At 45.0% G+C, this 288,358-nt stretch overlaps 1 long non-coding RNA gene across 3 annotated transcripts; it reads right to left on the bottom strand.

Moving 5' to 3' along the window:
- Nucleotides 1–46,133: 46,133 nt before the first annotated feature.
- Nucleotides 46,134–232,606, bottom strand: LOC144771575 (uncharacterized). 3 transcript variants are annotated; one of them, XR_013599362.1, is made up of 3 exons: nucleotides 232,421–232,606; nucleotides 198,104–198,240; nucleotides 46,134–46,246 (listed from the first exon to the last, which is right to left on the bottom strand). It is a non-coding gene; the product is annotated as an uncharacterized LOC144771575 (long non-coding RNA). The 3 variants fall into 3 exon arrangements; XR_013599363.1 differs by lacking the exon at nucleotides 46,134–46,246 and adding an exon at nucleotides 58,529–58,736; XR_013599361.1 differs by lacking the exon at nucleotides 46,134–46,246 and adding an exon at nucleotides 180,622–180,843.
- Between the last annotated feature and the right edge of the window lie 55,752 nt (nucleotides 232,607–288,358).

Below are 288,358 nucleotides of genomic sequence, written 5' to 3'. Positions count from 1 at the left end.
GGGCCCGGAAGCTGGAGGCCATTTGTGCCGAATATCGGTGGCTGTGGGCTCGGGAACAGGAGGAGGAGGCGGCAACAACTGCATCCTCCTCCAGTGCCCCCGGGGCTACCAGCCAGCAACCTCCAGTGGTATGGCGCCATGGTCCGACAGCCTCCCGCCGCGGAGCTGCAAAAAAAACAGCAGCTGCCCCCTCCAGAGCCTGGATGGCACGCCAGCGCCGTCTCTGCCGGAGAGTAGACTACCTGGAGCGCACGGCGGAGAAGCTGAAGCGCCAGCTCCAGGACCTCCGCAAAAAGATGCGGGACCACCTGTCCACAGGACGCCGCCGGAAGTGACTGTCCTTTGCCCCTTTTTTAAAGACTGTTGGGGGGAGGGGTGGGAATTGGGCATTGGGGATTCAGAGGGACTTTTTGAGGGACATTCATACGGACATGTGTTGGGGTTAGGGAGGGGGTGGGTTGGGTCTTTTGAATAATTTATTTTTGTTAGGGGAAATATAATTAATTATTTTAAATACTTCAACATAGTGTACGCGGTTATATTATTTTGTGGGGTGGTGGGCGGTGGTTACTGCACGTTTGGTTTCCTCAAACTTACCAGCATGAATTATGTAAAACGTCCAAAAATGTACAAAAGTGCCACTAACAGATTTAGTGAATTCAATTGCCCTACTAGTACTTTACTAGTACTACTGTCAGTCTCTCCTCTCCTCAGAGTCATAGCCCATTATTCTACCTCCCCAAAATGCTTATCTTATTTTATTTTTATGTATTTATTTTCAAAGTTTTATATAGCGCGAACAAGATCTTCACAGATATCAGAGCGCTTTACATAGAGGGGTACATGAGGGAACATAGTCAAACAATAAATCAATAGATCACATGGTACAAATAGGTGGCTGGAAGCCATCACGTGAGTAATAAAACAACTCATACAAATAAGTAAATGAGTCAAGCAAGCAAAACAGATCGGTGCAAGGTGTTGACAGAGTTCGAGATGATAGATCAAGTGTATTTAGCCATGAGGATCGCTTTTACTTCCTTTTTGAAGAGTGTAGTGGAAGAGATAAGCCTGGTTTCGGGAGGGAGTGAATTCCAAATCCTAGGCGCCAATCCTGAGAAGGAGCGCTTGTAAGTTTTTTCCTTCCGGAATCTTCGAGGTTTCAGCAGAAGATTGTTTGTGCCTCTCTTGTTTCTAGTTCCCCCAGAGATTGTCAGTTTCTGAGCGAGGTAGCCGGGTGAGTTTAGGTGTACCGCCTTGTGTGTCATGCAGGCTATTTTCAGCTGTATTCTGGCTTCAAAAGGCAGCCAGTTCAGGGATTTCAAGTCAGGGGTAATGTGGGAGTGCTTTTTTGACCCAGTGATGAGTCTCGCTGCAGCATTCAGCGAAGCTCTTAGTGGTGCGGTAGTAGTTAGGGGGAGTCCGCAGAGGGCGGTGCTGCCGTATTCAATACGTGGGATGACTAGCGATTGTACTGCTGTTTGGAAGTCTTTGGCTGGGAGGTAGGGTTTAAGTTTCCTCAGACTATTGATCTGGAAGTTCGCTCCCTTTGTTGCCTTGCTGATATGTTGCTGCATGTTGAGGTTGGTGTCAAGTGTTATGCCTAAAGATTTTGCTGAATCCACTATGGTCGGTTGGACATTGAGTGCTGTTAGGTGCTTAAGCCATGTTTGTGTGGTAGATATTTTTGTGGGAGGTGCGATCAGAAGGAACTCAGTCTTCATAGCGTTTAGTTTGAGGTGGTTATCAGCCAGCCAAGATTGGGTGCTCCTGATCGTTGAGTTCAGACGTAAGATGTCTTTGGGGGATTGTAACTTGAGATATAGCTGAGTGTCATCGGCGTACATGTGAAAGTTTACGTTGGATGCTTGTAGCAAGGAGGTGAGAGGTTCCATGACTAGGTTGAACAAAGTTGGGGATAGGGAGGATCCTTGGGGGACGCCTAGCGTTACAGGTATTGGCGAGGACAACAGGTTGTTGCTCTTGAATTTCTGCGTCCTGTTGTGAAGAAAGGAAGTGAACCACTTGAGAACAGTTCCAGATAAGCCCATTCTTGTATTTAGTAGTTCTAGTAGATTCTCATGTTTAACGGTGTCGAATGCTGAAGAGAGATCTAGAAGGATGAGGAGGCAGGTGTCGTTTTGGTCTAGCATTTGAAGTGCGTCGTCGATTATGTGAGTCATAGCAGTCTCTGTGCTGTGTCCTGCTCGGAAGCCTGACTGGTGGGCGTTGAGGAGATGGAATTGCTCAATGTGTTTAGTCAATTGTAGTTGTGTGCATTTTTCCAATAGTTTGGCGAGAGTAGGAATATTGGTGATGGGACGATAGTTGTTAAGATCAGAGGGGTCGGCTGTAGGTTTCTTTAGTAGAGGTGTGACCTGTCCAATTTTGAGAGAGTCAGGTATGCTTCCTTGTTGGAGAGAGCTGTTGATAATTTTAGTCCAGAGAGGGAGAAGCAAATGGGGTAAAGTCTTTTACTGCGGAGGCAGGGAGGGGGTCCGTGAGGTGATTGGATGGTTTCAGGGTGCTGAGCAGTTTGCCAATTTCTTCTTCCGAGTATGTGCCAAAGGTTGACCATGTGGCATTGTTTTTTGGTTCAGTGGGTGCTAGGCGTTGGGGTTTGGAGTAGAGGCTTGCGTCAATGAGGAGATCGCTTTTTATTTTGTCCGTTTTTTGGATGAAGAAAGCAGCGAAGTCTTCACAGGAGGGTGCCTCACACCTTGTGTTGAGCGGTTGGGGTTGTTCCTTGGATTGTGTTTTGATCAGCTCAAACAGTTTTCTCGGGCGGTTTTTTGCTTGGTCGAGTTGGAGGCTGAAGAAGTCTGATTTTGAGCGTTTTATTTTCCTGAAGTAGGCGTTTCTCTTTTTCTTCAGCTCTTTTAGGTGCATTGCAGAGGGGGCTGATCTCCAGGTACGCTCTGCCATACGCATGTCTCGTCTATCCTCATTGAGACTCCCGTCATACCATGGTTTGGAGATTTTAGTAGAGACTCTTTTCAGCTCCATAGGTGCAGCCTCATTAATTATAGATGTCATAGCGCTGAGATAGTGGTCAGTCAGAGTTTGGACGTCTGTAGCGCTTGTCGGTGGCAGTAGGAGGTTGCAACTGTTAGGGGGCAAGGAGCCTGGGTTGAGCTTTTTCAAGTCTCTTTTCCAGACTTTGGGCTTGGAGAGTTGGGCCGGGTTAACTTTGACTTTTTCATTGATAAAAAATTTGACAATATGATGATCTGACCAGTCACAGGGTTGGATGGACTCGAGTTGGATAGAGTCCTCTTTGGAGATGATCAGGTCGAGGGTAGAACCTTTCTCGTGGGTTGGGCCGTTGCATATTTGGGTGAGGTTAAGGGCATCAAGGACATTTTTAAGACTATTTACCACTGCGTCGTTGTGATCGTTCCAGTGGATGTTGAAGTCACCAAGGTATATTTGGGTGAGTTGCCGTCCGGAATTGGTTGAGATCAACTCCATTATTTCTTGGGTAAAAGTGAGGTTGTCCCTGGGTGGGTGGTAAATGCTGTGAAGCGCGCATATCGGTTTGCCCTCACTCATAATGTCAAGGCAGATGTATTCCCAGGATGTTGGGGATGGTAGGGAGGTGGAGTTGACTTTCTGAACAGAGAGGTTGTTCCTGTAGATGCATGCGATTCCACCACCTATTTTGCCTGTTCTGTCGAGCCTGATAATGTGGTAGTCGGGAGGAACCAATATGTCCATTATAGGTGTCGAGGATTCAGTTAGCCAGGTTTCTGTCAAGATGATTAGGTCCAGGTCCCGCGATGTGAGGAGGTCAGCAATGGCGGCGGAATGTTTCTTGGCTGATCTGCAGTTGAGAAGAGTGCATTTGAGACGGGGTGTGTTGAGGGCGGTAGATGGTTCTAGAGAGAGAGGGACTTTTCTCAGGTTATTGGGGATGGAGGATCTGCTGTTTAGTGTGGGCGGCCTAAGGGGATTTGAGTGTATCGTGGGAATGTTGAGGTGTGGGGTGGTTGTGTTATTTTGGGGGGCTGGGTCATAGGAGCGGAGAAGGGTGAGTGTGTCGAGGTCAGAAGAAGAGTTGTGCGCGCGACGCGGGCGGTTGTAGCGATTACGACCTGGGAGTGAGGTCAGATTGGGGGATAGCTGAGTGAGAGAGTTAGACGGAAGGGTGGGGGACAAGTTGGATGGGGCGGTGTAGTTGCGTGGGGCGTTGCAAGGGTGATGCGGGGGCCGCGGGCAGCTGCTGCGCCTTTGAGCAGGGATTGACGCCCGGTATGGGGCGTGTTGAGTGAGGGGGTCAGCCGGCGGAGTAGGGGACAAGTTGGGAGGGAATGTTGGGGTGGGTGAGGGGTGTATAGGGTGTGTAGAGAGTAATTCTTTGATGGTGTGTATGTCTTCTTTTATCTGTGTGAGGGTGGCCATGATGTAGTCCATCGTGGGGGGGGTGGTAGGGGTGGTGGTGCCAGTCAGCGGTGATTGGCTGACAAGGGAGTTGGTGTGCAGCTGAGGGGGAGGGCTGGTGTTCGAGCAGGTCTGCGTTGAGTTGGTGTGCGGGATGGAGTTAGGGAGGGGAAAGCTTTTGGGTAGGAGGGGTGTGGATGAGGTAGGGAGGACGTTGGTGGTGAGAGTGAGGGCGTTGGTGGTAGGCGGGGGGGTCAAGTTGTGGTCTGGGAGACTGATAGCCGTGGTGGGTGTGCAGGGAGGATAGTGGGGGCTGAGAGTGGGAGGGGAAGCGTCATTGGAGATGATCGTGTTGAGGGGGGTGGGGGTTAAATTTGGAGAGGAGGTATGTTCTGCGTAGTTGGTTAGAGGGTAATGGGGACTGAGAATGGGGGGGATAAAAGGGGGGATTTGTCGGAGTGCGTGTTATTCTGGTACTGGACTAGGTTAGGTATGTTAAGGGTGGGAGCTGTGCTGTTAGCCGTGAGCGGGGTGTTATTGCTCGCTGTAGGTGAGATAGGAGTGCTGAGGGTATGTGTGGAGGTCCGCGAGTTGGTAGAAGGGGCGGGGGTGTGAGTGGTGTATGGGGGGGGCGATCTGTGTTTATGCTTGAGAGCTGAGTTGGGATAGTGGGAATGTGGGTGGGGGATGGGAGGTCAGGGGTGGTAGGTGTGCCCCTGCTTGAGGAGTATGTAGCTGTGGGGTCATGGTTGGTGGGACTGGAGGAGATATGAGTGTTGGTCCGTGAGTTGGAGAGGTGTTCTTTGAAGGTGTCGAACAGGTTGTCTAGCAGTTCCAGGTTCCTGTCTGTAGCTTGTGCTAGGACAGTCCCGTTGTTGTAAATAGTGATGGTGGCACTGCCTGGAAAGACTAGGGATGGTGTGATGGAGAGAGTTAGGCTATGAGCTGATTTTCTGGTGGAGGAGACGGAGAGAAGGATGAGGAACGCCTTTCTCCATTGAGCTCTGCGTGTGGTGTAGAAGATGATATCAGTGTTCAGGGATCCATTGACCGGTGAGAAGTAGTTGTCAACAAAGGGAGTTTCGGGGTGTGACCTAATGAAGTTGTGTTTAAAGCGTTTGGCGGCTTTTTTGGTGAGTGATGGTGGGTAGTTGATTTTGTATGTGTGTTTGCCGATAGGATCCATGTTGCGGTGATGGATTAGATGGGTGTGGGGGGAATGCGCTAATGCACTATAGTGGTACACATGTGCAGAAAAACAGATGCCTACAGTAGGTTACACAGTAGTAAGTTATAGATTACAAAGTGGCACTAGTGATCAAACAGCATCCCAGGATATAAGAGTGTGCAATAGAGCAAATACATACGGTAAATTACAAAGTACACGGTGTAAATATAATACTGAAAGTATATAAGGGCAGGATAGGAGTGTAGGTATAATACTGATAGTGTATAAGGGCAGGGTATACCTGCAAACCGCAATACTGCAAGTATATAAGGGCAGGATAGGAGTGTAGGTATAATACTGATAGTGTATAAGGGCAGGGTATACCTGCAAACCGCAATTTACATGAATCAAAAATCATAAATCAATGTGTCATCAATTAGCAACCAAAGTACAAGGTGTAAGTGTAGGTATAGTACTAATAGTATATAAGGGCAGGGTACAAATGCAGGCAGCAATTTACATGAGTCAAAAATCATACATCAAAGTGACATTAATTAGCAGCCAAGAAATATGAGGTAGCAGTCTGCGCAGTACCAACGTTCAAAATACAGGTAGGAGTGACACTAGAGAGAAATCAAAATGTATGAGGTAATCTTTGCGTTACAAATGTTCAAAAAATAAGTAGGTATACGTGACCCTAGAGAGCAGCCAAACGTATATGAGGTAGCAATCGGTGCGTTACAGGAGAGGAGAGTGAGAATGGATGCAGGTTGCAGAGCTGTAAAGAGTAGTGCGGAATACAGAGGAGGTATGCGATATATGAGATAGCAATCGGTGCATAACAGGAGAGGAAAGCGAGGATAGGTGCAGTTGCGGAGATGTACAGAATAGGAAACGACTGTAAGAGCAGAACACAGATGAAGACAGTAGAGTACACGAGTCAAGAGTCAAAAATCAAAAATGGCATTAGTTAGAGACCAAGGTATCTGAGGTAGTAGTCTGTGCATTGCCAGTGTTCAACATACAGGTAGAAATATAATACTGTACTGAAAAGGTATATGAGGTAGCAATCTGTGCGTTACAGTTGTTCAAAATACAGGTATAGGTGTAATAATCCAATAATAGGCAGACAGACATTCATAAGTGAGGTAGTAATCTGCGCACTACAGATGTTCAAAGTATGGGTAGAAATATAATATTGCAATAATCAGCAGGCATTCTTTCCCAGGAGGGTGTAGATACATCACTGCGCAAGGTACTCTGTATTTGGGATTAGTCTCAAATGACAAAGTACTTAGTCTGTGTTCCGATAGTGATGAAAATGACTAGTCCAGCATGGCCGCCCACAAGGGAGACTGGTCTAAAATGGCCGCCAGATAGGTGAGATGTAGACAGTAGTCCTCTGTTTGTTGTTGTTACATAGATAGCAGGGAGGAGCAGTTTCCCCTCACAGTCATGCTGGCAGGGGGCCTAGAGCTTTTAGTCCTCTGTCTGCTGCTATTACTTTGAGCTTAGGGGAGGAATTTCTCTTTCTATTTGAGCAAGCCATGCACAGTCTAGCTGGGAGGAATTCTTATCTCTGTGAGGGGGAGTTAGGCTGAGGAGCCTCGTGGATATCAGAGGTAAGGGGGGGAGAGATTTATTCCTACAGTTTTATGGCCCCAGCCATTTTGAACAAAGGAGGTAATTTTTTTAAGTGAGCAGGCGGGTGGGAGGGTGCGAAGGGAGAAGTAAATACCTTAAGACTCTGTGTGCCTGTTGAGTTGAGTTTGCCAGCAGAATCTTACCTGTGATTCGTGTTTGAGAATAGAGCTAGGCACAGCGCTGGCTGCATGGCAAATGGCGATTACGGTTGCCCATGAAATTCCATTGTTGTGGTGGTAGTAGGAGTGGTACCACACTAGCAGTAGCAGCATATGAAAAAAAAGGAAATGAGACATTGAGCGGCCTGAGAGGAGTATTAGAAGGAACAGTGTGTAGCCTAAGCAATGCTGAAGATAAGTATGGGAAACAAATATTTGTATGGATGATTATGGCTACAACAATAACAGTGAGACAGCAGCGTAACATTTCTTGACGTATATGAGGATGCTGTTGACGATGGATCCAATCGATGGGGGGCATTAAATTCAGAATTGATTTGTAAATCTTCATTGGTGATTTTTTTAAGCAGAATTACAATATCCTAGGATTCATCTAGTTGCCTTAAAATTGATTTGAGGAGGTTGCTTGAACCTTATCCTCCCCAGCAAGTGTGTGGAATTATTGTTGTCATTTAGTCACACCTCAATGAAAACCACAAAGCCCGGGGGAAGAGGGTTAGGGTTTGAAAATTGAATGGGAATGGGGGTTTTTGGAAAGTTTTGTGGAGAGAGGAAAAAAAACAGCATGGACAAACAACAAATGAAAAACAACAAATCTTTGGATACGAAGATATCCATAAATCTTTTAAGGGACATAAAAGAAGTGCATGCACTACTGCATGCATGAAGTTGTTTGCTAAATGGATGGTTAGGTTACTGAAAAGTAGTACTTACTACAATTTACTAACTATGAAGAAACAATGTGACAGTACAGGGCTGCAGTAATTACGCAATTTTACTTGCCTATCTGCCCTCAGAGAGAATAAACACTTATTAGTACATTAAAATAGTTTGAAAAATAGCAAAGAAACTTATCAAATCACTGGAGGGATGAATTTCAAGCAGAGAGCAAACAAACGCACAGAGTCACACTCTTGGAAGTTCGTCACAACAATAACATTATTTAAAAGATAAGGAGAAGTGAAGAGGATACTGTAACTGTATGTTGTAGTTGTCCTGTTCAATTTGGGAAGTTGCATGCATCCAGCCATTCCTCTTCTTCGCGGTACTCCTCCATTCCATCTGACGCTCCGTCGATCAATCTTAGTGACCAGACACACTGTCCACTGCCTGCCTGGCGGAAGCGGAATTTCGGATCGTTAATGGTAGGCCTGAGTTAATCGTTTTTCCCATCGGACAGGGTAAAAGCCGGCCTGTAATTGTTGATGGAAAAACAGGAAGTGATATTAAAACACCACGGAGAAAAAAATATAAGGTACGGTGTGTAGAGCAAAAATAAAACTTTCAGTTTCAGAGGCGACAGTATTACATACAAGCATCATTTCTAAAGTGCGTACTCTGAGTCTCCTTTTCAAGGATAGTAATTAGCACACAGCAGGCCAGGGCCATGCAGACAGTCAAGGCAGGCAGCACTGAGTGAAGCAACCGGATGTTGCATACCTTTTTGACACAGACAGACAAAGCATATCTAATTGTATGCAGCAAGCCACATAGCCGCAATTTTACATGAACTGCTGTCTGGACTCTGGCATAACAACACTACACTGGCTCGACCACTCCATACCACGACTAGACTAGGCAGACATGTAGTTCTGCTGTAGTTGTTGCTGACTGGTTTACCTGTTTGCCACTCACGAAATGGCCATAGTTCTTCCGTAAACCGATGATGATGATCCATCCATCCCAGTGAGTGACAGCAAAGAAAAAAGACATTACGTAACTTTGATCATCAAGACTCATCATCATCATGGTATATTGGCAAACTCAATGTTGTTCATGCAGTCACAGTCTACACACAGTGAGTCCAAGGACATTTTGCATATTAAAAAATGCAACGTAGTGGCCCCTGCAGTAGAAGTAGAATTTGAATTAAACAAGGTAAAAAAACCAGAGTAGACTTGAGTTACATTTAGTGTGTAAAAGATTAAATAATAACAGAAGACATGTGATGATTAATTTCATGCACAACAAACAAACAGCAATTGCTTTTATCAGAGCCAGACAGCCAGTGCTGTCCATTGCATGCCATCTCATTATTCTTTACCTGTTCCACTTTTTGACCGCATCTTGTTCTTAAAGTGGAGGCCCACAGGGCGGCCTCTCGTGTCAATTTCATAAGTAACTGTCAGCAATCAGCATATAGTCAGTAATTCCAGTCCCACATCTTTTGAGGGGACTCGTCTACGAAGCAACAGTTTCTTCTTTCTGCGTAATCCAGCCATCTGCCTTGAGGGAAATGGATAGGGGGAGTTTGGAGGAGGAGGATAGAGGAGCATGACTGAGTTGTGAACTTGTGAAATTCAGGATTGCAGACAGCTGCACCTTCAATAAGGAAATAAGACGAAGACAGTGCTGCTGATGGATTTGTTGTGATTAGAGTTTTGTTGTGGCAAAAGTTGCAAAACAAAGAAAGACACACAGGAGTAAAAGGGAATAAGGAGTCAGGACGAAAAAAAAAGGGAGTCAGTTTCAGGCCTAGGTGTCAGGGAAGTAGAGCTCGTCCTCAAACTCTGTGAATTGAGACGGGAGTAGGTCAGCTAACAGAGAAGAACTTCCGTCACCTAAGTCGGTGTCCTCTTCTTCCTGCATGAATTCACGTATTTTGTAATCTGGTGGTATGAAGTGCTGATTCATCTTGATCATTGTTAACCTCTCCACATTTTTGGGCGAGAGGCGGGTCCTTTTTGAAGTTACAATGGCACCAACAGCACTGAAAACACGTTCAGAAGACACGCTTGCGAGTGGGCAAGACAAATAATTTAGAGCCAGGTTGGTGATCAGTGGCCATTGATCCCTTTTCCCATACCAATACAGCAATGGGTTCTGATTAAAGAAGACCTCTGTTGGGTCATCCAGATAGGCCTGCACCATCCACTCAAGGTTCTCCAGGGGTGCTCCACTTTGCGTGCCATCTGTGGCCCCTCGTTGCCCACTGGACGAAAATGAAACACACTGAAGATGACATAAGATGGTCCATCTTAGAAAAGATCCGAGATGTCCCAGGCAAAAATTCTACCTGCATTCGGAAACAGAGGGAGGTCTTCTGGATCTTTTTATTGGACGCGGCGAACACAGGCCTGAATGAGGCATGCCCGTGGGAAAACGCAATCTATTGAAACCCCGCCGGCCATGCCACCTCATCACTATGTAATATCCTGCCTGCTACTCATGGCATGAAGTAAAATCTAAACAGAAATCTGAATTGTGGCGAACTCTGACTTAAATGGTGCTTGCACGTGTTAGAAGTACGAGTCCATTAAACCCTGCTTGCTACCTCATCATGTTGTGAAATCAAAAACAAAAGATCGGGATTGGCATACTCCATCTCGGGTTTTGTGGAATATCAGAAATCCGACTCAGGTTTTTCAACTTGCGTGTATCGCTCATTGTCTGAGCACACCTGAAAAACGTTCGGTACTGATTCCACCCTTTAAAAAGGCGGAAGCGGGGGGCTGAGCCTACGTCCACCGGTTGCCGGATGTGAAACGGAGAGGAATCTCTACCGCACTGCTCGTGTAAGTACCTCGCGCTCAAGCTCGCGCTGAAGCTCGTTCTGGTCAAACTTTAGAAATCTAGATTAGCCGAAGCTTTGGCATGTACTTATTCTATCGAGCAAGGCCAATTCCAGAGTGTAGTGAGTTGCCGTGTGTTTTTTCAAATTATCTTCTTGCACGTATTTGCGAGGTAACGTGCAGCTTAATTGTTAATCTCCTTTTGCGTACCTTTTCCGGCAGATTCTGACAGCATCTCCTGGTGAAATCGCCGTTTGGGCTGTCCTTGTAATAGAACGCGGATGCGGAGTATGAGCTACCAATTGCCAGAGCACCTTGGATCATAGAGGATGAAAAGCTATGTTATCATATAAACTACAAAACGCTATCTAGAAGGTAACCCTTAACCTCCAGCTATCTATGCTTTCTATTTTAGCATGTGAAAGGAGAGGCTTTTAACTGATCTCTCTGTCTTTAGGCAGAACACGACCCTCGATCCGAACCTGTCTCTACACCCCGCTTCTCGCCCCATAACAAAAAAACGTCTATTTAGGTAAGAAGGGAGTTGTTTAAATCTAAGAGAATAGCGGTTTAATATGCGGTAAACCTGACTCTGAGATATGATAATCACCTTTTACATAGGACCCCAGGAAGGCGCCCAAAACGTGCCATCTATTGAAAAAGACTGGTCATCATTCTCTTACAGCAGACTATACAATGAGGTATATTTGAATGCCAGGTAACGCTTTAACGTTATATAACTAAACGCTATGGAGCTCAGGAACATGCCTGAACAGTATGCTACACGCGGATGTATTCTTGAATGCCCGGTAGTGCCCTCTATTAATAAATGCGATGTGCAATGGGGTTTAGAAACATGCTAAAAAACTCAGTGTCCGAAAAATCAGGCCTCCTGTGATGGATTACGTAAGTGCGCATAATTCTACACACGTAAGATAGATGAATGAATGAATGCTCATATGAGCTAAGCTCATTGTACAAAAACAATGCAACAGATGAATCAGCGTGTGTGTGAGGGTCCACTGCATGGGTATTTAAGATTTCTTGAATACTTACCATTAATTGTTTGCTTGTTAGCCCTATCATGTTTTGTCACCCATTCTTCGAGCTCACCAATGCCCCCTATGTATGACACTACCACTGTATTAAAGCCCTATGGGACTAGCTCCCCTATGTATTGACATACTGAAAAATGTATAAAAAGGAAAAGGATGAGGATAACCAATGAGTGTCTCTCGTACTTGTGAATCCTTCACTGTGATTAGCTATTATGCGATTAGCACTGAATATACTAACATAAAATGTTGTTTGGAATGGGGTTTAAACACTATACTAAAATATGTGTTTTTTCTACAGAGTGCCTGGATAACAGAAACATTAATCTTACTTTTGAGTACAACCCCTCCTTCCCCTTCCCTGCCCTGATGAAGGTGCGGTCTATTTTGGGGCCTGGCACCGAAACGCGCGTCGGCGTTGAAACCATCTACCCTGAACATACTACCATCTATCCCCGGCCTATGGCTGAGAGGAATATTCAGGATGTTCTCAGAGCAATTTATCTCAAATCTTATCTAAGCAGAATGTATGAATGAGCCTTGTATGAGTATGATTGGTTGCGATGTATGAATTTGTTGAAGCTTGAATGTTGGAAGGTTGATGGGTTGTATACATATATATGTTTTTACCTTATAATCGTGAAATTTTTCAAAAAAATGATTTTGTACAATTGTGGTATATATAAAAATATATGAAGCAAATAAAAATAAAAATGATACATTTTCTATAAAAGTGCCTCTGTCTAAATTGCATATGGCCTTGATCAATTGGTGAGCGCTAAAATGGGTGACTTTTGAAAAAAAATGTTGGACTCTAACTGAGCCTATACTTGATCAAATACGGGGCAGATCTACTTTTTCCTTTATGTAATTTATTGTTCTTTCCCCCGCAGATCTGCCTCACATCCTACCCCGGGGGGCCCCTCACTCTGTGACCTATTTGATACTTTTCCCAGCCCTGTGCTGTGGGGTTCTGTTTGATTGTGCATGCAGGGACCCTCCCTTAACTGTTTGAAACATCTGATGTTTGGTATAAGTATAGTTAGGTATTTATGTACAACAGTTGTGTGAATGTATATGTAACCTTAAACAGAGACTGATCCAATTCTGTTTCCGCTGACCCTCAAAAATAGTGAGTCTCTTTAGAGATTTCCCCCTTTTTACCATCCTACAATGGACAGCATAAAGTCCTTTGGCTTTTCTGATCAAGAGTTCTCTAAAATGATTGGGGCAGAGGGCACATCCAATACTTTTGCTCCGCCTAAAAAGATTGACGGTGAATGGGACAAACTGTTTAACTTAAAAAAGAAGTCTATAAGAACAGAAGCCCATGCTAAATACATGCTAGACTATTTGAAGGCAGGTACAATACCTATAGGCCTAAGGGTTAAAAACATCCCCGGGCTATTTGTGGAACTACGCCACTTCATTGAAAAATGGACTTTAATTTCCAACAGATGCAGCAGGGACTATATGATGCTTATTATTGAGACCGCACGTGAGGTCCTTTCTATGCTAGCCAAAGAGATCCAAGAACTAGAAGAAAAACTAAAGAAGGATAATCCTTCTGATCTTGGGAAACAGATTCTCGGTGAAATAAACATCGAACTGGACTCCTTTTCTGACTACCTGTTAAAGAGAAAAGTTGAAAAGTTCAGAAAAGATGTTAGACTTTTCTCACAAGAAAAAGCATATCCGTACCTGAACCCCCAATTCTATACCACTAATGAAGGGACCAATCAATTTGGCAACCAGAGAGACATGAAGAGACGAGTACAAACTTTTTCTAATTCCACAGACTCCGAAGGTGAAAATGAATTGAACAATGACCCTAATTACAACTATGGGTTCCAACAATACCCTGAACAGTTCGATAGATCAAATGGGCAGGATCATTTTTTAGGCAATCGCCGAGGCAACCACCGTCCAAGAAATCGGAGACCTCAATTTGTTCGAGGCCAGGGACCTCCACAGAGATACATCCAAACCCGGCAAACACAGTACTGGAGGAGGTAAAAGAGATCCCGGTCTTTAATCTATCTGATCTTGATATCTCAGAAGAATCTGTATCCCTACTTACCCACGGTCTATCATACGTTCCATCCACTCAAGTTGATAGATTTGGGATATTCAGAGATCTACATGCCTTCTTTAGAAAGATACTTTAAAAAAAATTCTTTCTAAACAGACCTGATTGTGAGAATACCGATAATAGGTCTGGACTTAAACCTCCATCTAATTTTACCCCCGGTCTTGACATTGTGGGACCTGAAGTAGGGGTCTTTGAAAAGGCGGTTGTCCTCAAACTGACAAAAGCACTTAAATTTACTCCCTCCCCCAAATATAATCTTACTGTCAAGGAAAAAATGGGCCTGAAAGCCCTAAAAAACAACTCCAATTTAACGATTAAACCATGTGACAAAGGCGGAGGAATCGCGGTTATGGCAACCAGTGACTATATTGAAAAGATGGACAGTCTCCTGGCCTCAGATGCCCACTATAAGCGGATCCTTAGATGCCCTGAGGAGAACCTGAAGAGATTAATTCTAGCTATTGTGACTGAAGCAGCTGATGAGGGGATAATCTGCACTAAAGAAGCAGAGTTTCTTACTCCCACTCATACAAGAATGCCCATTATATATGGGCTCCCCAAAGTGCACAAAAGCCTAACCAATCCGCCCATGCGTCCAATTGTTTCTACTATTGGAGCTGCTACGGAACCGCTGTCTAAATACATCGACAAGTTCCTAAAACCCCTAGTATGTAAACTTGAATCGTACATCAAGGACACAGGTGATTTTATTGGAAAAATGGAAAACTGTGTATTCGATCCGGATAAAGAGTTGATGGTTACCATGGACGTGGAATCATTATATTCTAATATTCCACAGGAAGGAGCCATTATGGTCTTGGAAGAACTGCTCCTAAAGGAAGATGCCCTACCCAATGCCCAGCTTCTTATTGAATTTTCGAAAATTGTGCTGAACGAAAATTACTTTGAATTTAACCAAAAGTTCTACCACCAGGTCAAGGGGGTGAGCATGGGGGCATCATGCGCACCGAGTATAGCTTGTCTGTACATGGGTCAATTCGAAAACAAAAACATCTACAACGAAATGGCCCCGTTTTCGGAAAGTGTGAGAGCCTGGTCGCGCTTCATAGATGACATCTTCTTCATCTGGAGTGGCGACCAGGACTCTTTAGATGAATTCATCAAATGGATTAATCTAGCAGATGAAGATATCAAATTCACTGCCAAGGCAAGCAACACACAAGTAGAGTTTTTGGACGTATGGGTGAGACACAATGGCGAATGCCTATATGTGTCACTGTACATTAAACCCACCGCCAAAAACACACTCTTAGAGTACGGAAGTTACCACCCCCGCTGCCAACGGGATTCCATCCCTTTCAGTCAGTTTTTACGACTAAGACGAAATTGCTCCCAGATGAGTGACTTCTTAGAACAATGCGATCTTCTGAAAGTCAAACTCATGAAACGAGGGTACCCCCATCATTTAATCAAGGAGTCCTTCAAGAGGGCCAGATACTTTAACCGTGAAAGCATGTTCCAGACCCAAACAAAAGGTGAACTAGACAGATTGGTCTGCATCACCAACCACTCCACGGTGAATGACAAAATCCGCCAAGCCATAAATTCTCAGTGGCACATTTTGAATGGCAATGAGGGAGAGGGAATTCTTACCAAACCGATCTTTGCTTTCCGGCGTAACAAGAACTTGAGAAATCATCTTGTACAAGGTACAGTCCGGAGCCAAGTTGGCCCTAAACAACCAGGCATCTTTGGCCTACCGCCGGTAAAAGGAAACCACCGATGTGGCAGTTGCCATATATGCCCTAATGCCATTGTGGGCGAATCTCTCAACATCGGGCATTGCCAGATAAAACTGAACTCCATGAGCAATTGCCAATCGTCCAACATAATCTATGTGATCGTCTGCCCCTGCGGATTGCCATATGTGGGCGAAACCAGTCGGGAATGTAGAACTAGAGTGGGTGAGCACAAAGGAAACGTTTGAAATGAAAGGCAGGGTGCCCCCCTCGTTGCCCACTGGACGAAAATGAAGCACACTGAAGATTACATACTACATGTACTTATTTAATTTATATAACGTTTATATGTCCCCCCTGGCCAAAATAATCAGAGATCATGGCTTCCAAACAGTCTCATACGCCGACGATACACAGATCCTGGTCACCATGGGTCCTGACCCAGGCGACACCAAAATTAGATTTCAATCCTGCATGGTGGCCATCAAAAAATGGATGACTGAGAACTTTCTGATGCTTAATGCAGAAAAGTCCGAAATAATGCTGTTCGGAAAGGCACATCAAATATGGGAACAGGACTGGTGGCCCATTGAACTTGGTCAATGCCCCCCACCCAAAAATACAGTCCGAAATTTAGGAATTTTAATGGATGACCAACTCACAATGCAACCACACGTTAACAAAGTGGTACATACCTGTATAGGCCTTATGAAAAGCCTTAGAAAAATATTTAAATGGCTTCCTTTAACCAGCAGAAGACCACTAATCCAAAGCTTAATAACCAGCCGGCTGGATTATGGCAATGCATTGTTTGCAGACATAAATGCCTCTAACATAGCCAAATTACAGACCATCCAGAACAGTGCAGCCAGGCTAGCATTGGATCTCCCACCAAGAACCCCGTCTGCCCCCTGTCTGAATCAATTACACTGGCTACCAGTCAACAGACGCATAAAATTCAAGGTCTGCTGCCTAGTCCACAAATCCTTAAACGGACATGGTCCAGCATATATCAGAGACAAACTGCACCGATACAGCCCAATGAGAAATCTTCGCTCCTCCAACCAACTACTGCTAAAGATGCCTAGAGTCCGCACAGTGAGGAACGGGGACAGATGCTTCTCAAAAATCGGTCCCTCTTTCTGGAACTCACTTCCCTTAGATCTGAGAGCAGAACCTAACCTGATCATTTTTCGTAAGAACCTAAAAACTCTGCTCTTCAAACCTTAGTCATCCACTTCCCATACATACTGGTTCTGTTTTGTCTTTATCCATCTGTCAGCGCTACGAGACCTAACGGGTGAACTATGCGCGATACAAAAACAAATACAAATACAAGATGGTCCATCTTAGAAAAGATCCGAGATGTCCCAGGCAAAAACTCTACCTGCATTCGGAAAAAGAGGGAGGTCTTCTGGATCTTTTTATTGGACGCGGCGAACACAGGCCTGAATGAGGCATGCCCGTGGGAAAACGCAATCTATTGAAACCCCGCCGGCCATGCCACCTCAGCACTATGTAATATCCTGCCTGCTACTCATGGCATGAAGTAAAATCTAAACAGAAATCTGAATTGTGGCGAACTCTGACTTAAATGGTGCTTGCACGTGTTAGAAGTACGAGTCCATTAAACCCTGCTTGCTACCCCATCATGTTGTGAAATCAAAAACAAAAGATCGAGATTGGCATACTCCATCTCGGGTTTTGTGGAATATCAGAAATCCGACCCAGGTTTTTCAACTTGCGTGTATCGCTCATTGTCTGAGCACACCTGAAAAACGTTCGGTACTGATTCCACCCTTTAAAAAGGCGGAAGCGGGGGGCTGAGCCTACGTCCACCGGTTGCCGGATGTGAAACGGAGAGGAATCTCTACCGCACTGCTCGTGTAAGTACCTCGCGCTCAAGCTCGCGCTGAAGCTCTTTCTGGTCAAACTTTAGAAATCTAGATTAGCCGAAGCTTTGGCATGTACTTATTCTATCGAGCAAGGCCAATTACAGAGTGTAGTGAGTCGCCGTGTGTTTTTTCAAATTACCTTCTTGCACGTATTTGCGAGGTAACGTGCAGCTTAATTGTTAATCTCCTTTTGCGTACCTTTTCCGGCAGATTCTGACAGCATCTCCTGGTGAAATCGCCGTTTGGGCTGTCCTTGTAATAGAACGCGGATGCGGAGTATGAGCTACCAATTGCCAGAGCACCTTGGATCATAGAGGATGAAAAGCTATGTTATCATATAAACTACAAAACGCTATCTAGAAGGGAACCCTTAACCTCCAGCTATCTATGCTTTCTATTTTAGCATGTGAAAGGAGAGGCTTTTAACTGATCTCTCTGTCTTTAGGCAGAACACGACCCTCGATCCGAACCTGTCTCTACACCCCGCTTCTCGCCCCATAACAAAAAAACGTCTATTTAGGTAAGAAGGGAGTTGTTTAAATCTAAGAGAATAGCGGTTTAATATGCGGTAAACCTGACTCCGAGATATGATAATCACCTTTTACATAGGACCCCAGGAAGGCTCCCAAAACGTGCCATCTATTTAAAAAGACGGGTCATCTTTCTCTTACAGCAGACTATACACTGAGGTATATTTGAATGCCAGGTAACGCTTTAACGTTATATAACTAAACGCTAAGGAGCTCAGGAACATGCCTGAACAGTATGCTACACGCGGATGTATTCTTGAATGCCCGGTAGTGCCCTCTATTAATAAATGCGATGTGCAATGGGGTTTAGAAACATGCTAAAAAACTCAGTGTCCGAAAAATCAGGCCTCCTGTGATGGATTACGTAAGTGCGCATATTTCTACACACGTAAGATAGATGAATGAATGAATGCTCATATGAGCTAAGCTCACTGTACAAAAACAATGCAACAGATGAATCAGCGTGTGTGTGAGGGTCCACTGCATTGGTATTTAAGATTTCTTGAATACTTACCATTAATTGTTTGCTTGTTAGCCCTATCATGTTTTGTCACCCATTCTTCGAGCTCACCAATGCCCCCTATGTATGACACTACCACTGTATTAAAGCCCTATGGGACTAGCTCCCCTATGTATTGACATACTGAAAAATGTATAAAAAGGAAAAGGATGAGGATAACCAATGAGTGTCTCTCGTACTTGTGAATCCTTCACTGTGATTAGCTATTATGCGATTAGCACTGAATATACTAACATAAAATGTTGTTTGGAATGGGGTTTAAACACTATACTAAAAGATGTGTTTTTTCTACAGAGTGCCTGGATAACAGAAACATTAATCTTACTTTTGAGTACAACCCCTCCTTCCCCTTCCCTGCCCTGACGAAGGTGCGGTGTATTTTGGGGCCTGGCACCGAAACGCGCGTCGGCGTTGAAACCATCTACCCTGAACATACTACCATCTATCCCCGGCCTATGGCTGAGAGGAATATTCAGGATGTTCTCAGAGCAATTTATCTCAAATCTTATCTGAGCAGAATGTATGAATGAGCCTTGTATGAGTATGATTGGTTGCGATGTATGAATTTGTTGAATCTTGAATGTTGGAAGGTTGATGGGTTGTATACATATATATGTTTTTACCTTATAATCGTGAAATTTTTCAAAAAAATGATTTTGTACAATTGTGGTATATATAAAAATATATGAAGCAAATAAAAATAAAAATGATACATTTTCTATAAAAGTGCCTCTGTCTAAATTGCATATGGCCTTGATCAATTAGTGAGCGCTAAAATGGGTGACTTTTGAAAAAAAAATTGGACTCTAACTGAGCCTATACTTGATCAATTACGGGGCAGATCTACTTTTTCCTTTATGTAATCTGTGGCCTTCGCATCAACGCTGGAACGAGCAAACCCTTGATGAGTTAGCCAATCCGCTTCCGACAATATTATGGCTGGGCCTTGTGCAGGTGCGGATGATGATACGGTTGCTGGTGTCGGTAACAGCTGTGAGGGAAAGTGATTGCCTTAGGGCACAGAAGTAGACCTTGACGTCGGATGGCCTGCTGATTCAGTAGTACTTCTGCCGGTTCCTTCAATTTCCTGCCGCTCTTTTTCGAACCAAGTGGCTGACAGTGCTAGCCAATGTTTGTACTTTGAAACATCTGCTTCATTAAAAGGAATGAATGCTTTGCTGGCCACTGCCTTTTTGTACCGTGGGTCCAGAATAGTGGCACAAATGTAATGTTGTTCTGTATGTATTTTTTTAAGCCTTTCATTGTCAACTAGGCGGGTTAATAAGCTTACAGCCAACTGATATGCGTCTTGCTTGTCAGTATCACCTTTGAACGTTGAAGACACCGCCTTCAGTTGGTGCTCTAGCATGCGCAACAATGGGATAGCTTTGCCCAAAGTACAGTCCTCCCTGCTGACTTCACGCGTGAAGACCTCAAAAGGACGAAGCATGTCTGTCAGGCTTTTAACTAGGTCCCATTACTCCAACTCTAGCCTCATATCTTTCATAGTAGAACCCAGTGCAAAGACATACTCATTGATTACCAAGCACTGCTCAGACAGACGCTCAAGCATGTAGAAGGTTGAGTTCCAACGTGTTACCACCTCCTGGATGAGTCCTCTGACTGGCAGTCTACGTTCACGTTGCATGTTCCTCAGATGCTTCCGGGCCTTAAAAGAATGGCTGAAATGTGTGCAAATTCTTCGGCAGGTGGTCAGTAACTTGCTGACTTTGTTTTCTTTTTTCAAGAAATCTTGAATAACTAGGTTTATACAGTGCGCCAAGCACGGCACTCTGAAATAGCCACCATCACCCATGGCCCTAACTATATTACTGCCATTATCAGTGGAAACATAAACAATCATGCAGTTTCTTGGATGCAGCCATTGAAAGACCTTACTGTTAAAATCCTCCAAAATGTTTAATGCCGTATGAGATTTCTCCATGGCAAACATGGCTACTGTTGCATGTTTCCGAGTAGCTTCAAAAATTGTGTCTGTGTGAACACCTGCAGATAGATTCTCTCTAACCCCTGCAAAAGAGACCCAGTGTGCAGTGATGCACATGTAATCAAGGGCTTGGCAACTGGTCCACATGTCTGTTGTCAGGTGGATAGTGTGAACAGCACTCTTCTGCAAAGCTGCCCCAATGACTAGGTTTTCCGCCTTTTTGCTAACACTAAAGAAGTCCCAAACTGGGGAGTTGAGATTTCTGGTGGTGGTGGTGGAGGTGCTACTTTCAGTTTCAATGCCAGATGAAGTGGAGGATGGGCGTGGCCGAATTTGACCCTGTTGCGCACTTACAGTTACTGCACCACTACTTGAGGTAACGGAGGTCGAGCTGGATGGAGGTCCCTGCTGGCCCTTCTGATGATGAAAATATGGCAGCTGTAGATCGTGTTGGTGTAGTGGTTTCCTATGTTGGTGGTGGTACCAGTGCCACGCCGCCCAAATTCCGCTCAGCATAAATTCGGGATAGGGTAAAAATGTCTGTCTGCTGCATACCCGCTGGGGCTGGAGTGACCACTGTGATGATTGGGTCATCGTCATCGTCAGACTGTTCATCAGCAGCAGAATACACCACTTCTACTTCTTGTTCGCTGTCATCACCCATAAGTGGAAGTCTTGCGGGAACCCTCCTTTTAGGCTTAGCTACCTTTGTGGGCTCATGGCATGCTTCCCTCTCAGATGGTGGGTTCCAATCTTGATCTAGATCATCAGAAGGAAGGGGGCTTGAAGAACTTGTACTACCCTCCTTGACCTTTTTCTTGCTCGGGATCTGGAAGATAATGGTTCATCAGGAGGAGTGGCTTGCTCGGATGATACCTCCGCTTCAATCTCGATTTCCTGATGTGCCCCTACTTCTGGAGGAACAAGCATTGTGGGCAGTTGTGCCTCTCCATGCGCCTCTACTTGCGTCTCTCCTTGCACCACTCCTTGTGCCTCTCCTTGCGCCTCTCCTTGTGCCTCTCCTTTCGCCTCTCCTTTCGCCTCTCCTTGCGCCTCTCCTTGTGCCTCTCCTTGCGCCTCTCCTTGCACCTCTCCTTGCATCTCTCCTTGTTGCACCTGTGGTTGTCGTTACGGCTGCGGTTGAACACTCGTCAGATGAGTTACACCCTGCGTTGATTGGATGCTACTTTCTTGCGATGAGTCAACGCCAACATCACTGGTCGATGGTGATTGAGAAAATAAAGTGGCTACCTCTGCGGCACTCATGGCCTTGGGCCTAACTTGGCGTGGTGGCACTGAGACCAATGAAGCGGAGGTGCTGCTCCCAGCGTGGTCCCCGGCGGACACCGCTGCTGCAGGCATAGTTTTTTTTCCCCCAAAAAAGTGTCTGTGGGCACACCAGTCTCCTTGGTAAGTGGCGCCACTTGCTTCTTCTGCTCCTTCTTACTGGCAGTGGCACTGGCAACTTTCTTGGTAGAGGAGCTACGGCCACCTTTCTTTGGACCCATCTTCTTCAGATGTCAGAACAGCAGGCCGCAGTTGCACGAGTTGCAGAGTTGTCTGTGGCAACACGTGACGTGACGTCACGGGATGTTGTGCTGCACACACTGCTGCAGGAGTTCTTCCTGGCACTGATGATGAACAATGACTGATTTGTGGTTCTCTTGTGCACCTAAAAGCAAAGGAAGCCAGAGAAACATCAGTTAAATAAATGTTACATATGTCGTGCTTCAATTATTATTTGCAACTAGGCATTTATTTTTACAACACACCCAAACACGGAAAGACACAAAATAAAAATTGCAATTCTAATCAAAAATTGATGTTTATTGTTTACATTAATAGAAGAGAGACCACACAGAGAGAGTTGTTTCATGCACCACTGAGTACCCCTGGGCACAATGAATAAAAGCAAGGCAAACTGGGTGCAGTTCTGAGCACACTGCCTGGCTCCAAAATGGCCCATTGACCCCCACCTACATGGCCAGGCCCTGCCTGGACCAGGCCTCAAAATGGCCCCCACCCACATGGCCAGGCCCTGCCTGTACCAGGCCTCAAAATGGTCCCCACCCACATGGACAGGCCCCAACAACACCCCAAAAAATCGAAAAACACACACAAATCACCACAATCCAATGCCATCCATGCCCTAAATGATGTTTAAATTCAAGACAGCACCACAGAAAGGCTTGGTCCATGCACCACTGACTACCCCATGGCATATAATGGGTGAAAGCAAGGCAGACTGGGTGCAGGCTGTAGCAGGGAGACCCGGATGGAGGTAATTAAGGCTCCCTCAATGGACTGGTGGGTCGCTGACACCTCAACTCTCCCATCTTTCCAATCCACCCAGAATGACTGCAATCCGGACACGGAGCCGCTCTGGGGACGCCTAACAGAAGATTACTCCTTTAAGGGGGCGTGTACCGAGCTGAAGGAACATCCGTGGTATGACGTAGGAAGCTGCCAGTTGGAGAAAAAGGAGGAAGCCCCGGACTCGGTGTGTGATGACCCGAGGAGGAAGCGAGAGGAGAGTGCAGAGGATGTGAGCCAGAAGAATGAGGACGCGAAGCCGAGCGAAAAAGGAAAGAAGCTGAAGAGGAGGACACGCCTGGAGGCCAACATTCCCGCGAGCCGCCAAGCCACACTCACGGAGGAGTGTGGCTCTCCCAGGTACGACAGAGGGTGTCGAGCTGGGTTGGGAGGCGGGGCGGGTCTGAGAAGAGGTAGTGCCGCTGTAAATATTCGAAAGCACAATCCCTGTGACTCCACGCACCATTTTCTTCCCTCCCCCCTCCTATTTGCACCCCCTTCACAACAGTGCACTTGAGAGGGTTTACCTATTGTATAGTCTCACCAAAGCACCGGTGTTTCCCTCAATCCCTGGGCTCCTTGGCATACGAGTAATCAGAGGGATATCTGATTGTTCCACTCTGTTTTGGTTTCTCCCACCACATGGTCCGGAGGGAAGGTCCTACAACTCAAGGACTTCTGCCTTGGTATGAATAGCCACAGAGGAAGTAGCCCTCAGAAGCGGGCCCAAAACCCCAAGGCCATCACGGATCCTGCTGCGCCCACTCGGGAAAGACTAACAACAAAGAAAAAGTAGTCCTTTACAAAAATAAAACCTTACCTTCCCAGATCCAGTCTCCGGTCGCTTTCTCCTACCCCGCCACACAGGCCTATGGCACAAAGCACACTGCCTGGCTTCAAAATGGCCCCTAGACCCCCACCCACATGGCCAGGCCCTGTACCAGGCCTCAAAATGGCCCCCACCCACATGGCCAGGCCCTGGACCAGGCCCCAACAACACCCAAAAAATCAGAGTATACAAAAAAACACCCCAATCCAATGGCATCCATACCCTAAATGATGTTTAAAATCAAGAGAACACAGAGAAAGACATGGCCCATGCACCACTGACTACCCCTGGGCATATAATGGGTGAAAGCAAGGCAGACTGGGTGAAGGCCTATGGCACAAAGCACACTGCCTGGCTTCAAAATGGCCCACTGACCACCACCCACATGGCCAGGCCCTGCCTGTACCAGGCCTCAATATGGCCCCCACCCACATGGCCATGCCCCAACAACACCCAAAAAAATCGAAAAACACACAAAAATCGCCAGAATCCAATGTCATCCATGCCCTAAATGATGTTTAAATTCAAGACACCCCACAGAAAGACTTGGTCCATGCACCACTGAGTGACTACCCCTGGGCCTACTGGCTAGTGTGGCTTTACACGCACCCCAAAATTTAAACAAAATGTCCACATATAACAGTGAGCTATTCAATTCCATGACATAAATGATATTTAAGTTCAACAAAACTCACAGAAACAGTTTTATCATGCACCCATGACTAACCCTGGGCCTACTGGATACTGTGCCTATCCACAATATATTTTTTTTAAAGTTGTGAAAAATTTAAAAATTGTAGTTGCAGCAACTGCAATGCCCCAAACAAACAACACCAACTTACTTGTAAAATCTCAAATCCAAAAGTAATCCAAAAGTGATCCAAACAAAAAGTCCTCAAATACAAATATCCAGCAGCACCCACAAAGAGTAATCCTTCCAGCTCCAGATCCAAATGAAAAGTGACCAGGACATGGACAAAGCACTGGGAGGAGCATGCTGGACAGGAACAGGAAGTTGGAGATTCTGGGGCACTTCTTGACTCCCACCCCCCCAAAAATGGACTCCTTGCATACAAAAGTGCAGCCAAATGTCAATCTGAGGAGTTATTCTGATCCAAATCATCATTTTTAGAAAGGTTTATGCTGCCTGCGGTAATATCTTGTGCAGAATTGCTGTTCAAATGTCCCGCCGGAAGTCAGCTGCGCGTCGCATCTACGTGTAAGGGGGCATGTACCGAGCTGAAGGAACATCCCTGGTATGACGTAGGAAGCTGCCGGTTGGAGAAAAAGGAGGAAGCCCCGGACTCGGTGTGTGATGACACCGAGGAGGAAGCGAGAGGAGAGTGCCGAGGATGTGAGCCAGAAGAATAAGGACGCGAAGCCGAGCGAAAAAGGAAAGAAGCTGAAGAGGAGGACACGCCTGGAGGCCAAAGTTCCCACGAGCCGCCAAGCCACACTCACGGAGGAGTGTGGCTCTCCCAGGTATGACAGAGGGTGTCGAGCTGGGTTGGGAGGCGGGGCGGGTCTGAGAAGAGGTAGTGCCGCTGTAAATATTCGAAAGCTCAATCCCTGTTACTCCACGCACCATTTTCTTCCCTCCCCCCTCCTATTTGCACCCCCTTCACAGCAGTGCACTTGAGACGGTTTACCTATTGTATAGTCTCACCAAAGCACCGGTGTTTCCCTCAATCCCTGGGCTCCTTGGCATACGAGTAATCAGAGGGATATCTGATTGTTCCACTCTGTTTTGGTTTCTCCCACCACATGGTCCGGAGGGAAGGTCCTACAACTCAAGGACTTCTGCCTTGGTATGAATAGCCACATAGGAAGTAGCCCTCAGAAGCGGGCCCAAAACCCCAAGGCCATCACGGATCCTGCTGCGCCCACTCGGGAAAGACTAACAACAAAGAAAAAGAAGTGCTTTACAAAAATAAAACCTTACCTTCCCAGATCCAGTCTCCGGTCCCTTTCTCCTACCCCGCCACACAGGCCTATGGCACAAAGCACACTGCCTGGCTTCAAAATGGCCCCTAGACCCTCACCCACATGGCCAGGCCCTGTACCAGGCCTCAAAATGGCCCCCACCCACATGGCCAGGCCCTGGACCAGGCCCCAACAACACCCAAAAAATCAGAGTACACAAAAAAACACACCCCAATCCAATGGCATCCATACCCTAAATGATGTTTAAAATCAAGAGAACACAGAGAAAGACATGGCCCATGCACCACTGACTACCCCTGGGCATATAATGGGTGAAAGCAAGGCAGACTGGGTGAAGGCCTATGGCACAAAGCACACTGCCTGGCTTCAAAATGGCCCACTGACCACCACCCACATGGCCAGGCCCTGCCTGTACCAGGCCTCAATATGGCCCCCACCCACATGGCCAGGCCCCAACAACACCCAAAAAATCAGAGTATACAAAAAAAAAAACCAATCCAATGGCATCCATACCCTAAATGATGTTTAAAATCAAGAGAACACAGAGAAAGACATGGCCCATGCACCACTGACTACCCCTGGGCATATAATGGGTGAAAGCAAGGCAGACTGGGTGAAGGCCTATGGCACAAAGCACACTGCCTGGCTTCAAAATGGCCCACTGACCACCACCCACATGGCCAGGCCCTGCCTGTACCAGGCCTCAATATGGCCCCCACCCACATGGCCAGGCCCCAACAACACCCAAAAATATCGAAAAACACACAAAAATCACCAGAATCCAATGTCATCCATGCCCTAAATGATGTTTAAATTCAAGACACCCCACAGAAAGACTTGGTCCATGCACCACTGAGTGACTACCCCTGGGCCTACTGGCTAGTGTGGCTTTACACGCACCCCAAAATTAAAAAAAAATGTCCACATATAACAGTGAGCTATTCAATTCCATGACATAAATGATATTTAAGTTCAACAAAACTCACAGATACAGTTGTATCATGCACCCATGACAAACCCTGGGCATACTGGATACTGTGCCTATCCACAATATATTTTTTTTAAAGTTGTGAAAAAGTTAAAAAATTGTAGTTGCAGCAACTGCAATGCCCCAAACACCAACTTACTTGTAAAATCTCAAATCCAAAAGTAATCCAAAAGTGATCCAAACAAAAAGTCCTCAAATACAAATATCCAGCAGCAGCCACAAAGAGTAATCCTTCCAGCTCCAGATCCAAATGAAAAGTGACCAGGACATGGACAAAGCACTGGAAGGAGCATGCTGGACAGGAACAGGAAGTCTGAGACTCTGGGGCACTTCTTGACTCCCAGCCCCCCAAAAATGGACTCCTTGCACAAAAAAGTGCAGCCAAATGTCAATCTGAGGAGTTATTCTGATCCAAATCATCATTTTTAGAAAGGTTTATGCTGCCTGCGGTAGATTTCTTGTGCAGAATTGCTGTTCAAATGTCCCGCCGGAAGTCAGCTGCGCGTCGCATCTACGTGTTCGCAATTGTTTACTCCCGCGATGCGTGATCGCAGGCCCTTATGACGTAGTTGCGTTTGCAAACTCTCGCAGTGCAAGATGGCGGGCTGCTATGATGTACCCGCGGTCGAAAAGTCTTGCGCGATCACACAGCTAGATCCAAAATGGCGCAGCGCACGCAAACCGGGAGGAAAAACAACTCGGCAAACTCAGAATCATGGTAAGTCAACGCCGCGCGCGATATTGTATTTTTGAAGCGCGACCAAGCTAAAAAATCCACCAGCTAGCGAATTGTTAATTTTTTGACAAATTTGCGCGATTTGCGGAACGCGAAATTGCCAACATTTCGCTAATTCTGCGAGCGTAACGGATTTTCAGTCCATACTTAGTTCAGGCTAAAGATGCAGACCCACCCAGAGATGGAGTGGAACGAGCAGGATGTCTCCGGTTTCATCCACAACAGAATGGTAGAGAGGGAGGCGAAGACATGATTGGGCAGGAGCGAGCAGTCCGTTCACGGGTATTCCCACAGAGGAAAGGGGAGGCCGTTTTAGAAACCCGAACAGTTTAGTGAAGGAAAAACAACGCACACTAGCGGGCCAACGGCAATATGCTGGAAATTCGAGGCGAACAAATGCACATACGGGGCAGCATGTAAATTTCAGCACATATGCTCCTCATGTGGGGAGGGCACCCAGCAGCAGGATGCCAGCGCAAGAGGGAACACAAGGGAGACAAAAAAGAGAGGAAGATGTAGGGAAGAAGATAAAGGGGGCACCAGGGGTACAACAACACAGCAAGGTTTCAGGCTAGCGTGGGCCCCCATCAATACACATACATTGCGCAGGCTAGCCAACAGATACCATAACAAGACAGATGCAGAGACTTTGGTACTCGGATTTGAGGAAGGTTTCCCCATCCCTTTCACGGGAACCCTCCCCCAGGCAGCAAGACAAACTTAAAGCCCGCACTGTAGCACCCCGGGGTAGTAACAAAGAAAATAGAGAAGGAGAGGAGACATGGTAGAATTGAGGGCCCTCCTCCCCGCCCAGCTGAGCAAGGGGTTGATGATCTCGCCTTTCGGGGTGGTCCCCAAGAAGGAGCAAGGGCAATACTGTCTAATCCACCACTTATCATTCCCAGAGGGGACGCCAGTGAACAATGGGATTAGCTCAGAAGTCTGTTCAGTGGGTTACACCACAATAGACGATGCCATAGATCAGGTTAGGGCAACTGGCCGAGGGACCCTCATGGTGAAGGTAGACATTGAGTCCGCCTTTCGCCTGCTACCAGTACACCCCTCTAGCTTTCACCGGTTGGGTTTCCAGTAGGAGGGGAAACTCTACATAGATAAGGCAATGCCAATGGGGTGCTCAGTATCATGTGCATACTTTGAAATGTTCAGCATCTTTGTTGAATGGGCACTGCACGATAGGCATCCGGCGGGCGGGAAGCTCCATTATTTGGACGACTTCCTGTTCACAGGCCCGACAGCATCAGCCGAGTGTGGAAGCACTCTAACGGTGTTCAAGAAGTTGTCAGGGGAGCTGGAAATCCCCCTTTCAAGGGAGAAGACAGAGGGTCTGGCAACAAAAATCACATTACTAGGTATAGAGCTGGATTCCGTTCCAGGCACACCCAGGCTCCCCCCAGAGAAAGTAGAGGATTTCAGATGGGACATCAGGAGCCTATGTGGGCGAGAAAAGGCAACGTTGAGGGACCTCCAGAGGCTAATAGGAAAATTGACCTTTGCAACCAGGGTGATACCAGCAGGCAGGGTATTCGCCAGGCGACTGACACAACTAACACTCGAGCTCACACAGAAGCACCACCACGTCAGGCTCGGGCAGAAGTCAAGAAATACTTGGCAATGTGGGACACCTTTCTGGCTTACTTCAATGGCGTACTGCTTTGGAGGGAAGGTTGGATGTCTAACAAGCAAATCGATCTGTACACAGACGCATCGGGCAGCATAGGGTTTGGAGCGATCCTGGGAGACAAATGGTACGCAGGACAGTGGCCTGCCAAGTGGCACAGACAGGGCATAACCAGCAATATCACCTTCCTAGAGCTGTCCCCATCATCGTGGCACTGACAATCTGGGGGAATCACTTGCAGAATATGAAACTTACACTATGGTCAGGCAACAAGGGTGTAGTACAGGCCATTATTAAGGGATCAGCTAGATGACCAGACACTCTGCAACTAATGCGTCTTCTGGTTACATTACAGCTGGAAGGCAACATAGACCTGCGAGCACACCACATCCCGGGGGTGGAGAACGAGGTGGCAGACGCCCTGTCCAGAGCCCAGACAGACAAGATCGGGGAGTTGGCACCCAGGGCAGAACAGACGATGACTCCTTTCCTGGGCCAGCTGTGGGACCTAGCAGGATAGACTTATCGGACCTGATCAGCCATGCGCTCACCCCCGAAGCAGCCAGGAGATATAAGAAATACATGGAGACAGTAATGAGGGTAGGGGGGATACAGTCGCTGGGCGACATGGGGGCTTCGCGCAGGGCTACCAAACGATTCATACAGTGGGCATTTAAGTCCAAAAAGTCCAGATCATGGGCGCAGGCCCACCTATAAGCAGTGGCACATTTCACAAAACTGGAGACGGGGCAAGATCCAGTGGCGTCACACTAAATCAAGGCAGCCATGAAGGGATGGAGACGAAAAGAGGGCCTGAAGGAGGATACCAGACGCCCAGTAGACTTCACAAGGCTTTGTTTACTGCTTAAGACACTAAGGGGTGTAATAACAGACAATTTTGAGCACCTGCTTTTAGGGCTGCATTTGCCACTGCTTTCTTTGGGGCAATCTGCATTAGCGAGCTAGTAGCACCCTCAAAAGTGGGACCGGCAGTCGAGAAGTCCCGTAAGAAACTGAACCTCACAGTGAGCAAATTCTGCAGAATGAATGGTCTGGTGACTGTCAGGCACGGTCTCATCCACATTGGTCGGCCAGAATTATATGCCAAAGTTGGAGTGCTCCTGTCAAATGAAGGCATGGGTGTGTTTTGGAGAAACCTTTGGGGCGCCATGGTGTTAGCAGGTTGCAAGTGACAGAGCATGGGGCGTAGTTGGGGCGGAGCCGCGGGGTGACGGAACCCTCCTGGATGGCGTGGCAGAGAACTACGCAGAAAATGGTTTGTACGGAGACACACTGGAGGGCGGTGTGCCAGAATAGGACCACTAACCTTGGGATGCCTCACGGCTGAGTGGTTTGGCCTAAGGGCAATGTGTAGGACTACTCACTTTTGGATGCCTCACGGCTGGGAGAGGTGGCCTACCAAAGAGGAGGGTAGCAAACGGAGATGGCGCTCGCAGCTCAGCCCCCGCTGTACGGCAGGGCACTACAAGAATCGGAAAAGGTAGCGAGTCGTGGCCTAACTCCGGGGACAGAAGCTAATCTCTTCCAGGCAAAGAGTACCCACACCAACCTACCAAAGAATAAGACCCGGAAGGGCCAAGAGAGACTATGTGCCAGTATGATATTTCTCCAAGGAAAGAATAATAACAGAAGATGCAAATTATATACATGTTTTCATTGTATTCCTAATAAACTGCGACCAACAAGTGACCACCACAAGACAAACGTGTACGTTGGTTTTTGCATGATGAGGAATACAGTATGGGGAATGTTACATAGGAGGCGAGTGGGGCAGAGTGCGGGGGTTATTGCAGTGGCTGCCCCCAAAGAGGGCTCAAGAGCTGGCGCCATAACGATCGCTGTGCCCCCGGACCAAACCAGTTTTTCGGTTGGTTTTGGTACGCAGAGCTCCCAGGCACGAAAACAACCTTCCCTCCCCCCTCCGTGGTGGCCGCCAAAGAGGTGCCAGTCCCCCGGGCAATGGGGGCCCAGGCGGCTTACGAACCCCCCAATAGGGGAAGTCCCCAGCAAGGCGGGAAAGCCAAGGGGGGGATATAAGGGCTGCTCCCCAAGTAAGCACTTATCTTCACGGAGAGGGGAGCAGCACCGACACAAGGAACTTTTTGTCCCACCCACCACACCTAAGGGGCAGCATTGTCGCAGTGCTGAGGAGCAGAAAGGACTTGGCACAAGGGCAGGGTGTAGGACCACTCACTTTTGGATGCCCCACGGCTGGGTGAGGTGGCCTACCATAGAGGGGCGTAGCAAATGGAGACGGCGCTCAGAGCTCAGCCCCCGCCGGACTGCAGGGCACAACAAGAATCGGACAAGGTAGCGAGTTGTGGCCTAACTCCGGGGACAGAAGCTACACACTTCCCACGCAAAGAGAGCGTAAACCCAACCTACCAAAGAATAGGACCCTAAAGGGCCAAGAGAGACTATGCGCCAGTATGATATTTCGCCAAGGGAAGAATAATAACAGAAGATGCAATGTATATACATGTTTACATTGTATTCCTATTAAACTACGGCCAACAAATGACCACAAGACAAACATGTACGTTGGTTTTTGCATGATGAGGAATACAGTATGGGGAATGTTGCATAGGAGGGGAGTGGGGCAGACTGCGGGGGTTATCAGCCTTCCAAATAAGGGGTAGCATTAGAGACAGGTGTGAGGCAAGTGGAATGCATGCAAATCATAACCCAGTCGGAGTTTGTATAGATAGCTTGCAGGTTTCCGTTGAAAAGTTAATCAATGAGCGAAACCCGGACATTTGAGCTTTTGTTGGTCCTGAGTATCATATGGGGCTCTTATGGGCCCTTCACTGGTGCAAGCGGATCTCGGTCAAAAAGAAAATTTCCTCGTGCCTATTTTGAGGCAGTGCCAGATTCTCATGCTATCCAGAGGACGCTGGCATTACCTGTCTCTTAATGAATGTGTCACCAAAGTAGGGCAGGCTGGCTTTTGTGGTATAACATACATTTAGAACTTACAATGTGTTACTCTGAGGTAAACAGCCACCCGGTAGGAAATATATATGATTGGAATACTTGTAGTTTCCTGCTAAAGGATCATACACTTCCACAAGGTCTGCCTCCTCACTCTACCTAGAGACATTTCTATAAAATTCCCTGCCTCTTTGGTTGGCGAATTTGAGCAATTTATTAGGACCCAATCAATCAAAATGTAGAAATAAGGATGCATAAATAACCCAACATATAAGCTACTAGAATTATTCTGTGCATACTGTAACTCCTTATTGAGGAAATAGGAAAAATGTTTCCAGATTAAAATACATCTTCCTAGTTTTCCGTTCAGTTCATAGAGGCAGAATCTCTGAAGCATCATTCGGCTTAATTAAAATACACAAAGCTAGACAAATGTTTCCAAATTTACATTTAGAAATAGCAGAACACGACAGGAAATATATGAGAGGTTTTATGAAACACATGTAAATCTTAATGATCTTGGTTAAGCTATTCTTATATCAATAGGTGGCCATATTACGAGTAGCCAATTATTTGGTACGGGGATACAAAGGGGCAAAGGGGCAAGCATCAGTCATTCCACTCTATCCTTGAACAAAATAATAGGTATCACAAGTTATTGAACACAGAATGAGGATTAAGTAGAGAACCAGAAATACTGAGTCCTGTTCTTTACTGTTGCATTTACCACCTACTTTCTAGCATGTGGTAAATGGTAGTGGAGTGTGTACTACAGCTAGGGGCTGGGTGTTTTGGGCTTGTTGAGGCATGGGTAGGGCAGGGCTGAGCACTTTTGGAGGGAGCATTATCTGATCCATTGAATTGCAGAAGAGGGTTAGAGGGTGACTGGGCTGCACTTCTCCCTGCAGTCTTTAACAAGATTCCACCACAGTTTCACCAGGTTTAGATTACCAGTTTCAGAATCACTGGGCCGCTTGAAGTTGCCTAGAACTGTGTACCTCCTGAGGATACCTTAGTAGGCAACTCATAATGAGGTAATTGGAGTTCAGATTAATAATTTAGGTGCACATGCATCAAAAATTGCTAAAGCGAGTCCTTATTAGCGATAAATAAGGAATCGCAAACAAGGAATCGTTTTTCGGGATGCATGTACAGATTCGGTAAATTTTAGCGATTTGATAAAAATCGCAAAAATAATCCGAATACACAATAGCAATTCCTTAAAATAAAAGTTAGCTATTACCGAATTCGGTACTAGCGATTTTCGGTAATAGCGAATTCAGAAATAGAGAATTGGCAAAAAACGGGTCGCTCCAGAAGCAGGCTGGTGACATCACAACCAGGAAGTCATCCAGACCATGCTTCATTCAGTGCCCTGAGGAGAGGACAGAAGCTGACTTCACCCTTACAAACCAGCCACACTACACCTAGCCAGGATGGACAACAATGTTGCAAAGACAATTGACACGAAGAGGAGGGAAAGTGTTCTCTGATAGGGAACTGGAACACCTGATAGGGGGGTGAGCAGCAACCATGACAAACTTTTTGGAAAGTTGTCCATGAAGGTGCCAGAAGCTGAGAAGCGCAAAATATGGCTGCGCATCAAGGAGAAGGTAAATGCTGTGGGAGTCAAGCACCACACCATTGACGACCTGAAGAAAAGGTGGTACGACCTCAGGAAACGTGCCAAGGAGCGCATTGCAGAAAGGGTGAAGGAAGCAGCTGGCACAGGAAGGAGGCCATCCAAAGTACCCACCAACACAGCCCTGGAGGACCTCGTTGAGGGGACTATTGAGCCTGAGGCAGTCGTGGAAGTCACCCGAATGGACACTTCCGGTGCAGCAACCACACTACAAGGTAAGATGCATGCCTGTGCTAATACCCTGGTATTGTATACCCATGCACATCCCCCCAGGCTAATCACAGTGTGCAGGAAGAAGTTCATTACACATCTACCCTCACATAAGAATTGCATCATGGGAGTTGTAGTATGTTAGCCAAGTGTCCATGGATAATCACCAATGCGCAAGAAATGAGACCAGCAGTACAGGTCCAACAGTGTGTCTAAATATGTTATTTATTATGTGAAAAATAGGCAAAATGATAAACAGATAGAGTAACAAATAAAATAACAATGCGCTGTTTCACACACAGATGCATCTCCGGTGGACTCAGATGACAGAGAGCGCCTCATCATATTGGAGACACAGGCAGAGACAGATGGAGAGACTCCGTCAATCCACACCCCCACCACCACCACCAACAACACCACCACCAAAACGCAGGGCACATGTCCCCGCACTGTAGGTAATGGAAACAGAGCCGAGCCCAGCACCCACAAGAGTTCCCAGTCAGACACGTGTTACTCAGCCAGCTGCAACACCAGCACGTGGCCGAGTCAGACAGTGGCGCAAGTCCATGGGCAGTATTGCGGCGGAATCCAAACAGGCTCCAAATGTCTATGGTGGGGTAGAGTCCCAGATGCTATGTGTTCTGCACCTGCAGGGGAGACATATGGGCACAATAAACCTGCATATCTCCAAACTGGACAAACACATGAGCACAATGACAGACTGTGTGCGTCACCTAACCACAGTTGTAGCAGAGGGGAATCAAGAAATTAACAAGACCCTACAGGAACTCACCCGTGCCATCCTAGCAGGAAAATGCAGTAGGCACAGGAGGCATCGTCAGAGCTTGCTTCGTTCTTCTGCGTATACTAGGGCCATCACCAAGCTCTGCAACAGCACTGCTGTCTTGTCACGCCACTCCGTGTCACTGCAGATAGACCTAGGACATTACTGTGGGGATGTTGCGAAGGCCTTAGGCCAAGTGACCATGCTGTGGAACATCTACAGTCTGGGATATTGAGTGCCAGCAACTTGGAAGGTGAGGAGGGTAGTGAGGTGGCATTGAGCATGAGTAGCATGTCCGTGCCGGAGACCAGAAGCAGGAGGCGCAGCTCAAAATCCACAGGCACACATTGTGGTGATGTAGAGGAGCCATGCAACAGGAGGCAGGGGGTACGTGGCAAGAGGCACTAGACATCCAATTCCTCCTATTTGTCCATGGTGGTTTAAGCATGGTCAACTTAAATATTGTGATTGCTGTTAACAGGTATATTTCCTTTCACAAAAGTATTCAATCACCGTCATGTTTCCTAAATATGAATATTTACTTTGACATGTGCTCATGTGAATAAAACATTTGCACTCAACAAGATTTTGTGATGGCTCATTCTTACCTGGCTCTGAAGTGATGTTGTGTGATGTATGTCCGCCTCCTGTGACCTTCAGCTGTGTTTGGCACGTGTGACTGTTGGTGTTGTGCGGGTGGTTGGTCATCCCGCTTGTTGTCATTTCCGTCCATCACAATTGGTATCCCGCTTCTGGTTGCAATGTTGTGCAGCATGGCACATACTGCTACAATCCTGCAGCAGGTCTCAGGGTTATATTGCAACGCACCACCAGTCTTATGTAAGATCCTTTAGTGACTTTTCAGGATACCAAATGTTCTCTCAACCACATTTCTGGTGCTAATATATGTTCCGCGTTGTAGCGTTGCTCCTGTGGTGTTGCTGGGTTGAGGTAGGGGTTGAGGATATATTCCTGCAAGGCATATGCGCTGTCACCTACAGGGAGGAAAGCAAAGGCTTAGCGGCAGTAATGCCATTATATATGTGATCATGATGTAATGAATAGGTATATGTATGTACCAAGTAGGTGTCCCTCTCCGAATTCACCGTTGAGCAGACGCCTGTGGATGCCACTGTGTCGGAATATATATGAGTCATATGTGCTCCCTGGAAATTGTGCCACAATATCCGTAATTATGTGCTTGGCATTGCACACAACCTGCACATTGATCGAGTGATAGGATTTCCTGTTACAGAAGATGTACTCGTTGGCTGAAGGGGGACAGATGGGGACATGCGTGCAGTCAATGCATGTGTGCTCTAGTACTATCAAATCAAGGACTTCACATTTGATATAAATTGACATTTTACAGTACTGAAGCAAGCCATGGAGGAAGAGCAATTTACTTGCTAGGTGCAAAAATTGGAAAAAGTGGCAAAAAGTGTTTGTGGAATAAAAATATTCTGCTCATGCTAAATAGCGATTTTGAAGATTTTCGGTATTAGTGAATTTTGATGCATTCACTTGAGATTCTATGTTTGCTAATCGCTATTGGCAAGCGCAATTGTTGTTTTCGCTATTTCCGAATATTTCATTTGCGATTCGGTAATTTACCAGGGGTTTTTTTGCGCTCACTAACGGCCTATTTTACCAATTCGCAACTTTAGCGAGGACAATTTTGCTTGATGCATGGGCCAGTTACTGGTAGTTTTAAAAGGGCTCATGATCTCGAATTCTCTTAGGGATCTGGGCCTGTACTCAAGCAAAGACTATCCTCCTAGGATTTTTTTTAACACTTATTGGAACAATGAATGCCTCATTTTCAGGATACAGTGATAGTCAAATGTGTGCTCTTGTCTTAGTGTGACTGGAATTCAGAAAGTTTTAGCTCTCTAACTTTGTCATATTGTTTCCAAAAAATTGCAACCTTAATGAATTTCACAGTTTAGAACGTGTAAACAAACACACTGCCAATTTCTTTTGCTCCAAGAAGGTTCTGTATGACCCCACTCCCAAACATTGTTTGTCATATTTTTATCCCACAAACACTTTTTGCCACTTTTTCCAATCTTTTACACCTAGCAAGTAAATTGCTCTTCCTCCATGGCCTGCTTCAGTACTGTAAAATGTAAATTCATATCAAGTGTGAAGTCCTGCCACTGCAATACTTGGATGTGTAGTTGACTGCCACTTCGACTAGGCATTTTCAACTACTTGCCAAGCCTTAAACTCCCATTTTATTACATATGTTACCCCTAAGCTAGGCCCTAAGTAACCCTAATGGCAGGGTATTACGTAAGTAAAAGGTAGGAAATGTACTGTTATGTTTTGTATGTTCTGGTAGTGACAAATAGTCTATTTCATTTTTCACTCCTGTGAGGCCTACTCCTCTCATAGGCTAACTTAATATATTTTAGGCTGTAATTCTTTATCAGAGAGGAGTAGCTTTTTTATGTATCATACATCTGGAATGGTAATGATAAATTCTCCTTAGTGGTGAAGCTGGATTTAACATTACTGTTTTAGGATTACCACTATTAGAAAGTGGACATTTCTCTGCACTTACTGCTCTGTGGGCCTGTCAGCCTGTCAACCTGTCTCCAATACATGTTTGGTTTGGGTGACAGCTAAACTTTGTGCATTTCTTCTAGACAGTCACAAACACAAGACGTTGAGGCTCATCTGCATTCTGAGCACTCATCTGCATTCTGATGTGTCTTCCTAGGCTGGGAGGAATGGGGGAGCTGACACACTTCAATAAGTAGTGACCTGTCCCACACAAAACACTGATGTAACCTCCAAAGATAGCCTGGCAGACAGGACTGGGTTGAAAGGGATCGGTGTGCAATATAGAGAGTTGTTTTGAAGTCACCCCCAATGTCAAAGGTACATTTGCGTATAAGTACTGGGTCTCTGAACCCCTAAAATCAGACACTACTGGTCTGTAACTGTAACTGTAACTGAAGCTCTGCTAGAAGAACTGCTGTGCTGCTTAAAGGACTCAACTGGACTGCTTTTCAGGATGGAATGCTTTTCTGCTTGTTGCCCTGCTGCCTGTTACTCCCGGACTCTATTGAAGAAGAGCTGTACTCTCCCTTCCCTCCAATTGATCTCCAAGGGCTTGCTGGCTTGCCTCCTGTTTTTTGAAGTCTCAGGGACACAAACAACTGCCTGCGATCTTATTGGTGCTGCTTTACTCTGCCTTCTTAGAGTCCTAACCTTGCCTGAGGGGCTCTCTCCAAGTTCTGGGCCTCAGAGGTGGGTTCTGCAGCTCTTTTGCTACAAAATTGAATCATAGGAACCAATGCAGTGCCCTTTGACGCAGATGAGGAGCCGTCCGGTAGACTGCCCTGCGCAGCTCAGTGGTGACGCGGGATCTGACTTCTAGGTTCAAAGACAACACAGTGCGGCTCTGAGGTCCCGAGGTTTGACTTCGAAGCATCAACTCAACTGCAAGGTCCCTCAATGAAGAAGCGTCAAACGAGGTCCCAACCACGAGGCTCGACTGAGATTCATCGTCCCACCGTGAATTGGAGACATTGCATTACCTTTGCGGTATGGAGAAGATCAATGCATTTCATTGCTTCTGACCAGGATAGGTTATTTGTTCACTGGGGCCTGTGTGGGTCCTGTAGCCAGCCCGTTCTTCCATAAGGTTGGCTTGAACTTTGACTTTGTCTTAAAATAGCCTTTTTAGTGCTACTGACTTCTAAGTGCTTTACTATGTTTATTCATTTTAAATTCAATATCTCAACTTATATATGTTAGATTCTTGTCATTTTGGTCTTATTTTGTTTATACTACAATATTTTATCTTTCTAAATGTGTGTGGAGTCTTTTTGTAGTGTATTCATTATGTCAGTGTGTGTGTGTGTTGCACAAATACTTTGCACATTGCCTCTTTTGATAAGCCTGACTGCTCTGTGCCAAGCTACCATAGGGTGAGCACAGGTTATCCTTTAGTGTGTATCAAGCTTACCCTGTCTTGTGTGGTAGTTATGGCATGGCCTGGGTGCATACATCAGCCAACCAGGAATACTCTTTCTGACACTATCAATTCAACCCAAATGCACAACATCTGAATTAGAAGCACTAAAAAATGTCTCTATATCCCCTCCTAACGAACAATTATGAAATAGCCAAAGTTGCTCCTTTACTTGACAGTATGTATATTAATTCTCCTACAAAATCTAATCCTTAAAACAAAAGAAAGAAATATACCACAGAGATCTTCTTAAGAAGTATACAGTCATTCTGATGCCTGAGCAAATATGTTTGCTACTATATAACAGAAGCTGCTTCTCTTAATGAATTATTTGAAAATAACAAATAGAAATGTAAACTAAAAGAGTTTATAACCAAAGTAAGATTCTTCTGGAACAAACCTAATAAAGCTAACAAGGCCCTCATGTCACTAATGTATTCATCCATGGCAGGAAACTTAAAAAGGAAGGGAAGTCAGGCATAAGGTGGCCAACTGGAGGCAGCTACAAAGATTGACAATCAAGCCTGAAAATGGTAAGTGATGGTGGGACTCCAAGTACTTTACTACATGCAATACCTCCTGCTGCAACAGCGCATGCAAACTGTTAGGTGAGACCTGCAAAATGAGGCACCTATATTTGGCAGAGACAATAATTACCTGTCAATAATCTTAAATGGGCACAGTCAACTTTTTAAAAACTTATGAAACAGAGAAAGAGAGGACACCAGACATGTTTAGAGGAAAGGTACTTTTCCAATCAACAGTTTTTATAACAGGAATGGAGAGTTTTTGGGGTTACCGGCCATGTAAATCGACCTGGCTCCTTGGAGTATAATCTTCATTCGAAAATGTAATGGGTCAAGCCTTATAAGAAAGTTTTAAAAGTTTTTAGATTTTTGATAACAACAGTTTAAATAATCTAAATGTGATGTAGAATGGATGTTCTGCTAAAGATGTCTGTAGAAATAACTAAAAAGCAGATTTAGCACCCCTGACCTCATTCTATCTTTAGATTTTCAGAGAAAGATCATGAAACTCCATGAGGAAAAGTCATCCATACAAACATGCAGAGATGTTTTAAGACACATGCAATGTGGGCACTTGCCCATGGCCCCCACTTTCCAAAGCCCCTCACTGGGAAAGTAAACTTTATCTCTGAGTCACTTCTGTGTATTTTATATCTTAACATTTATCAAATAATTCAATTTTAGTTAGGCAACATAAGGCGTGAATTGGCAAAAAATGGGTAACAAAATTCAAATCTGTTCCAAAAGTAGGCACTCAGAGTATTTCTTACCCAAGGCCCCCAGAAATCCTTAAGATGACACTGCATCCGCGCCTTTGAGATACATTTTAAACTTATCCAGACATTCACTAGATTTGATTGTATCATATGAAAGGGTGTTATCCATATAGAGACCAACAAGGATTCCACATGAAAACTGAAAAATATGGAAGACCATCACATCTGTGGCAGTATGAATAGAAACTGAGGAGCGGCAACTCATTTCAAGTCCCACTGTAATACTGATTTTGGCTCAAACAGGAGCTTAGATTTCAATTTGGACTATCACTTCTATGGGGGGGTGATAGAAAAGGGATTTCTGGTTTGCTAGGTTATGCACCTAAGTCAGGCTGAACCCACTACTCTAAACAGGGTAAGGGATTTACACACCCAAGATAACCGCTGCTCACCTCCTTGGTAGAGGGTACGGCACTTGAGTGGCTCTGATCTTACCTGTCAGATAGATGGCAGGCAATGGCATTGCACCCGTATCAGTTTGAGTTTGCTATGGTCACCCATGGGGTTCCTCAGGGGTCTGCGATCAGCCCGATCCTTTTTAACGTCTATATGCAGCCCCTGATGGCCATCATCAAGGCTCACGGCATTAGCGTGATCAACTATGCGGATGACACGCAGCTGATGATTTCCCTTGATGGTGCCCATGCAGAATCTCTTGAGACCTTCTACACCTGCATAATGAAAATGGCAACCTGGCTCAAAAGAAATTCACTACAGTTTAATAGCAGCAAAACTGAGATAATGCAATGCAAAGTGGGAAGAATAGCCAGAAACCTGCCTGTTGGCTTTTGGCCTCTAGACTCATGTGAGCCATTGGCACCAGTAAAAACGGTGCGGAATTTGGGGGTCATTCTCAATGACAACTTGAGTCTGGAGCCCAACGTCAACAGACAGGTGAGCAGCTGCTTTGCCCTAATTTGTTTGCGGACGCGGTAATTCTTGCCTCATAGTGTTCCGTCTTCCTGTCAATTATAGACTTTTTGTAAAGGGTTAGTTTGATTTCGAAGAGTGCCAGCTGTTCTGGTTCGTAGGTTTTCCGCCATTGCCGTTCGGCCTGGCGGAGGCTTTGTTTTTGAGCTCTTAGAGAATCATTAAACCAGGGTGCTCCCTTCCCTTTGTTTCTAACTCTAATTGTACTCTCTGGCGCTGTCTTATCTATGGCTTGGCGCAAGGTGTTTGTCAGGATTTTGCTTTCTAGGTCCAAGTTTCCTGATTTGAGTGCGGGGGCCCGGGGTGAGCTAAGTAGGGCTTCTGCCAGGTCGGTGGCATTGATTCAGTTCCAGTTGCGCACCCTAATCCAGTCTGGGGGTGGTTGAGGTATTAAGCAGTCCATAGGGGCCTAGCATTTTAGGAGTGCATGGTCCGACCAGGTACAGGGGCTAATCTCAGTTAGGCTAGCCCAGGGTTGTGAGGTCCAGATTAGGTTGAGGGTGTGCCCTTTCTGGTGGGTGGGGGCATCTACGATCTGATGTAGCCCCATTGCTTCCATTCCTATTTCGAATTGCCTAGTGTGAGATTCCTTCGGGCGGTGTCCTAGTGATAGTTGAAGTCTCCCGTGATAATGAGCCTTTTGTAGCGAGGGCACAGATCGGCGACAATTTACAGGAACAATTCGTTAAAACTGGGGGTTGACCTTGGGGGGCGATAGGCTACTGCCAATAAGACGCAGGATGATTTAAGTGAAATTTTGACCCCTACAATATCAGCTTGGTTAATGCTTTCAGCCACTACTTTGGTAACCTGTAGCCGTTTGTTGAAAAAAATGGCTACTCCCCCTCCCTGGGTAGTTCTTCGTCTATTGTACTAAAGGACATCATAGTTCTCTGGGAGTGAGGCAATAATGTCTGGGGCGGAAGAGTCCTCAAGCCAGGTTTCAGTGAGGGCTAGGATGTCTACCTCATCATCTTGGAGGAGTGAGAATATTTCAAGATGGTGTTTCTGTAGGGATCGAGTATTTAAGACTGCTATTTTTAGGCCGAGGGGGGTTTTGGGCATGGGATTGACAGTAGGTAAGTAAATGTGTGTGTGCTGGACTTGTAAAGCGCACAGCTGCCCGTAAGCGTACCGGCGCTTGCTTAGGGAACCCGTCCTGGTATTCCCATGTGAGAAACCCCGGCAGGGTGTCCACAAGGTGAAATCCAGGCATCCCACCGCGAGGGGCCGTAGTGGAGATTAAGCAAGCTATTGCCCAGAGTCGCAGAGTGTGACCCCGTGAGTTGAGTAGGCACCATGGCGAGAATTGTCGAGTCCGTGGAATTTTGAGCCCGAGACCCGCCGAGGCGGGGAATCGAACCCTGGTCCACGGTCGATCTCAGCTTCCGGGTCTGCCGCCTCTAACCACTGAGCCACGCTTCTCCACTACACAACATTTATCACCATCAGTAAACACACCGTGAATTGTAGGAAACACCAGGGTCACCTCATTGTTATCTGTCCCTGTATTCCAATGACCCCCGCCTGAGCATAATGTTCCTGTGCTGGGCTGAGCTTCACCAGTTATCAGGCCACCTGCCCGCTGCCCACAGTGAGTGTGGCAAATGCTGGAAAAAAATGCCCCAGGCAGGATTCCTCAGAGGGAGAGGGAGTGAAACAACAACTGCCATACTGGGATCTCTCTCCGAGTCTCCGGGGGGAGGTGCTTCACCCAGTGGGTCGTGGCACAATGGTCCTGCGCGGCTAGTGTGGTGTAAGCCTCCTGTTCCTAGCACTCAGGGAGCACCTGTGCTGCCTCACACTGGGGACTCTTCTCGGTGATGTGGACTAACCACGCTGGGCAGGCTGCCAATGACCCCGCATCTGCTTCAGCTACCTGGTAATTTTTGCAGGCCAATGCCAGGAGATGGCACAGTGAGCTTAACACTCACAGAACCTTTGTTTGGCCAGCAAAACACATGGGAAAGTCCAGAGAGCACAACACATGGAGCTTCCAGAAATAAGCACCAGGAACTTCCAAAAGTAAAGTACACAGAAAACCTTTATGATCCTTAGAACAGGAGGCCAGCACACCCAAGCCCTTGGAGATTTTTCTCAAGCAGGATACCACAGCAGGGCAAAAAGAGTCAGTCCTTTTCCTCCGCCACAGACAGAAGCAGAAACTGCAGGCCATCTCACCTCTCAGACAGAATAGGCAGCACTCCTCACGCAGCTCTTCTTCTTGGCAGGGTCCTTTTGTTACCAGAAGTGATCTAAAGTCTTGTGTTTAAAGTTTCATACTTATATACCATTTTATCATTATCCTCTTTGCTTCAGAGTCTCTGAGATCAGTCCAACCAGTTCTGGCATCCTTCGTCCAGCATGACCACTGGGGGTGGAGACAGCATTGTGCAAAGTAGACACAGCCTATTCAGGTGCTAGCGAAATTCCTCCCACCACTTTAAATGCAGACTAGGTATATTCCTCCTAGCGATGATTCACCCAGGCAAGGAAGGGCACACCTCAACCCGCCTTGTGACTGTCTAGAGTGAATACGCATTCCCAGCTCCTGTCACTCCAAAACCAGACAGTGAATGCACAACAAACAGAGGCACACAGAATGGTAAAGCAAGAAAAAAGTAAAAATGGCATATTCAAACAAACTCACATTTTAAAAGACTTCTTTTCTAAAAGGTGTGTTTTTGAATTCTGAGCTCAGAGCAAATAAAATCCATGTGCCCGATTCAAAAAGGTAAGCTCAGACAAAAATTCAACTTTACGACTTTTGGTATTCACAAACGACATTTACGAGTAGTAAAGTTAGACCTTTGTCTCAGTGTTGGTCTAAGGTAAACTTAAGACCAAAACTTAGTGTAGGTAGACACTGCAGTGGTAGGCCTGCAACACATTTCCAGGACTACTTGTGGGTGGCACAACCAGTGCTGCAGGCCCACTAGTCACATTTTATCTACAGGCCCTGGCACTCAGTGCACTTTATTAGGAACTTGCCAGTAAATCAAAATGCCAGTCATGGATAACCAATCATAATCACTATTTACACTGAGAGCATATGCACTTCAGCACTGATCAGCAAAGGTAAAGAGCCCAGAATGCTATAGCCAAAAAAAGCAGGGTCAGAAAATTAGGAGGCAAAATGTTGGGAGATAATCCTGCAAAAAGGGCCAGGTCTAACAGGGGATAACCCCCTCCCCCCCACACAACCCCCGCCCCGCACAGTCTGTCCTTTTCCACGGTCACATTTCGGCAGGAAACAGCCAAAAAAGCAAACTTCTCAGAAAGATGTAAATCATGCAGTAATCAGTGCATACAACTCTGACTCTGCATGTTATGACTTGATTCCAAGCAGGGCTCTGAATCAAGAAGAAATACAGCACCTGCTAAATGCTGCACCCTATTGAGATATGTAGGGAGAGTTCTACTGGAACAAATACAGGGCACTCAAAATGCCGCCAAGTCTGGTGGGCTATGCGGTAAAAATGAATTAGAGCATGTGAAATCTGAGTTAAAATATTAAAAGCAGCTGATACATTTATTACTGCTCTGTCATCATGCTTAGAAAACCGTTGGTTCTCCCCACTAAATTAACTTATCTGTCCCTTTGTCAAAGAAAGCAACCATTAAGTTCATGTGATGTACATTTTGCACTGATGCAGAATTGTAGCAGAGTTTCTATATTAAAGGTTTTTACCATTCTGTGAGTGAGGACAAATCTAGATCAGTACATTGTTGGACATTACACATAAGTAGACGTCTGCAGCAAGTGCTTTATCGGAAATCTAAGCCTGGGCCAACATCATTCCATTCATCGTATATATAGAGCATTTCAAAATTCAACGGAAATGCGTTGCTTGCCACCATCAGGTTTGCTGCATTTTACCAGTCTAGGTACAAATGTACCGTCACAGTGCTTATATTTGTAAAAAAAAAAATAATAATAATAATAATATTAAATAGGTGCAAGGGCTATTGTCAGTAAACCACTGCAGCTTGCACCAGACATTGCCCCTAACATGCTGCTAATGATAGTAATAACACAGCAACTAACCATCACACTCCTATAAGTGTGGCAATATAGACTATTCCAGGCGTCCTAAGCTATTAGAATGACTTGAGGGGCAGGTAATAGTCATTTAAATGTATATAAATGTATTAATTAACTGTTGTTGTGGTCACCTCTTAATTAGTCAGACACTGCCACCTTGTGGCAAACTGCTACAAGCGCTGGTGTTGACAATTAGGTGCTGCTGCCCAGCACTGGATCCCACCAGCTCAAATTAAGCACTGGCTCAGTAACTGGGCCAATTTGTTCAGTTCTCCTTCAATTTGCGCTCTATCAGGGTCGAAACTATTAGATTAAATGTCAAGTTAATGCTAGCGTAAAATGAACCTGCAATATGCAGTGAGTTGCAATATTGAAAGTTCAGAAGCAGAGTACTGCTACTGATTCGTAAAAAATGGAGGTGTTAGTAAAAATTGCGTTAATAATGCCACTGTTATTAATAACCGTACATTACACCAGATGGAAAGACATAAATACCTTTAGAATGGAAGTTATAGGAAACAGGGCCTAGTAGATCCACCCAATCAATAAGGTCTGCCGCTATGCAACACACAATGTAATGCCATTCAATTATGTGCAAGCCCTGAGGGGCTAGTTTGTGCTCTTCTGGGAGCACCGAGCAAGTTTCACTTGTAAGACGTTTGCACTGTGTATTTCATGCAGGCGGATTCGTTAAGCTACAGGAAAACTGGAACAACTACCGTTTCTCGGTAGTTTTGAGGGAGCTAGGGGGCCAAGAGGGGGTGTGGTTCTATGTAACTGGCTTCAAATGCTCTTTGAAAATTGTTTGGGTCAAACACACACCTGTATTTTTAATTGTTTTTTCTGAAAGAGAGGTAAGGACAACAACTTAATGCGGAGATTTTATTTGTTTTTTGCAGAATAAAATCCTACGACCAGGTGATATTTTCTTTGTATGAATATTCATGCAGACTTGAATGATTTTGAACTACTTTGCTTCTCAACGTTGCTGTTCTGTTGATTACACTCAACACACAGAGCAATACATTTTTCTTGCATTTGATTTTACCACAAATCTGCTGGAACATTAATTTGTTTTTTTCTCGACAGCTGTAGACAGATTGATGTGTGGCATAGAAATCTTCAAATGCTTGCTAAATTGATCACACATTACACAGACAGCACGATTTATTAACACCATTTTATTTCTGCAGGATATTGCATGCAACTTGCATTGTTCTGAGAAGTTATGTGCTAGGTTGTTTGGTCTTTGCTATACCATTTAATTTCTGGACATTGCACTTAGGGTGACCATCTGGTATACAGGCAAGTCATGGACAGCATCTGTAAAAATGCAGGTCAAAGGGTCAAAATTGGGGCAAAATTCAGGGAAAAAGATCAATTCTATTTTTATATATGTTTTTATGGACATATTCAAGTAGGTCAAGCAGTAATATGAAAGAATGTAAATAGATGATCAGTATGAAAGCAAGTCACACAGTCCATTACAGAGTAAGGCTCAGTACTTCCATTCCAAAGGAGTTGTATTTGCCATCCAAATACAATTTTTACACAACATAATACAGAAGCTGTTAGAAAATGTGGCATTAGTTATGTGGATTGCACAAGTAATGGGTCTACCTTTGTCCTCCACTGGGAGCCAAACCCCCCCCGCACCCCCCCCCCCATTGTAGCGATTGACTCTCATACGGTAGGGAAGCAGAGCAGTCCATGGCCTACTCAAGCGAGGTGGTGTGTTCTAGTAATCACCATTTTCAGACACACAATAATAACACTCAATACATGATTGTCCAGTCCGTGCTTTTTCTTTTGTAAAAGGAAAAGTAAATTTACTACACACACTACTCAATACCATGCTGCAATTTACAAATATACACAAGCTGATGGAAATACTTCTTGCTGAAATTGCATAATCATTCTCTCCCCTCTCAAAAGGGGGGTCTAGTACCCCAACTCACATGTCCAAACATTATCTTGTACCTAATTGCAAGGATTAAACGTAACTTGGAGTAGGAGCAGTTAATACAGGGACCAAAGGAAGCGGCTGTTAACCTCCTTATCTCAACAAGTGTTTCATCATAGGAATAAATACAATATTTACATATAACCATGACTGAGGGCACTTAATACTGGCAATAAAGCATGCAAACTTTAATCATGAGTGGCTGTCAGTCTACTTATTTAAAACAAGCAGTCACAAGAACAAATGTCCATGTACTTCTTGGTGAGCTGTGTGTTAGCACAACTTAATAAAGCAAACTATATAAAACTCCTCCAAGGCATCACATTTATAATTATTATATCACTACGCTAGTCATCACATTTATAACTACACCAATGTGCAATTACCAACTCTCAGCCCTAGAGGGTGTTCAAATATGAAAGTCCACATTTAACCTCTTTAGGCAACAAGGAATGTAACCATAGTCTTTGCCCACAGAGGGTACCATGCTCCCAACAGTAAAGCAACATTTCCTGGGGAGTGCTTGAAAATCCATGGGGTTTTCTGGGAGTAGCCTCCGGGCCCTGGCCCACCCTGGGATGAGTTGAAATTGGCAGCGGAGTCCCACGCGCTTCGTTGCTGGTGTAGGAAAATGTCAAAGGGCACCATAACTTTAAACCTCCATAACATGGGCCTGCTGGGTCGATTTAGATGACCTTGGCTTTGTTTTGCTCCTGGTGGCAAGCCCTAGCCACATGGAGAACTTTCGTCAGGCCTCCTGGCCTCAAAGGCAATAAACTTTGCAAGGAGTCTGTTTCACTGTCTCCCTGCACCAAGCGTTTCCTTTCTCTCAATCTAGAGCTCTGTCCTCCTTGTGCAGAAGCCCAGTATTTCTCCCAATTTGTTCTTGGGGGCCGGTAAGGAGACCAGCATCCTTGGTCCTGGGAAAGTGCTCCACTGGTCCTGGGGTCAATCAGAAGCAGAGTCCTTAGTCCAGGGGACAGTCAGGGGGTTCCTCCTTCCAATTGTCCATGGCAGCAGCCTCCAGTCCCAGTGTGCATCAGAAAAGCACATGCAAGTGAGTGCCATCCCCTGCACAAGACCTTTCAAGTGGGGGCGGGAGGTGCCAGCAGGCAAGCACCTCTGGCATATCCTGAGGTGCCACACCTATCCACCCCTGTGTCAAAGTTCTGGCACAGCCTTCTGGGATACTTCAAGATGGTCTCACCCATTCCCCACTTTCCACATGTATTCTGGGAGACTCAGCTCCACCGCTCACTGACATCACTACCAGGGCCTGCCTCAGCAAAACTTCAAAGGAGGCCTCCTGATGGTATGGCCCCGGAGTATGGGTGCCCTTCTTTTGTTCAGTGGGCTTTGGACGGTCATTCTTACTGGCAAAGGATGACAGCTGGCTGATTGATGCAGAGCAGTCCCGCTCATCCCTTCCTCTTCCGGAGCTTACCAAATCAAGGTTAATTACTCCCTTTGTGAGGGGTGGCCTTTGTTCCTGCTGCTGGAAGAAAAAGTAATTAACCCAGCCCAGCAGGGGGACAACAGGCCTCGGCTCTCATCTTGAGCTGAGGCAGAGGAACATGAAATTCCTGGATGACCCATAAGTTGTACAGTTATGACTCTGGAGTCTGTGGACCTAAGGGTAGAAGTGCTGCATCCTAACGTAGTTTTCCCTTTAGTGTATAATGGAGGGTCACTGCAGACCCAACAGTAAAGCACACTGACCTTCCCTATCTGCGTACACCAACATTATAAGGCCTATTCCAGGCCAAAACCCAACCCTGCAGAGTCCCTTCAGTGACAGGCTACCTGTGCACAGTTCCTTGACCGCGCATGTTAGGAGTATCCAACACAAAGCCCTCCCACGGATGCACATGTGTGTGCACATGTGTTCTCGTGTAAAAAGCCTAGGGCCTCTTACCCTTGTTGAATGACAGCAGCCTTACCTTAAAAGGCGGGCACTGGATGTAAACATGTGCATTACATTTTACCACACGTTTACCGTGGGTGAGTCACAGGTTGTATGGCTCTCTCCTACAGTAAAAGGTAAAAAAACAGGTGATAAAAAAGCAAAACATCTGGATGAATTAGATGGACAGAATCACCTTCTCACACATCGTGCCCAGACAATTTTTACAGGAAAGAAATAGCCACCATGCATTGGTAGTTTTTACCTAGTCGGGGATAACAAGTGATGAGGGGTTCTGACCAGACACCCTACATGCCAGTTGTCTGCTACCCCAGGTACATCACGCTGGTCATCGGCCGCTAAGACCATGTACCTCACCGACTCATGAGATTACCTCTCCCTACAGAGACCCCAGACCAAAACATTATGCACCCTCTTAGTTCAAGGTTATATGCATCTAGGCCACTTCTTGTCTGCACGGTTTTAGCAGAACTAGGCATATCCTTGCCCTGGTCAAGCAACACTATGCCCCTCAATCTTTTGGACAAGGATGCAATGCCTCAGCACTTATTTCCCCACACTGGACAGGTCTAGAACCTATCCCCTGGGTCACTAGCTGGTACCCCTTCAGGAGATTATTCCACCCAGTACCCTCGTTCTTCCTAGTCCCCCATCCTGAAGATGCAGACTCTTTTGACCCTCACCCCCAGCCTGCAGCTGGGGTCTTTAGCTGGCACTACCCTTTTGGGATGACTGTCTTCCCTAACAAAAGAACAGCCCACTTGTTAATTTTGGTACCTCTTCCTTGCGTAGATACAATCTTGACCATTGGCCTCGCTCCCTGGAAGGACCTCAGACTGGTCTCACCACCACACTGGCAGTGTTGGGGAAGAGACACTGAGGGTGCCTTGTCAGACAGCCTGCAGTTAACTCCCCCCCTTGCTAGCTCCACAGGGAAACCGCCCGGGGAACCTATGCCCTATCTTTGTTCTCCGTTGCGAGAGCAGGTCCTATGTACCTTTTCTCCGAAAGAGGCGCTCCCCACTCGGAGAGCCTTTGGCCAGCCCATGAGCCCTGGCTTAGTTGCACCCAGGCTCACCTCTTAGAGCCCTCCTGGATTTCCCAGCAGCACCTTGGGAGCCTGTCCAGGGACCCTAAAGATCCCTGGTTGACCTGCACAACCCCAGTCTGAATCAGAGGGTATCCTCACTTAAGATGGGCCCCACTTAACTTCAGTGGTGGTACTGCCTTCATAAGTCTGCTCGTCACAGTCCTCTGCTGCCTGTCACACATTCACAACTCAGAGCGACTGTCCAGTACAGAAGTGGTTAACCGAACTCAGCCTGATGCACAGGTTTCTTCACTTAAGATAGGCTCCAACTGGCTCAGGGTGACAGCTAGCTGGACCACGGCTGGTGGATCTGCCTTCTGCACCTTGCTGTGGGGAGGACACCCCCATACTGCTACCTTAAGGGGTCCCAGGGACATGCTCCAGGGCTGGTACCCCTACAGTGCACCAGGCAGGAGTCCGCTAAGTAAAAGCCTCTGCAGTCTGTCACTCATCAACCACACAGAGTTCCCTCTAACAGACATGGCTTCCTGTCCCGTCACCCCTCCTTCTCCTGGGGCCTGACCCAATAGGACATATCTGAGTAGTCACTCGGCCAGGGACTGCCCCAGCTGTCACCTCAGGAGGATCAAATCAACACCACTCTAGAATTACATCATTTTGCTTCCTTGGGTAACCACCTAGCCTACCCTGACACCTCAGGGTCCACTTTTAACCCTCTCAGATCTCCTCAGGGTCACTTATTTAGTCCACTTATGGAACCTAAGGGCTACCACTGCACCTCCTATCTTGGGAACCACCCTCCTTTGAGGCCACCCTAAAACAAGGGCCACCCATAAGTTGCTTGCCCGCCCAACCGGTTAACCTAAGGGGAACGTGGGAAGCACAACTTTCTTGCACCCTTCTCCCACTGTGGGCAAATTTCTCAGGGGCTCCCAAAACAGGAACCCCTAGTGGTGTCACTGCCTCAGGGGGAAAAAAACTACCGCCCCACCCTTTCAGTGGTTTTGTCCTGCACCAATTGCGAGAAACTCTTTCTGGGGAGAATGACTGGTTTGGGCTTCCCATCTTTGTAAACCTGCCCTGCTCCTGCCAAGAGCAGAAATTTTCCAGAGTCCCATTATCATCTCCCAACCCTACAAAGAGTCCACCCCTACACACCAATCTGTGGTGCGGAATATCAATTGCTGTCCCTAAACCTTTAGAGAAGAAAACCCTCCTCATGCAGGCCTAGTGTGTGTAATCTTAGAGTTCAAAGCATACACTATGACCTGGAACAACTTTATATAAACATTTCTTTGAAAGTCCCACCCCGGCATCCTACCCTTAGCAAATACACACCAGTCATAACAACACAGTTTAAACATTGACACTATATTTCTTCACATGACATACATGTGTGAGGGGGCTTTCCTTTGTCATATCTCCAGTTCACAAGACCAAACCTTTGAACTCTTCTCAGAGAATTGCGCTCTAATATTTGACCATTAATGCATAGGTAATGTGTGACAAAACTGGACTTATCAAATGCTATCAATGTGCACCGGTATGAGTTACTATGTATCTTGTTGCTGAACACCAATGTTAGAAAATTAGTCATTAGTTGTGTGGCCTGCACAAGTAATGGGTCTACATTTATCCTCCACTGGGAGCCAACCACCCCATTGTAGGACTTGACTCTCTCAGGGTAGCGAATTATAGAAGTCCAAGGCCTACTCAAGGGAGGTAGTGTGGGCTAGTAATCACCATTCACAGACACATAACAATAACACTCAGTAAATGATTTTCCCGTATGTGCTATTTCTTTTGAAAAAGGAAAAGTACATTTATTACAGCCACACTACCCAATACTATGCTGCAATGTACAATTATGCACAAGCTGATGAAAATATTTCTTGATGACATTGCGTAATTATTCTCATCCCTCACATTGGGGGATCTAATACTGCAACTCACGTGTCTAAATATTACTGTGTCCCTAGAGTCAAGGATTGAACATAACTTGGAGTAAGAGCACTTAATACAGGCACCAAAGCGAGCAGCTGTTAACCTCATTATCTCAACAAGCATTTCATCACTAGAATAAATGCAATAATTACATATAACTACGTCTGCAGGCACTTAATACTGGCAATAAAGCATGCAAACTTTAATCATGAGTGCCTGTTAGTCTCATAATTTAAATCAAGCAATTGCAAGAGGAGATGTCCCTGTAGCTCTGGGTGAGTTGCATATTAGCATGACTTTTTGTGTAAATAAAACAAAATAAACATATCCCCTAAAGTGTATCACATTTATAATTGTTATATAACTATGTAAGTCATCACATTTATAAGTACACCAATGTGCAATTACCAACGTTCACCCCTAGAAGGTATTAATCAAACATGGAAGTTCAAATTTAACCTCTTTAAGCAACAAGGACTGTAACCATAGCCTTTGCCCCCGGAGGACCCCACACTACCAGCTGCAGACAAAAAGTTCCAGCCTGGAGAGTGCTTGAAAACCCATTAAAACCCTTGAGGGGTTATCTTTTTTAAGTCCTCCTAATCTTAGGGTAGGGACTTTTTTAATATTTTGGGGTGAAGATGTGCTTCTCCTGCAGATCCTCCGCAATTTGGCTACATTTTGGTGGTGACCATGTTCTCCTGGGGACAGACCTAAGGGGAGAGGTGCTGCACTATAAAGCTGTCTTTTCCGTAGTGTATAATAGAGGGTATGTATGTATGTATTTGAGCTTGTAAAGCGCACTGCTACCCGTCCTTAGGTTTCCTGGCGCTGTATAACTCTGGGGAACCCGTCCTGGCTTTCCCTGTGGGATGGTCCCTGCTGGGAGTCCCCTAGGTGGAGCCAGGCATCCCCGGAGTTGATGGTGCCGTTGTGGAGATTAGGCAAGCTAATGCCCAGAGTTGCCGAGTGGAACCCCTGATTAGAGTAAGCACTGAAGCGAGAATTATCGAGTCCGCTGACCCAAGTCCACGACCCTGCCGCGTCGGGAATTGAACCCTGGTCCCAGGCCGACTTCTGCTCCCAGGTCTGCCGCCTCTAACCAGTGAGCCACACTACTCCACACTGCCGATCATACAGTAAAGCACACTGACTTTTCCTGTCTGTATACACCAACACTATAACGTCTATCCCAGGCCAATATCCAACCCTGCAATGTACCTTATGCACCAAGCAACTTGGGCACAGTTCCTGGGCCACGCACGGCAGGAGTCTTATGCGCAGCCTTCATACGGGTACACAAATGTGTGCAAACATGTTCACGTGTTTCCAGCCAAGTGACCCTTACCCTTGCTATGTCGCAGAAGCCTTATCTTAAAAGAGTGGACACTGGTGGTAAACATGAACAGTCCATTTTACCATGAGTTTACCATGGGTGAGTCACAGGTTATAGATGGGCAGAACCATCTTCTCACATTAGCAGTGCAAAATGCTCTCTGGCTCTGTTGTGATGGGAGTTTGCCCTGCATGGCCTACATTCATATCCCGTCTTGCATCCCCAACTGCGAGTACTAGAACTAGTCTACCATGTACTTAAAATCTTAGACCTACCCTTTGATATAGAGTCCAATCCTAGACCTGTCCTGGACTTTGAGGGGTGCACCAGGTGTACCCTCCATAGTGGTAGAGTTGTTTACGTATAGCACGGTGGTGACATCAAACTGTGGTTTTCCGCAATTGCTGTGTGAACAGACATTTTCATCTGACTGACTCAAGTTAAATTCAGAGCTAGCCATAAACCTGGATTTAAGCACTAAGAGCCCGATTAGGATGGTGGTGGGACAGCCTGTCGGTGGCCGTCCCACCACCATTGGACCCAACTCATCCACCCACCATATTTCAATGGCAGGCAGATGTGTGATGGTCAGAAAGACCAACCGCCACGCATCCGACGATCTCTTTGACCTCGCTGGTGTGGCGGAGGGGCTCGTACAATGGTGACGGTGCCTACCAAGCACTGCCATGGGATTACGATGTCCCTGTCTGCCCCCCTGTTCATGGTGGTTAACCTGCCATCAACAGGCAGGTGAAAAGGGGCTCAGGTGGCCCATAGCGGGTCTCTCTTTCCCCCTGGCCCTAAGCTGTGGACACAGGGGGCACCTAGGGCGCTCCCCTACATATCCCTACACCATGTGGCATGGTACTTGACACGTAGTGCAGGGATATGTAAAGTGTCCTGTTTTTGCATTGCAGCGGGTGCTACAGCCAGCAGCACCCGCCGAAATGCAAAATATAGGCATTGCTACCGCTGTGGTGGAGGTTGCATCGTAATGCCTAGTGCGGGACTGCCGACAGTCAGTCGGGCGGCCCCATCAATGATAGGGTGGCGGGCGGACAAAAGTCTGCTCGCCATCCTAATCAGACCCTAAGATCGGAGGCAAACAACCCTATCCCCCTGAGCTTTGTCCCAGCAGCCCCTGCATTCCCCGTGGTCCCCTGAACGCGATCTGACAGCCAATAATTATTTAGGCTTCAACTGAAGATGTGATGAAAACAATCCATTACCATCTCACTATTGTCATGAGTGTTTCAGTTTTTTCTAAGCACAAGTAATAATGCAATGTGAGACTACCTAGAAAATTTGATTTTACTCAATTGTAATATGAAAAGACTCCCAAGGGTATGTTCTGACAGTGTTTTTATTTTTACTGTTACCATTGTACAGTTTTTAAATAAAAAATAGATTTCCCTGCATTTCCTTGGCAGGGCTGCTCATGTATTTGCAGCCAAGCCACTACCTGCCTGTCATTATCCTTCATGTGCACTAGGCCTGGAGTAGAGACCCCACTTTTGCTTAAGAAAATTAACGGGCACAGTCCACATACTTTATCTACAATTCCATGTTTCATAAACGAGTGCAAAAATCCAGAGGCCAATAACGCCTGTACCTCTCACTCTTGCTAAATACAGTTTATTTTGTTCTCACATTTTCATCATGCCTTTCTCTCGGTTTCTTTATTTTATGTACTTTCTTTAAATTGTTTATATCCAATGTACTGCCCTGTCTTCTATTCTCCTGTCTCTTCTATATTTCCTCTCCCCTTCACTTCCCTTCCACTTACCTTCCTCTGGTCTTTCTCCTTTTTTTTCTTTCCCTCTCTTCTTTTTTTTATATGCCGCTCCTAGCCCTTACCTTTTTTTTTCATTATATACAACTGTATTTCTTACTTTCTTATGATTTCTCACCTTTGTTCCTTTTTCCTTCCATCTTTTGTCCTCTTTCTCTCCACATTTCTCCTTACTGTTGTCTACCACTTTGCCTGTTTCTCTTTCCACGTTTTCTTCATATTGCCGTGTCGTTTCTCTCACTTCTCATTCACCCGCCTCTACTGGCAACTCCCTCTCTCCTCCCTCTCCCAGTCAGTTTCCATTTTTCACGCCAGCAGGCTGCCCTCTCTTTTTGCTGCCTGTGTGCAATTGATTATTCACACTATTAACGTCTTCACTGAACCACAAGACCACCTAAAAATTGCACATACTGATGATTTTCAAAGAACACTATTGTTGACTTACTTTGGTGTAAACATGGAGAAAACAAATGCTGTGATGAACTCTGTCGAATCAGCATTCGGGGATAATTTCTGTCTGTATCTGCTCCGTACCATTCCTGTCCCGGGGCAGAAGCTCGTAAATTGTTGTGCGGAACTGCAAGAACATTTCACTTGCGTGGGTGCGCTCAATGGTGGGTGAAGTAGTCTCCTCCACTCTCTTTACTTTCCCTCTTTTAAAAGGAGCAGTGCTGCATTTATAAAAGAAAGAGCGCTGGTGTCCAAGCTCAGGAGATCTTGGCTCGCCGAATACCAAGGCTGGTTGTCTTACCACTACCAGGGCGTAACACAGGCCCACGCAGGGCTGGGGGGGGGGAGGCCCAGGTAAATTTACTCTGGAGGGGGCACCCATCCACTTCCTAAGCCTTCTCGCAAAGGCTTCAGGAAAAAAACACCGCAGCTGCTGCCTGGCTGAAGGCTGCTGTACGGGATGGGATATCCCAGCACAGAGAAACACATAACAAACGTGCAAAATGAAACAATGTTGACAGAGAGGGGTCCCGGGTAAACGCGCCTCCATGTCTCTTTATGTCAGTGAGGAAGGAAACACCTGCAGAGCCCAGGGTGAGAGAGGGGAAAGACAATGCAGGGAAGGAGAATGGCAAAGGAGAAAAAGCAGGCACTTAAAAGGCACAGGTGAGAGGGAGAAAGAGAGAGGTGCAAAACTTAGCGGCCCATTAGGATGTCGGGCGGATCGCCACCGCCATGCGGGCGGTGGCGATCCGCCTGACATCCTTGCCCGCCAGCCACCAGCCGCGGCCTTTAGTAGGTGTAACTGCAGGGCGGTGACGTGGGGATGGGGAGGGGCAGGGGGGTAGTAATGTACGGATTACGGACTTCAACAGGTAAGTAAACATATCTTCTAACCAGATGTGTGTATAGTATACATATCTTGCTTTACATGGGTAGAGGCGAGTGATGACCCACAAGTTATAATTCTCCAGAATTGATATCTATACACATACGGGTAACCAGGGCCGACCAACTAGGTCAGCACTGATTATTTTAGACCTCAGTGCCGCATTTGACATGGTCTCTCATCAGATCGTGCTGGTCAGGCTGGAGGAGGCAGGTGTTGTGGTCTCGGCCCTGGATTGGTTTGCTTCCTTTCTCTCCAACCGGACCTTCCGGGTTGTGGCCCCTCTGTTTGCCTTCACGCTCCATGCCAACAAACAAGGGGTTCCTCAGGGCTCTGCATTGAGCCCCATGCTTTTTAACCTTTATGTTCAACCTCTGGCGGTCCTGACGAGGAGCAGAGGGCTTACAATTGTATCATATGCTGATGATACACAGCTGGTAGTAGCTCTCTCTGATGACACCGTGGGGGCAGCATCCAAGTTTCAGGACGATCTTATGGATGTCGCCAAGTGGATGACTGCCCACTGTCTCCATCTAAATTCCAGTAAGTCAGAGGTTTTGCTGGTAGTAAAAGATCAAGAGCTGTGGGGGGACCGGTGGTGGCCAGCCATACTGGGCTGTGCACCAACCCCTAAGCAGGTGGTAAAAGATCTAGTTGTCTGGGTTGATTCGGCCCTCAGCTCTAAGTCTCAAACTAAGAAAGTTGCAGGGACTAGTTTTAGCATAATTAGGGGGCTCAAACCGCTGCTTGGGTTTTTCGACCCGTCCATCAGGCAAATGATTTTTCAGGCCTCCATCTTGTTAAGACTGGACTATGCCAATGCACTTTATTTAGGGGTAAACAAGACCGAAACCATGAGACTACAGCGAGTTTAAAACGCTGCGGCCAGTACCCTTCAGGGCCTCCCTAGAACCTGCCCCACCTCTAGGGCAATTCGTTGGCTACATTGAATGCCTGTTGCCAGCCGAGTGGAATTTAACGTTCTTTGTATTGCGTTCAGAATTCTGAAATCCTCCATTCGGTCAAAATTGCTCTCATTCTATTCTCCTTCTTACCAACTTTGCTTGATGGGACAACATCTGGCAACTGTGCCTCAATTGAGGCGGGCGCCCCTTCCGTTTACTGCTGTCAAGCTTTGGAACGCCTTGCCATTGTCCGTTTGTGCCATGAATACCTACTTGGCCTTTCGTAGGGCCCTCACAACACATCTTTTCCCCTCACTCTAGTGCCTCCTCTTGCTTACCAGCCTCCATGTTCATTAGGGCAGACTCAACCATGAATGGGAGTTCCTATATAAATGTATTTCTGGACAAAGCAGGGATCCAGTTGAAATAGAAAAAGAAAAAAAGAGTTTAAAATAACCTCAAGGTATTCCCCTTTGAGAACTACCTTTATTAGGAGGGTACTGGGTGTATGTTAAAATAATCCTCAGAGAACCCTGATTTAGTATTACTCTCTCAATCACCAATTTGCCAACATGTTTCAGCCCTCACAATGAGCCCAAATGGGTCTGGGTCTTTCTTCAGGGTTAACTGTATGTATTCCCTGGCTGTTATAGCGTGCGTTACATGCACCAAATGCAGCATGAGGCTCTCACCGAACGAAAAGGGACCTCCTGTATTTCAAGGGTACCTGCAAAGATAACAAGGAGAATGGAGTTCCTCACACTAGTTTTATTCCAGCAAGTCATTATATCCTGCTTTAATCCAGGTGTATAATAGACATTTCAATATGTACTTGATTATTTTTACAATTGTACTATTTTTCGAAATATTTTTGTTTACACAGGTTCAGTGAAGCAACGGCCCCAGTCGCAATAGTAATTACCATCCATCAGAATTCAGGGGACATGTGTCAAGCAGCAATTCTGCCCTCTGTCGTCTGTCCGTCAAGTAATGCTGTAACATCATTACATGTACTACTGTCTAATATTAATTCTACCATATTTTTTCCCTTGGCAGTTTTACTAAATGTCTATTCACTGGTGAATGCATATGTCATAATAGAAAATTACATGTATCTATTTAACTTATTATTGTCTTTAAAACATTGATCTGAAAAATGATTTCTAATGTTAGGCACACTAATACACATTGAATTCTTATACTTCTTTTAACAACTGCTGAATATACACATACATGTCCACAATCAACTGCAGGACCCAGATTCAGCAGTAGACAGCTAAGGGTCTACCTAAAAACAAAGCATCTTTGCAAGAGTAGGTAAGATTCATTTCAACTTTTATTTGTTGGACCATATAATAAACAGTAACTTTTAGAAGCTAATATTGAAATGTTGTCTTTACAAATGCTAAATTGTTGTCTGTTCAACACAAATAAGATACTATTTAAAATGCACTTTTACGTTTAGATCTTGGGATGAAGAGGCTGACCATGAAGATATCCAATCCGCAACCAAAGGATGGCATACAATGCATTTTATTTCCAAGCTGCCATGGCTGTGGCTGAAACAATTCAAGAGGAGGAGAATATTTGAGTTCTGAATTTGCAATGATTTTAATTAATGAGTGCATAAAGAAAACATGGTTTGTTTGCAAATCCTGGCATCTTCGAAGGATTAGTTAATGAAGAGGGGCATTTGTAATGTCAAACATCACCTGGAAGTAGTATCAGCAATGCTAGAGAGCCACATGTGTCTTAAATTAGATTAAAACATCAGTCCATGTCATGGCAAAGTTACACTAGGAACATCTTATTGGGGGGGAGATGCCACATGACATGACTTGCCCATGCATATGATTAAAGGCCATATCACACAGAAGCCCAGCTCTACCACAAATCCTCTTAATAACTCACCTTTACCATCCACAAACCAGCCTGCTGCTACTATTCCTTTTCAACAGCCATATCTTCATACACATGTGGGCCTATGTGTTGCACTGCAGCAACACAGACAATAATCCCTGCACTCCTGTGGGCATAGAGAGCTACCTCCATTCCCATGATCACTTAATCGACCAATGCTCACCGAACACTTTTGGGATTAGCATGGTACTCCCAAGGACAAAATATCATTCTAGACATGTACTTCAGATACTTTGTGGTAGATTAAATTAATATGATTTAGGTGTGATCATTATTAGGGACTGGGTGGGTTCCTGCAAATGGTTGGTGAGATAAAAAGATAACCTGGCAGAGATGAGGAATTTGTAGCTTGCAGTGATAGAGTTCTGAAGAAGGAGATGATGTGATATAAGAAATGATGTGTGAGCTATTTGCAGAAAGTCAATAGGAGGGATGAAGGCAGACAAGCATTCAATTAATAGAAGTCTATCTTCGGAAAGAGAGGGCATGCCGAGGATGGAAATAGGGAGAGGGTCACTCTAACTGTACCTTGCGTAGGGAATTGCTAGGATCTCTCTGTGAGGATCTTAAACCTGTTGTCTTGCTGCTCGGCTATGGCACATAGGGGAATTAGCACAGTCTAGTTACCCCCATCTCTCTACAGTTCATGGGCATAATGTCATGAATTGTGTTTCACAGTGTATCTTATTTAACTTTTACCCTTAGGTCCAGACACACGTGTATATAAGTGAATGCCAACATGCTCAGGAAAAAGTAACGAGGAATCTAAAGTTGTTGTAAAAGAAATAACAGTTGTTAAACCTGTCAGCATTAGAGAGGTCTTCCCCAAACTGTCTGCCTTGCTCCTCCATTTTTCCTGATCATCTTGGCATTGGGACTCTGTGCTTGTTACCACAGCTAATCAGTGCTAAAGTGCATATGCTCACTCCTTAAAACATAGTAACATTTGTTTATACGCAATTGACATTTTTAATTTACTAGTAAATCTCTAGTAAAGTGGCACTAAATGTGCCCAGCGCCTGTAAATTAAATAATTCCTCTTTTGTGGAGACTTCAGAGAGCAGCAGGTACAGTCCTTATGAGTTCAGTTCACTCTCTGTGCAGTCCAAGGGTCCAGCAAGGTAGTCCTTTTCTAGATGTTTTCAATCAGAGATCTAAGGTGCTGTGCAGCTCTCCCATATTTATTTCAGATTCTGGGCTGGCAAGGGGGAAGGCACTCCAATCAATGGGTTTAAGTTGCAACTCTCTGTGATGACCACTTCTTTTAAAGTATGGCAAATATCTGTCCCAGAATGCACATAGCAGTCCAAATCAAAATGGAGAACATCTCTCCTGGAAGCTCAGTTCTGGCTAACCACACCCACAGATGTGCTAACTTTTCTCTACACACCCTTCCAGCCCCTCTCCTACTCAAATTAGAGGGGCTCCCATCTGGCTTGGATTGCAGGAAGTGGGGATGGGCCTGGGTCCTCTGCTATCTGTGCTACTCCCTTTGAAGACCATTTTGGCTACCCAGCCTCCTTCATTGTCTGGCATATACAGGCAGCAGATCTCCTCCCACCATCTCTCTATTGTTCCAGTCTCAGGCCTCATCATGTATAATGATGGAGAAGCTTGGCTCAGGCTGTCAAAGGCTAGCCATAGGAGGCTGCTACATGGCTGCTTTAGGTAACTTCAGAAAGTTCTAAAACAACTTTCCTGCAATAGTTATAATACATCCAAACTTGGCAAGTTGTTGGATTTATTGTAACTATTATTTTGATACTTTAAATTTTTGTTCTAGCTCACTCCTGTCAAAGATTAGACATCATGAACGTTTAATAACCTTTCCATTTTAGCCTAAGGAGCTAGCAACACTAGATTAGATTAGATTAGATTAGATAGGAATACTTGTAAAGCGCATGGCTGCCTCGACAAAGAGGCGTCCCAGCGCTGATGCAAGGCAAAGTGAGGGACAGGGAGGGATTAGAGTTGAGAGTACAACCAAGTCTTCACAAGGCGTCTGAAGACCTGGTGATCAGCAATGCAACGGATATGTAGAGGAAGGGAATTCCATAAGGTAGGGGACAGTCGCCTAAAGGAGCGGCCCCCAGATCTAGTCCTTTGAAAGCGTGGGATTCGCGCGAGGATAAGATTAGCTTAGCGCAGCGGAGAATAGAGGGAGCACATATCGCTCAGAATGTGTGGACCAATGCCGGTCAGGATCTTGTGCACGTTGCAGAGCGTTTTGAAGTGTACACATTGTGCAAGGCGCAGCCAATGGAGGCGGAAAAGGAGGTTAGTGACATGGCTGTACTTGGGGAGGGAAAAAATGGCGCGTGCTGCAGCGTTCTGGACCCGTTGCAGTCGATTTAGCATAGATTTATTAGACCCAAGGAGAAGCACATTACAGTAATCCAAACGGGCCAGTATGGAGGCTTGAATGATCAGTTGTTGTGTGTGGGCATTAAATCGACCAAGTATTGGTTTGAGGCTGCAAAGCAGCCTAAAGCATTTCCCTGCCATAGTTTTGGCGTGTGTCTCGAAGGTAAGATCTTTGTCCAGCATAATGACCAGGTTTTTCACTGCGGGTTTGGGGGCCAGAGGGACTCCAAGAACTGGAGGCCACCATTTATTGTTCCAGAGATGGGAGTCTTTGCCAAACATAAGTATCTCAGATTTTGCCGAGTTCAATTGCAAGAAGTGAGCCGTCATCCACTCTGCTCTGTCCTGGCTGGGATTGTTAGACAGGGTGATCACCAGTTGGGTGTCATCAGCGTATGACACCAGGGAGATTCCCCTTGCTTTATCCAGCCGTGCCAGAGGACTCATATATATATATTAACGAGCGTGTGGCTCAACGCGGAGCCCTGAGGGAACCCACATCGCAGAGGATGGACACGGGAGGCAAAGGGAGGGGCTATAACTTGAAAGGTCCGGTCGGTCAAGAAAGAAGAGAACCATGACAAGGCTGTATTACTATTCCCTATCTCCTCCAAACGGAGGAGCAAGATTTTGTGAGAGACTGTGTCAAATGCTGCGGTCAGATCAAGCAGGACAAAAGCTGATGTCCTGCCGGCGTCCGCAGCAATTCTCAATTGCTCTACCACCGTCAGCAGTGCCGACTCAGTGCTATATCGCGGTCGGAAGCCATTTTGGAAACTATCAAGTATGTGATTATCAAGTATGTGCTTAACAGTCAGTTAATGTCAAATTCACAAAGGCTTCCACTACTATTTCGTACAATGGGGAAATATGAAATTGGTAGTTTTCCTCTCACCATGGCATATACAACATACTTTATAATGTCCCTACTGTTAATTACAAAAAACCCTACCCTTGGGACACCCGGGGCAGACCTTGGGGATGACATATTTAATAAAAAAGGTTGTTTTAGACTTTGGAAGTACTTTTAATTCCAAGTTGAATTTGGTGATAGTTGTGTTTTAAAACCAGCCTGCAAGGCAGGGCTAGCTTTAAAATGCTAGCAAACAACACAGCAGTAAACACTTAAGTGCATTAAATCCACTGGAGTAACTGAACCTACATGCCAACTATATACAAGGGACTTACAGGTAGGTTGCCTGAAACAATTGTAATTACACCTAATCACCATATACCTTTTGAACGGAGCACTGGCCCTAGGCCCGGTAGCAGAGCCCAGGGCACAATCACAGTCAGTAACCACCAGCATCAATCAAACAATGGGTGTGATCAGGACAAAAAGTATGACTTTCTCGCTAAAGGGTAGTGTCCTATCATTTGGCTGTGTATGTGCAGAATCATCTACTTTGAAAGGTAAGTAGTGCTGAGATCTGGTCCAACCTCATCTACCCAAGATGGCTATCCAGCAAAAATATCCTTTCCCTTATTGTGACAGTTTGGGCGCAATGCACAAAAGCCAACTTTGAGCAACAACCTACTTATGTGGCAAAGGCTGTCTTCTCTCCACTCCCGGCTCACTTCCAGGCAAACCGAAACCCCTACATCACTCTCAGGATGACTGCGCATGCGCTCGCATGTGCAGTTCTCCCAAGATGAAGAACAGGAGTTCCGTTTTGCCTGGGAGCGAGCCTGGAGGGAAAATGGGGACAGCCAGAAGGAGGAGGACAGCCGGGGGCAGGGCATCGAAGCAGAGGAGCGCTGTGACAGGAAGTCTGCTCGGGGTGGGTCAGGTGGTAGGGGGCGGAGCATCACGGAATTCCACTGAGTTTTTAGCCAACTCCGTGGAATTCCACGAAGTGGCACCCTGCCAACTCCGCCCACCCTTATCCAGACGGCGGAAATGCAGTCCTTAAGGGATTATGAGGAGTTTCGACCGACCGGCAGGCTCCTTGAGCCCGTTGGAAGGCACTGATTGGCCCCTCCAACTGCTGCCTCAGACTGAATGCATCCTAATTTGTTGGTCGGACCGGTGCACCACACGCGGTTTGGACCGCACCGACAAGCTGTTGCTTGCAGTCCGAACCGAACCGTAATGAGGATCATAATATTATTACTTAGAACCATATTTGGACAGACCCCTGTAACTACATATAAAACTGGTTTATAATGGGTAAGGAATTAAGGGGGTGATTATGATGGCGAAAAGACCGCCAGCACTGGGCAGGCGGTGGCAACCGCCGGTCCTGCAGTGGTGGTCCTTCTGCCATCAAACATATTTTTACCACCGCCAGATTGCGATGGCAGTGGGTATCATTACGATTGCTCGCAGGGCGGAGCTAGGCAGTAATATGGTGGCGGTGCCTAGCAGGCACTGCCAGCCATATTATGATGTGGGTGGTTAAAGGCCTTTCCATGGCGGGATTAGCTTTGAGGGCCCTTTGTGGGCCCCCTTGTGGGTGGAGGGATTGGGGGTGCACTTGGGGGGTACCCATGGTAACCCTGCACTTCCCTGCACCAAGTGGCAGGCACCGCGTGGTGCCTGCCACATGGTGCAGGGAAATGCTGTGCATGTCCTTTTACCATTGTGGACGCTACTGCAGCCAGCAGCACCATCTGCAATGGAAGTTGCAGGTAGGCCTCTTGAGGATTTTTTTGTGACTGTAGTTTAGTAAAATCACCCTTGGAGTCACTCTTGTAGTCCTAGGTTCAATGAGATGGTCACTTCTCTTTCGGGCAGCAGGGCAGATCTCTGTAGTACAAGGCAATTCTTCTGTACTGTCCCACAGGTCCAGGAGTGTACTAATTAGTTTGTCTTATGGTCCACTATTTATACTTGGTCGCAAAATTGAACTGGAAAATGGTTCTGGAATTTCATTACTCCCTGCCCAATTCCCATGGTACATGGTGTTTGTTGTTCTGTGAATGTACTGCAGCACATGCTTTTAAATGTAAGAGGGGCAGGACACAGCTCCTGCCTTCCCATGCGGCTAGGATGGCCCTCCCCCAGCTACACCCAGGCACTACTGTTCACTCTCAGGCCGCAATATGCATTTTTGATTGTGAAGCAATTAACAGACCAAGTCAGCTGGGAACTCTTAGAGGTCATAAGATACTTTTGACCAGGAAAAGGCAATTGTCTAAAAGTCTAAAAATGTGTAAGTACAAATCCAAAATTAACATTAAAGTAGCTTTTAATTGATCAATCTTTAGAGTTAAAATTGGACATTTATGCCAGCTTCTAAACAATTTTATCCTGTTTGAGAGTTAGGCCTCACAGTAGTCATATCTTTTTAAGGATTTTACCAGTCACAAAACATGTTAAATGTAAAAGTACATGACCAGGTTTTAATACAATACACTACAATACTGGATAGAGTGTACCCACTACAATACTGGATAGTGTGTACCCTAGGGGAATATTAAAAATGGATGTTTAGGCGTGACGAGAAGTTTCTTTTGTATGGTAGAATTAGCATTTATCAACTGGACTACAGACTACAATGGCAGGCCTGAGACCTGTTGTAAAGGCCTACTTGGTCGGTCTTAAAATGCGTGCTGCAGCCCCAATAGTAGCATTTAATCTACGGGTCATGTGTGCAAAGTGTAACACTTTGCTAGGTGTGTATAGGTAAATTACATGTTACAATTGTGTATAAGCCAAGGTTACCGTGTTTGAAGGAGAGAGAGAGCACAGCAACATTAGCACTGATTAAGAGGTGTAAAATGCATATAGTCCAATTTTTCAAATAGTAAATGCTTTAGAAACAAAGAGTGGTAGAGCTGGAAAGATTTGTGCTGACCCTGCAGAGAGGGCAAACAAGACATTGTCACTCAAGTGAGGTATACTATGTCTGTAGGAAAATTGGTTAGTTAGGGAAACATGGGTATACGAAATTAGATCAACATAGATATAAATGTGTTTCACAGGCATAGTGTTGAGCATACAATAGGTACTAGCTGTTATATAAGAGTCCGATATAGGAAACATTTATGTTCCTTAGTTGCCCTTTACATGACAACTGTCTTATGAGGCTTGAAGTTTCTTCATCAATCAAGAATGCTAAAAAGGAGATACTGTGGATTGGTTGAATAGACATTTGGCATATTGAGTTACGCAGAGCTTTTACTTACAATACACAATTACTGTGAATTATTTGTGCTTGACATGCATTTGCAAAGTCTTTAAATTAGGCCCTCGAACATTGTTTCTTCTTATGTGTTTTAGAGTCATCCTCCAGAGCTAGTGAAGAAGACACTGGGCAAGAAGGCAGGGAACCAGACGTCTTCTTGGAGTCAGAATCTACTTCACTGGAACCAAGGGGCCCCAGCGGCGCAGAGAGTGATGTTGCTGGCAAGGAGACCACAACTTCCTCAGATTCAGAGGCCTCCAAAGCAGACCATTACCAAATGGTGGTGGAGCCTATGGTGGACTGTCCTGTATTGTCTACCACCCCCAGTAACATAAGTTCCCTCCCTTCTGTTATCCCAGTGTTGACCAACACGCAGCCTTAAAAGGTGCTGGGGTCTCTCTTTGCCGCCAGCACTTCTACTTCTACCCAGTTCAGCCTTCAGTAATATCTGAGGAGGCTCTGGATGTCTTGAGAAGCATCTCTATCGGCTAGATTGCACTTTGAACAAGTACCCAAAAAATGTAGTAATCAGCAAGCAACGGAGTCAGATGGGGAATGCACATCAAATTGCCTACATATAAATCAGGTGGCAGGAGAGCTTTGATAGCAGATGGATGGAAGGTCAATTTTCAAAGGTCAAGACACATCCACCAAGATATAAATCAGGCCCTTTTTCCTCAAAGTACCTAAGGACATTACAGGTCAGCTACAAGCAGATGTCATGTACTAAAGAAGCCTAACAATTACACATAACGATGAACATGACAACCACAATAATGATAGCCAATAATCATTTGCATCTGAAAACAACCTACTAAGCAAATGTGAAACGTGGATGATAGACTGAATTTTCAAAATGTGCCCTCTACCATTCCCATAGATATGCACTGTACATATTTAATATCATAAAACTAATATAGCACTCATCTTTGCACTGCTGCTACAAACACAGTTGAACTAACCATGAATATTTAAACAGTATCAATGCAAAAACTAACAGTTACCCTCCGCACAAAATCATAATAGACTTTGAACAAGTAATGCTATAAACAATACTTGAACTAGACCCACTCTCAGCCTTACAATGCTGTTATGACCAATTCTCCCAAAGCATTTGTAAACACCTACACTAAGGGCCCGATTTCGAGGACGGTGGTCTTGAGACTGCTTTACTGTCAGTGGCAGTCCAACCGCTAGGATTATTTCTGTGAGCTTTGACTGACAGATAGCAGTCCCTTTAATCCTCTGTTTTTGACAGTTGTATTCTGTTTGCCATTGATGAGCACTGCATGGAGCCACTGAGAATTGACTGGTATGTATTACCTGTGTGCCTTCATATGTCTGACAGGCATTTCTGTCAGCTTCTTATGACAGTTACCTTTGTCATGGAGATGGGCTTTGCTTTTACACTGTGTTAAGTTAGCATGAGCCTATTAGAAGTTTAAACGCCATTGTTCTTCTGTGCTGCTTCTGCACACAGCACACAATATTATAAATGTTTAGAGTCTAGCAGAATATTTTGCTTCACACAAGAATAATGTTTTCCCATGGTATCAGCCCTGCTTGGTAAGCTATGTCTGAACAGTGAGTGCCGAGGCCTTCAAGGTTATTTCAACACAGTGGTTTTTGTTCGGTCTGATCAGCACACGTCCTAGACATAACACATATGCAGCTGTGGCCACCTCTGATTTTGGCGCGTTTAATAATGCACTGCGCAGAGCATGCATACACAGTTTGGAGAACATTCGCATACAGAGCGCTGGCTTGGAAAATGATGTGATCCCTTTCTACTAGGACCAGAGGTATGGGGCCGCCCTTGTAAAGCCAAAGAGACCTTCTGTAGATATAATATAATATACTAGCAAGGGAGGGTTAGACTGTGGTACCATTTAGCCTTCTTCCCTTTAGCATTTAACATTGTTTCTCCCTTTGTATTTTATGAATAGTAACTATGCTGATAACCTTGTTGCTTATAATATGTTTGCTTGTATTAGCTAAGATACTGCGCTTGAGAACATGGCACTAGAAATAAATATTTCAAAGTTGCACGTGTCTTCATTTACTCCTCGTTTTGGACTGGTATGATAGTATAACGAAAGAGTGTTCATGTGTTCCACGTTGCCTGAGGTGTTCTAAGTCCATGTTCTGGGTTGTCTAATCAGTGGGGGTATGGAAGAACCAATGAGACACTGATTGCCAGTCTGGTAGGGGATTTTGGATACTAAGGTGAGTTTTGGTACACCCTAATTCACTGAGGTTCCAGGTCTCTACGCACAGTTCTGTGTAGGAGTAGAATCCCTGTGACATGGGGCCCAATCGTTGGTGGTCTTATTACATGACAGTTGAGTAGTACTTCTATTAGTCCTTAACTCCTTCACTATTGTTTCCGGATAATAGTAGTGTCGGACAAACCTACCTATAGTTAAATAGGTCTTTTCAAACTTGAATCAGTTCAAACGGTATATTTTTTAATTACTACCAGTTGTGCTACAAAGGTTATTCATTGTACCACTTTCTTACTGTGTCGTTATAGCTAACATTGATATACCGCAGCATAGTCGCATTGCGATACGCAATCATTTGCAAGCCTATAATGTTGGATTGGAGGGCATGGCAGTTATTACGGTTGTGAGCGCGGAAGTGGCTTACCCTTTTGAGATTTTCTATTCGTGAGTGACCTTCCCAGCTGTGAACGCAAATACTGGTGTGTTCGACACATATACTCACACAGCCGTGCCCGCAGAATATGTTCCGTATAGAACACAGGAAGTTCCGATTAATGCTTGGCAGCACCGAGTTTGGTTTAATGGCGCCCTACCCCACACTTTATTGATAACAAGATTAGGTCCTTTGTCCATTCCAGGCGCTACGTGGCCTGTTTTGGCTGAATTTACACAGCATCCTCTAACGGGAGCGTGTCCCCTTGCAGACATAAGACGACTACATACAGTCGCGATTAGCGTTATTAGGTCGTTAGTGCAATACATTACCCGGGCGGGCCCCAGGTGTTGCGGCACTTCCAGCGGGACCGAGCGGAATGAAGCTTAGTCCTGTGATGGTCAACGTAGTGATGAGCAAGCGCCCCCAGAATAAGGATGATTTGCCTTTCTGGCTTGTCGAAAAGTTTGCCCAGCTGGAAGCAGTATTTCCTAATACGACTCCTGTTGAGAAAAACAGGATTCTTAAAGTCTTGATACCGGAGGCTGGTGACTGTGAGTTGTGGGGTAAGATTTTTGCGGCGGTGTATACGAGGTGCTTTGGCACTCCGTCAATGACCGTCCTTCCCTCGGTCATTAGACGTGTTCAAGATGAGCACGGACCTGAGGCAGCAGTTGAATTGGGTATGCGGCTATGGGGCAGTTTTGACGTCGTTTCTGATCTGGTACTTGCTAATGTCAAGGGAGATGCGGTAAGCTTTCAGGTGTCTAATGCTTTGCAAGCGGTTCCTGATGCCGATAAACCCCGACAGTCACCCAGAATTATTACGGCGGCTTATAAAACCGTGGGCCGTAATAGTTTGGGTGTCAAGCCTTTCTCTGCTAAAGAGAAAAAAGAACCCCTAGGGCCGAAGTCAGAAACAGACGAACAGCCCAAGGCTAAAAAGCAAAATTGGCAGAAAAACAAAAAACAGGGTAAACAACAAAAACAGAAACAGGGTTTACGTCCCGCATCTCCAGTGCCTACCTCTACAGAATGAGTTTATGACTTGCGCGATCGCGCGACGATAAAATCACCAGATCATTTTCAGGTTTCTGAACAACGCTCTCCTCGTTCTTTTCAGGACTCATCGGCCTCATCGACCGGTGGTGGAGGAGGCGGCAAAGGTAGGGGTGGCCAGCAGGGACGCGGCCAACCCCGCCCGAAATATGGTAAAGGCAAGCAAGACAATTCAACACCAAAAAGACCCCATTTTCAGAAAAAGAAAGTTGCCGCTTTAACAGCGAGATATGCCACAGATAGTGAGAACGCAGCTTCGGAATCTGACATGGGTTCTGACCTTGCTGGACAGCACGGCGGAGATTACCATAGTGCGGGAGGCCCTGCGTCCACTACTGAAGGTGACAGCGACTGACCGATATGTTGTTCTGGAGACAGCTGATACCAGAGTAGCTCCCCCTGCCAGACTTTATGAAATAGTCCTTTTAATTGAAGGTGACATACAACGTACCATAAAAGGGGTATTTTAGGAAAATCTTACAACTACCTATGATATTTTGTTAGCGGAGGCTGACTGGCCCCCACCTTTTGTCCACGCAGCTTCGAGAGGGGAGGAGGAGATCCTCCCTAGTTTCGCGCGCACTGTCTCAAAAGAGCATGCGCTGAATTTTGCAGAAGAGTGGGCTAAAGCCCTTCCACCGGCTCTGTACCGTACATACTGTGGTTGTAATCAGCCCCTTAAGTCTTGTAGTAAATGTCTTACTTCTATTTCTGTGACATTTGGGGGATGGTTGTGTTCCTTTACATTCATAACAATGTTGTCTTTTGTGGTGGCCGTCCCATACCATGTACTAGAGTAACATGTTGTACATTTCCAGTTGACTGTTTCTGTGCTTGTACTTTCTTCACTGTAAATGTAGCTCATGTGGCATAGTAATTGTTTTCGATTCTTTGAAGTGAAGTATCTTGCTCTTTCTGTAATTTTGTCCTAATATAGTGCAATAATATAAATAATATAAAGTATTGATTGTTTAAAAATCCATTTACCAATCCATTCAAGAGTATCTGTTTCATTTGCTATTTTATACTTGAAAGTCTGTTATTGCTGGAAATTGCACTGTTTATTTTCAGTTTTCCCTTTTCCGATCAGGTATTTATAGTGTGAGTCATGTGCTTCCTTTTCTGTTGGAGATAAAAAACATGTATTTGGTTTTATTTTAAAAATTGTTTAGTTGGTAGGTAGCGGAGGCTGACAAAGTTTAGTTAGTTTGTAACAATTTTAGGGTGAGTTTGCATTTAGGAAATGTTCTAATTGACTAACTTCTTTGTTCAGGTATTTAATTTCTGCAGTTTGTCTGCAGTTTAGTATTTTCTTGAGGTTGCAGTAATTCTTTTGTAGCATCTATAATAATAAACATAGAAGTAGTGGAGTGTTTAGCTAGTTAATTTTTACTTGACTATTTTAAACTTAATTACTCAATAAGTTAGTTTAAATAAATGTTTTGCTTACTTTGGAAGGTCATGTTCCCTTCTGGTTGTAGGTTCTGTTTGCAAAATGCAGCAGAGTTTTGTCTTTCTGCAGCTTTGGAATTTTTAGAATAGGAATTAATTACATTTCCCGTGCCTTTTATATTGTTAATGAAATTGTTTGATTCATTTTTTGGGTTAATTTTGTTAGCATTGTAATTTATTGGTTAGTAATCTTTTGTTCGAATTTCCTTTCAGTTTTTACTTTTTATGATGAATTCTAAGTATTGTGTCTTTTATAATGTTGTTTAAATATTGTGGTATATTTGTTTTAATTTGAATGTATTATATGGAATAATGTTTGTTTATTGGTTAAATGTTTTACTTGTTATAAATATTTTTGGTATTAATATGTTGATGTTTTAATTTGTTTTCCATTATTTGGGTTATCTGAATTTTAATAATGTACGATAGTTATGTTTTTAAAATAATTATCCATTTTTATAATGGCAAATGTAAATTTATTTTTCTCTAAGAGGCTGTTTTTGGTTTGTTTTTCCTCTAAAACTATTGAAATTTAGAAATTTAAACTTTATTGCTCAGTTAATTAAAACCATAACAATTTAGTAGGTAAAACACATCCATTAAAATTACATTAAAATTAGCAGTAAAACGTCTATTATAAGGCAAAAAGTCAAACTCAAAGATTTCCGATCAATATTTACATCATTGTGCAATAGTTCAAATCATTAGCATTAGATATCTTCATGTTGTTTAATGCGTTTCTCAAATGCCTGCAAGAACTTCACCAGCTTACAATGTAACCATGGAGCAGTTGTGTCTAGGCATCCAATAATAGCAGATCTACATGTTCGCAACCTCTTAATCCGAAAACTATTCTTTAAATAATATGTCCGTTCCTTAGACAGCGTCTTACAATGGCAAATTATGTGTATAAGATCTTCTTTGGAGCTGCCACACAAACGACAAGAGACAGCTACCTGCTGTTTCCAGGCTGGTTCATCAGCTAATGTTGCAAAGTTACCAAATCTCAATGACATCAGCTTTCTTTTAATAAAATGGAGTAAGTTGTTTCCAAGTACAGTGCCGGTGTCAGTGTTTTATAGCCCTTTATTACAGTCCAAGAGTGCGAACGATGAGAAAAAATTTCTTTATCCAAAACAAGTGAATGAAGTTTAGCTGCTTTATTTAAAATCTGTTTTAATAAAGCAAATGACAAATTTGTATCCCATAGAGTTTTTGAGCTTGTGGCCTCCAAAGCATACGTAAGGAATTGATTGGCTTTGGATTTTTTTGGGGATTGAAGTTCTTGCCATAAATAGGTATTGCGATTGCTATTAACTGCTTTTTGCTTTATCTGATACCACATCTTAATGTATGAGTATAGTCTGCCCAGGGCTTCATTTTTTAATCCAAATTCGAGTCGCATTTGCGTTGGTGATGTCATGCTGGGTAATCGTAAAACCTTTTTATAAATTTTGGTTGTTAAACTATTCAATAGATCCGCATCTGTTCCATGCATTGCCACACTTGCATAGGTCAGGGTTGGGAGAACTTTGTTGGCCATCACAGTTAATAGGGGTTTGAGTGATGGACCTTCCAGTTTTTTTGTCAACGTACTTAAACCAAATATCAAGGCTCCCGCTCTTTGAGTCAGATATTTCTTCTGTTCTTTTAAATTAAGCTTATCGTCAAGGTAGAAGCCCAAGTATTTGTATGCTGAAACTTTCTCTAATGGTTTTCCTTTTAACAAAATAGCGTGATGTAATCCGCGGCGATTGGTTATCAGCATAGTTTTTGTTTTTGCGATGTTTAAGGCCAGTTTATTTGCCAGCAGGTAAACCGAAAGTTAGTTTACTAATCTGGTTAGACCCACCTTCGTTAAACTCATAAGCACTATGTCATCGGCATAGGCCAGATGGTTGAGCTGTAAATCACCTAGTTTCGGCGGATGAGCATTACAACTATTCAATAGCCCTGATAGATCCGAGATGAAGAGATTAAATAAGTGAGGCGCGAGAACACATCCCTGTTTAAGACCAATCGTTGGAGGAACTTTTCCCGATAGCCGGGTGCCATCACCTATTTTCACTTGCGACCATGTATCCGAATAAAATAGGAGCAAACCCCTTAGAATACTTTCCGGAATGGCCCATGCTCGAAGTTTCGTCCACAGTAAATTACGATCGACACTGTCAAACGCCGCCTGAAGATCGACGTAACACATGTTTAGATCCTGCTTTTTACTCATACACTTCTCCTCAATCATGGTGATGGATAGGATGTTGGCAATAGTTCCAATCCCCTTCCTGAACCCCGTTTGATTAATGGGGATCAGCTCTTTTTCATTCGACCAGGTAACCAGATCGTTTAGAAGTAGTGTTGCAAAATATTTTGCCTCAACATCCTGCAACGCTATTAGACGATAGTTGTTCGGTTTGGATCTTTCACCACCTTTATAAATTGGCATGAATATTGATCCTTGCCAGCTTTCTGGGACTTGGTTTAAATTTTGGACATCTGAGTACAGTTCGGCCAGGCAAGGACCCCAAAATTCCGGTGAATATTTGTACACAGCTTGTGGAATGCCATTCGGGCCTGGCGCCCCATTTGATTTTGCTCTTTTAATAATTTTAATTATCTCTTCTGCTGTGTATAGATTGTTCTGAGAGTCTGTACTCGGTTCATTACCGTTTTTATTAGTCCTCGATTGGCTCACTTGATATTCTGCGGGGCATATTGTTTTTAGACTTTTTGGACAAAGGTCACTACAGTAGCTTTTTAAAGTGGTGTCCGTAACTTTTGACGCAAGGAACGATGCCCACTCTGATTCCTGCACATTTGAAGTTAAGACGTTACGGGGTCTTGTTAATTGCTTTATGGTTTGCCAAAATGTATTTGTGTTCTGTAATTTTTAACTATAAATTATTTTTGACCAAAAACTATCATTTGTTGATCTTTTAAGTTTCCAGATCATATTTTTATATTCCTTTCGCTGAGCACGGAAACTGGCCCATTGGTTTGTACCATGGTCTGACGACTTTAACTTCTCTTGGGTTTTTCGAAGTTGTCTTCTAAGATCTTGTAGCTCTTTCGGGAGCTTACTCCGTGGACCTTCATTGCTGGATTTTATGACAGGCAACTTCATTTTCTTTTTAATTGTAACAGAAAAAGAGACCATCCTTGGATCGCATTTGGGACATTCCCAATCTTTATCAATGTTTCCTTCATTGTTGAATCCCACTCTTGTTCATTTGTGTTGGACCAAATAATACGTTTCAAGTTAACAGAGTTTAACTGACCTTTCAATATATATGATGATTGCAATCTTTCCTTGTTGAGGTTAAATATGATGTGTTGCATTGCATGGTCACTCAGCACTGTAAACTCGATTTGAAAACTAGTTACCAAAGGAAAGATTGAAAGACTAACCATTGTAAAGTCCAGGGTGGATTGTGAGAAAGGACCAACGTATGTTTTGCTGGGGGGTTGATCTTCCGGGAACCTCCCGTTCAGTACACGCAGCCCAAGGAACTCTAACTCGGTCACCAATTGGATTGCCTGTTTGTCCTTTAGTGTTCCTATACTACTTTGTATCTGTTCGGGAACACCCCAGTAGGCATTATCAATTGTTAGTTTATCATCCTCTACCGGAGTTAGGATCAGGTTGGAATTGAAGTCACCAGTGATTATTATATCAGCTAATGGTTCAATCGAGCGTAAGTTCGTAAGGACTTGGCACAATATCTCGTACTTTAACTTTTTTTTCTTAATTTTCGGTTGTGTGTAATAATTTACAAGAACTATTGGATTGGTTTTATTGTAATCTGTTAGTTTGATTAGCTGAATACTAGAATCTGGTGACTGTAATTGTTCTCAAATAATCTTTAGGGATGAAGACACGTATACTGAGAGTCCACCTATGGCCCGGCCATAGATCTTACATTTTTCCGCTGCTACACTATGGTGTATGAATCCGGCAAGGGCAATTTCTTCTTGTAGCCAGGTTTCTTGTAGAGCAATTATATCACAACCTTGCCATTCATCCAATGGAAAGCCTCCCTCCAGTAAACGTTTTGCACCAGCAATATTCCAGGATACCACATGTATATCCTTTTTGGTGTCTTGTTTCAGTTTCCATTCATTTGGTCAGACCTTCCTTTTTTCATTTAACATACCAGGGAGCCATTTCCAATTATCTGTGGAATTGTCTGATTCCCCATTTCCCCGTTTTATTTCTTCATGTTCTGGCATGGGTTCACTCCTACCCTTAGCATTAAATAATATTGAATATACTGTTTTTTTATTTTATTTAGAGATACATCGTCCATTTTCAGGGAATGTTGAACTCCACCCTGCCTCTTCAATGGAGCAGGGTAGCGTGGGGAAATTTGATGCGATATCTGGATGCCACATGATTGAAAGATATTGACTTTCCCCATAATTGCTTCAGCTATTTGTGTTGATTTCCAAGTTGTCAAGGTTTGTTTTGCTGAAGCATCAGTCGTGCCTTTAAGAAATTGAACCCGCTCTAGATAGTCTGTACAAATAACCTTTAGGTCTTCAAATTCCGTCAATAGCTTCAAAATGTTGCTCCTATTTAATATGTCATGTGCCCCCTGAGACTTATACTCTGGTGTCCAGATTATTTTGTGCAACTCCAATCCAGCTTTGTGATTGACTGACTGCTTAAGGATACCTGATTCCATATTTACCTGAGTACTCTCTGGATTCTTTACACAGAATTTCTATGTTTTCTCGGTCAGGGCACTATGCTCCGCATTCAGTCTTTGGCACTCATGGATCAATCGATCCTCTCTAGTTACAGTCGCAAGCTCTATTGATTGTATGGAGGAAGCTGGAATTGCCCTTTGACATTCGTCACTATCCACTGACATTTGTGCGAGTTTATTTATACCTTCTAGAGGAGTAATTTTGTCTGTTGAGTGACCATCAACCTGTAATTTAGCTGGTATAAATTTCACGGAGTTGCCATTAAGTTGTTGGCATCCTTTCTCTTCTCCCTTATCTGTGCCGTGGGCAATGGCTTCAATGGGCTTGATCTTATACTTTACTTCAGGCTGCATACACTTAGTACCCATAATATTGCACTGTATGTCTGGATCTGCGGTGCGCGTTTGATTTGTACCATCCATCTTATTATGCTGTATTTTTTTAACTTGCAGAGATTTGGTAACAATCACAGGTTGTTCAAGATTTTTACACACTTTTTCGGACACTAAGTTACCTTTAGTAGTCGTATCTTCACTTACTGAAGTATCTATATTACTTCCACTTTTGTCAACAATTTTTGATAGACCTTGGTTCAAGTTCGCGAAAATAGGATACACTCCATATCCCTTATTTGAAACCACCTCACTTTTCTTGTTTCGAGCTTTCCTCTCTTTTTTCTTTTGTCTCTTGGATAACCTTGGCTTTGTGATCTCGTTATTACTAGAGTCTAACAAAACCGTTTTATTTGCTACTTCGTTAATTTTGATCCTGACCATGGCCTTTTTGTCCACATTGGGGCTCATCATGTTTGAAGGTTTTTCATCGATCGGTAAATTTTCATCAAGTTTAGAGCTGCTTGCACTGTCCAGCATCTGATCTGCATTAATCAAGCTTTGGTTTAAGGTTAAAATCTGTTCAAGGATGATAGGGAGAGAGAGCTCAATTTGTCCAAAACAGGGCCACAAGGGCAGGGGGATTGTGACTGGTATGTATGGGCTTGTGCTCTTTTAATCAGGTTATTCAGGTTGTCCAACTTTGTATTTATCCCTGCTATATTTGACGCTATAATATTCATTAGGTCGATTTGGATATCCAACTTATCAGATTGCATTATCATTGTTTTTGCCGATGTTTGCAAGGCTTTTAGAAGAGGGGCAACCAGATTCACAAAGGCCATATCCATTTGTGTTTTAGTTTTAGTCATGGATTCCTCTTTTATTGGGTCCTTATTATTAGTATTGATTATTGGCAATGGGGCCCCCCCATGGCCCATTAATTTCTGTAAGTGTTCAGTATGATACTCACTAAACAAGTACTTATTCACATTGTCTCTCTCAATAACTCCAACCTCCTCTAACTCCCCTTTCTCCGAGAGGCATTTGGCCGACTCATTCTCACATTTGCTTTTGTCGCATGCCAACTCCATCAAGTCCGTGTTTTTTAATTCCACCGTATTTGCAGACTCTTTTGTGGCTGGTAATACTTGGGTTGGATAAGTTGTTATTAACAGTTTTGGAGACTGCAGATTTAGTGATGGCATTGGGGTAGTGTGTACCAATGCTGCTGTTAAGACTTCCCAGTTTTTCCCACAGAGGCTTTTAGTTTTTTCAGTGTGACCTGGACTCTCCGTTAAACTAGTATTTTTAAAGGGTTCATCCATATCACCAAGGATGGTTATTGTGTCTTGTGTCAAAACGGCTTTGATTGACATAGCCGCCGCTGGCCCCCCTGGGCTGATCTCCATTGTTGGCCCTATAGGTGTTGATAGGCCCAGGAATCGCGTACTAGGCGAGTTTTTATTTAGAATTGACTTTTCAAAGAGGGAGGCAATTGGTGAAATAAGTGGATTCTGTTTAGAACTATTTGCTTTGGTGGAGTTCATCTTTTCCAATCTTTTCCGTTTGAGAGCACTTCGAGAGGCTGAAATCTTGTCCCCCGGTGTCTTCCTCACTTTGCCAGACCTCATGATGAAACCCAACGTTACTAAGCCTTATGTTGCCTGGCTTATCAGTAACTTTCTCAGTAACTTTGTCTTTGTCTTGTCTTGTCTTGACGTTTATCCTAGACCCTTTTATTGGGGACCTTTTGGAGACAAGGTTGTGTTTCACCTATTCGTCTACCACCTGTCGCCCCCACAATCTTCATTCAGGCGTACCCTGCCACTGCTGCAGCTCTCTCTGGCACCGCTCTTTCACCAATATGACTGCTGCAGCAGGTGCAGGTGCAGGTGTGACTATGGCTCAGCAGCTCTGCGGCTCCACTCCTCTCAAAACTCCAACACACCAAGACTTGTTTGCAGCTAAAATAACTAATAAAATGCACATTGGGGGCTCCCAAGGCACACAGGGGAGCGGGGGGAGGGGGACCAGGGGCAGAACACAAGCGGAGCACTCAGGGGTTGTCACGAGCAAGTACAGACCTGGTCGGTTTCTGCCTTGACAGTCCCCCGGGCTCTTACTCTGCAGCAGCCTCTAACGGCAGCCGCGCTCGTGCTCGTGCCTCAATCAACCCCTCTCTACCCCTCTACCACTCTCACTGTCCGCTCGAGGCCGGGGCCCGGGGGCCGGAGGCCGAGGGGCAGGGGCGGTGTCAGCCTCACCTTGCGGTTAACTCGACTGTAGATGTTCACTGTTGTAGGTCCTGGATACTGGAAAGAGTCGCCGTCCACAACCCCCTGCCACCTGCCGCCTGCCGCCGACGTCCCTTTGGATTCCTTTTAATTTTGGCAGCAGAAGACAAGGTCGCGGCCACTGCCGCTCGGATTAATCAGATCGAGCTCCGCTCCGTGGTGGATGGTTTGTGGCTCGGCGTTTTTACCGGTGGCGGCGGTGGCGGCGGCGGCGGCTACAGTTTCAGCGCCCAGCGTCTCCTTGAAAGAGTGAGTGTCTCCTCTGTGCGGCTGCGCAGATCACCAACCAGCAAGCTAAAACTATTGATTTTCACCAGTGTTTATGTAGTGGATATTGTATATTCCAATATTAGTGTGAAAGTATATGTGTAATTAAAGGTCACAATATTTTGTGTTTGATCATTTTATCATGGATGTAAGTGAAAGTAGATATTTTTGAAAAGGATATTTGGTTATCAGTATTTATGTTTTTGTTAATTAAGTACAGGAAGGAAATATTTTTGTAACTAATGTTTATTTTCTGATACTTGAGGATATTAATATTATTTGCATCGATATTATGTCAGTGGTACGTCCATTCAAAGTTTTAGGGCTGGTAGAAATACTCTAGGTGCATATGTCTATGTAGGAATGAACGTACTCATTTTTTGTAGCACATTACCACATCTGTTAGCATTTCACATCTAGCAGTAGACTCACTATGATTTTGCATCAGAGTTGCATCACTTTTGTGGCACAGCCTCAACACAAAATGACTTTTGACATTTACTAAGCCATGCAAAGGCACTATGTGTGGCTTTGTGTGGCTTAGCATATTCAAAGCAGCACAATGCAGCACATATTTCTGCTTTGCGTTACTTTGAGTCGGGTAATGCAATTGTATATCTGGGTTTGAGGCAAACCAGATTTCCAAAGACTTGTAAACACAGGGTTGGAGCCAAAATGGTGTGCCTACCAGAAAGAGGCATAAGGAAGAAAAATATTTGTGTTTCTTCTTGTTACATCCTCTTTCCATGTGTGCTGCCTTCTACAACTGTGTTGCCACTGGGCAGCACACAGTACGCCAGACCAAGGAGAGAGCAGAAATGCTCTATATTTTTGTGCATATGGAGCATTTCTGTTCTTTCCCATTCATGTAACCCAGTGGAGCAACTTCTCTAGCTGTGCAACACAGCAAGAGAAATCAATCCGCTGGGTTACATGAATACTGGGTGGGTTAATATTATTTCAAGCAACCCGGCGTTGCCTGAAATAATAGTAAATGTGACCCAAGTGTTCATCTCCTTAGGATGTAATGGATCACAAACCCTGCAGCCAGCTCCGTGCTCACTGGAGATAGAGAAATGTAGAAATAAAAATAATTTAAAAACAGAAAATATTCCTTGTCCAACTACTCACCAAGGGGCATATTATCAAGAACGGCGTTAAAAATTATCGCAGATTTAGCGGCAGAAAGCTGCCGCTAAACCGGCGATAATGGGTTTGATAATATGCCCTTGGGAATTCCAGTAGAAGTCCATGTTCTGGTGTGAACATGGGCTCCTATTGGAATTCTCCAGGGCATATTATCAAGCCCATTATTGCCGCTTTAGCTGCAGTTTTCTGACACTAAACATGTGATAATTTTAACGCTGTCCTTGATAATATGCTCCCAAGCTTTTGACACAACACCCAGTAAACGTCAAAACTGCTCCAGCACTTCTCCGATTCAGAGAACTGAAAATATGCTTTCAAAGAATATTACATAGGAACATGTTAAAAACCGCATCTTATTCTTGTTGACATAGCTTGTCCCCCCCATTACTCTATAAACTTTTTCAGACAATACTCCTGTCCACCTGCCTTGTCCAGCTCTCCGCAGCCTATGGATGTGTCTGTTAATTCTAAATACCCCCACATATAAATGTATACACCCTTATTTTAGATTTATGTACATGAATATTTGTATAATAAATCTGTTTTAAATCCTAGTTCCTGTTACCTACTTCCCCTATTCCCACCCAAAAAAGGTAATAAAAATGCTTAATTTCAGTGTTATTTTGGTTTGGTTAATTTGTTTAGTACTTGCAAGCAGCCTTGAAACAATGAATAGTTCTTTTTCACTTGCAAAAAAAATGCATGCAAAGAAAGGGTAAAGTTTGTAATTTTCTCAGTTTAGGTTGCCATCCTGAATTCCATTATAATTCAAAGAAAGCGCACTGCCTTTCTCAGAAGACTGATGAATTGCAAATTATTATGGCAGGCATAAAGTACAACAAATTAATTACACGGAGACCTTCCTCCCAAGATTACAGACAGGTTTTCTAGATTACTTGGTCCCCGTTCTGCTTTTTCGCAACCTGCGAGCCCTTCTGCTGCGAATCTTTCATCCAACAGCAAACCACCTGGGCCACTTCGAAATACCTATCGTGTGAGGTGCTGGCATTAACTCTCATCATTGATACAAGTAATTTGTGAAGATTCCTCAAAGCAATATCGATTGATTTCTAAAAACGAGTTTAATGAAATGTCTTCTGCATGGCATTTTAAAGCAGTACATTGAACTTCATTTCACTTATGACCTTTCACGGTCATTGATTAACATTGATTTTCTTCTGTATTCATGATACAAACCGAGCTGCGGGTCCTGTGAGAAAAGACTATTCCATTAAAACAGCTTTTTAATCTATTTTACCATTCACTTAGCAAAAGTTTACTTGGACCTGAGTGACAAGTGAAATGCACGTAATATTCTCCCCCAAGATTGGTTTGAAACTTGAAGTATGACACTTCACTATATCCCTTTGCTCGTGAACTTTTTATCTCACATAGCCACAGAATCTTGTTCCAATACTTCTTCGTATCTTTCTTTATCAATCACTTCAGGCATAAAAAAATCCTATCCAATAAGTACCTTAGCCAGGCCCTAAGGCAATGGTAAACATTCTCACTAACCATAAAATGATTTTCTGTCAGCCCCTCTGCCAACCCCCTCTGGGAACCACAAAAGTTCATTCCTAAGGAATTATGTTCCACTCGTGATAAACTTAATCCCGGAGAATCAATGCAATTTAGATTTAAAAGATACCAAAAATGCCATAACAATGTATTTATCAGCGAGCTCAGTCCGTATAGTTTTCGCATGTGCCATTGTTCACTCCCCGTAGAACCAATTAATGGAAAGTCACACTTTCAGTAGTAGACGTTCCTTATCGAGTGCATATGTGGTAAGTTTACATTTTGAAAAATGTAGGCATTTCCCCATCATGCTTTGCTCAAGGACTATCCACAACGTATAGATTTCACTCAATAGAGATTCATAGCAAGTTCACCGTATTTCTATTAACATAGCTTTTTGTTGATGAAACCCTTAATGAAATGAAATGAAAATTATATTTATATAGCGCATAGTCTACCCTGAGGCCTCGCAGCGCTTTAGCTGGATCAGAAAGGCGGCAGGATAGGGTGCTAACAGGCTCTTCCGAACAAATGAGTTTTTAAAAGCTTTCTAAATGCCAGCAGATTGTTATCCTCTTCAAGGGCAAGAGGAAGGGAATTCCATATTCTCGCAGCATTGTGTAAGAATGAGCGGCCACCCCAGCGAGCTTTGTTTATCTTAGTAGTGATAGCCAGATGTAACGAGCTGGAGCGGAGAGCTCTGGGGGAGAGGTAGGGAGTGGCTAGAGGGTACATTATGGCTGGACCTGTTCTGCGTATAGCTTTCTGGACCAGACACATGGCTTTAAATTGTACCCTAGCTGCCACAGGAAGCCAGTGTAGCTTCCTCAGGGCGGGTTTGTCCGACTGCCAGCGTGGAATTTGAAAAAGCAGTCGGGCCGCGCAGTTTTGGGTGACCTGAAGTTTGTTGATCGCGGCCGCCGGAGCTCCCAGATAAAGAGCATTACCGTAATCCAGGCGAGAGAGTATCAGGGCCTGAACCATGATTCTCCTCGCCTGGAACGGAAGCAAAGGGAGAACTTTCCGGAGCATTCTCATCAACCCAAAACAGGTAGATGAGGTTTTAGTGGCCTAGAAAGTAAAGTCAAGTGATTTGTCTAGCCAAACTCCCAGGCTTTTTATCTGTGGTTTGGGAGGGGGGGGCCTAAACATAAAGGCCAGATGGGGGCCAGGATAGTAGGTGAGGGGTTGCCCAGTAGCATGATTTCCGTCTTTGCCCCATTTAATCGGAGGCAGGAGAATTCCATCCATCTGGCCACTTCCTCTAAGCAAGGGCTCAGAGTGCTAGACGACCCCTCAGCGTGGTTCAATGAGACCACAAGCTGAGTGTCGTCTTCATAGATGACAATTCGAACGCCAAATGGATGGACTATCTCCGCTAAAGGCCTCATGTAAACATTAAAAAGTGTGGGGCTCAGGACAGAGCCCTGGGGGACCCCACAACTGAGTGGCTGCTTGGTGGATACAGCCTCTCAAAGACCGGAAAAAAAAGCTCATCCAGGAAGGAGGTGAGCCATGAGTCGATGTAATAAAGTGGCATGGTTGACCGTGTAGAACGCGGCGCTGAGATCTAATAGTATGATGGTTGCTTTTCCTCCCCGGTCCAGCACAGTTCTTGTGTCTTCGGTCACTGCCAGCAAGGCTGTCTCAGTCCCATGTTGGGGACGAAATCCCGTCTGGGAAGCACATAGCAGATCGTTAGATTCTAAGTAATCCACTAAGATGTTGTTAATGTGCTTCTCGAGCAATTTCCTTATCCAGGGTAACAGGGGAATAGGGCGAAAGTTAGCTAAGTTGCTTTGGTCCAGATTGGGCTTTTTTAAAAGAGCCCTGACCATTGCATATTTCCAAGATGTTGGAACTGTGCTCGAGATGATTGAGGTGTTAAGAACATCAAGAATGGCTGGACGGATTGAATCAATGACCGAAGTGAGGAACTGTGGCGGTGCTGGGTCTCTAGGGGATCCTGAGGTAACTTTAGGAATTATTTTATCTAAAGAGACAGAGTCTAGGAGGGTAAATTTTTCCAGCATACTGGGGACTGGTATGCTGGAGTTCACTATTATAGCAGCATCAGGTTCAGTTCTGTCAGATGCAAAAGAGGAATAGATGGTCTGAATCTTCTGATAGAAGAAAGTTGCTAGATTGTTACAACGGGCAAGTGCCCCATCTAATGGTACTCGCTCTGGGGGAGGGGAAATCAATGATTTGGCTATCAAAACAATTCCTTGGGAGCATTTGCAGCTGAATTAATTTTTGTTTCGTAAAACTGGGCTTGAGCCACCTTAATTTCGATTTTATAAAGCCTCATTGCGGCTCTATAGTCTGCCTTCTTGTGCTGTGAGCGATCTTGTCTCCAAATCCTTTCTGATTTACGGCATGATTGATTCATGTCCCTTAATCTGGGAGTATACCAGGGGGCTACTTTTAGCCTTTTTATACAGTGCAAGGGTTCCTTCGGGAGGACTGAATCAAGGGATTTATGAATCCAGTTGTTAAAATTAGTACTGGCTGTGTCAGGATTAGAAGCCTTCAGGGGTTTAAGTTCAACAAGCGCAGATTCCCATTTGGTGGAGGAAAGTTTAGACCACTTTCTTCCCCAATGTTTTTTAGTTTCTTGGACGGGAAGGGGATTCCCTGTCACCCAAGTGAGGGGTATTAAGTAGTGGTCAGTCCAGGGCAATGGCACAGGCGATTCAGTGTTTAAATTGTCAAGATTGCTACACACATGATCTAAAAGATGTCCTTTGTTATGTGTCGGAAGGAATCCCTTTTGAGCCAGATCAATCGCTTGAAAGCTCAGCCGAAGACTATTGGCTGTGGAATCAAGTGGATCATCTAAATGCAAATTTAGATCGCCCAGCACTGTGAAATTTGCCGAGGTGAGCACTAGATTGGCGACTAGGTCAGCCATGTTTGAAATAAACTGACCTAGCGTTCCAGGTGGTCGATAGACCCGAAGGCCTGTGAAGGTGTTAGTAGAAGATAGTTCTAACGAGAACAACAAGCTTTCACAGACTGATGTAGTGGTAGGGGTAATACGACATTCGTACCGCTCTCTATAGATGATGGTTAGACCACCTCCTCTGCCTATGTTTCTGTCAGATCTCTTTATAGTATAGCCTTGTGGGGTTGCCCATACTGTGGCTGGATCGGCTTCCAATTGGAGCCACGTCTCCGTTAGGAAGAGTACATCAGGCTTGCACTCTTCTATTAGAAGGGCCAACTCTGTGTGGTGTTTGGGCAATGATCTACAGTTGAGGAGGAGCATCCTCCATTTGCTATAGGTGGGATGTCTCCATATGGTGTTGGATGGCAGTTCCCAGCTGCAGTAAGCACAGTTGGTCATGGTGCCCGGAAGGCGCATGGAGTGCAGACATTTAGAGTTAACGACTGTTCTTAACTCATGCAAGGATAGAGAATCATAGGTGATTAAGTTCCCAGCCATATTGCCAGGGATCCTGGGATCTGGGCACAGCTGGGCGCGGACTGTTGCAGACTGGCTTCTCTTAGGCGCCTCGTCTGCGCTTCTACGGCGCTCCCGCTGCGCCTGACCGCTGCGCGGTGAAGACATGTGGCCTAAATAGATTGGTCTCGTGGAAAGACTGGAGCGTCACCCTGCCAAGATGGCCACCCGCTAATGGCACCACCAGGAAGTGCTAAGCGCTCTATTCTCCCTCCACAACAATCAGCATTATTCGCTGCGGTGGAACGGGGAGTCAGCGCACAATTTATCGAGTGACAAAGAACAATTTAAAAAAGGTACGTGGTTTAAAAAACAGTTGCAGCAGTAAGCACGATGTTTACACCCAAGCGCTAGCGCAGCAATGATCAACGTTTCCAATTCTAGATCCTGCGCGTCGGCGCTCTGAGGCTTTAAGCAGTCAGGGCTCGTGGAAAGACTGGAGCGTCACCCTGCCAGGATGGCCGCCCGCTAATGGCACCACCAGGAAGTGCTAATAGCTCTATTCTCCCTCCACAACAATCAGCATTAATCGCTGGGGTGGAACTGGGAGTCAGCGCACAATTTATCGAGTGACAAAGAACAATTTTAAAAAGGGACGTGGTTTAAAAAACAGTTGCAGCAGTAAGCACGATGTTTACACCCAAGCGCTAGCGCAGCAATGATCAAAGTTTCCAATTCTAGATCCTGCGCGTCGGCGCTCTGAGTCTTTAAGTAGTCAGGGCTCGTGGAAAGACTGGAGCGTCACCCTGCCAAGATGGCGGCCCGCTAATGGCACCACCAGGAGGTGCTAAGCGCTCTATTCTCCCTCCACAACAATCAGCATTAATCGCTGCGGTGGAACGGGGAGTCAGCGCACAATTTATTGAGTGACAAAGAACAATTTTAAAAAGGTACGTGGTTTAAAAAACAGTTGCAGCAGTAAGCACGATGTTTACACCCAAGCGCTAGCGCAGCAATGATCAAAGTTTCCAATTCTAGATCCTGCGCGTCGGCGCTCTGAGTCTTTAAGTAGTCAGGGCTCGTGGAAACACTGGAGCGTCACCCTGTCAAGATGGCCGCCCGCTAATGGCACCACCAGGAAGTGCTAAGCGCTCTATTCTCCCTCCACAACAATCAGCATTAATCGCTGTGGTGGAACGGGGAGTCAGCGCACAATTTATCGAGTGACAAAGAACAATTTTAAAAAGGTTCGTGGTTTAAAAAACAGTTGCAGCAGTAAGCACGATGTTTGCACCCAAGCGCTAGCGCAGCAATGATCAAAGTTTCCAATTCTAGATCTTAATTGGAGAGATTCTAATTTGCATATATACATTATAGGGAGTGGACGTTTGTTATTCTAGTTTCACAATGAAGTAGCTTTTGGCAGAATATTATAAAGGCATGTGACGGCCAAAGTCGACCATACTTTCCAATATATGTATTGAGCCATTACGATTGTTTTTTTGGTTTGAAGAATGTTTATAGAGCTAGGTCTTGAGATGTGTTTTCTCTTTGAACACTCTTAGAGAGTATTTCTGTATAATGAGTTCAAAACTCGAAGAACCAAATTATTCTAAATGTTATTGACAGGCTAAGGGCCTGATTATGATAATGGCGGTGACCACTGACTGCTCGCCAGATAACAAGTCACAATCTGCGCGGGTGGTCCTGAGGTTACTGGCCCACAATGCTGCTTTTCAAAGGCTCATAGACAACCCTTATGAAGCTAGCACTGCAGGACAGCCACAGCACATAAAGTCCATGCTGTGATGGAACCGAGGGTGCATGCACTCCATGTGCCCCTCTGCATGCATACCAAAGGCCCTGAGGCAACAGGGGGCCCTGAAAAGGGTGACTGACAGCCCAAGCATTTTGCTGCCGTACCAGTGCCAGGGATCGTGGATCCCTGGCAGTTGCGCCGCCCCTAGTATGGTCAGTTGTGCAGTTGTAATACAGAGGTCGGGCCTACAGGCCCATAGGAATCAATGGCAAATACCGAATCAGTAAATACCGATTCGGTAAATACCGAATCCTACAGATTCTGTATTTTTTACCGAATTTTTACCTACATTGGATTTACCGATTCATAAATACCGAATCGGTAAAATTCGGTATTTATGAATCGGTAAATCCAAATTACCTACATCTAGCCTAGTGATTTAGGGCTATATTTATCAAAGGTTTGCAACGGCCTTGCGCCACGTAAAACCTAGGTTAGATTTACCAAGCCATGCAAGCTCACCTTGCGTGGCCCGGCATGGCTTGATAAATCTGGAGTAACGCAAGGTAGCACAAATTGCTGCCTTGCATTACTCAGCCCAGATAGGCGTTCCATGGGTCGAGCGTGGGTGCTGGGAAACAACCTTTACAACGCAACTTTTACAATGCACTACCATTACAACAAAACTTTTACAACGCAACATCCATTACAACGCATGCCATTACAACGCAACCATTACAACGCATGACACTACAACGCACACCACTACAACGCATGTCATTACAACGCAGTCATTACAGCGCATACCATTACAACACATAACATTACCATCCAACACTTACCCTACTGTTGCACCCCCTGGAGTTAGAATAGTAATTTTTACCCCTACACTATCCAACACTTACCCTACTGTTGCACCCCCTGGAGTTAGAATAGTAATTGTTACCCCTACACTATCCAACACTTACCCTACTGTTGCACCCCCTGGAGTTAGAATAGTAATTTTTACCCCTACACTATCCAACACTTACCCTACTGTTGCACCCCCTGGAGTTAGATTAGTATTTTTTACTCCTACACTATCCAACACTTACCCTACTGTTGCACCCCCTGGAGTTAGAATAGTAATTTTTACCCCTACACTATCCAACACTTACCCTACTGTTGCACCCCCTGGAGTTAGAATAGTAGTTTTTATCCCTAAACTATCCAACACTTACCCTACTGTTGCACCCCCTGGAGTTAGAATAGTAATTTTTACCCCTACACTATCCAATACTTACCAAACATGCAATGTAATGTTATGCGTTGTAATGGTATGCGTTGTAAAGGTATTATGCGTTGTAATGGAATGCGTTGTAAATGTAGTTTTTTAAAATTTTGTTGTAATGGCATGCGTTGTAATGGAATGCGTTGTACTGGATGTTGCATTGTAAAAAATGCGTTGTAAAGGTATGCGCTGCAAAAGTATGCGTTGTAACGTCATACATCCGTGGGTGCTACCACGCATCCACTGATGGACTTTGGCTCATTCACAGATTTTTTATAAGTGGTAGACCTGTGAATGTAGCCAAATGCTACGCCTCCCCAAAGTTAGGTGTAACGAGGAGAAATAAGAAATATCTTTATTTCTCCTCATGTTTCCTCTTTCTTCATGTGCTGCATTCTGCAGCACACTTAGAAAGAGGAAAATTACTCCGAGGATTGTTTTTATACAAGAAGGTGTCCCTCCCTACTCAAAAACAATCCTGTCTACATGCAGGCACCCTCGCACAATGATGCAAGGAGGCCTGCATTGGGATTAAGCAGTCAAAAGAGCGCCAGTGCTAGGAAAGGACAGGAATATGCAGTATAATTTTAAATACGGTAGAGTCTGGTCCTTTTCCTTTCACACCGCAGAACAAGGTGGCTTGTGGCATTGCCTTGCATGAAAAAAGCATAAATATGGGCCTTAGTTGCACTTGCTTCTATTTAGAATATTGAAGTAATAGTGACACAATACTCATATATCATAGAAAAAAGTGAGTGCTCCTTGATAAAACATTCTCTATGACTCCCTCTTTAGAATGTTCCCATTTCCTCCATTCCTTACCTCCTTTAAATTCCTAGTAAGTGCTTTCAACCCAGTCAATGCACCTCCTCTAAAAAAGCTGCATTTCTTTTAAGTGGAAGAGGTGTGGTACAGCAGCCAGGATGCCTGACTCCGGATAACGCAGTTCATGGTTTGATCCCTGGCGCCGGCGGCAGGTTAGCCCAGCACCATGTGATTCTGGGCAATAGCTTGCTTAATCTTTCCGAGGGCTCCCAGTGCCAGACGCCTCTCCAGAGGTAGCTGTGCGCTTTACAAATGCTGGTATTTATTATTTATTTAAGTCCTGCTACTCTGTATGATGAGCTGAGAATCCTTTAGGAGTTATAATGGGAAATGTCGCTTCCATTTTTTCTACCTTTGCTTAATGGATCTACAAGGAATTTGCTCATCACTGATACCAATATAGGAAACTGAGGTATTTGGTTGATGGGGCTGAAGACCAATCGCAACCAATAACCATATCAGTGTCAGGGTGAACCACTAAAGTCACTAGATTCTTTCCCACATAAGATCTCCGTGCCAAATTTTTGCCCCTTTTTTCCAACATCCTGGGCATTCTAAAGGTAGCCAGGGTTTGTGGATTGCCACACAGGGGGCAGAGAAAATAGTCAAAATACAGCAACATTTTTGGATTGTTGGGAAAAATAGGAAAAAAGTGATCCTTGTTAAAAGTTTCTTTTTTTCCTGAAAATGGCATCAACAAACAGTTTGCTGTTGTAAAGTTACCAACTGCCCAACTTTCAGGAAAAAGCAGAGTTGAGTAAAGAAAACTAATTTTCTACCACAGTTTTGCCACTTTTCGAAGAAGTAACCAACTCTTTGTAGTTTTTTGCTCTCATCCTACTTCCAGTTTGTGGTGGAAACCAGTGTGAAAAACCTGGGTGACCCAAGTAAGCTATACATTTCTGAAAAGTATCGAACATTTTGAATTCAGCACGTGGTCATATGTGTAGATCCCTCAAGGTTTTCCCAAAGGAAACTCACTGATAAAAGAAAGAAATATTGAGAATGAGTAGGAAACATTGTGACAACATTTTCATCTGAAAGTTTTTATCACAATGGCAAATTTACAAAAGCAATATACCATTACGTCCACTTGACTATTCTGGTTGCAGCCGATATATAGGATTTGTAGGTTCCCCAAGCACTCAAGAGACCCAGAGGCAACAACTGAGCTGCCAATGGTGAAATATGTAGAGTAACAAATAGGTATCAAGGAAATCTATAGATTTCTGAAATGGGCATAAGATATGGAGCAATAGTTATTTGTACATCTCTACAATTGTGGGTCCCCGTACTAGCTTATGATTTAGAGGGTAGTTTTTTAAATGTCTTCTTTCTTAAACACTGTGATGGAAAGGTCTGGAATTTGCAGAAAGCCATAAACTTCCCTCTACCCTGCATTCAGTCAAGTCTCCCGATAAAAATGGTACCTCACTTATGTGGATAGGCTTAGTCCCGCTACAGGAAACAACCCAAAATGTAACAAGGATACATTACATTTTTTCCACTCAAAATTACACATTTTTTGCAAAGTGAGCAACTGTGGATTTTAGGGTCCTAGCACAGTGGGCACCAAGGGAATCCTAGCAAACTTTTCTGAAAACTAAAGTTAGATGCCACATGAAGTTTGGAACACACAGCCAATCAGGTATTTCGTAAGTTGACTTCACAGAATGCAAGTAAAATTAGTGATTTTAGGCAGAGTTTGAGGACTGCAGAGCCTTGTGGGCAGTAGCGGTCGGCAGTAGGAGTTTCAGCAGGGCGGTGACGTGGGCAGGGGGAGGGGCAGGGTGGGGGGTAGTAATGTATGTATTACGGAGTTTAACAGGTAAGTAAACATTTACATAAATAAAACGAATTTCGTTGCGCGCACTGCATCACATTTGGTGATTAGATCCAGAGTAAGATGCCCTTGAGGCTGTAAAGCGACGATGCTGCTTCACATGTATTCTGTGCTCTGAGCAGCAATGACTTTACCTGTGTTTTGTGGTGTCAGCGATAGTGTTTTTAGGTGGCTTTATCTCAGCATGGCACTGTTAGTCCTGACCTGGGATTATAATTAAAAAAAATGGGAATTGTGTTTGTCTTCCAAAATAATCAAAGAGTTCTTTAAAAAATAAAAAAGAATGTCATCCTGGTGTACTGTCAGTATGGACCATGATAAGGCAACCCTAATTGGACAGCATAACATGCAAATAACCCCCAAAACTAATTGTTTGGCTCCAGTCTCTACACAGTCATTTAGTTGCTTATTTCTCCGTCCACTATTCTCAGAAACTCGGTTCTGTTGTATTGTATTGAAGGGGTTTATTTCATTTCAGAGCACCACAATGGCACATCTCTCCTGGGCACACAGTTACAGTGCTTCAGAATTTATCCCACACATTAAGCCTTCCTGTGGATTGCTATTTAACAAAAAACACTGCATTATTGATGGCCTTAATTTTCCTGGCACATTACGGGAGATGTTCTTTTTGTTTGATGTGGCTCAATTTTTCAAACAAGGCAATTTATAAAATTGCATAAACCAGGCATAAAATATTTCTCTAGACGTGGCACTGTTAGAATTGTACTGACAAATACTCGATGTATTTTTATGGTCACTATTGTCTTTTTTTGTGGAAAGGGACTGAATAACCATTTTACAATTACTGTTACACGACCACCAACACAATTATGTAGCATGTTTTCAAACTCTCCTCAGAGGCAAAATCAGTTTTCTTGCTCCTCCAAGCTATTGCACATTGGGCCACCCTAACCCTAAAAGGCAAAAATAGCAATCAACAGTGACGTTGAACTGCTTCTTACTTCTCATATTAGTGTGGACCAATGACAGGAGGAGATTAGGATAGTTGCTGTATACCTGGAGGTGGTTGCCCCACAGCAAAGTTCCAAATTGTGTTCAGAGACCATTGTTTTCTAAGTAAATGTAAATTGATAACTTGTAAATGGATACTTGTATAGCGCACTACTCACCCGCAAGGGTCTCAAGGCGCTTGTACAAATACTGCTGTGGAACCCATCCTGGCTTTCCCTATGAGGTGTCCACTCCTGGGCACCCCCAAGGTGGAGGCCAGGCATCCTTAGCGTTGTGGGGGCCGTTGTGGAGATTAAGCATGCTATTGCCCAGAGTTGCAGAGTGGGACTCCATGATTGGAATAGGCACCGAGGCGAGAATTATCAGGTCAGTGGAATTTTTTAGCCCAAGACCCGCCAAGGCGGGGAATTGAACCCTGGTCCCGGGCTAAACCTCTGCATCAGGGTCTGCCGCTCTAACCATTGAAAATCAGCTCTCTGATACAGGGACTAGTGTTCAATGAGAAATGAATGCTCAAAATACAAACAAACACAGTCAAAAGGTCAAAGGAATTGTATTGTATACATCAATACATGGTTATTTATATACACAACCAAATTATTTCATTCATGGATTGACATTTAATGCATAAAAAGACCGTCATATAAATTTGTGACTTTATGTGTGGAAGTGCTCAGTGAACATAATATATACAGTGTGGGGACATGAATTTGTACACGTGTATATACAGATACAGTTCAAGTTTGGTCAGAAGATGGTTTGATCTCAACCAGAGATTCCTATGCTTTCTGTGGGAATCCTGGTGATTCTGAACCTATGGATTCGTCAACGTTTCGACCCTGGTGTGCCCCTGTGGGTGGTCACGGCGGGTCTTTCTCAAGACAAGCGGGAGGAGGGGAACGGTTTAAAGAACAACACAGGGATTATTCAGGTTGATCTAGAATGGCTCAGAGGCCTGTTGCATCTATCGTTTGGACAGGAAGGTAGCGGAGACTCGTAGTCGATCTCAGCGTAGACTCGTAGTCGATCTCAGCGTCTTGTTCTGTTAGTGGGTTAAAGCTCGAGTGCTGCGGGGCGGGTGTAACTATCTAGCTAGATAGTTACACCCGCCCCGCAGCACTCGAGCTTCCCCACACAAAGTCACAAATTTATATGATGGTCTTTTTATGCATTAAATGTCAATCCATGAATGAAATAATTTGGTTGTGTATATAAATAACCATGTATTGATGTATACAATACAATTCCTTTGACCTTTTGACTGTGTTTGTTTGTATTTTGAGCATTCATTTCTCATTGAACACTAGTCCCTGTATCAGAGAGCTGATTTTCTTTTGCATCTTGGAGCATAGTTCAAATAATTTGTCTCACCCAACAGAACCACTTTCTTGTTTAACTATTTAATACCCAGGTTCTGAGGGACACCGGGTCACCCCTTTTTGTAAAACACAGCTCTAACCATTGAGCCACACTTCTCCACCAAGTCTGTCAATATTATACACTAATGCATGCTGCGAAAAGTGATTTGGATCAATAGAAACTGAGTTGCTGGAAATTTCATTACAAACAGACGTAATTTTGCTACAGAATATGATTTCTATGAACAACACTATTGTCAATATACTGTGAAGAGGTGGCCCAAAAAGCACCCCTGGATACCTCTACTCTCCCAGGCTGTACTAATGCCAGTTTTGTTGTGTATGGGGCACTCACTTTTTAAGTACCACTTGGATTATTCTGAGTCCTAATGGCTATAATGAGGCTTCACTAACAGAGGACCCAACCACACTTAAAACTGCTCCAGCACCACTGCAGAATAGTAAGGCTACGTGTTTGGGTGTGCTGTGCCGTTTTTTCACGCTAGCTGCTTGAGGCATATCATGGCTGGTGGCAAAGTATAACGGGCCCCACCATAAGACAGCGCCTGCTCCTGAGACAATTCAGGAAGGATATAGAGGAACAGTGCCGGAGTGAGAGCCAAACTTCACGTGACAGATGTTTGGAAATAATTGGGCTATTGGCATCACTCAGGACTATCTGTTGCAGCACATGCAAGAGATGGGGATCATAACAACAAATTTAAAAGGGCATTTTCATGAACTGCTGGGTGGAATGATAGTGCTGGTTGGTTGGTTGCATGGCATGAAACAGATGCTAAACAATAATTTTAAAGACCAGCTTCAAACCTTTGAATAACATGGTGTTAAAATAATTGCAAAGCAGAAAGATCTCAAGAATAGGTATTGATGCAATAACATACGCATTATAGATATTCCTTCCACAGCAGATGATCATGACAAACTATCGGTCTTTTGTCTATAACCTCCTTGACTCAATAAAGAGCAAACTTGAGCACCCTCCAGTGAGACTGAATCATACCTACAAGTTGAGCAGAGTAAGGCCTTGGAGAGAGTCCCAGAAACATTATGGGCCATATGTATCAAGGCCAAATGGGTTCGCAAACGCCGAAATTCGCAAAATGGTATGTATGAAAGAATTTGGGTGCAAAATAAGGAATCGCAAAATTTGCCATTCCTTATTTTGCGATTGCATTTAAGGAATCGCAAATTTTGCGATTCCTTAAATGCAATGTATTAAGCAAAAAAAAATTAAAAAATGCCCTTAACGAATCGCAAATTACCACCAACTTCTAGTTGGTGGTAAGTTGCGATTTCCTTGAAAAATGCACATTTCAGCATTTTTCAAAGTGTCATGTGACGCACATACATACCCTTGGGCATGTATGTGCACCACATGTGCCCCATGCTTATTTCAGGGGTGCAACAGGGTGTCCTTTGGACACCCCTGCATCCTTGAAAATATTCTCAATTTTCGATTCGCAAATTGCGAATCGCAAATTGAGAAAAAATTCCCATTCCTCCCTATGGGCCTCCTGGCCCATAGATATGAATGGGAAAGTATTCCTTAATTGCGAATTCGCAATTTGCGAATTCGCGATTAAGTAATATCAAGAAATCGCTAAAAAAATGTGTTTTTCTTGATACATACCATTTTACGATTCTGAAATAGCGATTTCTTAAAAATCGCAATTGCAGAATCGCAAATTGGTTCCTTGATACATATGGCCCTATATCTCTTACTTCTTCAAACAAAAAGGAGCAATTAAAGCTCGATTTACTATCAAGGCTCCAGTATCTTCGGAGGCCACAATTTCTAATAAGTTTAATATCTCAAAGCAATAATCTTAAGGAGGTAGACCGAATTCAGATATGTCACATCATTTGTAAGACAAGATGCACAGAATTACCTAACAATGGGGCCACCAGATTTTTGAGAGTAATAAGAACGTCACTGCTTGATGTCTTTGTGAATTCAATTACATTTTGGGCTTCAAGGACTATAAAGGTGAGTCAAACACAGCAGAACCTTGAAAAGAGACTAGGAAATGACACCCAACAAGACAGACAGTAATTTGACACCACAGAAGCATGAAATTGGCCGCGCTGGCAACAGTTAACATGCAACATCATCTGAAGGTCAGCGAAGTCAAAGCGGGATCACCAGGGGCAGAGAACACGAGTTTAGGAGCCCTAGACATGTGAACTGCTCTAAGGACCTACACTAGACTCATGGTTCATCAGTAGAATTTGTATCGATGCTTGATTCATAGAGACAACAGATTGGGAGGAGTAGAGGTTTAGGTGTGTGTTGATAAAGGGGGGTGGAGGTAAGTCAGTGCTTGATGTCGAGTGTAGTGCAAAGTTTTTATAAGTTATAATTCTGTTTAGGGAGGTGTTTAGTTACATTATGTGTGCGGCAGAAGGAAAGGATGGAACACCTATAATGGGATAAACTTTTCAAATGAAGGAATGATGTATAGGAATGCAATGGTTTATTGGGCCCTTCAACAAGATTGTCAGATCATGCCAGACCTTCATCACATTGTGATACATATTGAACTTTGTTAGCTTTAACTGTAAGGTTGTTAAAGTCCCAGCCATGCAGATTGGCGTCCTGATTAGGAAATTCAAAAGTGACATATGTTTAATGTAAGAAAAACATCACCTTAAGGAAGAAGCCCCTGGGGTTCAAAGAAGGAGGCATGGCCGTACTGTGCTGGAGAATTGTCTAGTAAGGAGAATAAGGTGCTTACAAATGTTGATTGTTACTCCCTTGCACAAATGTTGCACTTGGGCCCTGTAGCTACATGAATTTCCACGCAATTGAGGTTTGGGGGAGTGGGATATAGGTAATTGGGCCTCTCATTATCAGATAATAACCATAAACTTGACTGTCAACGCAACTGGACACTTACCAAGTACAGGCAATGGAGGCTCAGTGAAAATCTACTTTAAAATAAAATGGTCTACTGAGAAGTAAAAGATTTGTAATGGAGCGTAGGAGAGTTTCGGGGGGTGGGGAGGGCCGGGGGGCTGGGATTGGGAGGGGGGTTGGGGCCTGGGTGGCGGGGGATCCCGTCGCGGCGCGGAGGCCACTCGGCAGGATGGGGGCGGGGGCAGCACTGGGTTGGGGGAGCGGGGGAGGGGGCGGCGCGTGGGGGGGAAGGGGGGTCTTTTCACCCTGGCATGCTGGACTCCACCTTTTTTCCTTGGCAGGAGCTGTTTGCGAGGCGCTCGGGTGAGCAGCATGCGGCTCCAACGCACAAGAGGATGGGCCGGCTCTGTCTGGTGCGGGCGGCCGAGCTCCAGTGAGGGACCTGGCTCATGACCGTGGCAAATGGAGGCGGGATTCGTCTCCGCCGTCCCCTCCCCGAAGGGTCGTTATGACCGCCGGGGGTAGGGGAGTGAGGATGGATGCGCATACTTCTGATTGGACTGCGAGTGTGGGGGATGCGAGTGGGAGTGTGGTCTTGGTGGAATTGATGCGGGTGTGTCGTGAGAGAGCGGGTTTGAGCCGGCTGGAACCCCAAGTGGGGGGCCGGGGTGGTGTGGAGCCGGCTGATGGAGAGTCGGAGGAGGAAGGAGAGATTCGGGAGGACGGGGGGTCTTGTAATGTTGTTAGCAGTGTATTACAGGTGCCAGCAAGGCGAGAAGTGCCCAGAGTGACGGCCCCCTCAGCTCCACTGGTTAGGCGGCGGGATCCGGCAAGGACGCCGACCTTGATGCCAGGTAAGGCGGGAGACGGAGCGGGGAGTGGAAAGCGGCGCTGTGTACATGTTTCGGTGGGGACGGGGGGCGAAGGGGAAGATGGATAGCGGCTGGTGCGCGGACGGTACGTGCAGGACGCTGGAGTGGGCACGGACGGCGCGGTGACGGGTGGAGACGGGTCAAGCGCGGGCGGCGGGTCGCGGCGGTTGGCGAGAAGGAGCCAGTGGGCGGGGGGAAGGAGAGTTGTGTGGTGCCGGTGCGTAAGTTACCGTACATGGGGCTGACTAAGCCGCTGGGGGCGCACCTGTCGGCGGCGACGAAGGATAAGATCTGGAAAGGGGAGTACATTGACATTCTGAAGCTTCTCCACAGGGAGTTGACGTCCAAGGAGGGGTCGAAGGAGGAAGAGCAGGAGTTAGCCAGGCGCCCAAAGGTGCCCCCGACGCTAGACAACTGGTCAGCGGCTTTCCTCATATACGCGAGCGTGTATTGCAAGAAGTTTCCGGACCGGTCCGTCGCGCTGTTCAAGTACATGGATGTGGTGCGGAGGGCACAGGTGACTTACGGTGGTTTCGCGTGGTCGCACTATGACGAGGAATTCAGGGCGTGCATGGCGGTGGACCCGGAAGCGCAATGGGGGGAGCTGGATTCGGATCTGTCTCAGCAGACGATGGGCGGGGCCAAGTTTGGCTGCACCATTTACACGGCAAGCGGTTTGCAGCTGGTGCCGCCCCCCTTTGCAGCCCGCCCCACCCGAGGGGGGGTGGGGCAGGGGGACTCTGGTGGCCAGGCCGCGGTCGGGCCTGCTGGGACTTCAATAGAGGAGCCTGCGGGCGGGCGGCATCCCTTTTCCGGCACGAGTGCTCGACATGCGGACGACGGCACCCAGTGCTGCGTTGTTAGGGGCTCGGGGGCCCTCCGGGGCTGCAGCCCGCGCAGCGAGGTGCCCCAGCCAGAAGGGGATAGGGAGGTGGGAGGGGGGAAGGCAGAGGGGGGGAGCCGAAGCTTTGTGCAAAGGCTCGTACGCCGGTTAGGATCGAGCGGATGGAGCCCTGGCTGGCGGCATATCCGCGGTCGGAGGATGCTGTGGTGCTGCGTCGTGGTTTTCGGGAGGGGTTTTGGCTGGGCTATGAGGGCCCTCGGATTGCGCGCTGGGCGGACAATCTGAAGTCAGTGAACGCGCACAAGGGCATTGTGAGAGATAAACTGTTCAAAGAGGTCAGGGAGGGTCGGATGGCGGGCCCTTTCACGGAACCGCCGTTGCCGAGCTTGATCATCTCCCCCATCGGGGTGGTGCCCAAGAAGGAGGAGGGGCAGTTCCGACTGATACAGCACTTGTCTTGGCCAAAAGGGGAGTCGGTCAATGCCTACATTTCGGCAGAATTGGCGTAGGTGACTTACTCGTCGGTGGACGTGGCGCGGAGGCTCGTCTCGGCGGCGGGAAGGGGCGCACTGATGGCAAAATGGGATGTCAAGTCGGCTTTCCGACTCCTTCCGGTGCACCCGGCGGATCACCAGTTGTTGGGGATACAGTTCCAGGGACTCATATTTGTGGACAAGGCGCTGCCGATGGGGTGCTCCATTTCGTGCGCGCTGTTTGAGCGTTTCAGTTCATTCCTACAGTGGGTTTTTTCCAGGCGCACAGGCTCGGAGTCAGTGACGCACTATCTGGATGATTTCTTCCTGGTGGGGCGGCCTGGAGCGGAGGACTGTCAGCGGCAGCTGGATGGTTTGGCCGGGTTGATGGGGGAATTTGGGGTTCCCCTGGCGCCAGAGAAGACGTGCGGTCCCAGTACGGTGTTGTCCTTTCTCGGTATTGAGCTCGACTCGGTGGCCATAGAAGCGCGCCTTCCGGAAGACAAGAGGTCAGCGATGCTGGTTTTGGTGGATGGGATGTTGGCAAAGAGGAAGGTGACGGTGCGAGAGGTGCAGGTGCTGTTGGGGCATTTGAATTTTGCTTGCCGCGTGGTGCGGGCGGGGTGAACGTTTTGCCGGCGTTTGGGTTTGCCGTTGTCCGGTTTGACCTTGCCTCATCACCATGTGCGCCTCTCGGCGGGAATGAAGGAGAACCTGCGCATGTGGCGGGCGTTCTTGGAACGGTTCAATGGAGTACCCATGGCACCGGCGGAGGACTGGGAGTTGGACGTCACCATGTACTCGGATGCGGCGGGCGGCGGCGGTTTCGGTCTGTATTGGGAGGGAAAGTGGTGTGCGGAGCAATGGCCGGAGCACTGGCAGGCAGGCGGGAGGAGCATCGCTTTTTTTGAGTTGTTCCCGTTGGTGGTGGCGGTCACGGTGTGGCCGGGTGCGCTGGCGCACAAGCGCGTGCTGTTTCGAGTGGACAACATGGCCGTCGTGCAGGTGGTGAACAGGCAGTCGGCCCGGGACCCGCAGGTGCTGAAATTGATGAGGGTGTTTGTTTTGCGTTGCTTAGAGAATGACATCCTGCTCAGGCGCGCCATGTTCCAGGGGTGGACAATGACATTGCGGATGCTTTGTCTCGTTCACAGTGGGAGAGGTTCCATGGGCTAGCCACGGCAGCGGAGGAAGCCAGGACGCCGGTGCCGGAGGACCTGTGGTCGGTGGGCGAGGCCGGGTCTTTCAGTTGGTGAAGGTGTCGGTAGCGGTGTCAACGTGGAAGGCATACGAGCAAGCGTGGGAGGAATTTCTGCAGTCCGGTGCGGTGAGGACAGGGGATCGGTGGCGCTGCGAGGAACAGGTGGTAAGGTTCATGCTGGCACTCATGGATAGAGGGTTGTCGCGGGTGTCGATTGCGGGCAAGTTGTCGGCGGTGGCGTTCATGGGAAAGTTGTGGTGGGGTTACCCTCCGTCGGCGGGGGAATTGGGGACCCGGCTGCTGGAGGGGTGGGCGAGAGAGAGGGGTGCGACGGTGCGGCTGCGACATCCCATCACGGTAGAGTTGTTGGAAGGAGTCATTGGCGTGCTCCCGGCGGTGTGCAGGGATGAGGGCGAGGCGGTGCGTTTTTCCACCATGATGTCCTGGCTGTTCTTTGGAGCGTTTCGGGTGTCGGAGTTGCTGGGCGCAAAGGGGAGGCGGGGGGTGTTGTGGGAGGATGTGGAGCTGCGAGCACAGGAGGTGGCAGTGCGTTTGCGTCGCTCGAAGACGGACCAGCGGGGGTCGGGACTTGGGTGGTACTGGGCCCTGGCAGCAGGTAGGGGGTGTGCCCGGCGGCGTGGGGGAAGAGGTTGATGGCAGGCCGCGGCGAGAAGGAGGGGGAGGTTTTTGGTCGAGAGGGGGGTGACTGGGTGACAGCGGCTCAGGCGTTGTGGGTTCAGAAGGGAGGAGTCCTGGGGGGGGTCGAAAGTCGTAAGCGATTTTCGAGTGGCGCTTTCCTAAGGAGATAGGGTGGATTTGCTGGAGGCCTGGTACTGTATGGTAGGCGGGGGTGAGGTCATGGAGGTCAATGTGGCATTCAGTCGGGGGGTAGGTTGCTGAGCGGATGTGTTGTATTTCAGTTGCAATGTTGGGGTTAACTTTAGGGGTGGGGGTGGGGGCAGTCAGGCAGTTGTTATTTAGTGAGCAGTAGTTTTGTTCGGCACAGGCCAGGTGGGACATTGTTGTAGGTGCACCTGATTCCAATAAAGCGGCCTTTATCACACTAATTTGGTGTCTGTGTCAGTGCTTCCCCCCCTCACCTACTGGTGTGCCCCAATGGGGATTTGGGGGGGTGGCCGACAATCGGGAGGCTCTCCCCTCCGGGGAAGTTTGGGGCACCAGGGGAGGGGGGGTGGAAGTTTGTCACTAGGGGCTCCCCGTAGCTGGGGCTGCTTGGGCTGGTTGGGCTGGTTGGGCTCTTTGGGCTTGTTTTTGGCTTGGCCCCTATATATGCGGCCATTTTGTGTCACTGCACACTGTTTTGTGGTGCAGTGACACAGCAGCCAGGGGTCTGTAGGCAGCTTTTTGGCCCTCCCTCCCTCCCTGTAATTTTCCCTCCCTCCGGGTTTTTGAGTGGCGGGGTTGGTCCTGGTTTTGAGGGGTTTTGTTGGTCGATGGTGCACTGGTTTAGGGTGTTTAAAGTTGTGTTGTCGCTGGAACAGGTGCGGTTACTGGGGGCGCTTTCCTAAGGAGATAGGGTGGATTTGCTGGAGGCCTGGGACTGTATGGTAGGCGGGGGTGAGGTCATGGAGGTCAATGTGGCATTCAGTCGGGGGGTAGGTTGCTGAGCGGATGTGTTGTATTTCAGTTGCAATGTTGGGGTTAACTTTAGGGGTGGGGGTGGGGGCTGTCAGGCAGTTGTTATTTAGTGAGCAGTAGTTTTGTTCGGCACAGGCCAGGTGGGACATTGTTGTAGGTGCACCTGATTCCAATAAAGCGGCCTTTATCACACTAATTTGGTGTCTGTGTCAGTGCTTCCCCCCCCCTCACCTACTGGTGTGCCCCAAAGGATACAGATACATCAAGTTACAATTCAAGTTGAATGTTGCATACATCTCACACAGTTCATCAAGGGAAGGTAGTCTGTCTAGAAAGAAGTTTACATCAAAGGAAAATGTAACAAATAGCATTTACCTAAAAGGGAAAATAATAGTTTATAATTTTTTATTTTTTACATATTTATTTGAGTTTTATATAGCGCTGGATCAACGCAAAGGTAACAAAGGACATGTTTAGGTAATACGTTTACACTAAAACATGTCAAGAGGTAAATAGGAATCACATGAGGTCAAACACAGGAATATAGGAGCACAGAGTATTAACGTAGATATAGGGAGAGCATAGTAATATAAATCAATAAATTAATAGGGTGCTGGGGAAGAGGATAGACTTTTAGTTAGCATGGTAAAGATTCCGACCGGAACTGTCCAAGAGAGTTGGGTGTTTGGGAGGTGTACTTAATTGCATGATCTAGCTAAATAATTGTTGATTATTAGAGATTTGAGGTCTTGTTTGTAGCAGGAGAAAGAAAGGTTGCAGCCTAGGTCATTTGGGAGAAAGACGCAGATTTTGGGGGCATTTCCAGAGGAGGAGCATGTATGTGATGATTTTCTTTTTAGTTTAGCGGGTGTGAGAAGGAGCGAGTTGGAGCTTCTCAGATCCTGGCTTTTCCCTGCTTGTGATAGTTTAGATTCTAGATATTTGGGGGTTGCAGTATAGAGGGCATTGTGGGTGATGCATGCTGTCTTATAGATGCACCCTACTTCGATGGTGAGCCAAGTGAGACTCTTGAGACCTGGAGAGATATGGTCAAAGCGTTTGGTTCCTGTGAAGAGCCTGGTAGCTGCATTGAAGATTGTAGTTAGGGGCTGGAGGTGGCTTTTAGGGGTTCCTGTTAGGATGGCATTGCCGTAGTTAAGTTTCGAGAGGACTAGTTATTGTACCTCTGTCTTAAGATCTTCAGGTGGGATAAACTGTGAGATATTTTTTTAGATGTTTTAGCGTATAGCACACACCTCTGGTAGTGTTTTTGATGTGTTCTTTCATTGACAGGTTTGTGTCTTGGGTGATACCTAGGGATTTAGCAGAGTTGGATAGTGTGATAGGGCTATTTAGTCAGTCCAAGTTTTTGAGCCTTTCATGGATGGGTAGGGTTTTGTTCTTTGGGGAGATGAGTTGGAGTTCAGTCTTGTTAGGGTTCAGCTTCAAGTGATTGGTCATAAGTCAAGTATGAATCTTGGTTAGTGTGCCATTTAGATCGTGTATGCCGCTGGGTGATTATATTCTGTAGTAGAGTTGTGTGTCAACGTCATATAGGTGATATTTGATACCAGCTTGGTTCCAGGATAGCTGTCTGGGCTTCCATATAGAGATTGAATAGGGCTGTGAGAGGATGGAACCTTGAGGCACTCATTGAGCTACTGGTGCAGGGTACGAGAAACAACTGACAATTTTTATTTGTTGGGAGCGATGCTGAAGATCTGACGTGAACCATCACAGGAACGTGCCTTTGTTACCAGTGCATTTCTGAAGTGTCTCCAGTAAGGCCGGGTGATGTACTGCATCAAATGCCCCTGAGAGGTCAAGTAGGATTAAAAGGCAAGAGTCGCCTTCATCCAGGGCATTGTGTATGTCGCTTGTTATATTGAGCATAGCAGTTTCAGTGCTCCAGCCTTTCCTGAATCCTGATTGGAAGCTGTCCTGTAGGTTGAACTCTTTTCTGTGTTGATTAATGGGAATGGTAGCCCTGTACGTGTTGTGGGCAATATGGGTTTGTGTTTTGATGTGGTCATTTGTTGTGGATGGTGCAGTGGGGGTAAGATCAGAGCTTACTTGATTACAGGATATGTCATAGGGGCGGCATAGGGGTTTAGTATAGTGGAGGAGTTTTGTAAGCAGAAAAGTTATGGCCACTCAAACTGGGTGGGTGTTGAGGGGGGAGTTGGTTCGAGTTGAGTTAAAGAGGTGAGGAGAGAGGGGAAGTGTTGGTCCAAGTTTGAGAGTTGATGGTCTGCTGCTTGAATTAGTAGGTTCTCCGTTCTGAAGATCGATATGCAGGTGTCAGCTGTGAAATGTTGGGAGGGGGTAGTGACGAGTTTAGTACCATAGGGAATTTTGGTAGTTTTAGCAATTTGAAGGTGTGAGCAGATGTTCCTCAATTTTGCAGGGTGTTTAGTGTAGAAAATGAGGTCAATTTTAGGTCTCGCCTTCGCAGTGCACATGCACTGCATAGGCAAAAAGACCTTTTGGAATGGCTTCGGCTTTTCAGCCAAAAAAGTGCATGCGCTCCATTACCTTCAATCGCAAAGCGTGCACGTGTGGCGATTCACTTGCAGGACCGTGCGGCGCCATATGATAGCAATTATCGCTCCTGGTGCTGCTCGCTCTTGCAAGTGAAATGCTTTCCCTTTTTTTGATTTACTTTTAGCGTTTCAAGTATGCACCCAAGAAGCGTTACAGCCACGGACTTGCTAAAAGGCAGCATTAGCGGCGACTGTGCCTGCAGCAATCTCCGTGTGTATTTCGTAGAGTAAAAGTTGGTACAACGTATTGTGAAAGAAGCAACCGAAAAGTCTGCCTATAAAGACGTCGTATTGAACTTCTGAAGCGTTTATTCCTCTGGAGCCCTTTAGAACAAACACCCAAGGTTTACATCCGCTACTAAACACTGTTCTGTAAAAGTTAACCATTCATGGGTTCATTCTTGACACCATACTCCCTGGCAGAGCTCCCAGCGCAGACTGCAAACAGGTGCATCCCACCTTCGGTTGACAATATGCTTTGCAGCAAAACTAGGGTGGTGGGAAACAAGCCATCATATTGTTCAGTAACAAATTAACACAGAACAGGAGATTCCAGAGAGCCGTCTCAGTGCCTGGGTCTGCGTGTTCTGAAATAGCGAAGCTTCCTTTGAGCTTCCTGAAACAGTTTCAAGACCTCGTGGCAGGATGTGAAAACCACTCCTTTCAAACCCACTCCTTTGAAGCACCACCGCTTCAAGTTACCTTTTTGAAAGAGGAAGTTATAAAATGTCATGTTCAAAACATAAACATGTAAATAATTCCTATTTTGGATGCCTAAATGCTTCCCTGTTTTAGGATTTAGCATGAAATAAAGTTAGTAACTTAAAGACGTCAATAAATCAGGGGACAGGTGGAATCCCTGTTTTTCTATGTTTCAGATGGGGCAGATAAGCCAATTGGCTTTGCTGGCATATCAGTCTGGCACAGGGAACGGTTCTTTGCTACCTTCAGAATGCTTTTGATGGGGGGCAGCTGAGAGTGATTTTTAAACACACTGTAATCCATGAACCTCGTTGACTTCTAGGCTCTTACCTTTGCTTAAACGTTTTGATGCTTTACAATTGCTTTCACCACAAATACATGATAGCTGTTTCCACATTGATTGCCTCTTGATTGGCCAACTCTGTTTTAGCCTATCTGATGAATCGTTCGTAGGTCTGAAATGCGTTTCAGACCACTATTAAATTGTTTTATTCAATTGAAACCAGCAGACCGAACCCCAAATCCAAACTGAGGTAGGAACTCAGAGAAGCAAGATGATATAACATGCTTTAAGAAGATGTAGCAGGATGTTCAGCTTTCTTTTAAATAGAATATTGATTGTAACCTTGGAGACAATGGAGGCAACAGTAAGAAAATGCTAATCCGATGCTTTTCTAAAGAAAATAAGGCAGTAAATGAAAAAATGAAAGGACTTGGGTGGTCGTGGTTGGTGGGTGAATAGTGAGAATGTATTGAAAGCCCAGTTGCTCTCTTGTCAACAAAATCCAACATCTACTTCCACAAAGTTAAGTAAAACAAGCATTGGCATAGCCAATAGGTCTCGCCTTTGGGACCTTATAAGTGTTTAGCCATGCAACACTTGATATTGTTGCACCAAGGATATTGTGCTAGATAACTAAACACTTATAAGGTCCCAAAGGCGAGACCTATTGTCTATGCCAATGCTTGTTCATGTTGCTATTGGTCATGCCATGGTAGGTATCAGTTATTAGTGTTTCTGGAGGTGAAGGTTGTGTTTTATTTGCTTTGCATTAACTGAGACGTTTTGGGGGTATTTTATGCTCTAAGTGTTTGGACCAAATCTCTCAAGATTTGATACATAGGGGGTTCAGTGCAAAGTGAGGTACCTGATTTAGCAGATGAATCATTTTAAAGTGGCACCAATTTCAATAATTAGATCCGTGAGCAAGTGCTCACTCCAATATGTCAACGGTGCCTTGGTTTATAGTCCACTTTATATTAATATGAGTATGCCATAAAGAGATGGTTACATAGGGATTTTAATTTTTCACTGCAGCTTTTTGAGTAAGAGAGTGAGGGCTTAAGGGCAATGTAACGGCACTGCTGTCGATCTCCAGTCTAAGCACCTTAACAACTTCTTCTAACGTCCTTGATATACATCTCCCCTAGGCAGTAAGATGAGGGGAGGGAATCAATGGGGGGCAGGTGGCGGCAGCGTCTGGGGGAGATATTTAAGGAAACATTAGAAGTAGTCCTTCTATGGTACTACAAGCCCCCTCAGCAATAAAAGGCTTGCACTGTCGAGTGCCGAGATAGCTCAGTTATGAGGATAGAATTGGGCAGATAGAATCAGGCACGGCGGCAGACCAGAGTTAGAGGCCCCGGAGAACAGGGCTCGGAAGTACTTTCCAGGGGGAAGCTCGAGAGGCAGGCTGTGCCTGCGCCAAGTTGTGCAGAGAAGTATCGCTGGGTCGCCAAGCAGTTCAGGAGTGAGAGGGCAGCAGCGTGGAACCTGATCATTACTGCCTTCCTGAATATGAGTCTCGCCAGCTGCACATTCATGGAGTCAAAGCCCTCCTACGAAAAATGCAGCAATGAGGGCCAGCAGAATACACTTTGGAGTCCAGGATCAGGTCGTGAGGGTAGAAGGGTTCTCGTACTCATCTGGAGACACCTCCGGTGGACTCGCTGATTTAGTGTTCAGCACGGGTCAGTGCAAATACGACTAGCGCGCTGCCAGCCTATGACCAGGATATCAGCAAGGGGCAGGACAAAAATGAAACCCTTACGGAACAGGGAGGCAGCAGCCATCTCACCTCTGCTAAGCATGGAGGACTCCGTGGATTTGGAGATGGGGGCAATGTCCGCAGGAGCCACTATTCAGCCCAGGAATCCTAGCCGTTCTGCAGTAAAGGATCAGTCACATGGTTCGGGCATGGTCATGTGGTTCGAATACTTCTTTAGTGGTCTTGCTGATGAAGTCTCTGTTGAGTTGATGTAATCAGTATATCGAATACTACAATGGTTTCCAAGCTCAAATTATCGTGTATAGGTCAGTCCTGATAGTCCAGGTAGTGGGTGGCTAGCTGGAAGAGCCTTTGCATGGGATTTATGCCACTGGCAATCCCTAGCTCTGGGAGCTTCCAGCCAGAGCTCCTTCACAGTCAGTCTTTTTGGTTCATACATCATTAATATGGTCGGCACATATTTCATCTAAGCTTTAACAGTTGCGTGTTTGCACATGGTGACTTATTTGAGGATATTTGATGTAGACAATGTGAAATAATTGTATATCCTTAATGCATTAGTAAAACACCTAAAAACGGCCCAAACAGAGCCCCTCCATCTAGAGTGCCTGGTCCTGGATGTGGCAGGACCATAGAGCAGGATGACATCAGAGCACCTGTAACAAGTGGATCGAAAACTATCCCACCAACAGAGAAAGAAGCCACTTTTCAACCTCATTAACCACACTAATTTTAAGACCTGCAACCATACTTACATTGTCAACTACCCCTCCCTCAATGGCACAAACATGCTTCACCTCAGTTATTATGCAGATAGGACAGTCCCTCTAAGCAAGTTGTCCATTGAATATTACCAATGGTATATATATATATATAAACCAACCCCCCACACACTGCCCCGGGGACCGCCAACCCCCGGGGCACAAAGCAACGCAGCCCCCTGGCGCATACTGGAGGTTCCAAGAGGAATTGGTTCCCCCTCTGCAAACGCGCCAGGGGGCTGCGTTGCAGAGACGTGTAAATAGGGGCATGGCCTCATTACACCTCTCTGCAATGCAGTCCCCTGGCGCATACTGGAGATACCTGGTGGGCTAGTTGGCCCCCAGGGACCCCCAGTATGTATGAGGAATTAGTTCCCCCTCTGCAAACACGCCCGGGGCTGCGTTGTAGAGAGGTGTAAAAAGGGGCATGGCCTCATTACACGTCTCTGCAACGCAGCCTCCTGGCGCATACTGGAGGTTCCCGGTGGGCTAGTTGGCCCCCAGTATGTAGGGGGACTTAATCCCCCAATTTAGAACACTCAGCAGGGCGCGTTAGCACAGTGGTGAAGGTAGGGGGCGGGGCTTGAGGTGATGTGAGTGCAAACATGCCCTGAGGCGCGTTTTAAGTTGGGGAATTAATTCCTGTTCAATCCAGAGGTCCCCCAGGGGGCAACTAGTCGAACTGGTATCTCCAGTAAGCGCCAAAGAGCTGTGTTGCAGAGTGTTGTAAAAAGGGGGCGTGCCCTTTGAACACCTCTCTGCAACACAGCTGCCTGGCGCATACTGGAGGTACCTGGTGGGCTAGTTGGTTTACAGGGGACCTCAGGATTGAAGAGGAATTAATTGCCCAATCTAGCTCACTACTATTCCTGAAAAGTAAATTTAACTGTACTTACCAGTAACTAGAATTTCCTTCCATAGAATATCATTGCCTGCTTTATAAAATATATATAAATTAAAAAAAATATTAAAAATATATATTACAATTTAAATATTTTTTAAAACATTTTTTTTCACTTTATATAAAAAATATGTAATGTAATTTAAAAAATAAAATATGTACAAATAAATAGTTTAAAATAATGTAGTAAATCGATACATTTAATAATTATCATTTACAAATCCTTTGAAATTCACTGAAAAAAACCATAGGTTTCACACACGTTATAGTTAGGAATTAGCATTTAAAAAACCTTGCAAATTCACTGAAAAAACCATAGGTTTCACACACATTATAGTTAGGAATTAGCATTTAAAAAACCTTGAAAATTCATTAAAAAAACATAGGTTTCACACCTGTTATAGTGATGTCATCAGTGATGTCATTTGAGATGTCATCAGTGATGTCATGAGTGATGTCACTGACCATGTCATGAGTGATGTAATATGTGACGTCATCAGCAGTGCATTGCGGGCGCACGAGGTATAGTTAGCTGAACTAACTATAACGGGGGAAATTCAAAGGTTTTGTATGACTGAAATGTCCAGCTAAGTATAACATGTGTGAAACCTATGTTTTTTTTCAATATATATATATATATATATATATATATATATATATATATATATATATATATATATATATATATATATATATATATATATATATATATTCACTGAAAAAACCATAGGTTTCAGGAGTTATATAGTTAGGAATTAGCTTTTACAAAACCTTTGAAATTCACTCAAAAAACTATAAGTTTTAGTGGTGTTATAGTTAGCTGGACATTTTACTCATACAAAACCATTGAAATTGCTCCTATATAGTTAGTTGTACTAAGTATATATCGCGCAACCGCAATCCACTGCTGATGATGTCACATATTAGATCATTCATGACATGGTCAGTGACATCACTGATGACATCTCAAATGACATCACTGATGACATCACTGATGACATCATCCAGTGAATGTGGTTTGCTTCGTTATTTAAATATGCATTATATATATAGCAATTTGCATTGAAGAATGAGTGGATATATATAAATAAATATTTGGATGGAGGATTTAGTAGCAGTGTAATTGACTGTTTACTTGACCAATCGTAATGTCTCACTAAATATAGTGGATAGTGACTAAAGTGTGTGAATATCTGTATCACTTTGTCAGTTGTTGTGTAAACTGATTCTACAGTTGGTTACTAGCTATGTGAAAGTCTATATTAGTTATTGATTAGTTAACTGAGTATTTGTATGGGAGTGTGAAAGTGTGTGTGGTTCGGTGGAGGGTGTGTGACTGTCCAAAGATGTGTGAATAGTTTATTCAGTAGATATATGAAGTTAAAACTACATGTTCTAACAGTTTGGGTGAGGGAATCTCTTTATGGGTGTGGTGATGAGCAAATATATTTCTCAAAGGTACAGGTCCAACAAACTAGAAAAATAAAAGGCAGTGTATGTGTCAGTTGTTGTATATAAATAAGTATACATAAGACACAATGATTGTGTGAGTGACTGTATGGATAACTGTATACTTGTAATAATGATTTTATAATTCACTAAGTATGACTTACTATCTAAATGAATAGAAGAAGTGGTGTTTGTATAAGTGTTTTGCTAAGTAAATATGTAAGTATGATCCATTGTTTGCAAAAGTGAGTAGGATGACTTCATAAGTGAATACAATGTGTGCTGTTGTTTAATGTCGATATAGATGTATAAGTATTTTTGATAGTGTTCTATTGTTCATTGACAGCATGTATGAGTGAATCCATAGGTAAGGGATTAGATGTGTGCATGCATGTATGAATCACTGAGTGGATTTTTAGATACTTGCATTGCTGTGACAATGGATTTAAATATGATACTCTGTATTTTACAAAGAGTGATGAAAAATTGTAATAGTGTATGAAAAGGTGTATGTGATTGTCACGTGGATGATGTCATCAGTGATGTCATTTGAGATGTCATCAGTGATGTCACTGACCATGTCATGAATGATCTAATATGTGACATCATCAGCAGTGGATTGCGGGTGCGCGATATATACTTAGTACAACTAACTATATAGGAGCAATTTCAATGGTTTTGTATGAGTAAAATGTCCAGCTAACTATAACACCACTAAAACTTATAGTTTTTTGAGTGAATTTCAAAGGTTTTGTAAAAGCTAATTCCTAACTATATAACTCCTGAAACCTATGGTTTTTTCAGTGAATTTTGAAGGTTTTTTAAAATGCTAATTCCTAACTATATAAGGCCTGAAACCTATGGTTTTTTCAGTGAATTTCAAAGGTTTTTTTTAAAATGCTAATTCCTAACTATATAAGGCCTGGAACCTATGGTTTTTTTCAGTGAATTTCAAAGGTTTTTTTAAATGCTAATTCCTAACTATATAAGGCCTGAAACCTATGGTTTTTTCAGTGAATTTCAAAGGTTTTTTTAAATGCTAATTCCTAACTATATAAGGCCTGAAACCTATGGTTTTTTCAGTGAATTTCAAAGGTTTTTTAAATGCTAATTCCTAACTATATATGGCCTGAAACCTATGGTTTTTTCAGTGAATTTCAAAGGTTTTTTAAATGCTAATTCTATTAGTGGATAACGTTTAAATATATTAATATCCTAGTGGGACCACCTGAGCAGCCCTAGGGGGTCAGGATGTTTCTACCCTGCCCCCTTTTTGTGTTCTACACGTTTGTTTTTCTGCTTTATTGTGCCTAATTCCCAACTATATAAGGCCTGAAACCTATGTTTTTTTCAGTGAATTTGCAAGGTTTTTTAAATGCTAATTCCTAACTATATAAGGCCTGAAACCTATGGTTTTTTCATTGAATTTGCAAGGTTTTTTAAATGCTAATTCCTAACTATATAAGGCCTGAAACCTATGGTTTTTTCAGTTAATTTGCAAGGTTTTTTTAAATGCTAATTCCTAACTATATAAGGCCTGAAACCTATGTTTTTTTCAGTGAATTTCAAAGTTTTTTTTAATGCTAATTCCTAACTATATAAGACCTGAAAGCCCACCAGGAATCTCCAGTATGCACCAGGGGACTGCATTGCAGAGAGGTGTAATTAAGCCACGGCCCTTTTTACACCTCTCTGCAACGCAGCCCCCGTGCATGTTTGAAGAGGGGGAACTCATTCCCCCTGCATAGTGGGGGCCCCTGGGGGCCAACTAGCCCTCCTGGAACCTCCAGTATGCGCCAGGGGGCTGCATTGCAGAGGTGTAATGTGGCTATGCCCCTTGTTACACATCTCTGCAACGCAGCCACCAGGCGCGTTTGCAGAGGGGGAACTAATTCCCCTTGCATACTGGGTGTCCCTGGCAGCCATCTTGTGCCTTGTTAGAACCAAGGCACAAGAAAACAGTGAAACAAATGTGTGAAACTCGCAAAGGGGCCAGAGTAGAAACACTCTGACCCCCTAGGCCTGCTCAGGGGGTCCCACAAGGACCCCCAAGGCAAAGAAAAATAATATATATTTTTTTTTAAAGTCGCGGGGTACAAAAAAACAATAAAAAAATATAAAACAACAATAAGAATAAAAAAACAGTTCTTTTCAGAACTACCTCCAATTTATATAAAAATGCTACATTTTAAAAAACTCTGTCTTTCTTTTTTTCTCCAGGGTACGCGTACCGGTACGTGTACCGATACGTGTACCGGGGCGCGCACCCCCTCGAAAAAATACAATAAAAATAATGAGTGTGTGTGTGTGGGGGGGTGGGTGTGGGGTGTGTGTGTGGGGGGGCTATGTGTGTGGGGTGAGTGTGTGTAGGATGTGTGGGTGTGTGTGTGGGGTGTGTGTGTGGGTGTGTGTGTGGGGGGGTGTGTGTGGGTGTGTGTGGGGGTGAGGAATGTGTCTGTGGGTGTGTGTGTGTGTGTCAGAGGTGTGTGTGTGGGGGGGGTGAGGTGTGTGTGGGGGATGTGTGGGGTGTGTCTGTGAGGTGTGTGTGGGGGGGGGAGTGAGGTGTGTGTGGGTGAGGGTGTGTGGGGTGTGTGGGTGTAGGTGGGGGTGTGGGGGTGTATGGTGTGTGTGTGGGTGTGGGTGTGTGGGGTGTTTGGGTGTGGTTGGAGGTGTGGGTGTATGAGGTATGGTGGGGGGTGTGTGTGGGGGGGGGTGGGGGGTGTGTGTGTGGAGGTATGTGTGTGGGGCACCCCCTCAAAAAAAGAAAAAATTTTGAGTGTGTGGTGTGTGTGTGGGGGGGTGGGTGTGGGGGGGTGTGGGGGGTATGTGTGTGGGGTGTGTGTGTGTAGGATGTGTGGGTGTGTGTGTGGGGTGTGTGTGGGGGGGTGGGGGTGGGGTGTGTGAGAGGAGTGTGTGTGGGTGTGTGTGTGTGTGTGTGTGTGTGTGTGAGGTGTGTGGGGTGTGTGTGTGTGTGTGTGTATGTGAGGTGTGTGTCAGAGGTGTGTGTGTGTGGGGAAGTGGTGAGGTGTGTGTGGGGGATGTGTGGGGTGTGTCTGTGAGGTGTGTGTGTGTGGGGGGGAGTGAGGTGTGTGGGTGGGTGTGTGTGGGGTGTGTGGGTGTAGGTGGGGGTGTGGGGGTGTAGGGTGTGGGTGTGTGGGGTGTTTGGGTGTGGGTGGAGGTGTGGGTGTATGAGGTATGGTGGGGGGTGTGTGGGGGGGTGGGTGTGGGGTGTGTGTGTGTGGAGGTATGTGTGTGGGGCACCCCCTCAAAAAAGAAAAAAAAGATTGAGTGTGTGTGTGTGTGTGGTGTGTGTGTGGGGGGTGGGTGTGGGGTGTGTGTGTGGGGGGGTATGTGTGTGGGGTGTGTGTGTGTAGGATGTGTGGGTGTGTGTGTGGTTTGTGTGTGGGGAGGGGTGTGGGGGGGTGTGGGTGTGTGTGTGTGAGAGGAGTGTGTGTGTGTGTGTGTGTGAGGTGTGTGGGGTGTGTGTGTGGGTGTGTGTGTGTGTGAGGAGTGAGTGTGTGTGTGTGTGAGAGGTGTGTGTGTGGTGTGTGTGTGTGTGTGTGGGGGAGATGTGTGGGGTGTGTCTGTGAGGTGTGTGTGTGTGGGGGGGGGTGAGGTGTGTGTGGGTAGGGGTGTGTGGGGTGTGTGGGTGTAGGCAGGGGGTGTGGGTGTGTAAGGTATGTGTGTGGGTGTGGGTGTGTGGGGTGTTTGGGTGTGGGTGGAGGTGTGGGTGTGTGAGGTATGTGTGGGGGTGTGTGTGGAAGGGGTGGGTGTGGGGTGTGTGTATGTGGGGGTATGTGTGTGGGGTGTGTGTGTGTATGATTAAAATGCTCAGCTAACTATAACTGGTGTCAAACCTATTGTTTTTTCAGTGAATTTCAAAGGTTTTTTAAATGCTAATTCCTAACTATATAAGGCCTGAAACCTTTATTTTTTTCAGTGAACTCGCAAGGTTTTTTAAATGCTAATTCTATTAGCGGATAACATTTATATATGTTAATATCCGTATGGGACCACCTGAACAGCCCTAGTGGGGTCAGAGTGTTTTTACAAGGCCCCCAAATCTTTTTTTTTTCTTGTAAAAAAATGAGGTACGCGCATTTTTTGGGCCTTGGGGGTCCTTGTGGGACCCCCTGAGCAGGCCTAGGGGGTCAGGATGCTTCTACCCTGCCCCCTTTTTGAGTTCTACACGTTTGTTTTTCTGCTTTCCTGTGCCTCAGTCTACCGAGGCACAAGATGGCTGCCAACAGTTTCTGTTTTGGAGTGTTGACAGACATTGGCAGCCAATCAGAATGCAGGTCGCGCACTAGAGGTACGCGTACCGTACGCGCACGTACGCGTACCGTAAGCGTACCGGTAAGCTCACGGGTAACCTGCCATAGTTATATACATTTTTTTGAACCTAAATTACTCAAAATCCACTGGAGCACATATCTTGAGACATAGCAAAGGCACATCTGGCTACCAGTCCCTACAATTTTGCCAAGTTTGGTGGAAATCCATTCAGCCGTTCGGGCTAAAAGTGAGTTTGACCGCCCTATGGAAATTAACATGGGGAAAACCCGTTTTGGGACCCCCCTTTTATCTCGGCCCCCGCTTGACGAATCCCCCCCAAACTTTCAGGGAAGGACCGGAGCGTCGCGAGGCAAAGCTAAGGAAAAATTCAGCAAGATTCCTCAACCGGCGTCAAAGTTATTCCCAATAGAATGTTGCGATTTCCCTATGGAAAACAATCATAACTATATATACCTACTGGCGACCGCCAGTAGGTAATATATATATATGTGTATATATATATATATGTGTATATATATATATATGAAACTGGCATAGTTAAGATGTGGCGCTTCATCGATGATGTTTTTATAATTTGGCAAGGGTGCAGTTCATCAGCAAAAGAATTTGTTAGTAATATCAATAACAATTCTCTAAACCTAGAGTTTAGTGCCAATATTAGCGATGTTAGTGTCAACTTTTTAGATGTGGAGGTCTACATTAAGAATAATGAAATCATGACTAGGATGTATAGAAAATCCACAGCTGGGAACTCAATCCTACATGCCCAGAGTAACCATCCCCACCATCTTATTAAGAGCATCCCGTATGGGGAGTTTTTAAGAATTAAACGGATATGCAACAATGAGATTGACCTCATGAACTGTTTGAATGGATCCTATCAAAGATTTTTACAAAGAGGCTATGAAGTCTCTAACCTCACTAATTATCTCAAAAGGGCTTTATCAGCTCAAACAAGTGTCATGTTACAACAACCTGCTTCAGATACCTCTGAGGAGGCAGTTGTTACAGCGAAAGAATCTTCCATTCGGTTAATTACCACTTTTAACAACCAACACAAAAAGATGAGGCAAATAATTAAATCTAATTGGCCCATCTTAAAAACAGATATTGTGGTGGGACCATTGGTGGGAGACGTTCCTAATATCACTTTTCGACGAGCACCCTCCATGAGGGATGCTCTAGTCAAAACTAGCCCTGAAACGATTATTAAACCTAATTGGTACTCCAGCAAAACAGGCTTTCGGAAGTGCAGTTCATGCCGGGCATGTAAATTCGGTGTGAACACCAGCGAGTTTGTTGAGGCTTTTACGGATGCAGTAATTCCCATAAAGAATGTATATACTTGCAAAACAGACCATGCGGTCTATGTTTTAAGATGCACGTGCAAGCTATACTATGTTGGGAGCACTAAGTTGCAAGTATTCAATCGAATATTACAGCATCTACGTGCCATTGTGAACTCCGACCCTAATTATCCAGTGGCACGCCACTTTAAGCTGGTACACAATAACAACCTGAATGACCTGCAATACTTTGTTATTGATGCAGTCCCCGTGAATAAGAGGGGTGGAGATAGAGAAAAGAGACTTAGACAACTAGAAAGCCAATATATTCTGAGGTTAAATAGTAAGATCCCAAATGGGCTTAACATGGGAGAAGATCTGAATAATTTTCTGTAAATATTTTATTTCACCATACGCATAACCTGTTTATAATGGATTTTATACCTTTTGTATATGGTTTTAATCTATTTTGATTTCGTTATGGATGATTTATGGATGAATTTACATTGTTACTCTGACCATCGCATTGTTTTTTGCATTGATGTTTGATTTTCTACATGCTGAGCTGGATTAACTTGTAGTTTATAGGTATGTCCTAATGTCTGCTATCAAATGAATTCCAAAAGATGTGATTGCCCCAGTTCCCCATCCCTTTATTAATTATAGATATGCACTGCCGACTTTTTGCACTTTATTAGCACTTTGCACTTTATTAGGTTTTTTTAAATCTGCTCCGGATTTTTATCTGGATATAAAATGTTTGCTGCTGAATTTTTGGGATTCTGCACCTTGCACTTTTCTTCTATGCACTTTAAAAACTTTATGTGGTTATGAATTGCATTACTGGTTTTAGAACATACCCCACTGAGATTGACTTTTATGGTTCAGTTTTAATGCGCTAATAAGGTATTATGATTATCCATTGGGCACTTGCCCTTTATGTCTACTATGTGAAAAAAATATATTTTTCCTGTTTTGAAGACATTTTAATTGTACAGTGATTCTAGTGTTATTGCATTTAGCATTTATTTCACTTTGTACATAGTATATGGATGATTTACTTTCTTCACTGAACGATATTACTTTTATGTCTACTCATATGTGGGAGGAGTCTCGTTTTCCACCAGTATTTAACCACTTATGTCTCTGGGTCTTGTCATGTGATCAAGTCCGGTTTTCCGGACGAAACGCGTCATGCCGCCATCCCCATTGATGGAATAAAGCACACTATTTTCTTGTAATTCCTTGGTTTGTGGTCTGTACCTGGCTGCGTCCGTTGCTGTTGGTGTTCGGCGCTTCAGGATTGTGGATTTCTATTCATTTGGCGAGTTGGCCGAATTCGTCGCTTACAGACCCTCTCGTCTTTTTCTTGCTGTGGCTGTCTTGCAGTTTTGGCCGCCCTCGCCTTTGGCGATTGTTTCTACCCGGAAGGAGTACAGCGTTGCCAGCCCCCCACGACCCGGAAGTCTACGGAAGTGCTTCGCGCTGCAGCTCGCTGAGGGTTTGCTGTTCTTCGTGAGGAATCGTTTGGCTCGGAGGACCTGAATCTTTCCTCGCTGACAGCGAATTAAGGTGAGCTTGCAGCGTTTGAGGCAGCCGCTGGGAGACTCGTGGGTTTGTGACGAGATACAAGGACAGAGCTGTTCGTTTTTCTTTTACAACGTGGTGAACATTACACGTGCAAAAGAATTTTTGAACTTGTGCTAATTACCATATTCCCCGCAACCATAATGGCGATGGCGGCTGATATTTTCCGAGACAGGCAGCAAGCAGCAGATGCTTTGTTTTTAAATCTGCCGGCAGTTGCTAATACAGGGGAGAAACGAAAAGAACATGTTACTGAAGGAGATGATGTCAAAACGAAATTGAAAAAATTGGAAAAGTTGCTCCGGACGGAGCTTACTAAATGGTGGGAACAAAAGAGCCTGGAAAAATACAAGGAAGCTGAAAGGGTTCCACGAGGCTTAAGGATTCTAACAGCCCCATCCTTTGAAAATCCTAATCCCTTGATGTTGAAAAAATGGGCACAACATAACCTTGATGCATCCATGGGGATGGTATGCATATTAATTGAATACGCCGAGATCGATAGAGTCGAACTAATGACTCAGATTGAGAAGCTTAACCTTGAGTTGAATGCTATGGAACAACAAGAGGCAATTACCAAAGGGCGAGAAGACATTAAAAAACGTCTTGATAAGTATGAAGAATCTATAAAAATCCGTAAAGCTTTTAAATTTGCTAGAGACAAAGCTGACTATGAGAATGGCAGAGTTTTCACCTTCTCAAGGAAATTTGATTCTGTAAAAAGACAAGCTTTAACTTCATCTGTTGCAGTGCTAGCCACGACATCGCAGACTGCTCAGAACCAACAAGTTGTAGTCCTTGAGGGATCAGACACCGATACTATTTCCATCTATAGTAGTGGGGGGTCTGATGATGAAATGATTGCCCAGCACCCAGGTACTAGTAGCTTCACCCCTTCTGAGGAATTGGTTTTTATGGTGGAAGATCGGCGGAACACTCTAAGGTCGAGAGGGACACAGCCAGCAAGAGGAAGAGGCGAAACAAATCCCGTAAAGAGAGGAGGAAACGCCAACAGCTACGGGAAAAAGAAAAAAGGAAGGGGGAATGCCCAAATGAAGTAATAAACAATCTGTTGAAATTACCCACCATAAGGAACTCCAATGAAAAGGAAAAAGAAGATAAAAATACAAATAAAAAAGAAAAAAATAACACAGAAGTAAAAAATAAAATCAATAACTCAAAAGAAAAAATAAATTCACAAGAAAATGATAAAAATCCTATGAGTACTATCTGTTTTGACAACTCTGATGTAAAAAACACGGTGATCAATCTAACAGAAATTGATTTAAATGCAGCAGAAACTCAACTTCTTTCTTTGGGTCTCTCTTACTGCCCAAATAATGGATTCAAGTACGTACAAGCCAGAATAGACACTTTTAAATTCATAAGGAAACTTAAACTTTTGAAATTCCACACCACAAATAAAAAAAGTGAAAAAGCGAAAGCAATTGTAAATGAATCACAAACCTTTAAGAACTTTACTATTGCTGACACATTGGCTCTCAAGACCGTTCATTCGCTTGCCATTGATGATGATGCACCAAATAACACCCAGGAGATATTAGGTACTATGGGTATCAGCAGTGGCAGTGCTGGCAATAGTCCCTTTTGTCCTAAATCCACATTTATCCCAATGATGCCTCGGGACGCTATTGACATTTTTAATGATAGAGTTGTGGATGATTTAAAGGAGCTCAATAAAACTGTGGCTAAGAATAAAAAAAGAAGAAGTTTCAGAGACAAACAATATTCTCTACTAATGCGCAAAATTAAATCTAAGGGAGACATTATTGTCAACAAAGCGGACAAAGGTGGTAATGTTGTTTTATGGCCACGTACTTTGTATCTAGAAGAAGCGGAAAGACAATTAAACGACCCACTGTGTTACAGGAAAGCCTCCTTTAATGAACTTAACAAAGTAAAAACTCTTGTACATTCTAATCTTGCATCTTGGAAGAGGGTAGGATTAATCAGCAAAAAGGAATTTGACTTTTTGAAAAAAGATTTTCCTATTACTCCGACGTTGTATCTTCTACCGAAGATTCATAAAGGTATTACACCGATACCAGGGCGGCCAATCATTTCTGCCCAAAATAGCCTGTTGGAACCCCTCTCCAAATATGTTGATTTCTATTTACATGAATATATGGAGGCACTTCCTAGTTACCTAAAAGACACTGGTGACTTTTTGATGAAACTTAAAGAAGTTGTTTGGAATCCTAGCTATCTTTTTTTAGTCATGGACATAACATCTTTGTACACCTCCATTAATCATGCTGATGGTTTGAATGCTATTGAATATTTTTTATCTACTAGAGATATTAAGTTCTATGAACATAGTAAAATGCTCATCAGTATGATTGATTTATGCCTTAAGAACAATTTTTTCCTTTTCAATAATGAAGTTTATCAGCAACTGCGTGGTGTAGCCATGGGTGCGTGCTTCTCCCCCAGCTACGCGTGTTTACACGTGGGCTGGTGGGAGAGGCACGTCCTGGGTGGCATCCGGAGTCTGGAGGAGGATGAAACTGGCATAGTTAAGATGTGGCGCTTCATCGATGATGTTTTTATAATTTGGCAAGGGTGCAGTTCATCAGCAAAAGAATTTGTTAGTAATATCAATAACAATTCTCTAAACCTAGAGTTTAGTGCCAATATTAGCGATGTTAGTGTCAACTTTTTAGATGTGGAGGTCTACATTAAGAATAATGAAATCATGACTAGGATGTATAGAAAATCCACAGCTGGGAACTCAATCCTACATGCCCAGAGTAACCATCCCCACCATCTTATTAAGAGCATCCCGTATGGGGAGTTTTTAAGAATTAAACGGATATGCAACAATGAGATTGACCTCATGAACTGTTTGAATGGATCCTATCAAAGATTTTTACAAAGAGGCTATGAAGTCTCTAACCTCACTAATTCTCTCAAAAGGGCTTTATCAGCTCAAACAAGTGTCATGTTACAACAACCTGCTTCAGATACCTCTGAGGAGGCAGTTGTTACAGCGAAAGAATCTTCCATTCGGTTAATTACCACTTTTAACAACCAACACAAAAAGATGAGGCAAATAATTAAATCTAATTGGCCCATCTTAAAAACAGATATTGTGGTGGGACCATTGGTGGGAGACGTTCCTAATATCACTTTTCGACGAGCACCCTCCATGAGGGATGCTCTAGTCAAAACTAGCCCTGAAACGATTATTAAACCTAATTGGTACTCCAGCAAAACAGGCTTTCGGAAGTGCAGTTCATGCCGGGCATGTAAATTCGGTGTGAACACCAGCGAGTTTGTTGAGGCTTTTACGGATGCAGTAATTCCCATAAAGAATGTATATACTTGCAAAACAGACCATGCGGTCTATGTTTTAAGATGCACGTGCAAGCTATACTATGTTGGGAGCACTAAGTTGCAAGTATTCAATCGAATATTACAGCATCTACGTGCCATTGTGAACTCCGACCCTAATTATCCAGTGGCATGCCACTTTAAGCTGGTACACAATAACAACCTGAATGACCTGCAATACTTTGTTATTGATGCAGTCCCCGTGAATAAGAGGGGTGGAGATAGAGAAAAGAGACTTAGACAACTAGAAAGCCAATATATTCTGAGGTTAAATAGTAAGATCCCAAATGGGCTTAACATGGGAGAAGATCTGAATAATTTTCTGTAAATATTTTATTTCACCATACGCATAACCTGTTTATAATGGATTTTATACCTTTTGTATATGGTTTTAATCTATTTTGATTTCGTTATGGATGATTTATGGATGAATTTACATTGTTACTCTGACCATCGCATTGTTTTTTGCATTGATGTTTGATTTTCTACATGCTAAGCTGGATTAACTTGTAGTTTATAGGTATGTCCTAATGTCTGCTATCAAATGAATTCCAAAAGATGTGATTGCCCCAGTTCCCCATCCCTTTATTAATTATAGATATGCACTGCCGACTTTTTGCACTTTATTAGCACTTTGCACTTTATTAGGTTTTTTTAAATCTGCTCCGGATTTTTATCTGGATATAAAATGTTTGCTGCTGAATTTTTGGGATTCTGCACCTTGCACTTTTCTTCTATGCACTTTAAAAACTTTATGTGGTTATGAATTGCATTACTGGTTTTAGAACATACCCCACTGAGATTGACTTTTATGGTTCAGTTTTAATGCGCTAATAAGGTATTATGATTATCCATTGGGCACTTGCCCTTTATGTCTACTATGTGAAAAAAATATATTTTTCCTGCTTTGAAGACATTTTAATTGTACAGTGATTCTAGTGTTATTGCATTTAGCATTTATTTCACTTTGTACATAGTATATGGATGATTTACTTTCTTCACTGAACGATATTACTTTTATGTCTACTCATATGTGGGAGGAGTCTCGTTTTCCACCAGTATTTAACCACTTATGTCTCTGGGTCTTGTCATGTGATCAAGTCCGGTTTTCCGGACGAAACGCGTCATGCCGCCATCCCCATTGATGGAATAAAGCACACTATTTTCTTGTAATTCCTTGGTTTGTGGTCTGTACCTGGCTGCGTCCGTTGCTGTTGGTGTTCGGCGCTTCAGGATTGTGGATTTCTATATATATATATATATATATATGTGTATATATTTATATATATATATATATATATATACATATATCCGTTTCAAATTCCGCTCTAAACGCTGACTGTGGCCCCGAGGGAGGTGGCACCAATGCCGGTCGAGCAAACCGGTAAATTACGTTTTGCAAAGTTCCAAAGTGATAGTGCTCTCGGTCTGCAAAATCATACACAAAGCTTCTGCTGCTCCAAGGGTGTTTATTTAAACTAGCAACATGTTTCGGCTGCGAGCAGCCTTGATCATGTTAGTTTGTCGACAAACTTTCCACAGGTTATTAGGTATCGTGCAATAAACAAAGAAACAGGACTAATGGCCGTATTTACTCTGTACAGAACTAAACGGAGAAACATTGACTTAATTCAAAGTTTAGGTTCTCGCAGTCAATTGTATGAGCCACATCACATTGCATAATCATTGTTACAATCAAAACATGAAATAAATTAGTGGCTACGGATTTACAAATAAGCTGGAGTTATGACATTTTTTAGACATTAGTACCTATGTCAAATAAACAGAAATCTATTCATGATCGTTCCGAATATGAATAAAGTTATTCGGTCTGGCCAGCAGCAAACTGAATACATGAATGTAAAATTCCGCCATGTTTGTAGTTTCACAGACGGAACAGAACTACTGGAAAAACAACACAGAAAGCTCACTTCAATAAGGAGACAAGGTGGTGTTTCGCAAATGCACAAATAAACGTGAAAGCAGTGTCACAGTACAAAAAAGGATGTATCAAATCATGGATACACGGACAGTGTACCAAGATACGCTCGTGTAAATAATACAAATTAAATTAACATGCAGACCAAAAGTTGCCTGTCTGCACATGTACTTTTCCGTATGGATGATATTTATAAACCGTCAACTTAATGGAAAAAAGAGAATCAGAGTTCAACAATAAACTCAATGAAGTTCACTATGTTGGTAAAATACCACCCGAATACTGTCATAGACCAGTTATAATGAGTTTTGTGAATCGTCCAAGTTCTGGTTAAATGCACCAAATTCATAATTAGAAGGTTGCCCCCCACAACGGGGCCTATCGTACTATGGGAAACTGCCGAGATGTCAAAGTGAAGGGGGATGTGCTCGTGAAAAAAGTGAAAAAATAATCTCCAGATGTCAGCAGACAACGAGTGAATAAGGTGATGATGAAATCCCGTCCTGGGTACCAATCTATAAAAAACATGAGAGAACAACATATTTCAAAGTCTACATGTTAAATAAAAACTCACTAAGAGCATCATATTACAAACAAACAGTGCACACATACATGAAAGAGAAAAAAGAACGAGCATGAAGTTCATACAAAGTTATACACGAATAAGCACTGAGGTTGAGCAAGACAGTAATCTACATGTGACTAATTTGAATTAGTCCCTAAGATGGACTGCTAGCTCCTCATCCTGGTTAAGTCCACCCGGGGCCTTACTTTGAAACTCTATTATATACTTGGACTCTTTTTGTCTCAGTTTCAAAGTCCTGTCTCCTCCCCGGGGATTTCTTTCTATTTGTTCCAGAACGTGGTAACTCATCTGTGCTGGGTTGGAAAAATGATTTCCAGAAAAGTGTCTAGCTACTGGGTATTTTTCGTTACTGTTAGAGATGGCTCGATAGTGTTATAACACACGATTTTTGGCCTAATTGGTACTACTGCCTATATACCACAGGCCACATGGGCACACAATGACATAGATGACAAAAGTTGTGCTGCAAGTAAGGAATTGAGTTAGTTCTTTTCTTATCCCATTGTATTCTACGATTTTCTTGTGTGTGCTGAATCTACACGCTTTACAGTGCCCACAAGGGAAGAAACCGGCCAATCCAAGGTTTTGTACCTGCGGATAAATGGTGATGTCACTTTTCACCACCATGTCACGTATAGATCTCCCTTTCCTATATGTTATAAGGGGCCTGCTAGAAATATCCATGCCAATCACATTGTCACTGGTCAGGATATTCCAATTCTGAGATACAATTTTATGAATCTGTTTGGATTCTGTATTGAACGTGAGGATGAGGCGTGTCTGTTCATCCTCACTGCTCGTCTCCATCTCCTTATCTTCTAGAGTATCAGACCTGGGGATGCCATCCGCCCTGGATTTAGCTTTCTTTATCACCCATGGTGGATAACCTCTGTCCCTGAATCTAGCTGTCATTTCAAGGCTAGCTTGTTCATATGCTGCGGTCGTGCTACAATTCCTTTTGGCCCTGAGCAGTTCTCCAAAAGGGATACTCCACTTTAGAGTCTCAGGATAACTGCTCAGGGCATGCAACACACTGTTGCCTGCAGTAGCTTTTCTGAAAAGACAAGTCTGTATTTTGCCATCAATCACCTCAATTTTCACATCTAAGTACTCAGCAGAGGTTTTGCTGATACTGCTGGTCAATATGATATTTAAATCGTTCACATTGAGCCTTTTTACAAATTCTTGCGCCATCTCAAAGGACCCCCTCCAGATCAAGAAAAGGTCATCGATGTAACGCCACCAGGTCTTGACATATTGCCAGAATTGTGTGAGACTAGGGTCTGAGCGGATGCTTTGCTCCCAGTACCCCAAAAAAAGGTTCGCAAAACTGGGAGCAAAGCATGAACCCATCGCCGTCCCAGTAGTTTGTCTATATAGGACCCTGTCAAAGACAAAGTAATTGTTACAAAGACAGTATGCCATCATGTCCACTAGCATTTTACTATGTTCTCTGAAGCGTAGAGGACGTCCTGCCAGGAAACTCGCACAAGCTTCCATGCCTTGTTGATGATCTATAATAGTGTACAATGATTGTACATCCATGGTAATAAGAAGATTGTTCTCTTCCCATTGTACAGCTGACAATTTTTTCAAAAAATCTTTTGTGTCTTTTATGTAGCTGGGAAGGTCCTGTACCCAGTCTCTAAGGAAAAAATCTACATACTTGGATAAATGTTCGGATACACATCCTCTTGAAGACACTATGGGTCTCCCTGGTGGATTGACTGCGCATTTGTGAAGTTTGGGAAGTAGATACATTACAGGGAGTATGGGGTGATCGTTTTTTAGGTACCTGAATTCCTCCCATTCTAAAATACCTCGATCCTTCCATTCAATAAGTTTTTCCCAAAGTGTCAATATGCTGTTATTGTAGAGGTCATAGGTGGTAGTGGTATAGTATTTCGTATCACCTAATTGCCTTAGAGCCTCACTAGTGTACATGTCACGGTCCAGAATCACTATATTACCTCCTTTATCGGCAGGGCGGATAACTATTGATTTATCCTCCATGAGAGAAGTAAGAGCTCTTCTTTCTTGAGATTTTAAGTTATGTTCTCTAGAAACACCCCTAAAACCAGATAATGCACTGTTATCCATCAGCATTTGTGACGGATAACAGTGCATTATCTGGTTTTAAACCAAAGTCCACTTTTATTCCTAATATGCCCCATGATAATCTTGATACTTTCCACGAATGTGTGAGCAAACAGATATGTGCCCAAAAAACTAAAAGGGGCAGGGGTGTTTACTTAGATGTGAAAATTGAGGTGATTGATGGCAAAATACAGACTTGTCTTTTCAGAAAAGCTACTGCAGGCAACAGTGTGTTGCATGCCCTGAGCTGTCATCCTGAGACTCTAAAGTGGAGTATCCCTTTTGGAGAACTGCTCAGGGCCAAAAGGAATTGTAGCACGACCGCAGCATATGAACAAGCTAGCCTTGAAATGACAGCTAGATTCAGGGACAGAGGTTATCCACCATGGGTGATAAAGAAAGCTAAATCCAGGGCGGATGGCATCCCCAGGTCTGATACTCTAGAAGATAAGGAGATGGAGACGAGCAGTGAGGATGAACAGACACGCCTCATCCTCACGTTCAATACAGAATCCTAACAGATTCATAAAATTGTATCTCAGAATTGGAATATCCTGACCAGTGACAATGTGATTGGCATGGATATTTCTAGCAGGCCCCTTATAACATATAGGAAAGGGAGATCTATACGTGACATGGTGGTGAAAAGTGACATCACCATTTATCCGCAGGTACAAAACCTTGGATTGGCCGGTTTCTTCCCTTGTGGGCACTGTAAAGCGTGTAGATTCAGCACACACAAGAAAATCGTAGAATACAATGGGATAAGAAAAGAACTAACTCAATTCCTTACTTGCAGCACAACTTTTGTCATCTATGTCATTGTGTGCCCATGTGGCCTGTGGTATATAGGCAGTAGTACCAAACAGGCCAAAAATCGTGTGTTAGAAGTAGAACACTATCGGGCCATCTCTAACAATAACGAGAAATACCCAGTAGCTAGACACTTTGCTGGAAAACATTTTTCCAACCCAGCACAGATGAGTTACCACGTTCTGGAACAAATAGAAAGAAATCCCCGGGGAGGAGACAGGACTTTGAAACTGAGACAAAAAGAGTCCAAGTATATAATAGAGTTTCAAAGTAAGGCCCCGGGTGGACTTAACCAGGATGAGGAGCTAGCAGTCCTTCTTAGGGACTAATTCAAATTAGTCACATGTAGATTACTGTCTTGCTCAACCTCAGTGCTTATTCGTGTATAACTTTGTATGAACTTCATGCTCGTTCTTTTTCCTCTTTCATGTATGTGTGCACTGTTTGTTTGTAATATGATGCTCTTAGTGAGTTTTTATTTAACATGTAGAGTTTGAAATATGTTGTTGTCTCATGTTTTTTATAGATTGGTACCCAGGACGGGATTTCATCATCACCTTATTCACTCGTTGTCTGCTGACATCTGGAGATTATTTTTTCACTTTTTTCACGAGCACATCCCCCTTCACTTTGACATCTCGGCAGTTTCCCATAGTACGGTAGGCCCCGTTGTGGGGGGCAACCTTCTAATTATGAATTTGGTGCATTGAACCAGAACTTGGACGATTCACAGAACTCATTATAACTGGTCAATGACTGTATTCGGGTGGTATTTTACCAACATAGTGAACTTCATTGAGTTTATTGTTGAACTCTGATTCTCTTTTTTCCATTAAGTTGACGGTTTATAAATATAATCCATACGGAAAAGTACATGTGCAGACAGGCAACTTTTGGTCTGCATGTTAATTTAATTTGTATTATTTACACGAGCGTATCTTGGTACACTGACCCGTGTATCCATGATTTGATACATCCTTTTTTGTACTGTGACACTGCTTTCACGTTTATTTGTGCATTTGCGAAACACCACCTTGTCTCCTTATTGAAGTGAGCTTTCTGTGTTGTTTTTCCAGTAGTTCTGTTCCGTCTGTGAAACTACAAACATGGCGGAATTTTACATTCATGTATTCAGTTTGCTGCTGGCCAGACCGAATAACTTTATTTATATTCGGAACGATCATGAATAGATTTCTGTTTATTTGACATAGGTACTAATGTCTAAAAAATGTCATAACTCCAGCTTATTTGTAAATCCGTAGCCACTAATTTATTTCATGTTTTGATTGTAACAATGATTATGCAATGTGATGTGGCTCATACAATTGACTACGAGAACCTAAAATTTGAATTAAATCAATGTTTCTCCGTTTAGTTCTGTACAGAGTAAATGCGGCCATTAGTCCTGTTTCTTTGTTTATTGCACCGATACCTAATAACCTGTGGAAAGTTTGTCGACAAACTAACGTGATCAAGGCTGCTCGCAGCCGAAACATGTTGTTAGTTTAAATAAACACCCTTGGAGCAGCAGAAGCTTTGTGTATGATTTTGCGGACCGAGAGCACTATCACTTTGGAACTTTGCAAAATATATCTACAGGGAGGGAACCAGTTTAACAGCTCTTGTTGTCAGCCATAAAGCGGGGCAGGACCCGCCAGGGACATTTGCATCATTCACGCATTGCTACAAAGAGACTGTGATAACGCACCCACTGTGGTAACAAATGTGAGCACTACATCGCCCAGAAGGCCACGGTGAAGGCCACGCCCACGAGGGCAGGTGTTGAAACTATTTGGCGTGCTCTCTACAGCGCTTCCAGTCACTCTGCAAGACTCGCCACTGAAGAAAGGTTTACCCCTGAAACGCGTCTGGCGTACATTTATTGAACTTTGACAATCCTTGATGGTTGCTGCTGGCAAGCTGTGCATCAATAAATATGAGCTGAAACTTACCTCCATGTGGCTCCACTTCGAAAGGGTTTCCTGTTTGTTGTGGATTTAAAGGCGGCCCTCACCCGGTCGCGAAGAGGAGCTCACCGCGGTAAACGTGGGTCAATGGCAGCATCACGCTGGTGCGGCTACAATTTGGACGAAGGTAACTGGCGCCCTTACAGGGAGGGAACCAGTTTAACAGCTCTTGTTGTCAGCCATAAAGCGGGGCAGGACCCGCCAGGGACATTTGCATCATTCACGCATTGCTACAAAGAGACTGTGATAACGCACCCACTGTGGTAACAAATGTGAGCACTACATCGCCCAGAAGGCCACGGTGAAGGCCACGCCCACGAGGGCAGGTGTTGAAACTATTTGGCGTGCTCTCTACAGCGCTTCTAGTCACTCTGCAAGACTCGCCACTGAAGAAAGGTTTACCCCTGAAACGCGTCTGGCGTACATTTATTGAACTTTGACAATCCTTGATGGTTCCTGCTGGCAAGCTGTGCATCAATAAATATGAGCTGAAACTTACCTCCGTGTGGCTCCACTTCGAAAGGGTTTCCTGTTTGTTGTGGATTTAAAGGCGGCCCTCACCCGGTCGCGAAGAGGAGCTCACCGCGGTAAACGTGGGTCAATGGCAGCATCACGCTGGTGTGGCTACAATTTGGACGAAGGTAACTGGCGCCCTTACAGGGAGGGAACCAGTTTAACAGCTCTTGTTGTCAGCCATAAAGCGGGGCAGGACCCGCCAGGGACATTTGCATCATTCACGCATTGCTACAAAGAGACTGTGATAACGCACCCACTGTGGTAACAAATGTGAGCACTACATCGCCCAGAAGGCCACGGTGAAGGCCACGCCCACGAGGGCAGGTGTTGAAACTATTTGGCGTGCTCTCTACAGCGCTTCCAGTCACTCTGCAAGACTCGCCACTGAAGAAAGGTTTACCCCTGAAACGCGTCTGGCGTACATTTATTGAACTTTGACAATCCTTGATGGTTCCTGCTGGCAAGCTGTGCATCAATAAATATGAGCTGAAACTTACCTCCGTGTGGCTCCACTTCGAAAGGGTTTCCTGTTTGTTGTGGATTTAAAGGCGGCCCTCACCCGGTCGCGAAGAGGAGCTCACCGCGGTAAACGTGGGTCAATGGCAGCATCACGCTGGTGCGGCTACAATTTGGACGAAGGTAACTGGCGCCCTTACAGGGAGGGAACCAGTTTAACAGCTCTTGTTGTCAGCCATAAAGCGGGGCAGGACCCGCCAGGGACATTTGCATCATTCACGCATTGCTACAAAGAGACTGTGATAACGCACCCACTGTGGTAACAAATGTGAGCACTACATCGCCCAGAAGGCAACGGTGAAGGCCACGCCCACGAGGGCAGGTGTTGAAACTATTTGGCGTGCTCTCTACAGCGCTTCCAGTCACTCTGCAAGACTCGCCACTGAAGAAAGGTTTACCCCTGAAACGCGTCTGGCGTACATTTATTGAACTTTGGCAATCCTTGATGGTTCCTGCTGGCAAGCTGTGCATCAATAAATATGAGCTGAAACTTACCTCCGTGTGGCTCCACTTCGAAAGGGTTTCCTGTTTGTTGTGGATTTAAAGGCGGCCCTCACCCGGTCGCGAAGAGGAGCTCACCGCGGTAAACGTGGGTCAATGGCAGCATCACGCTGGTGCGGCTACAATTTGGACGAAGGTAACTGGCGCCCTTACAGGGAGGGAACCAGTTTAACAGCTCTTGTTGTCAGCCATAAAGCGGGGCAGGACCCGCCAGGGACATTTGCATCATTCACGCATTGCTACAAAGAGACTGTGATAACGCACCCACTGTGGTAACAAATGTGAGCACTACATCGCCCAGAAGGCCACGGTGAAGGCCACGCCCACGAGGGCAGGTGTTGAAACTATTTGGCGTGCTCTCTACAGCGCTTCCAGTCACTCTGCAAGACTCGCCACTGAAGAAAGGTTTACCCCTGAAACGCGTCTGGCGTACATTTATTGAACTTTGACAATCCTTGATGGTTCCTGCTGGCAAGCTGTGCATCAATAAATATGAGCTGAAACTTACCTCCGTGTGGCTCCACTTCGAAAGGGTTTCCTGTTTGTTGTGGATTTAAAGGCGGCCCTCACCCGGTCGCGAAGAGGAGCTCACAGCGGTAAACGTGGGTCAATGGCAGCATCACGCTGGTGCGGCTACAATTTGGACGAAGGTAACTGGCGCCCTTACAGGGAGGGAACCAGTTTAACAGCTCTTGTTGTCAGCCATAAAGCGGGGCAGGACCCGCCAGGGACATTTGCATCATTCACGCATTGCTACAAAGAGACTGTGATAACGCACCCACTGTGGTAACAAATGTGAGCACTACATCGCCCAGAAGGCCACGGTGAAGGCCACGCCCACGAGGGCAGGTGTTGAAACTATTTGGCGTGCTCTCTACAGCGCTTCCAGTCACTCTGCAAGACTCGCCACTGAAGAAAGGTTTACCCCTGAAACGCGTCTGGCGTACATTTATTGAACTTTGACAATCCTTGATGGTTCCTGCTGGCAAGCTGTGCATCAATAAATATGACCTGAAACTTACCTCCGTGTGGCTCCACTTCGAAAGGGTTTCCTGTTTGTTGTGGATTTAAAGGCGGCCCTCACCCGGTCGCGAAGAGGAGCTCACCGCGGTAAACGTGGGTCAATGGCAGCATCACGCTGGTGCGGCTACAATTTGGACGAAGGTAACTGGCGCCGTTACAGGGAGGGAACCAGTTTAACAGCTCTTGTTGTCAGCCATAAAGCGGGGCAGGACCCACCAGGGACATTTGCATCATTCACGCATTGCTACAAAGAGACTGTGATAACGCACCCACTGTGGTAACAAATGTGAGCACTACATCGCCCAGAAGGCCACGGTGAAGGCCACGCCCATGAGGGCAGGTGTTGAAACTATTTGGCGTGCTCTCTACAGCGCTTCCAGTCACTCTGCAAGACTCGCCACTGAAGAAAGGTTTACCCCTGAAACGCGTCTGGCGTACATTTATTGAACTTTGACAATCCTTGATGGTTCCTGCTGGCAAGCTGTGCATCAATAAATATGAGCTGAAACTTACCTCCGTGTGGCTCCACTTCGAAAGGGTTTCCTGTTTGTTGTGGATTTAAAGGCGGCCTTCACCCGGTCGCGAAGAGTAGCTCACCGCGGTAAACGTGGGTCAATGGCAGCATCACGCTGGTGCGGCTACAATTTGGACGAAGGTAACTGGCGCCCTTACAGGGAGGGAACCAGTTTAACAGCTCTTGTTGTCAGCCATAAAGCGGGGCAGGACCCGCCAGGGACATTTGCATCATTCACGCATTGCTACAAAGAGACTGTGATAACGCACCCACTGTGGTAACAAATGTGAGCACTACATCGCCCAGAAGGCCACGGTGAAGGCCACGCCCACGAGGGCAGGTGTTGAAACTATTTGGCGTGCTCTCTACAGCGCTTCCAGTCACTCTGCAAGACTCGCCACTGAAGAAAGGTTTACCCCTGAAACGCGTCTGGCGTACATTTATTGAACTTTGACAATCCTTGATGGTTCCTGCTGGCAAGCTGTGCATCAATAAATATGAGCTGAAACTTACCTCCGTGTGGCTCCACTTCGAAAGGGTTTCCTGTTTGTTGTGGATTTAAAGGCGGCCCTCACCCGGTCGCGAAGAGGAGCTCACCGCGGTAAACGTGGGTCAATGGCAGCATCACGCTGGTGCGGCTACAATTTGGACGAAGGTAACTGGCGCCCTTACAGGGAGGGAACCAGTTTAACAGCTCTTGTTGTCAGCCATAAAGCGGGGCAGGACCCGCCAGGGACATTTGCATCATTCACGCATTGCTACAAAGAGACTGTGATAACGCACCCACTGTGGTAACAAATGTGAGCACTACATCGCCCAGAAGGCCACGGTGAAGGCCACGCCCACGAGGGCAGGTGTTGAAACTATTTGGCGTGCTCTCTACAGCGCTTCCAGTCACTCTGCAAGACTCGCCACTGAAGAAAGGTTTACCCCTGAAACGCGTCTGGCGTACATTTATTGAACTTTGACAATCCTTGATGGTTCCTGCTGGCAAGCTGTGCATCAATAAATATGAGCTGAAACTTACCTCCGTGTGGCTCCACTTCGAAAGGGTTTCCTGTTTGTTGTGGATATATATATATATATATATACATATATATATATATATATATATATATATTCACTGAAAAAACCATAGGTTATAGACCATATATAGTTAGGAATTAGCATTTAAAAAACCTTATTTTACTCACACAAAACCATTGAAATTCCATACATAGATAGTTGCACTAACTATATATCGTGCACCCGCAATCCACTGCTGATGATGTCACATATTACATCATTCATGACATGGTCAGTGACATCACTGATGACATCACTGATGACATCTCAAATGACATCACTGATGACATCACTGATGACAACATCCAGTGACTGTATGTTTCTGTAAAGTTAAAATGTGTCTTACATATTGAAGAATGAGTGGAAGTATAAGTGTCTGGACAAAGGTTTTAGTAGGTGCATGACTGAATGTATGAGTGAGTGATTAAATGTGTCTCACTGAGTGCATGGGTTAGTGACTAAACTGTCTTAATTTGTGCATCATTATGTCTGTTGTTCTGTAAACTGCTGCATGTGTTGATCAGTAGCTATATGATTAACTATATGGGTTATTGATTGATTGTCCAAGTATTTGTATGGGAGACTGAGTGTGTGTGTGGCTGGCTGGGAGGTGTGTGACTCTGTGCAGATCAATGTGTACTTGTATCAATGATTGTATAAGAAAGTAAGTATGTGTTAGTATATGTTTGAAAATGTAAGGTGCTCTATGTTTAACTGTATAGACAAGAAAATGGAAGTGTGATTGATTCTTTACAGGACTGACTAGGTGTGTGAGTAACTCCATGGATGAGTGGCAGAGTGTGAGTGTCTGTATAGGTGTATGAGTGCATATGATAGTGTTGTAAAGATGAGTGATTGTATGTATGAATGATTGTATGGGTGAATGAGTGAATGTGTGTGTAGACGTAGGAATCAGTGAGTGCGTATGTAGTAACTAGTATTGGTGTGTTAATGGTTTCAAAAATTATACTCTGTATTTAACACTGGGTGAAACAGAGGTTATATTAAAATGTGAGGAGATGCATTGTATTGTCACATGAATGATATCATCAGTGATGTGGTCATTGATGTCAAATGAGATGTCATCAGTGATGTCATCAGTGATGTCATTTGAGATGTCATCAGTGATGTCATCAGTGATGTCACTGACCATGTCATGAATGATGTAATATGTGACATCATCAGCAGTGGATTGCGGGTGCGCGATATATAGTTAGTGCAACTAACTATATATGGAATTTCAATGGTTTTGTGTGAGTAAAATGAGGTTTTTTAAATGCTAATTCCTAACTATATATGGTCTATAACCTATGGTTTTTTCAGTGAATTTTCAAGGTTTTGTAAATGCTAATTCCTAACTATATATGGTCTATAACCTTCTGGTTTTTTCAGTGAATTTTCAAGGTTTTGTAAATGCTAATTCCTAACTATATATGGTCTATAACCTATGGTTTTTTCAGTGAATTTCAATGGTTTTTTAATAGCAAATATCATAAACTGTCGAATGTCAAGTACGTGGTAAGTAAAAACATTTTCGTGTTTATGCACACTGATCTGCTTTGAATGCTGCCCCCCCCCTCATTTCTATTAGGAGTACTCTCTCTTTGCAGATAGTGAAGGGTAGTTAACGCAGGCCTTTGCCCCCGTTGTAAACCGTCGTGCCTGCTTCTCTCTCCATTTGATTGATTGTTATCCAAGCATTTACTGTTTTAGAATTGGTTCTCTTTGGTTCATTCTCTATTTACAAACAAGCACAGAGTCGCAATACTCTGTTTAGTCTTTGCAGATAGTGAAAAATCGTGTAAAAAAACAAAAGGAATCAAGCAAAATCAGTAGGCCACTAATGGGATCTCTTTTTGACCTCGCTAAAATAGAAACATTAGGAACAACCCCTCATGAGAAATACGAAACTAGTGAGAGGAACCGAGCTCGACGCCATGATGGCTGCAAGACAGCTCGGCTCCGCCGCCCACCCCGCCCTAAATAACGACAAACCCTATGCAAATATTATAAATATATACAACACACCAGCAAAGTAACAGGGTAAAACATTTTATTAAATAACTATTTACATAACTATTTTATACTTTTTGTTGCCCGATCCGGCTAGCTCAATCGATCGAGCATGAAACTCATGCACTCTGATAGTTCAAAGTTTTGAGGAGTGCTTGTTAGACTGTCTGAAGCTTATTTGCACCTGCTACAGCTTCACTATTCTCAATGTAAGTGGGGGCTGTTTGAGGACGTGACTGCATTTGAAAACAATGTGATGCGGTGCCTCCCTGAACCGCTTGACGGAGGCCCCCGAGGGACGGTGTGATGGCGCGGACTCGGAGGGGGCGCTTGGCTCCGGCCCCCTCCCCAAGTCGTGTTGCCCTGGTGTGGCCTGAGATCGCCCCCGACATAGGTGGCCGGCTCCCGGGGTCAAGCGGAACTTTTTGCCTTTTGGTGACTCTTCCATTCTTGACCTTGTCCCACAATCCGTTTGACCTAAAGACACGCTGTAGTGGGGCGCCCCTTTACCGTTTCAGTTGCCATTCCTCCCGCTTTTGCTACACTGTGCCTCTTCCGCTATTCAGCTGTTTACCGCCCGCTCTTGCGACTACAGCGTCTCGCTCACCATGTAGTTGAGTTGCTCCCGCTCTTGCGGTGCAGCGATAGGCGGCTGCCACAGGACTCTCAAAATGGCGGCTGGCTCTTCAGATTTGGGCGTGGTCCACTAAAAGGGCCCTGCGACACCTTGGAACTCGGACGCTTGTCTGCTAGGGCTTGGGCTCCATTCTCGAAAGCGTCCCCTCAGCCTTGAAGATTCTACAAAAGTCTTGGGGGCCCCCGACTCCCGCAGGCTTCTGGTGGGGAGCGGCTGCCATGATTGCTCGTGGAATGGCCACGACGGAGCTACAAGATGGTGGTGCCCTCATGCTGACGCCAGCTTCAGTCTGAAACATCCAGAAACACTGTAGACTACCAATTCGATCAGTTCCGGTAGCGCCCCAACGTGGCCCGGTAGAGAAGAACTTGCCCTCCCCTCTTTGACTGATGGTTCTTGTTGCCTGTCCCTTCTGTTGTCATTTAACAGAACTATTTAGCCTGCTGAAAGGGGTTGTGTTCCGACCGCTGGTTGGTGGAGACATTTTGACTATATTCTGGACCTGCGTTGTCGCGTAATGCGTCATATGACGCGCCGCGTTAGCGCATCCGGAAGTGCTCCGGTGCGCGAAGCGCAGCTTCCCGGAAGCGATCCGGGGCGCGGCGCGCAGCGCGTAACGTAAGCATAACAGGTCATGTGACTTGTTAATAAAACTTTTCATTGGTTCATTTTACTTTTCTTATTCTAATGATGAAAGGCTTGGTCATATGACCTAAAAATTACGCTTTTTATTACTTTCGAACATTATTTTTTCTTAAACATATATGTTATAATGTTCCAGGCTAATGTACTTTCCCGGAAAATTTACAACTGTCCTGCAAGTAAAATATATTCCTTTTTCGAGAAAAAGGGCGTTTCTTCGTCCCATGACGGAGCCGTTGAGTAAAAGAGGCTCGGCCTGCTGTCTTAGTCGCCGATACGCCTGAATATCAGATTCTTATCGATCACTTTATGTTGCAGGAGTAGAAAACACAACAGCCCTTGACCATTTATCTTTACTGCGTTCCTGCGTATTATACCTTTTACCCTTCATTTAATTGGACTGCTTTATTTCACTTGCCTTTTACTGATTCGAAAACAGTGACTATTATTAAAAACTTTACCAATGTAAATACTACTACCATGTTTTCTTTTAAAAACCTTTATTGTGAAAATGTCAGTATACAAATACGGGCCTATAACCACGTGGGCCGGCCACGGAGCAAACTGTAATCGTATATGATGAGGAGACATTTACACTGTAGAGGAACGTAACGGGCGGGCCATTAGGTTGCAAGAACTAAGGTGTCTAACAGTTGCGGAATCGGTGGACGTACATTTTATAATTAAAATACGACAGGGCCAGTTACAATAAAATTATCTAGATATACATTTGCGGGCAAGTACCATGCGTGACGTTAATTCGAACTTTCAATAGTACAGTAATCAATAACACATCAGAACTTAATATCAATAGGGATGTCGAAATATTCAATCAATTCTCGTCCCCGCCCGCCATGTGCTTCAAAACTGCATACGTATCTCGTGATATCAAGGTTGTGCAACCAGTACACAACAAGGAGTTACGAGTCCCATTTATTCCGGCGCCATTTTGGGCGAGGACGGGCAGGTCCAGGATATAGTCAAAATGTCTCCACCAACCATCGACTATGATGATGTTCATATGCTGTATTTATTAGAGTAACACTCATCTGTCCACATGAAATTAATTTGCCACAATCTAAACATGTCATTTTAATCTTTCCAAAGTTCTTCTGAATATTTGGGACCGTTTCCCTTGCCTCTGATGCTGTCAGTGCCACTTCTTTGGTGAATGTACTGGCAGGTCGGGGGTTGTCCTCCAAATCTCTCTTTTGTGCAGCACTATAATTAATCGGTGCCACCTCTCCATATGACGATGCATGGTATAATTACCATAACTATATTTTTTTTCGGTTCCTCTGGAGAGTACATCGTGGCAGATGAGGCAGGTAACGTACCGGGTATTTACCTTTTTTGCATGTAGAGGAAAGGAAAAAAAATTCGAGCGTCCGAGTTCTAAGGTGTCCCAGGGCCATTTTAGTGGACCAGGCCCAAATCCAAAGAACAGGCCACCATTTTGAGAGTCCTGTTGCAGCCGCCTGTCGCTGTAGCAGCAAGAGCGGGCGAAACCCAGCTAGACGGCGCTCCACTGCAGATGAAGTGCCTCAACCTGGAGAGGCGGGAGAGGCTCGTTTGCGCCGCCTCCCCCCCCCCCCTTCGGGCACCCCACGCCGTCTTTCGGCGCAGCATTGTAGGATGGCCACACCAGTGCGGCAACTTGCTAGACACCACCTCGGTGCCATCCGGATCTCGGTGCCCCACTGCAGATGAAGTGCCTCAACCTGGAGAGGCGGGAGAGGCTCGTTTGCGCCGCCTCCCCCCCCCCCCTTCGGGCACCCCACGCCGTCTTTCGGCGCAGCATTGTAGGATGGCCACACCAGTGCGGCAACTTGCTAGACACCACCTCGGTGCCATCCGGATCTCGGTGCCCCACTGCAGATGAAGTGCCTCCACATGGAGAAGCGGGAGAGGCTCGTTTGCGCCGCCTCCCCCCCATCCCTTCGGGCACCCCACGCCGACTTTCGGCGCAGCATTGTAGGATGGCCACACCAGTGCGGCAACTTGCTGGACACCACCTCGGTGCCAACCGAATCTCAGCGCCTTGTGGTATCTTCCATTCCGAAAATATTGTTGGCAGCATTTTGAAAGGAAAGATAAACAGCCGTTTGTGGCCCTCACTACACCGTTCTCCTAGTGAGTCTCACATTGTTACATTTAGGAAGAATGTTGAAGAGTAGTATGTTGAAAATCTGAAGCCATTGTTCTACAAACTCTCAACCAGCCTTGGATGGAAAAATCCTGAAGAATGTACAAACTGAAAACCAGTTTTTGTCTGTATAGCATCAGCAGCAACGCTTGAGTCAGCTTTGTGTGAAGCCGCCATTTTGATTCAATCAATAGCGTCCCCCTGCACACATTCAGGGACCTGGTCGTGTCTTCAGGTCAAACGGATTGTGGGACAAGATGCACAAAGGAAAAGGAAAAAAGTTCCGCCGGACCCCGGGAGGCGGCCGCCTATGTCATGGGCGATCTTAGGCCACACCAGGGCAATAGTGAAGCTGCAGCAGGTGCAAATAAGCTTCAGACAGTGTTACAAGCGCTGCTCAGAACTCTCAACTATGACACCACCTCGGTGCCATCCGGATCTTGGCGCCTTGTGCTGGTTCCGGCCTATTCACACATCGGTCCGCTACTGACGCCACCTCACAGGCCAACGGGGCACCCCACGCTGACTTTCGGCGCAGCATTGTAGGATGGCCACACCAGTGCGGCAACTTGCTGGACACCACCTCGGTGCCATCCAGATCTCGGCGCGTTGTGCTGCCTTCGGCCTATTTGCCGCAAGTGCGCACGCAACTCAGCTGCATAGCGAGTGAAACACCAAGGGGCGCCCCACTGCAGCCGAGGAACCTCCATCTTGGGGGCGACGCACAGCATCACATTGCTTTCCAATGCAGTCAGATCCTCAAACAGCCCCCGCTGACTGACGCGAACTCACAGGCCAACGGGGCGCCCCACGCCGACTTTCGGCGCAGCATTGTAGGATGGCCACACCAGTGCGGCAACTTGCTGGACACCACCTCGGTGCCATCCGGATCTTGGCCCGTTGTGCTGCCTTCGGCCTATTCGCACATCGGTCCGCTACTGACGCCACCTCACAGGCCAACGGGGCACCCCACGCCGACTTTCGGCGCAGCATTGTAGGATGGCCACACCAGTGCGTCAACTTGCTGGACACCACCTCGGTGCCATCCAGATCTCGGCGCGTTGTGCTGCCTTCGGCCTATTCCCCGTAAGTGTGCACGCAACTCAGCTGCATAGCGAGTGAAACACCAAGGGGCGCCCCACTGCAGCCGAGGAACCTCCATCTTGGGGGCGACGCACAGCATCACATTGCTTTCCAATGCAGTCAGATCCTCAAACAGCCCCCACTGACTGACGCGAACTCACAGGCCAACGGGGCGCCCCACGCCGACTTTCGGCGCAGCATTGTAGGATGGCCACACCAGTGCGGCAACTTGCTGGACACCACCTCGGTGCCATCCGGATCTTGGCGCTCCCCAGTCCGCTTCCCGTTACGCTAACCGGGCGCACCCCACGAAAAAAAACGATTTTTTTTTAAAAAAAAATTTTTGCCCCACGGGGCCCTTTTAAAGCCTCCACATCAAACCTAGGGGGTCAGGGAGGATCTACTATGCCCCCTTATGGTCATTTGCCCCTTCGCTTTGGCCTCCTCTTGTCTCTCGATCCTACCGAGAGACAAGATGGCGGCCGCTACGGACTGTTTGGAATGTTTACAGACACCGGAGAGCCAATCAGCTTCGCTTCGCAAAGCTCCGTAACGCGAAAAGTACACGAAACGGAGCGCTACCCGGGACGTTGTCACAGATATATATCTTTTTTTGAACGTTAATTTCTCAAAATCCACTGGAGCACATATATTGAGACCTAGCAAAGGCACATCGGGCTACCGGTCCCTACAATTTTGCCAAGTTTCGTGCAAATCCATTCAGCCGTTCGGGCTAAAAGTGAGGCCAACCGCCCTATGGAAATTAACATGGGAAAAACGCGTTTTGGGACCCCCCTTTTTTCTCGGCCCCCCCTTGACGAACCCCCCCCCCAAATTTTCAGGCGCTGCTCAGAAACAAAATGTTCCATTTTCCTGAAAATTTCAGCCAATTCCGTCCACAAGCGCCAAAGTTATTAGACATAGAATTTTCAAAAATCCCATAGAGAAAAATCCTAACTATATATACCTACTGGCGTAATATATATATATATATATATATTACCTACTGGTGATAGATATATAGTTAGGATTGATTTCTATAGGGAAATCGCAACATTCTATTGGGAATAACTTTGGCGCCGGTTGAGGAATCTGCCTGAATTTTTCAGCAACTTTGCCTCGCGGAGCTCCGGTCCTTCCCTGAAAGGTTGGGGGGGATCCGTCAAGCGGGGGCTGAGATAAAAGGGGATCCCAAAACATGTTTTCCCCATGTTAATTTCCATAGGGCGGTCTGTCGCAGTTTTAGCTCGAACGGCTGAATGGGTTTTCACCAAACTTGGCAAAATTGTAGGGACTGGTAGCCCGATGTGCCTTTGCTATGTCTCAAGATATGTGCTCCAGTGGATTTTGAGTAATTTAGGTTCAAAAAAATGTATATATCTATAGCAGCTTACCGGTGAGCTTACCGGTACACTTACCTCTAGAGCGCGAGCTGCATTCTGATTGGCTGCCAATGTCTGTCAACACTCCAAAACAGAAACTGTTGGCAGCCATCTTGTGCCTCGGTAGACTGAGGCACAGGAAAGCAGAAAAACAAACGTGTAGAACTCAAAAAAGGGGCAGGGTAGAAGCACCCCAACCCCCTAGACCTGCTCAGGGGGTCCCACAAAGACCCCCAAGGCAAAAAACATTTTTTTTTTTAAATCGCGGGGTACGCGCACGGTACGCGTACCCCGTCTTTGTGGGACCCCCTGAGCAGGCCTAGGGGGTCGGGGTGATTCTACTCTGGCCCCTTTGCGAGTTTCACACTTTTGTTTCACTGCTTTCTTGTGCCTTGGTTCTAACAAGGCACAAGATGGCTGCCAACGCTTCCTGGTTTTGAGTGTTGACAGACAGTGGCAGCCAATCAGCATGCCTTCCCGAGAAAGCTGCATGGTCATTGGCTGTCAACACTTCTAACCAGGAGGTGTTGGCATCTATCTTGTGCTAGTGTTGACAGACAGTGACAGCCAATAAGCATGCCCTCCCGAGAAAGCTGCATGCTCATTGGCTGTCAACACTTCTAACCAGGAAGTGTTGGCATCCATCTTGGGTCTTAATAGACTGAGGCACAAAAAAGCAGAAAAACAAACGTGTAGAACACAAAAAGGGGGCAGGGTAGAAACACCCTGACCCCTTAGGGTGCTCAGGTGGTCCCACTAGGATATTAATATATTTAAACGTTATCCGCTAATAGAATTAGCATTTAAAAAACTTTTGAAATTCACTGAAAAAACCATAGGTTTCAGGCCATATATAGTTAGGAATTAGCATTTAAAAACCCTTTGAAATTTACTGAAAAAACCATAGGTTTCAGGCCTTATATAGTTAGGAATTAGCATTTAAAAAGCCTTGCAAATTCACTGAAAAAAACATAGGTTTCAGGCCTTATATAGTTAGGATTTAGCATTTAAAAAACCTTTGAAATTCACTGAGAAAACCATAGGTTTGACACCAGTTATAGTTAGCTGAACATTTTACTCATACACACACACACCCCACACACATACCCCCACATACACACACCCCACACCCACCCCTCCCACACACACCCCACACACATACCTCACACACCCACACCTCCACCCACACCCAAACACCCCACACACACACCTTACACACCCACACCCCCACCTACACCCACACACCCCACACACCCCTACCCACACACACCTCACTCCCCCCCCCACAGACACACACACACCTCACAGACACACCCCACACATCCCCCACACACACCTCACCCCTCCCCCACACACCGACACCTCTGACACACACCTCACACACACACACACACACCACACACACCTCACACACACACACACCCACACACACACTCCTCTCACACAGACACACCCACACCCCCCCACACACACCCACACACACACACCCTACACACACACACCCCACACACATACCCCCCCCACACACACCACACACACACACACCCTCATTATTTTTTTCTTTTTTTGAGGGGGTGCCCAACACACACATACCCCCACACACACACCCCACACACACCCACCCCCCCACACACACCCCCCACCATACCTCATACACCCACACCTCCACCCACACCCAAACACCCCACACACCCACACCCACACACACACCATACACCCCCACACCCCCACCTACACCCACACACCCCACCCCCCCACCCACACACACCTCACTCCCCCCCCCCACACACACACACACCTCACAGACACACCCCACACACACCTCACCCCCCCACACACCTCTGACACACCCCCCCCCCACACACACACACAAACCTCACACACACACACACACACCCACACACACATTCCTCACCCCCACACACACCCACACACACCCCCACACACACACCCACACACCCAAACACACACCCCACACACACACCCACACATCCTACACACACACACCCCACACACATACCCCCCACACACACCCCACACCCACCCCCCCCACACACACACACACCACACACACACACACACTCATTATTTTTTTTATTTTTTTGAGGGGGTGCGCGCCCCGGTGCACCTATCGGTACACGTACCGGTACGCGTACCCTGGAGAAAAAAAGAAAGACAGAGTTTTTTAAAAATGTAGCATTTTTATATAAATTAGAAGTAGTTCTGAAAAGAACTGTTTTTTTATTCTTATTGTTGTTTTATATTTTTTTATTTTTTTTTGTACCCCGCGACTTTAAAAAAAATATATATATTATTTTTTTTGCCTTGGGGGTCCTTGTGGGCCCCCCTGAGCAGGCCTAGGGGGTCAGGGTGTTTCTACTCTGGCCCCTTTGCGAGTTTCACACCTTTGTGTCACTGCTTTCTTGTGCCTTGGTTCTAACAAGGCACAAGATGGCTGCCAGGGACACCCAGTATGCAAGGGGAATTAGTTCTCCCTCTTCAAACATGCACGGGGGCTGCGTTGCAGAGAGGTGTAAAAAAGGGTGTGGCCTCATTACACCTCTATGCAATGCAGCCATCTGGCGCATACTGGAGGCTCCTGGTGGGCTAGTTGGCCCACAGGGAACCCCATTATGCAAGGGGAATTAGTTCCCCCTCTGCAAACGCGCCAGGCGGCTGCGTTGCAGAGAGGTGTAACAAGGGGCATAGCCTCATTACACCTCTGCAATGCAGCCCCCTGGCGCATACTGGAGATTCCAGGTGGGCTAGTTGGCCCCCAGGGGACCCCAGTATGCAGGGGGAATGAGTTCCCCCTCTTCAAACATGCACGGGGGCTGCGTTGCAGAGAGGTGTAAAAAGGGCCGTGGCATAATTACACCTGTCTGCAATGCAGTCCCCTGGTGCATACTGGAGATTCCTGGTGGGCTTTCAGGTCTTATATAGTTAGGAATTAGCATTAAAAAAAACTTGAAATTCACTGGAAAAAACATAGGTTTCAGGCCATATATAATTAGGAATTAGCATTTAAAAAAACCTTGCAAATTCACTGAAAAAACCATAGGTTTCAGGCCTTATATAGTTAGGAATTAGCATTTAAAAAACCTTGCAAATTCAATGAAAAAACCATAGGTTTCAGGCCTTATATAGTTAGGAATTAGCATTTAAAAAACCTTGCAAATTCACTGAAAAAAACATAGGTTTCAGGCCTTATATATTTAGGAATTAGGCACAAGAAAGCAGAAAACAAACGTGTAGAACACAAAAAGGGGGCAGGGTAGAAACACCCTGACCCTCTAGGGCTGCTCAGCTGGTCCCACTAGGATATTAATATATTTAAACGTTATCCGCTAATAGAATTAGCATTTAAAAAACCTTTGAAATTCACTGAAAAAACCATAGGTTTCAGGCCATATATAGTTAGGAATTAGCATTTAAAAAACCTTGCAAATTCACTGAAAAAACCATAGGTTTCAGGTCATATATAGTTAGGTATTAGCATTTAAAAAACCTTGGAAATTCACTGAAAAAACCATAGGTTTCAGGTCATATATAGTTAGGTATTAGCATTTAAAAAACCATTGAAATTCACTAAAAAAACTATAAGTTTTAGTGGTGTTATAGTTAGCTGGACATTTTACTCATACAAAACCATTGAAATTGCTCCTATATAGTTAGTTGGACTATCTATATTTCGCGCACCCGCAATCCACTGCTGATGATGTCACATATTACATCATTCATGACATGGTCAGTGACATCACTGATGACATCACTGATGACATCTCAAATGACATCACTGATGACATCACTGATGACATCTTATTTGACATCACTGATCATATCACTGATTATATCATTCATGTGATAATACGATGCACCTCCTCACACTCTAATATAACCTTAATATAACCTAGGTCTACACACACATCCACTCATTCACCCATACAATCACTCATACATACAGTCACTCATCAATACAATACTATCATATGCACTTATACACCTACAGAGACACTCACACACTTTCACTCATCCATGGAGTTTCTCACATACCTAGTCAGTCATGCAAAGAATCAATCACACTCCCATTTCCTCATCTATACAGTTATACAAACAACACCTTACTTATTCAAACATATACTAACACATACTTACTCGCTTAAACAATCACTGATACAAGTACACATTGATCCATACAGCCACTTGCATAATCACTGGCTCTCATGTATAGGCATTTATATATACCAACTCTCACATGCACTGTGTTTTAAATATGTACTTACTTGGACATGTAGCACTGAGATATACATTCACTCACCAACACACCAATGCACATAGTAAACCACCCATACAGCTGTTTCCACACCTCCCAGTCACCCACACACAGACACAGTCTCATATACAAGTACTTGGGCAACCAATCAATGACCCATATAGCCACTCATATAGCTACTGATCAACACATACAGCATCTTACACAACAGCAGACATACTGATGCACACATTCAGACAGTTTAGTCACTAACCCATGCATTCAGTAAGACACATTTAATCACTCACTCACTCATACAGTCAGTCACGCACCTACTAAATCCTTCATCCAGACACTTATACATCTACTCATTCTTCAATATGTAAAACATATTTAAACTTTACAGAAACACACAGTCACTGGATGATGTCATCAGTGATGTCATCAGTGATGTCACTGACCATGTCATGAATGATGTAATATGTGACATCATCAGCAGTGGATTGCGGGTGCGCAAAATATAGTTAGTCCAACTAACTATATAGGAGCAATTTAAATGGTTTTGTATGAGTAAAATGTCCAGCTAACTATAACACCACTAAAACTTATAGTTTTTTTAGTGAATTTCAATGGTTTTTTAAATGCTAATACCTAACTATATATGACCTGAAACCTATGCTTTTTTCAGTGAATTTCCAAGGTTTTTTAAATGCTAATACCTAACTATATATGACCTGAAAGCTATGGTTTTTTCAGTGAATATATATATATATATATATATATATATATATATATATATATATATATATATATATATATATATATATATATATATATATATATATATATATATATATATATATGTGTGTATATATATATATATATTACCTACTGGCGATAGCCAGTAGGTATATATAGTTAGGATTTTTTTCCTATGGGATTTTTGAAAATTCTATGTCGAATAACTTTGGCATTTGAAGACAGAATTGGCTGAAATTTTCAGGAAGATGGAACATTTTGTTTCTGAGCAGCCCCTGAAAATTTGGGGGGGTTTCGTCAAGGGGGGGCCGAGAAAAAAGGGGGGTCCCAAAACGTGTTTTTCCCATGCAATTTTCCATAGGGCGGTTGGCCTCACTTTTAGCCCGAACGGCTGAATGGATTTACACCAAACTTGGCAAAATTGTAGGGACTGGTAGCCCGATGTGCCTTTGCTATGTCTCAAGATATAGGCTCCAGTGGTTTTTACGAAAATTAACTTTGAAAAATATATATTGGGCTACATTGGGCTATATATATGTTGGAGCCCAAATGTAGCCCAATGTAGCCCAAAGATGGCCACCAGAGACAAAAAAAAACAAATGTAGCCCAAATATCAGCCAGATGTAGCCCAACTATAGCCCAATGACAGAATGTCCCAGAGTGTTCTAAAGAACAACTAGAGTGCTAACAGTCCTACTTATTACAAAGGTATGGCACACCTGAAGCCATCTTGATTGGAATAAAGTGGTAACTCTTAAAACATTTAATTTAAAAAGGAACAAAATGAGGGGGTTCATTTTGCCATAGAAAGTATGATTAGCGAATATATGACGAAATCCCGCATACCATCAGTCCGCAAAAAAAATCCTGCATGTACTATTAGGCCGCAAATTAAAATAACGAAAACTTTTAGAACGAATATGCCTTTAGCATACACTAAACAACTAAACTACCCTAAACCCTAAAACACTACCCCCAGCATGACCCTACACTACACAAACAGTACAACACTACCCTAAACCCTAAAACACTACCCCCAGCATGACCCTACACTACACAAACAGTACAACACTACCCTAAACCCTAAAACACTACCCCCAGCATGACCCTACACTACACAAACACTACAACACTACCCTAAACCCTATAACACTACCCCCAGCATGACCCTACACTACGCAAACACTACAACACTACCCAAAACCCTAAAACACTACACCCCAGCATGACCCTACCCTACGCAAACACTACAACACTACCCTAAACCCTAAAACACTACCCCCAGCATGACCCTACACTACACAAACACTACAACACAACCCTAAACCCTAAAACACTACTCCCAGCATGACCCTACACTACACAAACACTACAACACTACCCTAAACCCTAAAACACTACCCCCAGCATGACCCTACACTACACTAACACTACAACACAACCCTAAACCCTAAAACACTACACCCCAGCATGACCCTACACTACGCAAACACTACAACACTACCCTAAACCCTAAAACACTACCCCCAGCATGACCCTACACTACGCAAACACTACAACACTACGCAAAACCCTAAAACACTACACCCCAGCATGACCCTACACTACGCAAACACTACAACACTACCCTAAACCCTAAAACACTACCCCCAGCATGACCCTACACTACACAAACACTACAACACTACCCTAAACCCTAAAACACTACCCCCAGCATGACCCTACACTACGCAAACACTACAACACTACCCTAAACCCTAAAACACTACCCCCAGCATGACCCTACACTACGCAAACACTACAACACTACCCAAAACCCTAAAACACTACACCCCAGCATGACCCTACACTACGCAAACACTACAACACTACCCTAAACCCTAAAACACTACCCCCAGCATGACCCTACACTACGCAAACATTACAACACTACCCTAAACCCTAAAACACTACCCCCAGCATGACCCTACACTACGCAAACACTACAACACTACCTAAAACACTACACCCCAGCATGAACCTACACTACGCAAACACTACAACACTACCCTAAACCCTAAAACACTACCCCCAGCATGACCCTACACTACGCAAACACTACAACACTACCCTAAACCCTAAAACACTACCCCCAGCATGACCCTACACTACGCAAACACTACAACACTACCCTAAACCCTAAAACACTACCCCCAGCATGACCCTACACTACGCAAACACTACAACACTACCCAAAACCCTAAAACACTACACCCCAGCATGACCCTACACTACGCAAACACTACAACACTACCCTAAACCCTAAAACACTACCCCCAGCATGACCCTACACTACGCAAACACTACAACACTACCCTAAACCCTAAAACACTACCCCCAGCATGACCCTACACTACGCAAACACTACAACACTACCCTAAACCCTAAAACACAACCCCCAGCATGACCCTACACTACGCAAACACTACAACACTACCCTAAACCCTAAAACACTACCCCCAGCATGACCCTACACTACGCAAACACTACAACACTACCCTAAACCCTAAAACACTACCCCCAGCATGACCCTACACTACGCAAACACTACAATACTACCCTAAACCCTAAAACACTACACCCCAGCATGACCCTACACTACGCAAACACTACAACACTACCCTAAACCCTAAAGCACTACCCCCAGCATGACCCTACACTACGCAAACACTACAACACTACCCTAAACCCTAAAACACTACACCCAGCATGACCCTACACTACGCAAACACTACAACACTACCCTAAACCCTAAAACACTACCCCCAGCATGACCCTACACTACACAAACACTACAACACAACCCTAAACCGTAAAACACTACCCCCAGCATGACCCTACACTACACAAACACTACAACACTACCCTAAACCCTAAAACACTACCCCCAGCATGACCCTACACTACACTAACACTACAACACAACCCTAAACCCTAAAACACTACACCCAAGCATGACCCTACACTACGCAAACACTACAACACTACCCTAAACCCTAAAACACTACCCCCAGCATGACCCTACACTACGCAAACACTACAACACTACGCAAAACCCTAAAACACTACACCCCAGCATGACCCTACACTACGCAAACACTACAACACTACCCTAAACCCTAAAACACTACCCCCAGCATGACCCTACACTACGCAAACACTACAACACTACCCTAAACCCTAAAACACTACCCCCAGCATGACCCTACACTACGCAAACACTACAACACTACCCTAAACCCTAAAACACTACCCCCAGCATGACCCTACACTACGCAAACACTACAACACTACCCAAAACCCTAAAACACTACACCCCAGCATGACCCTACACTACGCAAACACTACAACACTACCCTAAACCCTAAAACACTACCCCCAGCATGACCCTACACTACGCAAACATTACAACACTACCCTAAACCCTAAAACACTACCCCCAGCATGACCCTACACTACGCAAACACTACAACACTACCCAAAAACCTAAAACACTACACCCCAGCATGAACCTACACTACGCAAACACTACAACACTACCCTAAACCCTAAAACACTACCCCCAGCATGACCCTACACTACGCAAACACTACAACACTACCCTAAACCCTAAAACACTACCCCCAGCATGACCCTACACTACGCAAACACTACAACACTACCCTAAACCCTAAAACACTACCCCCAGCATGACCCTACACTACGCAAACACTACAACACTACCCTAAACCCTAAAACACTACCCCCAGCATGACCCTACACTACGCAAACACTACAACACTACCCTAAACCCTAAAACACTACCCCCAGCATGACCCTACACTACGCAAACACTACAACACTACCCAAAACCCTAAAACACTACACCCCAGCATGACCCTACACTACGCAAACACTACAACACTACCCTAAACCCTAAAACACTACCCCCAGCATGACCCTACACTACGCAAACATTACAACACTACCCTAAACCCTAAAACACTACCCCCAGCATGACCCTACACTACGCAAACACTACAACACTACCCAAAAACCTAAAACACTACACCCCAGCATGAACCTACACTACGCAAACACTACAACACTACCCTAAACCCTAAAACACTACCCCCAGCATGACCCTACACTACGCAAACACTACAACACTACCCTAAACCCTAAAACACTACCCCCAGCATGACCCTACACTACGCAAACACTACAACACTACCCTAAACCCTAAAACACTACCCCCAGCATGACCCTACACTACGCAAACACTACAACACTACCCAAAACCCTAAAACACTACACCCCAGCATGACCCTACACTACGCAAACACTACAATACTACCCTAAACCCTAAAACACTACCCCCAGCATGACCCTACACTACGCAAACACTACAACACTACCCTAAACCCTAAAACACTACCCCCAGCATGACCCTACACTACGCAAATACTACAACACTACCCTAAACCCTAAAACACAACCCCCAGCATGACCCTACACTACGCAAACACTACAACACTACCCTAAACCCTAAAACACTACCCCCAGCATGACCCTACACTACGCAAACACTACAACACTACCCTAAACCCTAAAACACTACCCCCAGCATGACCCTACACTACGCAAACACTACAATACTACCCTAAACCCTAAAACACTACACCCCAGCATGACCCTACACTACGCAAACACTACAACACTACCCTAAACCCTAAAACACTACCCCCAGCATGACCCTACACTACGCAAACACTACAACACTACCCTAAACCCTAAAACACTACACCCAGCATGACCCTACACTACGCAAACACTACAACACTACCCTAAACCCTAAAACACTACCCCCCAGCATGACCCTACACTACGCAAACACTACAACACTACCCTAAACCCTAAAACACTACCCCCAGAATGACCCTACACTACGCAAACACTACAACACTACCCAAAACCCTAAAACACTACCCCCAGCATGACCCTACACTACGCAAACACTACAACACTACCATACACCCTAAAACACTACCCCCAGCATGACCCTGCACTACGCAAACACTACAACACTACCCTGAACCCTAAAACACTAGCCCCAGCATGACCCTACACTACGCAAACACTACAACACAACCCTAACCCCTAAAACACTACCCCCAGCATGACCCTACACTAAACAACCACCACAACTCTACACTACACTAACACAACACTACACTACACAACACTACACTACACAATCACTAACCCACGAAAAAATTAACACAAACCCACTTACCTCTCTCGTCATCGTGGTTTTCACAACGCAAATGCATTTACCATACATGCCTTTAAACGTAATTCTTTGTAAAGGCATGCGCGATAAATGCACATGCGTTTTGAAAAAATGCGGGATAATGGTATGCGAGGTCAATGACCTTGCGGGATAATGGTATGCGGACTGAAAGTCTGCGGGATAAAAAATGCGGGAAAATGGCTGCAAACCATGATTAGCAGCAGACTTCCCTGGTGAGCACTAGCTTTACTACAGTGATCTAATGAGCAACTAGAGTGCTAACATTCAGAATTTATGGCAAATGTGTGACACATCTGAATGCCTTCTTGATAGAACCAAAGTAAATAAGCATTGAAAATGCAATAGATCTCGCCCTCGTTTAAGTTAAAGCCATTCTGTTTGTAATGAGGTGGCTTTTTAGCTTTGCTTTTATTAGTGTTTTTAAAACTTTCATGTAAATAACATGCATATGTATGCATATATGTATATGTATGCATGCATTTATATTTATATAGATATGCAGATTATATATGTTTATATATGTATATTACCTACTGGCAATAGCCAGTGGGTATATATAGTTAGGATTTTTTCTCTATGGGATTTCTGAAAATTCTATGTCTAATAACTTTGGCGTTTGTGGACGGAATTGGCCGAAATTTTCAGGAAAATGGCACATTTTGTTTCTGAGCAGCCCCTGAAAATTTGGGGGGGGTTTCGTCAAGGGGGGCCGAGAAAAAAGGGGGGTCCCAAAACGCGTTTTTCCCATTCATTTTTCCTTAGGGCGGTTGGACTCACTTTTAGCTCGAACGGCTGAATAGATTTACATGAAACTTGGCAAAATTGTAGATATGGTTTGCCCGACGTGCCTTTGCTATGTCTCAATATATGTGCTCCAGTGGATTTTGAGAAATTAACGTTAAAAAAAAATATATATCTGTGACAGCGCTCCGGTTAGCGCCCCGGTTCACGTACCTGACGCGTAACGGAACTTCGCGAAGCGAAGCTGATTGGCTCTCCGGTGTCTGTCAACATTCTAAACAGTCCGGAGCGGCCGCCATCTTGTCTCTCGGTAGGATCGAGAGACAAGATGTGGTGAAAAACGAAGGGGGAAATGAAGGAAAGGGGGCAAGGTAGACCCCTCCTGACCCCCTAGGATTGATGAGGGGGATATTAAAGTGCCCCGTGGGGCAAAAAATAAAAAAAACATTTTTTTTTGCGATTTTACGCCATAGAGGCGCGTCCCGGTACGCGAACCGGGCAGCTCACCGGGCAGCTAACCGGGCAGCTAACCGGCAGCGTAGCTGTCAACATTGTAAACAGTCCGGAGCGGCCGCCATCTTGTCTCTCGGTAGGTTCGAGAGACAAGATGTGGTGAAAAAAGAAGGGGGAAATGAAGGAAAGGGGGCAAGGTAAACCCCTCCTGACCCCCTAGGATTGATGAGGGGGATATTAAAGTCCCCCGCGATTTTTCGCGGTAGAGGCGCTTCCCGGTACGCGAACCGGGCAGCTAACCGGCAGCGTAACGGGAGTCCGCCATCTTGTGTTTTTGGAGCGTCCGGTTCGCGTACCGGGTAGCGTCCCGGTAAGCGTAACAAGGGGAAAACCAAGAGAAACAGTAAAAAAAAAATGAAGGGAATAGATTTCCAGCAAACTTGGCAAAATTGTAGGGACTGTTTGTTTGACGTGCCTTTGCAAGGCCTCAAGATATGTGCACGTGTGGATTTTGTCTAATTAAGGTTAAAAAAAATATATATATCTGTAAGCGTGCTCCGGCACGCTTACGTTACGGGTTTTGTTTGCGCTGCAGAGCCGATACGTCACGGTTATGCGACGCGTCATGAGGCGTCTCACGTGGCTACGTGATACGTCACGTAATAAAGAATATATTTTACAGCTATAGATATTAGCTTTTAAAAAACCAATGAAATTCACTGAAAAAAACATAGGTTATAGACCATATATAGTTAGGAATTTGCATTTACAAAACCTTGAAAATTCACTGAAAAAACCATAGGTTAGAGACCATATATAGTTAGCTGGACATATTGACATAAAACCAATGAAATTCCATATATAGTTAGTTGCACTAACTATATATCGCGCACCCGCAATCCACTGCTGATGATGTCACATATTACATCATTCATGACATGGTCAGTGACATCACTGATGACATCACTGATGACATCTCAAATGACATCACTGATGACATCACTGATGACATCTCAAATGACATCACTGATGACATCATGACACACCAATACCAGTTACTACATACGCACTCACTGATTCCTACGTCTACACACACATTCACTCATTCACCCATACAATCACTCATACATACAGTCACTCATTATTACAACACTATCATATGCACTCATACACCTATGCAGACACTCACACACTGCCACTCATCCATGGAGTTACTCACACACCTAGTCAGTCCTGTAAAGAATCAATCACACTTCCATTTCCTCATCTATACAGTTAAACACAGAACACCATACTTCAGTGACATCACTGATGACATCACTGATGACATCTCAAATGACATCACTGATGACATCTCAAATGACATCACTGATGACATCATGACACACCAATACCAGTTAATACATACGCACTCACTGATTCCTACGTCTACACACATTCACTCATTCACCCATACAATCACTCATACATACAGTCACTCATTATTACAACACTATCATATGCACTCATACACCTAGTCAGTCCTGTGAAGAATCAATCACACTTCGATTTCCTCATCTATACAGTTAAACACAGAACACCATACTTTTTCACACATATACTAACACATACTTACTCTCTTATACAATCACTGATACAAGTACACATTGATATGCACAGAGTCACACACCTCCCAGCCAGCCACACACACTCAGTCTTCCATACATCCACTCATTCTTCAATATGTAAAACATATTTAAACTTTACAAAAACACACAGACACTAGATGATGTCATCAGTGATGTCATTTGAGATGTCATCAGTGATGTCATCAGTGATGTCATTTGAGATGTCATCAGTGATGTCATCAGTGATGTCACTGACCATGTCGTGAATGATGTAATATGTGACATCATCAGCAGTGGATTGCGGGTGCGCGATATATAGTTAGTGCAACTAACTATATATGGAATTTCATTGGTTTTATGTCAATAATATGTCCAGCTAACTATATATGGTCTCTAACCTATGGTTTTTTCAGTGAATTTTCAAGGTTTTGTAAATGCAAATTCCTAACTATATATAGTCTATAACCTATGGTTTTTTCAGTGAATATATATGTATGTATATATATATATATATTCACTGAAAAAACCATAGGTTATAGACCATATATAGTTAGGAATTAGCATTTACAAAACCTTGAAAATTCACTGAAAAAACCATAGGTTATAGACCATATATAGTTAGGAATTAGCATTTAAAAAACCTTATTTTACTCACACAAAACCATTGAAATTCCATATATAGTTAGTTGCACTAACTATATATCGCGCACCTGCAATCCACTGCTGATGATGTCACATATTACATCATTCATGACATGGTCAGTGACATCACTGATGACATCACTGATGACATCTCAAATGACATCACTGATGACATCACTGATGACAACATCCAGTGACTGTATGTTTCTGTAAAGTTAAAATGTGTCTTACATATTGAAGAATGAGTGGAAGTATAAGTGTCTGGACAAAGGATTTAGTAGGTGCATGACTGAATGCATGAGTGAGTGATTAAATGTGTCTCACTGAGTGCATGGGTTAGTGACTAAAGTGTCTTAATTTGTGCATCATTATGTCTGTTGTTCTGTAAACTGCTGCATGTTTTGATCAGTAGCTATATGATTAACTATATGGGTTACTGATTGATTGTCCAAGTATTTGTATGGGAGACTGAGTGTGTGTGTGGCTGGTTGGGAGGTGTGTGACTCTGTGCAGATCAATGTGTACTTGTATCAATGATTGTATAACAAGGTAAGTATGTGTTAGTATATGTTTGAAAATGTAAGGTGCTCTATGTTTAACTGTATAGACAAGAAAATGGAAGTGTCATTGATTCTTTACAGGACTGACTAGGTGTGTGAGTAACTCCATGGATGAGTGGCAGACTGTGAGTGTCTGTATAGGTGTATGAGTGCATATGATAGTGTTGTAAAGATGAGTGATTGTATGTATGAATGATAGTATGGGTGAATGAGTGAAGGTGTGTGTAGACGTAGGAATCAGTGAGTGCGTATGTAGTAACTAGTATTGGTGTGTCAATGGTTTCAAAAATTATATTCTGTATTTAACACTGGGTGAAACAGAGGTTATATTAAAATGTGAGGAGATGCATTGTATTGTCACATGAATGATATCATCAGTGATGTGGTCATTGATGTCAAATGAGATGTCATCAGTGATGTCATCAGTGATGTCATTTGAGATGTCATCAGTGATGTCATCAGTGATGTCACTGACCATGTCATGAATGATGTAATATGTGACATCATCAGCAGTGGATTGCAGGTGCGCGATATATAGTTAGTGCAACTAACTATATATGGAATTTCAATGGTTTTGTGTGAGTAAAATAAGGTTTTTTAAATGCTAATTCCTAACTATATATGGTCTATAACCTATGGTTTTTTCAGTGAATTTTCAAGGTTTTGTAAATGCTAATTCCTAACTATATATGGTCTATAACCTATGGTTTTTTCAGTGAATTTCAATGGTTTTTTAATAGCAAATATCATAAGCTGTCGAATGTCAAGTACGTGGTAAGTGAAAACATTTTCGTGTTTATGCACACTGATCTGCTTTGAATGGTGCCCCCCCCCCTCATTTCTATTAGGAGTACTCTCTCTTTGCAGATAGTGAAAGGTAGTTAACGCAGGTCTTTGCCCCCATTGTAATCCGTCGTGCCTGCTTCTCTCTCCATTTGATTCATTGTTATCCAAGTATTTACTGTTTTAGAATTAGTTCTCTTTGGTTCATTCTCTATTTACAAACAAACACAGAGTCGCAATACTCTGTTTAGTCTTTGCAGATAACGAAAAATCGTGTAAAAAAAAAGAAAAGGAATCGAGCAAAATCAGTAGGCCACTAATGGGATCTCTTTTTGACCTCGCTAAAATAGAAACATTAGGAACAACCCCTCATGACAAATACAAAACTAGTGAGATGAACTGAACTCCACACAATGATGGCTGCAAAACAGCTCTGCTCCGCCACCCACCCCGCCCAAAATAACGATAAAGAACGGCTGCCATGATTGGTTGCGGAATGACCACGACGGAGCTACGAAATGGTGCTGCTCTCATGCTAACCCCAGCTTCAGTCTGAAACATCCAGAAACACTGTAGACTACCAATTCGATCAGTTCCGGTAGCGCCCCAATGTAACCCGGTAGAGAAGAACTAGCCCTCCCCTCTTTGACTGATGGTTCTTGTTGCCTGTCCCTTCTGTTGTCATTTAACAGAACTATTTAGCCTGCTGAAAGGGGTTGTGTTCCGACCGCTGGTTGGTGGAGACATTTTGACTATATTCTGTACCTGCGTTGTCGCGTAATGCGTCATATGACGCGCCGCGTTAGCGCATCCGGAAGTCATCCGGGGCGCGCAGCGCGTAACGTAAGCATAACAAGTCATGTGACTTGTTAATAAAACTTTTCATTGGTTCATTTTACTTTTCTTATTGTAATGATGAAAGGCTTGGTCATATGACCTAAAAATTACGCTTTTCATTACTTCCGAACATTATTTTTTCTTAAATATATGTTATAATGTTCCAGGCTAATGTACTTTCCCGGAAATTTTACAACTGTCCTGCAAGTAAAATATATTCTTTTTTCGAGAAAAAGAGCGTTTCTTCGTCCCATGACGGAGCCGTTGAGCAAAAGAGGGTCGACCTGCTGTCTTAGTCGCCGATACGCCTGAATATGAGATTCTTATCGATCACTTTATGTTGCAGGAATAGAAAACACAACAGCCCTTGACCATTTATCTTTACTGCGTTCCTTCGTATTATACCTTTTACCCTTCATGTAATTGGTCTGCTTTATTTCACTTGCCTTTTAATGATTCTAAAACAGTGACTATTATTAAAAACTTTACCAATGTATATACTACTACCATGTTTTCTTTTAAAAACCTTTATTGTGAAAATTTCATTATACAAATACGAGCCTATAACCACGTGGGCCGGCCACGGAGCAAACTGTAATCGTATATGATAAATAGACATTTACACTGTAGAGGAACGTAACGGGCGGGCCATTAGGTTGCAAGAACTAAGGTGTCTAACAGTTACGGAATCGGTGGACGTACATTTTATAATTAAAATACGACAGGGCCAGTTACAATAAAATTATCTAGATATACATTTGCGGGCAAGTACCATGGGTGACGTTAATTCGAACTTTCAACAGTACAGTAATCAATAACACATCAGAACTTAATATCAATAGGGATGTCGAAATATTCAATCAATTCTCGTCCCCGCCCGCCATGTGCTTCAAAACTGCATACGTATCTCGTGATTTCAAGGTTCTGCAACCAGTACACAACAAGGAGTTACGAGTCCCATTTATTCTGGCGCCATTTTGGGCGAGGACGGGCAGGTCCAGGATATAGTCAAAATGTCTCTACCAACCATCGACTATGATGATGTTCATATGCTGTATTTATTAGAGTAACACTCAGATGTCCACATGAAATAAATTTGCCACAATCTAAACATGTCATTTTAATCTTTCCAAAGTTCTTCTAAATATTTGGGACCGTTTCCCTTGCCTCTGAAGCTCTCAGTGCCACTTCTTTGATGAATGTACTAGCAGGTCAGGGGTTCTCCTCCAAATCTCTCTTTTATGCAGCACTATAATTAATTGGTGCCACCTCTCCATATGACGATACATGGTATAGTTACCACAACTATATTTTTTTTCGGTTCCTCTAGAGAGTTCATCGTGGCAGATGAAGCGTGTAACGTACCGGGCATTTACCTTTTTTTGCATGTACAGGAAAGGAAAAAAAAATCGAGCGTCCGAGTTCTAAGGTGTCCCAGGGCCATTTTAGTGGACCAGGCCCAAATCCAAAGAACAGGCCGCCATTTTGAGAGTCCTGTTGCAGCCGCCTGTCGCTGTAGCATCAAGAGCAGCCGAAACTCAGCTGAATGGCAACTGAAACGGTAAAGGGGCGCCCCACTACAGCAGACGAGCCAGGCCCAAATCCAAAGAACTGCTATCTCACAGGCTAATGGGGCGACCCACGCCGAGTTTCAGCATTGTAGGATGACCACACAAGTACAGCAACTTGCTAGACATCACCTCGGTGCCATCCGGATCTCGGCGCCCCACTGCAGATGAAGTGCCTCTCAACTATGAAACCACCACGGTGACATCCGGATCTTGGCGCGTTGTGCTGCCTTCGGCCTATTCGCACATCGGTCCGCTACTGACGCCATCTCACAGGCTAATGGAGCGACCCACGCCGAGTTTCAGCATTGTAGGATGACCACACCAGTACAGCAACTTGCTAGACATCACCTCGGTGCCATCCGGATCTCGGCGCCCCACTGCAGATGAAGTGCCTCTCAACTATGAAACCACCACGGTGACATCCGGATCTTGGCGCGTTGTGCTGCCTTCGGCCTATTCGCACATCGGTCCGCTACTGACGCCATCTCACAGGCTAATGGGGCGACCCACGCCGAGTTTCAGCATTGTAGGATGACCACACCAGTACAGCAACTTGCTAGACATCACCTCGGTGCCATCCGGATCTCGGCGCCCCACTGCAGATGAAGTGCCTCTCAACTATGAAACCACCACGGTGACATCCGGATCTTGGCGCGTTGTGCTGCCTTCGGCCTATTCGCACATCGGTCCGCTACTGACGCCATCTCACAGGCTAATGGGGTGACCCACGCCGAGTTTCAGCATTGTAGGATGACCACACCAACTTGCTAGACATCACCTCAGTGCCATCCGAATCTTGGCATCTCAACGCCTAGTGGTATCTTCCATACAAAAAATATTGTTACGCTGCCTTTGGCCCCATTCGCACATCAGTCCGCAACTTAGACATCACCTCGGTGCCATCCGGATCTTGGCATCTCAGCGCCTTGTGGTGTCAGTCAGAAAATATTGTTGTGCTGCCTTCGGCCTATTCGCACATCGGTCCGCTACTGACGCCATCTCACAGGCCAACGGGGCGCCCCACGCCGACTTTCAGCATTGTAGGATGGCCACACCAGTACCACAACTTGCAAGACACCACCTCGGTGCCATCCGGATCTTGGCATCTCAGCGCCTTGTGGTCTCTTCTACACCGGAAATATAGTAGAAAATATTGTTGCGCTGCCTTTGGCCCCATTCACACATCAGTCCGCTACTGACACCATCTCACAGGCCAACGGGGCGCCCCACGCCGACTTTCAACATTGTAGGATGGCCACAGAAGTGCGACAACTTACTAGACACCACCTCGGTGCCATCCGGATCTTGGCGCGTTGTGCTGCCTTCGGCCTATTCGCACATCGGTCCGCTACTGACGCAAACTCACAGGCCAACGGGGCGCCCCACGCCGACTTTCAGCATTGTAGGATGGCCACACCAGTGCGGCAACTTCCTACACACCACCTCGGTGCCATCCGGATCTTGGCGCGTAGTGAAGCTGCAGCAGCTGCAAATAAGCTTCAGACAGTGTTACAACCGCTGCTCAGAACTCTCAACTATGACACCACCTCGATGCCATCCGGATCTTGGCGCGTTGTATTGCCTTCGGCCTATTCGCACATCGGTCCGCTACTGACGCCGCCTCACGTGCCAACGTATTTTCTCCGCATTTTATACCCTATGCCGCATAACAGGTCATGTGACTTGTTTATAAAACTTTTCATTGGTTCATTTTACTTTTGGTTTCCTAATGATGGAAGGCTTGATCATATGACCTAAAAACAACACTTTTCATTGGATGAAAACTTTTTTTTTCCCCCAAACGATGAAAGCCCCACCTTGTTTCTGGATGTTTCAGACTGAAGCTGGCGTCACCATGAGAGCACCACCATCTCGTAGCTCCGTCGTGGTCATTCCGCGAGCAATCATGGCAGCCGCTCCCCACCAGAAGCCTGCAGGAGTCGGGGCCCCCAAAACTTTTGATGAATTCTCAAGGCGGAGGGGACGCTTTCGAGAATGGGGTCCAAGACCTAGCAGACAAGCGTCCGATTTCCAAGGTGTCCCAGGGCCATTTCAGTGGACCAGGCCCAAAAAGGAAACAGCCTGCCGCCATTTTGAGAGTCCTGTGACAGCCGCCTATCGCTGCACCGCAAGAGTGGGCGCAACTCAGCTGAATGGCGGATTTTGACACAGTGGACCAAAAGCGGACGGAATGGCAACTGAAACGGTAAAGGGGCGCCCCACTACAACAGACGAGACTCCACCTGGAGAGGCCCGTTCACGCCGCCTCCCCCGGGGCGCTCCACGCCGTTATTCGGAGCAGCATTGTAGGATACCAAAACCAGTGCGGCAACTTACTGGACATCACCTTGGTGCCATCGTTCTGCTGCCTTGGAACTATTCGCACAACAGTTTGCTACTGATGACCCACCCCCCGCGACGCCCCACGCCGTTATTTGCTGGGTGGCAACTTACTAGACATCACTTTTGTGTCATCTAGATTTCGGCGCGTTCTGCTGCCTTGGAACTATTCGCACAACAGTTTGCTACTGATCACCCACCCCCCGCGACGCCCCACGCCGGAAATCTGGACGTTGTGCTGCGTTGGGACTATTCGCACAGCCGACCGCTACTTCGTTGTTTTTCTCTAAAAATGTTTATATGTTATTACTATTTTTGTTTTCTTGTATATATTTATAAATTATTAAAGTTTTATAATCTTACTACTTTGTCGGAGTGCTATATATTTTTAATGTGACACATAATTGTAAAAACTTTGATGTACAAAGAGTCATCCCTGGAATCTTCCGCTTCACGCTCGGTCCCCTCCCCAATCACAATACAGAATGGTTTTCAGATAATAGCAACGCTTCTGCTGTGACGGATCTCATCGAGTGTGGGCCTTGATCTACTATAACTCCTTTGAAGACGGGTGATTCTTTACAGCTGTGGCCATAAACTACATCTGCAGGGCTAGCTGATAGCCTAGGACCGGCCTGGACAATCGGACACAGAGGAAAAGGAGTGTCAGAGGGTGCGGTAGTGAATAGGGCGAAAGGGAGGTGTCGGGCGGGCACAGGGTGTGATTCTCAGGGAAGAACAGCGCAGATGGGGGGAGGTTTATTACCCATGCATAAAACAGAGAGCGGGGGTGACCACTGCCTGGGGGAGATGCTTGCGAGGGTGGGGAGCCATGCTAAGGATCGACAGCGTTCACAGAGTGGATCTGGTCAAGGCATCTAAAATGGCTGCCGTGCACGACAAAAGTGTGGCATTTGAAAAAAGACAAGATGGCGCACACAATGTTTTTCAACAATTCCTGATTTCCTTCGAATCGAACGTTAACAGACGTTGGGGCATATTACCAAGGTTAAGCGATATTTATCCCTAACGATGCTTAGCAACGATTTTTTTACCGTCAGAAATTATCGCAGATAAACCTTGCTATTATCAAGGTTTATCGCAAATACGATAAAAAACGAGCGCAATGCATTAATGTCGCTGAAAACTCCGCGATATTCATGCATTACCGAGCTAATGCTCTTAGCCATGTTATCCACCTCCCATTGGATAACATGGCTAAGAACTGCTCAGGGCAGCTGTTACTTTTTGGAGATATTCGCGCTTATCTCGAATATTTCCAAAAGTTGATAATAGGAGATAGCGATGTTAGCGACTGTTTCCAGTCGCTAACATCTTGGCATGCCCACTTTGCATGTCATTAGTGATAAATATCACTCACATGCAAAGTGGGACCCAAGATGGTCGCTATCTCCTACTAGCCGTCGCTAACTGGTGTTAGCAACAGCTAGGTAATACACATATAATTTTATCTCCGCGAAGCGGAGCGCTGTTACAGATATATATCTTGTTTTTGAACGTTAATTTCTCAAAATGCACTGAAGCACATATATTGAGACATAGCAAAGGCACATCGGGCTACCAGTCCCTAATATTTTACCAAGTTTCGTGCAAATCCATTCAGCCGTTCGATTATTATTATTATTATTTTTTTTTGCCCCGCGGGGCCCTTTTAAAACCTCCACATCAAACCTAGGGGGTCAGCGAGGATCTACTATGCCCCCTTATGGTCATCAGCCGTTCGATTATTATTATTATTTTTTTTTTGCCCCGCGGGGCCCTTTTAAAACCTCCACATCAAACCTAGGGGGTCAGCGAGGATCTACTATGCCCCCTTATGGTCATTTGCCCCTTCGCTTTGGCCTCCTCTTGTCTCTCGATCCTACCGAGAGACAAGATGGCGGCCGCTACGTACTGTTTGGAATGTTTACAGACACCGGAGAGCCAATCAGCTTCGCTTCGCAAAGCTCCGTAACGCGAAAAGTACGCGAAGCGGTGCGCTGTTACAGATATATATCTTTTTTTGAACGTTAATTTCTCAAAATCCACTGAAGCACATATATTGAGACCTAGCAAAGGCACATCGGGCTACCAGTCCCTACAATTTTGCCAAGTTTCGTGCAAATCCATTCAGCCGTTCGATTATTATTATTATTATTTTTTTTTGCCCCGCGGGGCCCTTTTAAAACCTCCACATCAAACCTAGGGGGTCAGCGAGGATCTACTATGCCCCCTTATAGTTATTTCCCCCTTTGTTTTGACCTCCTCTTGTCTCTCGATCCTACCGAGAGACAAGATGGCGGCCGCTACGGACTGTTTGGAATGTTGACAGACGCCGGAGAACCAATCAGCTTCGCTTCACAAAGCTCCGTTGCGCGAAAAGTCCGCGAACCAGAGCGCTAACCGGTCCGCTGTTACAGATATATATCTTTTTTTAAACGTTAATTTCTCAAAATCCACTGGAGCACATATATTGAGACCTACAAAAGGCACATCGGGCTACCAGTCCCTACAATTTTGCCAAGTTTCGTGCAAATCCATTCAGCCGTTCGGGCTAAAAGTGAGGCCAACCGCCCTATGGAAAACTCAATGTTAAAAACACGTTTTGGGACCCCCCTTTTTTCTCGGCCCCCACTGGACGAACCCCCCCCAAATTTTCAAGGGCTGCTCAGAAACAAAATGTGCCATTTTCCTGAAAATTTCAGCCGATTCCGTCCACAAACGCCAAAGTTATTAGACATAGAATTTTCAAAAAACCCATAGAGAAAAAATCCTAACTATATATACCTACTGGCGACCGCCAGTAGGTAATATATATATATATATATATATATATATTTTTTTTTTTTTTTTTTTTTTTTATAAATCGCAGCTATCACCCAACAAGCATCTTGGCACTAGTAACTATCAGTACATAATTAGAGATCTTTCTGATTATTGATTTTAATTGGTGAGTCATTCCAGATAGCCATCTATTAACGAAGGTAGAGCCACGTTTCAGGTTCTTTCTGAAATTTTATAAATTAGTGTTGGTTCTTAGTGAGTGTGGGAGACTATTCCAGGGTAGAGAATTCTGGACCAGGAAGGTTCTACCTCGATATTGCAGTTTTTTTTAAAATGAGGAGTATATAGGAGGCCAGCTTGGGATGATCTTAACCCCTTCCATGCTAATGACGAGCTCAGCTCGTCATGAGGCACAGTTGAACTGCACTAATGACGAGCTGAGCTCGTCATGACCACACCCATTTCCATTGACCTTCAGCATAGGAGGAGGATCACTATAGCAGCCAAGGTGTTAAGGTTTGTGCTGGCTTATATGGCTTAATTATTTGTTATAGGGCTTTAGGTCCATTGCCATTTATTACTCTCTGTATAATGCATAGGGCCTTTCAAAATGCCCCTCTCTTTTACTAGTAGGCAATGCAGTTTCTGCAGAGTTTCCGTACCATATTACCTTCTTCCCTTTTTTAGTGCTTTTCTGGCCGCGAATACCTGGAGCCTCTGGAGCGGTTTGAATAGGTATTTGGGGATACCTATTAACAGAGAATTGCAATAGTCCAGTCTGCCCGGCTTCCAACACAGAAATTCAGTTCTTCTCCATTGAATTGTAACATATTATCATCCAACTATTTGGTCATCGGTTTAAGACAGGTGTATAGATTATTCAGTTGGTCAGGATCAGATTTGTCCAGGGACATAATTAGTTGTGTGTCATCTGTGTAGTTTACAAATGATATCCCAGTTTTATCAGGGTTAACAGTGGTCTTATGTATATATTAAAGAGTATGGGGCTCAGGGCAGAGCTCAATTTCTTTACAGTCCGATGTGAACAGTGGAAGGGAGATTGCCTGTAGTCTATTTGCTAGGTAGGACTTAAACCAGTTGCGCATAGTACCTCTTACACCTGTCTTCTTCAGGCATATGAGTAGGGTTTGGTGGTTGACAGTGCCAAACGCAGCTGATAGGTCTAGCAGGATCGGTAATGTAGTTTGACCACTGTCAACTTGCATTCTTACTTCCTTCGTGGTCATAACCAGTGCAGTCTTCGTTCCTTGGCCAGGCCTAAAGCCTGTTTGCTCTGGTTCCAATACATTGTTATCTTCAAGGAAGCCAGCTCGAGTCTTACTAAGATATTTTTTGAGTATCTTGAATGCTTGGTTCTTGGCTATTGGACAGGGGTTTCTTCAGGAGAGGAGTTACCAGGGCCTTCTTCCAGGCTGCCGGAACCATCCCGGTGTTAAGGGATTGATTACAAATTTGTTGTACAGTAGGGAAGAGTTTGCTCTCTCTGTCTTTCCATATTCCTACTGGAATGGGGTCTGAGGGGAAGCCTGAGAGATTGAAAAAGCCAGATCTCTGAATTTTGGCTCATCTAGCAGATCGTCTGTTTCTAGGCTTGTGTTTTTGGACCAGTCAAGATTTGGATCTAGCTTTCCAATCTCGATATCAGGTTTTTTGCTTTGGTTAGATGTTTTCTTGTTTTTTATATCTGTTATGATCCGTTCAATTTTGTCATGAAAATAATCTGAAAGGTTATTGAATAGTTCTTGTGAGGGCAGAATCTTTTGTTTTATACATTCAGTGGTGGTTAGTTCTTTTACCAGATCAAGAGATTTTATTTGGTTTTTAGATGCCTCAAGGGTACTGGATGAGAGGAACAAGGCTCTGGCCTTTTTTTTCATTTCTATCTTATATTCTTTATATGACAGTTTTTATAGCGTTTTGTCACTGTCTGTATAAAATGTCCTCCATTGTCTCTCATGTTTTCTACATTTTAATTTGACCTATTTTAGGATTTTTTTTAACCATGGTGCTGAGTTCCAAGGATTGTGCTTGATTATTTTTAGTGGGACTACATTATTTAGGGTATCTATGATGGATTGTTTGTAGCTTGCATAATTTACCTCTACTGAGTTAAAGTCTAGAAAGTAAGTTGTGATGTTTAATATTGTTTTACATTCAAATTTCTTAAGTTTAGCTCAAGGTCTTTTCAGTGACAGGTTTTTGTTAATTTTATTTTCCGTATTTCCTTTGGAAGGTAGTTTACATTTAAAAATGACCATATAGTGGTCTGACCAGCTGACAGGGATGGGATTACTATTTTGTTCTCGATATTCTGGCCACACAATATTTTATTTGTAATATTTTGGACACTCACCCTGCATCACAGATCAATAGTTCGGAGAAAATTGGCTCATGATTCAATAGAAGCAGCCTAGAGTCACGTGCGTTCATTAGTGAGCACAGGAAACCATGTTTACGGAGCATGAAATCAGAAGACCGTCTATGTCCAAACTGACAACAGCAGTAAAGGACTTGTGCTAAGTAATTGCATCTAACTCTGATCCGGGCACACGTAGGCAAAGCACACCCAGAAACCACTTTTGGGCTATAGGGGACTATGTAGAAAGTCTGGTATCTGCAACAGAAAATATGTATACAACTTGTAATGGTTGGTCACACTTGAAAAAATGCAGACATGTAAACAGCTGATGAAGCCACCAGGTCTACCACAGCACCAATGGAGAATGAAGAGCCTTGAGCAATATCTGTGTGTCTGTACAGATGAGCCATTCACTATAAGAAGTAACAGAATCCACTATTGAGCACCCTACAGAGAGAACACAACTCTTACTAGATCAAGACAAAAATAACCATTAAAAATCTATTTTACAAATCCTATTACATGCTCATGTTCAAAAGTAAATAAAACTGTTCAAATTGGTGATGACGAATAATATTGGGTTGTCTTCATTTTATATTTACATCTGTGCAAATCATAATCAATAATGTGTAAGTATTAAGATATACTTTGAACCACAGAACAATCTGTAAGTCTATATTTATGTCTCTGTGACATGCACCTCAAAAACATGAATCCTACATCTATCACAAAAAGGGGGGACTAATAGGGCTTGTTAACGGGGTCCAGCACATGTGCCCAAGTAATGTCTAACAAGAAGAGTATGCTGTTCCCCAACCAAAAAAAAAAAAATACAAAAAATGTTACAGAGGCAGAAGGAGGGAAATCCTCCTTTTTCGAAACTAGAGTCCTCACACACCCAGCAAGCTAGGTGTTATGCTTCATCATATGGACTTGCTCCTCATCAGGTCGGCGCTGCAATACCCGGCGGGCACCCATAAAGGGGCTCTTTAGCAGAGATCTTTTGTTCCTTGCCATATGGTGCCGTGGGTATGAGGGCCCTAAAGGGATGTGTAGATGTGAAGTGGTGAGTGGTATTAAAAAAGGTTGGATAATCCAAATGAACTATTTATTGGTATGGTTATCCACCTTGTTAAAAAGGAAATGAAGTGGCTGCTCTCTGGCTTAATGGTCCAGTGGAGCGACGCTCAACTCGTGTAATGTAGTCAACATTAGAGTTCCAAATTTATTTAGATGAACTGGTTCTTTTATATTTTTGGAGTTGCATCTGCTAATGCTGAGTAATTTGATTGAGTTTTAACTTTGTAAGAAAGCAAATTATTAGCTGGGGTGAATGATAGTTCATCACAAGTAATAAACCCCCAGATTCATCAAGAACACATTTTGCTATTCCTTAATAGCGAAAAATACCGATTCGCTATTAAGGAATAGCAAAATTCTATTCATCAAGAAATCACAAAAAAATAGAGATTTCTAATAATTCCTTAATTGCGACTCGCAAATTGTGAGTCGCAATTAAGGAATATCTCCCCATTCATTCCTATGGGCCTAGAGGCCCATAGGAATGAATGGGAAGACAATCTCAATTTGCTAATCGCAATTAGTGATTCGCAAATTGAGATTGCAATTTCAAGGGTGCAGGGGTGTCCAAAGGACACCCTGTTGCACCCCTGAAATTGATATGTGCACATATGTTGCGCACACACATGCCCTTAGGGCATGTGTGTGGCAAAATGGAACTTTGAAAAATGCACTTTAGTGCATTTTTCAAAGTTTTTGCAAATTACCACAAAGTTGTACTTCGTGGTAATTTGCGTGCCCTATTAGCGTATTCGCTATTTTAGAAACTTTCATGCATTGCATTTAAGGAATCTCAAATTGAGATTCCTTAAATACAATTAATCGCAGTTTAGCGATTTCTAAAATTGCGATTTTTGCATTTGGGATGATGCATCCCAAATGCAAAAATACTGCTCGCAAATGGCCAGATTCTCAGAATCTGGCCCTTTGCGAGCGGATTTTGGTTTGATGAATCTGGCCCGAAGTCCTTAACCTACTGACTCCAGGCACAAGTTTCAGTCATTTAAACCTTGGCATAACACCTGGTAGCAGTGACACAGAGCAGGCAGACCTAGCTTAGAGAAAATGCACAAAGCATTAAGAAGGACCAAAATACCAGACAAATCATACTCCAATTTATAAAAATAGAAACAAATTGTAATAGACAAATGATACCAAAATTATGAAAATATAATAAGGTGAAATGGAGATATGAATGTTTAAAGTTTTAAGAGAAAAAACTCCTTGAAAAAGTAAAGCGCCAATCTGTAGTAATTGTTAATGGGTGATCAGGACCTAGGCATGATATCAGGCCAACTGTGATGGAGCACAGGTTGGATATGCCATGCAGGTTTATCCTGACCAAATACTTTTCCTTAGAACTTACCCCCAGATTCATCAAAGTCATGTTTTGAGAGTCCTTAATAGCGAATTTTAAGGAATCGCTATTAATGACTCGCAAAACGGGATGCATGAATTGCATTTAAGGAATCTCAAATTGAGATTCCTTAAATGCAAATAATCGCAATTTAGCGATTTCTAGAATTGCGATTTTTGCATTTGGGATGATGCATCCCAAATGCAAAAATAGCGCTCGCAAAGGGCCAGATTCTCAGAATCTGGCCCTTTGCGAGCCGATTTTGGTTTGATGAATCTGGCTGTTAGGGCCTTATTTAGATTTAAACATGTGGGTTACTCTGTTACAAGTGTGACGATATCCCACCTGCTGTGTTACAAGCGCAAGTGAATATAATGATTTTGTAATATGGTGGACGGGATAGCTGCCAAATTTCTATGGAGTACCATGTCTGCTGACATATAAATCAGGCCCTTATTCTTTGAAAGTTCAACGGGGAGCCACTGAAAATATTGGTTTTGGAAGGAAAAGATCCAAGTTGAAATTTTGCACCCAAAGACTTCCCCGCTTCAGCTATATATTTTTTGCACCATTACACTGTCAATATTTTTATGTTCAGTCTGTCTCTTTTCTTAGAGCTCAGACTCCTTCAGCAGAGTAAGGCTAAAAAGCTGTATGAGATGACTGGTCAAACAAGGTCAGATACATTCGCGCTGAGGATTAGCTAAAATGGATCCAAGTGGGAGAAACTGGTTTTAGCCGTGCAAGGTGGCACCTTTTTTTTTTTAAGTTTTCAAAAACCTTTATTGAAAATGTGCACAGTACATCAGTGTAATATAAACCACAAATCAAATACAGCTATGTTGTTCATATATCTTACACCTTCCCGTACAAATCTGTTTCATAATGTCATCGTTTCCCCCCAATTAATGTACTGTTTATTTGAAATAACACACCCAGATTTACGCAGTCCGGTATAATAACATAATGTGCAAATAGTGAAACACTTCATGGCGTACAGAGTCTTAGAAGTACTTGATATGAAGACAGCACTAATATGCTTTAGGCTTTAAAAAGCAATGTTAGATTCTGCGACAATGTTGGATAAACAGGATCCTTTATGCATCCAATCTAGTGATTTACTCATTCTCGTTCTTACTACAGAACGATAGTGCATCAGATTCCCCCAGTGCAGTCAGAGATCGGGTTAATGGTCTGTCGTCCTTCCCAGTTTTCTCACCTTCCCCCTCCCAGTCCACCTCTCGGGTTGCCTCCTGTGTGAGAAGATAGGCAGCCAGTGGTCCCCAAATTACTTTCGGGCACGATTTTATGGGTAAAAGTTCAGCGTAGTAATGCATGTGATCCTGCCAAGTGGACATAGTATGTATCCAGTCCTTGAAATTGGGAGCTCACCCCCTTCCCCATTTGCATGCTACCTGGCGTTTCGCTAGCAACAAGCCCATTGCCAAGTATTTCTTGTGTACTGTGTTTATGTCTTGTGTTATTCCCAACAGAGCCACGAGCTGGCTTGGTATCAACTGAACCCCTATCATGTCTGACATCCTTTAAAACCCTGCGTCCAATAGTCTGCTACCCGGGACAGCCCCACGCCAGATGCAGGAAATCTGCTCTTTCCCTCCCACACCTTGAAAATGTGTCATTTTCTCGTAGGTGGAATTTGTGTAGTTTAATCGGGGTATGATATAAGCGTTACAGGAAGTTAAAATGAATGACACGTAGCCTACTATTGGCTGTGACCGCCTCTGTCTGCATGCAGCTGAGTTCCCATTGCTCATCCGTCAGTGGGACATCTAGGTCTTTATCCCATTCCTGCCTAGCCCGTGGAGTCCGGGAGGGTGGCGCATTTTGTACATGTTTATACAATAGCGATGTGACAAGGCAGGGGGCCTCTGCCTGCAGCAGGGCATGTAGAGGTGCGAGTGTATCTGGTTCTTCGGGAAATGCAGGGGTTGCAGCTTTTACACTTTGTCTGAGACGGATATACATGAATGTGTCCATTGTTGAGGGTGTGCATGCACCAAAGAACTGTTCCTTGAATTGACCTCCGATATACAAATCCCCCCAGGTGTGGTAGGAGAGTCCGTCGAGCATCCTACGACATAATCCCACATATGTAACTTGTATTAAGGGGTTACGTAGCAGGGACATCCCAGGGGAGTACATCATGGGGGCACCTAACTTACGAGTAATCCGCCGCCATGCAGCGATGGTGCAGTCCACAGTGGACGGGTCACGCTCCCGTTCCTTCACTGCCGTGAAAAGGTAACCTGCCGAAGGCGTCTGGGACATATACCCATCCTCTATTGTCAGATGGGGCATGAAAGGAGTTGGGTGAAACCAATAAGTTGCAAAATGTGCTTGCGCACAATAGTAGTAGTAGTATTCGAAATCGGGGGCTTCGTACCCCCCTTGGTGGTACGGCAGCATAAGTGTAGCTAGGTTGAGTCACACCTGTTTCCCACCCCATATGAGCCTTGTGAATAGCGTCTTAAGTGTGCTAAAGAAAAAACTCCCCGGATGGTATGGTAAGGTACAGTACTCGCATCAGTGTGTCTTTGTCTCTGGTGACATGTATGCCCAAGTATTTTAGTTTCTCACGTTCCCAAACCAGGGGGTAATCCAATTGATGTGTTAGGTTTTTGTCAGTGAGGGGAAATATTGTGGGCTTGGCCTAATCTATTTGTATACCCGAGATGGCTCCAAATTTAGTTGTCTCCCGTAACACAGGATTGAGATTTTCTTGTGCCTTTTTGATATACAGTGTCATATCGTCCGCATATAGGGAGATAAGCAATTGTCTAGCTGGGTAGATCAGCGCCTTCTCATTGTGATGTTGCCGTAGCTTTGCAGGCAAGGGCTCAATTGCCAAGGCGAATAAAATTGGGTATAGCGGACAGCCTTGTCTTGTGCCCCTGGATATAGTAAAGGTGGAAGATCTATCTCCATTCAGTAGTACTGTAGCTGTTGGTTGTCTATATAGCAGTTGCACCCAGTTTAGGAAGGTAAGAGGCATCCCCATATAACCCAAAGTTCCCAACAGGAAATCCCACTCCACCGAATCAAATGCCTTGTTGGCATCAAGGAAGACCGCCACCGCTGAGCAATCGGGGTCTATGTCTTCAAGTACTGCGATAAGTGTTTGTCGCGATCCTGCACGCAAAGAAGGCAAGGTATTGACACATACATCACATGTTCCTTCCATATATGCATGGGCATCGGTTTGAAAGATTCAGTGGTCTGCTGCACTACAATACCCAGAAGGCAGCTGGGCAGCACAGAGAGAAACGGAACCATCCTCATGGGCACGCCTCCTATATAAGCGCTTCCGGTTCAAGGGGAAGGCGCTTGACAAACTGGATCCAAGCCCGGAGAAGAGCGGACGCTTTCCTTCCCGCTGGACTGATTCCTTAGCTGCGTTATTTCAGTGTTCCTTCCATCGAGGATATCACGTAGAGGACTTCACAAGAGCAGGGGAACAATTTGCGATCAGCAGAGTCTACGCTTGCCTGTCCCCAATTGCCCACAGAGCAATCCTGGGAGACGAGCCGAGAAATGGCAAAGAAGCCGAAAGACACTCGGTGTATTCATCCCCGACCAACAGCGTTTAGCGTCCCCCAGCAGGGAGGCATTGAGGTGCCGAGACATTTGCTAATAAAGAGAGCTGTGCCGGAGCACGCCTCTCCTGTGCTTATATTTTCTCTTTGGTTTTTTAGGTTTCGCCCTGGGCGTTGGCAACTGCAGTTGCCCCGCCCACGGCGAAACCTCATGATTCTACATATGTACTTTGGTTCAGCCTCTGTCTACCATTGGCTAGCTCCATAAATGGAGGCTAGCCATTGGAAGACAGAGGCTGCCAATCCCGCATTCTCGTGAAAACGCGATTCGGGGGCGTTTCTGGGACTTTTTTAAGTCCCGCCCCTTTATCCCGGGCCGCCCCCTGTCATTGGCTGCCGGCCCGGGACACCCCCGTGATGTCATCCCCGGGCCGCGCTGTGATTGGCTGGCCGGCCCGGGACCTGACTTGTTTATTATTGTTTCCTGGCCCTCGACATTCTGTAATTATTGCTGTGTTGTCCGGCGGCCGCCTTTGGCTCTGACCCGGTTCAGTACTAATCGGAGCTGCCAGGTCAGTGCCTCAATATTGCCCACACAGTCGTCACTTCTCACTGTTAGATCAAGAGATCGAGATGTGCACACCAACCCCAGCGCCCTGCTTTGTTTGTGACTGCCACATGGTGAAAGAGCCTTCTCTTGTGAAGCCTCAACAGATGCATGGTGCTTACTGCTACTGTCTCGCAGTTATCGAAATTTGATCAATATCCACATCGTTGGTAATCACGTTATGGTCTGCCCGACGCTGTTCACTGTTTGCCACAGCAGGTGCATTAACCCACAGACTTTGACTATCTCATGCTGCAGGGGTTACGTTTTGTTGTGCTTTGCCGTTAGTGGAGACATCCCAAGCTGCCCCATGTCGTTTCTTGAGAGACTGTTTTCAAAGCTCTTGCTGTCACTTAGATGCAGCACCCCCACAGTAATCTGCAGTCCAAGATGTATGTGGAAGATGTAAGGGGTCTGCACTGAGGGTCTGTGTTACCTGACTCCGGATTCCACGTCAGACGGTGCAAAGATAAACAGATTACTTCACAGCGGATTAGTTTAACAGCAGCTTTCATTGAGCCGAGGTTTCAAATCAAATAGTTTGAGAGTTTGTGTGGCCGTCCAGTCCTGGGTAAATCGAGGTTGTGCTTTTATATCGCGTTTCATTTCAGGTACGTTTAAAAAAAATCATTTTTTTAAACAAGAAAATGTTTAATGAAAAAATAGTAAGGGAAATACGGAAGTACACTGTAGTGAAAAGCAGTGAAAGATAAAGACCTTCTAAGGACTGTGCAGTTTATGACAGGTGTAGCTAAACACAATGGGGCAGATTTATGAAGGCCTTGCGCCGCCGGTGCGTCACTTTTAACATGGGAAAAAGTGACGCACCGGTGTCGCAGGGCCTTCATAAATCTGCCCCATATGTGTTTCCTAATTTCCTGTTGTTTTACTTTGCTCCTGTCCTCCTCCAGCCGTGTTCACTATGCTCCCGCCCACTTCCCGTTGTGTTCACCAAGCTCCTGCCCCCTCCCGTTGTCTGCATTTCCTTTGCTCTATCAGCCATCCCACACCGTGACTCTGATTGCAATTTCTACAAAACGGCAGGGCGCCCAGGATAATGTGCTGCATGACTAACCACTTATAAGGCCCCAAATGCGAAACCTATTGGCTATGCCAATGCTTGTTTTTAAGGATAGCACGTGGAGACGCACGGTACTCGCGGTCCACAGATACACAAAGAAAAGCAAACCAGTGGCTTTCAAAACAGGCTGTGGTGTTAGTATTTTCATACGCTGTTGGTGTATACAGTGAAAGGAAACGTTTGTGCACACTCTTGCCAGCTGTGAAGTAACAGCAGTTGTTGTGCCAAGTTGCTATCGTTGACTCTGGTATATTTAAGGGACTACCGGTTAGTCCAACAGAGACTTTGGAGGATTCCTTTTCAGACTTCTAATCTGTTCTTACCAGCTCAAGGTCTCACAGCACATTGAATAATAGGCACTGTATGATTGCTACTATATGTGGTGTGGCCATTGGTTATACATTTCATGTTTGTCTTCTTTTTTTTCTTATGCAGTACATCGCTATACACACCTAGACCAGACCTAGAAAGCAAGGATTCCCGGCTGGATTTTGTTATTTTGTCCCCTTCCCTTTTCCCCGGGTTGCTATCTTACATAGCTGTGTTTAATTATACTGTGGGAGGTAGTGCCCTGGCAAGGAGGGAGGCTTCTCCTCATGTCATCGTCCCTGCTGGCTGCTAGGCAGAGGTTAGTGGCGAAAATACTTCTTCTTGCGCTGCTGACAACCTGACAGTGTTCTAAGGTTGTGAGACATGGCTCCCTTTGGGATGAACCCCGCCTGGTCCGGTAACACTAGTCGTTCCATCAGTAGATTAAGTCCGGTCACCAAGACCTTTGCTAGGATTTTAGTATCACAATTCAACAAAGGGAGGGGTCGGTATGATTCACAATATAGTGGGGATTTACCAGGTTTTAATAATGAGGTTATTTGGGCCTCTCGCATAGTTCTCGGTAAGCAACTCTCCTCTAATGCCGCATAGAAAACCTCCTTCAGGATGGGAGCTAAGAGTGGTGCATAGGTTTTTATAGAATTCTATTGGCAGGTCGTCGGATCCCGGGGCCCACCCCGATTTCATGTGCATTATTGCATCAGTAATTTCGTCTACCTCCAAGTCCAAATTTAAGAACTTTCTCTGGGTATCTCCCAACCAGGCCAATGCAGTATCTTCGAAATATTGCGGCAAATCAAGCGGGGTGCCTCTTTGGGAAGTGTAGAGTGTATTGTAATAGTTCATGAACGTGTTGAGTTGATCTGAACGGTTCCTATGTATGGTACCCTCGGTTATGTAGTTAGAGAACTTGGGGGGTCTGATCGTGCTTGCTAAAGCCTTCCCTGGACGACCTCCTTTACCGTAAACCCTTGCCATGTATGGTTTCCCTCGAAATTTTCATTCCCTGTCCGCAGTCTCCTCGTATTCTGTTAGTTTGTCCCGTATTTTGGCCCTGAGTACACTGCCATTAGTGCTTGAGTTAAGGTCGTTTTCTAGTGCTTTGAGTTCCTCTTCTAGTTTGTGTAAGTCTCTACGTAGAGTTTTAAGGATACCCCCACCCTTGGATATACACCAACCCCTGCTGTAACCTTAAATGCGTCCCAAACATTGGTGAGGCTGGAGACAGACTTCACATTGTGTTCGAAGAAGTCCTGAATGTCCTGCTCTATTTCCGTTCTAAAAACAGTGTCTTGGAGGTGCAGGGGATTGAGGCGCCAGTTATTGTAAGGGGTTTGATTTATGGGGATATGTACCTCCATCACCACAGGGGAGTGGTCAGAGTATGTGCGGGCTTGATGAGTTACGTGTACCAGCCAGAGTGCCAACCCTATGGATATAATCAGGTAGCCCAGTCGAGCCCATGTCGAGTGGACCGCAGAGTGGTGTGTGCCCTCCCTCTGCGTAGGGTGCCTATACCTCCATGTGTCGAGTAAATAATTGGTGTCTATTATATCTTTAAGCGTTCTTTGCCTGGTCGTGAAGTGTATTGGGGAAACTCAGGACCTATCCATCTGGGGGTGTATCGCCATATTAAAGCCTCATCCCCAGATAACGTAGGTAGTACCTATCGTTTGGATTTTGCTCCATAGTAGGAGAAGAGTATGAGGGTCATCAGTGTTAGGACAGTAATAATTGGCAAATGTCACATCATATGAGTGGAGCCTCCCCCACACCAGACAGACCTCCCATTAGCATTAGTCTCCGACCTGCTGTGCACACATTTCACCCCTCTCTATTTAGAATGGCCACTCCTCAAGAGTACCCGGAGTACGATGCAAAATAGCGGTATGATGCCCGTTGCATAGCGAACAGGGGTGTAGTCCTTGGGTTCAAGTGTGTTTCTTGCAGTAGAGCGACCGTAATGTGATGTCTATCTAGGTAACCAAGTATCGGTCTCTTTTTCCTAGGGTTGTTCAGACCCCGTACATTCCATGATTTCACTTTTAGGTTGTTAATGTCACGTGTGTTGTCTACCATTCCTACACCTATTGTAAATGTAACTTTTCCATATAACAGTATCGTTAGGCGACTGGGTAGACAGTATTTTGCCAAAGTTATAACACCCACCCCCCACTTGCCGGGCATGTGTACCCCTCCCTCCCAATGAGAAACTGCTGTCAAACAATTACTTTCCCTCCATATAGGAAATTTGGGGGTTCGCCCACGTGGGAAAGTCACTAGGGGCTCACGATCTGCCCACTCTCCTCCTTTATTGCACCCACCTGCTACTCCACTTTAAGGGAGGGCAGCTATAGCAGGATGGAGGCGACTATCCAGGCAGAACAAATTTCAATGCTTTTATAACTTTAATACTTCACCAATTCAGAACAGTTCTTTGAAGACAGATCGCCAGCGATAATCTTGGGTATCCCATTATGGATTATATACTTCAGTCTGGGTTCGATGCAGGAGATTGGGACCTGGAGCGCCCACGTGCTCCTGCCTTCACAGATGCTGCTCGGCGATTTCGTTTGAGGTAGTCCTCTGCTAGCTGTGGGTTTTGAAAGTAATGCTGCCTCCCTGATGCGTTATCTTCAGTTTCGCCGGGTATATCATGGCGTATGGGATCGCTTGCGCTTGTAATTTTTTCTTCACAGCAGCACATTTTCGCCTGCTATCTTGCACTGTTTGTGTGAAGTCTGAGAAGAATGCCAGTGCTGTGTTTTCATAATGAACTTGTTTTTTTTCTCAGGTGAGGCGTAGGACCGTATCCCTAACTCAGTAGTATAAAAAGCGCGCTATCACAGGACACGGCTGTGTCCCAGGGTTGGGTGGACAGCTAGAGATCTGTGTGCCCTTTCCACCGTAAGATGGGTCTCTTCCAGCCAGGTCCACAATTAGTTTCTCAACGAAGTCTTCCATGCAGCCTGTATTGGTCTATTCCGCCAGGCCAAGGATGCGCACGTTGTTCCTCCTGGAACGGCTTCTAAATCCTCGTTCTTATCAGCGATTAGTTTAAGCAGTTTATCCATCTGCGATACGTGGTCTCTGTTTACCGTGGCACCACCCACAAGTTCAGACACTCTAGTTTCTGCTTCTTTAATGCTCTGTTCATGTTGATCTAGCTGATTAACCACTGAATCCATCCGCATGTTCATTGTGTCAATTTTCGCATCTATGAATGTGAGGCTCTGTTTCAAGCCGAGTAATAACGTTTTCCAGTCCTCCTGTTGATTATCTGCGGTATCCGAGTCTGTGTGCTCCGCTGAGTTGGACCCGGGTGTTTTGCGCATTTCAAACGGTATTTTGGTTTGCTTGGTATCGGTGCGCCCCATGATGATCCTTGATGAGCAGTCTGGGAGTGCGGGTCAAGAACTCTCAGCGCTCCGTCGATATCCAATTGCTAATTTATGTCCTGGAGTTGTCCTTGCCAGCACCGTCTGTGTGGAGGCTTCAGTGTGTGAGCCCGTCAGGGTGTTGCATATGGATGGTGCGTGCGACTCACGATCCCGCCGGCACCCACAGGTGGGGTGTTGAGCTGCTCGATCCCCTGGTAGTCCGATTTTTGGTCTGTCCATCTCCCCTGGCACAGCTGGGTATAATGATTCTGCGACAGTTCTGTTTATGTACCGATGGTGGTAATATCGGGCAGTTCACAGCAATGGGGAAGTTCAGTGTTACTGGGGTCGCCCACAAATTATACTTAAGTCCAGGGTCTCCAGACGATGTCTGATAATATATTATATGGCTTGTTGTTGCCGGGGTACGGCATGTTGTTGGTCTCAGTAGTCTTACGACTGTATTAGTGCAAGCTGGTGTTCCGCTCCACACACCTTGAAATGGCCGCTAGTATGGCGTCTGTAACGCGCAGTTTGAAGAGTTCGGATTCCTTTTGAAATGCGTGCTGGGGCTGTAGGCGTGATAGTCTGTACAGGGGCAGAGTTTTGGCTTTCGTTATGCGAGAGATGGTGCTTATGGTTGTGCGACCCTACTCGAGACAGCGTTGTGTCAGTTAGCTAAGATGGCGGCTCACCTTTGCGGCAACGTCGGTAGAGTGTAATCTAGAGGCAGCCCCTCAGAGCTTTGTCGGGTGCATTTAATTTGACATCTGTCACCCACGGCAGCCATGGGCATTCTCTGTGTGAGCCGACGTTGATCGCTGGTCAATTCTCGTGTCGGCGATCAATCACCAAGCAGCCCGCTCAGTTATGTAGTGCGCTGTTACGGCACGGCATTATCGCAATGAAGCCCTTTTTTTTTGCTCGGTTTTGACCCGCTGCGGCCCTCGAAGTTCTCGTCCGCTTTGCTGGTGCTCACCTCATGAGAGTGATGCAATATGTTCACAGTGGTGCGTCGCAGCAGGTCGCCGTTTCTCCTCCGCCTCTAGGGCCCACACACCCATTGGCGCTTTCCTGGCTGCCATAGCCGTCTTCTTGCACTGGGCTTTAGTGGTAGCAGTCCGCATTCAACTTCACCGGCCTCTCGTTTCGTAGCGATCTGTTCCTTCCTTTTGCAAATTGCACCGCCAAAGTCAGCGGTGATTCCGGTCTTCTGTGGTGTGTTTAGATGACCTCATGTGTGGCATAGGATGGGGTTGAAGGACGATATTCCGCTTGGCTGGAGCCTCACTGGTGCGTGCCATCTTGGTCGTGCGCCACCTAGCCCCCCCCCAAGGTGGCACCTTACCTGGATTGGCTTACCAAGGTATTGCATGTGCTACACTCATCATGCATAAAAAGTTTGATTTGCGCTCATTCCCCTTACTTAGTAGCATCTTATTTAGAGCTCCACCAGGATAAGGAGGCAGGAAGACCTGGAAGTCAAACTCTGTTATCAGATAGGTAAAAGAATATTAATAAGAGTGTCAGGGGTTAGCTTCTCCTAATCAAAGGCCCCATCAAAGCGTCCCATTATGTCCCACTTACTTCACCAAGGTCTCTTGCCGAACGTGAACCTATTTGGTTCCTCCTTCCCCCTCATCTTAGAACGGGAATATTTTCCCTGTCATAAATATTCAGTGTTCTTCTGAGTCATGTGAGCGAGGTCCGTCAGGTCACGCATGATATGTGGTGGTGAATTTTTAGTTAACACCACATTCATACCACATTGCCTTGAAGTAGGAGAATATAAAATTATCCCCCTGTCTGAGGCCACCTCCTTTGAAAAGCCCACTTTGGTGAAGATGCCAAGTAGGGCTATGGCCACTGTGGGAGCGGTGGTCGTATTTAGGGGTATTGCTTCTGGGTATCTGTTGGTATGGTCCACTACCACAAAGATATATCTGTTGCCAGATGCGGTTGGTCAGTGTAGGGAACCAACAATGAAAATCCCCACCCTCTCAAAGAGAGTCCTAACCACTGGCAGTGACATAAAGGGAACATTTGGCTTGCCCCCTATCTTGCCACTGGCTTGACACATAATCTGCAAAACCCCTTTACCCTGTCAGACATAAGCCAATAGAAATGGTTGGCCAGCCTATTCTCGGTCTTGGTTTCTCCCAAATGTCCTGCTAAGGGGATGTCATGAGCCAATGTGAGGAGGACATGTCTTACTTCTGGGGGCCCACAACTCTACTGGTAGCCCCTGGTTTGGGGTCCCTGGCCTTAGTGTAGAGGATTCCATCCTTCCAATATACTCTGTGGAAACTACTGACAGCACCCTTCTCTAGCTTAGAGGCAAGGTGCCCCTGGCCCTTGATTTGAACAATCCCATTGCCCCTGGCATAGATCCTCTCTGGTGGGTCCACTGACTTCTTGCAACTCTGCAAAGGTGGACAGATATTTCAGAGTTGGAGTTCCTTCTTCTGAGGCCGGTTCCTCCTCTTCAGGGTTGGATATCTCCTGGATCTCTTGAGCTGTTTGGGCTGGCTCATTAGGCACTCTGCCCTTTCTCTTGCTCTTGGAGGCTTGGCCCATTGTTCCAAGGTGCAAGTGTCTCATCTGGCACTCTGCCCTTTCTCTTGCTCTTGGAGGCTTGGCCCATTGTTCCAGGGTTCAAGTGCCCATTTCTCCCCTAATGCGCAACCTGTGCCCTCGTATGAACACAGCCTCTCAGGGAGGTCAAGCATTTGAGCATGGACCTGCGTTTCCACCCTGACCACTCAGAAGCTTCAAGATCATTTCCCAGGAAATACTTTTTTACTGGGTGGGCTGGATCCAAAGCTACCTTCTTAGGGCCAGTCACACATCCCCATTCTGCATAAGTAGCCTAGTGAAATACACCAGGTAGGAGATGCTCTGGCAATATCAGTTTGTTCAACACCATTGTCACACTGGCTCCTGTATCCCTCAGAACTTCAATTTCAGCCCTGTTGATCTTAGGCATTTGCCTGAACTTCTCCATGCTTTGAGGTAAGGCAGCCAGGGTTGCAACTTCCACCAGACTCACATAAACTAAGGTCACCTCTGCAAACCCTTTCCCCTTCTCTGAGCAAACTTTAACCCCCAAACTTACACTAGCAATCCCCTTGGACTGCCCATCGGTGGGGGGCTCATTTGTGCAGACTGCATCTCCCATTTTGAATCCTGACTGCAAGCAATCAAAACATATCCTTCCCGTTGTAGAGGCATGATGTCTTCCCTGATACCCCTTCCCTGATGTTTGGAGACCATTTAAGGACTCTGTGTTTTGTCTTGGTTAGCCACAGCTTTCCCATGGGAGTGGGTCCGTCCTCCTTTCTTCTGATCACCTCCTTGTTTCTTTTTGGTCACCCTGGTTCAAACTCATCTGCTGTCTCTGCCAGTTTCCTGGGATTGGACATTTTAGAGTCAACTAGATACTGGCTTAACTTCCCTGAAGGACATATTTCCAATATGTGCTCCTTCATGAACAAATTGTACAGCCCCTCATAGGTACTTATTTTGTTACCCATGTATCCAGCCCTCAAGTGCCTTGACAGATAGGTCTACAAAGTCAATCCAGGATTAGGTACTGACTTTTTGGGTGTCCATAAACGTCATCCTGTACTACCTAGGGATGATACAAAGATGAAATGATACATACACCTCAAATCTCCCTCTGATATGAAGCAGGGTATAACTCCAATATGAAAAGATAGTTTTTGGAGGAGCCAAATACCATAGAACAAGTGCACCTCCTGATTAGGGTCACCATTTAGTAAAACACACATGGTGTATTGAAATAGTTGGCTATGTTCTTATACGCAGAAGAATGTATTGTACTAACATGAGCCCTTATTTCCTAAATTTACCTTGGATTGCTACACCACTATCCTTGTTTTTACATTGTTGGTTTGTCCTACTTTGCCCTGAGGAAGGTGTAACCTCATCTTTGGTGTTTCACCGAAATGCATGTCTGTGTTACCTCTGTTCTATTAACGGAATAAAAAAAGAACATGTATTAATTTGTCAATGGCTGTATATCACAATAGAATACTTGTTTAATTGTTGTCAAGATATCTCTTAAAACTTAATTGAACTGCCTTATAATATGTGTATTTTGTATGATCAAACTTGGCAAACTAAGTACTTAATTGTATTGATGTTTGTGTTAAGTATGAGAGAGAATGGAGCATGTTTGATTGGTATGTATCTGTTATATTATTATTTCTGATGGATGACATTTTATGTTATACAAATACATTTAGAAGTATATCATTTTGTTATTAATGACATTATTTGTGCCCTAAGTTATTATGTTTCTCTGTGTATCTTATCTATGATAAAATAACTAATCATTAAATAAAGTCTCAACAAAGAATCCCTTGTTCTTAGGTATTTGGCTCCTCCAAAAATTATCTTTTCATAATAGGAATTATACCCTACTTCATATCAGAGGGAGTTTGGAGATGCATTCATTATTTCCTTTATATCTTTTCCCCTGGTTCCTTGCTCCTTATTTATACTGCACAGGGATGAGACCAAACATTCTCACCAGGATTTGCTTAATGTGGTGGATATGATTCAGCCTGTTTGCCCTCCAGGGTCAAGAGCCTATCTCTCCCTGCTACTGGAATCAGTTAGCACAGGATTGAACCCCAGCCATGAGAGTTCATCCTTCTCATCTTACAGGCCCTCCTAATAGCTGTCAGCCATTTTGTATGTCATCACCCTCCTGGTACATAGGTACAATTCCCTTGGGTAGTCTTGGGCCAAACCTACCACACCTGGACACTTCTATCTTCTCATTACTGATACCATCTTCATCTCAACCACCTCTTGTGGATCTCATACCCTCATGTGCCCACTTCTACTTGGCCAGGGCCAACTTCCCCGCTTCTAGGTCTAGATAAGCTAGCTGTGCTTTAAGTTCTCCTTCCCTAAGGGACAGGTATGGCTCACCTCTGATGGATCCTCTTCTTACACTACTTTAGACAATGCCCTGGTAACTTAATGTGTGGAGAGGTCTACGGGGACTTTCTCGCCCTGTCCTTCTGTCCCTGGATCCTCCTCTTTATCAGAGATCTGATCCTCTCTCTTGGCCTCTGCCCATGCTGTAATGTCCTCTATCAGTACTTCCTTTCTGGAATTGGAGGGTGATGGTAATCCCCTAGCCCTACACAGGTCCTTAAGCTCTGTTACTGGGATACTGGGTAGGCTAGCTAGATCAAATTCCATGGTAACCCTTAGTTTTGGGTCCCAAAAATGTCTGCAAACCGTGAGGTAAGAATAATTTTGAAAAAAAAATGAATCAATATTCATCCAAATTAAAATTCAAAAACAATTTTGGGACTACGTCAATGTAGAGGGTTTTTATTTGTCTAACTTAGATACTAAGGGGCGGATTAGGATGGCGGAAGGACCACCACCGCCGGGCCGGTGGTGGCCGACCTTCCACCATCACACAGCAATATTCCCACTGCTGAATTAGGATGGCAGTGGGAATCCCAATCAGTCTGCGGCGGACGGAAAGTCCGTCCGCCACCGGTCTGCCAGAAGCTATAACATGGTGGCGGTTGCCCGCCAGATTACAATGCTGGTGTCAGCCATGGAAAGGCTGGCGGAGGCTGGAATCAGGGGCCCATGTGCTGCAGTCCATGAGTCCGTCATGGTAGTCTTTCTCCTTTTTTTGTTCCAGTCAGTGTTCTGAGGAGATCCTGCAGTTCTCCCATATTTATCCTCCATTCTGGAAAGCAAGAGAGAAGACAACTCAACTAATAAGGGTAAAGTTATCTCCCTTTGCTAGGACCACTTACTCCGATGTGTGGCATATTTTTGACCCAGAATGTACAGTTCTCCAAAAGTCAAAATATATACAATCTCTCCTTGGTTGGTGTGCCTGTGTAACCCAACCCAGAGATGTTGGTAACATCTGTCTACACTCCCCTTCCAGCCCCTCTCTTAATCTAACTCGGGGGCTCCCATCTGATCGGGACTCAAGGAAAAAGGGGCAGGCCCGGTTCCTATGACATTAATACATCCATTCTCCGGCATTTGAGGTCCAGCATATCTCCCCAGCCTCCTTCATTTACCTGGCTTCTCCAGGCAGCAAATCTCCTTCCACCAAATATCTGTATTGTTTCAGCCACAGCCCTCTTCACACCTACTAAGGTAGCTGCTCAGCTCAGGCTGTCAGAGGCTTGCCAATCAGAAGAGGCTGCTACAGGGCTGTGCCTGGTAACTTCAGGATAGTAAGTTATAAAACTGCTTTCCTATAACAGTGACATCAAATATAACCTTGGGAAGTTGTTGGATTTACCGTAACCATTAAGTTCATGCTTTGAATTATATAGCTAGTTAGTACCCTTATGTTTAATAAAGACTTCCTGCAATACAACTTTACCTTACCAGGGCATATAAACATATTTTGTATTGTCCTTGCTTTTTATAACTATACACCCTACGCTTGGGGCACCTAGTGCAGATCTTAGTGGTGACTTATGAGGAATAGAAAGGCCATTTTTGATTTTGGAAGTACTTTTAGTTCCAAAGTCAAATTGGGAAATAGTTTTATTTTAAAACCAGCCTGCAAGGAAGGCCGGGCTTTAAAATGACACCAGACACCACAGCGGTGCACATTTAAGTGCATTAAGGGCCAGATGTAGGTAAATAGTATTTCCGATTCTAAAATACATAATTTTACCGATTCTGTATTTTAGAATCCGTAAATGCTATGTAGCAAATAATTCGGTAAAAAGTACCGAATCGTTAAGATTCGGTATTTACCGAATCGGTATTTACCGATCCGGTAATTGCCATTCATTCCTATGGGCCTGGAGGCCCATAGGAATGAATGTCAATTACCGAATCAGTAAATACCAATTCTGTAAAATAGGGAAAGAGTCAAGGGTGGCAGGGTGTCACATTGACACCCTGTTGCACCCCTGAATAGTGCTTGTGTGCACATGTGGCACACATACATGCCCTAAGGGCATGTATGTGTGCCACATGGCACTGGTGTAAATGCACAGATTTGCATTTACAGAGGTATTCATTATTTACCACCAACTGATAGTTGGTGGTAAATAACGAATCGTTAAAGCACAAAAGCACTCTTCAAAGTGCTTCCTACATGTCATTTACCGATTCGGTAAATACCGAATCGGTAAATGATGATTCGGTAAATACAGAATCGGTAAATACTGATTTGGTATTTACCGAATCTCCCCTACATAGCAAATGGCTCAATACCGGTCGGTAAACCTGGAATTCACCGAATATCAGGTTTACCGACCGGTAATGGGCCACCAACATCTGGCCCTAAGTCCCCTAGGTTTTCTAAACCTACATGGCCTACCATATACTAGGATTTACAGGTAGGTTGTCTTGGTTAATTCGAATTATACCAATTACCATGCACCTTTAGAGGACAGATTGCTGGCCTTGGGCCTGGTTAGCAGAGCCCAGGTCACTTTTAGAGTCAGTAACCACCAGCGGCAGTCAAAAAATTGGGTTGATCAGGGCAACAATTCTGACTTTTCTACAGTGAGTGAACCCTGTATCACTTGTCACTTCCTCCTTGGAATATAATACCATTATGTTACAATCCATAGAATGGTATTTGGTTACATGTAATCTTACATATTACTGTAGTAGACAAAGGTTTTAGTGTTGGTTGCCCTCTTTGACAAACCAAGGGAGTACAATTTCACAGTGATTATTCTCATTAGGCCATACTGAGAGGCTAACGGTAATTTATGACATATTTGTAATCTGGTGGTTACCAGTTTTTGTACACTTCAGTACGTTTGTGTTGTATATAGCATCAAGCAATTGGCAAGTCTAGAGGCCATACCGGTTCATTGGAAAAGTTATGTCAGATCTGTTTAAAATGAAAAGTTATGACAAAGGAAGTAGGCCTTTCTTATTGCAAAGACTATGGGGGTCATTAGGATGTCCGCCCGCCATCCCATCGGTGACTGGGACCGCGCGCCATAACGGCGGGGGTCCAGTAGGGGGTATTAGGATGCGCCCGCAACTGTGGCGGGCGCATCATGCATTTTTAGCATTGTGGCGAGCGGTGCTCTCAGCACCGCCCGCTACAATGCTAAAAATGCATGTGACGCATTTACATAAACAAAGCGACAGGCACCAGGCGGTGCCTGCCGCTTTGTTTATGTAAATGCAGGGGGGCACCACAGGTACCCCCCGTGTGCACCCCCCACCTCTCCTTCACTCTGGGGGCCCACAGGGGGCCCCCAGAGTGAAGACCGCATTCCTTTCCGTGGCGGCATCGCCGCCGCGGAAAGGCATCCAACTTAACCCATGGTAATATGGCTGGCAGTGTCTAATAGACACCGCCACCATATTAAACCTTTTCCGCCCCGGCCGCAAGGCGACTGCAGCGGAAAAGCGGCGGACGGTCTTTCCGTCCGCCGCGGTCCCCACCGCCATACTAATATGGCGGGGTGTCATTTAGCTGAGGATGGCGGGTGGATTGCCCCCGCCAGGCCGGCGGTGGCTGCCGCCAGCCTGGCGGGGGGAATCCGCCCGCCATCCTAATGACCCCCTATGTGTTAAAAGCAATATGATTTTAATAGCTTTTGGATGCATAGATCTGATCTGTTTGTTATGAAAAGTTATGATACCCCCAATTGGCTTGACATATTAATTGTAAAACGCAGATGGTAAAGTCATTAGACGTTTAAGCGGGGATTGTTATTTATCTGTTTTGAAACCTGCAGGTAGCTCTTTTGTTAAATGAAATGTCGCAGATTACTTTGTTAAGGAAGGATTTGGTGTTGGTTACAGCCTCTGACAAACCATTGGGAAAGATTTGCACTGTAATAATTCTTGCTAGAATCTCATTTTATCATTCCGCTAGGATCTTGTACCAAAAAAAGTCATTCAAAAGTACATAAATTCCTATATAAATATATATCCGTATAGAATTATAGAATGCCTATGCGTCAGCTCTGTTTTGCTGTTGGTCTGTCTAGGTCTAGGTCTGTTTAATTTCAATGACAGTGTACTGCATGGGGTAATGATTCAATCAAACACAAGGAGATGATGGACGGAGCAATGAAACTCTTCAGACACTCACCCCCAGTCTCAGATCTGGGTTTAATCCATCATCGTTCTTTAGTTCATTTCCCCACCCCAGTTCAGACCCAGGCCTATGCACATCAGCCTTGACCCTGATCCTTATGGGAACAGTCCAACCGGAACTGCCAAGCCAGGTTTACCCTGGACCGGAAACAAGCATCCTGGGACTGGTTTCGGGGTAACACCCCTCATCAGCCAGACTAGGTTGAATCCAATGGCAAAGTTAGCATAGGACCAACGTCTGGGCATTCCCTGCACTCTTGTTGTCTATTTGATGTCACTCAGAACCCCTCGGTGAAAAACATCACATTAATTTACTGTTGCCTATCTATATTCCTATATATAGTTTATTATATGTAATTGATGATTCCGTACAGTATTGTTTATCTAAATGTGGGATTGTATTGATTGAGTCCAGTTCATAAATACTGGAGTCATTATCATAAACTACTCCTTTAGAAGTGCTAATATACAATGGGCTGTTCATATCTAGAGGCGCCGATATACAATTTTAATTTTTTTGTGTTTTATAGAGCGCAAACATGACCCGTTTACAGAGATAACAAGCTAAATTCAAAAGATTTGAGAGCGCTTTACATGAGGATCGTTACATTACAAGTTACAAATTACATCCATTACCAGAGCATAGTAAAACATAGGCAGGAGAAAAAACAATGTTACAGTAATTTTAGCTCATGTGAGTCATTCCTGAATAAATGGGTCGTGCTAGTACTTTGTACAATATTTTATCTTGTTCCTGATGAGATTCAGATATGTTAAAATTGAAGCCGGCAGGGTATGATATATGAAACACAAAATATCATTCTTTTTCGTACAGAAGAAGTCCGCTAAACTCTGTCACTTGCTTCTCAACATATGAACCCAGAAGATGAAACAGTAACATAATTAATCCTTAGAGACCGAGCATCAGCGTATGCTATGCGTCAATAAATCCTGTCACACACAGTCGAAGGCTGCAAGAGGCCAGCAATGGTAATTCCCAATTATTGTTGTTTCTTCCCCATCCCACTCTGTAGGGATCCTAATGCCGTTGCGTCACACCCCCATGCATGGCAGAGTCACGAGATCAAGTCAAAAGATAGCATTGTAATATTGACACACTGTGGAGAGCTATAATTGGACGTGACAAAATGGTTGCATCTGAGAAAAACATCAAAATGGCGACCCCTATGTTTTCGGATCAGAATAACTTAGATAGAATGTTGCCTGACATCACTATTGCGCCCTAACTACTATTTACATCCTTCGGAGTTAACAAAGGATACATTACACTTAAGTGCCATGTAATAAAAATCATTAGAAAATATTGATATTACTATACACTTGCCCGACACAATTCTCAACATAATATGAAACAGTATATTAGCTTTTAACATCACATAGATTTTAACATCACAGATATTTTAAATTATGGCTACACTGAAGGTAATACACAGGGCAGGAAGGAGGGGTAACGTAGCAGGCGGAAAATACCTGCCTTTTTTAAAACATTAACATACAGAATTATAGTTGGGTAATTGTGAATAATGGGTTGTTGTTCACTGGGTGTGTGCAAGTAACATCAAATCAGCAATAAGGGAATGCAAAGTCATAAGTGGTGTCACTTAGAAAATCTTATTGAAATTTGCTTGTTAATGATAGTTACCTATTGATTAGGCCTGGGCAGTAAATTCCGTTCCGCTCGCAGAATTTGTGGAATTTGGGTAATTTTGTGTTCCGCGGAGAATGCGAACTTGCCCAAAATTCAGCATTCCGTGACTTCGCAAAATTTTTTGCTTGTTCGCGTTTTCAAATGTGTGTTGGTAAGATATTTCCCCCCGAGCACGCAAACAGCGGTTGCGAACAGTTAAAAAGCATCGCGAACAAGCAATTCCGCGTGTTCGCAGAGATTTCTTACCGTTTCGTGGAGATTTGCGTAACGCGATTACGCAAATTCCGCCCACCCCTTCTATTGATAAGTTATTGTTTACTATGCCCACCTGTAGGTTGTAGGTTGACTGGGGAGTGAGCACTGATCAAGCAAAAATCACAAACTCTGTCAGGGTAAGGCACAAGCAAACTCCAAATTAATCTGTGCTCAACCCTCTGGTAGCTTTGCAACATCAGTCAAGCTTAACTTAGAGGCAAAATGTAAAGTATTTATGCAGCAAGAACAAAACTTGATGCCGCAGAATCAACCGGCACATAATTTCTAAATGTGAAGAAAACTTGAATTAATCCTTCAAGTGGAAAATAATATCCTCAAACCATTTTGTCCTATTGAAAAAACACTCACACCGGTCAGTAATCAAGGTGTTTGTAATTTAATTTATTTCAAATAGTCTGTATTTGATCATTTGAATCATAAAAGACACAGTACAATCGTAAAAGTGTCATTAAAAAAGATAATAGCCTAAAAACGTACAATTCTGGTAATTTAATATGAACATATTGATAATCCCAATCAATTATATAATAAAATAGCTGTAAAAAAAAGAAAAAAGGAACAATTCCATATAAAAACCGTTTCTTACAAGATCTACAATGGGAATACCCGCATGCCTGTAATGTACTCATGTGATAGTTCCTAGAGCAGGGAGATTTTTCCTTCGCAATGCCCAGGTCCAGCTAAGAAATTTGGCATTGGCAATAACAATATCTGCTCGAGTATTTGTTGACAGAATGCGCAGAGCTGTCATACCCGATCTAGTACCTAGGTTTGAGCACAGCGGCTTCAGCCACTTTCGACAGGGGCCCTTATAGGCAGGGGACATAAACAATACATGGGTTAACGACTCCACCTGGGATGAGCACGTGGACAATTAGATTTTGACACCTTCTTCCATTTTGCAGTGAAAGATCTTAACGGGAGAGTGTCCACTCTGAATTGGTGGTATAGTTTCCTATAACCAGGTTTCGTAATCAAATTCCAGTAGGCCTCAACTTCCGCTGCAAGCTTGTGCTCCAGAAAAAGACCTGTGAGCGAGTTAGTACCCACCACCGACAGGGTGTTCTTAAAAATCATATCCCAATAGATGTCTTTGTACTCATTTTTATTAGGGAATGGATTCCCTATCGGGTCTTCCCACAGGTGTCTAAGCCTCATGTCAAGCAGGTTGCACTTAAGCTTCTGCAGCCATTTAATTTTCAAGGACAGGTCAGCATTTCTAATGCGCATTAAAGCATTAGTGTAAGACGCCAATTCTGGGGTGGTCCACAGCCTCCTCCAGTAAGCTAGAGGTCTAAATCCTGCCGCCTTATCAATAGAAGTACAGCCCAGGTCTAATAACAAAGGCTTTATTGGGGTAGATCATGGAAGGGCAGTCAGTGTTCTCAGAAACGTGTTTTGTGCCTGAACTAGGGGTGATACATTTTCGAACCCCCACAGTTCGGCACCATATATTATAGAGGCTCTAATTTTCCCATTGTAAATCGTTATAGCCGGTCCTACCGGTTTAGTCCTTGAGAGTCGATGTTCTTTTAGTAGGGCTCCTGCTAGCTGATTATGCCTGAGGACTAGGACGTCTAGCTGTGGTGTCCAGTTCATCCTCCTCCCCATAGTCACTCCTAAATATGTAAAGGTATCAGTTTGTTTCAAGGGAGCTTTTTTCATTTCTACTCTGCCTTTTATTGATTTACGTTTGTGCAGCACCATGAACTTGGTTTTGTCAACATTTACTATAAGTTCATGGTCGTTGCAAAAATCTGTGAATCTGTCCAAGGCTCGTTGAAGACCTTACTGGGTTTTGGATACAATTAAAGTGTTGTCTGCAAACATTAAAAGGGGAGCCCTTGAACCGGCAAGAGATGGCGCATCGGTTGGAAAATCAGTGTAAGAAGTGATTACCTTATTTATAAACAGGGAGAATAGGGTAGGGGCAAGCACACATCATTGCCGCACTCCCTTATGAACTGGAAACCTATCAGTCAGTTCGCCCTGCTGTCCCCACCTTACCTGGGCATAATTCGCCTCATGCAATTTAATCCCAGCCTCCTTTAGGGAGTCCCATAGCTTGTGGCGTGGCACTAAATCAAATACTGATTTTAAATAAACAAAAGCTGCATAAAGGGTCCCCCCTGCAAGGATTACTGTGTTCCAATAAATCATCATAAATCTAAAAACTTGGTCCATAGTGCTGAGGTGGGGTCTGATATCCGCTTGATAGGTAGACAATACATTCTGGTCAATTACCCATTCATTGACCCTACCTAGCACAAGTCTAGCCACTATTTTCTGTAGGGTATCGATTAAACTTATCGGCCTATAGTCGCTAGGACTGGCACGGTCACCCTTTTTATGAATGGGAATGATTTCAGCCCCACGCCATATATCTGGAATTGGTGCGCCTCTAGCAATTGCATTTATGATGATAAAGATATATTTTGTCCAGTTCTTCCTATCATGCTTATAAATATCGGCCGGGATGCAATCGGGCAGGGGGTCCTCCCTGCTGGTACCCCATCGAGGACCCTTTTTATCTCCCTTTTATCAAATGTTAGAACAGCCTCAGTGTTGACCTCAGGGTAGGCTGTTGCGTTGCTAGTCAGGGAAGCAAATTGGGCTTGATAATGCTCCACCCAAAGTTCAGGAGGTACATTATTAACAGGAGTAGGATTAATCGCACCACTGCCCAATTTGACTAATTGCCAACATTTGGTCCATTTCTCCCCCTTGCTGGCATTGGTTAGAATTACCCATCTGTCCTCATCAAATGCCTTCTTTGCCTGCATTTGTACTTTTTTATAGTTTGCCCTTGCTATTTTAATCTCATAAGGTACTCCTGACTTAATTGCATTTGAAAGATGCTTAAATGCAACTACACAAGCCTCATCGTACCATTTGGCTGATCTTTTTAAATTATGCCTATAGGGTCTTCTATGTTTGGTAAACAGGGACTTTAATTTAGCAAATAAAACCTCGTGAGCCTTCGTGAGGTCTAGAAAAGCGTTGTCTTGGGTGTCTATGGAGCCAAGCAGTGACAATGTTTCTTCGATAGTAGCCTTAATCTGCTTTAAGTCGCCTTCATCTTCAGAAACTACTGCCCATTTCAACCATCGGCAATCTAGGGCCACAGTCACTTCGCCTATTGCGGTTTCCATAACGGCCTTGGGGTGAGTCAATCCCTTCCTGCCTAAGGATAATAAAAGTGGATCGTGATCGCTCTCTGGTCTATGATAGACCAGCATAGCCATAGTGAGGGATAAAAATTCAATTCCCCTATATTTGCTGTATTAGTCATATCTATATATTGTGTTAGCATGATGTATCTATATACTCTTTGCGTTTTATATGCATAATGCCTAACCTATATCTGTTTTAGCTAGTTTATATGGGTATATGCTGTTTGTGTGTTCTGTTTACATCGAGTAGGCCGGGAACCATACAGACGCCATCTTTTTCTGCCTGTGCTAGGCCCGAGCAGTGATCACGTGTTACTCTCCAATAGTTGTTTAAACAACAGAAGAGTGTCAGAATAAATGTAAGCACTAGAATAGAGAATGGAGGAAATCACCTAATTTCATCACACTGGAAATCATTAGGGATTATCTAGAAGCCCTCACTCACCACCTTGGGTGGTGACATGCTTCATCATCGGGCCCACCAGGAGAAGCCGAATGCCTCCCTGGTGTGCTACAACGCCAGATTACTGCGGAGCTGGTTGTTGTGACAGTGATTCGAAAAAGTAGTGATTTAAAAATGCCAAGAGGCTGTACGAGAAGAAAAATGTATTCGGTGGTCAGCTCGGCATAGATAAAACCATATGTGTTTGGAAATCTACCAAGTATTATATTGGATGTTTCCATTTACAGTGGGGTCCTGTAATTGGAAACATCCAATATAATACTTGGTAGAGGCATTCGGCTTCTCCTGGTGGGCCCGATGATGAAGCATGTCACCACCCAGGGTGGTGAGTGAGGGCTTCTAGATAATCCCTAATGATTTCCAGTGTGATGAAATTAGGTGATTTCCTCCATTCTCTATTCTAGTGCTTACATTTATTCTGACACTCTTCTGTTGTTTAAACATATATTGACCCCGGGGGACTGAGAGTGTCCCTGTGTTTCCCTCTCTCTCTAATTGTTGTTACCACTCTCCAATAGTTGTCAGGCCCCAGTTCAGTTGAGTTACTGAGAGCAGCTGAATGCACACCATTCTTCCTCTGTCCAGGGACTCAAGGTTGCATCTGGCTTTGGTTTGATAAGCGCATTCCTGAAGGCGCCATGCCTGCATTCCCGGGCACCGGGATGAAAGGGAGTCACCCCTCCTGATCTCCCCAATAATAACTAAGCAGATCTTTGTACTAATCATGTGTGCCATATATGGTCCTTCCTCGAGGCCCAAGAGCCAAGTATTGTTTTACCATTTACAATGACTTCATGTACTGTGCTGAAAGTATATATGTGCTGTTTTGAATGTAAGCCAGCAGTCTTCTCCAAGCACCAGACGGGTGAGGGTTGGAGAGGCTCCTCTATAGAGTATTTTCCATAATAAACGATTGAACTTTCTTCACTACCAACTGACTGGTTATTTGGTCATTGGTATTGGGGCTATTGGTAGGTATAGCTCCTTATGCTATATTTTACGATACGTCAATAGCTCCAGGCTAAGGAGGATGTTATAAATTCTGCTGCTTCTGATCCCATTGGAAAAGGTATTAGTACCATCCATGTCTGAGGGTGATCTCCCATTGGTAGCCCTAAGCCCCCTACCCAGGGTTAAACTTTTTAACTGTAGCGCCACCTCAGACCATTTATTAATCGGTGGCAGCGATAGAGATGGTATCCCCCAGTTCTGATCTTCCTCCATACTGAGGCTGTAATCATCAAGGCCTAGGGGCTCAAATGTCAGTTTAGATCACCTGCGATAACCAAGACATTTGAGCCATCTAAATCATTTATAAATGCATCCAAGAGGGCAATTGTTAGTGAGGCTTTCCCACCACAATTTTCTTGCATACACATTGCATAATATAAGGTCTGGCTCTCCCTGTGAGCAGACCTTGATGGCGAGAATGTCAGGGCTATCTATATATAATTCCTCTATTTGGAGCAGAGTCTGTTGCTTAACCCATATTAACAGTCCCCCATGAGGTCTGCCCTTGGTGTTTGCAGTTGCCGCTTTACCATAGGCCAGATAGCCTGGATGGTAGATCATATCTACCAACCAGGTCTCCTGGAAGGCAATAAAATCATACCCCTCGATAAAAGATGACCAGTCAGAGGATAAAGTTTTGGTAAATAAACCAGCGATGTTCCAGGATACCAGGGAGATTGGTGGAGGAAGGATACCCTTCGAATTTACGGAGATTGGTAGATGCTCTAAACAAGCCTGGCTCTTTTCCTCCAATCGATGTAAGCCCTTTATCGGGATTTGGAGGGAGATATCACAGCTATAAAAATGCTCTTCCAAGATCGGGGTGGGTAAGTGTAGTCAATCACATAAATCGAATTTTGATAATGGGGCAAATCTATTGGTCAGAGGTACCACTATTGCTCCTGGTACCTGTCCAAAGGGTGCTCTGATTTGCCTATCCATCCCTTGATATTTCAACCTATTAGGGGTGCGAGGCCCCAGTCTATAGAAATAGCCTAGTGGTAGTAGGGACACTCTATCGGTATGTCTGCCTGACATCCATCCCAGATTATTCAACAAAAATCTCGTTATATGAACATTATCGCCTACACAGTCACCATTCCCTTCTTTCCTAAAAGGGACGATCCACAATGTTCGTCTAGCCATAATCATATGCTTTTCTACAACCTCCTCCCAAAACCCAGCATCCTTAAGACGAGTGTTAAGCCAGTGCAAAGCTTTAAATAAAAGTTGATCAGTGGTTTCAGTCTGTGCTGCTCTCAAGGGTGGTTCATTCATCAATACAGGGGCGGCTGCTCGGGGAAGATTGAGGGCCATGGGGATCGGTTGCATGTCATTGTATTCCAAACCCCTGGTTCCTTGTGGTCAAATGGCTCTACTAGCTCCTCCATCCGATGGGCAAGTTTTATAATTACTGTTCTTGGCTGGTACTGTTACCGTTACTGGTACTGTTACCGTTGCCACTCTGCCATCGCCCGGACTACTCATATTTGATTGGGCAAATTCACCTTATAAATTTCCTAGATCAACATCGTTCCTGTGCAAAAAGGTTGCTTCTTTTTGTAGCGCTAGAGCAGTGTTGGAAGACACCCTGGGAACGGATTGATTTGTTATTTGTGGACACGGAGGCTTAGGTTTAGCAGTGACCAAAGCTGACATCCTGCTCCCCAAGTTGCTTGGTTTATTCGCAGCAATGGATTTTGGTTGGGCCGGAATGCCCTCTGGGGCGGAAAGACCTGACTTGACCTGTGATTCGGATTCTGTTAAACGCCCCTCAATCCGCCTCAATCTGTAAATTATTGGAGTTAATAGGGTTGCTAGTAAATTTTCAAGTCTCATCCACATTTCCTTATTGGAGTTCGAACTGTGACCAACCATAGAGTCAAAATTAAAATCCATGCTAGTGGCAGCAGTATTTCCTTGTGCACTGTGCTCATCAACTGAAACACGACCTCCGTTTTTGTTGGTCCTTGGCGCTTTCGCAGTGGCGGGCCTCTGTGGACCGCCTCCCCTTTTTATTTTTACTGCTGATTCAGGAGTCGGTGATTGATGATATTTTTATTTTTTGATGTGGGTCTGCCCGGCGTTTTTAGGAGTGCATTGGAGGCAGTTTTAGTTGTGACTACTGGTGATTTTACAATGTCCTCCCGTGCCTCAGTTAGGGAAGTCACAGAGCTGTTCACCCCACCGGTAATCATAGGTATGTTAGAGACAGCGGCAAGGTGGACTGGGGAGCAAGCTGTCACAATTAGACCCAGGGATGATCTTTTGGTTTGTTGCGGATCCAGGGATAGGCGATGCTCAGTTATCGCTATCTCTTTTTCCAGAACTGACGTTGCCCTTAAAATGAATTGGCCTAGCGTCCCCACCACGCTACTGCCATTCAGTGCACCTATCCTCCCCCTTATTCATCGTGATTTTGGTATCAGAGCCCACCCAGTCACTATAGACACAAGCCACCAGTTTTTAGAGGGATGTATAAACGGTATTTAACAAACTAACCTTACAGTAGAGTCTGATTCAGAAGGGGGGCCTGGCCTGGCCTCGTCCGGTCTCAAATGGGCCCACCCTTGACCTGGGCTTTGCCTGGTGCGTGCCCACGTGCGTCCCGCGAAGCGGGAACGGTGAGGGGCTATGTATTCCCCGCAAGCAGGCTTAGGTGTGGGCAAAGTCCTCTGACTCCCTGGGACTTGCAGTCTCGATCTCTGTTGCGTCCTCCTCACATGGACGAAGTGGCTCCCGCTAAGCGGGAGTGGCAAGGGGCTATGTAATACACGCAAGCAGGCTCAGGTGTGGGCAAAGTCCTCTGGCCCCCTGGGACTTGCAGTCTCGATCTCTGTTACATCGTCCTCACACGGACGAAGCAGCTTCCGCGAAGCTGGAGCGGCGAGGGGCTATGTAATCCCCGCAAGTTGGCTCAGGCGTGGGCAAAGTCCTCTGGCCCCCTGGGACTTGCAGTCTTGGTCTCTGTTGAGTCCTCCTCACACGGACAAAGCGGCTCCTGTGAAGCGGCAGCGGCGACAGGCCATGTAATCCCCCAAGTAGGCTCAGGTGTGGGCAAAGTCCTCTGGCCCCCTGGGACTTGCAGTGTCAATCTCCGTTGCGTCCTCCTCACACGGACAATGCTTCCCACGAGGGGCTATGTAATCCCCACAATAGGCTCAGGTGTGGTCAAAGTCCTCTGGCCCCCTGGGACTTGCAGTCTCGATCTCTGTTGCGTCTTCCTCACACGGACAAAGCGGCTCCCACGAAGTGGGATCCACGAGGGGCTATGTAATCCCCGCAAGCAGGCTCAGGTGTGGGCAAAGTCCTCTGGCCCCCTGGGACTGGCAGTCTCAATCTCTGTTGCGTCCTCCTCACATGGACGAAGCAGCTCTATATGTATATTTGTCGAATTACACACATGAAATAACACATAAAATATCTACATATACATAATACAAAAATCATATACATATAAATTTAACATACATAAACCATCATACAATATCTTCTACCAAACAAACAGAATCCTTGTTACCCTAATTTCTTAAGGGGCTGCGAAAAAACAATTTTTTCACCAACTATGGTTCACAACCCATATCAGAAAGATAGCCCTTGCACCTGCACCAATCAAGGGAATAATATGTCTCAACCCCTTTCTATATTAAGTGATGCTGTATAGTTCCTTTTATTATGAATCACATTGATAAGGGCTTCTCTAATCTGTCTGGTCGATGCCTTTCAGCCCGTTTTGTCTGGGTCTCATCAGGACTTGGGGCACAAAGGAAACTTCCGCAATACACCAATAGTGTTCCATCAATCGGGACACAATAAACAGCACAGGGAACACAAAACTGCAATGTAGGGAGCAATTTTTCAAATGCGTGGCTGGTCGAATAGGCACACTCTCCCAAATCCTTAGTTGAAGTGGTTGAGGGCGACTCTCCCGTTATCTAATTTTCACCTTGGGGAGATCGAGTAAGTAGATTCAATGAATAAGGGTCCTCTCTGGTCGAATTGTTTGAGCGCCAAGCAGTGCATCACAGATATAGAAGATCCCACACCAGGTTAGAATAATATAGCCTGATTTACTTAATAAAACAAGACCAGAACAACCAACATCCAATCAGTAGATTAGGAGATATTGAATTTTAAAGTGTTTAGGTAAAATAGTGCCAAAAGGCTTAAAGCTCGAACTGGAGATATCTGGTCATGGTGGACCAGGGCAAAGTCACAAGTTCAGGCCAACCACAGCTGACCCTTTTAGGCCGCTGAACAGAGTACCTTAATTCCTGGTTTGTTGAACGTTGCATGCATTTGAGATGTGATGAGTCGGTGGTGCGAGGTCCTGGTTGTGGCGACATCGAGGGTCCTGTCAACAAGGGCTCATGATGAGAAGTTCGTAGTCGGGATTCGTCTCACAGTCGGGGCGATGCGCCCTTTTTGAGGAGCTGTGAGGCTGCAATGCGTGGTCGGCGTCATCATTGAGGTTGTCGTCTACGAGAAATGCGAAAACCTGCACCGAGGATGCATCGCACAGCAGCGGTTCTAAAGGTGATACAGGCTGTGGTGGTGATGATGTGTGTTTTTGCAACGGGTCCAATGCACAGTAGAGGAGATGCTTTGGTTTCCCTGGATCCACTGGGGTGGGCAAGGCACCTTAGGCCCACGTCCAAGGGTCCAGTGCTGGGGTGGCACCATTTGGCAGGGTAGACTCACAGACGCCAGGTGCAGATACAAGTGGTTGAAAGCTTGTTATGTCCCTGAGGCTTCAGATCAGGAGGTCAGCCTGGGTTCTGGGTTCAAGAGACGCACACCCACTCCTCTTCACCCAGGCAAGAGTGCAGCAGGCAGCAGGCAGCAGATCAGCACAGCAAAGCAGGAGTCCAGCAGAGTGACAGTTGTTCAGTGGCACAGCAGTCCTTATTCCTAGCAGAGTATCCATATATCCAGAAGTATACTGAAGTGGTGAGGTCTAAGGTCCATTATTTATACCCAGATTGTATACCCAGTAAGGCAGAGAGAAGCTTCTAGAGGCATGCATTTGAAGTGTGCAGATACCCTGCACCCCCATGAAAGCAGCCCTTATCACTAACTTTCGTCTCACCCCAGAGAGATACTGCTTAAGGATTAGGGACAATCGGAAACTGACTGACCACTCGGGTAGATTTTCTGGATTTCTTTAGTAAGGCACTGAATGGTTGGTTGAAGGGCAGCAAAGTTAGCAGTTATGAGGGGATGCATGACCTAATTGTGAGGGAGCATATGCTAAAAAAACTGTTTTACAGAGTCGACCTGGGTGACTGCCTGCTTCCTGACCAAGTGAACTTACAAATAAGGCATGCTACTGGGTTAGTATCAGGGTGTCTGAGAAGGTACCTGAAAGTGATTCTGAGGAGAGTGGTTCAGGCTCCTCCCAACAGAGTGAGGGGGAGGTACACAGTGACACAGACAAGTCCCAGAATATTGTGGGGGGGAGGGTTCCCAAGCACCTTGTGACAATAGTAGAGGCACTCTGGGGAGTGGTGGGCCAAGGTGCCCCGTTTCCTTCCCCAGTGCTTTGATGGCTTCCACAAGCAAAGCCAACTTGTCTGTAACAAAACACCATCCACTGGTGGGAACTCCACAGTGTCAGGAGAGCTGGAAGAGGTGGGCACCCATGGAGCTCTAAAGATCCGTTTTCCTAGGGGTACTACTCCCAACTGTAGGGTACAGAGGCCCAGATGTAATACTAGGGAGAGGAAATGGTACAGACTGAGATGAGTTCCTCCTAGAAGAAAAGGAGACATCCTCTGGCTGAAAAGTGTGCTCCTAGCAAACAGGCATGTTAGCGCCAAGATCTTGCTGCTTGTGCCAATTGCCAATGGAAAGCTCTGGTGAACCTGACTCTTCCTGCTACAGCCACCACGAACGATGACCAGCAACATGAGAGCTGAACTTCACGCTACAGTCCACAGTGACTGCCAATGTCAATCTCAAGCAATGACCATCTGCGATCCCTGACATGATCTTCCCGCTACCGTGGTGACCATATGTGACAACCAACATGATCCTCGCACTACAACCTATCTGTGATACTCTCCCTGCTCCTCGTGACTTCCTCCAACGTAGACTGGACTACTCACACCAGAATTTGAGAAGATAACTTTTTTAGCAGGTGTTGTTTTATTGCTTCTAAAAAATGCTTGTGCTACTCATGTATACTGATTTTTGCCTCGGCCCCTCACCATGGGGGCTTGTCTGTGTATATTACAAACTGTTCAATAAACAAATAAAAACAATTGAAAACTTTTTCAGCAGGACTACCCTGGTCCCTGCATCTGGCCCCAGCTCGATCATATTCAACCTGAACTTGTCACTTTTATCTGGTGTCGCTACTCTACTCTATTTTTCTAAATTGGTATGGGAATTTTCATGTGTTGTGCTTTCACTTTAATGCTCTTTGTGTGCTGTCTAAATACTTTACATGTTGGCTATAAGTTAAGCCTGACTACTTTTGTGCCAATCTAGCAGAGGGTTTAGCACAGGTTAGTTTAGTGACTGTTTGTGGTTCACCCTGACAAGTATTGTTACTTTTGCTTGAGAAGGGCTCACAGAACCCCCCCCCCTTCACCCCCCTCACTAAGCCAACAACCCAAATTCTCACAAGGTGGTATAAGAACACCTGACAAACAACAGCTGCTGGAGTTCTTACACAGATGACCTTTTGATAATCTAGACTGGAGCATATGAAGAATTATACAAATTCTACTAACAAATGAAAATGGCTACAATGTAAAAAATAAACATAACTAGAACTATACTGTCTTTGATTATAACGACACAGTACATAACAGGATTTCCCAAAAAGAAATAGCATGTAATGTCGTTCTACATGTTGAAAGTGCCCCTCCCCACATTTTTGTTAGATACACTTCCACTAATTTAAAACATATCATTAACTCTGATAAATGCACAGAGTGCAGTCAATCAAAACCACTGTTGCAATGTTTTACCCATGAATTATACCCTCAATAGAGACATTATGGCAGCAGACTACTTCTTGCATCAGCTTCCCCGTTCATCAATCACACAGTACCAATGGCTTTCAAGATAAAGGCTACGACTAGACAGAGTTTGGTGATGACACTGTTTTTTTAGTTTTTTTAAATGCTTTGCAATTATTAAAAGAGGTGTATAAGCACCTTAATCTGTGTCTTGGGCACGCTGTGGTGAACCACATTTTGAGGACTATCTAGCAAAATATTACAGAAGTGCACCCTACTCATCGACATGTGAATGTCATGAACTTGTACACATCGTATGACTAAGAAATGATTCTCACCATTGTTCTGCTCCATGCAAGGGTCCTCCTCTGCAGTGCCATTATCTGGAAGGTTGTCGTCCTGCATACCAAAGAGGACTTCCTGTGTATGTCCAGCACCAGAATTTCTCCCAAAGTTTGTGACTCTTCCAGACCCACTGTTCAGAAGAATCTCATTAGTAAAAATAGCTTATTGCATTGCTTACATAGGTCAAAAGTAAGCTACGACCCAATCCTCACAACAGTTTCAAAGGATTGAGCTCAAAGGTTACTCTATGCATATTCTATTACTGCAGCCATGTGTGAGAACAGAAGGCATGTCCACTTGTTGTATCAGCCTAAAGCAGACAATGGTGTCAAAGGATGGTATGTGTGGACTGAGGTATGGACCACATATCATCGCTGTCTAAATACACTGAGGAACTACAAACAAACATGGGACAAAAGGGAAGTATGAAGTCACTAGTTGGTTGTAACCATGCAGGCTACGACCTTTGGGTATTGGCCCACCTCAAGGAGCTGGATTTCAGGGGAGTACAGGGGTAAAGTCCCTATGTGTGTTTGTGCATCCCCTTTAAATTGGCACATTGTGCAACATGTAAGAAGCAACGATGATATTGCACACGTCTTGAAGGAAATGCAGTTGCTTCACCTGCACATGTGAAGTGCAACTCAAGTATCACAAATATACACTCTATGATGTCTCTTGCCTCTGGGGGGCGTGGCTTGAACGCCGATGAGGACGGTTGCGTGAGCAGAGCTCCACGCCGACCTCACAGATTATCCTGCACGGAGGGCCGGACTGGCTCTCCTGTGACTCGGGGGGAGGGCTCTACCGGGTGCGGGGACCTGCACTGCCCACGATTAAGAGCTTTGTTGCCGCCTGACACTGAGCCACGGCACTCGGAGGTGGGTGACCCGATCTGGATAGGCAGAAATGGCTGCCATTTCCGCAGTTGGAACTGCGAGGAGAACCCGGAAGGGGGTGTAGACTGAGGCCCAGGAGTGGTGAGGACTTTCGCTCTTCGGGAACTGCTGTGCCGGGCGTCCGCAGTGGGAGTCTGCACCCCCATAAGCTAGAAGGAAACTGTGGCGGTGGCTGGCGGCGCAACCCCTGGGGGGTCCCGGGAGTGCCCGACCGCAGAGGATCAACGAGTTGCCGATGGAAGAGAGGCGGGGAGGACCGCGCTCTGCCTGGCGACCTGGCGTAACGGGCCGAGTGAGGATATCAGCTCCGGCGGCCCATGACCGGTGGTTACACTGATACTGGGGGCGAGACGGGCCTCTACGCTCGTCAGAGGAGAGTGCGATAATATGCTTCCTAGCTGCTTGGCCGCAAATGGTGATCTAGGACTGGCTGCTGTGAGGCCCTGCTCTGCCCTGCAGGCAGAGACAAGTGGCGAGGACTGCGGCACAGCAATGGAAGCCCCTGATCTCGTGAGCTCGAGGCGACGTGGTGCCGCCCGCAACTTGGACAGTGAACAAGAGTTTGGACTTGCTGGACGCCCCAGCCTGAGTGGGCTACTGCAATGGCGATGCTTGGGAGCTGAGCGCTGAACTCTGAGACTGAGTGTGGAGACTATGAGCAGCGCGGCTACCCGGCTGGCAGCACAAGAGTAGCCTGAAGTATTGTGTGGTGCCCTGGGACTGGGGACATGCTCGGCTGGGTGTGCCGTGGTGTTTGAGGGAGCGGCAACACTGCTAGGCAGGAGTGGTTAGCCCCTATGACTTGAAGCGACCGCTAACCCCGGATCGGAGTAATTGCTCAGGGGTTGATTGCTGGGTCCTTTTTTCACGTGGCGATGGGATCCGTGAACTGGAGAGCTACACTGGGCTACCTCGAGCGTGGGGAATTGCTGACAAGGCTGCTGTGGTCCTGTTGGGCCTGCTGCTCCCTCGTTTGGCTGTTGGAGGTTTCGCCTTAAGAGTGGTCTGCCCAGCTGGGTCACCTACTGGAAGCGGGGACGGGTGTGGAACCCACAGGAGCGTTGTGGACAGTTTGGGCTGGTAGCTAGGAGAACCTGTACCCCCGTTTGGTCGGGGGACCAGCGTCACCAGACTATTGAAGGTGTTGGACAGTGAGACCAGGGCTGAGGACCAGGTAGACTGACTCCCAAGGCAAAACCACAAGGCTGGCGGGGAGGGCACCCCCAGAACCAGAGGATGATGCGGTAGAGCAGCGGAAGCGAGACGTTGTTGGCCCGCCTCCGGAGGGGCTGATGCAACAACTATCACAGACACAAAGGAGGCTCTCCAACAGGACATTGCTCAAGTGTCGCTTTGGCTGGGACTCCTACGGGCGGATCATGGGAAGCTGGTTGACAGAGTGAAGCAAGCTGAGGCCACCCACGAGGTTTTAGAACTGGCTCAGAAGGCAATGGATGTCCAGATGGGAGAGGTCACTCGCAGGCTCCAAGTGCTGGAAAGGAGGGACGAAGATGCCAAAGGGCGTAACAGACGGAACAACATAAGGGTAGTCAGCCTTCCGGAAGGCGTGGAAGGAGACAGCATGATTGACTACCTAGAACAGTGGCTGCGTACCGAGGTTGCACGAGAGGGCTTGACGTCATTCTACACCCTGAAGAGGGCGCACAGGGTGCCTGCCTGTCCTTGATGCCTGGGAGACCGCCCAGGCCTGTGGTGGCCCGCTCCCTCCATTACAAAGACAGGGACCTACTGCTCCAGAAAGCACGGAACGCAGGCCCCTATAGAGTGGACAATAATAATGTGTCACTGTTCCCAGATTATACTTTTGATGTACAATGCCATCGTGCCTCATTTCTGGCGGTTATGAAGGCCCTCCAAGACGAGGGCATTCAATACTCCTTGATGTTCCTGGTGTACCTGCGAGTGACCCTGGATGGCAAAACATTCCTCCATAATGACCCTGATGAGGCGTGGAGCTGGTTGAAAACCTACCGGGCGGGGACGGACAGAGCGGGGGGCACTGGAGGGCTGACAACAGAGGCACCGTGACCGTGCAGTACAAGGCGTACCAGAAGACGGCATCCTGAGACACAGAAACCCTCCACGACACAAATGGAAAGGGACGACCGCTCGGTCCCCCCGAACGTATGGATGGGGGCCCGAACCTCCCGGGAAGCCATTTTGGGCGGGGTGGGCGTGGCCTGACTGGTATGCCCAAAGCGGCGTAGCCGAAGCGCGCCTTCCCCCGCCCGAGAGGGGTTGTCCTAGACACCTCGAAGGAAGACCACGCCCAGTAGGCGTATCAGGGACGGGTACACGCCCTCCCGCAGAAGGATAAAGGAGCGGGAATCCAGAAGATCGTCCTCTTGTTCCTCGGATCGGAAGGCTGCACCCACTCGTTGCTCGGGAGCCCTCGACGGAACAAGCAGCAATTTTGAACGTGGTAATCCTGTTTTTATCTTTCAGTTTCGACACAGATTTCAGGACCTCGTGGATCGACCAAAGGCGGAGGACTCGAAACCATGCCTAGCAAGCAAGCAGGAAAGGGTTCCGAGATGGAGAAGATGTTACGCCTGTTGTCGAACCGGATGGCGTGTATGGACCGAAAGCTCGGTCAAGTCCAATCGCTCGGTAGAAGTTTGGCGGAGGTAAAGAAGCAATTGGCTACAATGAACGACCCAGGTCAGCCAAAAAAGGTAATAGGCCCGGCCTTGCCGGGAGTGGTTCCCGGGTTAAGAGGGAAGCGGGTCAAAGAAAGGGCAGTCTCGGGGGGGGTCCCGGCACCAGTGGTGCCGCCCATCGCTCCCCTAGTACCGGCTGGTAACCCGGTTCAGGAACCAGTTTTAGGCCAGCCTATCCCAGTGGTGATCACCTCGACCAAGGATGATGAAATGCCCCCTGAATTGGCCGCTCAGTTGACCGCATGGCTTAAAACAAAGGTGGGGGGCACAGCGACCCCGGGAGATCCGGCCGAAGAGGCCAGAGTGTTAATGAAGCAGTTGCGGCAATCGAGAGATGTCGCGAAAGCGAGTGTTCATCTTGTTCCCCCACAGGTGGCGCCAGGAGTACCAGCAGCTGGTCAAGAGAAGGTGGCGGCAACAATAGCCGATCCGGGTAAGCTCGCATTGCCAATGGTGGGGGAGGGCTCGATACCCTCTAGGCGAGAGAAGGTTGCACAGCACGTTCCCTTGGCCACGAAAGAGTTAATATGGGGAGACAAGTATGTCAACATGTTTTCATTGTTAACAGACCATCGTGAGATGGAGTATGCTAAAACGCAGAAAGATTTGTGGCACCCTAGTGTATGGCGCGCCAAGATGGCCGAGTTCAGGGTGGAAGAGACAGTGACGAACTGGGTTAAGGCCTTCTCTATATTTACCGCAGTTATGGGGGAACGTAAACCTGATGTTATGACTGAGTTGGTTTGCTATCAGAATCGCATTATGGATTTTTATTCAATGTATGAGGGGGAAGAATGGAAAGGCTATGACATGAAGTTCCGTAAAGCAAAGGAATATGATGCTTCTCTGTCTTGGGATTGTTTGGACTCGGTGTCATGGCACAAGCAACTCCTGCCAGGGGCGACAGGTACGTCCTCGCCAGGCGGGAGCGGGTCCGGAGTTGTCCGCCAAAAGCCCGGGGTGCCCTTTCGAGCAGGCACAGGTGGGGGCTATCAGCCTAGAGTTGGCGGGAAGGGCGGACAAGGAGGGGTCTGTTGGGGCTTCAATCGAGGCAATTGTAACAGACCACAGGGGACATGCAAGTTTAAGCATGTGTGTGCCGGCTGTGGGAATTCCTCACACCCGGAAAGTGCATGTAGATCAAAGAATGGCGGGACGGGTGGAAAAGGAGGACCTAAGCAGGAGTGAGGTGGACCTTTGTAACCGATTGCCTACACCAGTTGATCTAATGGTTATGATTCCGTGGTTAAACAAATACCCTGATCATGTGTCCGCTGGGGTGTTGAGGAAGGGATTCTTACATGGCTTCCACATCCCGGTGGGGGAAGTTCGGGGGAATTCCTTTTGTAGAAACCAGTTATCGGTACAGCACAACCCAAGCGTGGCAGAAAAGAAAATAGCAAAAGAAGTCAGTTTCGGACGAGTGGCTGGCCCCTTTTCCTGCCCGCCGTTGGCCGATTTCATATGTTCCCCGTTAAGGGTTGTCCCGAAGAAAGATCCGGGGGAGTTTAGACTCATACATAACCTTTCTGCTCCCAGGGGATCCTCGGTGAATGATGCCATAGACCCAGAAGTTTGTTCGGTACGATACGCATCGTTCGACGATGCCGTGGCCATGTTGAACCACCTAGGCCCTGGGGCGCTGATGGCGAAATGTGATATCGAATCAGCATTCCGGTTGCTTCCGGTGCACCCGCAGGATCAGCGCCTGCTAGGTTTTGCATTTCAGGGAAATTATTACATGGACAAATGCATTCCCATGGGTTGTTCCATTTCATGTGCATATTTTGAGATGTTTAGCTGTTTTTTGGAATGGGCATTTACAGAGGCCACAGGGCATAGACATGTTATGCATTATCTGGATGATTTTCTGTTTTTGGGGGCAGCCGATGATATGAATTGCGCACAGGCGCTGTACGATTTCTGCATCCTCATGAATGAATTCGGTGTCCCATTGGCACCAGGTAAGACGGTTGGACCATCTACTTCACTGGAGTTTCTGGGTATTGAGCTCGATTCTGTGGAGGGGTGTTTCCGACTACCAGTAGACAAAGTGACCAAGTTCCGGGCTTCCTTGAGGCAATGCCTGGGTGGAGAGAAAGTGACCCTGCACCAGTTACAACGAACAGTGGGTCAGCTTAATTTTGCCTTAAGGGTGATTCCTATGGCCCGCCCGTTTTCGCGCTCTATCGCGCAGGCTATGGGTGGTCTCAAAGAGGCTCACCACCGTACGAGACTGTCTGGAGAGGTTCGCCAGGATATGCATATTTGGTTGGCATTTCTGGCGGACTTCAACGGTCGAGTCGTCTGGAGCTCCCCGCCAGAGTCTTCGGAGGAATTGGGTCTATGGACCGACTCGGCAGGGAGCGTGGGTTTTGGCGCCATCTTGGGTGATCGATGGTCGGCACAAACATGGCCAACATGGTGGCACTCCGACGGCCTCACAGGTAACATTGGGTTCCTGGAGTTATTCCCCATCTGGGTTGCTCTGATGACATGGGCCGATGACTTCAGGGGCCGCTCAGTGGTGTTTTGGTCCGACAATATGACTGTCGTAGATTGCATTAACCGACAGGCAGCACGCTGCAAAATGATGTTGAGATTGTTGAAAGAGATTGTGCTGCTGTGCATGAGATTGAATGTACTGTTCAGGGCGAAACATGTGCCAGGTGTACTGAATCATGCGGCTGATGCACTCTCTCGTTCACGTATGCAGGCATTCAGGGGTTATCTGGAAACCATCAGGATAACGGAGCAAGTAGCACTATAGAGTGCAGCGCGCTCACAGGAGCTCGCACAAGGGAATTTTAAAATCGCTGATTTTTTGTTTATTTAGTTGTGTATTGTTGCCGCTTTTAGGCTTTTAATTAACCACCCACTTACTTGCACCATAATCGTTCTGTCACCGCGTTTGGAGCGGGTCCTTCTCCCGGTAGGCAGCACTGCGGCGGCCATCTTGGGTTGGGGGGGGCGGCTCAGAGAAGCTGCGCACGGTCTAGTCGTCGCAAGGACGCTAGACCGGTATTTAAAACGGGCCATGCTGACGCGCAGCGGGCACGCGCTGCGGGCTCGCCGGAGCAGCGCCGGAGTCCGCGCACGAACGGGCGCAGGGGCTGGGACGGCTGGTCATCGTCGTATATACTCCCCAGAGGTGCTTAAATCCTTGAATAGAGGTGAACACATGGTGGACCAGGCGGTCCTGCTGTTGCTTAAAAAGAACAGTATTTTCCGGAATGTTGGGGTTACATCTGCCCTGAATAAACATCCTATCTTAAAAATAGCTAGCCTTAATACCCGCTCGCTGCACTGCCATCATCTGGAGGTATATAATATGCTTCAGGACAGTGACATCGATGTCCTGACTCTTTCGGAGACCTGGACGGATGAGAACTCGCTGCCGGATATCATTGCCGCTGTTCCAAGCGGATATGACATAATGTGGCACAACCGCCCAGGGGGCTCACGGGGGGGTGGGGTAGCTATTTTGTACAGGAAGACCATGACAGTCGAAAAGATACTAACTGAGACGATTGATCTAGCCGATCTCCTCGGGGTAAAGGTCACCGTACACAATGTGTGTTGGGTGATCTTGTCTGTCTATCGCCCACCGAAGGCAACCCCTACCTTCTTTGACCTATTCTGTCCTATTATATCTGACTTTAGGTCAAGATATACAAAAATCTTGGTTACAGGGGATTTTAATCTACATTGGGATAAGCCCAACTGGGACTCACCCATGCGCCAGTTAGACACATTAATGTCCGCACTGGGCTTTACACAGATTGTGGATGTTCCAACGCATGTAAAAGGCCACACTCTCGACCTTATGTGGACCACCAATGCCACTCTAACATTCAGTGAGGCAGCGCCCTGTGTCTGGTCGGATCATTGTTTGGTCTCGTGTGAGCTCCCACTTAACAATGGGGCCGTTTGTCACTCACATGGGTTTAGAAAAACCAGGAAATGGACTGAAGTCAATTTGATGTCTTTGACTGAGGCACATCTGGAACCTCCCCAGGTTTTAGAGTTGGATTGTAATCTGGACCGAGAATACTCTGATTTAACAAGATGTATGACTCGGGCCATCGATCAGATAGCGCCAGTGAGAACACAGCAAATCAAGGGCTCAGGGAAAGCTCTCTGGTTCACTCCGCTCTTAAGGGAAACCAAAACAAAGTTAAGGAGATTAGAAAGGCTGTGGAGGAAATCCAAGCAGGATATAGATAGGAATATCTATAAGGCCTCCCTCCACCAATACAAAAAACTCATGATTCAAGCTAAAGCGGACTATCTTGAGTCGCGCCTAAGCAAGGCCACTAATATCCAGAAAGAAACCTTTAAAATATTGGCTGAGCTGAGTAAGAAGCCTGACAATGTTAAGGCCCCTTTTGACTGTAACACCTTCCAGACCTACTTCTTGGAGAAGGTGAAGATCATTTTCCAGGAGATAGAGAAGGTGGCGGCAACAGGGACTGCCATTGCCTTAACATCTAATAAGGCAAGCGATTGTTCTCTTGAAGTGTTCCCAGAGATGGATACACTAATCTTGGCACAGCTGATGGGTAAAATTAAATCTGGTTCCCCAGCTGATCCATGTCCACCTGAGATCTTTCGCATTGCGCGTCCCCTACTAGAGGAGTATATCATCTCTCTCCTCAACAGATCGCTAGACATGGGATATCTGCCGAGTGAACTTAAGGAGGCGCGGGTAAGACCCTTATTGAAAAAACTGGGGTCGGACCCCGCTGTGTTGAAGAACTACAGACCCATCTCCCAGCTGCCCTTTCTCTCAAAAATCCTTGAGCAACACGTTCTTCAGTCCCTGTCCTGCTATCTGGAATCTCACCACCTACTCCATGATAGACAGGCAGGTTTTCGAGCCCATCACAGCACCGAGTTGGTGATGCTCTCGGTGCTGGACGAACTAAGAGGTAGGGCTGACTGTAAGAAAGCGAGCGCCCTGATTTTATTAGATTTATCAGCGGCGTTCGATACTGTCAGCCACACCCTGCTCTTGGATAGATTGAAGAGCTTTGGGATTAAGGGTTCGGCGTTTCAGTGGTTGGAATCCTTCCTTACAGGAAGGACCCAAAGGATACAACTGGGGGATGAAACATCTGAGGTGGGGATCTTAGAGTGTGGAGTACCGCAGGGGTCGGCCCTGTCCCCGCTTCTATTTAACCTATACCTGCAACCACTGATCGCTGCGCTGGCTGCGATGGACTGTAAAGTCTTCAACTATGCGGACGATACGCAGCTGCTGCTAAGTATAAATGACACTACGGCTGCACAACTCCAATCCCAGAACATCTTGAGGTTCACGGTGCGATGGATGACGGATAACCTTTTAAAAGTCAATCCTGACAAAACTGAGATCTTGGTTATACCATCCACTCTCTCACCTTGGAGTGACCTCTACTGGCCTATGGAGTTGGGCCCTGCCCCAAAACCAAGCCTGGCTGTAAAAAGCTTGGGGATTAGGTTGGACGCTGACCTGTCGATGGCTCCTCAGATCGCGTCGGTGGTAGGCAGCTGTACTAACATCATTCGGCAACTGCGGAAGCTGTCCCCTATCCTTTCAGAGCCCATGATGCGATCAATAGTAACTGCCACTATCATTTCCAGAATCGATTATGGGAATGCCCTCTATCTTGGCCTACCGAAAACCCTTACTAATAGGCTCCAGGTCTTGATGAATGATGCTGCCCGATTGATCTTTAGACTCCCTAGGAGGTCTAAAGCCACTCCTTTATTACAAAGCCTACATTGGCTTCCAATTAAAGAGAGAGTGGAATTTAAGAGTCTGTGTATAGCTCATAAGGCTATTTATGGTAAGGCTCCGGCCTATATCAAGGAGCGCCTACAACTGTACTGCCCGGCGAGAACACTTCGGTCTTCGGACTCGCAGTTGTTGACCTGCTCTCGCTACAGGCTAGTGACGAAGGGAGGCAGAGCCTTCTCAGTATTGGTTCCCCAGTTGTGGAACAACTTGCCTGGAGGGCTGCGTGAGGAAGGAAACCTCTTAAGATTTCGAAAGACCTTGAAAACGCTATTGTTCAGGAGAAGCCTGAGCATGGCATAATCCAATGCTATTTTTTGCTTTGACCCTGTTATGTTATTGTCCTGTACCATCTTTTCCGGGCGCTTAGAGACCTGCAGGTGATTAGGCGCGGTATAAAATTAAAATAACAATAACAATAACAATAACAATAAAAGCAGACTTAGAGGCAGCACCATTCCCAGAAGCAATGTGGCTAATCGGTGCCTCGGATTACAAGACCTCGTGGCAGCGAGTCTAGCCCCCAGGACAAGGAAAGCATACGAAGGAGCATTTCGTTCTTATTGCACATATTTGGGTCCTGTGGGGAGTCTGCATTGGGGGCAGGAGGAATCCTTCCTGGGGTACCTGGTTGCACTACACAGGGAGGGCCAATCAGTGGCAACGGCCGGTAGGCATAGGGCCGCCATTTCATTCATGGCCCAGGTACACGGCATAAAAGACCCTACAGGTTCTTTTTTGGTGAGGAAAGCCCTTCGCGGCTGGCAGCGCCTTGAGGGTTGCAAGAGAGATACGAGGCACCCGATTGGCTTAGACAGACTGTCTCTGCTTTTAGCAAAGCTGGACGAGACGTGTTCCTCCCATTACGAAGCAGTTCTGTTCCGGGCAGCGTTCACATTGGCATTCCATGGGGCCATGAGGGTGAGCGAGCTTGTCGCAAGGAACAAGAGAGATATGGAGGGAGGTTTGTGCAGGGATCACATCCAGATAAGGGGTGATTCGATGGTAATCATGATAGCCGGGTCCAAGACCAACCAGGGGGCTATGGGAGATAGTGTGGTCGTACAGCGCAAGCGAGGGTCCCCCGTCTGCCCGTTGAAGTGTGTGGAAGACTATTTGGCGCTGAGAGCGGCCGCTTGGGGGGGGAGCTTGCTCCGACACAAGGATGGCACCCCACTGACGAGATTTCAGTTTCAGAGGGTGCTGGCACTGGCAATCGCTGACGCGGGCATGGACCCGTGCGATTTTGGGACCCACTCCTTTAGGATAGGGGCTGCTACTGAGGCTACAGCCAGGGGTCAGAGTGCCGAGGAAGTGAAACAATTGGGCCGTTGGTCCTCGAATTGCTTTAAGAGGTATGTGCGATTGCACATGTTGTAAGTGATCAATTGACATGCACTCACATTTCTGTCTTTTGTTTACTTTGCAGTTTCGCCGGCCTGCCATGCAGGGCGGAATTGGAGGTCGACCCTACATCAAGAGACCAGCGGTCAGAGATCACCGACTGGGGAGAGGATGGTATGGGTCGTGGGCCACTCATACGTGAGGCGCGCCGGTGACGTATTCAAGGAAGGTGACGCGATTCACGCACCTGGGGAATACGGGTTCAGAGTGGCTTTCCATGGGAAAGGTGGGCTCGTTTTTGACAAATTTGAGTCATTTTTCGAGGGACTTTTAGGGCGGCATAGGTCACCGCCATCTATAGTCATAGTACACCTGGGTGGCAACGATTTGGTGACACTGGGTAGACGAGTGTTACTTGAACGAATCTTGTCGGCTGTTAGCTGGTTGGCTAAAAGAGTCCCGGGGTGCACGATTGCCTGGTCCCACATGATTCCTAGAAGGAGGTGGCAAGGGGGCCTTTCGGTGTCAGCTCTGAACCATTCAGTTAAACGGGTCAATAATAAGATTAATAGACTGTTCCGTTCTGCACAGTTGCATGTCATTCCTCATGGGTGTATCCGGGGTGACCATATGTATCTGTACGATGGGGTTCACCTGTCCAGGGAGGGGAATGATTTACTAATAGGAGATTTGGTTGCATGGCTGAGAGGTTTGAGGAAGTATGACCTATAGGAGGAGTTGGGGGACCGGATAGTCGGTCAACTATCCGGTCTGTGGCGGTAAGGTCATGATCGGTGAGCAGGAATTTAAAGGTCCCTAGAGTGGGGCGCCACCCACAATGGATGGGAGCGCCCGGGGAAAGACGGCCATTGGCCCCTTCCACGGGGAGGCGGCAACCACTAAGGATGGGGCGCCTAGGGGGAGATGGCCATGGGCCCCTCCCAGGGGGGGAGGTGGTTAAATGCCCCTCCTGACTAATTTCCCGGGGGCCGGATATCCGCGACGGCGGATAGAGAGTATGGGGTGGGGGGGAGAGTCCACGCTGTCCTTCCTACAGAGACCTCATACGGGAACTCGGACGACCCTTAAGATGGCGTCGAGTAGAAAGGGGGCCCCTACCACGACAAGGGAAGTTACAGTTGGCAATGAGGGTAGAGCCCTCTGCGCATGCGCCGCTCACACGGTGAGGGCGGGAGTTTGTAGTAGGGATCTGACACCGGTTAAGACCTTGCCGTTGGCCCTTAATGCTAGGATGTACAATTTGAATTAGAGTGTATGCATTTTCAGGATGTTAGCCAAAAGTACATGACTGCATCGAAATGTAATAAATGTCAAATTGTACATAATGCATAATGATGAAACTTTTAATTTAATGTTTTAAATTTTGTTTCATATTTTAATAAATACGGCCGGGAGGGTGACTCCCTCCCGTCTTCCAAAAGTTCAACGATTGTCTGACTTCCCATCCTTGGGGATGTGTGTTGGGAGGGGGTGGCGGGCATCCCGGCCATATGGAAAGGGGCGACCGCTCGGTCCCCCCGAACGTATGGATGGGGGCCCGAACCTCCCGGGAAGCCATTTTGGGCGGGGTGGGCGTGGCCCGGCTGGTATGCCCAAAGCGGCGTAGCCGGAGCGCGCCTTCCCCCGCCCGAGAGGGGTTGTCCTAGACACCTCGAAGGAAGACCACGCCCAGTAGGCGTATCAGGGACGGGTACACGCCCTCCCGCAGAAGGATAAAGGAGCGGGAATCCAGAAGATCGTCCTCTTGTTCCTCGGATCGGAAGGCTGCACCCACTCGTTGCTCGTGAGCCCTCGACGGAACAAGCAGCAATTTTGACCCACCCACCAGCCCCTGATAGCAAATGTTTGGAGAAAATAAAGTTTTCTGAGTGATGAAAGTATAGGCCTTTCCTTTTCCTTGGTAGAGTGAATAAAGGAATGTTGAGAATGTAAATATGGTTTGCATTGGAGAAATTTCTTCTTGCAGGAATGATCAGTAATAACAGTAAGATGATGTGGAATTTTTCTTTTTAGTAGGTAAACAACTGTCGTATTTATTTGTCGGGCGGTAAGGTCATGATCGGTGAGCAGGAATTTAAAGGTCCCTAGAGTGGGGCGCCACCCACAATGGATGGGAGCGCCCGGGTTAAGACGGCCATTGGCCCCTTCCACGGGGAGGCGGCACCCACTAAGGATGGGGCGCCTAGGGGGAGATGGCCATGGGCGGTTAAATGCCCCTCCTGACTAATTTCCCGGGGGCCGGATATCCGCGACGGCGGATAGAGAGTATGGGGTGGGGGGGAGAGTCCACGCTGTCCTTCCTACAGAGACCTCATACGGGAACTCGGACGACCCTTAAGATGGCGTCGAGTAGAAAGGGGGCACCCACCACGACAAGGGAAGTTACAGTTGGCAATGAGGGTAGAGCCCTCTGCGCATGCGCCGCTCACACGGTGAGGGCGGGAGTTTGTAGTAGGGATCTGACACCGGTTAAGACCTTGCCGTTGGCCCTTAATGCTAGGATGTACAATTTGAATTAGAGTGTATGCATTTTCAGGATGTTAGCCAAAAGTACATGACTGCATCGAAATGTAATAAATGTCAAATTGTACATAATGCATAATGATGAAACTTTTAATTTAATGTTTTAAATTTTGTTTCATATTTTAATAAATACGGCCGGGAGGGTGACTCCCTCCCGTCTTCCAAAAGTTCAACGATTGTCCGACTTCCCATCCTTGGGGATGTGTGTTGGGAGGGGGTGGCGGGCATCCCGGCCAGACGGAGAGAGAGGTCAGCAGCCCTGCAGGCTGTGACAGAGATCTCACAGGTGAGTAGCACATTACTGCTGGAGGTGACTGACTCAGAAAAAGGAGTGGCAGCAACGGATTCTGATGGAACGGATGCGAGGAGCTTTAATCGGCCGCATGTCACACCAGGGATGGCGGACAACATCGTTGATGCCTGAACTTATGAGGTGTCTTCAGTAACTTGTAAGGGGGGGTCGATTGGTCCTGGTACTGTAGCCTTTAGATGGGGTGATTTGGAGAGACTCAGTGGTTAGGTGGGCTTGGGCGAGAAGTCATTTCCGCAGTGCAGCTGGTCGCCCGACTGGGGCCCTCCAGAGGGAGAGGGGAATTCCTTTTGTTATAGTGGGGTTTGGCGGTTGGACACAGTGAGGCTGCAGACCAGACGTTCTAGGTGATAGAGCTCCCCCCTTAGTTACACTCTTAGAGTGAATCCCTGGTAGCTACCAGAGGGACTGTTAGTGGGTAGTTTGGATGGGTGCTAGCTGTTTAGAGCCTGTTCTAGGGAGGGGAGGGGGGGAAGTTGGGGGATTGTTTTTGGTGTAGTTAGAGCCACCGGTGTGCCAATGCTGCAAGTGCAGTTATGGAACAAAGATAATCTGTGCAATGGGGACATCACTTGAGTTCAAATGTATTACATGGAATGTATGGGGGATGCATACGATGTTGAGATGCCGCAGGGTTCATGCTTATTTAGTGCATAGAGGGGTACAGATAGCTTTCCTCCAAGAAACTCATATGGACCGAGTTGAAGGTCAGGCATTGCAGCGCCGGTGGAGGGGACAGCTTTTTTATACAACGTATTCTGCTTTTGCTAGGGGTGCACTAGTTTGGGTGAGGACGGGGGTTCCCATCCAGCCGACTCAGCAGATTGTAGATCCTGAAGCTAGATTTGTGGCTGTTATGGGGAGGATGGATGGGAGAGACATGACTTTGTGCAGTGTGTATGCCCCTAATGTGGAACATAAAGCTTATTTTGCCTGATTATCAGGGAAACTGGTGTCATTCTTGACCGGTTCAGTGATCTTGGAGGGCGATTTCAACTCAGTCACAGATACTGAGATGGACAGGTCACATCCTCCGCTGCCCCAATCACCCATACATAAGCTCTCGAAACTCCAGAGAGATTGGCAGACCGAATGTGGGCTGATAGATACATGGTGGGCACAACATATGGGGGAGGGGGACTATTCTTATTACTCTACCCTGCATGACTTGCATGTGTGGCTGGACTCAGTGTTCCCCGGACGTTCATGTGCTGGTCTCCCATAGTGAGTACCTAGCGAAGACAATATCAGATCATAATCCGCTACTCTTGGCATTGAGATGGTCTCGGAGACGCCCGCAATCCCTACCTGGCGCTTACGCCCGGAGGCTTTGGAGGACCTGGTGTTCCGCACAGAGGTGCAGGAGGGCATAGAGCATTATTTTCTCGAGAATCAGGGAACGGCTTCGACTTCGGACCTAGAGTGGTATACCTTTAAGGTGGTGGTACTGGGTTTATGTATTGCTAAAACAGCAGAGTGCGGAAGATGCTTTTGCAGGATATAGAGAGGGAGGAACTGCGGCTGTGTCGGGCAGAGAGGGCCCATCCTGGGGACCTGGGAGCACAGGATGAAGTCTTTGCTGCAAGAGAAGGCGTGGCGAGGCATGTAGAGAGGTTGCCCTGCTTTGACTACAAAGAGTATTTGGTACGGGCACATGCAGAGAGGGACAAGGTGGGTTCCCTTCTGGCGTGGCTGGACATCGCGGCCTGAGGGGTTCTCCCATACTAGCCTTGACCACCCCAGAGGGTACACCGGAATATACCCAACAAGGGATTAATGAGATGTTCTTGACATTTTATACGGACCTGTACGAGAGTAAGTTGCGGAGAGCGTGTGATGGCTTGGATGAGTTTTTGGCCGAAGTACGACTGCCGCACCTTGAGACCGACCTGGGAGACGCGTTGGGGCAGGAGATCACAGTGAGGGAAATTCGTAGTGCAATAAAACATATGGCATGTAAGAAAACCCCAGGGGCAGACGGTCTACCGATGTATGTTGATATCCTGGCCCCCAAGTTGCTGGCGGTTTATCGGGGAGCCTGGGATCAGGGAAGATTGCCAGTTTCCACGCGCGAGGCTATCATTATCCCATTGCTGAAACCAGGCGAGGATTTGTTGTGTAGGTCAGCTTAATACCCGCTATCAATGATCAATATTAACAACTGACTACAAGATTTTGAGTAGGATACTTGTGACTCGGCTTCTTCCCCATATGACACAACTGGTTCATCCTGACCAGGCGGGCTTTATCCCAAAGCGTAATACCGCGACTAAAATACAGCGCCTTTTGCGTATTTTGAGAGAGACCATAGTGAGACCCCGGCTGCGGTGGTTCTCTCAGTTGACATTTAAATCGTTCAGAATTGTGGACTCCTTCATAGGGTGGACGGAGCTCCTTTATAAGTCGGCGACGGCTGGAGTGCGGACGGGCGTGATGATCCCATCAGCCTGCCGGGTAGAGCGGGGCATGCGACAGGGGTGCCCGCTCTCTCCGTTGTTGTTTGCCTTGGCCATCGAGCCTCTGGCCTCCCATGCCCGGCTGGGGAGGCATTATCCTGGTTTATACCTCCATGGGGATTTGCAGTTTATCTCCCTCTATGCGGATGATTTGTTAATCTTTCTCGCAAATACAGATACGGCTTTGGAGGGCGAACAACACTTGCTCAATGTGTTTGGGCGGTACTCGGGGCTGAATGTGAACAGGGCTAAGACTTGCTTGTTTACGGCGGCCCTGGCTGTGCTGAACCCTTCGCAGGTGGCAGGCATCCACTGGGAACCCCACTGTTTGCCTTACTTGGGCATACCCCTGAGGATTTGCTGGAGGGTAATTTGGGTCGGGCCATACGCCGACTTAGGGGCAGTTTTGAGTTTTGGAGTACATCACCAATATTGGTAGCGGGTCGGGTGGCGCTCCTGAAGATGGTGGCGCTCCCGCGTTTGTTGTATTATTTTCGGACCTTGCAAATCTGGGTGCTGGGATCCATCTTCTGACAACTCCGCTCTATGGCTGTAGGGTTTATCTGGGGGTCAGGCAGACAGAGGGTTGCTATGGCTACAATGACGGGCCCGAGAGATGATGGGGGTATAGCGGTGCTGGACTTTGAGTGGTACTATTTAGCACCACAGTTGCAATGGCACACTCAAGCTGTAGCTCGGGAGAATTCCGGGGCCCGGATGGCCCTGAAGGGCGGTGGATCCCCCGCTATATCTTGTCCTTTATAGTGCTTCAGCAGAAGATGAGTCTTGAACCGCTCACTGCTGAAGAGAGGACGCTACGGCTGTGCTGTAATCGGAGCCAATGCCGAGCTGGATTAACTCGCCCGTATGCTCCGGAGATACCACTGGGTATGTGCACGGCCTTCGCACATGGTGGGGATTGGGCGGCACTGGCCAATTGGGAAGAGTTGGGATACAAGTTCCAGGAGACCTCTACAAAAATGAAACCCTTTTGACATTCCAGACCCCTCAACATAAATACGATCTCCCACGAGAGGATTATTTGCTGCACTCAGCGCTTGTTTCGGCAATACAGCGATATTGGGGGACGGGCCTGTCAGAACCGCAGACCACAATGGGGTGCCAATATGTGGTAATGGCAGCGGGAACTGTTAAGGCCATAACGTGCCTTTACAGGCGCATGCTGACTGAGGCTCTGGAACCGTTGCGCACGTTGCAGGGGAAGTGGGAGGTGGACCTCGGCAGGGAAATCCCTGACAAAACATAGGCTCAGTTGGTTAGAAGAGCCTGGAAGAGCACGAGAAATGCTCGATTTCAATTGATAAAATTCCGTGTCCTGAATAGGGCGTACTTGACACCACCCAAGCTTAACCAATATTTCAATGGGGCGGCCGCTCAGTGCCCGAGATGTAGATTGGAGGGAGCCGACTTTCGACATATGATGTGGGGATGTACGAGTTTAGGAACATATTGGACAGACGTGTTGGAACTGCTGTGTAGTATAACTGATCGTACGATTGAACTAGATCTGGGTACTTGTTTACTGCACTGGTTCCTTCATACCGCTAAAGCAAAAGTAACAAGTACATTTATAGACCTGGGCCTTGTATTAGCCAAGAGGGAAATCACACTGCATTCGAAATCAGCGAGGGGACGAGGAGTGCGGAGATGGCGGGGGGAATTACTCAAGCGGGCATGGATTGAAGGTACACTTAGGTTACAACAGGCCCTTCGCACCAAAAATGACAAAGCGCAAGAGGCGGCAAGGGCATGGGAGGCCTTAGTTGCAACACTGCAGGCTCCAGAAATAGGTTCGGAGGAGGGATCGGACGTTGAGGGCCAAAGGGATCCAACTGGCATTGTGGCGCAAGGAGAATGAAGCAAGGTACGATAAGTGGGACGAATAGTGATCTCCAATGCAAATGTATGCCTTGTACTGCATTACTGTTGTTCAATATTGCTATTGTACTACATTCTGATGCAACCTAATTGTTTATGAACCATCCTAGGGAGGCACACCAGTGGAGGGAGGGAGGTGGGCGGGGATCACAGTAAGAAGTGGCTTGAAATATATTATGCTGTCATTTATACATTTGATATTGCAATGCTGCATTAGATGTTGGGTTGTTTGAAAACCAATAAAAAAATAGTATGGAGTAAGATTTACCCCCACTTATCTCTTCCCCCATTTTAAGGTTTCCAGCTAGGGAACTGAATAAAGTGTATTTTTTCTACTAGCCAGGACATTTTTTTACTTTTTATCATCCTCACTTTCCCTATCACTCACACAAAATTCACCACACACATAGTCTTTTCACACCAAAAAATGTGCTCCCACGTAGTCGTAGGTCGCAGCACGCCCCGCCCCGTAGAGGCACGGGAAGACCCCCATGATGAGGTATGACACTATGGGATTCATAGTGTGTGAGGGGTATTTTAAAAACACATAGTGCTTCTCTCTAAACATTTTTAGAGAAGCGCTCTGGTGGGAGATTCACAGGGTGACCTCCCGCAGGAGTCCCCCTTCCGATGCCATTCTGCAGGCGAAAAGGGCCTGGGGAGCACTGGTAAGTTGCAATAGAACCCTACTGGATTCCCCAGTCCTGAGTGCTGTGTCCTGAGCAACGAACAGCGTTGATTTTGGCAGTCAGCAGCTAATGGCCATGGACACGCGTGCTGTCTCTCAAGATGGCGGAGGAGGACTGTGACAAGCGGCGAGCAAGACCCATCTGGACAAAATGTTTGTTGATAAAAGAGGCCCTGAGCCTCAAACTAGAGGCAGGAGCGATGGAGTAGTGAGAGTGCCCCCCAGGAGTGCCTGGAGGTCAGACGCAGCGACTTAGAGGTCGGGATCCAGTGGCACTGCTGGTGCTTGAGCCCGGCGGAAGACCTGATTACGTGGCATGGATACAGCAGCCCTGAGCATCCTCCCCCTTCCCACAGCTAAATTGTAATTGATTGCAGCAAGAACAATTTGACTTTATCATCAAATGGACATGATAAAAGCAAAAGGACAAATGCAGGTCAGTCAGTCAGTCATTAAAACCTTATTTGGGTTATTACAACCATAAAAGTACACACAATACATTTATAAAAATGTATAAAAACACAAAATATGTAAAATGTATAAAATTGCAATTCAGTCCTTTCCGGGAGGAAACCCCAATAGCTTTATTATTAAACAGTATCCTCCTAGGATGTTAAAATCACAAGGGTGAACATGAGAAAACATATGTGACCAGGCCTTCCAAACATAATACATACATTAAAGTGCAATCTCGTTACCATACGCCTATACCTCTGTACTCTGGAGAAACCCCCTGACTCGACTCATGTATTTCCCCAAAGCGCAAGCTATATCCAGATTTACCATCCCCACCAGGAGATCTGCAGCTTGCTTTCTATTCATAATCCTATAATTTTTGAATAGCGGGCCTAAAATCTCCTTACGTATATCAAGGGTCATCCAACAGTCTAATAAAATATGAATATTATCACAGGAGGTACCTAACGTACATGTGCAATTGCCATTACTATTTATCTTGTAGTTTTTAACCCTGGTATTTACATAACAGGGATTTATGCCCATTCTCAGTTTTAAAACCTCTCTTTTTAAGTGCTGATTCGGCAACCTATCCAAGTAAGGGTAGGAGTGGTCTTCTGAATTCCATACTTGGATCATATGAGACACCGATATTTTTAGCCGGAGATACTCTTGATCGCATATGCGGGACACATCCGCTCCCAATGACCGTAGTTCTTTTTTACCTATATTGGTGTGTCCTAACTGGGTATCTAGTTCTATTCCTAGCTTCCCATAAGCTTCCTTTAGTGAGAGTCTTGTTTCTCACATGCAGGTGAATATTAGTTACAATAAATGTAGTTTGTACACTAACGTTAATATTGCAACTGTAAAATCACTTTTTATTGTCAAGAGCAGTTGTGCAATTGACATTCTAGAGTATTTTTACTTCTAGGTCTGCGAATGATTAGGTGACTTATATTGTCGTTGTTGCAGATTAGGCACTTCATTCAATATCTGCACATTTTTCTCTACTTTTCCGCATAAATGGAACTTCAAGCTACTGATATCAGAACGTGGTTAATTCCAGTGGACGGTGTGGATAAAGATCCGGGTCTGCGGAGATGCTCACAACAGGATACACAAAATCCAAGATTAGAAATATCCACAGCATTGTTCCCAATGGCAATTAAATGCATACAGCTAATATCATGCACAACATGCAACGTAATAAAATCATGCTGTGATGTTTTTATGACACTTGCTTTGTCAGGGTAACAGTGCGCTACATTTAAATGAGGCCTTTGGTATTCTATTTTAATAAACCATGTGCTTTCAAAACTGTTTTGTCGAAGTTCGTCATGAGGGATACGATAATGCTGATTTCTGCATGCATTTCTCCTCGACAGCTGTGGAAAACCTGTGCTTTAAAAAGTGTAAGGGGCCTGAATTTTCCTGCAATGGAGCTAATTAAATTTTAACTGTCTAGTGGTACATGTGCATTGATAACTGTGCACAAGGACGAGATGCTGGATTGTGTTACTTGTTTTATTGTTAGATAAACAACTAAGTGGATGAACTAGGGGAGGTCTTAAGACCCCGTTCCTCGATAGATAACATTATTATGCTGCCCTGCCGAGGTAGATTACTTAGGCAGCGATTTAGACGATTAAGAATACAAGTTCGTAAAAAAATGGGTCCAAAGTCTCCTTATTGACTCCTTGATAAGTGGTTCAGCTGGGAAATATGCCGGGTTTTCAGACATACGGGATTTATAACTAAATGTCTCTTTTTGCATGGTCACCCCCCCCCCTTTTTTTTAACTGATGACATCAGGCCTATGGTATCTGAGATAGCGTTTTCCAATTAACTAACCATGGAATACATTCTTTATCATTGGTTCATCACAGTAAATAATAATGACCTACAATCGAGACCATAATCATTCCTACAAGGTAACTTTTAACTATTTATTGATTAACTTAGAAAAATGTACACAGTTAGAGTTGGCAAAACAATACAACTCTTCCTAAGAGGGCCTAACAAAGATTCTCGTAGTTCAAACCTTCACCTCACAAGACGTATCCAACACTAGACTCCTTGACAATAAGGTATGTTGATCCATGCAATAGAATTCCCGTCTGCACGCTTTAACACAGTCTAATACCAAACCACCTTTAAAAGTCTATTGTTCTTAACATTTGTGTTGTAAGGTGTTTGATTATTAGGTGCATTTAGGCACATACCGCTAGTAATAAGACCACAATCACAAATAAAGTCAGTAGTAGTTTATTGTACGGTTAATAAAAACCTTAACAAACAGACATACAGATTAAAAGCTTCCAGAATGCAAAGTTTAAACATCCCATAAGAACGAGTAAGTTGAGTAAGTTCGGCACCAAAAGATTATGCTGAGCCATTGTCAAAACAGAAAAACAGGATTTGCAGCTTATTTGATTGCTAAAAGACTGTGTGCAAAAAAGCAGGAGCAGCATAGACAATACCAGGCCCGTTTAAGGCAGCACAAAAAAGATTTTTTTAAGCCATAGTTGAAATGGAAGCACAGGATTTGCAGCATATTAGATTGCTAAAGAACAATATAAGATTGAAATAGCGGCATACACAGTGCAAGCTCGTTTAGGACACATTTAAGACACACACAGACACATGCATCAAGAAAAGTTTTTGCGAGTCCTTAATTGTGATTATTAAGGAATCTCAATTAAGGACTCTCAAAAGCCTATGCATGTAGGAATTGCTATTAAAATAGCGATTCGCGGGGCGTGGCTTGCGCGCCGCTGCAGCATGGCGAGCCGCGCTTGAGCTCCAGGGCGATTGAGGTCCGTTGGAGGCTTTTATCCGTATTCCGACTGCCCCTCTTCAGCAGAACGGCTCTCCTGAACGGCGGAACATGCTGAGAGCAGTTTGACTTCATTTTCGGCGGTTTTCAGTTACAGCTGAGTCCATTCCTGTCAGGCTGAAGTGACGCTCGTTTCCTTGACGGGCGGCCGCCATTTTACCCGCTTGTGACGGAGAGCGGCTTTTCTCCTCAGAATCGTCGTACTGGATACATTCTTGCCGGTTCAGCAGGATATCTGGGACAATTAACCTCCAGTGTCTACATTTGGTAACTTTTTGCTTTTTTCTTCTTCTTTTTTTTCGTCTTTTGGTGCTGCTTGGCTGGTTATTTTGTTGCTGACGCTTTGGCTACCTCAGTGCAGTACTCTGTAATTAGTGCTGTATTTTGCTTACATTGAGTGACTCTGCTTTGGCCTTTTGATATTTACAAGGCTCTTTTATGTCTTTCCTGCGAACACATTACATATAAGTCCGCCTCTTTCGATTATTTGGCTTTGTCTGCGTTCAAGACTCCTTCTTCATTGATTTTTGGTGTGGAATACGCTCTTTTTGGCCTCTCTTCTTCCTCAAGTGGCTGTCTTTTTCTCTTTGTGGCTGTTGCTTCATGGCTGCAAATATGGGTCGTTCATCAACATCTAAAGACTCAAAAGATGCTGGTGCCTCTCTTAAAAGACTTAAGCCATTGTCTCCTATGCCTGAGTCTTCTCAGTCTGACACTAATTCCACTCTTGACACAATATTAACGCGCCTTAATGAGGTTCATGATATTGCGCAGTCAACTAAGACTAACACAGATTTATTGCAAGTGGCGGTGTCCGCTATTCGAAATGACTTTAAGGCCCTCTCTATTCGTGTTTCCGCTACGGAGACACGTATCAGTGGTGCAGAGGATACCATGCAGAAACAATCCAGGTCTCTCATCCACTTAGAGCGCTCAATGGCGGCATTGCGAAAGGATCTCACTGAGCAGGAGGACCGCAATCGTAGATCCAATCTGCGCATTTTTGGTTTGCCGGAAGATGCAGAGAAATCATCTTCTTCTATGATCGATTTCTTATATCAATGGATTCCTTCTACTCTACAAATCTCATTCCAAAGAGACTTTGAAATAGAAAGGGCCCATCGTGTCCCTACTTTTCGCTCTAAATCTGCAACACAGCCAAGAGCGATTATTTTTAAGCCACTGCGTCATCAACATATGGAGCAAATTCTTGCTCACATGCGGAAGGTTAAATCTATCTCCTGGGAGGGTCATCGAATTTCAATTTCTCAGGACTTCGCCAGGGACACGGTCATAAGAAGGAAGGGTTTTCTCAATCTTCGAAAACGTCTTTCTGAGATGAACATTCCCTTTTCCTTCTCTGGTCCTTCAAAATTTCGCAATACTTTCAAGGGTCGTTCTAGAATTTTCGACGAACCGGCAGATCTCGCTTCCTTCTTGGACAATCAGATGGAAATACAGATGGAGATTCAACGAGCGACTACGATGGATCCTGGTGGTTCGGGCACTTGAAGTGTAGACTTCTGTCTCCTCTGTTCTCTCTTCTTTTTCAGATAGATTGACTTGTTTTTTCTCTTATGATTTTTTGTGGTGGTTTTATCTTCCTTGGTTGTTGGTATAGTGGTGTTGTTTGCTTTTGGCTCTACCAATGGAGTTTTTGATCTCTCTTACCTATTACTTTCTCTGTCTGCTATTTTTTCCTTCTCCTTATATAGAATAGTTGTTTATTGTTATGTGTGTTCCTACGTATTGTTTTCTTTCTCATCAGATGACTTTAATTGCTCTATCATGCCGTCCCTATTCCTGCTCTTCTTTTTCTGTGTTGTTTGTGGGTCTGCCTATCCGGTTCTACTATAGATTTTTTCTGTTCTTTATTTCTTCGTCTTTTATTTTCCCTCTTCTTTTTGCGGCTCTTCCCTTTCACTTCATCTTTCTCTGCACGCGACCTGTCTCGTTTTTTTTTTCCGTCTCCGGTTTGCGATTTTTTTCTCTTCCTTTTACTGCTTGTACTCTCCTCTCCGTGGGTTTCCTTTTTCTGTATGTTTTTTCTTAAATTCCTTATACATTTCTGTTTTCTTTTTCTTCTTTCTTTCGGTTACTAGTAGTTTCACTGCAGTTTATAATTCAATGGTAATATTTCATTGCTTGTTTACTTTTATACCGTGTTAGAATATCTACGTTTCAATTCCAAGATTTTGCTTTATTTGTAGAATGTTTCTTCTCTTTTACGCTGACTGCATTTACATAGTTGTACCCCTACGCTGTAGGTAGGCTATATTTAGGATGCTTCTCTTTAGGGTTTATCTATTTTCTAGTACATTCACTCTCTTTTCTAACTGTTTCATAGTGTTATGGATTACGCTGTTTTATGGTTCCTAACTGTTTCTGTTGATTAGGTCATGTTCTTTACCTATATAGTATTTCTTTTCTCCTTCATGCATAACCCTACCCTTTGTTATTAGATGCTAGTCTTAAAGGATGCCTTCCTTTCATACGGTTATGTTGCCATTCATTCTCTGTTTTTATGTGTTTCCTGATCATCTATTGCATGCTACCGAACTTATGTACTCTAGGGAATACTGTTTTATAGATTCTTATGCGTTTGTTATTTGCTTATTCACTGTATTCCTGTTTAGAGTATCTATTATTACGGATGATTTCATGTTTTTTTATTTAGAGTTTTTTTTACATGCTTTTTCTAAACAGATGTCTGCTTTATTTATATTTACTCTATCTTACAATTTCACAAATGTATGCTTTTAGATGATGTTTATATTATTACTGCTTCTTCCAAATATGTTTCTATTTAATATCTGTTTAAAGAAATGTTTTTTTTTATTGGGGCTGAATATACTGCATTTTCTTCTCCTCATAACGGTTTCCTTGATCCCCCTTTTCACGTTCCCCCGAGTATGAATTTGGTCTGTTTCAGGCCTCCCTTCTTTGCTCTTCTCCCCCTTCTTCTCTCTTTTTCTCGCTATTTCTCCGCTTGTCTTGCTCCTTGGACTTCTTCATTGACCTTCCTCTTTTCAATGTTTTTGTGCGCTGTTTGGAGTTTTGTCACCACTATGTTTGTTCATATATTATCATCTATGTCTCTTCCTTTTGTTCTCCTACATGGATCATGCCTGGTTTAAATGTATTATCCCTTAATGTTAAGGGTTTAAATCACCCAGTTAAGAGATCAAAAATTTTGAACTACTGCAAGTCTCTCGCTTCAGATCTTGTACTTTTACAGGAAACAAAGGTCTCGAGTAAGGAGGCCCTATTCCTGAAGAAAGAGTGGGTTTCGGATGTTGCCTGTTCAGATGCATGTGGTAAAAGGAATGGGGTTATTACGTTGATTTCTAAGAAATCTGGTTTGTCTATTATTTCTTCCGAACAGGACACAGAAGGTCGATGGCTATTGTCTAAGCTGTCGGATGGTAATGTTGATCTCTTTGTCATGAATATTTATGCCCCTAATAAAGATGATCCGCTGTTTTGGAAAATAGTAACCAAAAAATTGCATGACACTCCTCATTCTGGTAATCTTATTGTTGGTGGAGATTTTAATTTACCAATGGATCCACTTCTTGATAGAAGTTCAGCCTTTCATTTCCGCCCTCCGAAAGCGCATAAACAAATGACTAATATGTGTTCTCTTCTTCATCTTCAGGATGTATCGCGTCTTTTTAATCCCTCTGGTAGTGATTTTTCCTTTTTCTCCTCCCCCATTCTACTTTCTCGCGTATTGACTATCTTTTGGTACACTCCTCCCTTCTTCAATCCTTCTCTTCTCCTCTTATTCATTCTATCTTGATTTCCGACCATGCTGCAATTTCTTTCACGCTGTTGTCCTTTGCTCCCATGGCGAGATCTCGTTCATGGAGAATGAATACAGAAATTCTATATGATGATTCCCAGATTTCTGCGTTTTCTGAGGAAATTCAGACTTTTTTTCTTGAAAATGAGGGCTCAGTAGACTCCCCGGTGGTGCTCTGGGATTCCTTTAAATGTACGTTTCGTGGTCACGTCATTAAATGTATGGCAAGGAGGAATGCTGTTATTAAGAAAGAACTAACGGATTTAGCTAGTGAGATTAAAACACACGAATCTCTTTTTCGTCATTCCAAAGATAAATCCTGTCTACAGTCCATTAAACAATTGAAATATAAATACAATTCTATTGTCACCAAAAGAGCTCATATTGGCCTTCAAGCTCAAAAATCGAAAGCGCTCTTATTAAAAAATCGAGCGGGCAAGGTTCTTGCGGCCACATTAAAAATTCAAGAATCTTCTCGTATATCTTCCCGGATTTCCTCTATTAATGACCACTCGGGTTCTAAGAAATTCCAGACTGAGGAGATTCTGGAAGTATTCCGTGACTTTTACAATACCTTATATACTCCCTCTAATCAGGCCTCCTTTGAGCAATGTCAAGAATTTCTACAAACAATTCCCATAAATTCAGTATCTGTGGAAGACAGTTCCTCTTTGAATGGTCCAATTACCCCTGATGAAATTACCGCTGCTATTAAAGATACTCGTTCTGGAAAAGCACCAGGTCCAGATGGATACCCTATTCTATTTTATAAAACCTTTCTTCCGGTACTTGTCCCCAAATTAAAATCTGTTTTTGATGCTTTCATTAAGGATGGTTCTGTATCTGGTTCTTCCGCTGACACTACCATTGTAGTGATTCCAAAAGAAGGGAAAGATCATTCTGACCCCAAAAATTTCCGACCTATTTCTCTGCTCAATATGGAAGCTAAGATCTTTGCGAAGATCTTAGCTAAGCGTCTGGAATCCTTTATCCCTCAACTGATCCATCCCTCGCAAACAGGGTTTGTAAAGGGACGTCTGGCGCGTGACAATATTCGAACGTTCTGCCATATTCTTGGTTCAGCCAAACGCTCCCAGCTTCCGGCGGCAGCCTTGGCACTTGATGCTGAAAAGGCCTTTGATAAGGTTTCTTGGCCTTTCCTGCGTGCTGTTTTATGTGCTCATAATCTTGGAGACTTCTTCATTCAAATGGTTATGTCTCTTTATTCTTCACCTAGAGCTAATATACGGGTTAATGGTGCTACTTCATCCTTTTTTAATCTTCGACAAGGTACTAGGCAGGGTTGTCCTCTATCCCCCCTTTTATTCTTGCTATCCATTGATCCTCTTCTCAGGATGATTGACCTCCACCCTGATATTAAAGGTTTTTCTTTTGGTCCTCACTGTATCAAAACAGCTGCTTACGGGGATGATGTTCTTATTTTTTCTGACGATATTACATTGGCCATTCCTGCTATTTCTGACACGATTTCTCGCTTTTCCAAGGTCTCTGGATACACCCTAAATGGGGATAAAACTGAGATGTTCCTTCTAAATGCGTACTGTTTCTCTCATCATATGGGATCTGCGGGCTTCAAATGGCAATCTAAACAATTAAAATATTTGGGTATTTATTTCTGTTCTTCCCTTTCTGCTACCACCTCTTACAATGAATGTCAAACCATTCTTAAAGTGCGCCGTCTTTTGGAAACCTGGTCACCGAAGCACATTTCTTGGTGGGGTCGTCTACAAACGCTTAAAATGATGATTACCCCTATCATTAATTTTGTCTCCCCTATGCTCCCGGTTACTCTTTCTGCATCCTTCTTTCATGAAATCGATGTTCTTACATCTAAATTCTTATGGAATGGCAAAAGGGCTTGGATTGCCTATAAATTTTTACGTCAACCCTGTGATATGGGGGGTTGTAACCTTCCTAACTGGGAAAAATACCAAATTGCCTTTTTGGCGTCTCAGGGCGCCTTATGGTTCTCTTCTCCGTCTGTTCATGTTCCCTCTTGGCTGTCAATTGAACAATATCTGGCCTCTCCTTTGCCGACTGCTTCTTTTCTGACTACGAATACCCTTTCTATTCATTTCTCCCGATCCATTATTCTGGATGCTATTGCGGCGGTCCGGAAGATTGATAAGAAGGTGGCGGTTCCACTTCATAAATCTCGATGGTCGTCTATTTGGCGGAATTCTAGAATCAAGGTCAATGTTGATCCTTCTATGATGGCTTATTGGGCTTGTAAAGGTATATCGCTTGTTAAACAGCTTTATGATGTTCATGATCAACCTCTTCCTTTTTCCTCCTTAGCGAGCCAATTTTCGTTATCTAACTTGGACTTTTATACCTTCCTTAAAATTAAGGTGGCTCTTGCTAAACTGCGCCTACATCCTTCCTCCCCCACAGTTACCCTCTTCCAATTGTGGGTTCGGTCTGGTCACGTGGCTTCCAAAATTTATAAATTCTTATCATCTTCTATACTGCCTGCCTCAACTGTTGCTCAACGTAAATGGATGCATAATTTTGATCATACTCTCACTGATCATATCTCTTCCGACACTTGGCAGCTTATTGGTAGGCTTTCTCTACGTAACAAAATTGCCCCTTCACTAATGCAATCTAAGTTCTTCTCTATCAATCTCCTTCATTGGACTCCTGTTCGATTGCACTCGCTGAATCTTAAAGTAGATGACTTGTGTTGGAGTTGTGGGTTACTACCTGGTGATTTCCAACATATGTTTTTTGGTTGTTCCCTACTCCAACCCTTTTGGGATCTCATACACAAACACCTTATGCTTATTTTTGGTATTCAGTTCCAACTTTCTTTTCCATTAATTATCTTAGGTCCGTTAGCTTCCCCGGTCCCTCTTCCTTTGGATTCCATGGAGTTGCAGTTGCTGGACCTATTGTTGACTATTGCTGTGAAGGTTATTCTCATGGAATGGAAGTCTTTTTCTTCGATTTCTTATCATACTTGGTGGGCTTGGGTTTCCTTTCTACGAAGTGCACATACTTCTGTTGATCAGGCTCATCTCACTCCGTCCATATCTGCGGGTGTTTGGTATGCTTTAGACTCATATATGGACTCAGCCTCGCAAGGGTTGGTTGCACAATACCCCTTTGATATGTCTTATTAATTTGTGTTTTTTTCCTTTGTAGGAAGGTTCTACGGAAGTCCATTTTCTTTTTCTCGCTCTTCTTTTCTTCTTCTTTTTTCTATTCCTTTTTTCTCCTTTCTCCTTCCTTCTCTTTTTCATCTTTTTCTTTTTTTCTCTTTTCTCTTTCTTCTCTATCTTCTCTTCTCCTTCCCCTTTTTTCCCCACAAATATAATCTGATAGTGGTACCATTGTCAAAAATGTCTACTGAATTTTAATTTCTATCCTTTAATTGATTTTTTATCTGAATTTAGTAGACCCAGTTTATTGAAATATGATTTGACTTACTTGTTTTTTGGTTTTCATATATTGATTGTAGTTCTCTGATCTTACTGGTATCACTATTGTTTGTACCTTATTTCCTTATGTGCTCCTTAAATTAATAAATCTTTTGAAATGGAAAAAAAAATAGCGATTCGCAATTAAGGAATGCCTTCCCATTCATTCCTTTGGGCCTGCAGGCCCATAGAAATGAATGGGAGATTGCATTTGCAATTTGCAAGTACCAATCAGGGCCGGACTGGCTACCGGGCAGTTGTGTGTGCTTCCGAGCTGGGGGCTGATTTGGTTGATAGGGACCTGAGTGTGAAAAACGAAACTCATTTTGCTTTTTTTATTTCAATGCACACGCAGGTCCCTATCAACGAAATAAGCCTCCACCACAGAGAAATTAGCCCCCAGCTCAGCAGCACACACAACTGCCCAGTAGCCAGTCCGGCCCTGGTACCAATAGGTACTCGCAAATTGAGCATGCAATTGCAAGGGTGCAAGGGTGTCCAAAGGACACTCTGTTGCACCCCTGAAATTGCTCTGTGCACACATGCTGTGCACACACATGCCCAAGGCCATCTGTGTGTGTAACCTACAACTTTGAAAAATGCACTTGAGTGCATTTTTCAAAGTTTTTGCAAATTACCACCAAGTTCAACTTCATGGTAATTTCCGCCCCCTAATAGCGAAATCGCTATTCTAAAGTGGTTCTTGCATTGCATTTAAGGAATCGCAAATTGCGATTCCTTAAATGCAATTGCAATTTGAGAAATCGCAATTAATTGCAAATTGTGAGTGCCTTGAACCTTGATGCCTCGCAAATGACCTTTTTGCGGGTGCAAACGGCCAATTTCTTGCGAATCGCACCTTTTGCGCTCGCAAAAATGGTCGATGCATGTGCCTGACAAGGCTGCCATGTGCAATGGAATTTTGAAGTTTAACATTTGTGTCAAAACGTTTTTGCCAGCAGTATGAGGTAACACCGATGTTAAAATTTAATCAAAAAAGGGCAATATGCCGAACAGAATAGAAGGGGTGCTTAAACTGCGACACTGGATATCAGGTTGTTAGCAGCACAGAAGGGATTATCCACAGAAACCATGCCACGGCTCCTCCATCACCCCACTCACCCTCCATGCTACCTGCTGCTAATCGTTTGTACAATGTCAGATGCTTTTAAATTTCCACCGGCAATGATGTGGGAAATACACTTTGGTCACGGCTATCGGCTTTGCCACTGCTAGGACAGTTTTAAAAGTATGGGCAACGCTAATACACGACCATAAAGTATTGGCAATCTGATACCATTAGTTTGCTCGGGTTGGTTTATGAATATTGTAGTGCACAATACTTAGGCGGAAACATAACAAGGTAATATTGGCTGTGATGCGAGAATTAGAAAAGCTGGATTTGAAATTCCATGAGGCATACTAGGCTTGAATGTTACATGTTCACAGTAATCCTGTTAGAGCATTTTTTGTATTTGAATTGTTTTTGGCGCTGGCAAACAAAATTCAGCCTACACAGCAATCATTTAGGTCAGTCAAGCTTGATTGCCATTGATAGAGCTCAACTTCTCCTTCCATTTTCTAGGGGCGAGTTACAATCATGGTTAGTCCGCATCCACATTTAATCCATTGTATTTTGTTATTGGAACATGAATTGTAATAACGTGTAAGTGAAGTGTTGGAGTTTTTCTTCATGTAACCAAAGAATTAATGTAGTAAATGTATGAATTAAGGTAACCATATATGTTTTTAAAGGCTCCTATAATGTGTGTATATTAATAGTTAATATATGCATGTATTTTAAACATGTACACTGTTCTTATGTTAGTCAAAAACTTGTAGGCCTAACTTTTGTTTCTCTCTGTTCACTGTCAGGTTGAAAGTAGTTAATTAGAATTTATGTACCGTGAAATTCTCTCCTTTTACGTTTCTGATGCAGTTGCAGGAATTTGTCCTACTTAGTTTGAATAAAGTTTTTGTTTTAGGAGTTGGCCAGACCTGGGGAGGAGAGGATGCCTTTGAACAAGCAGAGCCGATAATGTAGGAGGTTGCCATTTGTGTCTGGAAAGGCCTGGGAACCAAGGTCACAGAACAAAAGACTGGATGTCCACTACCTCATGGAAGGTTACCTAACAGGAATTATCTAATTGGATGAAGTGGTCTTGTGATGTATTCGGGGGGGGGGGTGATATTCGACTTTTGTTTTGGGGTTAGGGACAGAGCCCAAACACACTTCTGCTGTGTCTGAAGACAGGAGATCATCTCAGAACGAGCTCTGTAGCTTTGCACTGCTCGACCTAATACATGTGAGTGCGCTTCTTAGGAAGTCTTCACGTGCTGACACCTTTCAGGGAGTTTGTCTGGGAAAAGTTAAGTAGGGATGTCACGTTAGAAGTAGTGTAGGGATAGATTAAATACTGTAGTCTCTATAATCATTTGTGTGTATTGATAATTGAATTGGTGATTCTTTGCATGGTGTACCGCATAAATTTCGTTCGTAGATTTAGTTTTGTATTAGTGCCCATGTATCTTTACACTCTCGTCATGAGGTGTTTTTCTATGTTCAACTTCTCTTAGCGTTGTAACAAATATACTGAACTTGGATTAGGAGTCTGTATTTCTTCAGTGACATGGGCATTGGTAATGTAGATGAGTTTCTCTCCCCTCCACACTTACAAAGCAGGAAGAACCATCAGCTAGGGTTTCCCGAGTAAGGAGTAAGTCTAGAACGTGGAACCCCACTCCATCACCATAAGGTCCTGGCTGTCAGTTATCTTTTCATTACCTGGTCACATTAGAATAATGTATTGCATTAAACCCTGTTTGTCCAGCGTGAAATGGACACCAACTTTGTAACACTTCAGAGCATTACGATAAATACAAATATGTCAAATGGTACTTAAAAAACCTTTCTGTTCTAAAAGTAGGATAACAAAATAGCAGGGAAAACTGTGAAGCAGCCAAACAGAAGAGTCATATTCTCATGTAGAAAATACATATGTTTTATTATTTTTTGCATATCCAACCTTTTCATGTGTGACACCTTTGCCAAGTCTTTTTAAAAAGTATAACGTTACATTCTAGAACTGAGGTGGATTTAGTTGAAATTAGGCTTAAAAGACATTGTTTATTTGCTAATGTTCAACTCATTCTCTCCCCAAGAAAAATAAAATAAATTATTATTCTGTCAAAGAATCTTTGTCACTCTTATAGTTTCTTTTTTATCTCTTGGTTCTTCTGCTTTCTAGTGCCTTTGTGGTCCCTGCCACTGACGTCCCTCAGAAAAAACAAAAGAATTGGCTGGGTAGCTACAGGGATAGAAGAGAGAGGAAAAAAACTTGTTTTTCTTTCCTGTCCTTTGCTATAGCTATTCCCTCGCTCTCTGTTTGCTGAAAAAATCACCACAAAAATTCTCTTGGTAAAAAGAAACAAATTAAAGTGGAAACTCCTGTGCCTCTTGAAAATAGCAAAGAAAATACACCACTACAATCCTCTTTCCTCTGAGGGTTTCTAACCCATTAACTGGAATCCTTGTTTAATCTAAATCCTTTCCCTTCCTTACGCACTCCATTATCCATGTGGTCTTTCAAGCTCCTCACACATGCCTACAAAGCCCTTCACGATGCTGGACCAGCATATCTGAACAACCGCCTCTCATTCCATGTACCCACCAGACACCTCCTCTCCTCCATACTGGCCCTGGCCACCATCCCTCAGATCCGCAAGACCAGGACTGGTAAAATATCCTTCTCCTACCTTGCTGCCAAGACCTGGAAAACCTTGCCTCTCTGCCTCAGGCAAGCCCCGTTGCTGACCCACTTCAGGAACGATCTCAAAACCCGGCTCTTCGACTGAATCTCAGTGCCCAAAAGGATTAGCAGCCCCCCCCCCCCCCCCCAGTGCCTTGAGATGCCCAAGGATGACTAGTGGGACTATATAAACCATGTTGATTGATTGATGTGAAGACTGAAGGATAGGGTAAAAAATCACCAATCACCCACACAAATTGAAGTGTGTGTCCCTCTCCCACCCTGTTGCACCCAGTGGAAAACAGCAGAAACAATAAAGGGAAAGATCAAGAGTATTTTTTCGGGTGGCCAGAGGTCCGTTATGGCATACAGTTACTCACTCGGGTTTTCCACACACCTCCTGGATTGTGACAGAATATTTAGTGTCAACTAGTGCCGTTCACCACTCCTCCGACCAGGTGTCTTCCTCCTCAGCATCCTTCCTCTCAGGGTCTTCCTTCACTGACCCTGCACTGCACCACATCACGTCTTGGTAATCTCTCTGGTTCCCCTTCTCTTTGCGCTCCTACAGGTTTCGTCCTGCTCTATCCTTGCTTTTGTCATTCTTGCTATCTGCTCCTCCTCCCCTTCCTATTTCCTCCTCTGCTTTTCCATTCCAAGCTACTCCGTACAAAAATAGTCCCTTTTCAGTTTCTCCTCCTTCTTGTTAATCTGTTTCCACCATCTTATTATTGTTTGCCAATTCATGTGTCCTTTTTCAGTTTTCAGGTCACCTCCAGGTTCAAGTAATGGTGTGTGGGGTTTACAGTTAAGTCTGATTTCCTTTCCCCAGGATGTTCCTCACATCTCCCCTCCCTAACTTTCTTCCTATATGTAAGAAATGTATCTTGAGGGTATCTTGATCAAGAACCTGCATTTGTCTGTTCTTTGCCTCTTCTATGACAAGTCATACATTAAAAGGGTTGTAGTTCCAGAAACCATCTTAATTCTCTGGCGTTATTCCCTTTGTTTTCTGCCATCGATTCCAGTGGGGCATGTTCAGTGGGCAATTTAAACTCTGTTCCTTCCAGATAGTATTGTAAACTTTCATTTGCCCATTTGATTGCCAATTTATTTCCCAAAATGTTTTCCACTGATATAAAGGAGGGGCCTGTCATGACCATCCAGTGCCCCCTAATTTGATCCCCTGAGCTGCTGCTATCCCTGCAAGATCACATGGGGCCACCTGAAGCATCGTAGTTATACTGTTGCGGCCAGTAAGATCAGTCAGGAACACAGTAGTCACACATGTAATTTGAGGCACACATAGTGGTCAGGCCTAACATCATAGCTTATAAGTTATCAAGGGTTTAAAGGACCATCTGCCAACAGAAGTTAACCCTTAATCCTATTTGGCCCACTTGCACTAGGTTACCTACCTTGAGAACCTTCTGAAACCTTCTGGAAACTTCTCAGCACCCATTTTTGAATCCAGATCCTTCCAGAATCTTCTCAGCAGCCATTTTAAATCTAAAGCTTATAAAAGGCACGTCTGTCTCCCACTCCCTGCTTGGCAATTGTGAATTCAGCAGGAAAAGAAGCAAGTTCATGTTCCTGTCCAACTTTCTGGAGCGACTTCAGTCTTGATTGTCCAGTCATCCAAGCAGACAGCTTCCCAGCATCCCCGGTCTTCACCAATTCTGGCAAGATGAAACTTGCAACAACAACAACAAAATACTCAGATAAGTACAATTCTTCCTGAGTCATAACATGTATGCTTAACATCTCCTTTAAATAGAAATAGGAGAGAATAATCTTCGGTTTATGAGAATATGTGTGAGGCTAAGCATGATTGTTTGAGGAGGTTGCTGTTACACGAACAGGATTGAACAGCCAGATACAGCTAACAATGCACTAGAATGATTGCGAGTACACGGTTCCAGGAACCCAGAGACTAAGGCACTTTTGGGCAAACTCTCAGGCACCAATTCCAGAGTTCAGATCTACAGTCAAAAAACTTTGAGGTTCGACATTCATACTTTGCTCACTAGCTAAGAGAGGCTCGAAGTAAAAACAAGGTATGGGAGGGTTTGCACACACAAGAGAGGGCATAAAGTGTATTGAGCATCCAGTGGTAGGGAGAAGTTATAGTATCAAAAGAAGGGAGAGAAGGGCCTGGGAGCGATTAAGGTCCAGTGCCTGAGCTCCAAAACTGTAGTTGAATCTAGGCTGGGGGGTCACTGTTCCTAATAGTGAGGTATAGACAGATCAGGAGGGACTGTGAACAAGACTGTTTCTTGTTGCCTTCACACATCCCTGATATTTCCTAAGATATGGCACTTGTCTGTAAGAGTACATGGTCACAGTTCAATCTCGTTATTTAGGCCTTGTTTATGTGTACGGAGGCGAAACAGCCAGCATTATTCTCTTTTGAACAATAATGTTGCATTCCATGATAAGTTGGCTTCCAGGACTGTCTACCTGAGATTGTCTGGTGTGTGTTTTGTCTCGTTAAAATTATTGCACATCCTGGTTGTGCTTCGTACATGCCTAAATGAAGAGATACCCTGGACTGAACTGTGACCATGTACTCTTACAGACAAGTATTATATCCCAGGGAATATCAGTGTAGTCATGTCTATAGGACACTGCAGAAGACCCCCTAACAATAACTATTACTGCAATAGCCCAGAACTTAAATTAACCTCATAGTGTCTGGTTCATCCAACACAGACCATCTTATCATGATCCCTGTGAATGTGACACCTTCTATGGCTGTGATGAGAACCTTGGACTCTTATATAAGAAAGGTATCCCCCCTTTTTAGAATGACACAATCACAATAGCAAGATCTCCATAACATGTGGATTGATGTGTTGATTCCCTTCCCATAAATATGGCCACACCTTTGGACTAACTATCAGTAATAGATCACTAAGGATTTACTGCCAATATAGGGACGATATAACACAGACACTATATACCATTATATCTATCCAACTCTGTGAGAAAGTCACAGAGATATGACTACACCATGATCATCATACTATTTGATTTGTGTTGGTTCCCCTCCCATTGATAAGTGTGGTATCATCCTTATCACACAGTTGGACTAATCACCAAGCATAGATCACAAAGGAAATACTGCTAGTACAGTGAGGATAACTAACTATTACGATACCACTGTGAGGAAAGTGCAGATTCTCTATTAGTTTGACGACTACAATACGGCCGCCAGATATGCACGGTTATTCCTGTCCCGATATGTCTACAAATACTACACGCCCACAACAACTCGCCCTGGACCCGGGCGAGTGGAGGGACAGGGTAAGTGTACCAAAAAGGCAGCACCCAAAATACGTGAATAACAGATCCACCTGGATCGCTACTGCTTGTGCTAACCTCTCCCCCCTTTTGCTCCCAACGAGCCGAATATATAGCCGCATACAGTGCGCGTCCCCTGCCCTGACTGGGAGGGCATAGCAGACCCCCTTTCTGGTAAGGCTACGCATTTTGGCTCACAGGGGGTATTTTGGCGGTCACAAGTGAATGCTGTATTTATCAATTAATGCATGCTCTATTTCACGTTTATACTGAGCAGTCAGGACGGGTCATAACAACATTTTTTATTATAATCCTGATTACATTTTATAACCATCACAATGTAATTAATACTGACAACCATGATTGAAATATTAGCAACGTGTAAGTTTAATGGATGCTGGATATTTTAATCGACAGAGAAGCAACCCTGGGCACACATATGAGTCCACCCATAGGGACCCTTTCTGGTATGCAACGTTTCATAAAATGCCAAACATGAAATGCGCTGATGATGATTATTACTATCTCCACTCTCATACTTTCTTTTATTTTTAGGTGGGACAAACTCTTTTAACACATCCAACAGGTACCACCCATTTAGGGGTTTATCCACCCTGGTCCTAAAGAAGCACTGCAGATCTTAAATAGACCAAAGAGACACGAAACATGTGGCCCTGCACTCAATTTCAGTAGCCACTTGGGTATAATATTGACACTATAAGTAGCCTTAACAGTTGTTTTTAATCTGACAGGGGAGTCTACAGAATAAAGATAAATCTGACATCTCCCAGCCATTTTTAATCCACTACTATTACACTCCACACATCACCTCACTTTGGATACCCTGGCAGCCATCTGATGGCAACCAAATCAAAAGATCTTGTGTAAAGTGACCCTTCGGGGGACCCGTGAGGCATTGCACCGCCGGCCCGATGAGGAGCACCCACCCGATGATGAAGCATAACATCCTTAGGAATGTGTAAGAGCAAAGAAACAGTCTTGTTGACTGTCCCTCCTGATCTGTACAAACCTCACTATTAGGAACAATGATCCCACCGGCCTTGATTTGACAAGGGGCGAAGTGATAAACATTGTCTTTTATTCTTGCAGTGATACGCCAAGAAAATGTAATTGTAATTAAGAGGAGCAGCACATCAAAATCAGTAAGGGACACCACCAAGCAGAGCAGTGTAACGGAACACAGTAACACAGCCAGTTGTAGATCAAGTTGTCATATCTTCTCTTTCATCCCATTTCCCCCCTCCCCCTCGGTGTTGTCATAGATTTATCATAGCCAACACTTGATCTAGAGAGTGCAGTTGAACATGGTTCATTGCTCCCGCAGTACCCAGGTTCTGAGGTGAGTGAATCCAGTGAAGTTACTGGTCAATCACCCTCTGACAGGGACTCAAAGTTCCTTCCTGTGACACAACCACACGGATACCTACTCCTGAGGCAGTTGTTTGTAATAATACGTTTTTTTTTTAAATTCAGGGCATTATAGGAATATGGGATTGGGCTTTTTTTAATTTATTGAAGTCAGTAAGAACTGGTAGGAGGGCGTCTTTTCGAACTTTCTCAGCTCCCTTGCTTTTTTAAGCAAATCGGTTAGCAGAATTGCCCAGTGGAAGAAGCAGGGAATGAACCGTTGGTAATTACTGGCAAGGCCAAGAAAGGCTTGTTAGTCATCTTGAGTCCTCAGAAATGGTACCTGTGTTATAGCTGCCACTTTCTCCTCTAGTGGTTTTATGACTCCTTTCCCTATTAAATATCCTAGGTATTTTCCTTGCTCACAGGCTAAATGGCTCTTTTTCTGATTCAGTTTTAAGTCTGCTTCATCTAATGCGTTTAATACATTTCATTTCTTATATGTCGTATATGTTATTCCGTGTATTGCTGTGAATAACACTATCACCAATGTAGGCTGCAGAATATCTCTAATGCGGTCTCACAGGGTATTCATCGTTCACTGAAAAGTTGCAGGTGCCCCATGCAGCCAAAGAGGTAACAGTGAAATTATAGGGTCCTCCGTGGATAGGAAAGGCCTTTTTTCCTCTATCGGGATGGTACAGGGGAATAAGCGAATATCCCTTGCAGAGGTCAAGCGTACCAATGAATCTGGCCTGAACCAACCTTTGTGTAACTTGATCTATTCTGGGGATAGGATACGCTTCAAACTTGGATATTTTGTTTATTTCATTGAAGTCGATGCAAAATCTCTTGGTCCCCTGAGGTTATGGTACCAGAACCACAAGGGAATTCCACTCACTAGAAGAAGGTTCAATCATCCCTAATTCCATTACTTCTTCCATAGCTTTATTCCAACAAATTTCTCAGGTTCAGTATTTATATTGGCGTTGCACGATAGTCGTGCCAGTGAAAATATCTCAAGACCTGGCTCCTCGGATGACCACAGAGCTACCCGTACCCCCCACCCCCAGCGGCTTGAGACCCTCACGGGTGAGTACTGCACTCTACAAATCCCTGATTGATTGCATGAACAAAAATATTCCTGAAATGGACTATAGAGCTTTATATAACTCACATCATTTAGTTGGGTCTAAATTCTCACTGGATTTTGTGTACATGTTGTCACGACGTATGTCATTAACACCAGTAGGGGACCTTCCAATTTTTTTAAGGAGGTTAACATGATATATCTGTGCCTCTTTACATGTCTTGCTAACCTCAACTTTATATGTTGCCAGGGTTTATTTTTGCAATACTTTATAAGGTCCTGACCATTCGCTTAACATTTTGTTTTCAGATGTCGCACTATTTCTCCTTTTTTTCCCAAGCAGGTTTTTCAATTGCCCCATATCTTCAAAAATTGGTTCCGCTTCATCGGACTCACTTTCCCAGGTTTCCTAAGCCATTTCCAATAAAGTTCTAGGTTTCTTCTCAAATACCAGCTCAAGTGGAGAATGACATGTACTTCTCTGTTCCTTACATCTAACTGCAAATGAAGCGAAAGGAACCATCTGGTTCCATTGCCTAGGTCCTTGGCCTAATATATTATTAATTCTAAATTTTAGGCTGGAATTGTACATGTTCATTTTGCAAGTGTTCGGTTCCATTGCCTAGGTCCTTGGCCTAATATATTATTAATTTTAAATTTTAGGCTGGAATTGTACATGTTCATTTTGCAAGTGTTCGGCTTCAATCAATATGTAACTGGGCAGAGATTTGGACTGTGAGTTAAGATAAAAAGGGGTTTTCTTGAGCCGGTAATATTTCCCATGGAAACCTACTCTTGAAAAGATTTCGATCATAGCATTTGATTTATAGACTTTTTTTCAATGGGACTGGTTGTGTGGCATAGTCAACTATTACCAACACAAATCTTCATCACCATTTGGAGGTCAAAAGAGGTCCTATGATATTCATTCCTGCAATTTGCGACCCACCTCAATATTATTCAAAAGGTAGGTCAAATTTCACCCCACTTGGGATCAGTAATTTGCGAACAAACATTTTTTGCCCATTGGTTAGTTCACAAAATACTGCATTAATCGCAAAATACTACCACTAAATAGTATTTTCCAACCAGCTCGTAGTACATCTGGCCCAAAATTAATTACTACACCCATTTACTGTATCGCTTTGTATCCCCTGCTGCATTTCACCTTCTGCCACTCTCTGGACATCGTTCTGTGGTTTGTTGATGCACATCACTCTGAGCCCCCCTTTCGTACTTACAGTATCTTACTGTAGTCAAATTGTCATAATGAAACAATTCATGTTTTTGTTTTATTTTCCATCCTGTCACCCATCCAAGTATTGATAGCGTTATGTCTATTGATGTGTCTATTTCCCTGCCTGTATGTTTGTTGATCTTTGTGAAAACACATGTCTGTATTTGTGCATTTGCATGCAAAAGTAAAGCCTATTGGCTTTGACAATGCTTGTTATTTGTGGAAAATCGAAACACACACGCACGAGTTTTCAGAAAAGCTGGAGTGATTCCAAGAGGCCCTCTCCTAGTGCAGCACATGCGCGCTGCGCTAAGCTCAACCTAAAAAGGGATCTGGTAGATTGCCAACCACCCCACCCTTATTTGCATTTGCCCTTCTCTCCTCTGCCCAAATAAAAGAAAATCGTCCTGCCACCCATTCTCAACATCCTCTGTTTAGGTCCTCCCCACCAGAATGTTAAAATAAAATGATACCTGGTTTTCTGCCACACCCCCAGTCATCCTTACCTCCTCTCCTAAATTGCAAATAAAACCTAGTGTCCTCGACCTGCCCATACTCCCTCTCTTCAATACACTGCTCAAATGTGTCAAAATAAAACCAGGTCTCCTGCAACCGATGCCCAGCACGCACAGTCTTTGAATCCCTCTCCCGTGCCCAGCCAGAAGATGTGTTCTCTACTATCCATAGAGCAGAGCCGGCTCAACACTGACAGGCTGTCTCAGAGCCCAGTCAGTACAGCCTGGAATTCGTTTATAACATCACAGTGAGCAACAACCGTTGATTCCCACTGCTGCTACATCACTGGCGTGTATAACCAGATTTAGAATTCTGTATTGAAACTAACGGGTGTCCGGGAAGCACAATATGTAATATAAATAATTGATCCTAGTTCTAAATTGCAGGTGTTTCTTCATAACAGCTGTTCCACGTGCACGTAATTACCAACATCAACCCCCGTTATTTCCAACTATATTGATTACATTAGTTGATTTAATAGTTGTTACCGAAAGATTGTCTTGTAAAAAATCTGCTATAAGCTTCCTTGGCAATTTATACTGAAACTTTTAAATTCTAGGTCCATTGTCCAAGGTTCTTCCAAAATTTTGTACCTTGTATAGTCACTGAAAAGGCTATTGACAGCATTTTCTTGTACTTTGGGTGCTAAGTTTTGTTTGTATTTTGGTCCGTAAATTGCTCTACTTTTTGTGGTAAACATGTGCCCGGAAAGTGTTGAACGATTCATTATAGGTGGTCATGTTGAGAAATTGTGCTGAACTCTCCTCTAGTTTTTACACACAGCATTCTTCTATTCTCCTTCTCCCACAATACGAATGGTTGCCTTTGTGTGTTTGTTCATAAACACAGAATATGTGCAACTGTTGAGGGTTTTACGGTAAAAAAATATGTAGGGGTAGAAAATGTATAGGGGAGCCATGCACAACATTGCCTCATCTCTCTCAGTTTCTTGACCCTATGGTAAATGCACTTTACACCCACCCCATCTTAGCACTTCTCATTTAAATTGTCTTACAAATATACATGGTGATTTGCCTCACAATTCCTCTCCTGTCCTGCCAACTACCCCACCCTCAACATTAGATTGCTATCCCTCACCCCCACGAATATTCACAAAATGACCTGATGTCAGCCAAGCACTGTTACCCCCACCACCACCCAAACAGAAAAAAATCAAATGCTTGCTATCCTGCCAATTAAGCATTCTGTCCCTATTTAAAATCTACACTTACTTTGAGAGCAGGGAGCTGACCCATTCTGACAGTGGTTGTGTGAGAGTCACGTCAGTGCAGCTTCCATTTCTCCTTCATCACTAATCTGTGGACAACCATGCTGAGGAGAAAGATGGTTTGGTGGCAGTAGACTGCTACTGCGTTCCATTACCTATAGCATATCTCGAGAGAGGCGAGGGAAGGTGGGTGAGAAAGAATAGTGTCATATGGCATTCTGACACTTTACTTGAAACTCTGGTGACCTGGGTGAGGTAGGGAACAATAGGGAAGGGAGTGCTTCTGTTGGTGATGTAACAGTAGCAATAGCTGCCAAGATGGCTTGCTATGGCATGTTTTTTATTGCCAGCTGATTCCGCTGTCTCTTGGTTATATGATTGAGTAGGTAAGAATGGGAAAGGTCTGCAAGTGGTAGTAATGAACTATCACTGGCAAGCCTCTACTTCCCATTGAATAATGAACACCAGTGAGTGCCACTTGAACAAAAGTGCATTCCAGTGTGAACGCTCAGCATAGTAGAGACTGTTTGCATGCGATATATTACAAAAAAATACAACCTGCCCCTTCATAATGCTAGTTGCTTAAATACACTGCTCATTAAACAAGCATGGGGTGGAAATGAATCACCAAAAATGAGACTAAACTTTGTTGATCCTGGTCAAATAGAAACCATCACCTCATATGTGGGCATGTCTGTGTGTGTCTGTACATACATATGTGACAATGTATCTATCTGGCCGTGCATGTTTGTGCATGCATGAGTTTGTGTGTGTGCGTGTGTGTGTGCGTGCATGTGTGTTTGTATGTGTGTGTGTTTTTAGGTTGAGCCTAGCGGCAGCACGCATGCACTACTCGCTCTCTGAAACTGCTATAGTAGAATAGCGAGAAGCCGTGCCCACTCTCCTCCCAAATTTTTCATTGGCTTGTGTCGTAAATGCTGCCTTCGGATTTGATATTAGGTTTGTTAGTCCCTCATTAGTACGACCTTGTCTTCACTTTACCCTCCCTTGGTGACTGGCCCCTTTACTTCGGTTGTTACACGGGACCTGTTATTTAGTCTGTAAGCACTATTTACTTTATTGAGTTTCTCTTATTGCGGGCCGGACATGCTCTGCTTCTCCTGAAACCGCTCGTGTTTTTTTGAGCAGCACAGCTGCCCCTTAACAAGGGCACCTGCTTTCAATCACTTTAATCCGGCATTATTCTGTGTCCGTTTCATCCATGCCCCCCAAGTAAAATAGATTTAGAAACAAATTGCGAAAGTCATGTCAATTCCAGGTATCACATAATCCTGTGCCAATGGGCTGAAGCTGACAACAGCACATCTGTGTTACATGTCATCTGTACTAAAGCCACCTGACGGGTTGTTTTAAAAAGCCTGTATTATTAACAACCCCACCACCACCCCCAATGCCACCACCAATACCACCACCATAAATACCACCACCAATACCACTAATATCAATACCACCACCAATACCAGAACCACCAACACCAAAACAACCACCATCAAAACCAGTACCACCACCACCAATACCAATATGACCACCAATATAATACCACCACCACCAATACCACCACCACAAGCAATACCACCACCAATACCACCACCACTACCACCACCACCACCACCAATACCACTACCACCAATGCCACCACCACCAATGCCATAACAAAGAAAATTTTCCTCGTGGCCTAAATTCCTTTAGCAATGTCATATAGTACCTCAACTTTCAAAACAGTCCTTCAAAACATGGCAAACACAATTGTTTATTTCATTTTTATGCTTTTTTAAATGTATTATTTCTTCTTCTTTTTCTTCTTTAACAAAATTGCTTATTGTACTTTTTTATATAAATTCATAATATTTTCATCTCATTAAAATCCTCTTCAACACATATGTATAATTAGCAATGCATATATAAACAATAAAAAAGAAAATAAAATGTTTACACAAAATTATTTTACACAAAATACCATACAGAGAACACACCTGAACAATCTCACAAATTACTCATACATACACTATCATTCACCAAACATACACTCTTCATTCTGTGTCTAAGGAGTCACAGGTCTTTATGTGAACTGTCACCACCAATGCCACAACCAATACCACCAACACCACCAATACCACCACCACTGCCACCAATACCACCACCACAACCAATACCAATACCACCGCCAATACCACCACCAATACCACCACCAATACCACCACCACTACAACCACCACCAATAACATTACCACCAATGCCACCACCACCAATGCCACCACCAGGGCCACCACCACCAATGCCACCACCACCAATGCCACCACCAACATCACCACCACCAATACCACTTCCACCAATACCAATACCACCACCTCAACGCCTCTCGCTCACTAGTAATAGCAGGGGTACTTTACGAGGCCGGAGATGCGGCCGAGACCACCCTCCATGCTTGCCATAAAGCACAGTTCACCCTGCACCAGGAGGTGAAGCCAGGGCCCTACTACAGCTGTAGTGTTTTTTATCAGATCAAAGATAGCAATGACATTACACAATGCCACACTACACACTGAAATCACAGGGCGGGCAGGAACTAGCCCCACCCACTCTTCCTCCTGAGCCGCAGCAATGTAATCACAGAGCAATAGGTGTTGGAGCGTTTTGTTAGTGTTTATAGCTCAGATCATATGTAACTCACACTTCACACTTTGTGTCTGTGTAATTTACAACACTTACACATCTTCTTCACTTCACTATTTTTCACTACTTTGAAGACGTCACAGGCCAGTCTCTTCCTCTGATATGTACAATCTAACAAGCGGTAGAGAAGGCCCTTTGATGCAGTGCAATAGATCTTGCATTTGCAAGAGTTTAAGCTAGTAGTATTGTAAATGACAATGCCTTTTATTTATGTTTTAAAACCCAAAACATAAGTAAAAGGCATTGTCATTTACAATGCCAATAGCTCAAACTCGCGTGATTCCGAGACCTATTGCATTGCAAATACTTGTTCAAATTGTCAGAGAAATTTCAAACTACAAAAGTGAGTGTTATTCGGAGAACTTACAGAACATAAACTAGTCACCCCGTTTATACAGGTATGCTTATAATCCTTTAGTGTACACATGTTTATTATATATTTTAGACTGCATTTGATGGGTAAGAACGCGATGGTATGCATACTTTTCCCTGTGTATATTCAAGCAGGAAAAAATTTGCAAACGCTACTCTGGGACAAACTCCATTAGATTGAAACACTTGTTTAAGAGCTTGTTCAGTTTAACTTCTTAAATGTGTGGCTTCGGTGTCGGCTGCCAATGAACAGTTCCTGACTTTTAGCAATTATGCTTGAATTGAAAAAATGCTTTAACTTTGTTCATGTTGTATTGGGAAACGCTCGCCTTTGAGTTTTTTCCATACCCCTGTTGTTCTTTTACCTCTGTACTTGCTTCCTTCTCTCCCAGATCCATATTAAGCTTTCTGTAGTACGTTGTCTTTAGTGTCTTTTCCGTTTCCTTCCCTCCCTGTGTGTGCCCTCCATGTTGCTCACCCACTCCCCGTTGCTCCCTGCACCCCCTTGCAAGTTTAACCTCTGCCATTGTCATCATTCATTGAAATAACTCTAATCACTGGTAAATGCAGTAGACTCTTAGAGTATATCCATTCATTTCCCCTCCCTATGTATATAGGGATAACTCCAATCACTAGTATATGCAGTAGACCTCTGTACTCTCTACCATTCCTATGTGACCCTTAGAGTATATCCAGTCATATCCCTCCCTATGTATATAGAGATAACTCTAATGACTAGTCTCCTATGTGACTTTTAGAGTATATCCATGTGTATCCCCTCCCTATGTATATAGAGATAACTCTAACGACTAGTCGCCTATGTGTCTGTTAGAATATATCCATGTGTATCCCTTCCCTATGTATATAGAGACAGCTCTAATCACTAGAATATGTAGTAGTCCGCGTTGCTCTCTACCCTTCCTATGTGACTTTTAGAGTATATCCAGTCTTACCCCTTCCCTATGTATATAGAGATAACTCTAATCACTAGTTTATGCAGGAGTCCGCTGTGCTTTCTACCATTCCTATGTGACTCTTAGAGTATATCCATGTGTATCCCCTCCCTAAGTAGATAGAGATATCACTAGTATAGGCCTAGATTTTATCCATTTGTATCTCCTCCTTGTGTGACTTTATCTCTTGTACATTTGCAATTTTTTCTGTTTGTAACTTTTTATAACGCATGTAATCCTAAGTCTTTCTATAACGCATGTAATCCTCAATCCGTATGTTTTCAACTGGTTCTTATGTAAGTCAACAATTTGCAAATTCTTTTTGTACCGTCAGTCCTTATGTTTGAAACTGGGTCCTATGTAAAGCGCTCTGACACCTTCGGGTAAAGTTCGCGCTATATAAAATCGCATAAATAAATAAATAAATGAATAAATAAATCTTTCCTGCGCCTTCCCATCACCTTCTTTTCAAGTGCAGCTCGTTTTACCCGGGGAGCTGCATGTATGGACAACAAAAGCATCAACCCCAAACTGCCTTTATCTCTCATATATATCGCTGATACTGGAGTGGCTGCTCCTACTTCAAGATTCAAATACATAATAAATCAGCGATATATAGGAGAGAGAAAGGCAGTTTGTGGTTGATGCTGTTGTTCCATCACGTTTTCCAATTTTTGTTTTTTTAGAATATCCCGATCATTTGTTTGAAGCCCTGACGAAAGTCCCAGCACTATCCAGCCTGGGTCTTGAAACGAGTTGGCATTTCGAGAGGCATTTAGTTAAATCTAAACGTGTTGAGTGTTGGATGTATCAAAGATGAATTCATTATTTCTAACACTCTTGTGATATTCTTGCTGAAATAACAAGTTTATTCCATGAAATTGGACACTTTTCACAATCACTTTTGTGTTTTTCACAGATGATGCAAGCTTTAAATGTTTTTTGTATTTGATTTATGTTTGTATTTATTTAGAGATCTTGTTGTTTGTTGTAATTTGTTGTAAATAATTCCTATTTTGATGTAAGTCCAATTTGTTTCTGACTGCGAATTGTGTTATTTATATGTGATGGTTTCTGTGTCAATTTGAGAAATATGTGTTTCTTTTTCAGTCTTTTGAAAAAATAGTTTTGTATCAATTTAAAATTTAAAAATAAATTCTATCCGGACAGATAAAAGAATAGTCTGCCCGTCACTCCATAAATAGTAGAAGTGTTGGCTAGTACGGAGCCAGGTGTTTGTGTTGTGTTTTGAATTTTGAATAGCCCTACCTGGCCCCGGTCCTTTGGGCTTTACCCCTATCATTGTTAGTAACTTTCTAAATGTGGCATTTTCAGAAGCATGACTGAAATTCTAACTTTACCGTTAAAGAGGGTTTTAAATTACAATTCTTTAGAGACCAAACTCAAATTTGCTAACTGCTCCCAATTGAAAGTAAGCACTTAATAAATGTAATAAGTTAACCCAATGTTTTCTTATGAGAGAGGTAGGCCTCGCAGTAGTGAAAAATTAATTTTGGAGTATTTGCTACCAAGTACATGTCTACGTTTTTAAATACATTACCCCCTATCCGATGGGCTGTTTAGGGACTACCCTAGGGGTGACCTCTGTGGATTAAAATGTGTTATTTTGCCAGATTAAAATGGCAGTATTACCTGTGCACTCAGGCCGCAATGGCAGGCCTGAAACATTTTTAAGGGGCTACTGAAGTGGGTAGCACAATAAGTGCTGCAGGCCCACTAGTAGCATTTAATTTAAAACGGTGGGTATATGTAAAACTCGCTGTACTAGGGACTTGCAAGTAAATTAAAGATGCCAATTTGAGGAAGCCACCATGTTGAAAGGAGCTAGCACAAGCACTTTAGCACTGGTTAGCAGTGGTAAAGCGTGCAGAGTCCTAAAGCTAACAAAAATGAATTCAGAAAACTTGTACGGTGAAGGTAAAACGTTTGTGGGAAGATCACTCTAAGGCTCACACCTGATTTGCAAACAATGATTTGCAATCAGGTGCCTCCATAAGACACCTGATAAAACATCAGTCTGGAACAAGTACCAGTGTAGGAAATCTCCGCAAGTCGACTTTGGAGCGGTATGCACTGGGAAGTATTATTATACATACTTTTTACATATTAGGCAACCCCCAGGTCTCCGATGGGTGTTCCAGGGGCGGGGGTGTCTGTAATTATGAGCAGGGTCCTTATAAAAGATGCTTTCTAAACACTGGGGAGGAAAATCTGCCATTGTGGATCCTTGGTCCATAGTCTAACATTTCAATATTTTATGCATGCCCAAATATTGCTAGGAAAGGAATTAAATATAATTCAAAGACTTTACAGAATGGTAATTATACATCCGAATGATTGCTCTTGTTGAACACAAAATAAGTTATAACACTTTCTTGTCTGTGCGCCAAAATCCAGCCCTTCCTGCAGTCTTCCCTGATTGGTCATTGTTAACAGGCTTAGCAAAGCTGCCTTGATTAGGCGATAAGTGGCTTTCCAGGGGAGGAGCAATCTGCTTGAGAGAGCTTTGCAGCTATACAGGAATGCCAGGGCAGGGGAAAGGGGTCATAAAGCATGAGGCTTCAAATGAGGATAGGACAGGCATGGAATACCAGCTGAACTACCCCCATCCCCTGTGCCCCAGCCAGATAGCAGGGGGTGGGGTACACTTTTTCTAATGTTAGTGGGAGGAGAGCTGTGGAAATCAGCCACACCGAGAGTTGGTTTAGTTAAATCTTACTGATCTACTGAAATTTCAAGCCATCACAGACCTTGGAAGAATAGTGTCTTCTGGGACACGAAGAGGACACACTTTGGAAGTGGTCATGCACCTGGGTGGCATCCTACATCTCATTGGTCAAGGATGTCCCCCTATTGATGCCCAGAAGCTGAGAAAAAATATGTGAGAGGTGCATAGCCTCTCAGTTCTTCTGCCTAAAACTCTAAGACTATGGAGGACTGTCCTGCTGGAATCCTGATCTGCACTCAGGGGCCAGCCTGGTGAAGACTGTGTAAGATGCACTATCTGGTACTAGAGCTCTGAGGACTTTGCCTTTCCTCAAGAAAGGGTAAGGAGGGAACTCCCTCTATCTACAGGTTAACAAAGCTTAACTGACCCTTCTCCAGCCAGAGCCCCCCCTTAAAGTGTGTCCAGTGGACTTTTAAGGGGTTGGCAAAGTGCATTATGAGAAGTGTAGTCCAGGACTGAAAAGGACAATCTAGAAGACTCCAGACCCTTGGTTTTGTGATTTGAACACTTGGAACCTGAATAGAGACCTTCTGGAAGGACCTCCAGAAGTTTAGAAAAGTTTTAGGAGCTTTTGTAAAAAAAGCTCCATAAGCTGACCGACCCAACCGCAATGGCCAAGCCCGCCATCATGAACCGTGACCTGGCCTAGATTCCAGGTTCATCCCGCTAAAGAGCTCTGGAGGTCCGACTTCAAGGATTTGAACGGAAGCTCTCTGAAAGTCAAGCCAGCGAACCTTCACTTAATCTGGCCTGATGAAGAGCAGTGAGGGCCCTCAGAAGAAATAGTTCCAGAAAGGTTCTAAGCACGAAGGTAAACTTTTGACCGGGCCTCTCCCGCTTAGCAGGGATCCATCGCGGTCAGCCTGAAACTTTGACTTTGTCCCAGAGTGGCACTCTTGGGTTCTAAGCACTGGAAACTGTTTATAATTTAAAAATGCATATCTCCGGTCCCTATGTTTGGAGTTTGGTTATTTTGGTGTAATTTTAAAGTTAAAAATAGTTCCTATTTTTATAAAGTGGTGTAGGAATTTTATTATGACTTGTGTCTCACGTATTTACTGTATTGGTGTTTTTAAATGCTTTACATGCCTGTCTCCTAAGTTAAGCCTTATTGCTTGGTTTCGGCAACCAAGGGTTGAGCAAATGACTAATTTATCGAGACCATTTTTAGTACCCAGTACAGTGTTGGTAACCTTGTTGATAGTGGTAGGTGCATACTTAGCATCACCAATAAACCAGTTTCCAACAATACTTTTTCGAAAATTCAGATGATCTAGTTCCAGGCAGATGTTTAATGGTAGGTTATTCTATGTTGTAATAACCCTGACATAACAGGACATACCTTCCATTCTAACCTTGTGAAATGTAGGTGGCACCAGTAAGAGGTTTTATTTTTGGCAGGTAGACGAAAGAAAGTTGATAAATTGTAAAATGAGATTTGATTCCAGAAAAACCCTCAGTTGCTATGCCCTGTGAAACTGCACAGCGGGTCAAACAGAGATCTCTTTGAAGCTGGCAATCAACTAATAATCAATGTAACTCTTTCAAATGTTTACTTATGGTGTGCTTCCTAGGGACATTTAACCCCTTCCATGCTGATGACGAGCTCAGCTCGTCATCAGCATTACCTACCCTGTGCGGATGACAAGGTGAACTCGTCACTCAACATGTTGTTTTTGAAATTCCAGCGCACAGCGGGAAAACCGCTAGCGTGGAAGTGGTTAATAGCACTATGGCTGCTATCCTTTGGACTAATTGCAATGATGATTTGATGTATCTAAGGGGTAGTCCAACGTAGAGAGCAATTCAATAGTTGAACAAGAGCCTGTATTATAGTTTTCCGCTGATCCAGAGGTAGACAAGGCAGGATCTTCCACAAAAGACACAAAGAAAATTAGCAAATACAGATGACCTTGTTTATCTGTTTGTCAAAAGATAGCCTGCTTTTTAACAGGCATAGGAAAAAAAGCGGGCCACCAATTAGTAGAACCAGATTAATAATACTGAGGGTAACCACCTTCATCCTGTCCCCTTGGAGCCTAATGAAGGGAGAAGACATCCAGAGAGCAACCTTGGATAGACATTGCTGAAAATCCTCTGCCATTGTTGTATGATATTGCCTGAAAGCCAAAGTATTGTATCAAAGCTGCTAGTGCCATGTGAGGATTTAAAAGTATGCAGCTTATGGAGGAGCTGAGAGGGACACCTCTTGCCAGTGGGCAAGTAGCAGTGTAAAATTCCCCTAATTTCACCATTTGAAGTCTTTGCACTAGAAATTATTTCAGTCAGCCCAGTAGTATGCCTCAAATTCTATTCCATTAATCACTTCTAAATAGGCATTGAGGATGCATCTTCTACACCCAATTGGAGGCAACAACAATGTTAATTTTACCATTATTCCTGTTTCTCTGTAACCAATATAAACCAATATTTTGAAGCTTTCATCTGCATAATCATGCCACGGTATTCAGCAATCAAATTGTAGCTGTTTGGAGACCTGTTTGCTATCTCAGCCAATCTATTATTTTACTCAACCCACTTAATTTTCTCACTAATTGCCCCACAGCCACCTATGATACCCAAGCATGGTCCACTTTTCCTCCACCTGAAACATAAATATCTGTGACCTCAGTCCTCAACTAGAAAACCACCGCTGCCAGTGCAAGACACAGAACAAATACTGTCAGTCACCATGCTAATATACATCGACCAACCCAACACACTTATAAATATACATAGCAATCACAAGTTGCCACAAGGCAAGACATAAAGTGATCTGTGCAGCATCATCTTCCACAATGTTTGAACAGGTGGTAGGGCATTTAAGGTCCTAACTTAAGCAGAACCTCTTAAGAAGTAAATTGTCCGATTGCTTCCAATGTGACTACAGAATGTTAGCAGACTGCTGAAGGCTTACCTGTTTATGGGAGGAGTTTTCCTTGTCACTGATCAGTAGGATTTATTTGTTCATGACAGACAGCACTATGAATCATTTTATTGTGCACACATACTTGATAAAATAAATACATATCTACAACAGCGTCACTAAATAGACATCAGTAGGCCATCAAATCACACTAGCATGCTTTGCTCTGATCGAGCTTTCTCTGTTACCATGTTAATGCAATTTAGCTACACAATTCTACCTGTAGTTTACTCTTCATGCATTTCAGCCACAGAGTACCTATTTCATCATTTTGAAGTGAAGGCTAGTGTGCTTGATATCTATAAAGAGGTCCTCAAATGTCTTGTCTGATTTCCTAAAACTGATTTCAGTGGGTCAGTTTAATCTTGTAGGAAGGTGGATATCTGATTATGGTTACCCCCAAACTTTTTGCCTAGTGTTTAGCTGGTTTCTGACTAGTTGGCCTGGGATCCTGCTATTCAGGGCCCCAGGCTAATTGCTCTCTCCTTAAAATGGACTCCATGTACCTTAGGTACATACACAATTGGATACTGGACCACCTTATAGGCCCCTGTAACAGTGTACCCTAGGTACCCAGGGCATAGGTGTATCCAAGGCCTACCAGGGGCTGCAGCATGTATTGTGCCACCCCTGGCCTGGCCTAACTATTTGACAGAACTGGCTGATCACTCAGCTGGTATAAGTTGGTGTAATCACCTCTTACTTAGATATAGTATATCTATATCTAACATATAAGGACACATGTTAACCTATGAGTCACTCCTATGGAAGGCCTCGACAATTCTGGAGGCAGAGTGCTTGGTTTCATGTGAGATGGTGCTCTGGCATGAGCTGAGCCTGTCTGCAGCTTTCGGAACAACGTCCTTCAGCTGTTTCATGATATTGCCATACCATATACTCTTAAGTGCATTATGAACCTCGCGGTTAAATGCTATCTTTGGTTTGGCTTTATCAAAACATGTCAAGTAAGGTGTCATACGAATTGGAATACTACCCCCTCGCCAGTTCTGGCGACGGGGGTAGCATTCCACCCTTCTAGAAGGACACGACATGCACCTAACCTGAAACCTGGGTAAAGTTAAACACGAACCTCAGCATCACAAAATGGATGCTGCCACCACAGACACAAGTCTGACCTCCTGCTGCTGGGAGTCCTTCCAGCTTGGGAGGCTTGGACAAAGGGTTTCCTGTCCGGGGATGTGCTTGCACCACCCCAGACAGGATTTTGTGTAGTGGGTTAGGGAGGGATGAAAAGAATGAGACATGCCTGGGGCACACAAGGTGTCACTGTGCATATGCCAGTTCAAACCGGTGCTGGGGCTCTCCAGCCCCAGTCCTGACATTAAACTGGACAAAGGAAAGGGGATGTAACCACCCCCCTTCCTGGTCCCACCCAGAGAGGGGACCTAGTAGATGATCCGGCCCCTAGATTTGGTTTAAGAGTAGGAGCTGTGTCCTAAGACTTCAGATCATCCTGAACTCGACTTGAAACTAAGAAGAAAACTGGACTTCGACATTCTGCTGCGCAGAAGACTGAAGAGCATCTCCCTTGTGGCCAAGGAGTGACCACCCTTTGAACACAGGCACCATCCAGCAACTCGATGTCTGCTTTGCCGCCGCCTCCCGCCGGAGCCCAAGCCCAGAGCCCGACAAGACCTAGATTCCCAGACATCTCCAAGCCCGATCCACAGTCCCTGAAAAGAAGAGACCAGTGGAGACCCCCAAGAAGCTGACTGCGCAGCACCTGAGGCATCCTCTATGCTGTGCTTTGGGGTTTGAGAAGCCCCACCACCGAGCAGCATTTGCACCGAAGATCAGCCCCCCAGCATCTCCACAATCTGAGTGGGGCCCTTTTGCATTTTGCCACTTGACGCGCCATCCCGGTTATTGGCCCGTTGGCTAGTGGCCATCTTGGTGCCGAAATCTACAATCAACAACACTGGTCTAGTTGCTGCAGACTGGCCCTTGCTCCTGTAAAAAGGAGCAGCGTCTCTGACCTTGCTGGTCAGAGTAAGAAGCTTGCATCGTTTGCTGCGTGGCTTGCATTAGCCAAGGCCTGTTTGCTCCAATCAAGAAGCCGACACGGCCATCAGCTAGAGCCTTTGTGGGACAGCTCGTGATCGACTCCTGGACATTGCTGACCTCTTTGTGTCCATGTGGCTGCAGAGACAATCTTCCCTTCTTCACCTGTTGGCACCTGACATTGCCTGGTTCCCTCCTGGTTCCACGGTAGTCACTGGCTAGTGACTTTGAACATTGTCCCCTCTGCTTTCAGGTCTTCCCTTATTCAGATCCACCCTTGAATCCACCGTAACTCTTCTCGACTGGCCGCATGCAGCATCATCATCTTTAGGCTCCATTGAACTGCACGACGAAACCCGACGCACATTCGCACCTAGGCACCCGGTTCCTGTGGGTGAGGTAACGCTGGCACTCCGGTGCTCCTGTGTAGAGTAACATCTCAAGTGTCTAGTTTTCAGGTTGTTAGGTTCTGGTCCATCCGGAAGACTCCCTTTGCAGTAACTTTGTAAATTTTACGCAGCCATTGAAAGTCTATGGGCGCCCGCGTGTAACTTCTAACACTGCACATGCACTCCGTGGGCCTCCTGGTCACTAACTCTTGTTAGCTCCTTGTAGTCCCAGCGATTCTGACGGCCCTAGGCCTCACCACTGTTCATATAGCGGTTCTTATACCACTATTTTAGTATATGGTTTGAGCGGCCACCAGGGCCTATCCATAGTGTGTAACTTTTGTATATTTAAACACAGTTTTGTTTCAATGCATTTGCTTCTGTGCTCATAAAGAGTATAGGGGTACTTGTAGTAAATAAATAACTATATATTTTCAATATATATCTGTGTGGTGTCCTTTCATTTGGTATTCAAGGAGAGTGTATATGGTAAAACAGCTTGCTTCACATGCCTTTACAGAGTTTAGCCTAAGACTGCTTTGTCCATGCTACCCCTAGGATAGCTGGTCTATAAGGTTGACTTACAACCAATCATCATAAGGGTTGCTTGGCATGGTACAAGGTGATCACTAGAACTAGTGAGCATCATATCCCAGGCCAACTTCTCACATTGGTGAGCAGCTGTTGGGATTTGAGCTTGCTGTTGTTTTACCATTGCAATCTTTGAAAATATCATTTGAAAGATCATACAGGTACCTTTTAGGTACATATAAAATAAGACTAGTATACTTAAGTTCTACTGGACTTAGTTGTTGTAGAGCAAAGGGATTAGCACACCCTGACTACAACTACTAGATAGGTTTAGTAGGTAAACACCAGTGTAGGTAGATTGCAACACATGAACCCACACAAGAGCAATGTCTGGAACAGAGGGGTCCACTGGACCTGTCCCTGTTGAGAGTGACCCTCCAAGGGCACCATCCAAATTTGCTATGTTAAACTTAAAGAGATGAGGCAGCTGTGTACCTTAAGAGGTCTCAAGCCGGGTCAGAACCCTACCACAGCCCACCTCAGAGAGCTTTTAGACCAGTCTGAAGCTCTAAAGACCTCCAATCCTGACCCCAAATGGTCTGGAGAAGGAGGCTCTCCCTCTGAAGATGATAACACTGATGCCCCTGTCCCTATTGTCCAGATAGATGAGGAAGACCAGAACACTGGAGATACTCAGCCTGAGGATGAGGAGGAGGAGAAGGAAGAAGAAAGTGATTCTGATGATGATAGACTTAGTCAGGTGCCAATCAGGAGACTTAGCCAGGCTAACTTAAGCCTATTTGGGACTGAGACAGGGTCAACCCCACTCAGACCCCCAGGTGGACTTAACCAGGAGCCTAGGAGGAGAAGGAATCACTCAGGTGAATCTAATACTTTCCATGTTTCTAGAGGTTCTCATGGTCACTCCAGAAGGAGAATGACAACCCCTCAGTGGAAGGAACATGAGGCCAACATGGGAGAGGCTGAGCTTAGGATCCAGAAGCGAGAGCTAGAAGTAGCCCTGATCCAAGAGAAACTTGCTAAAGCAAGACAGCCTAGAGAGAGTGGATTAGGATCCACTGGTGGCAGCACTATCCCTAAGGATAAAGACAGGTCCTATGACAATAGACACCTGAGTAAGATTGTGCCCCCCTACAAAGCTGGGGATGACATCCACAAATGGATAACTGCACTTGAGAGGGCATGCAGAGTACAGCAGATCCCTCTGGAGCAGTGGGCAGCAATCTTGTGGCTCTCATTTGAAGGTAGAGGCAGAGACAGACTCCTCACAGTTAGTGATGAGGATTCTAGAAACTACCTGGTCCCGAAGTAATGCTCTGGTTGATGGGTTAGGCTTAATCACTGAACAGTACAGGTTGATGTTCAGAGAGACCCAGAAGACACAGACTCAGAACTGGTCTGAATTTGTTGAATGTGCCACTAAGGCTCTGGAGGGCTGGTTGCTGGGAAGTAAGGTTACAGACTATACAGGATTGTATAATTTGATGATGAGAGAGCAAATCTTAAATAATTGTCAACACCAGCTTCTACATCAGCACCTGGTGGACTCTGATCTGACCTCTCCACAAGAATTGGGTAAGAGGGTAGACAAATGAGTAAGAACCAGGTTCAGGCCTATGAACCAGGGTGGTGACCAAAAGAAAGAAACTATCAAGCCTCAAGAGAAAGGTGGGGATAAATCCAAAGAGAAGACTTCCCCAGGGCCCCAAAAATCCAATGAGGGGGGTGGGTCCCAAAACACTTCCTCTAACTAGAAGAAACCTTATTGCCATACCTGCAAACAGGTAGGCCATTGGAAGACTGACAGCAGTTGCCCAAAGGCCTACAATAAGGAGAACATAGCCCCAAGTAATACTCCCAAACCTCCTGATACTATTAGTAGTAATGCCCCAGGTGGTGGGAGTGCCCCCAAGAATGTGGTTGGGTTTACTTTGGGAGCACAGGAGAACTCTGGCCTAACCAGATCCCCTACCACAGCAACTCTTGTCTGTGAAAATGGCATGGGGTTTGCCAACTTCACTGCTTGTCCCAACACTTTGGGCAGGTACAGACAGGAACCCCACATCAATGGCCAGAAAGTTGAGGCCTACAGAGACACAGGGGCTAGTGTCACCATGGTGATTGACCACCTAGTCCCCTCTGCTCAACTTATACCTGGATTCACTTACCAGGTGACCAACATTGATGGAGTGCAGAGAAGTTATCCCATGGCAGTAGTCAATCTTAGTTGGGGGGATGCCACTGGCCCCAAGAGAGTGGCAGTGTCTAACAACCTACCGGTAGATTGCTTACTGGGGAATGACCTAGAGATCTCAGCCTGGGCTGAGGTAGAACAGGAAACCCATTCTAGAATGATAGGCCTTCCCAAAAAGGTTAGTGGGGCTGTAACAGTTGCAGCCCCAGTCCAAGCAGATTTCCTCCCTGAGAAGGTTGGAAGGGCTGTGGTAGCCACAGCCCAGGCTCAGACAGACTTCCCTGAAAAGGTTGGCAGGGCTGTGACAGTCACAGCCCAAACACAGACTGAGTGCCTCCCTGAAAAGGTTGGAAGGGCTGTAATGGTCAGAGCCCAAACTCAAACAGATTTCAGTGTTGTGAAGCCTGAAACTATGGATCACTCCACTCAGACAGAGAGCATTTGGGAAGAAGAAAAGTCTCCTTCCCACCAGACATTAGGTGAGAGTCAGCCTCCTCAGGGAACTGACCCTACCCCTTGTGAAGGAACTGCCCCAGAGGTAGTCAGGCCTAGCCTGGCCGAACCTCTGATGTCAGTGGACCCTTCCAAGGTGGGACCCAGTCGGGAGCAGGTAACCTGCCCCCCTCTACCCTGCCTCACTCAGCCCAGGGCTGTGGAGGACAGGGAGGCCAGTGGACCCCCTAGGGCCCACTGTCCCCAGGAACCTCCCCATCAGCAGATTAGGGGCACCAATACTAGCAGCCCTAGCCAGGTGAAAATTCCTGAAAGTCCTGAGGGATCCCCCTTAAAATTAGTTAGGGACCTCCCCCAGAGGGACTCTGTTGGGCACAGCCAAACCTGGGACTTAAAAACCCCAAACCTGACCTGTCCCTCCAGTAAGCCCACAAAAGGGACCCAGCCTCCAGCTTTAGGTAGCCAGAGGTTGACCATGAGAGCACAGTGCAACTCAGTCAAGGAAAGAAAGGTCTACAGGGTGGAGAGTGATTGGATGAAGCTGAGTCCTACAGAGGAATCTCACTTCAGTACTCCATCTCAACACCAGCCTTTGACCTTGCCAAAACACACCATAGGTAGGATTCCCTATGGTGGAGACCCTCAGGTTGAGGGATTGCTTAGTGGACTATGAGACAGGGGGTAACCAAGCCAGTGCTGGTACTTCCTTATATGGCCACTTAGGCAATATAGGCTTACCTGGTCAAGGATAGCCGTATCTCCTTTCGTTTGGGGGGGTTGTGTAGGAAGGTGGATATCTGACTATGGTTACCCCCAAACTTTTTGCCTAGTGTTTAGCTGGTTTTTGACTTAGTTGGCCTGGGATCCTGCTATTCAGGGCCCCAGGCTAATTGCTCTCTCCTTAAAATGGACTCCATGTACCTTAGGTACATACACAATTGGATACTGGACCACCTTATAGGCCCCTGTAACAGTGTACCCTAGGTGCCCAGGGCATAGGTGTATCCAAGGCCTACCAGGGGCTGCAGCATGTATTGTGCCACCCCTGGCCTGGCCTAACTATTTGACAGAACTGGCTGATCACTCAGCTGGTATAAGTTGGTGTAATCACCTCTTACTTAGATATAGTATATCTATATCTAACATATAAGGACACATGTTAACCTATGAGTCACTCCTATGGAAGGCCTCGACAATTCTGGAGGCAGAGTGCTTGGTTTCATGTGAGATGGTGCTCTGGCATGAGCTGAGCCTGTCTGCAGCTTTCGGAACAACGTCCTTCAGCTGTTTCATGATATTGCCATACCATATACTCTTAAGTGCATTATGAACCTCGCGGTTAAATGCTATCTTTGGTTTGGCTTTATCAAAACATGTCAAGTAAGGTGTCATACGAATTGGAATACTACCCCCTCGCCAGTTCTGGCGACGGGGGTAGCATTCCACCCTTCTAGAAGGACACGACATGTACCTAACCTGCAACCTGGGTAAAGTTAAACACGAGCCTCAGCATCACAAAATTGATGCTGCCACCACAGACACAAGTCTGAACTCCTGCTGCTGGGAGTCCTTCCAGCTTGGGAGGCTTGGACAAAGGGTTTCCTGTCAGGGGAGGTGCTTGCACCACCCCAGACAGGATTTTGTGTAGTGGGTTAGGGAGGGCTGAATAGAATGAGACATGCCTGGGGCACACAAAGTGTCACTGTTCATATGCCAGTTCAAACCGGTGCTGGGGCTCCCCAGCCCCAGTCCTGGCGCGAAACTGGACAAAGGAAAGGGGGTGTAAACACCCCCCTTCCTGGTCCCACCCAGAGGAGGGACCTAGTAGATGATCCGGCCCCTAGATTTGGTTTAAGAGTAGGAGCTGTGTCCTAAGACTTCAGATCATCCTGAACTCGACTTGAAACTAAGAAGAAAACTGGACTTCGACATTCTGCTGCACAGAAGACTGAAGAGCCTCTCCCTTGTGGCCAAGGAGTGACCACCCTTTGAACACAGGCACCATCCAGCAACTCGATGTCTGCTTTGCCGCCGCCTCCCGCCAGAGCCCGAGCCCAGAGCCTGACAAGACCTGGATTCCCAGACATCTCCAAGCCTGATCCACAGTCCCTGAAAAAAAGAGACCCGTGGAGGCATCGAGAGACGTGGGACCGGCCATCTTGAAAGACCCCTGAGAAGCTGACTGCGCAGCACCCGAGGCATCCTCCATGCTGTGCTTTGGAGTTTGAGAAGCCTCACCACCGAGCAGCATCTGCACCGAAGATCAGCCCCCCAGCATCTCCACAATCTGCGTGGGGCCCTTTTGCATTTTGCCACTTAACGCGTCATCCCGGTTACTGGCCCGTTGGCTAGTGGCCATCTTGGCGATGAAATCTACAACCAACACCGCTGGTCTGGTTGCTGCAGACTGGCCCTTGCTCCTGTAAAAAGAAGCAGCCCCTTTGACCTTGCTGGTCAGAGTAAAAAGCTTGCATCATTTCCTGCGTGGCTTGCATTAGCCAAGGCCTGTTTGCTCCAATCAAGAAGCCGACACCGCCATTAGCTTGAGCCTTCGTGGGACAGCTCATGATCGACTCCTGGACATCGCTGACCTCTTCGTGTCTACGTGGATGCAGAGACAATCTTCCCTTCTTCACCTGTTGGCACCCGACATCGCCTCGTTCCCTCCTGGTTCCACGGTAGTCACTGGCTAGTGACTTTGAACATTGTCCCCTTTGCTTTCAGGTCTTCACTTCTACAGATCCACCCTTGGATCCACCGGAACTCTTCTCGACTGGCTGCCTGCAGCATCATCATCTTCAGGCTCCATTGACCTGCACGACGAAACCCGACGTACTTTCTCACCTATGCACCCGCTTCCTGTGGGTGAGGTAACGCTGGCACTCCGGTGCTCCTGTGTAGAGTAACATCTCTAGTGTCTAGGTTTCAGGTTGTTAGGTTCTGGTCCATCCAGAAGACTCCCTTTGCAATAACTTTGTAACTTTTAATCACCCATTTCAAGTCTATGGGCGCCGCATGTAACTTCTAACACTGCACACTCACTCTGTGGGCCTCCTGGTCACTAACTCTTGTTAGCTCCTTGTCGTCCCAGCGATTCTGAAGGCCCTAGGCCTTACCACTGTTCATATAGCGGTTCTTATACCACTATTTTAGTGTATGGTTTGAGCGGCCACCAGTGCCTATCCATAGTGTGTAACTTTTGTATATTTAAACACAGTTTTGTTTCAATGCATTTGCTTCTGTGCTCATAAAGAGTATAGGGGGTACTTGTAGTAAATAAATAACTATATATTTTCAATATATATCTGTGTGGTGTCCTTTCATTTGGTATTCAAGGAGAGTGTATATGGTAAAACAGCTTGCTTCACATGCCTTTACAGAGTTTAGCCTAAGACTGCTTTGTCCATGCTACCCCTAGGATAGCTGGTCTATAAGGTTGACTTACAACCAATCATCATAAGGGTTGCTTGGCATGGTACAAGGTGATCACTAGAACTAGTGAGCATCATATCCCAGGCCAACTTCTCACATTGGTGAGCAGCTGTTGGGATTTGAGCTTGCTGTTGTTTTACCATTGCAATCTTTGAAAATATCATTTGAAAGATCATACAGGTACCTTTTAGGTACATATAAAATAAGACTAGTATACTTAAGTTCTACTGGACTTAGTTGTTGTAGAGCAAAGGGATTAGCACACCCTGACTACAACTACTAGATAGGTTTAGTAGGTAAACACCAGTGTAGGTAGATTGCAACACATGAACCCACACAAGAGCAATGTCTGGAACAGAGGGGTCCACTGGACCTGTCCCTGTTGAGAGTGACCCTCCAAGGGCACCATCCAAATTTGCTATGTTAAACTTAAAGAGATGAGGCAGCTGTGTACCTTAAGAGGTCTCAAGCCGGGTCAGAACCCTACCACAGCCCACCTCAGAGAGCTTTTAGACCAGTCTGAAGCTCTAAAGACCTCCAATCCTGACCCCAAATGGTCTGGAGAAGGAGGCTCTCCCTCTGAAGATGATAACACTGATGCCCCTGTCCCTATTGTCCAGATAGATGAGGAAGACCAGAACACTGGAGATACTCAGCCTGAGGATGAGGAGGAGGAGAAGGAAGAAGAAAGTGATTCTGATGATGATAGACTTAGTCAGGTGCCAGTCAGGAGACTTAGCCAGGCTAACTTAAGCCTATTTGGGACTGAGACAGGGTCAACCCCACTCAGACCCCCAGGTGGACTTAACCAGGAGCCTAGGAGGAGAAGGAATCACTCAGGTGAATCTAATACTTTCCATGTTTCTAGAGGTTCTCATGGTCACTCCAGAAGGAGAATGACAACCCCTCAGTGGAAGGAACATGAGGCCAACATGGGAGAGGCTGAGCTTAGGATCCAGAAGCGAGAGCTAGAAGTAGCCCTGATCCAAGAGAAACTTGCTAAAGCAAGACAGCCTAGAGAGAGTGGATTAGGATCCACTGGTGGCAGCACTATCCCTAAGGATAAAGACAGGTCCTATGACAATAGACACCTGAGTAAGATTGTGCCCCCCTACAAAGCTGGGGATGACATCCACAAATGGATAACTGCACTTGAGAGGGCATGCAGAGTACAGCAGATCCCTCTGGAGCAGTGGGCAGCAATCTTGTGGCTCTCATTTGAAGGTAGAGGCAGAGACAGACTCCTCACAGTTAGTGATGAGGATTCTAGAAACTACCTGGTCCCGAAGTAATGCTCTGGTTGATGGGTTAGGCTTAATCACTGAACAGTACAGGTTGATGTTCAGAGAGACCCAGAAGACACAGACTCAGAACTGGTCTGAATTTGTTGAATGTGCCACTAAGGCTCTGGAGGGCTGGTTGCTGGGAAGTAAGGTTACAGACTATACAGGATTGTATAATTTGATGATGAGAGAGCAAATCTTAAATAATTGTCAACACCAGCTTCTACATCAGCACCTGGTGGACTCTGATCTGACCTCTCCACAAGAATTGGGTAAGAGGGTAGACAAATGAGTAAGAACCAGGTTCAGGCCTATGAACCAGGGTGGTGACCAAAAGAAAGAAACTATCAAGCCTCAAGAGAAAGGTGGGGATAAATCCAAAGAGAAGACTTCCCCAGGGCCCCAAAAATCCAATGAGGGGGGTGGGTCCCAAAACACTTCCTCTAACTAGAAGAAACCTTATTGCCATACCTGCAAACAGGTAGGCCATTGGAAGACTGACAGCAGTTGCCCAAAGGCCTACAATAAGGAGAACATAGCCCCAAGTAATACTCCCAAACCTCCTGATACTATTAGTAGTAATCCCCCAGGTGGTGGGAGTGCCCCCAAGAATGTGGTTGGGTTTACTTTGGGAGCACAGGAGAACTCTGGCCTAACCAGATCCCCTACCACAGCAACTCTTGTCTGTGAAAATGGCATGGGGTTTGCCAACTTCACTGCTTGTCCCAACACTTTGGGCAGGTACAGACAGGAACCCCACATCAATGGCCAGAAAGTTGAGGCCTACAGAGACACAGGGGCTAGTGTCACCATGGTGATTGACCACCTAGTCCCCTCTGCTCAACTTATACCTGGATTCACTTACCAGGTGACCAACATTGATGGAGTGCAGAGAAGTCATCCCATGGCAGTAGTCAATCTTAGTTGGGGGGATGCCACTGGCCCCAAGAGAGTGGCAGTGTCTAACAACCTACCGGTAGATTGCTTACTGGGGAATGACCTAGAGATCTCAGCCTGGGCTGAGGTAGAACAGGAAACCCATTCTAGAATGATAGGCCTTCCCAAAAAGGTTAGTGGGGCTGTAACAGTTGCAGCCCCAGTCCAAGCAGATTTCCTCCCTGAGAAGGTTGGAAGGGCTGTGGTAGCCACAGCCCAGGCTCAGACAGACTTCCCTGAAAAGGTTGGCAGGGCTGTGACAGTCACAGCCCAAACACAGACTGAGTGCCTCCCTGAAAAGGTTGGAAGGGCTGTAATGGTCAGAGCCCAAACTCAAACAGATTTCAGTGTTGTGAAGCCTGAAACTATGGATCACTCCACTCAGACAGAGAGCATTTGGGAAGAAGAAAAGTCTCCTTCCCACCAGACATTAGGTGAGAGTCAGCCTCCTCAGAGAACTGACCCTACCCCTTGTGAAGGAACTGCCCCAGAGGTAGTCAGGCCTAGCCTGGCCGAACCTCTGATGTCAGTGGACCCTTCCAAGGTGGGACCCAGTCGGGAGCAGGTAACCTGCCCCCCTCTACCCTGCCTCACTCAGCCCAGGGCTGTGGAGGACAGGGAGGCCAGTGGACCCCCTAGGGCCCACTGTCCCCAGGAACCTCCCCATCAGCAGATATGGGGCACCAATACTAGCAGCCCTAGCCAGGTGAAAATTCCTGAAAGTCCTGAGGGATCCCCCTTAAAATTAGTTAGGGACCTCCCCCAGAGGGACTCTGTTGGGCACAGCCAAACCTGGGACTTAAAAACCCCAAAACTGACCTGTCCCTCCAGTAAGCCCACAAAAGGGACCCAGCCTCCAGCTTTAGGTAGCCAGAGGTTGACCATGAGAGCACAGTGCAACTCAGTCAAGGAAAGAAAGGTCTACAGGGTGGAGAGTGATTGGATGAAGCTGAGTCCTACAGAGGAATCTCACTTCAGTACTCCATCTCAACACCTGCCTTTGACCTTGCCAAAACACACCATAGGTAGAGATTCCCTATGGTGGAGACCCTCAGGTTGAGGGATTGCTTAGTGGACCATGAGACAGGGGGTAACCAAGCCAGTGCTGGTACTTCCTTATATGGCCACTTAGGCAATATAGGCTTACCTGGTCAAGGATAGCCGTATCTCCTTTCGTTTGGGGGGGTTGTGTAGGAAGGTGGATATCTGACTATGGTTACCCCCAAACTTTTTGCCTAGTGTTTAGCTGGTTTTTGACTTAGTTGGCCTGGGATCCTGCTATTCATGGCCCCAGGCTAATTGCTCTCTCCTTAAAATGGACTCCATGTACCTTAGGTACATCACAATTGGATACTGGACCACCTTATAGGCCCCTGTAACAGTGTACCCTAGGTGCCCAGGGCATAGGTGTATCCAAGGCCTACCAGGGGCTGCAGCATGTATTGTGCCACCCCTGGCCTGGCCTAGCTAATTGACACAACTGGCTGATCACTCAGCTGGGGTAAGTTGGTGTAATCACCTCTTACTTAGATATAGTCTATCTATAGCTAACATATATGGACACATGTTACCTATGAGTCACTCCTATGGAAGGCCTCGACAATCCTGGAGGCAGAGTGCTTGGTTTCATGTGAGATGGTGCTCTGGCATGAGCTGAGCCTGTCTGCAGCTTTCGGAACAACGTCCTTCAGCTGTTTCATGATATTGCCATACCATATACTCTTAAGTGCATTATGAACCTCGCTGTTAAATGCTATCTTTGGTTTGGCTTTATCAAAACATGTTGAGTAAGGTGTCATACGAATTGGAATACTACCCCCTCACCAGTTCTGGCGATGGGGGTAGCATTCCACCCTTCTAGAGGGACACGACATGTACCTAAACTGAAACCCGGGTAAAGTTAAACACAAGCCTCAGCATCACAAAATGGATGCTGCCACCACAGACACAAGTCTGAACTCCTGCTGCTGGGAGTCCTTCCAGCTTGGGAGGCTTGGACAAAGGGTTTCCTGTCAGGGGAGGTGCTTGCACCACCCCAGACAGGATTTTGTGTAGTGGGTTAGGGAGGGCTGAATAGAATGAGACATGCCTGGGGCACACAAAGTGTCACTGTTCATATGCCAGTTCAAACCGGTGCTGGGGCTCTCCAGCCCCAGTCCTGGCGCGAAACTGGACAAAGGAAAGGGGGTGTAAACACCCCCCTTCCTGGTCCCACCCAGAGGAGGGACCTAGTAGATGATCCGGCCCCTAGATTTGGTTTAAGAGTAGGAGCTGTGTCCTAAGACTTCAGATCATCCTGAACTCGACTTGAAACTAAGAAGAAAACTGGACTTCGACATTCTGCTGCACAGAAGACTGAAGAGCATCTCCCTTGTGGCCAAGGAGTGACCACCCTTTGAACACAGGCACCATCCAGCAACTCGATGTCTGCTTTGCCGCCGCCTCCCGCCAGAGCCCGAGCCCAGAGCCTGACAAGACCTGGATTCCCAGACATCTCCAAGCCTGATCCACAGTCCCTGAAAGAAAGAGACCCGTGGAGGCATCGAGAGACGTGGGACCGGCCATCTTGAAAGACCCCTGAGAAGCTGACTGCGCAGCACCCGAGGCATCCTCCATGCTGTGCTTTGGAGTTTGAGAAGCCTCACCACCGAGCAGCATCTGCACCGAAGATCAGCCCCCCAGCATCTCCACAATCTGCGTGGGGCCCTTTTGCATTTTGCCACTTAACGCGTCATCCCGGTTACTGGCCCGTTGGCTAGTGGCCATCTTGGCGATGAAATCTACAACCAACACCGCTGGTCTGGTTGCTGCAGACTGGCCCTTGCTCCTGTAAAAAGAAGCAGCCCCTTTGACCTTGCTGGTCAGAGTAAAAAGCTTGCATCATTTCCTGCGTGGCTTGCATTAGCCAAGGCCTGTTTGCTCCAATCAAGAAGCCGACACCGCCATTAGCTTGAGCCTTCGTGGGACAGCTCATGATCGACTCCTGGACGTCGCTGACCTCTTCGTGTCTACGTGGATGCAGAGACAATCTTCCCTTCTTCACCTGTTGGCACCCGACATCGCCTCGTTCCCTCCTGGTTCCACGGTAGTCACTGGCTAGTGACTTTGAACATTGTCCCCTTTGCTTTCAGGTCTTCACTTCTTCAGATCCACCCTTGGATCCACCGGAACTCTTCTCGACTGGCTGCCTGCAGCATCATCATCTTCAGGCTCCATTGACCTGCACGACGAAACCCGACGTACTTTCTCACCTATGCACCCGCTTCCTGTGGGTGAGGTAATGCTGGCACTCCGGTGCTCCTGTGTAGAGTAACATCTCTAGTGTCTAGGTTTCAGGTTGTTAGGTTCTGGTCCATCCAGAAGACTCCCTTTGCAATAACTTTGTAACTTTTAATCACCCATTTCAAGTCTATGGGCGCCCGCATGTAACTTCTAACACTGCACACGCACTCTGTGGGCCTCCTGGTCACTAACTTTTGTTAGCTCCTTGTCGTCCCAGCGATTCTGAAGGCCCTAGGCCTTACCACTGTTCATATAGCGGTTCTTATACCACTATTTTAGTATATGGTTTGAGCGGCCACCAGGGCCTATCCATATTGTGCAACTTTTGTATATTTAAACACTGTTTTGTTTTAACACATTTGCTTCTGTGCTCATAAAGAGTATAGGGGGTACTTGTAGTAAATAAATAACTATATATTTTCAATATATATCTGTGTGGTGCCCTTTCATTTGGTATTCAAGGAGAGTGTATATGGTAAAACAGCTTGCTTCACATGCCTTTACAGAGTTTAGCCTAAGACTGCTTTGTCCATGCTACCCCTAGGATAGCTGGTCTATAAGGTTGACTTACAACCAATCATCATAAGGGTTGCTTGGCATGGTACAAGGTGATCACTAGAACTAGTGAGCATCATATACCAGGCCAACTTCTCACAAATCTTTACTATCAGAGCTGGTAAGCTAGTGTTAGACCTGGTACCATTGGTGTGAGTCTCCCTTCCATTTTTTGCTGTTGTCTCCTCTGTTTTTGATATGTTTTTGCTGGTTAGATGCTTTGAGCACTGTGCCATTGCTATTCAGTGCCACCGTGCAAGGGCTCCCTATTGTAAATTATTGTAATGGATTAGTGACTCCATGATTGGCTTATTTGATTTACTTGTCAGACCCTGGTACAGTTCACCATGTGTGCCCAGGGCCTGTAGATCAAATGCTGCTAGTGGACTTGCAGCACTGATTGTGACACCCACAGAAGCAGCTTGTAAAGTGTGTCTCAGGCCTGCCATTATAGAGCCTGTGTGCAGTCTAGTACTGCAATGTCGACTTGGTAAGTGCACCCACTTACCAGTCCCTAAACCTTCCCTTTTCTACATGTTGGCCACCCCTAAGGTAGGCCCTAGGGCCTTGTGCATTGTATGTGAAAGGTAGGACATGCCCTGATGTGTGTGGCATATCCTGATAGTGAATTACAGCCTCATTTCATTTTTCACTATTGCAAGGCTACCTGTCCCTGTAGGCCAGAATGGGCAGTTTGATTATAATATCTTATAATCCTAACTTACCCAGGGAACATGGTAGAAAAACTAATTTAGTATGTCTGAACTCAGAATGATAAAATACATCTTTTAGTAAAGTTGGTTTTAACATTCTGTGTTTGAAAATACCACTTTTAGAAAGTAGGTATTTTCTTGCCTAAACCATCCAGCCAGCCTCTGCTAGGTTGTGTATTGCATGTCAGGTTTGTGAGTGAAAGGGGCTGAGGGGGCTCCACGAGGCAGGATGAGTCAGCACTAGGTTGAATAGACCTATATGCTTTGGGAGTAGTGGAAGGAGTAGCTCCCGGGACTGAATAGGGCTGTGCCTGCCTTTCACAATGCTGGCTCCACCTCCTGTGGTGCATCTGATGACCCCGGCCCACACTGACAAAGGAAGAAGTTGTGCACTGGCAGAAAGCACCCTGAACTGGTTTGGACTAGGTACAGACACTCTCTGCTTTCAGAGATGAAGAATTTGTGTGTATAAAAAGGGGGACCCATCCCCCAGAACTTTAGATCACTTCTGAACATCAAGACGACCCTTTTGCCAAGGAGAAAAACCAGAGAATCTGCAGGAGTTTTTGACTTCCCCTGTGCTATTGTGTTGCCTTCTTGCTTTGGCCTGCAGTGGTTTCTTTATTGTCAAGGAAAGGAAAAATACTTTTATTTGCACCGTTCTTCATCTTGAAGAAGAATCTCCAAAGTTTTGAACTGTGCTTGACTCCTGCTGAAGTCTCAAGGATACAAGACTTCACCACCAGCTCCACCCTGAATTTCCTTGCTGGGAATTCTATCTGCAGAAGCCTGCGTGTTGTTGGGAGCTGGAAGCGCGACTCAACGAGAAGTGTGTTGCATCCGCAGCTGTTGTATCATTGGAGAAGCTTGTCGTCACTGCAAGGGTTGCCGTCGCATCACTGGAGAAGTGTGTCTCCGTCGCAGCGGTGTGCCGTAGCATCACCGGAGCAGCGTGTCGCTACCCCAAGGGTCACCGTCGCATCATCAGAGAAGCGTCTTGCAGGACCTGTCGCAGCTCCAAAGTTACAGAGTTGCTGCACGGCCGTCGGGCGTGCACGCATTGCTTTCACATCTTCTGGCACCGGATCATCGCACCATGAGATCGTCACATCATATCCTCTCCGGTAAGGAACAGACGCATCGCCTACTTTGCGCAAGCCCTGAGGAACAGACGCATCAGCTCCCCCTAAGCAAGGAACCGACGCCTCGTTCTCCCTGCGAACCTTTTGTTTATCTTGTGTGACGCATTCAAAGGAACTTAGTGAGAATTTACCATCTAAAGTGAACTAAGCTATTTCTACCATCTTAAATTCATTTTCCTAATAATGCGTGGAGAAGTGTGGCTCACTGGTTAGAGGAGGCAGACCTGGAAGCAGAGGTCAGCCTGGGACCAGGGTTCAATTCCCGGCTCGGCGGGGTCTTGAATCCTAAAATGTCCATGGACTCGACAATTCTCGCTCCGGTGCCTACTCGATTCACGGGTTCACACTCTGCGACTCTGGGCAATAGCTTGCTTAATCTCCACAACGGCCCCTCGCAGCGGGATGCCTGGCTTTCACCTTGCGGATACCCTGCCGGGGTTATCTCACAAGGGGAATACCAGGACGGGTTCCCTAAGCAAGCGCTTAGAAACTGCTTGGTGATTTGCGCTATACAAATTCCTGTACATTTACATTTGTGGATTTTTGTCGTTTGGGTCTTTTGTTAACTCTATATAAATAGTACTTATTTTTATATGTGTCCATCTGTAGTGTATTCACTGTCTTACTGTGCGTGTTCACAAATGCTTTACACACTGCTTCTGAGATAAGCCTTCCTGCTCGTGCCGAACTACCACAGGGTAAAGCAGGGGTTATTTAGGAGTGTAGAGCTCCTTACTCTGACTCGAGGCAAGGGTCCCTATTTGGACAAAGGTGCAAGCCATTGCCAACTAAAGACCCCCAGTTCTAACAGCTAGCTTTTTTATTTGGTAATCAAGTAGGCATAGCACAGCTCCCAGTTCTCCTTCTTGTATTGCAGACATGGGGCCTCATTTAGAGTTTGGTGAAGTTGGAACAGTGCTTTATATTGTCAGTGCTCCCGCCCTGCCATTCAGTCCCTGTGCCCTATTTAAGTTTGTGATAAGCACCAAGTGTACACTGGTAGGCTCTGCCAGTGTAAAGCATTAACCATTCACCAAGGGGACTCTAGGTCACAGTCATGATCATCTAGCTCCATTGATGGCACAACTTTGACACCCTTTCTCCCTCTCTCTATCTGCCATGCCAGACACAGTGAACATGGGCAGAGAAAATACAGAATGGCCCTCAAAACAGGCAGAACACTCGCTACACATTATGGCCATCTGTTTTTTGTTCAGGAAAAATAAATTCACACTATAAAGATTTTTTCTCTCTGAATAAAAATGTATGTCAAGCAGGGATTTAAGCATGATGTTTGCTCAGCACACCTTCAACCTTCAGTGCTGTAATAGAAGCTGCAATTGCTGCTGCTTCCTTTATAGCACAAATATTCCTGTCAAACACGAAGAGATATCCTAATGGGATGAATGGTCCTCCATTAGGTTGGAGGATGTCATGACCTCTAGTAGACCATTTGCCAGGATCGAAATAAGGCCCATTGTTACATTCAGAGAGGATTATGTAAACAGAGATGTCTTGCAGTCTCAGGAGAAAATGTTAACACTGTCAAATTATTTATTATGGGAAAGATAGGGAAGAAAATGTGAATGCTCCGTCCAAAATCTCTCCAAATTATTTGTGCTATTTTATTCTGATTGCCTACCACTTGAGATAGAAAATCTCCTAATCATGTAGTGTTTCCTTTTCTTGATTCTTGCTTACTAATGTTAGTTCGTTATTTTTAATTGACAGCTTGCTATACTTTTGGAACAGTATTGTTTACTCCAAGTAATGCATTGTATAACCTCCACCAAGAATAGGGATTGTAAAAAAAAGGCTGGTACACCAAGCCCAGCACCATATAGCCTTGGGTTTAATAGGTTTTTGTTAAATATCACTGCTTGCTGTCCGTGTACTTAGTTAATATTTCAATGGTTTTGATTCACACAGATTCATTCTTTTCTTTTCAAGTTAGAAAGTTTTGTCTAATGCATATAATATATAAAATAGCATCATAAGAAAATAATTAGCAGATATATCAAGAAAATATAGCAAAAACAGCATCGAATTAATACATGGATACCACTAAACGTAGAGGTAATTATATCAAACTATTGTCTAATAGACAAAATAGCAAACTATAAAGTACAGAATCATACTTCTCTGTAACAGCTTGAAAAAATGATTAAAAAAGGTATCATGGAAAGCATGTCAGAAAGTGAGTTTGGGGGCACCTAGCAGGGCCCCCTGCACCTTGCAGCCTCTGGTTGGAGGCCATGAGCCACCACAAGGGGGCATCTAAGGTGTCCCCCATTGATTCCTGCACTTTGTGGCACGTGGTGAAAGGATGAACACAAACTCCCATTTCTCTATGGGAGCTGGTGCTACAACCATAGCACAAGCTCCCATTGAGAAATGGAGTATGCGACTGCACCAAGCGCGGTTGCATTGTCATTGTGGTGTATGGACCGCTGACCTGAGGTCAGTCGGTCCAAAGACGACATGGTAATTAGGCCCTTAGTGATACAACTAAACTTAGAGGTAATTAAATCAAACTATTGTCTAATAGACAAAATACCAAACTATAAAGTACAGAATCATATTTTTCTGTAACAGCTTGAAAAAATGATAACAGAGGTAAAGAGTGGAGTAGGGAAATAATACATCCATTATATGAATAATATATAATAATTGAATGATTAAAGAGATATGTAGAGTAAGGGGCCGATTCTAATCGGGGTCGGAAGGGCATCGAATGCGATCCGGCTGGAAAAACTGCGAGCCGTACGCGTATTTTTCGCCCGACTTGTACAGCTGTACTAGCGAGCAAGTACGATGCGAGCTATGTGAAATTCACCAACCGCGTCGTTTCTGGGTCCGAACGCTTCATACGTCTCGAGCCAGTACGATGAACGCGTCGGACAGCCCGTGCGAGCCGGAGTGTCCGGCTCACAAAACGTCCAGGAAGTTGCTTTTGGGGGTCCGCGTCGGAAACTCTGTCACCCGCAGCCCTATGACTCGGACACAGGGGGAGACCCAAGGGTCTCCCCAACACAGGCATGTACAGTGCTGATGGCACCGACGCGTATCCACTGTAGGGGGGCACTTGTACGAAACGTGCCCATTCAGTCAATGGGAGCCCATGTACGCACCGTACAACCGGCTCCCATTGACTCCTATGGGAATCCGACCGAACTAAGTTCGGCAGCATATGGCCACATCGTACTCGCTCGGTCGGACTGCAGGACTCCGGCTCGGTCGGAAAACACTCCAGATCGGGCTCGGTCAGAGATCTTTCCGACCCGGATCGGAATCGGCCCTTAAATGTTAGTACCCAAAACACATCTTTAAACTTGCAGGTGTGAATATTAAACAGTGTCAAGTGGGGTGCATATATTTAAGGCATTTTATGATCTCCTTTTCAACCATTTCTTAGATTGTAGGCTTGAGTTGGTAACAAAATGTGCAATGGATAAAGCAATAGCAATCTAAAGAGAAATTAACCCATTACCAGAGACAGATTTAGACCAGATTTCAGCTAACCCACAAGTAAATAGATAGATGGCCTGAAAGAGGTAATTAACTTACAAGATTGCATTAATTTGTTTCCAAACCTTTCTTCCAAAGATACTAACATCTGAACTAAAAAAACATGTGTATTAAATCACAATGAATACTATTATATGACCATAAATGTTAATCAATAGTTGTATACACTTTTGAAATAGATTTTGGAGTGATGAGCAAATGATTATAAATGCAATACATTGTCTGTGTCACATTTGAAGCTAATGAAATCGTATGTAATCTTGCCCAAAGTTTATCAAAAAATTAACAGACCTAGACACATTGAAATCAGATTCCCTAAGTAGTTAAATATCAGATTTAAGTGCAGCAGAAGTCAAAGATGTCAAACATTTGAATAAAATTATCTCCTAAAATTAGACTTTAGCAGATGCATAAGGTTGTTGTCCGAAAGTGATACTAACGAATGAGAAAAAAACTATACAATTACCTGTGACAGAGAGTCAAATGTACCTCTAAAAGAAGTAGGACAATTACATTTTGAATGAAATTCTGCAAACACTAAGGGGCCAATTACCCTGAGTGTCGGAAAGTCTCCGACCTAGGGATGGAGGATTTCCGACACTCATTGTCGGTTTCATTCCGAACGCCTAATTACAATCTAAAATGTCAAAATTAAAACCAGCCGGTCATTCCGGCTGGATTCCAACGGGCTCAAAGAGCACATCGGTGAGTCAGAGACTGGCTGTAATCCCAATGGATGGTGTTTCCTTCATTGGGATTATGATGCTCGGTTTCTCACAGGCTTGCCATTATGGGCTTCCTGACATGGAAAGAATGTCAGAAAGTGAGCTTGGGGGCCCATAGCAGGGCCCCTTCTCCTTGCATCCTCCCTCTAGTTGGAGGCCATGAGGCCCCACAAGGGGGTACCTAAGGTGTCCCCCATTGATCTCTGCACTGTGTGGCAAGTGGTGAAAGGATGAACACAAACTCCCATTTCTCTATGGGAGCTTGTGCTACAACCGGTTTACAGCCATAGCACAAGTTCCCATTGAGAAATGGAGTATGCGACAGCACCAAGTGCGGTTGCATTGTAATTGCGTTGTATTGATCGCTGACCTAAGGTCGTCGGTCCCAAGACGACAGGGTAATTAGGCCCTTAGAGATAGGACTTATGAAAAACAACTGATAAACCCCAAAAATATTTTTTCCTCTCTAAAAACTGCAAAAAATAGTTTTGTTTTTAATTTCAATGGATTTATTATACCAAATGGAGGATTGAAGAAAATCATTTTGTTATGTTTTACCATGCCTTAAATATGGATCAAGAACAGGTCAATTTAAAAACAGGAATAGATAATCTAGATGGACTAGATGTGAAGGAAAGAAATTCTGCAAAAGAAAAAGTGTGAATGTAAGATTTTAACAAAATAATCCATAATAAAAAGGAAATAAATCAGTATTAATTAACAATCAATATGAGTTTTGTTTTAAAGCAACAGCCTAGTAATAGGAAGGATTATACAGGAATTTTACACCACCATATTGCTGATACTTCTGAAGTTTAGATGAGCCTAGCCTTGGTCTTTTACTGTTCCATAAAAATTTTGAAAACAGTGAGTCCATTTTCTTAAAGATGAAAGTAGGGATATTTTGCCCAATCTACCCCACCAGGACAGATATAAAGGACTCTATTTTACTACATAGGATTCCAATTTGAATAGTAATTCTTTGAAAATAACAGTTATGGTAACACAAATAAAATCAGTAAAAAATATACCCAATTTATTATTTTAAAAGGAGCCGAACAAAAACCCGTAACCCCAAACATATGTTTGCCGTAAAATGTATTCAAAGGAAGAACCTCTGTCTTATTTATGTAACTTTTATAACCTGACACCTCTGAAAAGCAACCAATCCCCTTTAAAAGATTAGGTAAAGAGGTGTCAGGATTGAATACAAAAGAACATCATCTGTATATGCAGCCAAATTTAAATGTTTAAAACCATATTGCAAACCACACCTATCAGAATTGCCCCTTATTTATGAAGGGGTTCTTTTTTTTATATATTTTTTTATTATTTCCATAGTGCAGCAATAACAAATAAATAGATACAAATCAAAATTACATTCATGATAATAGAAAATAATATAGAGTATCGAAGCAATGAGCAATGAGCAAATAAGAAACCATGCATCATGCATTCATATGAGCAACGAAGACCTCCCATATATTCATTCCTAATTTTCGTTTCCTTGCCCCCTTGATTGAATATAAGCTTAATTCTAGATTGGCGAGTCGATACATTTTAGCCCTCCAGACCTCGAACCTTGGAGGCTCGGGGCATAGCAAGTCCCCAGCAATACATAAATGAGCCGTAGTCATTGCTACAAACAACAGAAATCGTTGTTTATAAAAAATACTCCCTCTTGTGACTACTCGCCCCATCCCAAGGAGCATTAAGGCCGGAGTAATATTAAGTGTAGACCCAAGAATAATAGATAAAAAAATTCAATATCTTGTAGGAACTTATTCAATTTGACACAACTAAAAAATATATGCACCATATCAGCGTTGTCACCCCCGCAACGAAAACATTTGCCGTCATTTCGGTCATCCCTCTTGTGCATACGTGCCGGGGTGTATTTAAATAAAGTTTTAAAGAATTGTACTTTTAAATTTGCAGATAGAAAAACTTCCTTTGATCTTGCGAGTGCATCTTCTATTGACAGATCAGTTTCAATTTCTCCCAATGTCGATGCCCAATGTGAATTATGTTTCTCCAAATCATCCTTTTTGAATGAGGTCAATATTTTATAAAACACACCAATTTTACTCTGAGATTTAATAGCCTCGATAAGGGGATTTGGGTTAAATTTCAACTTTCTATGTATCAGGAAATCCTGTATTTGAAGAAACTCGAAAAACTGTGACTGAGGTAAATTATATAACCTTACCAAGTCTGCATATTGTTTGATAAGTCCCCCCTCGTCATATAAGTTTCCTATCTGAAGTAGACCCTTATGTCGCCAACCAACAGCCACCCTATCACAGAATATTGTTGGGAGCAGTTTTGTCGTGTTCATAGGAGTATAATAAGATAGTCCCTCTAAATTAATTAATTTGCGTACTTTCCTCCATATTTTCATCGCTGCATCCATAACCTTGGACCTGGTCCTTTTATAATAACTCTCTTCAATTTCCCGAAATAAGCTACGATTTGCTTCTGATCCTAATACTCAATTAAAAATAGAGCTAGTTATTACTGTCATGCCTGCATCCTCTCCAAACAATAGTACGCCCATTTTCTGCAAAGAACAGACATAATAATACAAAACAAAATCAGGTACTGCTAACCCACCCCTTGCAGTTGGAAGAGACATAAATCTCATGGCTCTACAGGGTTTTCCAGGGGCCCATAAAATTTAGAGCAAAGTACCTGTAGCTTCTGCAGTTGAATTGGCAATATTTCTAGAGGTATAGCTCTAAATAAGTAAATACCTGCGGAAGAATATTCATCTTCAAGATATTCGCTCAACCAATCAAAGTAAAATGTAACCTGCCCCATCTCTCCAAAGAGTCTGCAATATACTACATAATGATCCCCAGTTTGCGTCTACTAATGCAGTCATTGAAACCCTGATCTTTACAACCAAGTATGTAGCTTCAGAAACGATACTTGGATCATTTAATGCCACATTATCAGTACATACAAGTTTCATTTTGGTAATGTTCAACTTATAGCTCGACGCCTGGCCAAATTTCCTTGCTAACTGTTCGATCTCCAAAAGTGTGGTAGCCGGGTCCTCAGATGTCACCGCAATGTCATCCACATATGCAAATATAAGTATAAGGGATGCCACATACAAAAAAAGGCTTAATCAACTGACTCCTGGAAAGCATTTCCACAAAGGGATAAATATATAAGGCAAAAAGTAGAGGGGAGCAGGGACATCCCTGTCTCGTACCTCTAGTGATCCTCACTATTTCTGAAGTTGATCCCATTACCGCTATTCTAGGTACTGGTGAAGCATACAGGACTTGCAATGCGGTCATAAAGCTTTTCCGAAAACCCACACTTTCCATTAATTTCCATAAATACTGCCCTTCTACATGATCAAACGCTTTTTCTGCGTCAACATTTGCGTTATCGAATAGGGTAATTACTTTAATAATGTGTGACACCGTGCCCCGCCCAGGTATAAATCCATGCTGGTCATAAGATACCAGCGAGGCAATTACTTTTGAGAGACGATTAGCTAGAATTTTAGAGTATACTTTACCATCACAATTTAACAGTGATATAGGGCAATATGAGCCAGGTAACTCTAAATCTGTACCCTTCTTACCAAATACAACAATTGTAGCTTCATCCCAAGACTTAGGGGCCAACCCAGTTTGAGCAGCCCTAAACGTGGCCAACATCATGTCCTTCAAATGGTCAAAGAAGAGTTTATATATCTCTCTAGGTAACTGGTCAGGGCCCGCTGCTTTCCCCACTGCTAACGTCTTAACTACAGTTGCTAATTCTTCCATCGTAATCGGGGCATCAAGCATATCTGCCGCCTCTGAATCTAGTTTAGGGAGGTCCCCGAGCGGGATTGGTATTACTCCATCTGCCCCTCCTTGTTGACTTGTGTGAAGATTAGTGTAAAAAGATAGTTAAAATCCCTTTTGGATCCGACTTTAATGTCCCTGTGTTATCCTTTAATACTGCGATGTTACGGCTAGCTTTATTCATGCGCAGTTTGAGAGCGAGACATCTCCCAACTGTCTCCCCTATATTCATGACATAATTTTCTATGGGTCAAGTATTTTCTTGCGGACTCTTTGTCCCAAACACCCGTTATTTTGGCCTTTTTTCTGGCAACCTCGTCCTTTAAATCTGAAATACTACCCTGATGTGTTATACCATGAGTCAGCTTCTCCTTTGCCCTCTTCAAATCAAGATAAAAACTCTCTAGCTCTCTTCTAAGTTTTTTTTGATGAAATAACCCAAAGCTCAACACTTCCCCCCTAAAGCAAGCCTTAAACGTGTCCCAGACTATGTTAATGCTGGCTGAGTCCCTGTTATTGTCAAAAAATTCCTTTAGTCACCTAGACATATGTTCTATAAAGTTGTCGTTAACACATAGCTTCCGGTCAAAGGAACATTTTTTAGGTCTAACGGCCTCACCCCAACCAGACAGTTTTAATACAATGGGGGTATGATCCGATGAATTTTAGGGTAAATCTGGATTCCCGCCCCGCCTAAAAAATGGTGCAATTTTTTTATGGGGGAAAGAATAGAAAGTATATCCTGGATCTGTAGGAAATAATGTGCTCCATACATCTGTCAGGCCATAATACTTTAATATATGAGACAAAGCCTTAAAAACAAGTGGTTTTCGTCCTCTATAGCTTTTCGGCCTCACCACAAAGTCTTGACTAGTTAAATTAATATTCATGTCCCCACAATTGATTAGCGGAGATGGCCATGTTGCAAGCTCTATATGTAATTCTTCCAAAATTGCTGCTTCGTCTAAATTAGACCCATAAATATTACATAAGGTAAAATTGCTGAGTCGCCCACCAAATTCAACTATGGCCCAGCGTCCTAATTTGTCTACCAATTTCCGCCGAACTGTGTAGACTTTGGGTTTGGCCAAAATAGCAACACCACAGGTCATTACTGATTGTTGCGATGACATTGTGCCAGAAAATCCCAGATCAGATAACAAATGATGTTTACTCCATGGTAAATGCGTCTCTTGAATACAAACAAGATCCGGGTGAATATGAAGTAGTTCAGCAGCAATCCTCCTTTTTTAATTAATGTTATTCATCAAACATCATACCGAATTTCGCAATAAGTCGCAAAAACGATTATTATATAAAAATAAGCTTGCCCCCCTCCTAGTACAATTCCTTTTTTGTTATCCGTTCTTTGCTGAAACTGTGACTTTTTCCCTTTTTTACCCCACCCCCTGACCCTTCCACCCTCCCTTCACCCCAACAGCCAGAATCCCCCCTCCAACTCCACCCCTCCCTTTAACAAGGCTTTAGGACTTATGGTCCTGCAGATGCCGGCTGCCAAAATTCCCTGCCCTTGCCCACAAGCCAACTTCAAATTACTACTCATACCAGAAAGAGAAAAGAGAAAAAAAAACTAGAAACCTGATAATAATCATCTTCAATTATACCTTATCCCCTGGATTAGAAGATAGAGGGAAAAATTAAAAAACAAAGTAAAAGGTTAAGAGTTAGAGATACATGAAAACCTGTAATCTAGACCCAACTTTCAACCAATTAACAACTGCATCTCTGAATGCTATTCAAATAGTCTTTAGCTAGTCCCTCTGTAGTGAAGAATTGTGTACGATCCTGAAAGATGATCTTCAATTTTGTGGGATTCATTAAATAGGCTTGCGCCCCTTTAGCCTGAAATGGTGCAATTAACTGTCGAAGCTGCCAGCGATTTTCCATAGTGTATCTGCAAAAGTCAGGTCTGACAAAAAGCTCAAAACCAGGGCCTCTTCTCCGCTTGTCCGGGCGAGCAAGCTTAAAAACCTCCTCGCGGGCCAAAAAGCTATTAAAAGAAATTAACAGTGCCCTGGGTCTTGCAACACTTTGTCCATCACATTGTCCCGCAGATTGTTTCGCACGTGCTCGACTATTAAAGGGACACCAATGCACTCTCTCAATCTCCCTGTCCCAGTCCCATTTGCTTAATTCTGGAAAAGCGCTTTTGAATAAATCCACTATAAACTTGCAAGCATCTTGCCCCTCTTTTCCTTCTGGTACTTGTAAAACCCACAAATTATTTCTGTGTGCTCTATTTTGAAAATCCGCAAGCTTCCACTGCGTATCCTCCTTTATTGCTCGCAGTGATTCTGTCACAGACTTCTGCTGCACAACTTCGTCCTCTAGATTCGATATCCAATTCAGATCCAATAAAGAGAAGAACAAAATACAAACTCCGGAACAGGAGATCTGCCTACCCTAAGAAATCACACCAGAACAGGAAAGATATTAATATGCTCCAGAAACTTGTAAACAAGATGGCACAAATCACTATAAATACCGCACAGGCAATGGATAAAATCGAGGAGACGATGACGAGCATTCACTCCAAGATCACGCACATCCAAAACGTGATACACCGCTCACAAAGAAAGAGTAACGAAACGATCTGGCAGTTGAAACACAATGACAACAGACCGAACAGGGCGAAACCTTTATCTAATGAGGAAACTCTGGCCTTAACGCGATCATATGAAATACCGGAACACGAGAGAGAGGAAAGAATCAGAACAGTACCACTCGACTCAAACAGGACAATGAGAAAGAATGATAGATCAGCTAACCCTCACAATCTACAACAGGTACTATTAACAGCCACAGAGAATACGGATGGAAACCTCAGCAACAAAGAAAAACCGCTGACATGTCTACTACTCAACTGTCGGTCGGCAACGAAGCATGCATCGGATATAGCTGACCTCATCATCAACAAGGACATTGATTTAGCAGTCCTTACTGAAACATGGCTTACGGAATCCTCATCCCCTATCATGGATCTCCTAGTACCACCCCAGTTCAACATTGTGAGACTTGATAGGCCCATAAAGGTTGGAGGAGGCATAGCCTGCATTCACAGATCCGATATTGAGGTCAAACAAATCCAAGCCGACCCCCTAGAATCAAGCGAATACCTAGGTCTTAATCTCAGAACAGCTACCAAACAAAGTTTCAACCTCCATTCTTTTTACCATCCACCAGGAGACAGCGAAAAGTTTACAGAAGAGCTAATGGAGATCATAACGACCAACTCGAATGACGGCGTCAATAATATATTTCTCGGCGACTTCAACTTACATTGGGAAGACCACAACGACAAACTGATCAATTCGCTGAAAGATTTCCTTGCTGAACTGAACCTTATTCAACTATGCACACAACCCACACATTCGAAAGGAGCGACGTTAGACTGGATTATCGCGCGAAACAAGGATACAGCAATCCTCTCTATAACACCATGCGACTGGTCGGACCATCATGCCATAACATTCACGATACCTATAATGGAAAAAGGCACAACCAGACAACCCCTCAAGACCAAAAAATGGGTCAGAGATACAAGAGATGCAAACTTAGAGCTACTAGTGGAAAGCTGTGAAAGAGACCTTAAACCTCATAATAACCGGCAGAACGTAAACGAGCTGACCGAGCATTATATAACAACGATCGAAACTATTGTCAACAACGCCATGCCTTTAAAACTGAAAAATATCTCGGAGAAGACAAAAAATCCATGGTTTAACGAATCGCTAAATGAAGAAAGGCGCAAACTGAGAATGGCCGAAAGAAAATGGAGACAACACCCTTCATCCCCAGAGCTGAAAGCACTCAGAAAAATTAGAGGCCAATACAATAAAATGATCATTAAATCAAAACAGGAATTCATACGGTCTGAACTGGATAGTGCCAAAAACAGACCACGAAAACTCTTTGAAATCCTTAAGCAACAATCAAATAAATTAGCCAAATCTGCCCATGAGAACTCAAAATCAACCCTAAATTGTGAAGAATTCTCTACATTTTTCACAGAGAAGGCGAAATCACTAGAAGCAGAGCTCAAAGACGCCGTGACAAACATCCCCACTGAACAAATGCCTACCACCGCTACAACGGAGAATACCATAACAAAAAATGAGGCAAGCTGGGATACGTTTGAACTATATGACCAGCACAGTATCGCCAAAACGCTTACCAAAATAAAACCAAACAATCACTATCAAGATCCCCTGCCCGCAAAATGCGTAAAAGAAATCAATCACGTTTTGATACCAATTTGGACCGAAATTATAAATGCCTCACTATCACAAGGGATCCTCCCGGACTGCCTAAAAACTGGTCAAGTGGCCCCCATAATCAAAAAACCCACAGCTGATAGATCAGACCCAAACAACTTTCGCCCAGTGACCAACATCCCGCTACTGGCCAAACTAATAGAAAAATGCGTACAGAACCAACTAAGCCAACACATCACCAAGTTCTCATTGCTGGATGAATGTCAATCAGGATTCAGAGCAGGGCACAGTACTGAAACAGCGATCCTCCATATTGTTGACGATGCACTACAGGCACTTGACCAAAACAAAGCATGCCTACTGATTCTCCTCGATTTGTCATCGGCCTTCGACACTGTAAATCACGAAGCATTAGTGTCTAGGCTACGGGACAGGATGGGTCTGACAGGAACTGTGCTGAAATGGTTCATCTCTTTTCTACAGAACAGATCACAACGATTCCTGGTCAACCAGTCACTTTCACCTCCATGCCCTATCTCAATCGGAGTCCCTCAAGGATCAACGTTATCCCCAGATCTGTTTAACCTTTACGTTGAGCCGCTTACAGAAATTCTCCAAAAAACACAGATAGCGTATCACATGTATGCAGATGACACGCAAATATATCTAAAGATCTCTTCCCTAAAAGACTTGGAACGAGTGAACATGGCTTTAAAAATGGCTCTGCAATGGCTAACTGCCAACCAACTGAAGCTTAACGCCGACAAAACGGAGTTCCTACTAATCTCACCAGCAAGGAGCCGTACGGAAATAAAGGAGTGGACGAAAGTGCTGACTGCACTAAACTGCACCCCAACATTAATCAAGTCAGCGAAATCTCTAGGAATCACTCTGGACGAGAATTTAGACATGAAAGCCCACATCAACTCAATGGCCAAGAATGCTCGATTTCACCTGAACTACCTAAGAAAATTGAAACCATTCATCTCAGAGGCGGATCTCAAATTGGCTATCCAATCCTTAGTTATCTCTAGGATTGAATATGGATGCTCCACCTTAGCGGGCTTACCAAAAATGTCCACTGCACCATTGAAAGCATGCCTAAACGCTGTGGCAAGAATTATCACCGGATCCAGGAAATACGACCATATATCACCGCACCTGAAAGCTTTACGTTGGCTTCCATATGAAGCAAGAATCCAAATGAAGATAGCTTGTATCACCCATAAAGCGCTACACCTCAACACTCCAGGATACCTAGCGAAGAAAATCCAGCTATCAGGTGGGAATCGACCAGCGAGGAGTACTGAAGAATTCCTACTACGTCCAGCCTTTTTCCGCAAAAAAAAAACTTATGACAGAGCGTTCTCAGGAGCTGCCCCCAGAATATGGAACTCAATTCCTCCTAGCATCAGGAAGATCCAAAATGTGGCATCATTTAAGCGAGAAGTAAAGAGCTTTCTGATGAAGAAATACACTACCTAGAATAGATCAGTCTCGAACTGCAATGACCTAAATTTCATACTTGTTTGCACATTCTATCTTTGATAGTAATATTTTACACCTGACTTTATTTATCATCTACCTCTTATCATCTATCTCATATTTGGTGTCAGCATAACTGTTTGATTTATATGACTACCTAGGAAAGATTAGTCATGAAATGTCAACGACCCAACTATTCATACTTGCTTACTCACCTTTGTAATAGAAGCAGATCCACTATCGACTGGATCTATCACCTACCTCTTATCATCTACCTCATATGTGTTTGTCTGTATAACTATGTGATATATATGTCTCTCCCATGAGCATTCATATGTTATTCGTCCCTATGCCCATATAACTGTTTGATATATATGTCTTTCGCATTCGCCTTTATGTTAAGCGCTCTGATACCCACGGGTCTTGTTCGCGCTATACAAAACTTTCTAATAAATAAATAAATAAATAAATATGCGGGTTTCTGCCTCGTTGAATCTGGCTGTGAAATCGCCCTGTGATTTGGACAGCCTGCGAACCGAATTCTGCAACTTTTGACAGAGATTCTGAACCCTCTGGCTCTCCTCTCTAGTTTCATCACACAAGGACATTATTGATTTGTAAATCATTGATAAAGATATTTCCCCCTCCAAATGCTCTGGGGGTCCATCCTGAGATTGATGGTGGTCACCGTGCTCGCCCTGATTATCTACCTTCTTTCCTAGTTTTTTACGCACTGTTGAAGGGCTGCCTTCAGGTATATCAACCGAATCGTCCAGTCCAATATATGAATATGAATATGAATAGATTTATGAATATATATGAATATATGAATATGAGGGCTGCCACCCCTCATATTCATATGCTGAGCGTATTGTAAAACTAAGTCCTTGCAGGAATGTTCCCAACAGAAGCGGTCGCTCCCCTCAGCTCCTCACCTCCGGTATGGTGCTCATTGCGCCTGCCTGCCTCATTATTGATTATTGAGATTGTATGCCTCATTTCTGTATTTCAGCTATCTGCTTTTGATTTTGTGTAGCGCTTTGAAGCACTCGCCACTGCTGGGCATTACTCTGCATTTTGATTAGTTTAATTGTATGTGTAACTGTGCTTGCCTGCTGCCGAGCGCGTAGCGCTTTTCCACTGCTGCCTTGTGAATCATTTACCACATAGCGCTCCATTGCCAAAATAATTCCTTCACCCTCGCAGTATTTGTTGTTGTTACTGCCATTTTATTTTGCTTGTTGGCCCGTCCCAGTCCCTCCCTCCACCTCGCTCCCGCCTCCCAGCTGCCCCTCCCACGCTCCGCCCCCCTCCACTCCATTTATGACTGATGGACTTACGCGCAGCGTCCACGCGCAGCGGTCGCGCCGAAGGTGCACCAAAGGTAAGCCCGTCTATGCCCGTCCGTGCCTGGACCGCGCCCAGCGCCAGACCCCCTGACCCTCGCAAAACCCACTACACCCGCATTACGTATGACGCCGCCACCCTCCTAGCCCTTAACCCCGGACGCACACCACAATGCTACGAAGCTGCCCCAGGACGTACCCACGGTCCCTTCGCCTGCCACTCCTGCAAGTTCGCCTGCATCAAGACGCACACCAAATCCACGACCTCCAAACACAGCTCCGACTCTAACCACCTAAAATGCATCCTGCTAAACACCCGCTCGATCCACAAACACGCCACAGAACTCTGGGACCTACTCGACACTACTTCACCGGACATCGCCTTCCTTACAGAAACCTGGATGAACGCATCATCAGCACCCGACATCGCCATAGCCATCCCGGACGCGTACAAGATCATCCGGAAAGACCGCACCAACCAAACAGGAGGCGGCATCGCCATCGTTCATAAGAACACCATCAGAATCACGACCAGCTTCGACGACTACCTTGCAACCGCCGAACACCTCCACTTCCAGATCCACACCGACCCCAGGACCACACTTAGAGGCACCCTCATCTACAGACCACCTGGAACCCGTAAACAATTCTGCGAAGAGATCACTGACTTCATCAGCCCACATGCCCTCCCCTCCGAGAACTACATTCTACTGGGAGACTTCAACTTCCACCTGGAAAAGAAAAACGACTGCAACACCACCACCCTTCTGGTCAACCTGGCCAATCTCGGACTCAAACAACTTGTTGACACCCCCACCCACTTAGCCGGACACACGCTCGACCCTATCTTCACCTCCAGCAAACACATCTCCTTCAATCATACCACAGCTCTCCATTGGACGGACCACAGCTGTGTTCACTTCAGCTACAAAACTACCACAACTCACAACACCCCACAACCTATTCCTCGAAGAAACTGGAACAAAATCACCACCGACCAACTCCTCACATCGCTCAACCAAAACCCTCCCGCCCTCTCATCAGACCCAAACGAAGCTGCCACCAAACTCAAACAATGGATCACTCACAGCGCTGACGAACTAGCACCTCTGAAAAACCACCAGATCAAACAAGGTAGCAAAAAGGCCTCCTGGTTCAACGATGACCTTAGAATTCCAAGAAACTATGCCGTACTCTCGAAAAAACATGGAAAAAAACCCAACCACTGACAACCTGACCACCTTCAAGGTAGCCACCCGCAAACACCACCAATTGATCCGCGCCACCAAGAAATCAGCATTCAAGGATCGACTAAACAACAACGCCCATAACAGCAAGGAACTATTCAACATCGTCAAAGAATTTACCAACCCCACCGCAGCCTCAAACGACATCACTCCCTCCCAAGACCTCTGCGACTCATTATCCTCTTTCTTCTACAACAAAATCGCCGACATACACAACAGCTTTAAGAACATTTCGAAAGAACAGCCCACCCTACCCACTTCCAAAACCAAACCGCTCTCTAACAACCTTAACGCCTGGAACCCAATCACCACTGAAGACACCATCCGCCTAATGAACTCCATCCATTCAGGTTCGCCAACCGACCCCTGTCCCCACCACATCTTCAACAAAGCAGACTCCATCATCGCACCCCATCTCCGTGATGTCATCAACTGCTCCTTCAACTCCGCTACCTATCCAGAAAGCTGGAAACATGCCGAACTCACTGCCCTCCTGAAGAAGCCCACAGCTGACCCCTCTGAACTTAAGAACTACCGCCCCATTTCCCTCCTCCCTTTCCCGGCCAAAGTCATTGAGAAAGCCGTCAATAGCCAGCTCGCCGCCTTCCTTGAATCCAACAACTCCCTCGACCCCTCACAGTCCGGCTTTCGAGCCATACACAGCACCGAAACCGCCCTCATTGCAGCGACAGATGACATCCGAATGCTACTGGACAACGGAGAAACAGCTGCCCTCATCCTACTCGACCTCTCTGCCGCCTTCGACACAGTCTGTCATAGCACCCTCATACAACGCCTCAGCATCCTCGGAATACAAGGAAAAGCATTAGATTGGATCATCTCATTCCTCGCCGGGAGAACCCAGAGAGTCCGACTCCCCCCTTTCAAATTAGAGGCCACCGAAGTCATCTGCGGAGTCCCACAAGAATCATCACTCAGTCCCACCCTCTTCAACGTGTACATGAGCCCCCTAGCATCCATCACGCGACAACACAACCTCAACATCATCTCCTACGCTGACGACACCCAGCTGATCCTCTCCCTCACTAAAGACCCTAACACCGCCAAAACCAATCTTCATGAAGGCATGAAAGAAGTAGCCGAATGGATGAAAAACAGCCGCCTAAAACTCAACTCAGACAAAACGGAAGTCCTCATCTTAGGATCATCCCCCTCTGCCTGGGACGACTCTTGGTGGCCATCGGCCCTGGGCACAGCACCCATACCCACAGACCACGCACGCAACCTGGGCTTCATCCTAGACTCCTCCCTCTCGATGACCAGACAAGTTAACGCCGTCTCATCCTCTTGCTTCAACGTACTCCGTATGCTCAAAAAAATCTTCCGTTGGATCCCCACTGAAACAAGAAAGACGGTCACCCACGCACTGGTCACTAGCCGACGGGACAATGGAAACACCCTTTACGCCGGAACCACAGCCAAATTACAGAAAAAACTCCAACGCATCCAAAATGCATCGGCCAGACTCATATTGGACATCCCTCGCCAAGCTCACATCACCGGCCACCTAAAAGACCTCCACTGGCTTCCCGTCAACAAGAGAATAACGTTCCGTCTCCTCACCCATGCTCACAAGGCCCTCTACAAACTAGGACCCGAATGCCTCAACACACGACTGTCCTTCTACACACCCACCCGCCAACTAAGATCCTCCAACCAAGCGCTTGCCGCAGTTCCGCGCATCCACAGATCCACCATGGGAGGCAGATCCTTCTCCTACCTGGCGGCCAAGACCTGGAACTCTCTCCCCACTCAACTCCGCCTCACACAGAACCACATTTCCTTCAGAAAGGAACTTAAAACCTGGCTTTTCGATAAATAATGCTCCCCCTCCCACAAGCGCCTTGAGACCCTATGGGTGAGTAGTGCGCTATACAAATTTCTGAACTTGAACTTGAACTTGAACAGGATGAAGATAGCGATTGATCGGACATAGAATAAAAGTCTCCAGATTCAGCGTCCTGTTGAATGCTTTGACCTTGCCCCCCCCCGCTGATAAATGGGGGTTGAGGTTGTTGTCCACAGAATTTCCCTTGTTGCAGCTTTGAAGCATAATTTGGATATCTGCATCATTCACTGGGGGAAGATTCCCATCCACTGCCCTTACAGGAGTAGGGCAAGCCTGTCCCTTTGCAACATTGTTACTTTGTGACCCTTCAACACTTAACGCTGCTACCTCAGGTTCAACATGTACTGCCACTGACGTTAGTTCCTCTTCAACAGTGGACTGAATTTTCCCCCCTTAGACTTTTCCTTTGGCGCAGAGAAAATTGCAGGTATAATTTTGTTTTTTTCCGCTCCTCCGGTTTTTGCTTTCATGCTGTCCTGAGCAGTTTTAGCATTTTTAACATTTTTTTTGCGGGCGAGCCAAGCTTTTGCTCACCTCTGCCCCTCCATCTTCCACTTGCTCCTCGTATCTTCCCCCTTACACCCTTTGGAGGCATGACTCCGACGCTCTCGACAACAAAGTCCCCCCAGCTCCTTCCCAACGCGACCAGTCAGAGCAGTCAGAAACCTCTGCAAGAATAGCCGACCTACTATCCACCACCACCTGCACTTCGGCAACCTCCTTAGCACATCGGAGTGAAGCCGTCGCTGCCAATTCTTTTCTTTCGCTTTCCTCAGCTCGTTGTGGCTTGTGGGTTGAGCCGAGAGCGGTCAGCCTACACGTTCACTCTCGCGGGCGCCATCTTGCCTATGTATCATCTGTATATGCAGCCAAAATTAAATGTTTAAAACCATATTGCAAACCACACCTATCAGAATTGCCCCTTATTTATGAAGGGGTTCTAATGCCAGAATAAATAGTAGAACACCCTTTTTAAAGAAAAAACTATTTGATTACAACCTAATTAATACAAATTCAAACCTTCTGGCAGCCGTAAAGAATAGAGAGAATAGAGATCATAGAGATAAATTGAGTACTAAACCATACTATTTTGGAGTCTCAAAAAGAAAATCTCAACTCACTCTATCAAATGCTTTTCAGCATCAATTGTAATGGCAGCTAAAGGAGTGGTAGAGTTAGTTGCTTTACTCAAAACATCAAACAACAATCTTGTATTATAAGAAGATAATCTCCCTTTAATAAAACCATATTGTTCCCTACAAATCAATATACACAAAATGGGTTTGAGATGAAGCTCTAATCTTTCTGAAACCTATTGTAATCAATGAGAACTAGTGATATGGGCATGTACCGTTTGCATACATTGAGGTCTTTACCATCTTTTGGAATGTGACAAATAGTGGTTTCTTGAAATGTTCCACAGGCGTCTCAAATAGAGTTGAAATAATTAAACAAATCTAATATTTTAGGGAGTAAACTATGAGAAAAATGAAAATACAATTCAATGGGAAACCATCATAACCAGGGACCTTGCCACATTTTCAAATTGAAATTGCCTTTACAACATCTGACATCAAAACTGTTCTAAAGATGTAAATTCCAACTGATCTTTAACAGGACACTGGAGTAAACTTAAATTAGATGTAAATTTGGAAACATTAGAGAGAAATTCCAGTGAATATAGATTTTCATAAAATTTCACAAATTCCTCAGCTATATATTTATTCTTGAACAATAGAGTACCAGTTTCATTTGATAATTTTTGTTGGTCTTTTCTTTCTACCTGCTTTGTTATGACTCCAATGCAATCTTGCATTTGTTTTGAGTGGCACGTTCCTTTGTGTGTGTTAGAGGCAAATCCCTTTCAAGTATAAATGGGGCAGGGTACAGCTCAACCTCCACCCATCCCGGCAGGATAGCCCATACTGTTCTCATCTAGTCTTTTTTGTTTCACTGTCTGGGAGGAATACACAAAAGCGGAGTCATTCTAAGTCATGTGACCCAGGATACTGGCAGAAGGCACAAATGGTTGACCCAAGATAATGCCAACTTTCTAAAAGTGCAAAAAGAACAGACGATGGAGAGAATGCTGAACAAATCAAACATTCACCTACAGTTATGTTATGTTATGTTATGTTAAAATGGCTTTTGTAGAGCGCACGGCTACTCAAAAAGAGTGTCCCGGCGCTTTTAATTAACGAAGGCTGCAGTAAAACTAACATAACACATTAAAAAGAGAGAATTACAGATACAGAGAAAAAAACAACACACACAGGGGGCCTACTGGGAGAATAACCACGTTTTAAGGTCCTTTCTGAAGGCTAATAAACTAGTGGCTCCCCGAAGTGACAGGGGCAGAGAGTTCCACAGTTGGGGCGCCAGCAATCCAAAGGAGCGACCTCCCAGACGTGCTCGCTTCACTCGTGGAACGGTCGCCAGAAGTAAGGATTCTGACCTCAGAGAGCGCGCCGGTTGGTAGAAGGCGAGTCTCCTCTGGAGATACTTAGCCCCCGTCGCATGAAGAGCTTTGTAAGTCAGAGTTAAGGTCTTAAAGGCGATCCGCTTACGGATTGGAAGCCAGTGCAAGGTCTGGAGCAGAGCCGTGGCACTGGCACGTCTGTTCAATCCGTAGATTGCTCGCGCCGCAGCATTCTGCACAACTTGCAGCCGCTGTAACAGGTACTCTGGCAGGCCCAGGTATAGAACGTTAGAATAATCCAACCTGGAGCCTATCAGGGCCTGCACAGTCAGCCTCCTGTGCTCCTCCGATAGTAGGGGAAGAAACCTCCGTAGCATCCTCAGGAGGCCGAAACACATACCCGACACTCCGAGAATCTGGGCCTTCATTGTTAACCCCGTGTCCATCTTCACACCCAAGTTCTTAGCCAGTTGGGATGAACACAAAGGGGGGGACATATTAATGGGCCACCAGGCCTGCCACTCTGGTTCCATATCGCACCCGAAGAAGAGTACCTCAGACTTATCGGGATTGCACTTGAGGCTGTGTAGATGGAACCATTGAAACACAGCCCCAAGGCAATCCCGGATACTCTCCCCCTCGAAGTCCTCTCCTCTCTTACAAGAGAAGAGGAGCTGGGTATCGTCGGCATACGATACGATCCGGGCCCCAAACGACTCCGCCAATGCCGCCAAAGGGGTCATGAAGATATTAAAGAGGGTCGGGCTCAAGATAGAGCCCTGAGGGACCCCGACTCCCAGAGGCGGCATCACGGCGGAATCCGGAGCGGCCCAGACCGTTTGCCGGCGGCCAGCTAGAAAAGAAGAAAACCAGCTGAACACCGTTCCCCGAAGTCCTATCTCATGGAGTCTTGTGAGAAGACCATCATGGGGAACGGTGTCAAAAGCCGCCGACAAGTCCAACATCACCAGCATGGCTTTGCCCCCTGAATCCAAGATCCCCTTGATTGTTTCGGAGACCTCGAGGAGCGCAGTCTCCGTACTGAGACCCGGGCGAAAACCTGACTGGGTGGCATGCAGAATCTCATTCGACTCTAGAAAGTTGGAGAGCACCGTCTGCACGTGCTTCTCAACAACCTTCGTAAGAGCCGGCAGCAGAGAGATAGGCCGATAGTTGACAGGGGCCTTAGGGTCCAGGCCAGGCTTCTTAAGCAGCGGGATGACCATTGCCTGCTTCCAAGCCTGCGGAACCACTCCCTGGCTCAACGAGAGATTCAGCAGCGGATTAGCCAATGGATTAATAA

Source organism: Lissotriton helveticus, chromosome 8, assembly GCF_964261635.1.
Source record: "Lissotriton helveticus chromosome 8, aLisHel1.1, whole genome shotgun sequence".
NCBI classification, from domain to species: domain Eukaryota; kingdom Metazoa; phylum Chordata; class Amphibia; order Caudata; family Salamandridae; genus Lissotriton; species Lissotriton helveticus.
The sequence above is the reverse complement of the archived record's forward strand: the minus strand, read 5'-3'. Positions and strand labels throughout refer to the sequence as shown.